Source organism: Euleptes europaea, chromosome 5 (genome assembly GCF_029931775.1).
Source record: "Euleptes europaea isolate rEulEur1 chromosome 5, rEulEur1.hap1, whole genome shotgun sequence".
In the NCBI taxonomy this organism is placed as follows: Eukaryota; Metazoa; Chordata; class Lepidosauria; order Squamata; family Sphaerodactylidae; genus Euleptes; species Euleptes europaea.
In genome coordinates this window covers 25,023,141-25,311,498 of record NC_079316.1, presented here as the reverse complement: position 1 = coordinate 25,311,498, position 288,358 = coordinate 25,023,141, and the positions used below count along the sequence as shown (strand labels likewise).

At 42.3% G+C, this 288,358-nt stretch overlaps 5 protein-coding genes and 1 non-coding gene across 6 annotated transcripts; 2 read left to right on the top strand and 4 right to left on the bottom strand.

Moving 5' to 3' along the window:
* Nucleotides 1-41,814: 41,814 nt before the first annotated feature.
* Nucleotides 41,815-42,462, top strand: C5H3orf80 (chromosome 5 C3orf80 homolog). The gene has a single exon (XM_056850381.1). The coding sequence runs from the start codon at nucleotides 41,815-41,817 to the stop codon at nucleotides 42,460-42,462; it is 648 nt and encodes a 215-aa protein (XP_056706359.1).
* Nucleotides 42,463-61,518: 19,056 nt separating this feature from the next.
* IFT80 (intraflagellar transport 80) lies at nucleotides 61,519-144,795 on the bottom strand. The gene is made up of 19 exons (XM_056850380.1): nucleotides 144,739-144,795; nucleotides 144,173-144,416; nucleotides 138,292-138,402; nucleotides 132,546-132,614; nucleotides 117,968-118,077; nucleotides 116,813-116,902; nucleotides 115,494-115,631; nucleotides 100,440-100,619; nucleotides 96,885-97,003; nucleotides 95,880-95,954; nucleotides 94,058-94,221; nucleotides 80,329-80,393; nucleotides 76,632-76,767; nucleotides 73,129-73,276; nucleotides 72,448-72,619; nucleotides 66,246-66,335; nucleotides 65,976-66,148; nucleotides 63,925-64,048; nucleotides 61,519-61,645 (listed from the first exon to the last, which is right to left on the bottom strand). Exons 1-19 carry the CDS (start codon nucleotides 144,793-144,795, stop codon nucleotides 61,532-61,534), a joined length of 2,379 nt encoding a protein of 792 aa, XP_056706358.1. The 3' UTR covers nucleotides 61,519-61,531.
* Nucleotides 144,796-154,296: 9,501 nt separating this feature from the next.
* On the top strand, nucleotides 154,297-207,422 carry SMC4 (structural maintenance of chromosomes 4). The gene is made up of 23 exons (XM_056849719.1): nucleotides 154,297-154,481; nucleotides 155,553-155,731; nucleotides 156,292-156,483; nucleotides 158,002-158,178; nucleotides 170,188-170,352; nucleotides 170,678-170,805; nucleotides 172,329-172,469; nucleotides 172,628-172,778; nucleotides 174,418-174,582; nucleotides 175,691-175,924; nucleotides 179,119-179,304; nucleotides 181,914-182,075; nucleotides 182,916-183,141; nucleotides 183,225-183,304; nucleotides 185,052-185,204; nucleotides 186,444-186,570; nucleotides 188,659-188,848; nucleotides 189,983-190,127; nucleotides 194,031-194,204; nucleotides 194,909-195,091; nucleotides 196,215-196,447; nucleotides 204,975-205,158; nucleotides 207,191-207,422. The coding sequence occupies exons 1-23, from the start codon at nucleotides 154,352-154,354 to the stop codon at nucleotides 207,365-207,367; spliced, it is 3,882 nt and encodes a 1,293-aa protein (XP_056705697.1). The 5' UTR covers nucleotides 154,297-154,351; the 3' UTR covers nucleotides 207,368-207,422.
* Nucleotides 207,423-211,271: 3,849 nt separating this feature from the next.
* On the bottom strand, nucleotides 211,272-212,544 carry TRIM59 (tripartite motif containing 59). The gene has a single exon (XM_056850019.1). The coding sequence runs from the start codon at nucleotides 212,542-212,544 to the stop codon at nucleotides 211,333-211,335; it is 1,212 nt and encodes a 403-aa protein (XP_056705997.1). The 3' UTR covers nucleotides 211,272-211,332.
* Nucleotides 212,545-247,867: 35,323 nt separating this feature from the next.
* On the bottom strand, nucleotides 247,868-284,064 carry KPNA4 (karyopherin subunit alpha 4). The gene is made up of 17 exons (XM_056850635.1): nucleotides 283,919-284,064; nucleotides 273,637-273,681; nucleotides 270,470-270,559; nucleotides 270,350-270,379; nucleotides 270,214-270,266; nucleotides 269,190-269,285; nucleotides 268,948-269,033; nucleotides 267,027-267,113; nucleotides 265,299-265,468; nucleotides 265,170-265,214; nucleotides 263,839-263,970; nucleotides 263,287-263,415; nucleotides 257,007-257,111; nucleotides 255,745-255,816; nucleotides 250,324-250,486; nucleotides 250,000-250,094; nucleotides 247,868-249,775 (listed from the first exon to the last, which is right to left on the bottom strand). The coding sequence occupies exons 1-17, from the start codon at nucleotides 283,985-283,987 to the stop codon at nucleotides 249,677-249,679; spliced, it is 1,566 nt and encodes a 521-aa protein (XP_056706613.1). The 5' UTR covers nucleotides 283,988-284,064; the 3' UTR covers nucleotides 247,868-249,676.
* On the bottom strand, nucleotides 261,905-262,205 carry LOC130478498 (small Cajal body-specific RNA 7). Its single transcript, XR_008933359.1, has one exon. It is a non-coding gene; the product is annotated as a small Cajal body-specific RNA 7 (non-coding RNA).
* Nucleotides 284,065-288,358: the final 4,294 nt, after the last annotated feature.

The following is a 288,358-nucleotide window of genomic DNA, read 5'->3' as shown; positions in this document are numbered from 1 at the left end:
TCATCTGTGCTGTTAATTATGCTCACGAGCTGCTAAACATGAATTGTGCCCTTAGTAATTGCCTCTCTTTCTACTGGCAGCCAAGATCAATTTCTTAATAGGCCCGTTCAGATAGTCACGACCAAACCACAGTTTAGCCAATGTGAATACATTTCATGCTTGTCTACCCCCTCCTTTCCATTCCCTCGCCTTTGGTGTGCTCCAGTTTCCTCCAAGGTAGGTTGCAGGTTGCCGTGATATCCAGATCAGGTAAATCACTGCTTAGGATTGCCAGCCTCCAGGTAGTAGCTGGAGATCTCCTGCTATTACAACAGATCTTCAGCGGATAGAGATCAGATCACCTGGAGAAAATGGCAACTTTCGCTATTGGACTCTATGGCATTGAAGTCCCTCCCCTCCCCAAACCCCACCCTCCTCAGGCTTCACCCCAAAAACCTCCTGCTGGTGGCGAAGAGGGACCTGGCAACCCTATCACTGCTTCCATAAACCAAAGTTTTTCTCCAAACCAGAACTGAAAATCATTACTTAATATGGGTTTCCAGTTCTGATTGGGAGACAAATGATGTTTTGCAACAACTATAGGTCACCCTTTAGGACAGGGGTCCTCAAACTACGGCCCGCGGGCCGGATCCAGCCCTTCAGGTTCCTGAACCCGGCCCCTTTAAAAAATTGCAGCCGCAAGTTTGTTTCTGGGGAGGAAGGGGGTAAAAAAGGAGGGAGAAGAGCCCCCTCTGCTGTCTCAAAGCTGTCTCCCGCCCCCATCCGAGGCGGCGATCAGCCAGCTGCTGGCCCCAAATGACCCTCTAGCCCCCCAACCCCCCCCAAAAAAACCGACCTCAGGCTGGGGCGCGCAGCAGGGTGAGGTCAGCGGCTGCGGGGGCCGACGTCCGTCCCGGCCGCCTAGGGAGCTGCCTCCGCTGTGTCCATGTTCGCCGAAGGAGGGAGGGGAGGAAGGGAAAGGGAGGGGAGGCGAGCCCGGCAAGGGCGCTTGCTGCCTGGCTGGCAGTCGGACCCAGGGTGCCGGGGCAGGCGGGCTCGCGGAGGGAAGCGCTCGGCCGCGCTCCGCCTGCGAAGGCAGGCAGGCGGCTGGCTGGCTGGCCGGGGCTTGGGCGGCCGCTCTCCCCACATCCTTCTCCACCTCCTGCCCACCCACTCCGCCGTCGCGATTCCAGCCATGCTGTGCTCCAACACAGACTGAGGGTGGTTCGGGGCTGAGCTTATGCGGGCGGGCTGCGCGCTCCTCCTCCTCGGGGGCCCCTTCCTCACTCACTCGCTCCCTCCCTGCCTGTTTGTTGGTGTGTCTGCCTCAGCTCTTGAAGCGTGGCCAAGAATGTGACCAACGTCTCAGGCTGGGCTCTGGACCCCATACCCCAAGGTGTTTTATTTTGAGCCAACACAGTCTTCACCTTTATTCTCAGGCACTTCAGAGCTGGTGCCGTGTGATGTTTCTTATAATGTACAATGATACCTGAAGGCCCAAAAACATGATTAGCTTGACAGAAATTGGGACATGGGTACCTGACATGTAGGACCAGAGTAACTCACCTCTAAAACACTGTGATGTTCTGCTTGGCTTTAAAGGTGAGCTACTCCAATCCCACGAATGATTACAAGTTGGGTTGCGCACCTGTGTCCTAACTCATGTCAAATACATTGTGTACTTTCATATGCAGGGCTGTTGAGGGGAGAGAGATAGAGGACAAAATTCCAGGCATCCTGTTCATGTTGGGGGTTCACAGAGTTGGACAAATCATTCAACAATCGATGAACCTCTTTCATAATACAGTCATTAAAACAAATTGTAGTATTTGTGCATATAAGCTTGTATGGCATAATGGTAATAGACTGGGATCTTGGAGACCCAGGTTTGACTCCTAGCTGTGCCATGGAAGCTCACCTATTACAATGGTGTTTTATTACCAATATTTGTGTCAAGCAACCAATATATGTTTTGTCCAAGTCTTGCCTCACTTCAAGAGTCTATTTCCCATACAACTCTGTCCCCTTGAACAGACCTTACACTCCTCTTTCACATACAAGTGAATTTCCTTTACAAATGTCACATGTGTGGTTGTTTTTAGAGAGAGATCACCACACTATACCTCCAGGCAACTCTCTGAATTCAAGCGAAAACAATCTCCAAGCCTGGAATGACACTTCCGGTGCTTGATCTGAAGAGTGAAGCAGTCTGCAGACTGAGGGGCTTTTCTAGCACATCCTACAACGGGCGGTCTGTTCTCCCATCTCCTTTGTTTTGCTTAACCTCCAGCCTAAACGAAGAACTGGCAGGCTTAAAAAACTGGTTCATTACTTGGTGACATTCATCCTAATAAAGGGATTACATTACTGTAGGGTTTTTGTTTTGTTTTTAGATTTCTACACATAAGGAGAATGAAATCACACAGGTTGGTATTTCTAGACATAACTGAACCTTGGCTCCCCCGTCTTCTTTTGTTGAAGAAATTAAGCGCTCTCCCTGCTACAGAAGGTGCTTCCAGTACACCAGACTTAAGCCCCACCGGCACGGCTTTTCGCGAGGGTCTTTGTGGAAAGGTATCGGCAACAGCCAAACCACAACATTGTTTTCTTCTAGTAAGTCCTGGCACGGGTCTGAGGAAAGGAAAGAGGCTGCTGCCGTGACGTCACTCTTGTTTGGCCTAGGTGCTTGTATTTGCACAGGTGTGACTCATCCTAGGAATACTTAATGGAACCCAGACAGCGTTGAACAATTTGTTTTGACCGGTTGAGGAGATTAAGCAATAAGGCAAGCGAGAACTTTGTTATTGCAAGAATAGCTGGAGAGCACTTCCTGTTTACGAGGTTGCAACCGTGTCGTGGGGGGGGGGGGTGCGGAATAAACTCCAAAGCCGGGGGCTGCAGCTATTTTGAGCAAACAAGACTCCGAGATTAAAAAAGAACCTTTGAAACTCCTTTTCCCTTTCCTGCCTTCTTGGTTTCTTTTTGCCCTAAAACTCTCTTCCCCATATTTTGTTTCACAGGCACCTCTGATAGGGCTTCTAACCCTCCTACACCAGCAATGACAGAAATGTGGCTGTTGGGAGCTGCTTTTGAAATTGCGTTGGCCTGAGAAAATATATTTACTTGAAGCTTAGCCTCAATGCTCACAGACAGTTTTAATTTACAGTGTGAGATACACATGTTTACTCAGATGTAAACCCCACTGAGTTCAATAAGATTTACTCTCAAGAAAGTTCACATGGGGTTACAGCCCTAATTGCTTTTATAAGAAATGAATACAGCACCTTAAGAACAAACTCTGACTATTAGGGTTGCCAACTTCCAGGTGGAGCCTGGAGATCTAGAATTACAACTGATCTCCAAATTATAGAGATCAGCTCCCTTGGAGAATGTTGCTGCTCTGGAGGGTGGGTTCTATGGCATTATACCCCACTGAGGTCCCTCTGTTCCCCAACCTCCCCCTTCCCAGGCTCCACCAGCAAATCTCCAGGAATTTCCCAGCCTGAAGGTGGCAACCATACTTCCTTTATGTAACAACATGGAAAAAGCAAATTTAAATGGACATATATTCAGATTAATTACAATGCAATTCTAAGAAGAGTTACATCTGGACGTAACTCTATTTATAGGGTTGCCAAGTCCCTCTTCGCCACCGGCGGAAGGTTTTTGGGGCGGAGCCTGAGGAGGGCGGGGTTTGGGGAGGAGAGGGACTTCAATGCCATAGAGTCCAATTCCCAAGTGGCCATTTTTTCCAGGGGAACTGAGTGATCTCTATCGGCTGGAGATCAGATGTAATAGCAGGAGATCTCCAGCTAGTACCTGGAGGCTGGCAACCGTATCTATTTAGGATTGGACTGTTAGTATACTCAACTGAGCAACAATTAAAATGTTATGCTCAGAGCATTCTTATCTAGGGAAAAGACAACTGGAAATGGAGGGAAACATAGAGAAAAGATACAGTAGCAGAGCAATCAACCAAACAGTTCATGCTTATTTTGCCCCGTAACCCTAGTCCACATTGTAGACCGCCAGTCCCTATTTTGTAGTCTGCAACTGTGTTGCTTTCCAGATTTTGTTGACTACTGCAGTGTATACAAAGCCATGCCCTGAAGTAATGGTCTTCACTATTCCCAGACCCACCTTTACCGCTAACCGAGTTGCATCTATATGACAGGAAACTATGGGCGTTAACGCATGGCTGTTTTATCCTCCGTTTCTCCCGTGAATGTAGTGAATCTCACAAGTAAGTACGCACGGCCATCACCCAGCTCCGGAATCACCCCTCCCATTTCCGGGACTTCGACAGGTTTTCCAAGTGCTGCATTTTCCTGAACAAAGTTGTGATTTGGCTGGTACAGAGGGAGAGCTATGCACTGCAAGCATGCATGGAAGATTGGAGGCCCAAATGGTGCGGTGGAGGGTGACTGAAAGAAAAGGAAGGAAGCAATGAGCGTCTTTCAACCTGCCTTTGCTAAAAAGGAATCTTCCCCACCACTGAATGATCTCTCTTTGTAGGCGTGCGACTTCTATGAGTATGCTTGCAAAGACAGGCAGGAAATGTGGCACATGCGCATTATCTACAAATGCGCATTATCAGCAAATCCCTCCAAAAAAATCCCAGCAAAAAATGGCGATTGGTCTCTGCAAACCATCTGAGGGTCCCAACCCATTGGTTGAAGATGACTGCCAGGAGGAATTCCACAAGGGACACTGGTCCATACTGACCCTTTCAATATTTTTAAATATGTAGAAGTGTAAACGCTGAATGAGGAAGTTGTAACTATCTTACAGTACAACCCTAAACAGTTACACTCTACTAAATCTACTGAGGTCAATGAGTTTGGAAGGGCGTGACTCTATTTAAAATGGCACTGTTGGATTAGCAAATCCAGATTAACACTCATATATGTGGTCTGTATTTCATTACCGAGGAGGGAAGGCAGCATGGTACAGCCCGATCTCACAGATCTCGGAAGCTAAGCAGGGTCAGCCCTGGTTAGTATTTGGATGGGAGACTACCAAGGAATACCAGGGTTGCTATGCAGAGGAAGGAACTGGCAAACCACCTCTGTTAGTCTCTTGCCATGAAAACCCCATAAGGGGTTGCCATACGTCGGCTGTGACTTGACAGCACTTTACACATACACACACATTTCATTACCGCTAGTCATGACTTTTATGACCCTTGGAAAATTTAATTAGCAAACCTTATTTTAGACCTGAATCAACAATGCAGTAACACAAAAAGAAGTTCTGGCATTTCAAACCACACCACAGCTTCAAACAGGGAAATGTGTCTTAAATTTAAAACGCATAAATATTTTAAAGGTTTCGTTACAACTATGATGCCTAAACATCATTGGGAAATAGAACCATGGTATTGTGTAACCATGGTACAACCTTAAAGAATAGTAGTACTAGAGAAACCATGCTTAAAGCCACCTAATAAAGTCAAATGTCCCATTTATTTTCCATCTAAGCCTACCTTTCATCTCCTATACAAAGGCAGTTTGTAGCCAGCAAAAGCAGCCTCCTTCGTTGCTCTTACCAAAACCTGAAGCCCTTTATAAAGGGTCAGGGAGAATCACGTGACTCATTCAGACCAATGGGTGCCAGAAAGCTTCCTTGACTGGTGTCCCTGTAGTTATCTCCAGAGACCAAAGCTAGGTATTGGTACACAGCCTGAACCCTCTCCTGATACCCCTCAGAGTATCTATATTCACTGAAGGATTGAGTCCTGGCAGCAAGTCTTGCCCTCTCCTAAATCCTATTAAAATAAAAGATAGCTGGGGGGGCAGTTGGAGGGATGTGTCTAAGGCTGCCAGGGTTTCTGCTATGGCAAGAAGTTTCGCAATGGTAGCCCTCTTTGCCCACTGCCACTCAGAGGTGGCAGGAGAAAAAAAATTAATACTGGCATCATCTGTACCTCTATGACACTTTCATGGAAAACCCAGAAGTGACATAAGGTAGCTCTAGGAATCACCATAAACCATATAGTTTTACCATAGAGTTTCCATTGATTCCTAGAGCTCCCCTGCATAACTTCCAGTGGTGCACAGGAAGTCATGGTTGTCCCATGTCCCCGCCCCCAAGCCTCCGACCTGTTGTCAGACATGGTCTGGCAACTCTATGATGTCCTGGTGGTGGTACTGGTGAGGCCTTTGTTCAAATCCCCACCATGGCCTTGTCACTAACTTTTAGCTTGGCAAGGTTGTTCTAATAATAAAATGAGATGATCTAAGTTCTTTGAAGGAAGGATGGGAGGGCAAAAAATCTGATGGGTGGGGTGGCAGGTTAGGGACATCTCTTTGCCATCTGTGTGGGATCTGGGCTGCGTTTCCATTAATTCTCTGTTACAGATATTTGGCCAGATGTGTGGGCCATCAGTGTCAGCTAAAGAGCTCTTGGTTCTTAGTTCTTATCTCATGAGCTAGACCTGTGGATCCAGAACCAGTCCAGGAGTTGGAGTTGCACTCAGTGTGCGTATGTGTAGATGGGGGTAAATGAATATCCCTCATGAGGGAGTTCTATTAGTGGGGCGCTGCCCATAAAAGGCTGTCTTCATTTAACACCTGCCTGACTCCTGAGTAGGGTTGCCAACCTTGGAGATCGCCTGCTATTACAATTGATCTTCAGGCAACCAAGATCAGTTCCCCGGCTTTGGAGGGTGGACTCTATGGTCATTTATTCATGGCTGTTTGCTGCAGTTTCAATGCTTTGTTGTTCCGGACCTTATTTTTGATTTTTCACAGCTGTTGCGAAGTGGCCCATAAAATTCACAGTATCCCAGCAGCAACTCAAACCTGTGTTGCTATGATCTTTCCCTTTGCCTCGCCCTTTCTGCAGGAGGGTCCCATGAAAAACTCCCTGGAGTCAGATTTCTTCTCCCTGCCCATCCCGGCAAATGTGTCCTCCCTTTCCTACATCTCCCCACCCACAGGGGCGGCTATTGGCCAAGGGTTTTTTTTTGTCCTGACCAGAAGCCCACCCCTTTTCGTGCGCTTTGCGCGGCCACTAGATCCACGCTTGAGTGCCGTACCAAATCCAAATCTCTATGGCAAGATTACAAGAGATGTGTGACCTCCCATGCATAAATGGCCCTGGGCGCTTTGGCTGCTGCACTAATGAAGAAATAAAAAATAAGGGGGAAACAAAGAGGGGGAGGTGAAGAAAAAAAAGGTGCGCGAGCGTAAATCACGAGGGGAGAAGTGAAAAGAACTATTCCAAGGGGGACGAAGCAACAAGTCAGGACACACCATCAAAAGGGGGGGGGGGACTAAAAGAGAAACAAGGAAAGCGGACAGAAGCAGAAAACAGAAGTCAACGGGAAAACGAATCCAAAGCTGAAAGGGAAGGGAGGGGAACCATGCCGAGTCAAAGCAGAAAGGGAGACAAGGGCCGTTTACACAGGGGAGGTTTTGCCTTGGATTTGCCGCTGTCTCTAGATGCTACAATAACAAACACACCTGTGCCGTATTTAACTGCGTTAAAGAAAATGGCGGCACGAGGGCTCAAATACAAAACCACACTGGGAATTGAACAAAGGTCATATATTATGCTGAACTGCATTCACTCATGCATACAGTACAAAACAGAAATAAATATAAACATGCTCAGCACAAAAAAGAAACCACAACGAAAATAAGGGAGAAAGCTCCCAATGTAGCCAATAACAATCAAGTACAAACGGGAAATTCCCGTCATCTAAGTCCAAGTCACTAGTTCAAAAGGTCCGTAGTGACAAACTAAAGTCCAACAAACGGAAACAAGGGAGAACGTGTGGCTAGTCGTTGGTGCACGTTTCAAAGGCTTTCTTCAGCTCCAAATTATAAGGCAACTAAAGCTTTTAATCCAAATTTGGTGATAAGCAAGTTGTCTCGAAGACCGTCAGCTGTGAAGTAAATAATTAGAAAATAATAATAATACAATGAATGCAATGCCAATGACATATAAGTGCAACCATAAACATCATATACAGATAGAGCTTACCCAAAAATCATCATATAGTATCACATTGTCTTAGAATCTGCGGTAAGGGTGAGTGTAGGGAGGGGTTTATATCTGGAATGCACTTAACATGCAGAGACTTTTAAAGGGACATACCTAGAAGGAAATAGATAAATGAAAGAGTGCCATCCTGACGGGCGGATTATTTCAAATGAAGCATGACAGATCAAACTCATTGTTCAAACCCTTAGGGATAAGGGTTTGGAAAGCGTAAATATGACCTTTGTTCAATTCCCAGTGTGGTTTTGTATTTGAGCCCTCGTGCCGCTGTCTCTAGATGCACATTTTCCTCATCCAAATTCTGAAAACTCTGCATTGGGGGCTTATTGTTGAATTTTGAGAATTTGGATGGGGAAAATGTGCATCCAGAGAAAGGCAAATCCAAGGCAGAACTCCCCATGCATTCGGTTGCATGAAAGTGGAGTTGAGCGGTTTGGAGCCCGATAGGACTTCTCCTTCCCCCTCTCCTTCAAATGCCTCCTCTCTATGGAGGTGCAATGGGTGGAGTTGTGATGGAGGTGGGAGCGGGCCTCAACAGTGAGCTTGTCAACAGGAGGAGGGCTAAAAGGACAGGGGCAGACACAACCGCTGTCAAATGCTGCGGCCTTTTCCTCATGAGTAATCCAAGCTACATCGGGCTTTATGAATTAGATTCGATTCCATGAATAACTTTTCAGGTTCGGGGTTTTTTTTGCTCCGCCTAAAGAGAGCAGAAATTTTTTGAGTGAATAATTGACCTATGGCATTATACCCTGCTGAGGTCCCTCCAGGTATTTTCCAACCCAGAGCTGGCAACTAGGGCTGTCGATTCGGTTCGGCCCGAACTGAAAAACAGCCGAATTTCCCCTGATTCGGCGGGTTTTAGTTCGGGACAAACCGAACTCAAAAATGGCGGGAAACCGGGGGAGCCGAATTCAGCGAGTTCGGGAGTTCACAAATAAATCCGGCAAATTCGGGGCGTCAGTAAGCAGCATAACCGTCAGTAAGCAGCATTCTCCTCCCCCGGCCAATCGGTGGCCAAGCTGGGTCTTCTTCTGGCCAATCAATCAGGATTGAGTACTGGAGGAATCAGCTGCTGCGCGGCCGGGCCGGGGAGAGAGAGAGAGTGAGATAAATCCTCATGGGGGGGTGCTTGTGCACATTCGCTCCTTTCCATGGCTGCAGGGGGCACATTTTTGGGGGTAGAGACCCCAAACTTTCAGCGGAGCTTCAGACGAGCCTTCTTAAGAGACCCCCCAAGTTTTGTAAACATTGGGTCAGGGGGTCCCGAGATATGGGCTCCACCCCTTTTCCCGCCCCCCTTTTCCATTTCGGTGGCTCCAGGGGGCACTTTTTGGGGGTGCAGCCCCCAAACTTTCAGCATAGCTTCAGACGAGCCTTCTTAAGAAACCCCCCCAAGTTTTGTAAAGATGGGTTCAGTGGGGGCAGAAATATGGGCTCCCCCCTTTTCTCTTTCCGTGGCTGCAGGGGGTGCATTTTTGGGGGTGCAGCCCCCAAACATTCAGCATAGCTTCAGACAAGCCTTCATAAGAGACCCCCCAAGTTTTGTAAACATTGGGTCAGGGGATCCCGAGATATGGGCTTGCCCCTTTTCCCTATTGGGATGAATGGATCACCTGATACTGTATGCATCTCCAGAGCGGCAAAACCTTCCGTGCTTAAATGGAATCATATTGGTTTACCCAGTCCTCCCAGCCCCTCCTGATGGAACAGAAGACAGCCACAGTAAGACCCCTTTGGGGGCTTTAATCTATAATTTTTCTCCTGTGTGTGTGTGGGGGGGAAGCAGAGTCTGTGTGTGTGTGGGGAGGGAGCAGTTTCTGTGGGTAGGGGGGGAAAGCCAAAGGGGACTTTCACCCGTTCTGCCAGGGGTGTGTGTGCCCCCTCGAGTCTCTCTCTCCCTGGTTTGAGGGGGGGGCTTCAGTTGTGTGTCCTCAGGTTTTCCCTCATTCATAAGATCGGTTAGGTGTATTTTGATGCTTGCTCAAAACTGGTTTTCAAATGGTGACTTAAAGAATGCATTTGCCTGGTCCGATGCAAAAGGGGAAATTCCACCCCCTCCTGCTCATTATACATAGCTAGCTGCCTCTGTCCCTTTCCATGGTTTGCAAACTCCCAGGTGTCAGGTGTTGCTTTGCATGGTTGCAAAGGTGTTGCTTTGCAGTTGTGGGTGTTGCTTTGCAGTAGTGTTGCTTTGCAGTTCTGTTGCTTTGCAAACTTCTTAGCACCTGCCCCACCCTTGCTCTCAGCTGTTTGTCGGGGCTGGGAGCTTTGTGCCTGGGGGGCAAGCTCTGCTCAGAGATGCACATTAAAGGTGGGGGACTCCTTTTGGGGCCCATATCTCAGCCCCCCCTGATCCAATCTTTACAAAACTTGGGGGGTCTTGCAAGAAGGGTCCTTTGAAGATCTGCTGAAAGTTTGGGACCTCTACCCCCCAAAATGCCCCCCCTGGAGCCACGGAAAGGCGCGGTTGTGTTTTTAATGGCTTTATTCAGCCAAATTTTTTTCCCGAACTTTGAATTCGCGCCGAATTGCACGGACCCGAAGCGGGAGAGTTCGGACTTCGGCATATCCCAAATCCAGACGGGCCGAATTCGGACGAATCCGAACTATACCAAAAAAAATTTCCCCAACAGCCCTACTGGCAACCCTACTCCTGAAGATGGAGGCACCTGTGCAGGAGGGCACATCCAAATACAAGAAAGATGTTCTTAAAAACACCCTGGTCCCAGATCATTTATAGTTTTTAAAGTCATGACTTTAAATATAGACCAGCTGCTTCCACACATTCTGATGTTATATATGTACTTCCACTGACATCATACATGGAGATTTACCCAAGTCTTTGTAAACTGTAAAAGCACCAGCAGAGGAGGAGGATTCCTTCCTCCCATATAGCTGGGTCTGCCTTCTCATTCTGCAACAAAGACCAGTAGGGGGAAATAATGACTTCGCTACACTGCACAGCGGCAACAGGTGGTGGATGGAGAGATCTGCCTATCAGAACAGTACGGCAACTTCTTCATCTGATGGGACCCTAACTCAGTGTCTTTTGACACAAATGGCAGTTAAATTAGGGGAAGATTCCCCTAACGCTGCTGTACAAATACCATTGACCATTTGCTATATGAGAATGTATGTAATGTATAATTCTGTGATATCCATTGCCTTTGTCTGAAGGGGACTTATGAGGTAAGTGGGACTGAGAAAATTCGGAGAGAACTTTGACTAGCCCAAGGTCACTCAGCATAAAGTACCGTTCAAAGCAGAGTTGCACCTTTCTAAGGCCACTGACTTAGGGATGCCAGCCTCCAGGTGGGAACTGGGGATCCCTCGGAATTACAGCTCATCTCCAGACTACAAAGATCTGTTCCCCTGGATATAATGGATGCTTTGGAGGCTGGACTCTATGGTATTGTACCCCACTGAGGTCCCTGTCCTCCCCAGATTCCATCCCCAAATCTCCAGGAGTTTCCTAACCTGGATCTGGCAACCCTATTCAACTGACATGCTTAGGATGGCACTGTTAGCAATTCCCATTCTTGAATGTGTGCATGGTGTCGCTTTGAATGTTACATGGGTTATGACTTTAAAAACATTAAATTCAATTGTTTTATCACTGTGGACTAATTTGAACACATGCTTTAGGAAATATATTAAAAATTTTAAAATAAACCTACCATCTAGAAATCCATAGCACAGATTTCACCTAAAATGTGATTTTAAACAAGAGTTAAAGTTTACATGCAAATAAATTAACGCTAATGTTCCTGTAAGTCAGAGTTGGCTTGCTGAACATCCTTTCTCACATTTACCTAGACTTCATTTCCGATGTGGGTTTTGAATTAATATCTAATTTCCTCTTTCTTAATTTCTCGTGTCTCATGAATCCACATACATTCCATCATGTTTCATTATCTGAAAGTTGAGGTCTATATTTCTTGGCTAAGTCAAACGATCAGCAAAAATGGTAGTATGGAGTATGGACAGAGATTGGGACCACGTAGTTATAAAACCCAAACAACACAAACCAGGCAAAATTAGGCTTATCTCAGGCAACTGATTTCAGTGAAAAACACTTAATGCTGGTGCTCTGGCAGAACTTTGGTTCCCCCCCCAACACACACACACACACACACACAATAATTGTAGCATTAGTAGAATCCAAAAGCACAATGACTAGAGAATGATAGGGTTGGATCCAAGGGATTATTTGTGAAGTTTTGTTTGTGGAATAAACCTTTTGCACCTCACTGCAGACCACAGGGCTCCTTGAAAAGCAGCTCCTGGGGACTGGAGGAACCTCCAGAATATATCACTGATTACTAGCAAGTAATTATCAAAAATCTGAATTCAAAAGAGTTGCCAACTCTCCACTCACAAAACCTGGGAACTTTCTGAAGGTGGAGTCAGGGGAAAGAAACCTTCACACTGTGATATCACTTCTGATTGAAAAGCCATAGAGATTTGGGAAGTTCCTAGAGCATTGTAGATGTGGTGATGTCATTTCTGGCTGTTCACCTGGAAGTGATGTTATGGTCGTCATGCTACAACCCCCTTCCCAGGGGCGGGAGGGCTGCCAGGGGCAGGAGGGCTGCCAGTAGGCTTCAAAACCAATAAGAACCACATGAAAGCATTTATTGTTCAAACCACTGCCATGACAGGCAGCTTGACAGCCCAAGAATCCAAGCAATAAAAGCAATTGCAGGCTCATCTGGGCTTTGAAGAAAGGGTGTAGGTAGGTTCAGTGGCAAAAGAGACATCTTCATCGCCATAATGTTGCAGTGAACTTCCAAACATTGTTTATTATAGATCTTATACAGACAGGCAAAACAACTGCTGCGTCATTCGGCAAATCAATATTGGATGAGGCCAGATCTCCCTTCTACTTTCTGTTTATTGCCCTATCATGATAGATCTCCCATCAGGCAGTGCTTCTGACTCTATCCTACTATATCTAAGAACACCGCAGTTGTGAGGTGTAACATGAGGATCTGCAAGGGGAATAGATAAAAACTGGAGACTCCCCCTTGCATGAACAGATGCGTCCTTCCTTCCACAGAAGATGGGCTTTGGATCCAGCTCATGACATAAATGTAGTAAACAAAACTTCATTCCAAATGACTGTTTATGATTAAAGTGTGAAGGCCACTTTGTTTCTGACACTAAATACTACGTGTGTAACAATAGAACCAATAATCAATGGAACCCAGTGTATGTTTAAAGATTACCTCCGTGATTACCTGTGGGAGTTCACAGGGCTGCCAACAGACTCACTAACCAGTAGGGTTGCCAACTCTGGGTTGAGTGAAGCCTCAGGAAGGTGGGGTTTGGGGAGGAGAGGGACCTCAGCAGGGTATAATGTAACACAGTCCACCCTCCAAAGCATCCATTTTCTGCAGGGGGCCTGATCTCTGTAGACTGGAGATCAGTTATATTTCTGGGAGCTCTTCAGGCCCCACCTGGAGGTTGGAAACCCCAAGTAGGAACCAAATGGAAGCATTTATTTTGCAAAGTGCTGTCATTTGGTGCCATTGTGTTCACTCTAAAGACCCTGTCGCCTGGAGATCAGATGTAATAGCGGAAAATAACCAGCCAGTGTCGTCAACCCTACCTTCCACAGATGATCACATAGGGGCCAGAGAACATAAGAACTGGGCCTGAAATATAACATTCCCTATTACCTACTGTTCAAATAAATCCCAGGCACAGTGAATTCACCTGGGATCAGATCCAGCTTCTAATATAAACCCATGGAGCACACAGATTTGATCACGGATGAGACCGTGTTTCAGTGACTCATACCCTGCACGTTATTAAAATACAAATCAGGAGGCTTGCACTAAAAATGTTATGTCTGAATCAGTTCTAAGTGAATGCATTTACAATTTGGAAGAAACGTTTTGTGTGCGGGTTGGGGGGGGGGATATTGTATGTGCCCGATATCACCTTACTGCAAACAGAGACGGATGTGGCAGTTTTTAAAAAAATGTATATATTAGTTACTGAGATTCTGGCACAAAAGCGATTTTTTTGCAGACAGACATTATTTCACCTCCGTATGTTTGAGGTGACCTCGAGGAGTGTGAATACAATCAGTAAAGTCAACAAAGCAGCCAAGGAGCAGCTTGGACAGATGGGAACCACTCATTCTTACAGCTTCTGACTCATGTGCTTTGCGTGGGTGGCTGAAAAAAAAAAGGCTAGAAAAGGGAATGGGAAGAATCCGTTGCTATATTTAAACACAAATAATAGGAAGAGGTTCAGCTATTGAGTTAAGTTGTAAATAACAGTGAAATGAAATCACCCTTTAGAAATCCATGACTCCATCATTACTGCCTGCTGAGAAAGTCCATGAGTAACCAAGATTGTGGTTTGGAAAAAGAAAACTGACGCCCCCCCCTCCCCTTTAATTAAAAAAAGAAAGAAAGAAAGCTGCACAGCTTCTAAATTACTCCAGATTGTGTTACTGGTCCTCCCTTTCCTGGGATATGAAGCCTTTTTTATTCTCAGTAGCAGTGGTTCTTAAATTCTGTAGTACAATAACTACAGATCAGGAGTCTGTTTTGTCTGCATTTATCAAACCAAGTTTTCCAAACTTTCTTTAGAAGGGTTCTATACTCAACTTCCTCCATACTCCGATGCAGCTGTACTATGTTCTTGAATAATACGATGTTCTTGAATAATAAAAAGGGAGTTGGCAACTCTATCCCTCTGAACTTCAATTCATGCACTATCTACCAGAATAGACCAACAGTCTAATGAATATAAGCCTGCATCATGTCCGGCTAAATGAGGAGGATGGGTTGAATAAAGCCATGGCTCTTTGCTCCATGCCTTTTCCCTACCATGGAAAACACGTAGGGAACATACTGGTGATCTTATACTTCCTATAGCAGGATAAATAGCAGGCCTAGGGGATTATTTAAGGTCAAGAAAACATTTGAGAGGGAAAGGCTTAACTATTTTTTCTTCCTTCCTTGGTCCCAATGCAACTCAAGAGTCCTCTTAAACAATTTTTAAAAAATGTTGTCTATTCTTGTCTAGTCTGGCCTCCAGTTTGCATGCCCCCCCCCAAAAAAAACAGTCATAATCATACAAACCAAGCTTCTGTATGATCAGGTGGCTATGTGGAAGACACAATTCATAGCAAGTTATCCATATAATGGAAGGGGGGAGGGTTTATACTACCTCTTCAGCACATTCTTTCAGGATCATCCTTGGTGGAATGTGGGAATCAGGGCCATTAGGTAAGACAGTCTTTTAAAATAATAGTAATGATATTTTCATTATAACAAACAAAACATTTCTTTTTACAGCAGGTATGACATACAGTGGTCCTGAACTTATTGCATTATTAACATTACAATAAGGTACATGTTCCCATCATTCAAAACTGTCATTCTCAAATTATTCATAAACACCTTTACGAATCCCAGGGGTAAATACACAATAGAAGGGTCCCCTAAAGGCCATCCTAACAACTGTTCTTGCACCTCACAGGATTAAGACACTCTTATTTATGAACGGCACCCTGACCTGAGATCTCAGAAGCTAAGCAGGGTTGATCCTGGCTTTTGCTTGAATGGGAGATCACTAAGGAATACAACTGTCGCTATGCAGAGGAAGGCAACAGCAGACCACTTATGTTAGTCTCTTGCCTTGAAAACACTACTGGATTACCATAAGTCAGCTGTGACTTGATGGTACTTTACACACATTTATGATTGGCACAGGGAAGGTGTTTGCCAGGCTTCCGCACAGTGGCTGCGCCATGAAACTGACAGAACATGTAAGAACCACCATTTTGATTGTCTACATAGTGCAAACAGTCTTCACATCATGGCCTTGACTGATAAACATGTTAGTGATAAGAGTATGAAAAACCTAGCAGTGATTCCCCCATTCCCTTTCCTCCATGCATTCAGTACAGCTGGATCATCCTTGGTGGAATGTGGGAATCAGGGCCATTAGGTAAGGCAGTCTTTTAAAATAATAATAATGATATTTTCATTATAACAAAACATTTCTTTTTACAGCAGGTATGACATACAGTGGTCCTGAACTTATTGCATTATTAACATCACAATAAGGTACATGTTCCCATCATTCCCTGACTTGTAGTTGCTGCTTGCTGTGGAGAAGACCCTACCATTCCTTGGTTATTTTCATCATGGTCCTACAAACCACTTGAAAACTAACCCCATGTCACAGTTTCCAGATCTACAGGTATACGGAGCTTTATGTGTATGCACACAAAGCATTATGAATTTAGCACTGCACTCAGCGTTAAATAACTGCTGATAGAAGAATGCAAGATGGCTTGCTAGACTTAGAACACCTTGAAAAGCTGCTAGGTGGATGTATCCAGTTCTGCATCCAGTTCAATCACTCAATGTGATGTAATAATTATATTGATATTAATAGACTTGGATCCAGAGGAGTGTTTCTGTTGGCAGAAGGATTTCCACCTGCAGAGCACAACTTCTGCTGCAGCTCAAAATGCCCTCGGAAATGTATTTGTGGACATTTAGATCCAAGCCATTGTTTTTGTCTGACTTCCTGAAAGCATTATGGAAGTCTATGTACTTTTAGGGAGGGGCTGTGGCTCAGTGGTAGAGTATCTGCTTGGCATGTAGAAGGTCCCAGGTTAAATCCTTGGCATCTCCAGTTAAAGGGACTAGGCAAATAGGCGATATGAAAGACCTCTGTCTGAGACCCTGGAGAGCCGCTGCCAGTCTGAATAGACAATACTGACTTTGATGGACTAAGGGTCTGATTCAGTATAAGACAGCTTCATGTGTTGTTGTTGTTTTCTCTAAGGAAGGAGTTCCGTAACTGGGGACCACAAAAATAATATGGTGCTTTGAACACTCTTCTGTCTAATCTCAGGAACAGAGAAGAACCGGAGCTGTGTCCCTTTTGATGAAGTCAGAAAGAGGGGAAATTCCTATTTGAACTCTGCCCCACCTGAGAAATGCAGAGGGTACCCCCAGACTGCCTGGCTCATCCAAAAGATAATTATAGCAAAGGGGAAATTTAATTATGAGAGAGCAGACTGTCTTGGGCAGACTTTGGCAGCCGCGTGGAATGTGGAGAACTAGGACAATGTGCTTGCCCCCAACAAATATTTGTAGGCTTATTTCTACTCTTACTTTATTTGAAGAAAAAGCATTTTGCTTCTGGACAGCACCCAAATATGTTAAGCAAAAAGAATGACCTACTCTGGGAAGGAATCACAAGCATGCATGAATATTTCAAGGCTCCCATATTATAGCTGCCTTCATCAGTGTAATTTGCTGGAAATCAAGATTTTTACACTATGATGTAAAGGGTTTCCTGCGTGTATTGAGTCACCATTTTGCCTCCTCATTCAGTTGTTTTTTTTTAATGACTGATGACTCTTAAAATGTATTTGAAGAGCATCAAGAAATGGCTATTGAATGCCTTCAGCTCAAAAACACCCCTACTCAAAGGCCAGTTGTCCATTTTAAGTGAGAGATAGTTTCATGAAGAAGAAGAAGAGTTGGTTTTTATATGCCAACTTTCTCTACCGCTTAAGGGAGACTCAAACTGGCTTACAATCACCTTCCCTTTCCCTCCCCACAACAGACACCCTGTGAGGGAGGTGGGGCTGAGAGAACTGTGACTAGCCCAAGGTCGCTTCATGTGTAGGAGTGGGGAAACAAATCCAGTTCACCAGATTAGCCTCTGCAGCTCATGTGGAGGAGTAGGGATTCAAACCCGGTTCTCCAGATCAGACTCCACCGCTCCAAACCACCACTCTTAACCACTACACCACGCTGGCAATTTCAGACATAAAATAGCATCTTACACTAAAACACATCACACTTTTCAAACTGTAAAGAACTGGCAATTTGTAAAGTACATTTCTGAACAGTCAAAGCATGCCCCCATTGTATTCTGCTGTTCATCTATAATTTTTAAAGGCCTTCTTGGGATACAACAATGTAATATTCTCTCTGCATATTAGATGGAAGGAAGGCCTTATTGCAGAGGAAACGGTTTTTTGGAGAGTAATGGCCATGCTGCTATTTGTTCATTGTTGTTTTTTGAAAATCTAGCTAGAAGTGTGCATCAGTATAAGAGTGCAAAATTATACAACCAGCACAAGCAAATATATCTGGAGGTACATAAGTATGTGCTGTCAAGTCACAACTGACTTATGGCAGCCCCCAGCAAGGGGCTTTCAAGGCAAGTGAGAAGCAGAAGTGGTTTGCAATTGCCTTCCTCTGCAGCATCTTCTTTGATGCGCCTTCCCCATCAAAGTAGTGACCATGCTTAGCTTCTGAGATCTGACAAGATCGGGCTATACCATATCATTCCTCATCTCCAAGTCTGGAGGTACATCTTCCATAATGTGCCACTGCAAACCTAGCCCTCTTTGGCAGAAACACATCTCACTCTGACAGCAGCTGTTCTTCCTTGGATGGACTTTCCTTTCCAAATAGAGATGCAGTACTCCTCTTCCCTAGCAACAAGGGTTTGTGACACCAGAACATGGTTGGTTGTTTAGATATTATGGAAGACCTTTGTGTATTTCCAGCTTAAGTTAAAATGGAGTGGCAGTTCATCCGGGCCAGCTGTTTTTGACAAGACTGTAAATGTGATTCAATAGTATTTAAAAGTTGTAATGTATGCTCAACATATGGGAAGCACATTACGTTTTACAAGTAGAATCATGCAGATGTATTTTCCAAAGCTCCCACTAAGAAACCATATATCCATTAGGATTTTTTCATGAAATCTGACAACACTGTGTCATTTAGATGGCTCCTAATTCACATTACTGCACTACAAAGTTAAGTGTTGGTGTCCTGAAACCAGATTTCAGTTGATAAATGGTTTTCTCTATTGGTACAAAAAAGGACACATCTATTGGAATATAGTTAAATTAATTTTTAAAAAATATCAAAGAGAATCTCTTCTTTCAGCACTAGAAAACAGAATTCCATTAGATTTGTTCAGACAGAATTTAGCATGAAATCCCTTGTGAAGATCCATGCTACAAGTCCTGGCTTAGTCTTCGCAAATGAAGTAATTTGTTAAGTCATTTGTAAGTGTTGACCAAAGGGACATGTCTTTAAAGAATATAATTCGGACTTGTGTTACTTCTGGACCAAAGCCAAGCAGCCCCCACCAGCCAGGCACAGCAACCTGCCAGGTTCTTGATAAGGCCTTGATAAGATAGGCAACAAACATGGAGACTGTTGTGTCCCTGATGAGATTCCATACGTAACTGCTGGCCTGTGTTCTTCTTGATAGGCCCCAAGTTGTGCAGTCCTGATATATTTGTTAATATGCATATACACGGTAGCTCATTGTTTACAGTATGGATAATATAGTTATGCCATAGAGTCCAATTGCCAAAGCAGCCATTTTCTTCAGGCAAACTGATATCTATCGGCTGGAGATCAGTTGTAATAGCAGGAGATCTCCAGCTAGTACCTGGAGGTTGGCAACCCTAACCCTGGTGCATGATTTTCCTCATTCACTCCAGCAGTAAATGGACTGGATATGTGAAGCTGCTAGTATTAATTGGGAAGGTGTATAGGCAGGTTCCATATGCCATTGGACTCTTGCCTCTGAAAGACAATAAAGGACATGATCCAATCACAGTCAAGCATTTTCAGGTCCAATAGATTGCAATGACAGAGAGGAAGGCATGTCCTTACTTTCCTGTTGATATCCATAGGCCATAAAAATGCTTTGCTTTGCCTCTGATAGAAGTTGTAGTAGGCCTCCAATTTTCCTGCCGGTGAATTACCTGCCCCCAGTCTCAATTCTCCTCCCTCAAATAATTGAGGAGTGTAAGAAAAATGGCCAACATAGAGTGACCTTTTAAGGATTTCCCCAGAAAATCCCCAAATATATTTGGGGTGCCAACTATATTAAAAATACCAATATGGTATTTTTCAGGTATATTTTTGGCTCAAGTTTATCCAAATGCACATCCCTAGTTTGGAATCCTTTTTGATAACAACTTCTAAATGTTGTAGCACTTCTAAAGGTGGGTAGTAACATTCAGAGCAACATAAAATACACAGACCATTTTCTGCCAAACGAAATCATACTAAAGAGTCTGAAAGTCAAGTATTTAATGATTTTCTTGCTTCCAAAGAATCAATGTATTCCTTTAGTGTTTGCTTTCAGTATTGATTATTGTGGATTGCTGATAGAAGTCCGAAACTTCTAAAGAATGTTCCCGTAAAGCATTCCCCAAGGCCTCAGAGTTTATAAGTGAAACTTTTCAGCTGCCACAAATATGACTTTCCAAAATTCCAAAAATAGTAGATTCTGTGGTGAAGGAGGTTAAGGTGCAGTGACTAAGAGTACTTTATTCATGCTGAGATACTGTCTGAGAATCTTTGGCACATTTACCGTTTACAGTTGCTTTCTGTGAAAGATGTCCTTGCTACTGTATATTTCTCAACAAATTGCAAGTTGTCATGTCAGCCCATTAGGAAACATTCAAAAGCAATATATAGGGTTGGAACCCACCATCCATCAGCAGAAAATTTTGACGGGCATAGCTCACCCCAGCTCTCCCCTCCCCCCTCCCCCTAGCAGCCATTTTCAGTTCTGGGAAACTATTCCCATGGTTGCAAGATCCATGTGGAATAATTACCATGTGGGTCTGGAGGCTGCAGTGGGGAGAGGGAAGAGGGTGAAATTGGGAAAGGGAGCCATTTCAAAATGATTATGGAGAAGACCAGCTAGCAGTAAGGCAGACCGACCTGGAAGCAGGAATGGAGAGGCTGAAACCTGGGGGCGGGGCTAAAGTGGGAAAATAAACCCATACATTGCCTCTTCTGAAGAAAATGGTCTTGTGTTTTCAGGCCTGTGGCACTGGAAAATGGTAGGGGGGATTCTTTGATTGCCATGTTAAGAGAGAGTCCAGGTGCAAAACCTACCATGAAAACAGAGGGTACCTGTTTGTGTACCTGGATTTATCTTCCTTGCACAGTTAGGATCTGTGATGGCATTGGGCCAGGAGTGTAGGGTGTTCTTTCCTATTAGTTGATTTGAATCTTTGGTGAGCAAGAGATGATGCATACCCAGGGGAAGTGGAAGTCCAAATAAAGTAATGACTGGTGAGGTAATGGGCATTATCTGGGTGGGAATTACTTCAGTGGCAGAGCCCATTTGACAAAGGCTGTGGTAGTGGTTTGGTGGTTTTCCTTGAGCCTGTAATTGAATTACTGAAAAGGGTTGAATTGTGAAGGAAACTATGGGATCTTAGGTTATTATCCTGCAAACAAGTAATTGCTTAAACCCAGAGGTTGAGGAGCTCTGGATTGTAGAACAAAGGTTTTTGATTAACTCACTGCTTAGAGAAGACAGGAAGTTGGCTACTCCCCTAAGAGAATGACCAGGGGGAATTCCAGCCTGTATCAAGCAGCCCCAGCTTAATATTCCACTGGATATATTTTATCCAGATTCCTGGCATCTGAAAGCCAGAGGATCTTGGGGTATACAAATACAGGAGTCCCCTTGGAGGTAACTTGGGGTAAGCAATTAACCCAACAGTAAATGAATCCAACTGATGTAAAGGAAATCTGGACAGAGTGCAAAACGTGGCCCTAGTCAAGCCGTTCCTTTCCCGAGCCATTCCTGGATTTTGAGCATCTCGATCAAGACGCAGATCTCCAATATCAATTCTATCTAACAATGACAAGGGGAGATTCTTACTTGTGCTATGGCCTGGATCCTGACAGTTTCTAGATCTTGGTATTTTAGTTCCAAACAGGCAGGAAAAAAATTGATAATAGGTGATGTGAAAGATCTCTCTGTCTGAGACCCTGGAGAGCCACTGCCAGTCTGAGTTGACAGTTCTGACCTTGATGGACCAATGATCTGAATCAGTATAAGGCACCTTCAGGTGCTCAATTGGGCTATTCAATTTGGTGGGTCAGAAGTTGTGCAGACCTTGGGCATTTATGCACCAGTTGTTTCCGTCGTCAAGCCCCAAGTACTTCGGGGCTTTGTTTTCATTATGCACGTATTTCCCAACCTTTAAAAGCCTCGCTTTCCCCTCACGTTTTCCCTGCATTTTGTGGATGCTGTTTTACCCCGAGTTTAATGTCTGCCTCGATCCCAAATCGAAAGCTGGCCCTGTGGATGCGTGTCAATTTGGGGTTTTCTTCCCACGCCCATTCCATGTCTCCCTCCCACTTGTCTTCCCCCCTCATCCAATCCCTCCCCTCAAAGCTGCAATACTATGTGGGTGCTTATTTGGTCAGTTTTCACAGTGTGAAGCGGGTCAGTGCCCTTTGAGTGACTATGCTCTTAGAATCGACCCCTTCCTGAGAAGTGGTATGTTATCTTATTCAGTTACTCACCTACTAAGCAGGACTCAACTACTTTACTCACTTAAAAAGTAAGTCTTTTTATTGATGTGCTCCAATGTAATTATGTATATATATATGTATATACGCCCTGACCTGGATGGCCCAGGCGAGCCTGATCTCGCCAGATCTCAGAAGCTAAGCAGGGTCAGCCCTGGTTAGTATTTGGATGGGAGACCACCAAGGAATACCAGGGGTGTTGTGCAGAGGGAGGCACTGGCAAACCACCTCTGTTAGTCTCTTGCCATGAAAACCCCAAAATAGGGGTCGCCATAATTCAGCTGTGACTTGACGGCACTTAACACACACACACACATATGTATATGCAAGTATTACAAAGTCTTAAAATTCAGTAACAATGTATACAGTAAAGCAAGCAAGTTTTACATACTATTCAGTTATAAAATCCAACACTTAAAATATAACAGTTAAAGAAGTCTGATTTAGTTCAAAGTATCTAATTCACATTCTAGAATAATATATTTGTAAAGCCATACATACCAATGCCATCTTCTGAGCCTCCCTTAGAGGTCTGAAGTTCTAGCCCTTTTCCTGCATTTATACTGTTTCAATCACCTTGAAAAGGGGCTGTCTTGAAAAAACTCCATGCATTGGAGTAACAGCGCTTCTGCACTGTTTTAGGAATGTTACCGTACATGCTCAGTTGCTCTACTACAGACTACCATATAAGGACTTCCACTTTCAGGAGGCTAAGTATACTATTTGTTAAACAGTCAGTTTTGAGTTTTGTTGTACTTTATATAATATCATACTCATCTCCAGAAAAATACGTTGACATTGAACCTATTCATTAATTTCTAGCCTCATGTCTTCATGTTTAAATCTTAAAATACAATATATTGTTTACATTACATCATTAGTCAGCATGGGTGGAGAGCATTTCTGCACTTGAAGCCATTGGAAAGGCAGGAAGTGCAGCGAACACTCTGGTCTGTAGCCTAAAAAATGTAGGAAGTGCTGCGAAGGCTTTGCTCTCTAGCCATTGAAAAGGCTGGGAAAGGTCATAGAAAAAGGCAGAAAGTGTGGTGAGCAAATCTGCACTAACACTGAAATCTTTGACAGAGTAATTCAGAAACATAAGCCTCTGGCCAAGAATATCCAGGCTTTCTTTCTTTTTAAAAGGAAATTTAAGCCTCTGCTGTATAGTTTGTAGTTCATATGTGTAGCTTGGTTTTACATTGAATATTTCTGCATATGTACAACACTAATTCCATAATTCATGTGCTCAAAGCCTGTAACAAGTGAGTATTGGTCAGTTTCAGATCCCCGTGCAGAGTGATTTGAGAATTCGACTGCAAATACAGCGCACTGAGAGAGAAGCATATCCAACAAAAACAACCCGTGCATAAAAGGCCTTGTCTGAATCTTTGCTATACTATTTTGTTCTGTTTCTTCTATCAAGGATTAGAAGAACAGAAAGTTTTGCAATTACAAATAACTGTTTCTTATTCTATTATATTTATGTACCTGTCTAAAATACTTGAAGGAGTTGTCCAAGCAAAACTACACCAGTATGTACACAATTATGAATTCTTATTTAAAACAAAAAAGTTGAAAGGGACATCAGGGGTTATCTGAAGAATAAAATGCAGCTGGAACTTTCATGGAGTTTATTATTGATATTCCTGCCTGCCAGACTCGGTTAGCCTCAATGTGCAGAAAGCTTTCAAAATTATTGATGATCATTTATGAAAATAGAAATGGCTGGATTCAATTTGAACTTTAATGTAGCTGTAATTAACTGGTGTTAATCAGGAGAGGAGATCCATGATTTGCTCTCTGGATTTAAAAACAAAACAAAACTGAAATGTAGCTGGAAGGGGCAGTGGTTTTTTTTAGAGGATTAAGTCAAAGGGGGGGTTAACTCTTTGATCTCTTGCTGTTTTCAAGATCAAAATTGCCTTCTGTCCAGGCTGCTCTTCATTTTGGGGGTGAGGTTTGGGGGGAATACAGGGAAATAATGTATAGTTCATCCTTCAGACAAGGCAAATCCAAGTGTTCAGATGTGAGTCCTTCCACCTGTGCCTCTTAATAAGCATGCAAATACTTAGTGTTAAAAATCTGTAATACATAAGATAAAGGGGTTCATGAGGAACTTCCACATCTCTGTGCCCCCACTATGGGCTCCAGCTCCCCCCTCTCTTTATTTCTTCCCTGCTCATCTCCATTTCCTCTGTTTCCTTGTCCTGGCCACAACCATTTCTTCGGTTTTCATGCAGCATTTTGGCTGGCCACCTGAATTGGCACCTGAACTCCGGCAGTTTGATCGTTGAAATGTCAGAATGATTACAGAAGTTGCTATTCACTTTTGGTTCAGTAACCCTCCCCATAAAGAAAATGTGACTTTTCTTAAGTGAACCTGAGGATTCTTCTGGGTTTGCAGAACTCTAAGTGATAGTTCTAGTTGGGCCTATTGCAAGGATTTGACTATCTGCAATGCACTTAGCAATAGTGACTTGCCTAAACTTGTTACTGTTAATGCCAATAAAGGTTCTGTTTTCTGTTTTCTGACTTGCCTAAACAGTGACTACAAAAATTAAACATAAATAATCCCTTAGCCACAATATAAAGAGGGACATGATACCAAGAACAGCCTTGGGGAAATGAAAGAGACAGAGGGAGCAAAACATATAGGGAATGCTTGGACAGGAAAATCTGTCTTGAATTAGCTCTTGGAGGTCAGGTAGGTGATGAAGGTGGCAGGCATGCTAGTTATAATGAAGGAAAAGATATACAAGTAGGAGAAAGAGATGGAAATTTGGGATTTTAAAAGATGGTAAGTGGCAGATGAGATAAGCAAATGAGGATGAAAAAGTGAAAAAAGTCATTAAGACAATATAATGGAGATATAAAAGAGAAGCAAGAGAAGTGTGAACTAAACGAGATATGTTATGGGTACTATGTTGCAAAGAGCTGTACGGGAGTGGAGTGATCACGGTAACATGAAGGGAAAAAATGAGATGGGCAGCAGAGTTGAGTAAAAACCAGCAAAAATGTTATTTTTCCTCCCTAATACGAAGCCCAAATACAACTCAATGACATATCAAGGAACCCTTTATTGTATCAAGGTATTATATCTTCCCTGACCTTGATGGCCCAGGCTAGTCTGATCTCGTCAGATCTCAGAAGCTAAGCAAGGTCAGCCCTGGTTAGTATTTGAATGGGAGACCACCAAGGAAGTCCAGGGTTGCTATACAGAGGAAGGCACTGGCAAACCACCTCTGTTAGTCTCTTGCCTTGAAAACCCCATAAGGGGTCGCCATAAGTCGACTGCGACTTGTCGGCACTTTACACACACACACACACACACACACACACACACACACACACACGTTTATCTAGACCTTACATCTTCTAAGCTCGGTGGCCATAGACACTTGTCTATAAACTCAAATGCCCCAGTTCAATGATCCCTTGAAGGGGTATCAAACATGTAGATATGAAACCTTGTAACATTACAGTTGTTGATGTTGGCGTGACATGGGCGCACTTGCATGGAGACAAAACATACTCATCATGTCTACACTATAGATGCACACTGATTTAATAGTTATTCCCTCATCTCAGGGAATCCTAGGAATTATAGTGCTTCTGTGAGGATAGCTTGAATTAACCAGCACTATCACAAAATTGCTCTGACCTGGTTGGCCCAGGCTAGCCTGATCTCATCAGATCTCAGAAGCTAAGCAGGGTCAGCCCTGGTTAGTATTTGGATGGGAGACCACCAAGGAAGTCCAGGGTTGCTGTGCAGAGGAAGACACTGGCCAACCACCTCTGATAGTCTCTTGCCATGAAAACCCCAAAAGGGGTCACCATAAGTCGGCTGCGACTTGACGGCAATTTACACACACATCACAAAATTCAGTTACCAGGATTCTAGGTAGGAAGTCACAACTGTTATGAACCAGTATGAAATTGGCTCATGTCCCTTCAGACAAAGGAAAAAGCAATATCTGATGATAGGAAACAAAATTTTATTGGATGTCATAGGTTATTAGTTAGGCAATAGGTTACAATGTACATAGTAGCTTCAAAAATACAGCTACATTTTAAAAACATTTTTGCTTTCAGAAGAGTTTTAAATTAGAAACCTTCTCATTTCCAACATACATTAACTGGCATTTTATGTGGTTCAGTTTGGTTTCATGTCCAGTTTCGTTCAGCCTCCACTTTAACACTGTCCCTCTGAGGGAGCCACTGACACCTCCAATAAACACAAATGGAGAAATACGATACATACAACACTGACTCAGTAAAAAACATTCACAACATTGTGTATTTTGTTTCCCAAGAAAATGCTTCAGAACATTGTCCTCAGAGGACTTAGAAGTACCAGTCTTCTCATTTTAAGGGGCACTATAAACTATCCAGCTATTTTAAGAGTCAGGCAGCCCAATAAACATCTGTCATAATGGCATACTGCCATTTCTGGCATGATGCCGGTCAGCATCCTAGGCTCTCCCGGCAGAGAAAGAGGAAAAGAGGCCTAACCTCAGGGACTTAGAGCATGGCTACAGAAGTGAAATCCAAAGGCAACTCCAAGACAACCATGGAGTCCATACCAAAGATGTCCATAAACCTTCCAGACATTAAAGAAGCCAGTCAACACACACTGATGCCAGCCAACGAATGATGCCAGTCATGTAACCATGTCCTGTCTCAATTCCCCAAAGCACAGAACTAGGGGAGAAACAACACAGTCCTCTCAACCGCATAAAAGACCAAAGCATGCCATGTAAGAAATTTATGACTACCGTACCTCAGGAACCGCTGTGGCTAGATTTTCACATTCCCATCTGCAAGCAGCTGTCCCTTTGATAGACATATACGTAGTGAAGGAAGCATGAAGCTTAGGACAGTGTAACTTTGCTTAGGATGGCACTGTAAAAAACTGTAATTAGTTTATAGCTTCAATGAATACTTTCTGTCCCTTATGTGTAGGACTGCCAACCTCTAGGTAGTGGCTGGAGATCTCTCATTATTACAACAGAGATCAGTTCCACTGTAGAAAATGGCTACTTTGGCAATTGGACTCTATGGCATTGAAGTCCCTCCCCTCTCTAAACTCTGCTCTCCTCAGGCTCCACTCCCAAAGCGTATTTCCCAACCCAGATCTGGCAACCCTACTTACGTGATATTATCTGAGAGAATTTAGAATGAGATCCCTTCTAAAATCCCATAAAATGATGCTGCAAGTTTTTAAAAAAACACACATACCTGTACCAATCGCATTTTAAGAAAGCACTTTAGATGTGTATTCTCCGAGAAGGGCCTTTTTCTGTAAACTGGTTTGCTGGTTCTGATAGTGTTCTAGAGATGTTTTATGGCTATTTGTTTATTTTAAACATTCTGTTCTTATTTATTGGTTTTAAGTATTTTTTATTGTGTTTTATTGGCTTTAAATATTTTGTGATCTGCCCAACAACTGCTTGAGAAAGGAGAGTGATCAATGCTGCAAAAATAAATAAATACATAATCCTGAAAATGAGATTAAGGTAAAAACACAGTTATTCTAAAGGTAAAGGTCCCCTGTGGAAGCACCGGGTCATTCTTGCTCCATGGGGTGATGTCACATCCCGACATTTCCTAGGCAGACTTTGTTTACGGGGTGGTTTGCCAGTGCCTTACCCAATCATCTTCCCTTCACCCCCAGCAAGCTGGGTACTCATTTGACCGACCTTGGAAGGATGGAAGGCTGAGTCAACCTTGAGCCAGCTACCTGAAACCAACTTCCGTTGGGATCGAACTCAGGTCCTGAGCAGAGCTTTTGGACTGCATTACTGCAGCTTACCGCTCTGCGCCATGTGGCTCCTACAGTTATTCTAGTGAAGTAAAAACAGAACTTTACCTTGAGACTGCTTTGCCTGAACAGCCACCACTGAGTACATGGGCAGGACCTCTGTTTCATTATTTCCTGGAAACATCCATATTTCTGATCAATTCTGATTCAAATACAAGGTGTTAATACTACTATAACCAATTAAATGGAACTGGCTACTGGATATAAATGACAAAAACAGGAGGACCTTCTTATCATACCTGTATGAATTATATAGACATCAGAGCCTGGGGTAACGTGGAGCATCTGTCAATAGATATATATCTCCACTCCCAATAAGCACTGCTGACATAAATGGTTTTTGTATTGCCAGTAATAAATAGGGTTCCTTATTAGCAGGCAAATTCATGGTATGTGCTCCATACTTCTCTTTGAGACTTCTGATTTCAAATGGATCCATTAATCCCCCCCCCCCCCAACCTCAAAATGAAAATACAGGCCTAGCTCAGGGATGGCATTTAACAGGAGTTCTGCGATTTTGCCACCATTCCATTGTATACTGTGTGTTTTTAAAGTGCATATTTTAATGGTTGGCCGAAAATGATAATGTATTCCATGCATGTCAGTCCAAGTATAAAAATTGTCAAGCTTGGCTGAACTACTGGCGAATATTCAATTTCTCTTTATAACAGCACAATTTCTTGTGGGTGGGAAGGCACTCTGTTTTCTAGAAGTTTTTTCTTTGGAGCTTTGGCCTTCAAAATTCTTTAGTAGGGCAGGGCAGCAATCTATTTCCCCAACAGGGAAATAGCTTCTTCATGTACATCAACAAATCACTCTCTCCAGTGATACAAAGAAAATTTATAGAATGCAATCAAATTATCCAAGGATACATACGGTTGTTTGGGAGTGTTCTTAGCCAGACCAGCTAATGGCAACTGATGGATTTTGGTGCAGGTGAGGCAATAAGAAGTCACCCCCAACTCCCAAAAAAATCAAGATTTTATTACAGTCACACACACACAGAATTTTAGAGCTAAATTCATTACATGGTGTAGTGGTTAAGAATGGTGGTTTGAATCAGTGGACTCTAATCTGGAGAACTGGGTTTGATTCCCCACTCCTCCACGTGAGTGGCAGATGCTAATCTGGTGAACTGGATTTGTTTCCCCACTTCTACACACAAAGTCAGTGGGTGACCTTGAGCTAGTCATCATCATTTGTTTATTACGGTCAAAGACCAGTTTTTACAAAAAGAGATATCATAATAATTAAAACAGAATGTCTGATATTTGCTCAATAAATCGTAAATTTAGTTACAACAGCTCTTGGTAAAATAGTCTGTTTGACGTAAAAGTCATTTAAACAGCTTCTTCTGCCTTATTGCACATGCCCTAGCACAGAATCTCGCAACCTGATAGGTAATATCTTTAACAGAATCATCTAATAATAAAGTGGTATAGCGAACTCTGTCTCTATCTGGGAAGCTAGACAAAATTGGATCAATGAGCATTTTGCGTATGTCTTGATAAAATGGGCAGTGTAATAGCACATGTTCAACCGTTTCCACCATTCCAGATTGGCATGGACAGAGGCGAAATTCGTAAGGGAGGCTGGCATACCTCCCGTCAAGAAGAGCAGATAGAAGGGCATTAAAACGTGCTAAGGTGAAGGCTCTCCGATGTTTAGGGTGTTCTAAGGTATTGAGATAATTTGGAGGGGCCAAAAATTTGTTACGGTTCTCCACTACTGGGACCGAGTAAGCCCTTGATCTGTCATCTTGAAGGGCAATGTCCCAAAGCCTCTGTTTGACTATTGTTTTTGCTCCTTGATAGCCAACATTTAGAAGAGTTGTACTTGATAAACCTAAATGTTGGAGTTTATCCTCAGTTAATCCATCTTGAGGAGAAATTATCTGCAAAGATTAGGGGAGTTAAACCAGATGAGGACAATTTCATCTTTAACCAATAAGAAATGACATGGTACCAGGCTCGTGTTTCTTGAGCTAGTCACAGCTGTTAGAGCTCTCTCAGCCCCACCTACCTCACAGGGTGTCTGTTATGGGGAAGGGAGGGTGATTGTAAGCTGGTTTGATTCTTCCTTAAGTGGCGGAGAATGTCGGCATATAAAAACCAACTCTTCTTCTTCTACGTTAGAAATGTTTGATCAGATCCTCGACTCATAATTTAGCTGTAAAATCAACCATGGGAGGGGTCCTGATAGGGATTGGGGCTGCTGTACTGGGGGGGTTAACTCTTTCTCTCCCTTTCATACATGCCGTTTCCCTGATTGAAAGTAGTCTCCCAGAGTGCTTTTGCCCCTGGCAAGGAAAAAGACCAGCACAATATGGGTCTCCCCCCCTTCAGAGCTTAAACAGTCCATGGAGGGAGCATTTTAAATTGGGGAAATTGAGTGTGGAGGCAAACCTTCTTTTGCCAGTATCATTGCCCTAATCCATATTGCCTCCCTGTCACTGCTTTTGCATTGAAATTACATGAGGAAGGTGGAACATAAATGAAGCAAATGGTTTAAAAAACTCTATTGAAGGAGCTGATAACAGATTCTCAGTGTCATATAATGTCTTTTTCTTCCTGTTTACCTTGAATTTGTCCAATTATTATTTTTTTAAATATAAGCTTGTGGCCATCGCCATAGTTTGTGGAACAGAACTCCCCAAGTGCATTAATTACTGTGTGATACTGAATTCGAGCAAGGTCAGAAGGGCACCCATAAACATGCATACCTGCACAGCACTTTTGCATTACATTCCTTAAAAGTTTGGTTTCTGGTCCAAGAAAGCATAATGAAGAAATGCCATATGCTGGTCCTCCAAACAACAAGCATATCAGTTCCAGAAAACCAGCATCAAACCTTTCAGTGTAGCCCAAGTAAACAGAATGCAAATGACAGAAAACACGAGCAATTTAGTTGCCTGGTATCAGATTTGGCACCCTGGAACAATGAACCCAGACAAAAACATATTCCATATTTTTGCCATTGTTCATATCTACATTGCCTTATTCCTCATTTAAATCTCCATGTATCTTCTTATCTATGCCAATAGAAACATCAGTAGTTCCAAATTTACAGCATCCCTTAATCTTGTGTTCCTTGGCCCTGATCCAGCTGCAAGAGCGTTCAACCGGCCAGGACTCCCTGCACAAACTCTGTCAAAGAAGCCGTGGTTGGACTGGTCAGTTGTTTGACGAGGAATATCAAGACACCCGCACAGCTGTTTACAGCCTGACAGGTCTACGCATGCACAGTACCAGTTGCTTGATGAGCCTTGAGAATCACATAGAGCAACATCACTTTGTGCATGCATCTTTCCTATCTGGCGAAGTAAACATACACAAAACCCATTTCTGTGCATGTATGGCTCCTAGAACCCTGGCCAGGATAGCCCAGGCTAGCCTGATCTCATCAAATCTCAGAAATTAAGCAGAGTCAACCCTGGTAAGTATTTGGATGGCAGACCTCTAGGGAATACCATGTGTGGTGCTGAGGCAGGCAGTGGTGCTGAGGCAGGCAGTGGCAAAACTCCTCTGTCTCTTGCCTTGAATATCCCACCAAAGGTCGTCAAAAGTCAGATGTGACTTGACGGTCAAAACAAGGGGGCTTCTAGCGCAATCTGGGCATTACATTCCTTATTCGAGCGCAGGGTTGTTGCCAGGGGTGCAAAACAGTGCCCCAATGGGACAGTACCATCACTGATCCCACACTGGCTATGGCTGCATTGAAGAGAGGAGGAAAAAAGCAGCCAGGCACCTTTCCATTGTGCCTAGATCCAGCTGCAGCTGAGAGCCCTTCCTCCCAATTAATAATGGTTCCTCCTGCAGCTCAAGGCTGTAGTCAACCTTCCTTATTAGGTGGGGCTGCCCCATTTCCAGGTGGGGCAAACCAGTACTCTAAGTTGGGCCAGCACACCCACTTGCCCCATCCTGGCTACTGCCATGTTATTTATTTAGAACATTTTGATGTTGCCTCTCCAGGAGCCTCCAGTTTCTTTTTGATACTTCCCACATTTATCACAAAAAATTCACAATTTTTGATTGGGTATAAATGTAACACTATTTTGCAGAGCACATCTAGAAAGACAGCGTTATCACACTGCGTGCTACTGTGAATATTGTTCTCACCTTCTACGCATTTGGGCTCTGCCTATACCAAGTGAACATAACACTTTATGCATCTGATGAAGGAAGATCTAGTCTTTGAAACTTAAAGCTACAATAAGTATATAAGGTGCTACAAGGTGCAGTTTTGTTTTCCTGGGTTTGTAACATTTCAGCTAAGGAGCACCCCTAATCAAGCTTCTGTAATTTTGATCCTCTGGAAAGAATTTATCATATGAAAGAGATGTATGAAAACCATACAATTGAGATTTAAACGGTTAGGGATAGGAAGAAGCCAAACCCCACCTTAATTATCCTACCATCTAGTGATTCCTGAACACCTGCTGGTTCGGCTCATGTTCAGCTCACTATTCACAAGCAGGGAGCTGATTTTTCATCAAGCAGTTCAAGTTGTTCACAAGTAGCTTGTTCATCAGGTTTCTTTTCATGCACTCAGACAGTAAAAGTGCAATTGTTAGTATTTCACACATGCACATTCCCACTCAGCCGGAAGGGAATCTGTGACGGACGGGAGGCTTTCTTTCCCCAGAAGGGAAAAACAGCCACTCAGTTGAGCCTGTGGGAGTGCTGCACCAGCGTCCTTTCAGAGGCGGGATGAGAGGGAAAGACAACGGGAGAGTGTAGATCTGCCTCAAGGGAGAGCGCAGTTGTAGTTTAGTTCTGCGTCAGCAAAACAGCACAGTTTGAAAGGTAGCTCTGCCTGGTAGCGTGGCAGTGGCTTAACTCTACCTTTGGACATAACAGAGGACCTGATTGTGAGGCCTGTCTCTGGTAATGAGTGGACCTTGTACCATTTAGTCGGACGCTTGGGAAAGGGCAGGCGGGTGTGGGTGAAAGGATCCAACCTAGCAGCTAGTCAGTGAAAGCCTGTTTGTTCCTATAAGTATTAAAGGGAATTCAAGCCACACTCTGAAACCATGCTAGCTTAAACCTATATGCCTCAGGTCATTTATGCATGGGAGTTTCACCTGAGGTTCGTTGCTCGCTGGACCCACTTTCTTCTTTAGAAGCTATGCACCAGCAGTGTTCAAGCTCAAAACAAGAAGCCCGCCCCTTGAAATGCTGCTTTGTGACTGGCTGTAGTTCTTTCCTTGAGGGAGAAGTCGTCGTCCCCCCCCCGCAGAAATCCAAGTGCCCAGCCAAAATGCATTTTAAAAGACAAAAAGAAAATGGAGCACCCTAAAAGGAATGGGGGGGGGGACACCCAAGTTTCATTTTAAAAGTCCATTCTTCTGCCCAGAAAGAACTCCCAGGAAGCAAGAAATATCTGAATCCCCGCCTCTTTACCCACTGCTTTGTAATTGGCTGTGAGAGAAACCAAATTTGTGAGCCCTGTACTTTGCCTTATGCGTGGGGATTTCACCCAGGGCTGAGCTCAGGGGAAGTAGAAGAATCGGGTTAACAGAGGAATGAGAAGACCTGGGGTTTGTGAAGGCTGGCAGCAAGGTCATCTCTAATGGAGGGAAAACTCACGAATAACTCCAAGGAATAATTGAGAGAGACCAGGGGCGAACGCGAGTGAAAGTACCTGTGCATAAACAACCTCACTCAGTCAGGTTTCTCCTTTGACTAGCTAGAGACCTGTGCTGGTGATCTGTTCTTTAAAACCAACCTGTAAATAAATACATCTGTTTTGTTATTTACATACAACTCCTGCCTCAGTGATCTCTGTAGTCACCGCAGTGACCCCAAAGCCTTTACACTTGCTGCCCTGAGAACATCTTGTAACTGAGGGGAAGGCTTACAGTTCAAAACAAACCTGGTCCCCCAAAATCATAAGAGGCGGTGTGGGTCTCCTCAGTTGGTAGAAAGGGCCTGTTATAGAGTCCTACTTCCCCCCTCCCCCACAGATCTGTTGCCACTACACACTTCTCAGCAGCCAATCAGATAAGTGAACAGGGAGCAAATCAGTCAGACAGTCATTATAAGCACTCTGGTTTTAAATAAAAGTCTTACCATTTGGTGCTCAAGTCCATGCTGTCATTGAGGTTATTTCACATGTGAACATTTTTGCACAGACTTATGGGAGTTGAAGCTCCCCCACAGTGTCATTTAATTACCTGATACAACCCATCCTGATTTCGGCAGAGAACCAATTTCATGCTCTGGGCTGATGCAAATGCTCCAGATGGACAGCATCGCTGTGGGGAGATCTGAGGCCCAGGTCACAAGGGATCAGGGCTATACGTTGCATATTCTGCAGATAGGGCCAGTCCGGTCTCCTCAAGTAGAAGTGCAAGGCTGTAGCGTCAACAGGAGCTGAAGGCAAGGACCCGGAACATAGATTGACCCCTAGTGCACCAGCTGATCCAGCAAGCTTCTTTTCTCAGCACAAGGTTTAAATAAGCTGAGAGGACAGCATCCCTATCTACTCTGGAAGCAGCACCTGGGACTCATCTTGCCAGCCTTAACTGGGGCCAAAATCCTGCAAAGGATTATACCGACCATGATCTGTCCCAGGGGGTGGAGCATGGGCTGCCAGCCTGGCACTGTGTCTTCGCTAGACTATCTCAGCACGAGCCCTCTGCCGCCACTGCTCCTACCGAGTAGAAGAGAATTCTGATGGGCTTGTGGAACGAGTCCCGGACTGGTGCTTAGTTGCCCCAGGATCTGGGGGGGAAGTTCTTTGGAGATGCTCCTTCTACAGACTCCTCAGGGGCAACTTCTGGAGCAGATGAGCCAGAGGCATCTGCCCTGCAGGGGTGTTCTGGAATTTCCTGCTCTCCCCAAGCCATGTCTCTGGCTCCTCCGAGACTTCTGAGTCCACAGCCAGGTCAGTGGGGGTCATGACAGGCTATCAAACACTTACGTTTTGCCATGAAATTCACAGCATTCCTACTTTCAACAGCCCTATAAACTTGATTAGTATTATTATGCCAATATTGTAGAAGGGACTGAGAGATCAGGGCTTACCACTACCATGGGGGGAGTTTGTGGCCTTTCGAACCACAGACTTCCAGGGTTACAACAACTCAGGCTGCAATCCTGAGGTGGGGGGACTCTCCATAGGAGCTGGCATGACCCGGCGCCGGTGTAGGTGCCACTTCATCATGGGATAAAGAGGCAAAAATGCCAGCATGGGGGCAAACACGGCAGAGTCCAGGAGCGAAGGAGCTCCGCTGGCCCCCGCAGCTAGCACAGTCAGTCTGGAAACTAAATCCTGGAAGAGAATGGCGGCGCCAGCATGAGGGAAGTGTTCCTGGGGAGTGGAGGCTTCCAGAACCCTTTCAGTTGGGAACTCTCCCTTGAGAAATGTCAGGGCCGCGCCACCTTTTTTCAATGGGGAATTTCCCCCCATTTCCCTTATTTTATTTTTAAAGCTTTTTTTCCCTCTGTGGCTGGGAAGCCTCAGAAGAGGCAGCACTGCTCCCGGCCGCAGTGGATCTAGCCCCCTTTAGGAACGGGCTGCCCGTCTCTTACCACTGCACTAACACATGCTACATTTTCACAATTTAATGGTCCTTCCAAGGTCTTTTTTTAAAAACTTCAAGTACCAGCAACTTTGGGAGACCAGTCGTACTTTATAAAGAACATAGGCATTTTATCCAGTTTAAAAAACAAAACTATGTTTGATATATCAATATATATGAAGGGACATGGCTTAGCTTCACTGAGCTTTATTTGCCATTTTATATAAGCAATGCCAAAAACAGTTCCAAAAATCTGTGGGACATTAGATGAAATCAACGGAGTATACAAAACTGCATAGAATTGTGCCAAAAGCAACCCTTGGCATTAGAAAGGATATCTACAGCAAATTTTGTTCTGTAGGCTTGGTATGAATTTCAGCAGTAGATAATAATTTTGGCATGACTTCAAGGCTATTGAAGGAGGACTTGTAAAATGATCGCTGTTTTAAAAAATCAGATGAGCTACAGTACGTACGTTTATATATTACCTTCAGCTATACTGATGTGCTCCATAGGGAAATTTATTATTGGCATCGTAATAGGAGCTAGATATAATCTTGGAAGCTCTTCATGTTTTGAGTGTATATATGGTGTTTCTTTTCTACAGCAAGAAGTCAAAGATCCTGGAAAAGGGCAACTCTATTAAAAGTCGGGAAAGCTCTACTGTGACACTTGGAAACTGGGGCTGCTGGTTGGTTACTGTGACGACATGACAGGTCTTGGAGGGGGGTTTTAACTGGTATATTTAGTATTTTATTATCTGATATTGAATTATATGTTTTAATGATGTGACTTTACTGATGATAATTTGATTGTAATATTTTGATTTGCTATCCATTCTGTCTACAAGCCACCATTTTAGGCCTTGTGAACATTTTCTCCTCAAAATTGCCCCATGAGATATCTTGGTAGCTAGGCTAAAAGTGAGATAATGGTCTATCATTACTCACTGTGCTTCATGGCTGAGTGGGGATTTGAACTCAGGTCTCCCTAGCAACACTCTTAACCATCATACTGCATTGCTTAACAAGCATAAGCCCTCCTAATTCTGTGTTGGATTTTGATCCCTAAGCACAAGAAAGGCAAGATGAAAATAGGTAAATAATTATGTATTAATTCTGTGAGCATCCTGGACATAATCTGGCAAAGCTTCTTGCACCTAGAAGAAGAGCTGATTTTGATATGCTGACTTTCTCTTACAACTTAAGGAAGAATCAAACCGGCTTACAATCACCTTTCCTTCCCCTCCCAACAGACACCCTGTGAGGTAAGTGGGGCTGAGAGTGTGACTAGCCAAAGGTCACCCAGCTGGGTTCGTGTGTAGGAATGGGGAAACAAATCCAGTTCAACAGATTAGCCTCTGCCACTCATGTGGAGGAGTGGGAAATCAAACCTGGTTCTCCAGATCAGACTCCACTGCTCCAAACCACCCCTAACCACTATACCACGCTGGCTCTCACACTAAAGTCAATAAGATATGTCAGTCATGACTAAGAGGGAATTCATGACCATCACCTTCTTCAAGAGACCCCCAATGGCCAGAAAGAAACCAGCATTAGCAGCCCTTCTCTTCTTTCCCTAGAGCTTCTGTGCCCTGAGAGGCAGGCAACAAAAGCCCAGACTAAGAGACCTTGTTCCATCAACTCCTGAGAGGACAACAAATGGCCTGAGATCATTTCGAGGGTTCATCATTCTTGTGTCTTCAGAGTCTAAAACAGACATCTTCACAGAAAGGCAATGGAATGCATTACATTAAGAAGCCCCGTTCCATTTCACAGACTGGTCCTCTGCATGTTGCCTCGAGAACTCCTGAAGCTGTCTTATACTGAGTCAGACCTCTGGTCTCTCAAAGTCTTTTTTTTTTTTCTGACTGGTAGCAGCTCTCCAGGTTTTCAGGCTGTGGTCTTTCACATCATCTGCTATCTGATCCTTTTATGTAGAGATACTGGGGGGGTTGAACTTGGGACCTTCTGCATGCAAAACAGCTGTCCTACCACTGAGCCAAGTCCCACTGAGCTTAATAGGATTCAGTGCTTTGTAACACATTTCAGACGGGTAGCTGGTGTTAGTGTCATGTGGCAAGAAAAAAAAAATCTCGTGCCCCATTAGAGATTAATTATTTATTGCCGCCTCGGCTTTCATGGGGGCACAGCTCACTTTGTCAGATGCATAAAATGGGTTATACAAGTAGATCCTGAGTACAAAGAGAGACAAAAATTTTAATCGCAAGTGTGTTTGCTTGACTTCACAGGCCGTTTTAGGCTCTTATTTGTTCCTGAATACATTCGGAAATCATCATCTTTGCCTTCCTTTCAACTCTGTCTTGAGCAAGACACATCTGGAGAGGCAACATGGCTGATTATGCTAACAAGATTCCTAAGATTGTAATTTTATCTTCCCTGGGACATCTTCAAAGAATAAACTTGCAGTACTTTTCTGGTGTTAGCGAAAGACATCAAAAGAATCATTCCGTCTTCAAAGGACTTTCCTTCCTTGATAATGAAGAAGTTTGGCCTGATCAGGGTTATCTAGAAGCTTGCTGTTGTCTCATCGCTTGGCGGGACACAGCCTCCTGATGGAACTCTGCCTAGCCGAGCAACTTAAATTTGCTCGCAAAATCCCTGGTTATCAGCATGGCTATCAGGACATGCTTAGTCCTATCCACTACATTGGGACTTACTTCCAGGTCTGTGTGCAGAACCAGAGATCTCACATGGAGGAGTTTTAGCAACTGAAAATAATTTTCAGGACACTATGGAAGGTAAGAAGAAGAGTTGGTTTTTATATGCCGACTTTCTCTACCACTTAAGGGAGACTCAAACCGGCTTACAATCGCCTTCCCTCCCCCTCCCTGTGAGGTAGGTGGGGCTGAGAGTGTGACTAGCCCAAGGTCACCCAGCTGGCTTCACGTGCAGGAGCGGGGAAACAAATCCAGTTCACCAGATTAGCCTCCGCCGCTCATGTGGAGGAGTGGGGAATCAAACCTGGTTCTCCAGATCAGAGTCCATCGCTCCAAACCACTACATGGCAAGGCAATTGGACTAGTACAAATCCAAACATTTTTCTAGATGTACCCTAAGAAAATCTAGTGTATGTCTTTCAAGGGATTTACGGCCAAATAAAGGTTTCAGTGCTTCTGAATCCTTTAGTCCAAATTAGTAGTCTGTATTTTTGCAATAACGAATAACGAATGAAAAGCCCTGCTAGATCAGACCAAAGGTCGATCTTCTCCAGCATCCTGTTTCCCATAGAGGCCAAGGGGAAGTCAACTCCTTTGGATGCCTGCCCCTCAGCAACTGGGGTTCAGACATTTTGCCTTCATGGTTTCAGACATATTAGTCCGTAGCGGCAACATAAAATAGTCCAGTGGCACTTCTAAGCTAGTGGTCATCATTACATTTTGTGGCAGTAAGTTCCACAAGATAACTGAATCTTCTTCCCTTTGAGTGTCCCCAAGTTGTTGTGTTTTGGAAAAGGGAAAGTTTTCTCTATAGATTTTCTCTGTACCACACATAATTTTATAACCGGTCACATCCCCCTTAGTCAGCGTGGTGTAGTGGTTAAGAGCAGTGGTTTGGAGTGGACGACTCTGATCTGGAGAACCCGGTTTGATTCCCCACTCCTCCACATGAGCGGCAGACACTAATCTGGTGAACTGGATTGTTTTCCCCAACATGAAGCCAGCTCAGTGACCTTGGGCTAGTCACACACTCTCAGCCCCACCTACCTCACAGGGTGTTTGTTGTGGGGAGGGAAAGGGAAGGTGATTGCAAGCCGGTTTGATTCTTCCTTAAGTGGTAGAGTAAGTCAGCATATAAAAACCAACTCTTCTTCTTCATTTATCCCCCTAAACTAAGTCATTCCTTTTCTAAATGACAGTGGCTTTGATTGATCTGAACATGTGACTGGGAACAGTAAAGGCAGGCAAGTCCCTGTATGAAAAGCTGCCCAGATACCATCACCACGTTCTGTCCGTCAGCAATAAGGGAACAATGTCTCACCACAGCACAATCTTAAAAGACGCTTTCCCGGAAGTAATTCCACTGAGTAGGCTCAAGCAGGATTCTCAGTGCACCTGCTTATCATTGTACTGTTAATCAAGCCAGCTTTATTTATTTATTTACTCAGTTTATACTCCACCTTTCTCTTTGATGGGGACCTAAAGCAGCTTACATCTTCTCCTCTTCTCCATTTTATCCTCAGACACTAATACCTGGAAGATAATTTAGGTATTGCTTAAAAATCTCTTTTCCTTTAAAAATAGAAGGCCTTCTTTCAATTCAATCTTTTCGGGGCTGCTGTAAATTTGTGCTTATTGCAATTTTGCTGTTGTGCTTGTGACACAAGAAGAGAGTGGCAAAGTGCATTGATTTCCCCCCCATACAAATATTCCTTTGCATTCAAGGTTATTGCTATTATTTTTGCCCGAAACACCTTTTAATACATCACAGGCATCTTGCAAAGAGTGATGTAGCATATGCAACTTTAATGAGTGCAAAACCTCAAAAAGTTTTTACCCCGTAGATTGCTGTGCTATCTACCTAGAAAGTCAGCAAGAAGAAGAAAGGTGAGTGAGGTTACTGCAGAGACCAGGGGGCTACAAGCCGTGGTTCCAAGGCTTCACCCCATATTCACATCTCTTTGTTATCATACCCCAGACTTCACGTACTCCACTGATCACCCTCAGCCAACCAAAGGTCTCCTATTCTAGTCAGTAATTCTGCCTGCTTTCCTCTGCTGCCCCTGAAGCCTGGCACTTTCATGATGCTACCTCTTCCTCCGATTTCCTCCTCAACCTGCATTTTTCCCCTCATGAAGGCTTTGGCCTTACCCTTTTACTTCTCACCCTAAATTCCACGCAACTGGAATAACTCAATATTTGACCCTTGGCTTTCCTTAAAGTCTATCATTTCCCCCTTTCTCTCTCTGCTGTTTTGTTATCTTTATTCAGTGGAAGAAGTAATTTAGATTTCTTACTGGCTGTTTTTGGGGGGGGGGGCGCTCAAAGCAGAATATGGGATGTACCACCTTAGCCACTTTGTTACCGGTAGTCTCTACCATCCTGTAATGGGTTGTTTTTATCCTTGCCCTTAGTGGTCCCTTCATCTTCTCCAACCCCACTGTCTAAATTGTGAACATAAACTTTTCTGGATGATGACTTGTCCTCTGAATATAAGTCTGTTTAATGCCCTTTGTCTTAAATTTCTCCATTACATTCTCAGCAATGTAATTTTTCTTCTATTGCTGTGTAAAGTGGCAGTCACTAATGGCATAATTAATAATAATAATAATAAAGATGACAGTGTAGGCACAGGCTACAAGATGTTCAATGTCTTGATGCAGGCCCTTCCTGCGGGTCTCTTTTCTTCTCCGGAGAAGAAAAGACTCCATCCATCCTTGGCCTGATCATGCAGGCAGGAACCCGGCCAGAGGGTGGTGGGGGGGGGGGTAATCACAGCCTCCCAAACTCCCTAATGGAAGAGGAGCTGCATTAAGCCCATTAACATCAGCCAAATGGTTATCATCAATTTTTAATCAGAAATAAACCCAGAAATATGGTAAGCAAATCCCAGTAGCAAGTAAATTTAAATAACGGTCATAGGGAAATCCAATCACTTAAGCAGAGGAACTTCAACCAAGGGAGGGAAAGGGGGGGGGGAGATGCTCCTCGCCTTTGACAAAGGGGAGGACGGACAGCTATATTAATAAAGATTAAAGCGCTGCAAAAAAAAAAAGAGAGAGAGAGAGAGAAAAGCCAGCCGATCGGACCCGGTTAACCCCTTCCCTGCCCGCCGCCTCCGACTGCAAGACAACATGCCAGATTTTCCCGCCTCTCGCTTGCAGGACCCAGCCAGGCAGGCTGCCTTTGCAAACCCGTCTCGGCAGCAACCCGGAGCCAGACCCCTGGGCTAAAAGCAGGGGGGGGACCGGGAGCGCCCGGAGGACCCTCAGCCGCTTTGGGAAGGGGCCGCTGCGAAGAGCCTCCAGCAAAGATGGGCGTCTGCCAGGAGGCGTGAGGGCGAGCGACCCCGGTGGGGGGGGGATGGCGGCGGGCTGGCTGCCTTCCCCGCCGCCCCCTCGCCGCCGCTGACCCGGGGCCCCGAGGGGGGGGGATGGCGGGGTCCGGCCTCCCCCGGCCGGGGCTGCTGGCCGCCCTGCTGTGGCCGCCCTGCCAGGGGGGCAGCTGCGGGGCGCTGCAGTGCGGCGAGCGGGAGGGCTGCTGCCTCCCCCCGGGCAACGCCACGGGCGGCGAGTTCCAGTGCTGCCCGCTGCCCTTCCACACCTTCCTGGACAACGTGGGCTGGCTGGTGCGCAAGCTCTCCGGGCTGCTCATCCTGCTGGTGCTCTTCGCCATCGGCTACTTCCTGCAGCGCATCATCTGCCCCAGCCCGCGGCGGCGCGGCCGGCGGCCCCGGCCCGGCCAGCAGGACGACGAGGAGGAGGAGGAGGAGGAGGAGGAGGGCGACGACGAGGACGACCCGGACTCGCCCGGCGGCCGGGCAGGCGGCACCCCGCTCGACGGGACGGCCGCCACCTCGCAGGACTCGCTGCTCGACCGCCGCGCCCCGCCGCCGCCCCCCCTGCCCGGGGCCGCCGCGCCCGTCTGCTTGCAGCTGCCCAGCTACGAGGAGGTCAAGTCCCTGCCCAGCTACGAGGAGTCCATGAGGCCGCCGCCCCCCCGCGTCCTGCCGCTCACCAGCCTGGCCACGGGGGCCCGCACGCGCCTCGCCCACCCGGACTGCTGGGCCGGGGGCAGCTGAGCTCCCCCCACCCCGCCCCGCCCGGGGAGAAGGCGCTGCCCACGTGGCTGGAGGGAAAGCCCCCCCCCCCGGAGATCTCCCGGAGGAACTGGTTAGGGGAAGGGGAGCGGGGGCCCTGCTCTGGCCCGTCGCCTTTGGCAAAGTTGCACACTTGGGAGACTTTCGACCGGGCCGTTTGTGCAGGGGAGGTTTTGCCTGGGCTGTGCTGCTCTGTAGGTGCGCGTGTCGTCCCCCCGCCACCCGCATCCTCAAAACTCTTTGGCCGTTTATGCAGGGGAGGTTTTGCCTGGGCTGTGCTGCTCTCCAGATGCACGTTTCCCCCATCCCAATTCTTAAAACTCAAAAACAACCCCCCCCCCATGTACAGTCTTGAGAATTCAGATGGGGAAGATGTGCATCTATAGCAGTGGTTCCCAAAGTGGGCAGTACCACCCCCTGGGGGGCAGTGGGATTACCTAGGGGGGCATTAAGTGGCAAGGGGGCAGCGCTGGGGTGTTCTAGAGGTGGGCCCTTTCAACTGTGTTGTTGGATGGGGTGGGGGGGCGCTGGGGTTGCGTTTGTGGAACCAAGGGGGCGGTGGCCCGAAAAGTTTGGGAACCACTGAAAATCCAAGGCAAATCCTTCCACGCGGAAATGGCCAAAAATAAACCCCCGTGCAGCTTTTTGAGAATTCAGACGGGGGGAACGCGCGCCTCGAAAGCGGCAAAGCCAAGGCAAAACCTCCCGGGCATAAATGGCCAGAGAGAGCCGTCGCGGGAGAGGAGGGAAGGGGGCGACCCGCCCCGGGGCACACCCCTGCACCCTCCCGCCCTGCAACCCCGCCGGCCTTGCCGTCTGCGAGACGCCCATGATTGTATCTCTATCATAAGTGCCTAGTGGAGCGTGTGAAAGGGCGCTCGGGTGGACGTACTCGGGAGGAGAGTCGGGGGTCGCCTTTCCCTCTTCTCTCCGCTTTTGCCTGCCTTACGGGGACGGCCTTCTGTTCGTTTGGTTTGTTTTCGTGAAGCCATTTCTCGCCGCAGATTAAAACCCTGGAAGAGATCGGATGTGATTATTTCCTCGCGACGGGCGCGACTTCGGCGTTTCGCAGTCATTTCTGGCTTCCGAAGGAAACCGGCGGTGGTCGTCGGGTCCTCGGTGTTTTTCTTGCAAAACGCATTTCAGCTTTTGTTTCTGGCAAATCCTTTGAGATTGGTCGTTTGTGCAGGGGAGGTTTGGCCTTGGGTTTGCTGCTTTCTTGATGCACGTTTTCCCCATCCAAATTCTCAGAACTCAAAAATAACCCCCCCTGCAGAGTTTTGAGAACTCGGGTCTGAAAAATGTGCATCTAGATAGCGCAAATCCAGGGCAACACCTCCCATGCATAAATGGCCATAGCTGAAATTACTGTTTTCAAAGGCAGAGCGGGGGAAGGGGTTGACAGGAGAAAGACTGCGGGTTTTTTTTGGGGGGGGGGGATTCCTTAGAATACTTTCTTTAAATTTTAAAGGAATCTGGGATGACTAAACTAAAAAACTTGGTGTGTTTTTCCCCTTGGTTTTTGGTAGTTGGATAGACACTCGTTGGAGAGTTTTCTCTGTAGTAAAATGGGAGTTCTGCTGCACCTTAAAGACTAACAAAATTTTATTCCAGCATAAGCTTCCATGAACCAGAGATGGTTAAGCAAACTGTGTTAGTCTTTAAGGAGACACAAGACTCCTTTTTATTTTTGCTGCATTCGGTAATATGGCTGCCCCCCCCCACACACACACACAATTCCCTGTAGTTCATTAAGATAGTTTCAGAGGGGTAGCCTTGTTGGTCTGCAGTAAAACAGCTAGATTCAAGTCCAGTCGCATCTTACACCCCAAGAAGATTTTCACAGTATAAGCTTTTGAGAGTCAAAGCTCCCTTGGTCAAATATGAAGGTGTGTCAAGTTTACTTGTGGGACACATGTAGCTGTAGGTGCGTGTGGGAAAATTCCCACTTCAAACTTTACCCAAGCGGCAAATTCACTGGGAAGCCTTAGTTGAGACGCTATTGGTTCAGCGTTCTCTCTTTCTCTCACACACACATAGACACTCTGCAAAATTAGAATATAACAGCACTGGCCTTGCAGGATGACTGTTGGCCCCTAACATTCTTAGCATAGCTTACCACCCAGGGCTGTTGTGAAGATAAAACAGAGTGGTGTGGCAAAATGGCCAGAGTATTGGACTGCAGTGGCTACAAGCATAGTTAAATTGTGTAACTCCCTGCCCCAGGATGTGTTGATGGCTTCCAACTTGGAAAGCTTTAAGAGGGGAGTGGACATGTTCATGGAGGAGAGGGCTATTCATGGCTACTAGTAAAAATGGATACTAGTCATGATGCGTACCTATTCTCTCCAGGATCAGAGGAGCATGCCAAATATATTAGGTGCTGTGGAACACAGGCAGGACAATGCTGCTGCAGTTGTCTTGTTTGTGGGCTTCCTAGAGGCACCTGTTTGGCCACTGTGTGAACAGACTGCTGGACTTGATGGGCCTTGGTCTGATCCAGCATGGCCTTTCTTATGTTATTATGAGACCTCAGCCATGGAAGCTCACCAGGTGACGTTGGGCCTGTTACAATCTCTTGACCTAACCCACCTTGCTGTTGTGAGAATTAAATGCGGAGGGGGAAAAATGTGGAAAGCTGCTTTGAGTCCCCGACCAGAGAGGAAAAAAGATAAAGGTCCCCTTTGCAAGCACCGGGTCATTCCTGACCCATGGGGTGACGTCACATCCCGACGTTTCCAAGGCAGACTTTGTTTACGGGGTGGTTTGCCATTGCTACCTGAAACCGACTTCCGTCGGGATCGAACTCAGGTCGTGAGCAGAGCTTTTGTCTGCAGTACTGGAGCTTAACACTCTGCGCCATGGGGCTCCTCCAGGGAGAAAAGCAGGATATAATTAAAAGAATGATGAATCAAGCCACTCGGGGCCCCATTGGCGAGAAAAATGAGATACAAATATTTAAATTGGGCTGGATGAGGGTTACTTTGGTTCAAGGAACTTCAGCCTAAGGTAGGCTACATGCAGTGGCTACAAGCAAAAAGCTGACGTGTACTAGTTTCAGGCAGCGCCCAGGAGCCTGTTAACTATATATATCGACCCCTAAATTGCTTTGTTTGAAACCAGTTCCATGGAATTCAGTTGAACTTTCTTCCAAAGGCTGCTCTCTTTTGTAGCCCAGAACTACAGTACTTGCTTGGAAATGCCGTGAAACTCTGGCTTATTTCCCGCAGAACATCCATGGGATTGCCAGCGCATCGCACTCAGCGTGAGTTTGCTAGAATAAAAGCTCCTTAGTCTTTAAGGTCCTACAACATCCCTGTTTATATATGATGAAGTGCACTTCACACAGCTACACCTCTGGAGTTAGTCCACCTGAATTAACATGAAATTCCAACAATAGTTATTTAATTCATTTATGCCCCTCCTTTTCCCCAGTGGGGGATCCAAATCCATTCTCATCATCCACTCTCCTCCGTTTGATCCTCACAGCAACCCTGTGAGGTGGGTTAGGCTGAGACTTTGTAATTGGCCCAAGGTCACCCAGCGAGCTACTGAGTGGGGGTTGAACCTTGGGTCTCCCCAGTGTGGTGTAGCGGTTAAGAGTGGTGGTTTGGAGCGCTGGATTCTAATCTGGAGAACCGGGTTTGATTCCCCACTTCTCCACATGAGTGGCAGACGCTAATGTGGCGAAACGGGTTGGTTTCCCCACCCCTACACATGAAGCCAGCTGGGTGACCTTGGGCTAGTCACAGCTCTCTTAGAGCTCTCTCAGCCCCACCTACCTCACAGAGTGTCTGTTGTGGGGAGGGAAAGGGAAGGTGATTGTAAGCCAGTTTGATTCTTTCTTAAGTGGTAGAGAAAGTTGGCATATAAAAACCAACTCTTCTTCTAATCCAATGCTCTAACCACTACACAACAATGACTTTTTATCAGATGTCTAACGTATCTGAAAATCACTACTAAAAATCACCTATCAGGCATGAGTGGGGATTCGACTATGACAGTTCCTAGCAGTGGGTAACTGACAGCACAATCCTAAGCATGTTTACTCAGAAGTAAGTCCCACTGAACTCAATGAACTTACTCCCTGGTAAATGTGCTCAGGAGTGTAGCCTGACTATCTTCAAATCCTGTAACTGGAGCTGCACATAAGTAACTCGATAGAACTATTCAGGATTATACCCCCATCAAGTTTGCTTGTTTGAGCAGGTTCAAAAAACGCCCAGTGTGGCGTGAAATTGCCTTTACTAAGGGTCTAACTATATTACATGCATTTAACCAAAGCCCAAGGCTGTGGAAAAGCTATAGGGGCAGGAGAAGGTACTTCTTTTCCCCTGCCTGCTGCTTCTTTGCTTTGGTTATGCACAGATGCAGACAATGTATAATTTGGCTCCAAGGATCAGTGTTAAAAGTTATGTGTATTTGGACTTGGATTTTAAATTATTTTTCCCCTCTCTTTGCACAAGGTGGCAGTTAGCAGTGTCAAAGTTAAATGGAGAAGGCAGAACATGGACAGGAGAGTATTTGAAAAGACAGCAGTGCAAGGAAGGGGAAATCAGATTTTCAGTTGCACAGTTCTGTAATAATGTGCTTGTCTGAGAACTGTACCCACATGATGGACTTTGCAGCTCAAGCAGATAAAGAATCCAGTTTTTTTTAAGAGTGGCATAATCCAGAGCAGTGAAAAATAGAGTTGCACTTACCTGTAACTGTTGTTCATCGAGTGGTCTTCCGGGCAGGCACATATGGGATTGCACATGTGCAGGCTGGCCTGTGCAAGCGCAGATCCCATGCGGGACTGCACAGAAGCCACGAAGATGAAAAACAGTGTTGCACTTAACCTGTAACTCTTGCTCATTGAGTGGTCTTCTGTGCAGGCATGGATTTGACCTGTGCTTGCGCAGGCTGGCCTGCATATGTGCAGTCCCATGTGGGACTACACAGAAGCTATGAAGATGAACTGTGGGTTATACTCTTAATAGCTCTGATGGTGAACCTTCCATTTTAAAAACTATAATTTCAACAAAATTCCAAAATAACATTTTGCATCTATGGAATTGTTTCTGTTGGTGGCATACACCTAAAAACATTACACTGACAATGGAGTGTGGCTTCCATTGTGCTGTCTTTGGCCTACAGCCCCACCCACTTTGAGCCATTATAAGCTGTTAGATCAGATAGGCTCAGGGTGTTCTGGGTCACGTTCTGGGCATGTGTGTGCTAGGTTGCCAGCCTGCTGAAAAAGATCGTTAAGTATGAGCTGCTTCTGGTTAGGCCAGTGCTGAACACAAACTGAGTTTGTGTGCCTAGAGCGCAAGTCAATTCTTTGCCACTCTGAATGATGGAGCACATTTGGTTTGCACAGGGTGCCAGTCAGGCTAGTTGGAAGTTGCAAGGAGCAACTGAAGATCACTCCAGATTCTGTGAAGTCAGTCCTGAGACTGAGTTGGTGGTGGAAAGTGCCATCAAGTCACAGCCAACTTGTGGTGACCCCGTAGAAGCAGAAGATGAGCAGAGGTGGTTTGTCATTGCCTGCCTGTGCATAGAGACCCTTGAATTCCTCGGTGGTCTCCCATCCAAATACTAACCAGGGCTGACCCTGCTTCTTTCTTTTTTTTGGGCCGTCATGTCACAGCTGACTTATGGCGACCCCATAGGGTTTTCAAGGCTAGAGGCGTTCAGAGGTGGTTTGCCATTGCCTGCCCCCGCCTCACAACCCTGGTATTCTTTGGAGGTCTCCCATCCAAATACTAGGCAGGGTCAGGGCTGAGAGTGTGTGACTGGCCCAAGGTCACCCAGCAAGCTTCCATGGTGCAAGTGGGGATTTGAACCTGGGTTTCCCAGGTCCTAGTCCGACACCTTAACCATTATACCATGCTGGCCTAGCTTCTGAGATCTAACAAGGTTGGGCTAACCTGGGCCATCCAGGTCACAGCAGAGACTGAGTCTTAGCTTTCTTCCCTCCCCGCCTTTGGGCACGGAGTACTTAAAAAAAGGGCTGCTTATTCTAGAAGTACACTTGCTATGGAGGAGGTGCCTGTTGCTTTCCTCAGCTTGGGGGAAACCACAGGGAGCAATGATTGGCTTCCACATCAGCCCCTCCTGTTCTTTCAGTGTCCCTCCATGTTCTAGCTTTGATGCTGCAGTTGCTTATAACACCAGTTCGCAAATACAGAGAAATTGGCATGGCAATGGGTAGTGTTTACTGAAACTTGACATATGTGTCTTGTGTAAACAGCCATGGCATTCAGACAAATGGCATATATTTATCTAGGACGGGGCTCGAAAAACCCTAGGTTCAAGGGTGGCTAGAAATTTCATTGGGGCCTCGTGTTTTCAGCAGGTTTTTTTTAAAATTGTAAGTGCCTCTTGGTGATTCTCAGTAGAAGTACAAAGCCGATGTAGGTGTGGGATAAGTGTTGGCTTGACAATTAGGGTTGGTGGTGGAAAGTGCTGTCAAGACACAGCCGACTTATGGCAGCCCCATAGGCTTTTCAAGGAAAAAGATGAACAGAGGTGGTTTGCCAATGCCTGCCTTTGCGTAGCGACCCTGGACCTCCTTGGAGGTCTCCCATCCAAGTACTAACCAGGGCCGACCTTTCATAGTTTCTGAGATCTGATGAGGTTGGGCTAACCTGAGCTATCCAGATCAGGGCCAGTCAGGGTTACCTCATATTTATTCATATGCTATAACATTTCTGTTACATCTTTAAAAAAAAAACCTCAAGAAATTGTGAAGAGTTTAGGATTAGGTTTTGTGGTAACAATAATGAGTAAGTGTAGTCATTAAAATATAAAACCTCAAAGGCTGGTAAATAAGTATGGCTACTAAATTTTGGGGGTGACTCATAAAGAAGAAGAGTTTGTTTTTATATGCCGACTTTCTCTACCTTTTAAGGAAAATCAAACTGGTTTACAATCTCCTTCCCTTCCTCTCCCCACAACAGACACCCTGTGTGGTAGTTGGGGCTGAGAGAGCTCTAGGAGAGCTGTGACTAGCCCAAAGTAACCCGGGGAAACCAACCTGGTTCGCCAGATTAGAGGCCGCCGCTCTTAACCACCGCACCACTCTGGCTGAGGAAAATTTGTCAAGGCCTGATCTTGGATGAAAAATTATCAGAGCCACCTTAAACCAATTCCTAGATGTTTTCAGCAGAAAGAAGGTCCAGGTATCCAAAGGCAGGCGCTCCCCAGCTGGGACTCTTTTGTTCAACATCCAATTTAGGGGAAAACTCAGGTAAATCCGCTTGCCTCCATTTGTATGTTGATGGGCTTCTAGTTTTTTCTTTCTTTTAGCAGCTGTTCTCTGTACACAAAGGGAGGGAGCAGAAGAAAGAGGAGTCAGGCACTCCTGCAAACCCACAAGAAAGTAGCTTTGTGCCTGTGGTGTCTGAATGCGGCCAGTGTACTGAAAACACGGACTAGTGCAGCTGACCTCCAAGACAAAAGTCAGGCTTTTAGATAAAGGAGTTTACGTTGAGGCTCCATCCTGATCTTGAACCCAGAAGTATTACATGTGGAGTAGCGGGCCACAGAATTAAGCTTTCACTTTGTGTCTTAAAGATTTTTGTACTAGCTAAAAAGTATTAAGAATGGTTAAAGTGGGTATGGTCCTGTCACTGCTTTCTAAACCAGTGTAAGTTTTTTTTTCCCTTCCCAGGAACGATCTATGGAAAAAATGATTCTGCCAGTTCCCAGTATGGTTTTGTTTGAAATTGGCTGTGGCAGGCACCTGTTTGCCAGTGGTAGAACATCTGCTTGGCATGCAGAAGGTCCCAGGTTCAATCCCCGGCATCTCCAGTTAAAGGGTCTAGGCAAGTAGGTGATGGGAAAGACCTCTGCCTGAGACCCTGGAGAGCTGCTGTCGGTCTGAGTAGACAATACTGACTTTGATGGACCAAGGGTCTGATTCAGTATAAGGCAGCGTCATGTGTATCCTCATGTGTATGTGTAACACTTATGTATAAGCCTCCCCAGAACAATTTTGCAATTTTTTGTGAAACGTTTTTGAAAAATTTTGTGCAGGGACAGTAAAATGAAGTGGTTTTGGAGGCAGTAAAATGAAACTTGTTATTTTAAAAGTGGACATCCTGATGGGTACGTAATGGAGGGGGCAAACCTCAGAGGCGCTAATAACACCTCTTTGCTGGGGAAGCAGTTCATTGATCCTGGGTTTAGCTTGCTGATTTGTATCTTTCTGTAACACAAATGGTAAAGTTGGATTCACGCTGCAAGTGAAGAACTGTGAGTCTACTTAATAGTTCATGAGATTTTTTTTGAACATTATAAATGGCCTTCACTTGTCATTCCATCTTGCTTATTTTTTCAAATGTACCCTTTTCTAGGCACCTCTTTTGGCTTGTGGTTAGCTGTGGCAATACATTACAGTATCTCAAACATTAGTCCTCCTTTCTTTGTGCTACTTATTGCACTTATTAGATGAAAGCATTTTAGAAGAACTATGCTCTTTGAAAACAAAGTTGTGGAGCATTTGAAACAAATGATAATGTACTGAGAGGATGGAAAACACATGCTGATGTGACCTGAAATGGCCCCTATTATTGCTTCACTAGTCACTTTCCTGCAATTAAAATGCACCAACAGTGGAGTCAATTACTTCATTGTTGCAGAAGGGATGGTTCCCCAATCATAACTGGAAACCAGAGGAGGCCAGACAGGAAAACACCACCACCCCTGTTGTTTCAACTTCTACCGCTTGAAGGTTGTCAGCATAAACAACATTTGAATACCAGAATGGTCTAAAATAATTGGCAAAGATAGTGCATTCTGGTCCATGCTTCTTTGGTCCAATAAACGAGTTGCGCTTACCTGTAACTGTTGTTCATCGAGTGTCTTCTGTGGAGGCACACATGGGCCTATGCCTGCACAGCCCCATGCGGGACTGCACTGAAGACACGAAGACGAACAGTTGTTATTAGGGAGTCTCAGGGGTCCAGATCCTGTTTTCCACTTAGAATACCAATTCAGGAGATTGGGGGGATTTGTAGGGGGAAATCAGTGGATGGGAGAGGGTTCCTAACTCTTGCCTCACCTGACAATTCTCTACAGTGTAATTTTAATCCACCCCGCAATGCAATTTTAATGGGCTCCAGCAATGGAACTTGGTGCAGGGAGGAGGGGAAAGAGGGTAGAGAGGGAATCGTCTGAGGTCATGTATAGGGGAGAATCAAGAGGGAGAAGGCACCCTGGCCACCTGCCAGCCCTCCATTTCTTCAAACCCTTCACCTGTCTCTATGGTAAGTGCCCCCCCTACATTTTCCCTTATTCTGGCAAATACACATATTTGCTAAAATGACACCTAGCTTGGTCCTGAGGAAAGTAAGCTTAAACTGTTCTACTCACAGGTAAGTATCATGTTATGCAATAGGGCTTACTCTAAGGGAAATGACTTTAGGACTGCAGCCTAGGAGAGTTTATTTAAACTCCAAGAGATAGCTTGGTTGGGTAATAAACAGTGACGGGAACAGTCAAGTAGTTTTTTGGCCCTTGAACAAATTTGCTGTCACATCTGATGTGCATTGAAAACAGGTGCTGTGTAGGTGTACCCATTTGAAAAGAGGCTGATTTCCTGTCTGCAACGTACCACCAAGAGAGATTTTTTTTAAAAGAAACCCCACAAACAAGGGTTTCACGACTGCCACCCAGGGAAGATCCTTGTTCTCTCTTTGGGTCCTGTTGCGATCTGCGTTCCCTTTTAAAGCCACAGTGGTGGTAGCTGTTGGCCGTATTGTTCAGCAGTGTTTTAACTAACCTGAATGCCTACAACACAGTGAAGCCATCTGCATTTCTGCTGGCGTTTCAAAAACTGGCCATATCTTGATTTATAAATCTGAACTGTTGTTTGCACCAGCACACTTAATGTGCATGAGATATACAGCAGTTTTAGCCTCCTCTATGCCATTGCTTTTTGAGGGTGGTGGGGAAACGGTATTGTTTGATCATATTCCTTTTCTACATGATAGTTTTCAGGTTCAAAATACTGATGAAATATCAGACTGGTGGTTGTTAGTGATATTATGTGAATATCAGCCTCTTATGTCTCTGAAACTCCTCCAAACAACAGCACTCTGACCTCCTTGTACTATCTAGCTAATATGAGCCCTCCTTCCACACCATCTTCCTCTTGCTGTATGCTTGCCCCTTAGATTCTCTAGCTCTTTGGCTCTTGTTTTGCAGAAACATCCAGGTCCAATGTTTAAAGTAACATCTCTCCCATATCACCTTGTTCCATTCTGTACATGGCCAGCCAGGGGAGAAGGCATGGGGTCTCAGGCAGAAAGCCAATATCAAGCCAATCTGGAACTGTCCTTCAGGAGTAGGAGACCAGGGGTCTCCACAAAAGCAGCGATGGTCTGAAGAGCTGGAGGAGCTCTTGCACCAGAGAACTGTCCAGGGTTGGCATGAGCTGGTGAGATGTTCAACCAGCAGAAGTTAGAGCTCTGTTCAAGCATGGTGCAGGGAAGTGACAGCCCCACCCTTTCCTGTAGACCCAGTTTGGTCTTTGATCCTACAAGAGCTAGATAATTGTGCTTTCTTCCTGTGTGAGACCAGGGTGTGGGAGACCTTCGACTGCCAGGCATGTGCTCCTCCACCTGGTCCAGGCTTCAGCTCTGACCCCTCTGTCTTATTGGTCCTGACATTCCGGGGGAGACTCAGGTGTGCTGGCAGCACGTGGGTGCACTTATGGGATTCCTGATCTGCCTGTTCTATGGGATCCTGGCTGATTGGGAGTGTGCTGTTGGAAAAGGGTCAGGAGTCTCCCTGTGGAGCTTCTAGCATACATGAAGCCTTGGGTGTATTAGGGACCATGAGGGGCTCCACTTTATTTCAGAAGGAGGCTTTTCCTTCCAAAGTCTTCCTCCTATGTCGTGGGCCAGGGCAGGTCTTGACACCTGTCTGCCTCCTTGTTGCTACTCTTTGATATTCCTCACACTTCAAGTTTACCACCTCCACTGCTTGCCACCTTACTAAAGAACACTCAAAAGGTGAATTCCGGCCACCTGATTCCTCAGTCTACACTTTTCTACGCCGTTGCTTCCTTCATCCCCTCTTTCCTTGGCCCATTGGTTGCTCCTCTCTTTCCTCTCTTACTTTCTTTCCTACGCTGCACTCCTTTGTTGCCTGTTTTCTATCTCTTGTTGGAGCCCGCCATTTTGCCTCTAATCAATGACATTCTGGTTTCCCAAGCATCTGGCATCATGGTAGCTCAGCCAATGGCTTGCAGGCAGACAACCACCAAGAAGACATTTGCTAACTCACAGTCAGTACTAGGAGGGAGAGGAATTTGATAACTGAACCAGATTTATTGGAAGAACAAGTGGCCTCTTTTTATGGGGCTTGCATGCATGTCTCTGAACCTATCAACTTTTCTCCCATTTGGGAGGAAAACATACCCAATTTCAGATTGATTGTCTAATGCTTTACTTTTAGTATTCATGTAAGAATATGATCTAACTGAATTGCAAATATTAATCTATGCTGGTTTTCTGGTCTGTACAGTAATTGTGGGCAGTGTAGTGAGTAATCTCAAGATCAGGAGGAGGAGCATAAATCCCTCTCAGATGTTGACATAAAGACCTAAAGGACTAAATATCACTGTTTTGACAGCATGGTGAGTTGTTTGCTGGATGTTCAATGACAATGTAGATATAATGGACATTTCAGAAACCTGGTGGAATGGGGAAAATCAATGGGACACTGTTATCCCTGGATATAAACTCAATAGACAGGACAAGAAGTGACACATTGAGCATAGTGTTGCTCTGTATATCAAAGATAACACTGAGTCAACTAAGCTAGAAAACTTTAGGAGGAGAAATTCCCTCACGGAATAACTATCGATAGGGATACTGAGCCCTAAGGGCTACTTAAAAGTGGGATATACTATCATCCCCCTGACCAAAACCAGGAGGCAAACCTCGAAATGGAGAGGGAATAAGGGTGGATAAAGTGAGCTTTATCTTCCTTTCCCATAATACTAGAATTCTGGTACCCAGTGAACTAACTGGCAAATAGGTTCAGAACGGACAACATGAAGTACTTCTATACAGAATGAGTAAACTATGGAATTCACTTCCACTGTGTGGAAATGGGAGGGGGGGGGAAACCTGCTTCCCATCAGCAGCAAAGCTAGACCAAATACCCAGTGTGGAAGCAACCCAAGAAGTCAACTATGTACACTGAGAATAAGGCCTAAAACTAGATAATGATTGAGATGGGACTTCGAAATATGGAATTTTAAAAAATAATAAAGTGGCTTTTCCCACAAAATGCTGAGAATGCTAGTTCACGGTCAGGACAAAAGAAAGCTAAGTTGACCTTGAGCATTAACAAATCTGAGGTGTGGTTGTGAGGGGCAGGAATTCATATTTTGGTAGAAGGAAAAAGGTGAAGATTGATGGCATGATAGACATTGAAATTATAATATGGTACTTTAAGGAGAAAGCTAACAGTCAAATGACAACGGTTGGACATGATGCCTTCTGCAGTAACCATTTGGGACATACAGTAAATTCATGTAACCAGGTTTTCAACTTCCATTTTTCAGCTACACTTGGGAAATATTATGAACATCACATTACAGCACCACTGTCTTGCCAATTAAATGAGGATTTGATGAGGAAATAGTTGATGTCACTGCAGTCTACACAGATTTAACTGTGTTTGCCATTAAAAGAAAAGGTAAAGGTCCCCTGTGCAAACACCGGGTCATTCCTGACCCATGGGGTGACGTCATATCCCGACATTTCCTAGGCAGACTTTGTTTACAGGGTGGTTTGCCAGTGCCTTCCCCAGTCATCTTCCCTTTACCCCCAGCAAGCTGGGTACTCATTTTACCGACCTCAGAAGGATGGAAGGCTGAGCCAACCTTGAGCCGGCTACCTGAAACCAACTTCCGTCGGGTTCAAGCTCAGAGCTTGGACTGCAGTACTGCAGCTCACCACTCTGCGCCACGGGGCTCTTATGTTTGCCATTAGACATCTGAAAATAGCCAGAATGTTCACTGTAGGATCCAGTAGTCCATTCTGGGACTCTCTGGGTTTCTTTCTTCACATAATTCATTTTTAGAACAAAGATGTAGCAATGGCCACTAGCATAAAGGGTTTAAAATGGATTTATTCATCTGTCGGGTTATATAAGTCACAGGAGTGAAAGTGGGAACCTGTCGGGGGAAAACTGTACTATGGGTGGTAACGGGCCTTTTTTCTAAGCAAGTACATTTGGTCCCTTGCACGGGGCTTCCCATGGCTCAGAAACTGGCTCGTATGTTTGTGTCATCTGTCTTTAAATGTCACTCCTTCCTGCATAAGGTGATTTCCGACCACAGCCCACAATTTGTGGCAAAGTTTTGGAGGGCTTTTCTTAAGTTGGTGGGGGTGGAACAAGGTTTGTCCAGCACTTATCACCCCCAGACTGATGGTCAAACCGAGCAGGTCAACTCTATTAGAATGTTACTTACGTTGCTATGTAAACTACCATCAAGACGATTGGGTGGATCTTTTGCCGTTTGCTGAATATACTTATAATAACTCATCAGTCCACTGGATTTAGCCCTTTTCAGGTCATGTATGGTAAAGACTTCGGTCCTTTGGGAAACGTGAATCTCTCGGGTGGGGAGGCCGATACCAAGGTGGGTGAATGGGTAAACATAGTGCAAAACACCTGGCCCTGGTTGCAAAAGAACCTGGAAAAGGTCAAAAGCCGGTACAAGGCTCAAGCGGACAAACACCGTTCTCCGGGGTGGGACATCAAGGTAGGAGACAAGGTCTACCTGTCCACAAAAAACCTTCGCTCCCCTCGCCCGGGTAAAAAGCTCAGTGAAAAGTATGTGGGGCCCTTCCCAGTGTCTCGGCTCATAAATGACGTCACAGTGGAACTCGATCTTCCCAAGTCTTTGAAAGGTATCTACCCAGTGTTTCATATCAGTTTGTTGAAAAAATATGTGGCTGGCCCCGAGTGGCATCCCGAACCTGCCCCAGGTTCCCCAATGTTGGTTCAAGGTGAAGAACATTTCGAGGTTTCCAAAATTTTGGACACTCGGGTGCGTAGTAAGACCCTACACTACCTGGTACGTTGGAAACATCTGGGGCCCAGTCATGATGAGAGGGTGGCGGAACACCACATAGCTGCCCCCCGCCTGATCCGCCAGTTTCATGAAGCCTATCCTGAAAAGCCTCGTCCATCGTCAGGGGAGGGGCCTTAAGGGGGGCAGAATGTCAGGGTCTTCACTGAACGCAAGATCCTGACGGGCTCTTGACATGAGTGCAGGCCAAGTTCTGGCCACAAGTCAAATCCTTGGTTCCCAGGGCTTGGAAGCTCCTGTGTATACTTCGTTAGTGCCTGTTATCACAGCTGTGGCGTGTTGTGTCTTCGTTCATGGGAAATGCCTATCTCGCTGTTGCCTAGCAATGTTTATCTTACTCTCATCCTAATGTTTTTAAGCAGGTAGCCTATACTTGCTCTCCATTGCTAACCTCGCCTGCCTGCGAGCAGTTCTTTTAATTTGCTTTTTAGCTCCTAATAACATTTTACTGCTTCAGATCTACCTGTCTGGATGAGTATGCTTGAGGGATGCTAGAGGCAAACGCCTGAGACTGACAGAACCTCTGTTCAAACTCTGTATACTTGATTAGTAGATATTGGGCATAAACAACGGGAATGATATCCTCATCACAAGCTTCCCAAGAGCGTCTGGCTGGTTTCGTTAGAGACAGAGTGCTGGACAAAACAGACCTCTGAGCTGACCCTGTAAGGCAATCCTTATGCTTTTACCTTTTGAGCACTTTAACATGAAGATCCAAAGGCACTTTAGTTGCCCACAAAATCCACATGTGGGGGAGACAGAAAGGAGTACATTGTTTCTGCTTATCTCAATTTTTTGATAAAAATTGTACATTTATTAAATATAGATGAGACAATGCCCAAATTACTTCAGTACTGCAAATTATATTATGGGAATCATTTAACATTGCTGTGTTGAAGGCCAAAAGAAATATCCCAGGATCCCATTACTTTTCAGATTTGCCTTATGCTTTGAAAAAGCATTTTGAATTGGCATTATTCCCATTTGAAACAGGGCCTGGAGTGTTTTAGTACTTTAAAAATCTTGCAGGGGTGTGTAATGGCTTGGCATATGCCTAAGGCTCTGACAGCGGGACATAAGTTTTAGGTTCAGATTTTGCTTCTTTCGAATTAAAAAAAATGCAAGCACTGCAGTTTTATTACATCTTCGCTCACAACTGTTTTCTTCAGGAATGTCATAGGTGAAAAATCTCAGAAGCAACGTGAGAATAACTGTACTGTGCAGTAGTGCATTTTAGCTGTGGGAGAAGACATGATAGCAAGACCTAGTTATTGGTACGGAGACAAAACAGCTTAAATATATGTACAAGTCTTTAATGTACAAGTCTTTAATGTACAAAACCTGGGGTTATTGTGGAAACCAATGGCCTTTTCCAAAGTATTGCTGAAATAAAATAGGGCTTTTCCATTTTTTTAAAAGATGACTGGGGGTGGGGGATGGACATGACAGAGTGCTTTAAACATGCACAATGTGGGAAAAAGTGTAGAGAGAACTTCTTCTCCCATAACATTAAAAGTCAGGGGCTCCTAATGAAATTGATGGGCAGTAGGCCAAAGGGAGTACATCCTGCACTGTGTAACTGACTCGTTGACCACAAAATATAGTTTAGGCAGCTACCTTGCGCCTGAACGACACAAGATATTTTGCCACGAGTTAGGTCAGTGTTATCCCAATCCAACTCACATTCCATACAGCCAGACAATAGCTGCCGAGAGCTTACTCCTGAAGCGCTGCTGGTCCCAATTTGGATTGGGATTACAGTACTGGGAGAAGGGCTTCAGCCTTCCCTTGCAACATTTTCCATCCCGAAAGTGCTGCAGGGGTGGAAATTTGTGTGTGTGTGCGGGGGGGGGGGCTGCATATGCAGTATGTGCGCATGCAGCCCCACAAGGGAGCAAATATTGCTCATTGGGCCATTTTGGGTGGGGGAAATGGCATGGTGGGAGGCCAAAATTCTCCCCATGTATTTAAGATTCGGAAGGTTCTTCTGACCTGACTTGTGGCAAAATGTCTCATGTAGTTAAAGGGCTTTAAATGGGGGGGATTAGACAAATGTATAGGGAGGTGAGGAGGGGCGCAGTTGTCTCTCCCGTTTTCTATGTAGTGTGAGGGATAGGATGCAGGTGATCTTGGCAGCATGATCCTTTCCCTCCCCTCTATCTGCTTTACTCTGGCAACTGCCAGGGATTTTCTGTGCAACTTTATTTATTACATATCCTCAAATATATATTTCATCATAGCAAGGGTTTAAATAAACTAAAGCTGAAACGTGCAAGCATCCAAATTCTCCACTCAACAATGTGCCATGCACACTAAAATGCAGAAGATGAATGGCTCTGGATGTTATAAATGTAACAACTGATGTGGCCTCGAAAGATAACAAAGCATGGAATCAATCAAAACCTCCAGTTTCCAACCTGAATGAGTCCATACAGCTCACAGTAGTAAAGAATTGTAAGTGAACAGAAAACAGGCCTCTGAAAACATAGATGAAATATATTTTAAAAACCCTTCGAAAACAAAGCACTTGGGATAAATTTCTGCCCATGCTTCTTGTAATAGGCTGAACTCCCTCAAATGCTTTAAAAGTTAACTGTATTATGATAAATCAGTCCTCTTCAACAATTGCTGCATAGTATGGGTAGCTCTTTCTCACACAAAATGGAGACTGATTTTCTCTGACAGGCACGGGGAAGACACGACTAACGATGAAAAGTACACAAAACCCCCATTCTGATAGCTGAATTGTTCACATGTCCAGGAGTAACAAGCTTTTGAAGACCATGATCTGGCAAATATTTTCAACGGATGCAACAAACTACATAGCATCATTGTTTTGTTGATGTGTGTGTCGATTTTGTGATTTTAGCCATTTGCCCTCCCAACAAATCAGATTTACTGTCATCCATCCATACATCACAGCATTTAAATGGGACTTATCTGTAATTAAATAAGTTAGATGATGTTGCTCTGTGAATACATGCAACAGCTTTCATGGCCAATTTGAGGCTGTGCTGCAATCCAGAATGTGCATTTGGCTTAAAAACATCTTTCTTGGGCTCTCTATATTTCGATAACAATATTCAACAACACATTCCAAGATTGTCTGTCTCCTGTGTAAATGGCCTTAGTTCTTCTTGTAGCTCAGTGCTTTGAGAAACTGCAGTGTTTGCTTGGGTTGCCAGGAGATATATTTGTGCAGGTTCACTGTGCTACAAAAGTCTAATTATTTATACTTCTGTTTAGACTGTACTGTTGGGATTAAGTATACAAGTTAGTTGATAAATTTGTTTTAACTGTATTTTAATTCATTATACAGGAACAGCCCATCTGCCTTGTATAGACTCCGTTTTGTTCATTTTTATACCATTTTGCTCGTGTACTAGTTTTAGTTAGGATATTGTTACAATGGATAGCAGTTGCTTATATATATAAATTTATATTAATTCAATTAAGATCCCAATTAGGTTATATAAGAACAGACTAGAAACAAAAGCCAAAGTACAAATGGCAGGTTTGTATGATTACATTCTACTGTGATAACTCAATTGTGATGATATTCATGAATCCTATTTTGTATATTACAGTAAAAATTCCAGCATTTTCCTTGCTAATAAGCCCACTCAAACTGGCTTTCAGTCATAGTGAAAGCACTGTACTGTCTTGGCAAAAGAAACAAAGCCTACAGTGGTCTCTAATATTTCAAGGTACTATACATTCTTAAAGATAAGGGTTTCGTTAAGTTATTTATAAAAAAAACCTCAATAAAGAATCTGGAATATTTATTAAAAAGTACATTGTTACCACTTACAAGTAGTTAACATTCAAAATAGTAATTTATGTCAAAGTATAAGTATTGTAAAAACATTTCAGCAACCAGGACACAAACAACGCATTCCTGGTATCACTAGTTGTGAGGATACTTAGGTCTACTAAATGGGGCTACACCAGAGAATGTGTTTGAGAATCATTCTAGAAGCCCTGGTAGCGGTGGAGAAATCAAATCTATTTAATAGAAATTACCATAAACTTTCCATCACAAAATACTTTCCTTTTATGTAGCTAGGATATGTGAACCTTTTTTTAAGGCTTCTATTACCTTAAATATTTTTAGGAAATGCAACAATTATTTAAAAAAGGTTTGTACACTACAAAACAGATTGAGTGCTGGATGGATTTCATTGCATTTAGAGAAAAGAGGTTTAAAAAATCAGGCATTCAAGGTGGAATGTTTGAGCTTGTACAGTTGTGTGTAAACAGAAGTTGGTCCAATCATCGATCTTCCCTCACATCGCTTTTTTTGTAATTCTTCATCATTACACTTTTGTTTTATCAGGCTTCATTCTAAATTTAACACTTAAATCTGAAAAATCATTCCCCGCTAGAAATTAAAAGTCCTGTTGAATGTCATGACAGTATTCCTTAGTTAGCAGTTTCAGAACAGCTAACTTGGTGTAGTGCTATCTTAGTTTTGAGGTAGAGATTACACTGCAGCCTGTAAATGAATAAAGATGTGCTATATTAAGCATGCAAATTCTAGGACAACAAATGGTATGCTTTTAAGAGGAACTGTGTACTTGGCTGGACAAAATCTGGACAACCCGATCATTTACTTATGTAAGAAAATACTTCAACTGTTCTACTAACTCAAGACAATTTCCCCCTTAAGATCTGAGAAGCCCAAAGTCAAAATCCTACAGTAACTGAGAGTTGATCCTTCAGCGTCTGCTACATGCACTATTCTGAAACTTCTCACATGAGCATCAGAACTGTATATTCAGAATTCATTCCTGTCAAAAAGATTTTTTTTTTTTTTTTTGCAGGAAAGACTCATGTGCATTTCAGGAGCCAGGCGTTGTTCTCTACCCCATGCTCCCACAAGGCTCACCAGCATGTGGAAGGTGCAAAGCGTGATCAGACCACTTCGTAATGTGATCCGCACGGCACTTAGCGCTGTACGGTTACGCTTGCTCTGGCTGCTGGAGTAGCTGCAACTCGTTCTCGCTCTTTTGCGATTTCCAGCTCTATTTTGGCTTTGATTTTCTCCCAGTTGACTTCAAGCTGCAGAATGGGGGAGAGGAAAGTATCCATTAATCCTAATTAAAGTATAGTCATACAAATTAACCTAACAAGAAATTTGCCAGTTTCCAACATGACAGGGAAGTTAAAAAAACAAAACTAAATCCTGGTACTGTGGCTGAGACCCAAAGAAGCCTGTGTGCAGGTGCAAACCCTTTCAGCGTGCACATGGGAGGTTAGCTGATTTCATTTCTGGTGGCACACTTCAGGGTACCCTAGCCTTAGGGGGGAGGGGCTTGGCAGTGAGTCATATATTTCAGAACCATTACAAGAAAATGACTGTCAAAACCATTGGGCGAAACAGAATTTTGGATCATGGAATGTACCCGACTTTAGCTGGGGCTTGTACTAACTGGTTTGCTGTGTCATCCAAATGCAGAAATCCCAGTTTGTTCTGTAGCACTGCCTCTCCTAGCCTCCTGCACACTGAGAGAGAAACACAGACCCAACTGAAAAAATTGCACCTCTAGTTGCATTCAGCTCTCTGTAGTGTTTTCTAAGGATACTTCCTTCCTTCCCTTTATTTCCTCACCACACACTCCGTCCCTGCTAGTCAGCCTCCCCTGAGAGGAAATTTTAAAAAGCAGTGAAAAGGCAAGGGAAGGAGGAGGGTTCAAAGATTTATTTTGACACAGAGTTTAAAATTCAGGAATTCAATCAAGAGGCTAGACAGAAAGAGGGAGGGGAAGGGAAAACAACCATCTCAAGAGACAGATTTGACCTGCTCTAGATCCCCACTTCTTCCCCTCCCTCCATTTATTGCAGGTGATCAACCAAGCTGCCCTTGCAGCGAGGCTTTGTCAGAAGCGTAGCTATGTAAAGGAGCTTGGGGTATCATCTGGGTATTCTCCTCAGAAATGGACAGGGAAGTAAACAGCAGGCTAAATAAGATTTTGGAAAAAAGTGTGGGCAGTTGTGTATCCATCTGATAAATTAGCCAGGGTTTGTGCAACTAACTGTGGTTTAAGAAAGCTACTTTACAGTGATGTCTGAACATAGCCCATCAACAGATCTTATTCCCACTGACTGAACGCTATGTTCCACATGTTGGTTCTTTATAAACTTTTATGAATTTGAGGATTTATTTCCATCTTTATTTCCATTTTTTGGTAACCAGATTTTTAAGTTTAACTTCAGAAGGAGCTACTAATATAGTAGCACATACTGCAAAATCTAATGTATGAAGTCATCACAATTAACTGTTAAAAAGAGTATCAGATATTTACCAGTGAAATTTATGGAATGGATGGAACCATTCTTTACCACAGTCTGGTCCATCTTCACCACAATCTGAGGTGTAGTTTCTTACCAAAACTCAGTCCTTTGTTTTATTAGAAATAATAAATGGCCAGGATTCAAATAGTGGTGAAACGTCTTAACCTGACATGTTATGGGAACCAGTGAAAAAAATATTTGCCAGCAGGGTACATAGTAAGTCTTTGCATGAGCCTAAATTGTTCTTTGGATTCCAGCCTAGAACTTCCCCTGCTTGTTCATGTGCTAAGTCTGCCCTTCCATCAAAGAAGGCACAAATAACAGCTGTGACTTCAGAGCCAACCGTGGCCTCCCTCTGCCACAATGGTTTTATGTTGTTTTGGAGGCTGCTGAGATCCATTATAGTACAGTCAAAACTTTCCAGATGCTACTAGCCAAGCAGGTCCCACAGGCTGCTTTTCTAAGTCTCTATCTCTGTTATACAGACGAAGCATAAGAATTATGAGGAGGATTGCCAAAAGCTGCATATGATTTTCAGATAATGTTCATTATACCTTACCAAAGATTGCCCTTTTCTGAAAGGTACTGGTGCTTTTGGAGTGCTGGTCCCACAGGATGCAGCACTGGAACAGGTTAAGACGGCATCTTCTACTGGACCAACTTGTGCTAGTGAAACCACAACCACAAGGGAGGGCATCTTGGCCATCTTCTGGGCACTGGGGTGTGTGGGGAAGTAGTTGTGAATTTCCTGCATTATGCAGGGGGTTGGACTAGATGACCCTGGTGGTCCCTTCCAACTCTATGATTCTAGCTTAAAAACTTCAGCAATTAAAACAAACCCTCACTGTAATTTGCTTCTCTTCCCTCTCTTCTACATCGATATTACCAGCTGTATAATAGATACACAGCATGGTTGTCAAGACCATTAGGGGACATATCCTGACATACTTTGGCTCAGCTCTGTATAACACTAGAATTATGCCTCAAAACGTCCTGAAAAGTAAAAGATAATAAATTGTGAAATTCGAGTTCTGCAGAATACTTGCCCCTTCTGCATACTGCAAAAATCGCTGATTCGTTTCTTTTTTACCAAAGTCATCCAAGAACTTCTGTCTGTAAGCCAGAACTGTGTCAACGTGCGTCTTGTGTTTCACAGCGAGTTCTAGCGCTCTAGAAGAAAATAATAATGAGCTCATCAGGCTGAACTCAGAAACTGGCTTTATTACAAATGCCTGGGTTACAAAAAAAAATGCTGTACGAGTGACTGCACTCGTGGACTGCACTGGTGGAAAGTTTTCCTGACATAAAGCAACAAGAAACCTAGCATTAGTACTGGCAAAGCTGATGGGCCAGACACATTTTTATGAAGTATGTCACGAGAAGCAGTTATATGTTTCTACTGAACTTACAGTGCTGCGAAAAAACTGAAATTTACGTTTTCTGTTGACTACAGTACTCTCAGAAAGACCATGCCATCATTTTAAAGCAATATTACTATCATCAAGTTTAAAGAAAGATTCATGCATCTGTGGGCAGTCTAGTATAACATGCAATGGACTACTGTGGTCTCACTGGGGAAGTATTACTAGATTTTAACTTGTACCATCTGGGATCCACTGTGTGTATCAACCCGATGGTTCCAATATACATAAGGAGCTTTGCATGAACAGAGTCTGAACCATTTGCTTCAGTGTACATGCAACAGTAACATACAAATATGGCTTTCTCCAACTGACATGAATGGGAAGCACCTGCTCATACAGAGCTCCCTAACCATGAACCTTGGATTGGAAATTTTTAGTGAATCACTTCTGCCCTTAAAACCCCCCCAAAAACTACTACAACATGAAAGCCAGGGGAATGAAGCTTAGAGAAAAGAGGCTGAGCGGCTCACCTAAATTTGTGAATTTGTGGAAGAAATGACATTTAAAACAATGACTTCCTAATTCTCTTAGAGGGAAATCTTAAGCAAGTCTACTCAAAATTCTACTCAGTTTGTTCAGTGGGACTTGCTCCTGGGAAAGTGTTCTTAAGATTGCTTTGTTAGTGTGGTACTACACAACTAAGTCACATTTCTGGTCTCCAGGCACTGGGAGGGGAGGGTTGCCAATTGCCCGCTTCTGATGGTGGAACCCCTGCTGATGCTCCCTGTCCCCCCACCAGTGCTCAATGGGGCAGTGGCAGAAAAGTGGGAGGGGGACAGAGTCACACAATATTATTTCCAGCTAAAAAACGAGAAGTGATGTCACAACATTGCACAATGAGGTGATGTCACTTCCAGTTTTCCAGCCAGAAATGACATAAATGCATCACAATGCTGTTCTTGTTTGTCTGTGGCCCCCAATCCTTTTGCTGGTTGCTAGCAAATGGTTAGCAATCCTAGGGAGAGGACAATTTGAGGGGAAGTAGTAGTAAACCAGGGAAGGTTTCAGGAAAGGTACAGAATATCAATAAATAATAAAAAAATTCTGAAAATCAGGAATATGAGGGCTTGGAAAGATGTAGTAGGCCAGGAATCTGAAGAAGTGTTGACAAACATAATGGCCCGGACCTTAGTTCCATGTGCCCACTGGGGTTTGGGGCATTTGCCTGAGCAACAGATCTCCCTGCAGTAGAGGAACCATTTTTGAAACAAGAAAGCTTCAAAAGCAGTTTAGCATAGGGCATGGATATCTGGTGTTCAACATACAATAAAATAATTTCATTTTGGTACCAGCCAGGCCCTGGACTCACCTAAAGTAGCTTTTTGAATCCCAGCCATTCTACATTAATATTACCAGCATCAGACTCAGTCTGATCTTTATTTAAAGCCAAATGAAAGAATAAGTGACCTACACTGGTGACTTAATTCTAAATTATTATTTTTTTAAAAATCACAAAACCAGATTTTCTTCAATATAGTTTCAACATTAATTCTGAAAGAAAATGTTTGGTTTGGGGGCAGGGAGTGGGGCAGGGAATATTTTCTCAAATATTTGGGCTACTATTAACAATTTTGGTTAATAAAAGTAGGCAACAAAGGCCTAACAGAACAATGGAAAATAAAGTTACCGTTACAAACCTCTAACATCAGTAGCATCTATAAGAAATATTCTACCTTTCCCAGTTGTAAAGGTTAATATTGACTTGAATAGCTTGGTAAACAAGGCCAGCTTGAAGAAGCAGCATTTCAGCATCCTGTACGTTTCCACTGAAAAGCAGGATATGAGCCAACTTTGATTCTTTTGATGGAAGATCTTTGATGGAACTGATGTACTGAACCTTGTCTATCTGTTTTTAAAAATATGCAGACGTTACAAGAAAATTAGTGCGTTTGAAGTAACAAATCTGCTTTGGTTAAAAATAAAGTTAATCCCCATTTTCTTACCTCACCAATGGATGCGTAGGCTATTTCTGCTGTATCCATATCCTTACTGGCAACTGCCATAGCTGCTAAACATGCCCACAAAGTTTGATCCTAAAAATGCAATCAATATATTAAGATTAAGACAATACTCTTACATTAATACAAGTATTCCTTTCCAACCAAATAAAGATGAGTTGACCTTCACTAATGAGTGGCGGACTCTAATCTGAAGAACCAGGTTTGATTCCCTGCTTCTCCACATGAAACCTTCTGGGTGACCTTGGGCCAGTCACAGTTCTCTCCAAACTCTCTTAAGTCCATACGGAGGCAAGCAATGGCAAACCCTCTCTGAACATCTCTCGCCTTGAAAACTCTATGGGGTCGCCATAAGTCAGCTGTGACTTGACGGCACTTTCCACCATCAATATCACTTCATGGTTTCAGAAGTGGTTTCCCATGAGACCATTTGCTTCCACGTTATGGGCATGATCCAGTCATTAGTAATTACTTACAAATCCACTGTTTTAAAGAGGTGAACAAACATGTCTTAAAATGGTTTAGCTTTTTTTTGGGGGGGAGGGCTAGAGTTCCTTGGTTGAAGCTATATTAACAGCATATTCAATATATGGATATTCTGGATGAAAAACTCCTTTTGGCAACAGTTGTTACCCAAATCGAGATACCTTTGTCAGGGCCATAATGTGCAAAAGCATCCCCCTGCTTCCATGGAATAAACACATGTATTTTGGGCACCTATATCCATGGGATCTTTAGCCTATGTATACAAAGGCCCAGATTCCAATCAAAAAATGAGGGGAAATAATCTCTTAAACACAAGGAGTTTTATTGTATAAACCAGCAAACGAGACCAAATTAAGCTATGGAGTACAGAAAAAGCAACAATGAAAATTATAGACTGGAAAAAGCAATGTGGTAAATAACACACAAAAACCTTTCCCTAGAAAAGCTGCCTGCTTATAGGGGGAATAATAAGCCTATAAAAAAAGAGACACATAAGCTTGTCCTGAAGAGAAACTGTCTGTGGCAGTGATGAAGCTGCTTCAGGAAGTGAAATTGACCAGGCAGGGGAGGGTAGTATAGCGGCAGGTCGATGGAGTAGAAAGTTGAGATTGGAGAGAAGAAGGGCCAACCATAAGTTTGGGGTAACAGGATAAATCCAAAATCGGGCTACGAAAATTGGGGGCTTTTTATACCTTTTGGCCTGGGATGAGGAGGGGAAGGGGTGCTGGCATTGGAATGTGGTGATAATAAAAATGCAATCTTTCGAAGATGAGCAAGCCTGAAAAGAAACCCTTTGTCTATGTGGTTCTTCCTTTTGCCTGGAGACAAAGGATTCCCAGGGGGAATTTGGAAGTTAGATATGGCTGGAACCTTCTTGTCCAGTCGTTTAGATAGCTGAGAAATTGCTGGAATTGGCCCATTGCTTATAGCTTTGGAAATCTGAGTCGTTCGTTGAGATAAAATCATCTGGGATGAGGCTCTGAGGTCCTTGGGGGGAAATGGCCCTCGAATGAAACCCTCTTAGGGTGGGTTTCACGCATGATTGACAGAGGAACTGCCCGGCATTTTGTGGCATGACTCAATGCCCTTTGATATAACTCTAATTCAGGTTCCAGCTGTCATTTCTAGGCCCACACTCAGGCGTACTCATGTACAGAAATGGGGGAACAAGGCATGACAAAAATGGGGGTCCCCGGGGGTGAGGGTCTTGTGGGCATCAAAGTGCAAAGACATTTCATGAGTAAACTCAGCAAAAACAACCTAGAGATATTGAGGTTTTAAAATTGTTACACTGTGAGCCAGGATGATTAATTAAAAATAACTGTTTACAGTTCAAGAGCACCCTGGACTGCTACGCAAAGATTTATACACCTATACAGTCACAGTCACCGAAACAGAATCTGCTTTTTGTCACCCTCTCCCAGTTTGTTTCCTTAAATGAGTAGATAACATATTTTATTTGGTACATTTTCGCTCCACCTTTCTGCTTTCAAGAGCACTTGAGGTCATAATCGAATAGCTATAATTTATTCCAAATACAGAAGCAGAGATGTAAATGGGTATCATAGAAGCATACACTCAATATATGAAAACACTTCCAGTGAATACTGTGATCCTGATCAAGCATCATTTATATGCTCTTCAGGGCTAGTACAGTCCTCACTACTGTGCAGAATTGCCAGTTTAGTAAACGTTTGTAACTGGGTTTTATAGTTTTCTGTACTTGTAACAAATTAAAAACCTTAGAAAAACAACTCTGAAGCTTAAACTTATAAATGATCACATTTCCCCCCTAAGGGGCTTTTCTGTATCTATCATCATTTCCTTTTGTTTTAAAATAAAATGGAATATTGTATCATTTTCAGAGGGCGATCCAATTTTAAGAGAATTGTCCTGCCTCTCCTCTTTTCAGTTTCTTATTTCTGGACCCCTGCACAGCACTGTGATGACTCTGTGAGACAGACGGTCAGAAATCCAATAACCAGTCAAAACAACTTAACTACATAACAGCCCCTTCCCCAAATCCTTGCTTGCTAATTGTGCAAACTTTCAATTAATTTTTGACACAGTTAAGAACAGGAGCTAATTTTCACTACTTCACCACTGAACCTTGCGATTATTTCAGCACTTCTCCAGACCATCATTTTTCCATGTTCTCATCCAAACTATTTCTGGAAGATTTTCCAGAATGTAGCAAGTTGTGATTTGGAGATGTTTCATTATCTAACAAATTAACAAAATGTGCGCTTTGTTCTGATTTTAACCATTTAGGGATGGGAGAAGGAACACTTCTACAATTTTATTTTCTTTCTGAAACATAAGCAGGAAAAAAGTTGAAACCAGAAGAGAGAAAAGGGGTCAAAAATTAGGAATAAAAAGAGCTTTGGAATTGTTTAAACATATTCCTTCTTAGCTATTTATAGTACAAGGGATGTATTTATTTAGCTTATTGGTATGCCACTCTTCCTCGAAGGAACTCAAGTTATCCAATTATATCCTCACAACGATCCTGTGAGGTGGGTTGGGCTGAGAGACAGTGATTTGACCAAAGCCATCTATGGAACTTCACGGCTGAGAAGGGATTTTAACTCAGGCCTCCCAATCCCAGCGCAACATTCTACACCATACTGGCTTAGGTAGAACCACACACACACACTATTTTAACAAATAAGCAGGAAAGAGAATTAATGTTAAAGAACCTCATTAAGGACATATAGTTGCAAACAATGGAAAGAAAATTAGTATTAATAACCTTCAATTTAAAAGTTACACATTTAGATAGGACATTATAGTGAAATTACTTGATGTAATCTTGGTGTAACAACATAAGCATAATCTGTTTTGTCTAACACAGCAATGCATTTAACATAACAGACAAACATCAATGACATTGGTATTTTCTTTTTATTCAGCCCACTTCATCAGATGCATAAACCACCATGCACTTTTCCTGCATCTGACATAGTGAGCTCTGGTCTTGAAACTTTATGCCACAATAAATAGATTGTGTCTTTAAGGTACCAAAAGATTCTCTGAGTTGATTTCAAAGTTTCTGTTTCACTAATGGTGGAGGCTTCCACCATCACAACAAGCCTTCTGCTGGTAGAACATGCCTCTTACACTGGTGCAAGGCTCCTTAGGTTGCAGGAAGGCTCCCCGGTTATTTGGAGGAGGGAGCTGCAACAGACTTAACATGGCTAGCCCTTTGGAATCTGTGAGCATGAACTGGACTGGGAGGAAGAAACGGCCCTGGAAAAGGGTCCTCAAAACACACAACCCCGGGAGGAGGAAGGGAGAAGGAGATAGCCTGCTGGCTGGCCAGACACATACCTTGCACAGTTCAGCACACAGAATAACAGAATCATAGAGGTGGAAGGGGCCATACAGGCTATGCAGTCCAACCCCCTGCACAATGCAGGATCAGCGGAGAGCATCCCTGATAAGTCTTCGTCCAGCCACTGCTTGAAGATTGCAACTGCGGGGGAAGCTTGCCAGTTCCCTAGGCAGCAGATTCCACCGCCGAACTACTCGCACTGTAAAAAAATTTCCCTAATATCCAGCCAGTACTTTTCTGCCCCTAATTTATTCCCATTATTGCAAGTCCTAACCTCTGCTGCCATCGGGAACAGCTCCCTGCCCTCCTCTGTGACAGCTCTTCAAATACTTAAAGAGAGCAATCATGTCCCTCCTCAACTTCCTCTTCTCCAGACTGAACATTCTCAAGTCCCTCAGCCTTTCCTCTTAGGGCTTGGTCTCTAGGCCCCCGAACATCCTCGGCCTTCCCTTCTGCAACCACTCCATTTTGTCCACATCCTTTTTAAAGCGAGGCCTCCAGAACTGCACATGGTATTCCAGGTGCGGCCTGACCAATGCGGACTATGACATCTTGTGATTTGGATGTTATAACTCATGGCTCTGCTGGGTGCCTTCATCTACATGCTGTCCATGGCCCATTCAGGCTGGGTACAGCCATCTGAGCGCCACCTTCACCAGGCTGCACACGGCTTGACTGAGCTGACTGCTGCTTTTCCACCCCCGAGCTGCACCAGTCCAAGCAGGGGGGCATGGGGGGCAGCCAGGCCTTGGCTAGTGGCTCTAATGGTCCCTGGCATGAACCGAATTGACCTACGTTTCTACTGCTAATTTCAATTGCACTATTTACAATTAAGAGTTTGGGGATTGTGGCCCATCTACATATTAACTTTACAGAATTAACAACAAAAAATTCTGAAATGAGTTTCCCTTCTGAATCATCTGAAAATCAATCAGAATAATGTAAGAATCCTTTACATTGTGCTAAACAGAAGAAATCTTTAAAGAGATCACGATAATGTTTGGGGAAGGGTAACTCAGTGGTAGAGCATCTGCTTGGCATGCAGAAGGTCCCAGGTTCAATCCCTGGCATCTCCAGTTAAAGGGACTAGGCAAGCAGGAGGTGATGTGAAAGACCCCTGCCTGAGACCCTGGAGAGCCACTGCCAGTCTGAGTAGACAGAACTGACTTTGATGGACAAAGGGTCTGATCCAGTATAAGGCAGCTTCATGTGTTCATGTGACTCACCTCATCTGCTGTGGTTGATTATGTTACCAGAAATAAATTGGGGAGCGGAGTGAAATGAAAGATTAAAAAAAAACTTTTTAACTAAATAAGGCTGCCCTGTAAATAGTCAAAGGGCAGTCACTGCCCCCCTGCTCTGCTGGCCCTGCATTCCTCCTTCCCACCTGCAGCAAGGCTACTTACTCCTCTATCGCAATTTAATGATCTCATGAAGCTGTATTCGTATCAGAAAGGAGCCAAGACAAGCAGCCAGCACAGTGTTGCATGAGCCCCTTTCTCCTGTGTTCTTAAAAGTCTACTGGCCAAACAAAAACAGGATGCACAGTATTATGGTGTCCGCCAAGCCAGCGTTTAAAGAGCCAAGAGAGGCACCTAGGATACAGCTTGAGTAATATGTGGGCAGCCAGACAGAGTTCATATGGAGAAGAGGTCAGTTGCTATCCGACAATTGGCATGCTGCATCAATAAGAGCAACACAAATGGGGTGGATAGACAGATAATACATGGATAGATACAGAAAATATGTTTTCAGGGGGAATTCAATTCTTTAGCAATAGGGGACTCTTCGCATGAAAAAATCCACTTTGTTATTTCTTAATAAAAAATACACAGTAAAGTATTTGATGCCTAGAAAAGGAAAAACATCGTCGTCACTATCATCATCATCTTGCTTTTATGACACTGGCCTACCTTAGTAATTCCATTTTTTATGATTAGTTGTTTTCTAACTGTAATCCTAGACCTATTGCCCTGTGGTTATTGTTTGTTTTATGATGTCTGGTCTATCTCCATTTTACACTGTGTAATTCATCTTGACTCTCAGTGAGAAAGGAAGAGTATAAATAAAACAATACATAAATAAAATAATTATTACTATTGGCCTGATGCAGAAAAAAAGGATAGAAATCTTTTGTCATGTTTCTGAACAGCAGGTTTGTTACAGCACCATCGCAAGCAGTTTCTGAGAGGGGATTTTCAAAAGCATCTTGTGACAGTATTGCCTTTGCTGTCTGCAGAGGGGTGGGGTGGAAGGAGGACACAGAAGTCTAACAAGTTCTTGTTTCAGAACTGAAAAAATCGCTACTCCTACGTGTGTAAAAAAAAAATCACAAAAATGAACTTTGCTGCAGAATTTGATATTTACCTTAACAAAGCGACACAGTCTGATGGCATCTTCCCATTTTGGACTGCTCACATATTCATGAAGTATGGCTGGATAAGGCGAAATATTCATGTGAACGAGTGAGCCATCAGCTCTTCTGATAGTTATTTGACTTCCAACAAAACTCACAATCTGGGGATTTTTACTAAATTCACTGTTGAAACAAAATAATTATTAGAGATCAGAAAATTGTTTTGAGAAGAAACATAGTCTAATTTGAATTTCTGAGCTTTACATCAGAGTAGCTCAAGCCAATGTCTGTAGGGTGGAGCTTCATATTAACAACTAGCCTAAAGGCAGCTAGTGCAAAGAGCAATCCTAAGTAGGTCTACTCAGAAATCCCATTTTATTCAATAGTGCTTACTCTTAGGATTATAGCCTAACCCAACATTAAAATCATATTAGTTAAGCAGTGATCTGCAGCTAGCTGGGGAAAAACTGGTAGCTGATAACTTGAGGCTAAGAGATGTGAAGTGGAGTTTGTGCTGAGAGTAATCCAAACAAAGCCCCTATTTCAAATTAAAGAAAAACCACCCTCCATTATACCGTAATGTAATTGCACTTATGCATGCCATGCTGTGGAACCCCAATGGCTGAACTGGAGAAAGTTTTGGTAGTGGAGGGTAATAATTAATAAGCACTAGCCATAAAAATAAACAATACCTTGCATCTTTTTCATAGAGGGTTTTTGACAAGAGATCTTTGTCTACATACACGACACTGGGATAATACCAGACTGTAAACCGTGTATCTTGAAGTCCACAAAGTATGTTGCACGTGTCATTCCACGCCAAAGTATGCACCATTGTTCCTTAACAAAAAGTAAGAACATCTGGCTTTATGGCACTGCAATACAGGAGAAGCATCAGGAGCTTCAGCCTCCCTTGCCAAGGAAACATTAGCCCAGTTGTGCATTCTATGCAAAACAACATTCATGTTTGAATTTTCATAAAATATAATTTGTGCCCTGAAAGATTAAAATACAACCAACAAGCATAAATCCTGAAGACTTCATGGACAGGTCTTTGCTTTAGCTGTCTCTGGGGTGAGTTCTCTGAAACGTCCTCTCACAAGGGGTGCTATGACGCACCCCTACCCTTTCAACCACTTCAATATCCCACTCTCTCAGCCTGTCTGTATATGCTGAGGGAAAAGCGTTGGCCTGAGTACATTTGTGAGGAGATTATTTTCCTTCTCCTCCAATCCCACACCAGTATTTACCTCAGAGAGAAATATGACACAAGAGGCTTTTTAACTTAAACAGACAAAACAGGGAAGTTTATTGAACAGAACTCACAGAGATTGATTTTCAAGGAAAAGGCAGAAATTGGAGGGAAAACTCAAAGTCAGGATTATCTACATAAGATTACTTCAGAGAGATATCTTAGATGTTTTCTTCACTCAAGTTCCTTCAGTTCTTAGTTTCACGCTTAGTTCTGTCCCTCAGAACTGTTACTCAGATTCAGACTCTCAGACTCTGTCCCCAGCCTAGGTCACAGGAGCAAAGGAAATTTGAGTTCCTTTCCCTCCTCAGAGAACTCACAGAAGTTTGGGGAAATATCCAAAATCCCTCTTACAGTTCTCTCCCTGATTACCCCACACCAGTGGCTGTAATCCTCCACACCTCCCTGCTACCGGAATAGCTCTACCTCAGAGACTAATTCCCCTTGTGACCTGAGAATGGGTCCTCTCTAGCCCAATTCTCACTCCTGTCACTACCACAGGTTGTGTGTGTGTCAATAGCTTTGGCTTTCACAGAACCCCTCAGGTTCGCAGAGTACAGTCTGGCTTCCGCTCAGTCTCGCTACCAAGCTTCCAATCTGTCACAGCCTTCTCTGGCCGGTCCCGAGCTTCGACTCCTTTCACAGCCTCCTATCCAGGCTGGGTCCCAAGCTTTGAATGCTTTGTGTCTCTCAGAGCTCAGAGTGTCAGCTCCCTGTGGCTCCGCCCACTCTTGGTCTGTCAGCTCTTGCTGCAAATTAACTCCTTATCCGTCACAGGTGCCATTCAGTGGAGATCTATTGATCCCTAAGCACTCTGTTTGGGCTGCCCAGAGCCCTCCAACTGGGGCTTTATGCAACAGCGTTTGTAGTGCGCTCTACCTGATACAACGCAACAGGGCCTTCTTGCCCTGGCTTCTCCAGCAAACAGATTAGGAAAACATCAACCCTTCAGTTTTCAGATGCTAGAAAGACTCTATGCTTCACAGTGTGACTGGTTTTGTTGTTTCACTGGTTTTAATAATTTTTAGTGTTTACTGGGTACTTTTATGTTACACACCGCTTAGAGGCATTATAGCTGAAAGGCAGTACAGAAATAACCTAATAAATAATACTCATCACTGTTTCTTTCACCGTGAACAGTACTCTGACCATAGTTCTGTTGGCTTCTTTTAAACTTACTTTTTGACAATGCTGTGCAAATTTTAGCTACAACATAGTGAAATTTTTGGGCAAATCTTCAGTGTCTGTATTTTAAAATATACCTAAAATATATATCAGCAACTCTGCCGAGTACTCTAACATGGCATCTGTTCACAAGAAGGATTTCCTTATTACTATCCAAATAATTCTCATGTAAACTCTTTCCTCGGAAACCAATAAATGTGTCCAATGTACACACAGCCATGGTGCGAAATAGTTTGCCTGCTTTATTTAATCTGCCAGTTCTCATTATAAGTATACACAGCTTCTGAGTATCTGCTCTTTACTTGTGCAGTATAAACCGGAAAGTCATGTTACACATTTGTGAAAACTCTTTGCACTTTGAAAATTAAACCTTCATGTGTTATTGCCTTCCTAACAAAGCACTCTCGAGCATACAAAGGAACAGCTCGAAACGCAAAGAGTTATGACATTACTACATTCAGATTTTAGGGCTGTTCTCTGTAAAATATAGTGACATCAGTTTAAATGTCAACACTATTTTATTGCCGATTGTTTTATAAAAGGCACTGAGCTTGTTCATTTATCAACTATGAAGTGATTCACAGATGTTATAAATTACTTCTGCCATTGGCTGTACTGCAGACATACTTCTTACATCTGTGCTTCCAAAAAATGTTTGCCAAGCAAACTACTGGAATTTTATCTTTGCATGATGCTAACCTGCATATACCAGTCACTATGGGTTGTTTTCAGTGCTACCTCTGTGCCTGGGGCCTCTTCAGCATGGCTTTCCCCCATTTTACTAATGCAGAACTGAGATCATGTGGGAGAGGCCTCTGACACATCTACTTGCTACAGAAGCTTTGTTCGTGCAAACCACAGGATGAGGTGACGATTAAAAAAAAAGAGAATTAGATACATTCATGGAGCAAAGTTCTATTAACAGCTATTAGCTAAGACAGATAAATGGCATCTCAGATGAACTTGCTGGGGGCAAACAATGAGAAGGGTCTTGCCTGCATTTTCTGTTTGTGGTTGCTGTTTGAAACAGAATTAGCATTGCCATATGCTCGCTGGGGGTGGGAGATCTCCCATCCCCAGCAGCCCCTGCCATCCCCAGCATGGAGGAGAAAAATCATTTTTTTAAAAAAAAATCAGTCAACAACAGTGTGATGTTACTTCCAGGAAAACCCATGAAGTGACGCCATGCTTATCTAGAAATTACCAAAATTCTATGCTAAAACCATAGAGTTTTCAGCGATTGCTAGGGAAGACTGACATCACTTCTGGGGAATGCTGATAGCTATCCCCCATGTCCCCACCACTCTTGCCTCCCACTGGTTGCTGGGCATGGCAACCCTAAATAGAATGGTGTACCACATGGGTCTTTAGTCTGATCCTTCATTACATTTTGATTTTCCTATGTGACACTTGCATAAGACTAATGTGGGAAGCAGACACATTGTCTTTTCTTCCCATTTGACTTTGGGAGTCGTCCATTAGTGGAGTGGCAAGCAAAGATGTTATGGTACAACAGCTAAGATAATGTAAGAGTCAACTCTGGAAAAAAAATAAAGACTTTAGTATTCTGTGCTGCATGACTTACCATTTCAACACAATTTTAAAGAAATTTACAATTTCACACAATTTAGAGAAATGTGGCATCAATCATAGGAGCTGTGAAATGAACAATTGTTTTCATTTTGTCAGTAATGAACCAGAAAATTAAAAATAAATCTGTTGCAGGAAGCTGATTAATGTTGCTTAAGAACTTCTTACCTATTTTGATTACTTTTTGTTCTTTCCCAAACCTCTTAACAGAAGTAATATAGAGGTCTCTGTTCTTGTCAACAAAAGCAATTTTCCTTTCATTTGTAAGTCCCTTCTGGTCTAAGGCGATTTCCACGATTTCTGTCTATAATATAAATCATAATTTTTGCATAAGAAATGAAATGTTTTATAAAAACATAATGCTCTGTTACAGAAAAGCGTTTTATTACTTTCTCACTTTGAATCAAGAGACAGTTACAATATAACCTTATTCGATTTGTTCTTTCCTCATAACAACACTATTAGATAGGTGACACTGAAAGATAGTGACTTGGCCCAACACCAGGGAATTGAATCATCTTATCCACTTTACCATGTAAACTAATTTGCATAGCATGTACAATTTTTTTTAAAAAATCACCTTAACCAGGTCTTTAACCAGCACTCTCACAATCAGAACTGTATATTTTAATCAGAGTATTTTCCTAGCATGAAAGTATTGCCTTTTTTTTGCCTGTTCTCTCATTGTTTTTATATAACTCTCTCTATTATTTTGGGCTTCCCCTTTGGTTATCACTTTGTTGTGCATAGTTTTTCATCGTTAGAAAGACTGAAAACTACTGTTCCGAAAGGTAACGGTCAAGTGAGAGAACTACAGTGCAATCCTAAACAGAGCTACACCTTTCTAAGCTCATTGGCATCAATGAACTTAGAAGGCAGTTAACTCTGATTAGGATTCCACTCTAAATGACAATGAAACAATAAACACATGATAAGTTGTTTAAAGCTAGTTGTGTTGATTGAGATAAATACTACCCCCCTCAAATCCTTTATTTCAGAACTGGCCAATTCACTTTTATAGAACTACTCAGAGTGATGAAGTCCTGTGAAATTCTAGCCTTAATGCATCATGGTGCATTCACAAATGAAGAATACTGTGTCTCCTATGCATAATTAAAATGGCCTCTCTTTTATGTAAACATCAGTACCAACAATATCAATTACTAAAACCAATAAAAATAACCCCTATGTTAGTATACTTTATTGGTTCTTTTGTAACGTTTCACTACTTTGTGAAATTGAAAGTACACAGTACCTCAGCAGAAGTGTTCTGTGCTTAATGCCAATGTGGGAGTGGAATCCTTTTTATTTTGTGGAATATTGGTAGGCAGGCTGGTGCTTAACCTGAAGAGGGGGCGGAGCTGCTCAGGAGCCGGTGTGACCCCAACGTGGGCATAAGTGCCCCTTGCGCTAAGTGGGCACGGATGCTGGCTCCAGGGAGCCGCACAGCAGCGCGAACCTCAGGCCCCCCGCGCTGCCTCCACAGCAATATTTTTCCAGCACAATACCTAGCGCCGACATCGGTGGCAGCATTCCTGGGGGCAGAGCTGGCAGTTAGCTACCAAAGTCCTGCAAAAGAGCTGGCGTAGCCACGTGAAACGCAATGGAAGAGTTTCATGGGGGTTTGTGCAGATCGCCACTTTTTTATTTCGGGCCGGGAAGCCTCTCAGGAGACGGCACAGCACTGCTGTACCCGGGCATCCCCTAACTAACCTCCCCCCACTCAGGATTGCTCTGTACGTTTCCCCATATTTTGTTCTGTTATACAAATTCTCCCAGATTTACAATATTAGATCCCGGTGGGTGTGGATAGGGTTGGCAACCTCCAGGTAGTGGCTGGAGATCACCCGCTATTACAACTGATCAGTTCACTTTGAGAAAATGGCTGCTTTGGAAAGTGGACGCTATGGCATTATAACCCATTGAAGTCCCTCCCCTCCCCAAACCCCACCCTACTCAGACTCCACCCCCAAAACCTTCCAGGTATCTCCCAACCCAGAGCTGGCAACCCTAGGTGGGGGCCTGGGTTAAACTAGCAAGAGAAACAAGTGGGGAAGGTTTAAAAACCACTCTTCTACATTAGCATTATGAAACAAATACAGGGTTAAGTACTCGGTGCTCGCCTGGCAATGTACAGCTCCATCCTGAGTTGAAGGTATTAACAGAAATTATTTAGACTGAGAACAGTAATAATTTAGACTGACAGGCAGGGCTTCAGGTAAGAGTCTACTGTTGAAATAATGTTGTTATTACATCAGTGGATAATAAAAATAGATATAAAATGTTCTAAAATCAGATGGCTGTTGCAGGGGACCAACGCGTTTCAGACCAGAAGCAAATGTCTCCAGCAATTTAGCAGTTCCTAAGGAGTTTGGGGTATTTTTGACAGATGGGAATACACACAGCCACTAAAAAGCAAGGAGCATCAAGGAGACGTCAGTGTGCTCTGCCTCTGAATTCCATTGCATTAATCGTTAGAACAGCTATGATTAGCTATGCTCAAAAAAAGTAAGATCGAGGTCAGAGATAAGAGGAGTCTTACTCAGAAATGCTGTAATTCATCTTCTTTATTAGGAACACTACTCCCATTCAAAGGGAAATGCAATGTCACCCCGCCTAGCTAGCACACCTGCACTGGCTGCTTTTAGCCAGTGTGGCTGGAAGTAACACTTAGGAACACTGTGGGGGAAGAGGGGGATTAAGTTTACAAAATCCCCCAGGCCCAGTCTGGAAGACGGGGAACCCAGGCACTCCTCCTGCCTCATTCTGCAAAGGAGCAGCTGGCATGTGTCCTGCAAAGGGTTCTTTTTACCATAACACACAGGTGTGGATTATACAAGCCACACATGAGTACTACATGCGTCCCCATGTTCTATTTCAATATACATTTCTGACCACGCCTCTGTAAAAATGAGTACTTCACAAACTCAACGCCAGTTTTAACTGCTTCTACCTCCTTATACCCACAAAACTTATTTGGATCAGTCATTCAACATCAAAAAATGGAGGGCATACCACTTCCAATTCTTATTTGCTCAGCCTTTCATACCTTCTATCCTTATGTAATTTTCAAAGTCTATTTTTAAGTTATTTTGATCTGATTTTGCACACTTTCAGTTAGTATTCTTCACTTTTATCAACACATTTTTGCTTTTTCCATAACGTTTGCATATCCCTACATTTTAGTAATTTTTAAAACACTATGAACTCAGAATCTGGGACCAACAGGTTCAAATCCACACTGTGTAACTTAGGGCCAGCCACTCTCTCTCAGCCTAACTTACCTCACAGGGTTGTTGTGAGGATAAACTGGAGGAGGAAAGAACAGTATCAGTCATCCTAAATACCTCAGAAGAAATATGGGATAAAAATGCACAAACTGAATAAATAAATAAACTTAGAAACCTCTGTCTCTTTAATTTTAATTTCTAAACTACTGTGTGCTAACTTCTGTAAAAACTACAGTGATTGTAGTGGTTGTCAAATTACAACTGTTTTCTATTTTAGTCATTATAATTTTTTTCATCATAATTTTATTTCCTTTTTGTGTTGTTGTCTTGTTTATTTCAGATGAATCAGCTTCTGTAAATTGTAACTTTATGCTGGAAAGAAATCTTCCTATGTTTCATTCTTACCACTGATGCCTGAACATTGATTAAAGTTATTCAATCCAAAACTACTCAGATTTCTGATGGGTAATATGCTAGGGACTAGAAATTGAGAACACACTCTCAACCAAGAAAATTATTACTCCTGTGTAACATCTCCTGCCATCTTCTATCTGTGCTCAACAAGCTTTAAACTAATGTGAAATAATCTCTTCCAACATATATTGCATACGATATCAGTATATTGTGTACATCACCTTATGACTAAGAGGCTTTCCATCTCCCATTGGCTTGCCAGACAAGGTTTCAAACAGGTAAATAACTATAGGAAAAAGACAATGGATTAGAAATAAACGTGTGAATGTATTGACACTGTTCCACAAAAGTCTGAACGTGGGTAAAAAGCTACATAGGAATATCACCTGCTGCTGCACTCTTGGGCACGTGGCTCCCAAAGCGCATGACCACTAAGGTTCCATTTGGCCTGGAAACTTTTAATTTCCAGCCTTGGACACTGGATCAGATGTGCTGGGGTTCTGTGCTGGGAACTCAGTTCCCAGGCTTAGGGGTCTGGATTTGGATCAGGACCAGAGTGCACGGAGATAAGGAGCTAATGCCACCACCACCCCTCCGCACCATTTTCCCAACCTGAAATGGCCTTTGGGGAGCTGCTATTTACCACACTGAAAAAACTTTCATGTACTGATGGCTACATGTAAGTTCCTCAGAGGAGCAAACAGCAACTCCCAAGGCCATTTCGGTTCTGGAAAACAACATGGGCAGGACACGCAAGCCCCTTCTCCCTGTACACTACAGTGCCAAACCAAATCAGGCCACCACATGCCTGGGAATCCCAGCTCAGAACTCCCTGACCGCCACTGCGGACAGTCCACATGTCTACCATGGGGACTTTATAATATGTGACTTGGCCCTGAGACGGGGGGGGGGGGGGAGGAAGAGGAGGGCAGAAAGAGAGACTCCTCCTTCTTTGGGGGCAGCCAGCTGACCAGCCACCTGCCCCATCCATAGGGGAATTTGTGGCACTGTAATGGTTGCTTCATACTGATAGTGAACATGGTGAGCTGCTGAAGCTTTTTTCTGAGTCAAGGAAGTGTGAACTTCAGCAGCATCTGAGATTAAAACTGAAGTTTAACCACTGGACAAATATATGTGTAGGAGGAAATACTATAACAACATGTAAAACAATAAATGTTATATAAATTCAGCAAACACCTATATAGAATTGTAAAGTAACTATTAATTCCAAACACATTTTTGACACAACATGCAAAATCCAGCTTATATCTCATTTATCTTCCATGTGGCATACACGTTTAAATTTAAAACGCTTCCACTTGTATTTCAGTATAATGTCATGAGCTTCTTTTAGAAGGATACAGGATATTGGTTTGCGGTCACTGGTTATATTGGCAGGAAAAAACGATGTTATGAGAACAGGTGCTGTTCTGATGTTGTCGGTTGCATATGGAAAGGAAAAAGAAGGGTTACGTTCAGTGCTAGTTTGAGCCAGCTGTATAAACACAGGGAAATAACTTGCCACTTGAGATAGTGTTGTGCTCTCTTTTTGATGTAAGGTTTTCCTTGTCATTGTTGTTGCTTATGCTTTTACTAAAACCAAAAATTTACTATCACAATTTCTTTTTTGGTTTCTAAACAAAACAACGAGAATGTATATAAATCTCCACAACAAGGTAGAGCAACTATCATCAGAGGGTAAAAAAAAGAGGCTTGTCTTGTCATCCTTTGCAATTCAAGTAATTACCAAAACGAAGAAAGGCAACAAAGGGAGAGCTTCGAAAAACATTTTTTTTACTTTTTTAAATCCCCATGCAACACTCAGAGTCCCATTTGATGCAAATATTTATAGCCCATTCCTGAAAGGAGGAGGAGTTAGGCAGCAGTCGGGAGGGGTGCCACCGTGCAGCCTCCACAAGGTTTCCCAGCCGGAAAAAAATAAATGCCCTGAAATAAAAAGTCGAAGCAATGCCCCATAGACATCAGCAAGGCTACGCCAGCTATTTTGCTGGCATAGCCTCGCTGCAGCATGGAGGGGCATTCCCAGGGTGAAAGGAGTTAGAAAGCTACCTACAGGCAGCTCCAACCCCAGGAACACCCCAGTGGGAATGCCTCCCAGGATGCAGGCGCAGGGAGATATGCTGAGGAAACACTGGCGGGAGGCAGTGCAGGCATCCGAGAGCCGTGCTGCTACCGCGGTCCAAAGGGGCCGGTGTAAGTCACCCTATGCCGACATCCATGCCAGTTTGCAAGGCGCAAGTAGCACGGACGCCGACATAGGGGTCACGCTGGCTTCTATGGGCATTCACCCCCTTTCAGGATTGCACAGTTAATAAACTACAATACCAACTAAAATGGGTGTCTCTTCAGTCCAGCCCAGATTGTATCATATTGCACCATGAATAGCCAGAAACTGATACAGACAGTCTATATGGTAATGTACTGTGAAGGACCAGTAAAAACAAGTCCTAACATCCTGGACAAACATGTTTAGTGACAGAAGAGAATGCCTCTGGTTCTACAAAAACTTTCTTCATTCAACATTTGTATGGAAACTGGGCTTGAAAGAAGGACTTAAAAATCAACCATGTAGGAACTGATTAGAGAAGGGGTCCACAACCTTTTTGGGTCTGCAGGCACCTTTGGAATTCTGACCCAGGGTGGTGGGAGCAACCACAAAATGGCTGCCACAGAAAGCAGACTCAATTACAAAATGGCTGCCACAAGAGGCGGAGCCAACCACAAAATATCAAGGAGTAAGATATGCATAACTCTTACAGTAATTCTTCAACGTTTCAGGCAGAAGCTGTGTTTAACAGGATGCCTTTAAAAACACACATATTGTTTTAAAATGTTTTCTTGCGTACACACAGTTTACCTTTCAGTCACACAGTGAAGACACTTGTGCTGTGGTGGCAGCAGCTACTGAAGCTTTTTTTTTTTAATCTGCACAGCCCATCGGATCTCCAATGGCCAATCAGAAGCTCTGCTGGACAAAACCCCAGCTGGCCCTGACTGATTTCTAAAAACAATTTGTGTGACCAGGAAATGTGGTGGTGGACACCATGCTGCGTGCAGACCCTGCCATTCCAATGTATCCTCACATATAGTATAATAAATTATAAGGATGAATTATCCTAATTTACTCGCTCTGAGCCTGGCTTGCTGGGAAAGAGGGCGGGCTATAAATATAAGGAAAAAAAATAAAACAAATAGAGGAGATATATCTAAAGGTCTCTGAAAACTATCTAAACTTTGCACGGGCTATTATGTACTTTGAGGAGGGAGAAGAGATCCTCTCCAGAACAGATTTTAAGAGGAAAACCAGACTTCATCGAGATCTCATTATTTATTGGGACTTGGATTAAATGCATTTCTGTGCCAGGAAGCAGCAAGATTATTTCCCACCAGGAATTACATTTTCTTCACTGATCACTGAAGTGGCTACTGCATGGTTCCCCTGTGGAGTCATCTTTCCCTGCTGGAGATTTATCTAGATGCATACTTGACAAACTACTACAAGACAACAACAAACATAAAACCAGAATTGGTTCACATGATCTGAAGCAGAGTTTTCCAGAACTGTTCTTTAGAAGGACATGGCAACTGACAGAAACAGTTTTTTACTTCTTTCATGTTGACAAGTACAGAAAAAGAACAATTGTTGCTGTACACAAAATAGTAAAAAATGTATGCACTCACAAAAATATTATCAAGAAAAGGAATACTGAGCTCTAGCTCTACAAATTTTGCCACTCCAATGTATCCTCAAATATAGTATAATAAATTACAAGGATGAATTATCCTAATTTGCCAATGTCGCCCTTTTATTTGTTTGTTTATTTACAACATTTGTATCCCACGTTTCTGCCCCCACAAAGGCCACCAAGGCGGCTAACAATTTAAAACATACTCCCCCAAAACACAAACCATTAAAACAAATAAAAACAAATACATACAAGACATAAAAACAGTAATTAAAACTTTGGATACAAAGGAGGGATCACTGAGGTAATGCCAAACAAAACAAAGAAGTCATCACCCACTGGCAGAAGAAGGCAACAGAAGGAGACAGATGAATCGCCCTGGGGAGAGAGTTCCAGAGCTTTGATGCCATGACTGAGAAGGCCCTCTCCCAGATTGCCCCCTGCCTAATCCCAAAAGATGGGGGCACTCAAAGCAGGGCCTCCGAAGATTATCATAGTGGTTGGGCAAGTTCATAAGGGAATAGACAGTTCTTCGGGTATGTTGTTTTCAAACCATATAGGGCTCTGCTGGTCAAGACCAGCTCCTTGAATTGTGTCTGGAAAAAATCTGGGAGCTAGTGTAGATGGGCAAAGACTGGAGTGATACGGTCCCTGCGACCCACTCCAGTCAACATCCTGGCTGCAGCATTTTCCCAAACACTTCTCAAGGGCAGCCCCACGTAGAATGGATTGCTGTAATTATATGAATCCAGTTCTAAAATATTTATCCTCAAAGGTAGATTTTAGTAGTAATTTTCAGAAATTTTAAACGTCTGATAAAAGAAACTAAAGCAGTCAACTGAAGATGAGAAGAGAGCCACTGTTGTGTACTGGTTAGGGAACTGGTGTAGGATTTGGGAAACCCAGGTTTGAATCCCTACTCAGACATAGAAGCTTGCTAGGTGACCTTGGCCCAGTCATAGAGTCTCAGCCTAACCCACCTCACCGGGTTGCTGTGAGGATGAGAGAAGGATGATGAGAGTGGCTTTGGATCCCCACTGGGGGGGAAAGGCGGTGTATAAATTAATTAAATAAATGAAATACAGATATTTTATGTTAATATGTTATCTACAAAATACAGAAAGAAATTTCTTTGATTTATGGTAATATGTAAATTTATAACTGTAACAGGTATTTATTCCAATGCAAGAGAGATTCTGGATGTTGCATAGAGTTTGAGAATATCAGATACAGGCATTTTTGTATAATAAATTATCAGCTTGAGTTTATTCATTTAATATTCTGGGAATGGAACAATCTGGCTGCCATAAGGGGCAATCTCCAGATGATCATAGTTTGGTTTTAAGGCTGCTGGTTGAAAAATATATCAGAGCTAAAGGAGGTACTTCATTTTCAGCTTTTATGGATCTAAAACAAGTGTTTGGCTCAGTAAATAGAAAGCGTCTTTGGGAAAAATTAAAAGAAAACTTCAATTGATAGAAGACTTTTATGGCTTATTTGACGATTATACTCCAACTCTGTGGCTCAAATTTGAATGGGAATGTGTGGACTGTTAACCCAAGAAATCCCCCAAAATAATGCGGTGAGACAAGGATGTTTATTGGCTCCTCTTTTGTTTAATTTATATATAAATGATTTGGCTTCTTCTCTAGCACCCTATTCGATACATGCTCCCACCATACTGATCAAACAGATAAAACAATACCACCACTGTTATATGTAGACGATACATTGCTCTTTTCCCGCTCTCCAATAGGTCTCTGCAAAACACTTAAGGCTTTCTCTGATTATTGTTTGAAGGAGAGCCTACCTATCAAAACCTAAAAATCTAAAATCATGGTTTTTCTAAAGCCAGAAAGGTCCCTGTTTCTAGCTGGTATGTTAATGGAAGTAAAGTTGACCAGGTCAGTCAATTTAATTATTTGGGTATTACATTCCAAGCTAATTCAAATTGGAAACTACATCTTAAAAATATTAAACTCAAAGCAAAAGTTTTGAGCAATGCCTTAATTCATTTTTTCTATTTCAGAGGTGGGAACTATATACCTGGAGCCATTAAAGCTTTTAATGCCAAAGTGATACCCAATTACTGTATGGTATTTGAGTCTTGATTGATGTGGTTGATGAAGGCATCGATCAATCACTAATGCAATTTCTTAATTCCATTGCGGAGATGCCAAACTGTGTTTCCGGGGTAGCTCTTAGAGCAGAATTGGGCTAGAAATCCCTGGAGGCCCTTGTGTGGCAAAGAGTCTGTCTATTATACCATAAGACGCTTGTGTCTAAAGAGGGGTTTATAAGCCTTATTTGAAAAGATCAATATGTGTCCTCCTGGAAAAAAAGCTATTGCAAATAGAGTGGTTGGGTTTTAACCCCAATGAGATGTACGAGATGAAGGAAATTAAAGCTAAGGTGACATCTCTTGATTTTACTAGAACACTGAAGAGAGCTCGGCGAGTTTGTTTTGCGGCCACTTATGGTTTAATCCCCTCTAAATCCTTTTCACAAAATGTCTTTCATTTAACTGTATATCAATATAGAGGAGTGTACATGTTGGCTAGGCTGAATGCGTTCCCGTCTATGGTTACCGAAGGACGCTTTGCAGGCATTCCCTTTTCAGACAGAAGCTGCGTATGTGGGGATAGCCATATAGAGACCCTGGAACATATTTTGCTGTACTGCTGTTGTTGGGATGATTTGAGGCGGAAATATTTAGGGCAACTTTTATTTGATAATTTTTATCTCTCCTCGCAAAGCTTAATTCAATGGCTGCTATTTGGCACAGATAAAAGAATTACACTATTAGTAGCTACATTTTTGTGGGCATTAACTAAATGTAAAAAGGGTTACTTTTGGGGATTATATTAGTGTGATGCTGCTTGTGGCCTTTTGGCTGCTTAAACAATATCATTTAAGAAAGTAAGGTATTATACAGATTAGACTACACTTTCTTAGAGTTTCTAATAAGGAAGTTCTAAACTTGGTGTCACAATTTCCTCACACATTTTAAATCAGATAGACTTCAAAGGTCAATGAACCACCATGGCTTTTCATCTAAATTTTATCATGCCTATTCTGATAATTTAGTTCCTGTTTTGAGTAATATTTTAAATTATTCTACTGATCATAGAGTAGTTCTAGAGATTGATGCTTGGAATGAAAATAAAAATAAATTTTGAAAGAAGGCAAGGACCCATCTAAGGTTAATATCTATCAATTAATCTCTTGGCTCAGGGCAATCAAATAAGACCATAGCAAGCTATACTCATCTTGATCAAACAGGTTTCATCAGTGGAAAAAATTAACATCAGAAAAACAATATAATAAGGCCAACAATACAAGAACCTATATATTACTCTTATTTTTGGATGCTGCTAAACTTACGATTATTTGGAGCAGGAATATTGCTTGCAAGTCATGGAAACATTTAATTAAAAAATGGGAGGGGGGCACTATTATATTGCAATCCAAGACAGAATCTTTAGATAAATGTTGAATTAACAGAAAGTATTGTATTAAAAAGAGTCAGATAGAGTGTCCCTTTCTCCCTTAGTGTTTGCAAAATCTATGGAGCTCTTGGTTATTACTATTAGGCAACATGATGATCAATAACAAGGATTCTCTAGATAATTTAGAATTTCAGTTTAATTTATTGATATAAAATTAATAAAAGCAAATCCCAAATTATTGAATTAAATATTAATCCAGAATATTAACTATTGATTTATGAGAAACTTAGAACAGAGGATCTAATGATTTATATAGAGGTAAGGAGCTGGGGAGACCCAACATGGTGTAGTGGTTAAGAGTGGTGGTCTCTAATCTGGAGAACCGGGTTTGATTTCCCACAAGGATGGACAGTTATCACTTAGAGGATTAAGAGTAGATGGCTCAGCCATATCACCTTCCATGTTAGTAAAAGAGCCTTGGCTACTTACCGTGAAGGCTTCTTCTGCTCAGAGGGACGAAGGGCATCTTCATTATGGGTGTTTCCTTTTCCTCTTATCTCGGGAGGCAGGAACCAAATATTTAAATTTTTCTGACCTCTGAGGGTAAACGCCCCCTTGTGATCAGTTAAAGACTTTCCGAGCCTTATATATTTAAGATAGACTGAAGAAACATGTTAGTTATAATTCTATACAAGAAATAAGTTCCTAATAAACATTAACGATGAACCTTTAGGATAACTATAAGTCATGAACCAACAAACAGCGTTTAACTTGAATTGAATGTCAACTGGAAGTTAGATGTAACCATGATTACCTGTAATTTTATTTTATTTGTTTTATTTATATTTTACTGACGTCTGGGCGGGCAAGATGCCCTTCGTCCCTCTGAGCAGAAGAAGCCTTCACGGTAAGTAGCCAAGGCTCTTTCTCGCTCAGAGGGAGAAGGGCATCTTCATTATGGGACATACAAGAGCTGTCCCCCGCCCTTGGGAGGGTTAGACGTCCTGAAGTATACTTTGCAGTACTCGTCTGCCTAAGGCGGCATCTGCTGACAAGTATAGATCTAATTTGTAGTGTCTCACAAATGTGGACACTGAGGACCAAGTTGCAGCCTTACATATCTCTTCCATAAAGCACGGCAGTCGAAGGCTGCTGAAGTAGCCGCACTTCTTCCCAAGTGGGCAGTAACGCCCGCAGGAGCAGGTAGGTTACTTATTCTATAAGCCTGTGTTATGTATAAGGTGATGGTCCTACTAATGGATGCCTTGGACATATGCTTGCCCTTGTCAGGTGGTGAGATATGAACGAATAAGGAGTCAGAGTTCCTAATAATTTTAGTAAGATAAATGTAAACAGGTAGTGCCCTTCTTAGGTCTAGCTAGTGCCAGGCCTTCTCCTTAGGATTCTTGGGGTTAGTGCAGAAGATGTAAGCACTATGTCCTGCTCCCTGTGAAACTTGCAGCTACATTTTGTCCTATCTCAGTGATTGGTTCGAATGGTAGTTGTGTGAGTGCTGTCAAAGCTGTGTGCAGGCTCTAGTTGTGAACCTGTGTCTAACAGGAGGAGCTAAATAACTGACGCCCCTTAAAAAGGCTTTTATGTGATGGTGTTTGGTTAAGCGGTATCCAGATACCTTGGGTACTATGGTAGCTATAGATGCCAGTTGCCTTTGTAGAGTGCAGGTAGCTAGCCCTAAGCTCTGTCCCTCCTGATGGCTTCCTTGTTGTCAATATGGTAGTGACGGCCACCGGGCTATAACCTAGGGCTATAAGTCATCTCCTTTCAGTGCCCATGCGGTCAGTTTGTACCACCCTGGATTGGGATGGCATATTGGGTCTTGTAGAGGGAGATCTTGTCTGTCTGGAAGTCTCCAATGGTTCTGTATGGACATCTGAATTATAGATGGGAACCACGGTCGTCGCAGCCAATATGGAGCTATGAATCTGACTGATGCTTTTTGAAGTCGTACCTTTCTCAATACCCTTGGAGGGAGGGGGGAAACCCGTACAGTAGTTCGTGTGGCCCTGGTGACATTAAGAGGTCCATTTGTTCCGCCCCCTGTTGACGGTACATGGAATAGTACCTTGGCAGCTGGTGGATGATGCTGGATGCAAACAGATGAATCTGTGGCGTGCCGAATCTCTGAGTAATAAGTTGAAAGACCTCTGGATGTAGAGACCATTCTGCCTCGCTGATGTCCTGTCTGCTGAGCCAGTCTGCTTGTATGTTGACTGTGCCCTGAATATGTTCTGCTGATTTTGATGAGAGGTTGGACTCGGCCCAAGGAAAAATGTAGTCGCTTCTGAGGATCGTCCTGATTTCTAGGGCACTGATGTGAAGATTCTGTTCTTGATAGTCCATGTTGCTTGAGCCATTGTCCCTTGAGTGTGGCTTCCCAACCTGATAGACACGCGTCCGTGAAGATTTGAATTGGTGTTGGACGGAGATACCAACTTCCTTTCGTCAAATTCTGAGACTGAAACCATCATACTAGTCTTGATCTGACTTCATCGGTCAGGATGAGATTTCTGTCACTTCTTCCTTGGTATGTCTCTTTGGTACGGCCTTAAGAACCATTGAAGAGGTCTTGCTCGTAAGCGTGCCCCTTGAACTGCGGGAATGCATGCAGACATGTGACCCTTCAGTTTGGTCAGGGACATTAGAGAAGGCGACCGGGAATTAATCGCTTTCTTTGCTAGAGATGAAATGTTGTGGATTTTTGTCCACTGGAAGGTATAAGGAGTTTGTCAGTGTGTCTATGTCCATCCCCCATCTCTCTCAATCGTTGGGATGGAACTAAGTGGGTCTTTCTGAAGTTGATTATGACCCGTGTTCTGTTAACCTCTTCAGAACTCTCTCTGAATGATCTATGCTCTGCTAGTTTGAGCTTGCGCAAATCAGAATGTCGTCTGAGAAGGGTGCATTCTCACGCCCTCCTCGCGCAGAGATGTGACTGGTGTGTCCAGAACTTTGGTGAATACTCGAGGAGGGGCGATGATAACCCGAATCGTAAGGCCCTGAATTGGAAGAGGTGTCCCTTGTACGGGAACCGAAGGAAACAACAATGTGCCGGGTGTATTAGAATGTAAGAAAATGCTTTTCCCTGAGGACCTGTGTGACTGACTTTAGTGTCTCCATCCTGAAGCGCTTTAATGGGATAATCTGTTCAGAAACTTGAGGTCTAGGATGGCTTTCCATCCGCCGCCTTTGTTGGGAACAGTAAAGAATACTGAATAGACTCCCAATGTATGCTCTAATGGTGAGACTGGCTCCATTGCCTTGATGTCTAAGAGGCCTCTGAAGTTCTATGGATTTTTTTTTGGGGGGGGAATGTTGGAGATATTACTAGTCGATGTGAAGGAGTGTAAGAAAAACTCTATCTGATAGCCTTGTGAGATAGTTTGTGACCCAGAGGCCTGGTTGGGAGGTGACCACTGATGGTGTAATAGGCTGAGCCTGCCTTCCACTGACTGGTGGCTGGCGTCACTGTTTGGTTGGGCGGTCGGGTTTATCCCCTTTATTGCCCTGGAAGGTGGAGGATTTTGGAGATTTATTGAATCATCCTCCTTTACTAAAGGAGCTGCGATTCTGGTGCCGGTGGTTTCTAGGTTGATCAGGTCTGTATCTTTGAAGTATGTGGTATGCACGAAAGGACATAGAGGGAGTGATCCCTTGGATTCCTTGCGTAGAAACTTGTCTTTGGTCTCCACTGATATGGGGACCAAACTGTCTCCAAGCAAGGTCTTTCCCTGATACAGGAAGCCCATAATAACCAATTTTGATCTATATACTCAGCTTGCCAGGGGCGTACCCAGAGAGCCTTTCTGGCAGCTGAGGCTGTGGCTAGTGTTCTAGCTGCATATGACATGTTATCTAAGGAGGAATCAGCTAGAAAGAATACCACTCTCGAAAACATGGATGACATGGTATCTAAGGTAGAATCAGCTGGAAGGATACCACTCTCAAAAAAAACATGGATGCCCTTCTGGCATCTGATGCTGCGGCTAGTGTCCTAGCTGCATATGGCATGGTATCGAAGTTCGAATCAGTTAGAAAGAATACCACTCTCAAAAAACATGGGTACTCCTGTAAAGGCGTTTCTTTCTTCCTGTGGAAAAAGTTGATATAACTTCCTAGTCCAAATTATTGCCACTCTGTATACTAGGGCAGATGTGATAGAAGCGCTTGATAGTGAGTGCCAAGGCCTCTGAGCATTTATGCCTGCTAACTCTGCCTTCCTATCTGTAGGGTCCCTAATCATGGCAAGGCCATGTAACAAGGATGAAGGAGTGAAGGCAGTGACAGGTGATTCTACTGAAGGCACTTTTAGAATTTTAGAAGCACCGATAAACCAAATATAAAGGCTTCCTAGAGGCTGTGGAGCATTGTATGGGTGCCATTGGTTTCTCCCGCTCTGCTTTCAACAGAGTTAGAAATAATCAAGCGCTGGCACAAACCTATCTGGAGTCTTTTCTCCCACTCTGAGTCCTCTGAGAGATCAAGAGTAGCTAGGTTTTTATGCCAATGCAGAAGGAAATCTTCTGCGTTAAATACTATAGACAGTCTGGGTACCAATTGGCAATTTTGTGACCGTGAATTAGCTTTCAGCGCTGCTTAGGCTGGCCAGCACGTACTCTCTTGGTACTACTTGGACTGGTGATCGGCTCACCAGGATCTCAGGCAGAGGTCTTCCACATCACCTACTACCAGAATTGGCCCTCTGCATGCCAATCCGACGCTCTGCCACTGAGCCACAGCCGTTCCCCTGCTTTGGCTGATATTCTGCCCTTTTAGCAATCAGATTACTGTTTGTGGTGCTGGAGGGTGTGATCCCTACAATCCCTGTATGGATGGGGCAGGATAAGGAGGTTGTACTGCCCTTAAGCCATCTGAGAAGGCGTTTTTAATCAGGGCGGAGAGCTCTGCTCTTACAGGAGTAAAACAGGCTGCATCTATGAGGGGGGGGGGCGAAGTCACCTTACCGGCAGTCGATGTCTCCGTTGATGCTTCCCGTCCTTGAATAATAATAGGCGAGCCGCCTGAGGACGGAGCATTGCGAGGCAAAAAGGCGAGCCGCCAGCCTCCTTCATTTTCCCCGTTTGTGCAGTGTGGGAAAAGTGGCTATAGCCGCTGTGTTCTCCTGGCTGCTTCCCGCTGCTTCCCGTCCTTGAATAACAATAGGCGAGCCGCCTAAGGACGGAGCACGGCGGGCGAGGCAAAAAGGCGAGCCGCCAGCCTCCTTCATTTCCCCCGTTCATGCTGTGTGGGAGGAGCGGCTACCGCCGCTGTTTTCTCCCGGCCGCTTTCTGTTGCGATCTGGCAGTCGCGTCTTTCAGGCGCGGCAGAGCAGCGTGCGTTTTGCAGCAGGCATTTGGCGCGCTTGTTAGCGGTCGAGCAAAGCTGTTTGTACTTGCCTGCGCCGTTCTTGCCGCTTTTGCCTTTCCCTTTTGAGTTTTGGTCCTCAGGTCACCAGAGTGACTGTCCGAGGGTTCATCTAATTGTAGTGGTAAGGCCACTAGCAGGCTAGGGTCTAAATTGGCAGGCGCTATATAGCTGTCCTGATGCCGATCCGCCATTTTTTTTTTTTTTGGCGGGAAAAGACCCTTCTGAGGAGAATAGGCAGAAAATTAAGACAGTAAATAGAATTGAGTAGTAGATTAGTTAGGTTAAGTTTAGGTTTGTTAAAATAAGAATATTTTTAGGTCTAATAAGTAAGGTTAAGGTTTCTCTATTATTTCTGTAGCAGAGAGCTGCTAGAAGGCTGCTCTCCCGTTCAAGGCAGGAAATAGAACTGGTCACAAGGGGGCGTTTACCCTCAGAGGTCAGAAAAATTTAAATATTTGGTTCCTGCCTCCCGAGATAAGAGGAAAAGGAAACACCCATAATGAAGATGCCCTTCTCCCTCTGAGCGAGAATAACAAAGGATCCATGACTGACTAGGGAAGTTTTGAGGTGAGCATGGGGGCCTTGCCATTTAAAGTCTTCCCCTGGACAGGAGTTAACCTCCTTCCCCATCACTGCACTCCATATCAGGTTATGACTGCACATGTTACATTTTGGTCTGTCATGAACAATGGCACAATGTATTTGTACACTCTACAATTTTATGAGAGAGGCCATATCTCACTGTTAAGGCATACACTTTGTATGTAGATGATTGTGGGTTCAATTCCTGGTATTTCTAGCTAGATCTTAATCATTTGGGCTGGAACAAGCAACTGCTTGAGTTTTGGAGAGTCACTGCCAGTCTGATCAAACAGTAATTGACGAGATGAAACAATGGCTCGCCTCAATATAAAGCAAATTTCTGTGTTCACCCTCCAGTTAAAATGATCCACCTCTGGAGAATGATGGAGCTGAATGGTTGCCTGATAGTTGCAACCTTAGTATGCCTCTGGAACTGGGAGGCCTTGTAAGTGCTGGATACAACTGTTCCATACGCACAAGGTCATCTAACATACACAACCCAGAATGTCCAGGGGATGCAGATGGCTAGAAGGCCTTTTTTCTACCTTTGGCTGGTTGGCCAAGTACAACTGCTTCTGGAAAAGCCAGACCTGATTACAATCACACACAACATGGTGGTGGTAGTAGTAGTAGTAGTAATAATAATAATAATAAAATTTGTGGCTATTATGCCAGATAAAACAGGAACTAACCTTACAAAGAATAGATTTACAAACCAAGGCTAACAAAATTAAGAAACACTTGATTGGACATTTTCACAGTTAGTTTGAGGGAATATTCTAAGGCGAGGTACTTTCAATGTTAATTCTTAATGACTACAGACATACCTTTTTCGTCAGATTTATCTCTTACTGCTAAGGTATCATTGCTCAGTGATACGGTTTGAGCATTCAGTATATCTGTTCTCATTCCTGGAAACTTTGGAGAGGAAATTAAACGCCCTTCATAGGAATATAGATAAATTCCTCCACCATCCACAAGAAGAAAATGCCTACAAACAAGCAAACAAAATTAACTGGTTAACAATTTGCAGAGAATGCTATTAACATAATTGTTGGAATTAATCTATTATTTTTGTACAAAATACTCATGCTATTTTCAAGTTTTATTTAATGAATCATTTAGATAAATATAAAAACTTGCATTGTGAAAACACTAGTGTTTTCCAAAATGTTACCACTGAATTTTTAAAATCTGGCAAAACTTTTCTCTGCATAGGGCTTTTAATGGTTACTGATTAGATACAATTTTATGTATCCAAATGATTTAGAACATTTAGCTATATTTATTGCATTATGAAATTGAAGTTTCTTGCTGACTCAAATAAGACAACTATATTGAATCACCCATATTTCAAACAGATTATTCATAGAAAAGAAGTATAGGGCTAGTACATATTCAACTATCAAGCAATCTGTAGCGAGCCATGGGATTACATGCTTCTTCTCCCACTCCTGCCCTTCTAAATCATGGATTCTCTGAAAAAGTCTACTACCTGCATTACCATTAACCACATTTACAGCTACGCAGGGTTCCCATTTAATTTAGTCTTGAGTTAACCAGAAACCCTGTTTAACTTTCACCATGGTTTACAATACTGTTGCATATGCCACAGTGATAAAGAAGAGTTACAGAGCAATCCTGAGTGTGGGGGTAGTTGGGTCAGGTCCAGGGATGGCACAGCCACACCGCCTCGTAAGCGGCTTGCCGTCCCAAAAATACAAGGAAAAATGTAATTAATACACACACACACGGTGAAACTCCTCCATAGAGTTTCACGGGGCTGCACCACCCTTTCTGCTGGCTCAAGTTCATGCTGGTAAAAGGGGGCATTTTCAGGGCGAAAGGGCTTAAGGAGTGGATTAAAATCAGCTCCACCCCCAAGAATGCCCCCTTTGGCGCCAGAGCTATGCTCCTGCAGCAGCACCCAGGTGAGGTGCTGCCACGCAACTCCCCGCCATTGTTGTAAGTGGCCCTGAGCCAGTGTAGGTGCCACTTTAGATGGCATAAATGGCATCTATGCCAGCGCAGGGGTCATGCTGGCTCCTAACTGCTTTCGCGCCCCCCGCCCCCCAGATTGCTCTGTGAATTTTTATACCCTGCTTTTCTCTACCGTAAGGAGTCTCAAATCGGCTTACAATCGCCTTCCCTTCTCCCCCTCCCCAACAGGCATCTTGTGAGAGAGGTGGGGCTGAGAGAGTTCTGAGAGAATTGTGACTAGTCCAAGGTCACCCAGCAGGCTTCATATGGAAGAGTGGGGAATTGAACCAGTTTCTCCAGATTAGAGTCCGCCACATATGTGGAGGAGCGGGGAATCAAACCTGGTTCCCTAAATTAGAGTCCACTGCTCTTAATCACTACACCATGCTGGCTCTCAATGAGATGAGATTTAGCTTCAAAATGGGAGGTGGTGAGAAGTTCCAAATGATTTAAGCTAGTTCCAAACTATTTAAACAACATGCTACAGCAAACGGCAACAACACCTCAGCACCCTTTATCAGACCTACCTAGGAAACGGCTTCCATCATTGGAGGCAAGAGTTGACATTTACATATTTGTTCAAAATATGATCCTATGGCCTTATAATGTTTAAGCAAACATTAAATAATACAAGTCTAGCTGTGTCAAGTAATGTAATCAGCAAGTTACCTTTCTGCTTGCAAAATTAAACTGACAGTTCCTTCTTTGAGGTCAAAGATTAATGGCGTATTCCAGTTCTTAGTTCTAAAAAAAATAAATGGCAGAGGCAATTTAAAATACCATTAATACAAGAGGCAGCTCAGATACACATTTTATAGTATAAACTTAGGCAGTTATATCTTTTTAACCCCATCCAAGGTAGTAAGATTGCAGCTTAGTGCTTACAGGTTATCATTTTCCCCCAAACTGAAATGGCTGAAACAAATGTATGTTAAGTTTTCAAAAGATACAGAAAGCAGATAAATAATGTAACTTCCAGATAGCTTCTTGTACATCGGGTTGAATTCAGTCAACATTGGGATGAATCCAGTCAACTTTTTGACACAATCTTTCCCAATTCCTCTCCTTACTGCAGCCCACATGTCTTTTTTCCATGCAGGTCCCACGATCCCAGGCATAGCCTTTTTTGGTGGTTGAAGGGGTTATTACCGGCTGAAAAGCTGCTTGGATCCAACCCATTATTTCACATTTCCCAAAATCCATATAAAAGCTAGTTACAATTGGGGTGATTCAGAAGTATATACACATGCACAGGATCTGCATGCCTACTAAAAATTTGGTGATATTCCCTTGAAGCAACTCTCTCACGCCACAAAACAGTGTTTTATAATCCTCAAGTTTAAAAAAGCAGTTCAGGGGTTTAGCACCAGTGATGCTTAAAAGGAAACCAAAATAATGCACAGTTGCACCAAGGGACAGGATTTTGTTAAGCACTAACATATGGCTTTACTCTGAAGGTTTTTCATTCATGCTAGAACAAATGAACCCAGCCATGTGCAATTATGAAAAGTTTATGACATTTCGTTTAGATTTATGGAACATGCACCCATTAAAGAATGGATGCTTCCCAAATCAAACCATGTAGAAGCTATTAGGTATAAAGTTAACATTTTTTGCCATTTAACACATAGATCAGATGACTCAAATAATGTCTCATTAATTCAAGTTGCTTACGAGAATATGTAACACTGTAGAGATGTTGAAACTACTAAATGTCCGTAGTTCAAAGAGGCTTTAATGACTCTGTCACGGAATTCCAGTAAATCCACTGCATCGTTAAGTACATTGCGAACCTAATGGAAACAAAAGACTATGGTTAAAATATAAATAGATAAAACAGAAACAGCACAAAATATTAGGCTCATTCTCAGGCCTCAAATGTTTACACAGACCACTAAAAAAAGACATAATAAATGTCCTGATATTTGTACCCATCAAACTTACACATTACAATGTTTGTGATTAATGACTTTCTAATTGACTGAATAAAAACATTTGCATTGATTCATTTTTACACGAGCCTGGCTTCTGCCTGGGGAGGGCGGGGTATAAAATAAATAAACAAACAAAACAGTAGAACTAATACTTTTAAAGCATTGGGTTACATCCTACCAGTTCTTCTGCTGGCACAAGGAGGAGGAAGAGCCCATTCTGACCTTTCAAAAACCTATACCAGGGATCATGAAAACCATATGGAAAATTATTAAAAGTTCGATTCAACTTCAGTGAGAGAAGAACTGGGCAAGACATTTCTTCTGATACCAGCAGAAAAGCTGGAAGTCTCTTAACTCTCTGTATTTATGTTTGTTAATAAGAATAATTTGAAATTAGGGTCACATAGATATCAACAATGAGAACATCTGCAGCTGAATGAACCAGAGAAGGCTGTAGGCTGAGTGAGCTGCTACGCATTGTTCCCAGTAATCAAAATGACCATAATGATTATAACAGGCTATGCCGCTTTCTGGGCACACCGCAGGCCACAGACTACCCATGCCTCCCCATTGGTACATAGACTGCAGTAAATGAATAATGGCCCTGTTGCTAACTGGAGTTGGGAGACCCTAAGGTGTCCCCCTCCTGCAAAAGGCTCTGATCTGGTCCGAGAGGACACAACCTGTGTTCATAGGCATGGATTGTTTATGCCAGGCCATGTGTGTGTGCTTTTCTTGTACTTAGCTTTATGGCTGTGTCTTGGCAAAAGTGCACAGGTGTCCCCGTCTGGCTCCAGTGTGAATGAGCATGCACATGGCCCGTGTACCTTGCCAGTCCACGCACTGACAAGCATGAGGATTCATTTAATGAGGCATAGCTTCACAGAAATTGTTCACACTAGCTTTGTGGGATAATTTTTCAGGCACAGGATGCATAGTTTTAAATAAGAGAACCTGAACCACTAACCCAGGAGAGCTGGTGGAATCACACTGAATGTACTAGATAGCAGTTCGTGATAAAAAATTTCATGGAAAACTGACATCTGGAAAATGAAAGCCATAAAAAAGGAAAGGTTTTTTTCTCCCTCTTGTACATGGAAATACAAGTGAGAATTGATCATTCATGGGTGGAACTTTGCTAAACTATTTATTAGCAGTAAACCAGGGCAGGGCTACTAGGGATCTAGTTAGCTCTGGTGTTCTACTTACAGAATCATATAAAAGTGATGAGCTAGAGCCACTTTACAGTGGGGGTGGGAATACACCACACTAACCTTGTTTTTTTCTTAAGAACATACGAAAGACCATGCTGGATCAGACCAAGGCCCATCAAGTCCAGCAATCTGTTCACACAGTGGCCAACCAGATGCCTCTAGGAAGCCCACAAGCAAGATGACTGCAGTAGCATTATCCTGCCTGTGTTCCACAGCACCTAATATAACAGGCCTGCTCCTCAACTTCCAAACTAAAGACATAAGCTGGTTCTTTTAACATCTTCAGACAACCCCAATCCACATAACAGTGCTAGTGAAGACTCCACCATACACCTATGTTACAAAGCTTTACAAGTTAAATATAACTAAAGTTTCAGGGATTACTAGATAGAATCATCAGTTACGATTCGATGTCTGGGAATGAATACAAAAATATGAATTTTTACCTGCCAGTTGGTCTTCTATATTCCCAGACACTGACTCATAACATCCCACCCAGTGGACAGATGGCCAATATAGAATTTCTGTTATTGCAGGTTTTCCCAATTATATCTTCAGCATCAAAGAAGACTCCACTTCAGGCCAAAAGATACTTAGGTGCCTAATTATAGATTTTGGGAGCCTAATGTTGGGCACCCAACAATGAAAAGCCTGACTTGAACTCTAATACTGACTGTATAATTGGGAAAACTTGTAACAACAAAAAATGTATATTATCTCTCTGTCCTCTGGGTGGGTTGTTATGAGTCAGTGTCTGGTCGGTCAGAACATTTAGCAGGTAAAAATACCCATTTATGCATTTGGGTTCAGAAAGGGTCTTGGTTTTTTAGGCCACGACACCTTAAAAGAGCATGTTTGGGGATCTTGCTTCACTTTCAATAATGAAATTTTAAAAAATAAGGCTTAATATACGGTGTTTTAAACTCTGCTGTAAAGAATCTGATCATAGGCATATAAGGTTTAAAAGTGAAGTATCTAGCGGTAAAGCAACTCACAGTAGATATGTTTACCTATCTGGAAACAAATTAACCTGAGACTGAAATATTCTACACAAGAATTCAGTTAGATTAGGCTTTTTTGTCATCTGTACCCAACTATTGTACCGATTTTGAGGTCAAAGAAAAAACAGATACGTTGTTATCCCAACTCTTGGCTGAAAAACGTGTTAGATGAGAACAACCAACAATGCTGCAGCTGCTGTGATGATAAACCGCTGTATACAAGGTGAGTTCAAAAAACAAAAAGCCAAGAAACCCAGGCTATCTGTGCACAGACTATTATGTATTGCTTCTGCAGCTGTGCCTTTGTTGCCAGCTGCTTTAAAATAATTTCAGGCACAAACAGGACTTCTGATTTTGAATTTCCAGCCATGCGGTAATGTAGGGTACAGTTACAGAGTGCTCACAAGAACAAGATCACAGCAGATAATGACCAGTGACATCTGTCCATAAACACATTAGACCACATATTCAACTAACCAGGAAGGAACAGTCTAAAAACTGTTAAACCTAGTTGATTGTTGAAAAAGTCTCCTCTTGGATGTCTTACCTGGCCCAATTCATTCAGCTCATTCCGCTCATTTTATAACTCAGAAAGCTATTCAGGCTATTAATTGTTTTCTACAAGATCACAAGTGTGAGCCATAGCTTGGACCTAGACATAACATGACCTGAATGGATTTCCTTTTCCTTCTGCAGTCTTGTTCCCCTCAAAAAGATGCTCTGGAATGTGAAGACAATCACAGGAACGGTATGGAATCTGATGTGGGGGCTGCACTGGAATGGGATCTTGGTCCCATCTCTTGTACAAACCTTTTACTCTGTTCTGAGCAAGATAGGAGAGCCTTCCAACAGTTTTCCCTTCCTACTGTGACCTCCTATGTTCTGCCCCACACTGTTCCAAAGGGTCTCCTTTACCTTCAGAAGCAGCTTTATGAGGAAAACTGGGGACTACAGAAGAGAAGAAGGAATGAGCAAAGATCCCTTCCATGACCTGTGTTCTTTTTGCAGTAAACTTGGATCTAAGCCCATGTATTTAAGAAATGTTCTGCCATTCAGAAAGTTAAAACATCCAACACATACCTCCATGGTTCTTCTCTTAGTTAAAGTTATTTCAAAGTTTTTCCACACCCAGCGCTGTTCCACAACATGGGCAAAAATCACATGTCCATTTCCACAAGCTCCAGCTATCTGAGTGCCATCGATAGACCAAGCAATATTAAATAGACTGCCAGTGTTTGGTTTCTCTAAAGCGTAAGACCACTGCAAAAACATTTTTAAATTAAAAATTAATAAGTCCTATATAAGAATTGAGAATTTACTATAAAAATGAGCTCTTTTGCCCAGATTATAATTTTGGCCCAGATTAAAAACCCTCTGGGAGAGACAGTCCCATTTCTGCATTTTGTTCATTCACCAGAACACCGAGAGCACTAAATAAATGTTAAATACATTTTTTAGCAAAGAAATTAAGCTTTGCATTTACAGCAATACAATACGTCTGGGATTTGCATGGAGAACTGTATAAACATAAAGAACAATAGCCTTTTTTCACATATACATATGTAACACAATACATGTACACATACCTCAATGTTAGGCATTGATAATAAAATTGTAAACAACTAATTTGTCATTCTCTCCATCTAATTTTTTTAAACAATATTTAACTCTTGTTATGAGAAGCAGAATACTCTTGCAAAACATTTTTGAAAGATATGAGAGGGTGGGGGAGAACATAGGAAGAGAAGAGTTCTCTTTGTGGTTCCTCTGCAGGTGTCTCATTCGCAGAGAATGCTACCAATCGACTGACAAACCTACATATACTTGCATACACATTTACCGTTCCCCTCCACCCTGAGTGGGAACAAAAGATGCAATCTTTATGAATCATATTTGAACCACATGTAGGGAAAGGGTGCTTTCCCTTTTGTAGTTAATTTTTTTTTTTGTTCTCCACCTAGGAGAGAAACTGTAGTCTGTCAGCATGAGACTATTTCAGAGGTATAGCCAGTTGTGTTGTCTGCGGTAGCGAGAGATTTTAACAAGTTGTGATGCTTCAGAGTCTGAAATGTTTATTATGGCATCGGCTTTCATGTGGCCTTTCTACATAATAACTTCTGTGGAATACACATGCAAGTTCCATTTCAGCCACAACAGAGGGTGGAGCAACAAAGAAGAGAGAATGCTAGACTTCTGACCGGAGTTAGCTGGCATTAGGAATGTACTGTGGGGTGGGGTGAGGATTGCACGAGGAGCTGTCTAGGCATCTGCTTCCTGCATGGCTATGTTTGTTACTTCCAGTATGCACTGCTTGCACTTTGGAGAATAAAGCAGATATTACCAAGACACTTTAAGTGTCCAGTGCTCTATCATTCAAAGGAAGCTAAACCTAGCAATTCCACCTCTGGAACTTCCTATCACTCGCAGTGGAGAGCATGTAACACTTAATCATTCTGTGCATAACTGATGAGTGGCTGTGACTACCACTCCAAACCACTACACCACACTGGCTCTCCAGGAGGTAGCTTTGCATACTTAAAGTGCAACTTTACAGCAAGAAGGTGTATACACAAGGAGGTATACACAAACACAGGTTCAACCCAACTGGATGATGAACCAAGTGATTAAGGCGAGGAGTAAAAATAAGGAGAAAATTCATCCAGATTTCTAGAGAAATCAGTAAAATGAATATGCACGAGCAGTAATATGAACCATCCGAAGATTTGCCACAACAGTAGTATCAATAATCAATGATTTGCTGGAACACTAAATAAAGAATTTACCCACTGCCAAGTAACAATGCAATCGTAAACTGAATCCATGGGTTTGGAAGTGTGTAACTTTGCTTCGGATTGCCCTGTCAATTTTCCATGATACAGATGTGTGCATCAATTCATTGTCCAAAATCACAAAGCCAGATAAACAGTCTGCTTTGTACATGGACAGCATTATGGCGACAAGCAGAGACATGTAAGAACGAGAAAGAGATTTCCTTCCAGTGTGATACTGAAACACTTGCGAGAATGAATATAAGGTACAATGGCAATAACAGAGGAGCCCCATCAAGTTCTTCTTCGCAGATTTTGTAAACAAAACTTCCATGACTGCACATTTTCAGGCCTCATTCTATTACACCAATTGTTATTGGCCACATCTGTGATTGCCCAGTTACATTTGTTCACAGAAACGCACAAGAGGAGTCCACTGGATGAACCAGCCAGCCTCTCTGAAGAAATCATGGTTTGAGATTAAACAGGCACTGATCTATCAATAAAATATGTATCAAAAGCAGAGAACAGAGAACTCATACAGTAAAATAAAATTCAATGAACAACATAATACAACTTTTGATAATATGCTTTTCTCATGCAAATTTCCTTAGATGGAAATATCTCTGTGGTTCTTTTCCAAGCCACAGATTTATATGGCAAATGATGGAAAACCTTCAAAGACAGAATGAAGAAAAAAATCTGCAGTGATACAATAGTCCTGACATACTTTCTTACATTTAATTTTCCTGCTTTGTGACTGCTTATTTAGGGTTTAATTATCAGATGTTGTAATACAGGTTCTAAAAACTGTGGAAAGCAGGAAACTATTATAATGAATTTGAGTTAAGATTTGCAGGACAATGAAGGAAAATGATATTGGGGGCCAAATAATCATTAAATTGTCCTACCAAGAATTTAGTGTAAATACCAAACAGATGTGCTTGCAGACCCCAGGGCGAACAAGCAAACAAGTATCTTTGTTCTAAATTATAGCTTCAGAAAATCTGTTTCACAAAAGTTGCAGAAAACACCTAGGCACCTACATACTACAAGTATGATCTGGGTCAACAGATCTCCAATAATATCTCCATAGCAATTTGTGACCTCCACAGTCTGTGGAAAGGGGCAAATTGAGGTGGGGGCAGGTTTCAGATAAGTATTCCTGACAACTTGCCGGTGGCAGAACCTCTGGACTGTATCTTCCTTTTCTCTACCTCTCCATCCTGGAGTACAAATTACTCCCTGGATGTTTATCCATAACCTTTTCAGCAAGGTTAACTGTGCTTACAAACCCAGGGTCCCTGTTTAAACCAGGATCTAAAATCCGCTTGAGTTTTAGACAAGGAGGAACCTGTGATGCTTGTGCAGGGGAGATCCCTGCTCCCTCTTAGCCATAGCTCACCTCATCGCTGCTGCTCCCAGGGAGGCCGCCACAGCTCCTGCCCCTCCATTGTCTCCACTGCCAGCAAGCCTGGCACAGCTTTGGCTTCCCACACTACCTTTGCCCCAAGCAAGCCTGACATAGCTCCCTGACTCTGCCACCAGACACACCACATTGCCCCATTGCTTCCAGAGCTGGCAAGCCTGGTTCAGCCCCGTCTCCCCCCAGCAAGCCTGGCACAGGATCTGGCCTCTGCTACCAGGCCCACTGTGTCTCTCGCCTCCCACTGCCAGCGAGCCCGGTGCGGCTCCTGGCCTCTGCTGCCCAGCCTACTGCATCTCCTGCCCAACATCACCTCCAGTGCCACGAGGCCAGCGCGCATCTCCAGCAAGATTGGCATGGCATCCGGCCCCTGCTGCTGTGCCCACCGTGGCTCCTGTCAATCCGACTATCACAGTTGCCACCAGAGAAGGTGGGTTAATTGTTTGTGCATGTGCAGATAATGAATGTGTTTTGAGGAGAATTTAAGCCCCCAATGTATTTTTGTAAGGTTTTCAGATTTTTCTGCAAACCTGGGGAGTACCCCACCTTTGCCAAACTATCTGATTTTGGTAAGTGTAACCTCGATCCATAGATCAAGATGGGGCCATACACGCAGATGGGGCCATACTTCTCTATTACCGTAGATATATAGTCAACTGGGAACCAGCAAGGACTTGCAGGAGACATCTCATTTTCTTCCTCCTCCACTATTTCCTCTTTTACTTTCCTGAAAGCCCCCGTAGCTTCTCCCCTTTTCCAGCTTCCTTCTCTCCTAGGGTTGCCAACCTTTAGGTGGGGCCTGGAGATCTCCTGGAATCAGAGAAGATCACCCAACTATAGAGATCAGTTCACCCAGTTAGGATTGACAGCTTCAGGTTGGTAAATTCCTGGATATTTGGGGGTGGAGCCTTGTGAGGATGAGGTTTGGGGAGGGAAATGATCTCAGCAGGGTATAATGCTATAGAGTCTACCCTCCAAAGCAGCAAAGTAGCCATTTTCTCCAGAGGGACTGATTGTAGAGGAAAAAGCCAAGTGCCTCTGCTCCTGGTTTTTCCCTTTGGGGCAAATTCAAAAGACACTTAACAAAAGCAGAGCATAGAGAAACCCCCTATGCCCCAGCCGTAGGCTACCACCAGCTCTTATTAACCAGTTCACGCTCAGGCAGGAGATAAGAGCCACCTCTGCCTCCTGATATCTAATCAACAAGTAGTGCTCTCCTTGCGGGGTAGGCCCTCACAAGGAGAAGCAAAGAAAAAGGGTTGGTAAATGGACCACAGCTTATCAAGACAATTGGATTTAGAGCTTGAAGCCAAAAAACCAACCAGCACGCCAAATTATATTCTAAAGGAGTTTATTCAGGAAAGCTTGTGCTCTTACAGACAAGATGTTTCTCATGAAGCAAGAGTAAACAAGAAAGCTTATTTAATCACTAACTACACAGTAGAGGTTTCTACAAAACAAGCGTTTGGAAAAGGCTTAACATCTAAACAGAGTCACCAGGCTTCCAGAACTGTTTCAGCATACCGCCTCGCCTCGCAAGAGGCATTCCAAGGGATCAAGCAGGTTGTTTGATGGGGTCCCTCATACTGCCCGTATGGGAAGACAACCACACTCCCAATCGTATGTGAGGATCTTTTATTTCCCAGAATCTCAGTGGGGGGAGCTCAAAACCCCAAGGAGGCTCTGGGGGTGCCAATTAACCGAAGATTGATGACATGTCAGATTTTACTGACCAAAGGAGGTTTCTTCCGGCTTGCATCGAACAACACCAAGGTGAGAAGAATGCCTGCAGTACACCTGGAGTTCTCCGAGACAGGATAAGAGCCATTTGCCGGCCATCTGTCACCTTGCCAACAGATGGGTGGGGGAAACCATCCTTCCTAAGCTTTGCAATGTACCTCCACAACTCTCACAGATGTAAATGGAGAGATGCAAATGGAGTATGCATTCCTGAGATGTCTGCAGCAGTTTGATTTTACTACTGCAGGTCTGAACCAAAGATTTTTCAGCAACAAGGAATTGAGGGAGCAACGATTTCTTGACACTGATCTCTGTAATCTGCAGAGCAGATTGTAATTTTGAGTGATCTCTAGCCTCCACTTTGGTTGCAGTTTTCTTCACCTTTCCAGATCTACAATATTCTTTTTGAGATGGGGAAATTAGATCTGAAGTAGAAAGTCAGATCAGTTTCTGAACACAGAGCGTAAGTTTCCAATGTTCAAAAAGACCAAAGTCATAAAGAAAAAGCATATTAAGGGATGGATTCTACCAGCTTTTCCTGTGATGGAAAAGGGATGAGGGATCTCCTGTGTCCATCAAAATGCCTATGCTGGACAGGAGCTGTAACAAGGAGGAAAATTGGGTGAGAATGAGAGAAAAAACTGGCAGGGTCCAACCCAATGATTTTAAAACTGAAATCGAATCCATTGGGATAGGTTGGTACACGTGGCAAGTAGAAAAGTTAAATATCATATTGTAACTGGTACAATGCTACTTCTACCTCTCTTGAAGAAAGATGTGAAACCAAACTAAACCACTTTATTTCTTAGGAAAAGGAAACAAAAAATCAGATCTTGTTTCAAGTACTGTAAAGCAGCACGTATGAATCAACCAACCTAAACTTGGATTTGGGATATGTGCACAACATTAAAACGTATTTAAAAAAAACATTTAGTCTGGATCTAACACAAGGTATTTTGCTCCCCTAATGAAATTAATATTTGGTCATAATTATCACACATACTTGTTTCTTATCAGACGCATATTAAATGATCAAGAGTTCACTTGGATACTGGCTGTCTTAGTTTCATTTTACCAATTTAGCTATTACACCACTGCGTTGCACATTAATTAATCTGTACTATATATTACTCTTGATTCCTATGTACCATCACTACTGGAATTGAAATCCTCATATAAGCAAGTGTTGAGAAAGTAGATTAATCCAACTTGTCCTTAATCCTTGCAGAGCTGGAGTACCAGTTGTGATGTTATGCCCTTGGAAGCTGATAGTTTTCAAAATGTCATTGGAGTTTTGTGCTGATACAGCTAACGGTGCTGTCAACTTTGGCCAACCTCTGAAATCAAGAAATCACCTAGACTACTGACACAATCTATTCCTAGACATTCTGTTCCATAGACTACTAAAGCCTACACAGCATCTAGATACAATTTTGACCCATGGGCAACAAAATGAATACAACCAAGCATGACCTAGAATCAGTGTCAGAAATTATTCCTTGGGGGTGACGACAGCACTGTTTACATCACTACCACCATGTCCACAAAGTAATGTACAATGGAGACCTTCTGAACAGCAACTGGTCTGCTTAAATTTTGGCTAGACTGAAATTTACCATACTTGTGTAAGATTATGGAGCGTATGTTGATGGAACAACATCTGGATCTCTTAAATAAAACTTAGAACCATTTCTGTCTGGCTTCAGGCTTTGATTTGGGACTGAAATTTCCTCCATTGCACTAGTGAACAGTCGTTGCCAAGAGATGGACATGGGGAGTTCATGAACCTCTCATCAACTTTTGGTAATATCATCTAAGGTATCCTACAGCACTATATGAGAAGGATAGGAGATGGGATATTGTATCTCAGTGGTTCAAATCCTGCCAGGTTAAAGAATCTGTTTCTGGGGGAGTGCTGCTCTATTCTTTGCGAGTTATTCTCTGCCTCAATATTCAGTCTTGTTTTCTATGGTATTTAAGATCTATATGAAGTTGCTGAGCAAGATTATAGGAGGATGAACTACACTACCAATTACATCTCCTTTCCTAGATTCCAGAAAAACTGTGGAACCTTGAGAAAATAATGGGATGAAGGCTAACGAACTGAAGCTATAAACTATATATGGCCTTTCCATGCCTTTTCCAATTTTCTTGGTGCTCCAGCTGTGGCCTCCATACACAGTAAGGATTTTGCCATTGCCTCAGTGATTTTGAGACCAGACTGAATCCATTGAAGATAATCTGGACAGTGCAGTGGGAGACAACTGAAATGCACTGTTTTCCTTCAAATATTTGAATCAGAATTATCATTTTATTGTATCCAAATATGTTGGCTTGGACAAGGTTGCTACCAGAAAAAAAGCCACTGAAATGTTGATTGCACTATCTTGTCAAGTTGTGGATTAATCTCACCCAATTATTTCTAGTAAAAGTAGAGGAAGTAATAAGATGCCAAATGGAAAATCTTGATATTTCCAAGATTTTTTTTAACGGAGGGATGTGCATTTGTCATTTCTCCCCAAAATGTTCGCCCTATAAACAAAAACTGGGATCAAATTCCAGAACAGCACTAAAGGAAACAAATGTGCTAAGTTTTCTGTAGTAATTGAATAGAAGTTTAATCTTTAATGTACTAAAAAAACCCCTAAGAAATAAAGTAATATATGTGACACATGGTAGTTATTTATTCACGTCATTAATACCCCAATTATCTCCCCAACAATGGCTTACAACATTTTGCCCTTCTCCATTTTATCCTCACAACAGCCTTGTGAGGCAGATTAGGCTGAGAGTATGTCTCTGGCCCAAGGTCATCAAGCAAGCGTCCATGGCAGATTGGGGAACTGAACCTGGATCTCCCAGATCCTAGTCCAACACTCTAAGCCAGTCATGTCCAAAGTCCGGCCCGGGGGCCAATTGCAGCCCCTGGGCCGGTTTAATACGGCCCCCCAGCCTGTTTTGCAGAGAGAGAAAAGGGGGCGTGTAGGGGCTGCGCCTGTGCTTTCCATCCCCGACCGAGGGGGCGACGCTTGGGTGGAGCGTCGCCTCGATTGGCTATCTCAGCACCACCCCCCGGAATGAAGGCCAGCGAGTCTGAAACCCTAGAGAGGCCACTTCCTTCTTACCCGGAGCCTGCACGTGCCTTCGTTGTTCTGACGCATGGAAAAGCAGCAGCAGCTCCTCCCGAATGGGTCAAGGGGGATCCTGAGGATGGGTTGGGGGGGACTCGAGGGTGGGAAAGGTGGCGGGGGGGAAGGGTTATGCAAGGGAGGTCAGAGGCTGGCCCCAACTCGGGAGAGGAAAGACATCCCCCCTACACACACACAAACTCCAAAAAGCCTGGGAGTGGGGGGGTTGCTCCATCTGGCTCTCCTCTTTCCTCCTTCCTCTCTGCAGAAGGCTGGGGTGGTGGTGGGGAGATGCAGCCCCTTCCCTGCATTGCGGAGGCCTCGTGAGGGATCCAGATTTGCAGGGTGGATGGGAGGGAGGAGGGGAGAAACTGGATGGGTCTTGAGTGGGGGGATTGTGAGTCAAGGAAAGGCAGGGGGAGAGGGGGCTGGATTTGGGGGCAGGGAGTGTTTGGAGTCAGACCCCCCAGCAGGTTCTCTCCAAGGCAAGTGGTTGCTTCGAAAGAAGGGATGAGCTGGTGGAAATAAATGACTCCTGGCATGTATCGTGTTTGGAAATGAGGCACGTTCAGATGGGGCCGAGTCTGCAGAGGACACCTGTGTTCATTCCGGAGGTCAAAGCCCCGAGCAGAGAGCAAAGAGGTCAGAAGAAAAGAAGAAGAGAAGAGTTTGTTTTTATACGCCCACTTTCTCTACCACTTAAGGTTGGCTTACAATCGCCTTCCCCTCCCCACAACAGATACCCTGTGAGGTAGGTAAGGATAAGAGAGCTGTGACTAGCCCAAGGTCACCTTCGTGTGTAGGAGCGGGAGAAACAAATCCAGCTCACCAGATTAGCCTCCACCGCTCATGTGGGGGAGTGAGGGAATCAGACCCGGTTCTCCAGATCAGACTCCACCGCTCCAAACCACCGCTCTTAACCACTACACCACGCTGGCTCTCATGGAGAGAAAAACTCCACATTCCTCCCTGCACGGGAGATGTCAGAGTGTTTGAATCTTGGACTCCATGAGAATGAAAACCAGTTTATTTCCTGGCTCAGATGAGGGGAGGACAGAATACCCCCGGCATGGTTGAAGGGAGAGAGTCGACAGTCCCAGAGAGGCACATGAGCGGGTGGGGGGGGGAAGAGTTCCTGCTCCCTCCCTACAGAAGGAAGGTTGGAGATTTAGAAGCTGGGGGGCGTCCGGTGAGCTGAAAGGGGCTTTGGGGAAAGGTAGGAATGTAGCCATGGTTTTTGTGGTGCAGTCTGTGGTTATGGGCATAATAAGTATGCCGTTTGCAATAAACTTTGCATAAGATAGTTAATTTGCATTTAATTAATTTAATTAAGAATGTCAGGCAAAATGGTCAGCCCTCACGCATGTTCACTTCATCAAATCTGGCTCTCTTTGAAAAAAGTTTGGACACCCCTGCTCTAAGCACTACAGCACTCTGTAGTGCTGGCTCTCAATTATCTGTATTTTTCATCGACACTAATCATGCCCAGCAGATGTGAAAATACATCTGCTTGATACATATTACTCAGTAAATCTTAAGGCTGCTTCTTACTCGAGTACAGAGTATATGTTTAATATGTCAATTATGAAGGGCACACACATATAAATGCTAGTTTTCCTCTTCAAAATAAGTAAAAATGACGAGAGAAATGCTTTTAAGGAATAAACTGTAATTTCAATACCCTTGCACTCTTTGGACTAACTCTGGCCATGCCCCGCGATCCGCCCACATCGTACCAGTGCAGACCCCTGCACCTGAGTTGTGCCAGCGTGCCCAACAGCAGAGCAGCAATGCTGGGGCCAGCATAACTGGCCCTTACGCCGACATATCTCCCAGATATGCTTGCGTAAGGATCAGTCTGCTCCCAAAGCCCATTTGCCCCCTCCCCCAGGATACCTCTGTAAGAAACACAACCTGGCAACAGTTGTACTAACCATGCCCCTCTACATTTAAGGGCCAATGCCTTTGAAATTCTCACCTGGGCATATGAGATCTTGACAATAATGCAGGGGGGTGACAGCAACTCCTCCCCTTGCGTTGTGGTCCCAAGCAGGATCAAGCCCACACAGCATTTGTAAACAGGGAAATCCAGAGTTAAATGGTGGCGGCGGCGGCAGCCCTGGGGGATGCCATATCATCTAGTTTGGTGCTGACTCGACAGGGAGCATGTTTATCCCTCATCACAGTGTTGCACCCACCTATTTTCTCCCATAGAAGTTAGTGGCTGCCATTTATTTCCATGGGGAAGAGTACAGCACTTCATTTAGTGATCCTGGCCCAGCCTCACTGTCAGGAATCACAGTGGGGATGTGGAAGTTAACTGAATGCCCTCCCATCTGGGACCTGAAGTGCACAGGTCTCATTCCATACAGATCCTGCCTGTCATAATCACAGCAGTTTTCTCCCCCACCCCAGATTTAATTAGCAATCAAGAATGCACAACAATATAAAATAAAAGTGTCCTCAGCTGCTTCTCCAATGAAGGGCAAAGCTATTACACAGCAGAGTCTTTAACAAGATATTCCTGTGGACTAATATAATAAAACACACGGGAGTCATCCTACTCAACAGAGCGGTGAGATCAAGAATATAATTAAAGTTAATACACAGTAGAATTCTACAGGATTTCTACAATATATCCAGTAGGAAACTGTGCTTGGTTGCAAGTTAATTACACAGACAATGTATCAAGACTTAGACTAAACAACTTCATTAGATTTCTTTGCAGTACTGTGCAGGTTAAAAAACAAACTCTTAAAACCTGCAAAAATATGTCGCAGCTACAATAAATGCCTCCCAAACAATTGCCTAATAGACTCAGTTAACCCCTGGAAAAGAGCAGAATAGCCAAGGCATCATTTATACAGAGGATATGTTTGGCAAAACTGCCACAATCAATTTTTTAAAAAAAATCACGTGTCATACATTATTAATGTCAGTTAATATATAAGTAAACTGACTACGTGGCTTATAATGTTACTTTTTATGCTTTATATATAAGCTTCTTTCATTCTTTGGGGCACTGAGAAAGGACTTCTCTCACACAGTGCAAGGCGTCTCGCTTCGTTTTGTGTGACTGCGGGGGTGGGGGAATATTAGACGGCCTTAGTCCTTCCTGATTTCTATTTCTGTGCAAGAGTATTGCAACATGACCAACAGTGTCAAAGCAAGCATGCAAACCCCACAGGAAATCACCCACAAGGTATATATGAATAGTCACAGGCTACAAACACTCTGGTCTTTTCAAAAAGAGATTAGAATCTTTAAAACAGGGACCTTTTTTTTTTTGGTTTAAGCGTACTGATATGTTTGGCTTGGAACATTACTTATGCCTGGCACAAATTTTAAAAGCAACCACCAATGCTAATTTTAATATTGATTTTGTTTTCCCCAAATATGAATGGCACATTAAAAGGAGACCCTACTACTACAAAAGAAGCAATAGGCAAGCTATTTGTTTTTGGGTGTTTTTTTTTTTTATTAAAGACGCACACATGATATTAGAACAAAGAAAGCGAGCCAAAAAGTGATGGAAGCAAAACGCTATATATGTTGGTGGATTTAATTAAATTATGCTTCGTAACTAGTTGCATATGCTGCAGAAGGGTTAATGATATGTATATCTCCTGATGGCTCTCGAGGGAGCAATTCGCTGATTCAGCTCCATTACATCAGACACAATAAAAATGTCTGTGTTGACCAGAGAGGCAGGTCTGGTTCTCTTCAAACACTATCACACTGGTTATGTGACTCATTCTCTCTTCTCTCTCAGCACCAGCATGGCTAATTCTTGAGCAGCTATTTATATTTAAGTCAAGGGGAGGGGGGACTTGCATGAAGCAGCAAAAACGTATGGAGGCAGATCTCATAAATTATTCCTGATGGCTGCAAAGGAATAGATAATATCTGGCTTTAGCTACTGTGGATGTTTTTCCTCCTTAAATTTTTTTTTATGCCAAGCCTTTTTAAAAATTATTCTTCTGTAAATAGGCCTAAGTAGATTATAGTGTGGTGCATGTTCACTAGCAACATTGCGAGTTTTTAATAAACAAAACTACAGTTTGTTGGCCTTTAAGAATCGACTAACAAAAATATTGTCAGAAGTGTTTAAGTAGCCTGATAAACTTTCTGTTCTGTTTCTTTACTATTCTTATAGTGCATACAAAAAGTGACACTTTTGAACAATGTACACAAACACATGGATGAAAATTCTCACTCTTTGCCGCTAAACATTGAAAGGCTCAAACACCATGATTGTTAGTAATGAAGTGCACTTCAAAATGAATCACCCCTCTTTGGAGCCACTTTGAAGAGACACCCAGATAAAGCAGGGTCCTGCCCCCAAGTGCTCCAAAACAAAGCAAAGCCATCCAAAGTGGCTTTCAGCCATGTTGGATGGATGCTGCCTTGGCTTCCCCCATCCCCCCTTTTTTCCTTTGCTTGTCTGTTTCTAACTGCCAGGATCTTTTTCTTCTACATATGGAAGGTGATTCCCAAACAGTTACAGAGGGAAGAGTGGAAGGTCAGGCAAGAGCCAATGTGATTGACAGCTCCGAGCTAGCAATTATATACATAGCTGCTGCATAAAAAGGTGTTAAATGGTATTTCCTTTGCTTCCATTTTGAAACAGTTTGATTATTGGGAGGGAACAGCAAAAAATGTAAAAACCTATATACATTTTAGGCTAACTGATGGGTGAACAGTCCCGTGGAATGAAAATTTGTGGGAGTTTTTGGTGTGTCCTTTAAATCAATAAATACCTACCTATCTCATGGCTCCTAATTAACATGTCAGTCCCTGTGCCTCCCTGTGAGTTTCATACAAATTGTCCTCAAAAGCATGTGGTAGGACCAGAAGAATACTTTTAAAATTAAAATGAGAGACACTGTTGGGAATGGGAGACAGGCAACAGAGCATTCAAGCACAGCAAGGGGGAGAAGAAGAACGTTAGAGACAGCAATACATTAGCACCTGAAATAATGGGCCAGAAGGTAGTGAGAGAGGTTGATGGGAATAAAAATCTTATTTATGCTATACATTATGATTTCACAATGTATTTTACATTCCTCGGCTATATTCAGAATAGTCATATTATGCAGTGGTAGGAAAGGGTAGCAGCGGCATTCTTACATTACCCTCAAGACCCTACATTTCACTCATTAACAGTAACAGTAATATGATTAAAGTATGTTCAGATACAATGTATAGTGACAGGTTGGTCAATGTAACAAAAACTGGGCCTTTTGTTTTATGACAAATATACTGAATATTTACATCTGCTTTAATGGTTCAGCTGCAAAACATACTTTCGGAACACCCATTTTTCAGGTATGAAAGTGCCATTTGTTGTCTAGAAAGTACAATTTCTTTAGCCCTGACCTGGATGGTCCAGGCAAGCCCAATTTGTTGGATCCCAAAAGCTAAGCAGGGTCTGCCCTAGTTATACTTGGATGGGAGACCACCAAGAAGTTCAAGGTTGCTATGCAGAGGCAGGTAATGGCAAACTACCTCTGAATGTCTCTTGTCTTGAAAACCCTATGGGGTTGCCATAAGTCAGCTGTGACTTGAGGGCACTTTATACACACACACACACACACACACACACACACAGGCCTTTTCTGGTTACAAATAAAAGAACGCTATCAAAAATGTTAAAAGGTTAAAAATGTAAAACTACTTATGCCAGCCTTTTAGAATCAAATATAATTTTTAGACATAAAACACATTAATGATGAATTATCTCGAATTATGGATGAGAAGTAATTTTCTGATACAGAGGGGAAAGACTGAATTATGATTTCTGAACAATGCAGGGTACAGAAACACGGAAGCATTATCAGCATTTAATGTTGGATATGTTATATATTTTTGTTGAAAGAAAAAGAGTGAAACAAAAAAAATGTAAATCTCAACACTTGATTCACCACTTCCATGGTGAGACAAGAGGCACATGCATGAAACTACATCTCAGATCTGCACCATTCACATTCTGGAAGGAGGGTCTTCATATTACTGGTCAAACTCTGGGACTGAGAAGATGTTGGCCATGGCTTGGGTACAGCATCTGTGCAGCGATTTTCTACATCAGTAATCCAAATCCTTTTCAACTGCCTAACAGCCTCTAAAATGTGGTCTGATTATGCAACAGGCCCTATTAATCTTGGTCAACCTAGCACACATGTGCATGGACACACATACCCCAAGCCAACGTGGACTGTCACCTCCAGCACTTTCAACAGAACAACTGCAAATCTGATCAGACATGTCTGATTTGGTGAGGGGGGTTAATCAAGTAATTTAACCTACAGCATCAGCCGAAGGACAAAGCTTCCCATATCACAGAACATTTAAAATTGGTGCTGGAATGACCCATCAACACTCAGAACTACAAAACTACAGCAAATATACCTTCTTAAGAGACAATGGGTTGAAAGCAGAAGGCATGCAAAGTGGGGCATCTGTAATATCTGTAGATTTCTCCCTTATGGAAATGCATCACACGTTGTTCCTGAGTGTCCCCTGGCCCTCATGAGCAGCTGCTCATGGGCACAGAAGAGCTGCAAGGAATAATTCCTACAGAAACAAATTGGATAGACACCAAAAAGCCAGAAGCAAGGCTTAGATGAACCCACAAGCCCAGTTTTCTGGCATGTGCTGGGGAGGGGTTGGGAGCTGGCACAAGGTTCAGAGGCTTGTCTGGTGGGGCAGGGTCTCAGCTGGGCAGCCAGCAAGCTGCCACAAAATGGCTGCTGGTGTGGAAGCTGGAGAAGGAGCCATAGCTTCTTTAACTCTAGTTGGAACTTTTCCTGCCCTGCTGCATACCTTCCTAGCCTGCTCTATATTTCAAATGGACCAATCAGACCCTGGCTCAATAGGGGCGGGGCCAGCAGGCAGGCTCAGACCTGAGCTTTTGCATCCAGCTCCTCCAGCTAGGTATTTAAGAAGCTGTCCCCCTTGCCCAGCTGAATCTGCTTCCTAATTTGTTCTCTTACAATGAAGGTATATTGTCTGGATTATTTATTGTGTTATTAATCTATTTTGACACCTATTCCCTGTTATAATTGTTACTTACCCCTGTTTTATCACATAGACGCAATGTATGAAAGGACCCCACTGCAAACAACTCCCCATCCAGAGCCCAAGCAACAGAAGTGATAGGGTACTCATGCGACTGAGAGCTATACAACAGCCGACCATAACTATCCCACACCTAAAAAAATAAACACATGAAAACAAATCATCTGTAAAGATACTGAGAAATATTCTCATTTCAAAGGCGTGTTACAAGTTTGTGTATGAGCCATATTTTAAAAGTACAGTAGCATGCTGCAGTGTTGTGTCAAAGGGGGAGCAACGGTGACTTCCAGTCCTGTCCTCAACCCTAGTTAATATACCCAATTTGCAAATGTAGAAGACTCGACTCTGCTTCATGCTCCATATTTTAATGGGAAAAGCCTCAGCCATTAAAGTGATTGCAAGGAGGTATGGTAGAAAAACATTCCTTCACCCATACTGTGTCACAGGTTACGCTCATGTGGCAATTACAATCCTTGGCCTCTTGCTGCACCAGAGTATAAATCAGGCCAATCCTTATCAGCTTTAGGGAGGATACTGCTTAGAGGGTCAACATTATGGGACAATCTTATCCAGGATATGCAGAGGGCATTATCACTCCCTGTATTTGTAGGGCATGTAAAAATGTCCTGTTCCACAGTGCCTTTGTTGGAAGCTGATAGTGGATCTTTGGTGGATAGCTGATAGGGAAGTGTTATGTACTTTAGGCTAAGCTTTTTGTGTATGATGCTGGTCTACTGCAATTTGATGTTACATCTGTAAACTGTTTTACTCTTCAGAAAAAAGGTAGTGAAAAAATAAATAAAACATTGCATCCATAACTAAGGCCAGTGACATGGAGTGAAGAAAGAATGAAGTAAGGCATGTTTTTCTAAAACCAGAATTGCCTTGTATCCCCAAAAAGACAATAGTCTGTAGCCCTTGAGAAGGTCAGCTAGATTTTACTTGTGATACTTTGGACCCAAGTCCATTTGCGATACTTTGGACTCAAGCCATTATAGTTAACTTTATAGTGTTAACATTTACAATTTTAATGTTTCTATTTATTTAACTAATTTTATGATGAACATATATTTGTCTTTCTTTGATTGTTCAAATCTATTTTTGTCTTAGCAAAATCGGAGAAAGGCATATGAATTTAGCCAAAAATAAAGATTGTTGTCATAGCCTAAAACAAATAAATGACATTTCATTCAATGGTTACTACACAATTAGCTCCTGTTACGTAAATGCATGTTTCTGTGATGCTTGATGGCATATGTGTATTTGACTGTACTGAAATAATTTAAGATTTCATAATTAAAAAAAAATACACACCTTATATTTACAGTCTTCACCACCTGACAGGATAAGATCATTCACAGAATTCCAATCGACTTTTAGAATAATTCCATCATGGGCTTTCCACTGAGAAAAAGCAGATATAACAAACAATCTAGGAGATGTTTTTATTAGTTGCATATTGTGAAGAACTACAACTGGAAGATACTATACTTTCAGTGCATTCTTAAGGAGAGTTACTCCAGTCTAAGCCCATTCATTTCAATGGGCTTAGAATGGAGTCACTCTCCCTAGGAATGAATTTGTGTATAAAAGTTGCTTTAAAACACTAATTAGTACCAGAGTATTATGCCAGTTTATTCAGTTATTTCTGAAAAATACTAGCATATATGATAGCCCATTATAGCAGTTATGTTAAACCAATCTGATCCGATCTCGAAAGCTAAGCTTTTCTGCATACTCCGCTTACTCCTGATTTTCTTAGCCGTCAATCCATAAGCATTGGAATCTGTTTTGGAATGGTTCTTCTGCACGTCTGCCCTCCTCCCAACAGCTCCCTACATGAGCATGAACACCCCAGTTTTCTCTGACTTCTTAACAAGAGTTAAATCTTTACATTGGTACCACCATTAATCACAGTTTCTAAGTTGGTGCTGGATCCCAGGGAAAATTTCCACTGATAACTTGGACACATTTTCACTGACTCCTCCCTCATATTTTCCCAGAGAATCCTCTGTCCCCCATAAGCAACATTTCAGAGATCATGAAGCTGCAGCAGAAGTTGGGAGGCAATTCTATGGCTCAGACCCTAAGTCTTCAACTGTTGACTCAACTCTTCAACTCAGACTCTAAGTCTGTTGCATGGCAGACCTCTGGTGTTTGGCACTTCCTGTGGTTCTACACAAGAAATGTCTAATGCCACACACTGTGCTCCACAGTGCAGAATTGCCTCTGCAACAGAAAAGGGTAGTGCGTGGGTGGAAGCAAGGCTTAGAGAAAGCTTACATAAACTGGAACTTCTCACATACAGATTATTGTTCAAAAAGGAACGGCAACATTCCTGCCAAATGTAAAGCTTTATGTGTAGATCAAAGTCTGCAGCAGAGCTGCAATTCAGGGCTAACACGTTTAGGACTGTCTGATATAAAGCAAACAAATGCAATGCTATATGCCATTTCACATTAACGTTACCTGCAAAATCTTAGCATTTGGTTGAAGAGGTTTGATAATGAGTTGTTTTCCTGATGTGTAAAGAATCTTTTCTGAATCTGGACCCCATGCTACTGAATATATTGGTGTTCCTGTAAAAAACACACAAGAGAAATGGATAAGGGGGGGGGGAGAAGCTGGGAGATCGGTCTAATATTTATTAACAATTATATATGGTCTGTACTTTAAACAAAATGGATGGGAATAGAAGCAAAGGATAAGCTAAACTATGGCATTGCACAGAGGCATATAAAGCAATTCCAGGGATAGTCTACAGACACTCATCCATGCATTCCTAGTGGCTAAAAGTCAACGGATAGTTGGAGTGCTGATTTAGCTGTGGTAATGCATGACACTGGTTGTACAGCATTAGCTAAATCAAGTTTATAAACTTCAGTTATGTTACAAGCACAAAAAGCTGTTCCCTTCTTCTACAATTGCAGTCCTTAGTGAACTATAATTTTTTGTTCTTCTGCTTTCTAAAAGTCCACAAAACCTGTGGAATTTTATAGGATACACAGATTAAGAAGCCAAAGTGCCACTCTACATGAGTCAAACGCTTGATTTTGTGAAGCGTCAATGAAAGTTACATCAGTCAAGACACCACCAATGTTAGAATTTAAAGACTTAATTTGCAGGCTGCTTTAATAATCATGGAGACTTTTATGTCTAAAACAAATGTTTAATCTTTATGTCATGGTTGGCACAGTGCCTCAGTTTCCAGATTTAAATGGCAGGAGTTAACTCCCTGCTAACAGAAACTTGGTCTTGAAGGGCTGCCAGAAGAAGCATAGTATAGTATCTTGGAGCACAATATCATGGTGAAACGTGGTCCCAAAAGATAGCCAGAAAAAGGAAAGAGCTGGAGACGATCAGGATATACTATGCTGAGGAAACATGCTCTTAGAGGACAGTCAGTAGTTAGCATAGTGTATGCTTTAGTCAAAAGACAAAGAAAAGAAGCAGCTGCAAGGGGAGGAACATCTCTTTGCTAGCTTAATGAGATCTGGGCTGAGCTTCTGTTCATCCTCTGTTGCAGGTAGTTAGCCCTGGTGTGGCCAGTGGCACAAGCCGAAGGGCTCGTGGCCCTTAGCTTTTATAGTCTATATCTTGTCATTTGGGCCCCTGCGTGTGTCAGGCTATTATACCTAGGACTATCCCAGGATGTGGTTTATTGTACTTTTTGTTTCTTTCTTTTTTAAAAAAAAATTCAATTGTATTCAGTACATTTCCTGCTGGGAAGAAAAGTGGGGTAATTAATAAACAAAGAAAAGCAAGAGAAAAGGCAATGCAATAAACATCATGAAACTGACAACAGAGGAAGGAAAAGAGCATGAAGATGACATGGCTTCATACGTAAGTGACTGCTTCTTATCCTGTCAGGCCATAACAGCTTTGATCAAGAAAACTTTAGTCTGAAAATAAGGGCACATAGATGGACATTCCTGCCATCTGCCCTGCAACAAGGGAATTAAGTTCCTCTAGAAATTTCCTAAGAGTTTGAGCCACTCTTAGAACGTAAGAACATCCCTGCTGGATCAGACCAAGGCCCATCAAGTCCAGCAGTCTGTTCACACAGTGGCCAACCAGGTGCCTCTAGGAAGCCACAAACAAGAAAAATAAGACTTTATTATGTGGGCAAGGTTTTTTTTTGCCTTTAGCAGAATATCATAGAATCACAGAGCTAGAAGAGACCATACAGGCCATCTAGTCCAATCCCCTGCTCAATGCAGGATCGTTTTCTTTAGCATAATTTTATGGGGGTAAATTTTCACCAGTGGGCCAAAGGAAATGGAAACAATGCATAGGTCTAGGCATAAGGACCTATTAAACTAAGAGCCCCGTGGCACAGAGTGGTAAGCTGCATCACTGTACTCCAAGCTCTGCTCACGACCTGAGTTCAAGCCGAAGTTGGTTTCAGGTAGCTGGCTCAAGGTTGACTCAGCCTTCCATCCTTCCGAGGTCGGTCAAATGAGTACCCAGCTTGCCGGGGATAAAGGGAAGATGACTGGGGAAGGCACTGGCAAACCACCCCGTAAACAAAGTGTGCCTAGTAAATGTCGGGATGTGACATTACCCCATGGGTCAGTAATGACCCGGTGCTTGCACAGGGGACCTTTTTTAAAACTAACTTTAAGACTCCAGCCAGAAGCATATGCACAGCATCAAAAGCGAATTATGTTGCACTACCAAGGTTGCAACGTGCCCCATCAATCATGGCTGGCCCTGCCTACCATATAATAGAATCACAGAGTTGGAAGGGACCTCCAGGATCATCTAGTCCAACTCCCTGCAATAATGCCACCTAATATTGGGCCACTTTTTTATTTTGCTGCTGCTGCAGAGAGCAACATTAGCCCCACCCCGCAGACAGATCAGGCAGACAACAACTGATTTGTTTAATCAAATGAGAAACTTAGGGCCATGTATTACTCTGTTATTTCTATCTCTATACTTTTATTTATTTAAAACATTTATATGCTGCCTTTCCACCCAATTTAGGATCTCCAAGGTGGTGAACAATCCCAACAAAAAAACAAGCTTTAACAAAGATTTTGACACAGAAACAAATAGGAAGGAGAGCCACTGAAAGTTAGCAGGGCAATGCCAAACAAAACAGGGAAGTGTTCACCAGCTAGTGGAAGGGAATAATAGAAGGGGTCCAATGAATCTTCCTGGGGAGGGAGTTTCACAGCTTTGGTCTCCCCTGAGAAGGCCCTTCTTGGGTGGCCATCCATATAGCCTCAAACGGCAGGGGCACCTGAAGCAGGGCCTCTAATAATGACTGGAGTGGCCAGGTAGGTTCATATGGAAGTAAGCAGCCCTTGAGGTATGCTGGTCCCAAGCCATATGGAGCTTTAAAGATAACTTGTTCTCACTCTCCTCATCAAAACACTTACTCAAATTGCAAAGCTGATTCTAACTGTGGTAGACTAATCCGTAGGCATGGACACTGACTCCTCCTAAGGGACTTCATGTCCCTGTTGCTGTTCATTTTCATTTCATTTCATTTCATTAACCTTTATTGGCATACCAAAAGACAGAGATAAAACAACAATATACCTCCAAAGGGCAATACATATAAGTTACAAGTCGGGTTAATAAACCTTTTCTTGTTCTTTAAGAACTCCTGTAAGAAATTCAGCCACGGTAACCGTAATTTTAGGATCATGATCACTCAAGAGAAATTTGCATTTCACTTCATTACTCATGTATCTCTTGTACTGGAGCAAAGTAAATAGCAGTTTATCTCGCAGAGTCACATAGAAGGGGCAATCTAAAAGGATGTGGTCAATTGTATCCAACAAATTTAAACTGCATGTGCATAAGCGTTCATGTCTAGGGATCTGAAGGTATCGGCCTAAGAGCATCCTAGATGGGAATGCATTAACCCTAGCTAATAGAAAAGCACGGCGTTGAGAAGGTATTTCTAGGTTATCTAGATACCTAGCCATTTTACCCGATCCATTATTAAGGCCTAAGGCCGCAGGAGAACAGATGGGGGGAAGAGCTGGATTAAAATTCTGCAATTCTACATCAAGGAGACGTTGCTTGATTCTTTTGAAGATGTAAGATTCATTGGCCAGAACAAGATTATCTAAATCAATTCCAATTTGGTAGAGTCTAGATCTAATTAATATGTCCCATGAGAAATAATGAAGTTCACTTTTCAAAAGATATAAAAGGGAACCTGGCTCAGTTTGAAAATATAATTTGAGCCAATATCTTATTGTTTGAATCCAGGCTTTGGTGGCAATCAAGTTTTGCCCAGTTTCAAGACAAATTGTAAAATATGAAACACATTTAGGTAACCCCAATATTTGTCTAAGAAATATGGCTTGGATGTTCTCCACTTCTTGATTAAGAGTTCCAAGCCATAAGGGAACACCAAACAGAAGTTGGGGGAATATTTTCAAATTCAGGATTTTGATCACTGCAGGAACACACTGATTCCCCTTCGCGTAGAAAAATTGCTTGAGTTGATTTAAGGAAATCCTGGTGGCTTTAATAGTATTATGTCGATGTATAGACCAATTGAGATTATAGTTATAGGTAATTCCCAAATACTTATAGCTTTTAACTTGTTCGATTGAATCCTTCCCAATATACCATTTGCATAAGGACCATTTTTTGGAAAATACCACTACTTTTTATTTGCAGGAGTTAATAGAAAGTAAATTCGAATGGCAATAATTATTAAAAGCATCTAGATATCGTTGGAGGCCTACTTTAGTGAAAGAATGAATGACGGTATCGTCCGCATAAAGAAGTAGAGGTAAAGACTGGGACCCTAATTTAGGTGGGTGACCATTAACTGAACCCAATGACTGCACTAGATCAGAAAGAAAAATATTAAAAAGTAGGGGAGCTAAAACACACCCTTGTTTAACGCCTCTTTGAATTAAGATTTTGTTAGTCAGTCCACCATTAGGTGAGTATTTAACTTGGCAGGTGGTGTTTAAGTGTAATTTCTTTAAAAGTATTAGCAGCCTGGGGTCAATTCCTAGATTTGACAATTTGTCCCACAGTTTCTCTCTAGAAATAGAGTCAAAAGCACTTTTTAGACCCTGTTGCTGTTGATGTTTGAGCTATGACGCATCAAAAAGCTTCCTGGTGTACTTAAGCAGTCACTCTATGCCCATGTAAGCAGCAATGCCAGTACTCACCATGCCAATTAAGATTGCAATATGAGCAAGGACACTGGAGTGGCATGGTGAGGGGAGAAAAGAATCCTTCTGTTTTAATATACATCGAAGTTCTAGAATATTGAGCTCCATCCAAGCAGACCAGGAACGGCAAAGAGAAACAGAACTAGCAAACAGAAAAATGGCAGAGAACAGCAGCAAACAATTCTATAGTCAATCAGATCTGAAAACCCAATAAGGCCTGAAAGTTCTTACAGGATAAGAATGATCACATAGCCAGCTTTCCTCTATTTGGCACTGTTTAGATACTGCAAGCTGAACACCCTGCACACACAAGACTAAACACAAGAATCTTTTGAAGTAGCATTAGTACTACAGACTGTAGAAAGAAAAAAGAAATGTTAGTTCTACTCTTGCACGATAGTTATGTCAGAGTAGGCTCTTGCTGAGTGAGTATAGATACAAGAAATGACCTTTTGCAGGGGTATAAGAGTTGAACAAACAGTATCAGTAAAGAGCAATGATTGTACAGAAGATGAATCTTCACCAGACACACACACCCCCAAAAAAACTGGGGTGTATTACTGGAAGCGCTCCATGCAGAACCATTGCTCAATAGCACCATCATCACCAACCATCTCTTTTTGGCTTGAGGATAAGCTGTGCATCCCATGGCACAACATGAAGCTCCCCCCCCCCCCGCCACAGAAACATTTTCTGGTAATCTCTCACTGCTCTTACCACCAGTAGTGAAACTATAAAACAGAAGAGTGGTGGTGGGAGCTTCCTCTAAAAATCATGATTTAACAGCAGCCAAAGAAGTTTGAAGATTGGGAGCGACTCTGTAGAAGTTGCTGCTGCCTCCAAAAGAGACCAGAAAAGATAAGGAATAGAGGTTGACTGTAATAAGTCTTGCTAACATTCCTCATGATTGTAAGAGCTGCTTTTGACATTTTTTTAGCTTTACAGATTTGGACTAGGAAAACTGTGGTATGTCTAGGTTTGATTAAATGAATTAAATTACTTCATGAAAAAGATATCAGCCAAAGCAGAATATAACCCTTTTGATGAAATGTGGTTTTAAAACACTAACTTCATCCTTGAAACCTTGCTTCCTTTCACATGCAGTAAAAACAGAGAGGACAAGGATCTGGCATTTTTTTCCAATTCTACAGGACTTTACTGATTCAAAGTGAAAAATATTAGCATGCATTTTATCTGTGCTGCTTAAATTATTCATGTCTCGCTGGAGATAAAAGACATTACATAACAGAGAGTGCCACTTGCAGATATCACATCTACCCTGCTCAATAGAGCAAGATGCTAAGGAACATCATCAATTAATGTTCACAGGCTGTTGTGGTTTTCTATCGTGAAATTTTCAATAGATTTCAAGTGAACTTTTTGTAACCACCTTACATCTTTCCCAGTGGCAAACATTTTCTGGATTAGGCCACAATAGGCAAGTAAATGAAAATGTACTTTCAGTTGAATTTTAAATGTTACACTTTATGTTGCCCTGCCTGCTTCCCCTGTCTCATTTTCTTCTGACTGCCTTGGTCCTTTCCCCCTTCCCCTTTGTGCACCCGATTCACCTTTTAGAATGTTTACTGTGGGACAGAGCAGATGGGCAACACCATTATTGTCAACACCATTATTTAGGATAATCAAGGGGCAGCTTGCTGGGGGTAAAGTGTAGATGACTGGGGAAGGCAATGGCAAACCACCCCCATAAACACAGTCTGCCTAGTAAACGTTGTGATGTGACATCACCCCACGGGTCAGCTTGCACAGTGGGACTACCTTTAACCAAGGGCCAATTTAATTTTATCAGCAAGATTAGGAACTGCAGCAGCCAAGGGCAGAACTCACTCCATACTTAACAACAGTGCCGGTAAGTGATGGGATGGAGAAGAGTAAGGCGTTCTCTGTCTGCGTATCCATGTAGGCAAGGCCACCATGACTCCAAGTCCTGAGAAGTCAAACTGCATACCTCCCAGGCTTCGCTTTGCCAAGTATTTACTGATGCTAAAGGGAGGCGTGCCAAGTCCCTTCTGCCTAGAGGTAAGACCTTTGGGGGTCAAGGCTAATGTAACCCCAAGGGGTTCCCATCCCAGTTTCCCCAGGAGTTATTCTAACCCCAAGGTCCTGGTCTGAGGAATTTCTCCTTCATCCTTCAAATGATGTCTCACGGTGCTCAACTAAGCTCTCTCTCTCTCTCTCTCTCTGTGTGTGTGTGTGTGTGTGTGTTAAGTGCTGTCAAGTCGCTTCCGACTCATGGCGACCCTATGAATGAAAGTCCTCCAAAATGTCCTCTCTTTGACAGCCTTGCTCAGATCTTGCAGATTGAAGGCTGTGACTTTCTTTATTGAGTCAATCCATCTCTTGTTGGGTCTTCCTCTTTTCCTGCTGCCCTCAGCTTTTCCTAGCATGACTGTCTTTTCCAATGACTTTTGTCGTCTCATGACGTGACCAAAATACGATAGCCTCAGTTTAGTCATTTTAGCTTCTAGGGTCAGTTCAGGCTTGATTTGATCTATAACCCACTGATTTGTTTTTTTGGCAGTCCACGGAATCCGTAACACTCTCCTCCAACACCACATTTCAAAGGAATCTATTTTCTTCCTATCAGCTTTCTTCACTGTCCAACTTTCACACCCATACATATTAATAGGGAATACGATGGCATGAATTAATCTAGTCTTGGTGGCCAGTGACACATCCTTACACTTCAAAATCTTTTCTAGCTCCTTCATGGCTGCCCTTCCCAGTCTCAATCTCCCTCTGATTTCTTGGCTGCAGTCTCCCTTTTGGTTGATGGTGGAGCCAAGGATAGAAAGTCTTGAACAATTTCAATTTCCTCATTGTCAACCTTAAAGTTGTGTAATTCTCCTGTAGTCATTACTTTTGTTTTCTTGATGTTCAGCTGTAGTCCTGCTTTGGCACTGGATCGTTTCCAGTCTGTGGGCCATTGTTTTGTTTTCCATATCTGTTGGCATATTCTTGTCAAGATTTTGATGGACTCAGTTTCTGTGGCTTGGAATAACTCTATCGATATCCCATCTGCTCCTGGTGATTTGTTTCTCCCGATTGCTCTCAATGCAGCTTTCACTTCACTTTCTAAAACTGTAGGTTCTTCTTCAAAAGATTCTTCTTGGAAAGAATCTTTTATCCTTTCATCTCTTCTGTATAGTTCTTCAGTGTATTGTTCCCACCTTTTCTTTATTTTGTCCTGTTCAGTTAATATATTTCCATGCTGATCTTTCAGCAAGCCTAACCGTGTTTTAAATTTTCCTTTGATTTCTTGGATCTTGTGGAACAGATCTCTCGTTCTTCCTTTTTTGTTGTTCTCTTCTATTTCTTTACACTGGTTATTATAATAGGTCTATTTGTCTCTACGTGTGAGTCTCTGGAACGTTGCACTTAGACTTTTGATTCTATTTCTGTCACCTTCTACTTTTGCTTCTCGTCTATCTCTGGCAATTTTAAGAGTTTCCTCAGACATCCATCGAGGTTTTTCTTTTCTTTTGGCTACAGGAATAGTCTTTGCACATTCTTCCTTGATAATATCTCTAGTTTCCTCCCATAGTTTTTCAGGTTTACATTCACTTGAACTCAGTAATGCAAATCTGTTCCTTATATGGTCTTTAAACTCTTCCAGAATATTGCTTAGATTGTATTTTGGTGCTATGAATGTTTTGGTGTTTTTCTTAGGCTTTATCTTGATATTTGATATTAACCATTCATGATCCGTACCACAGTCGGCTCCTGGTCTTGTTTTGGCCGAGAGAATAGAGCTTCTCCATCTTCTGCTTCCAATTATATAATCTATTTGATTTCTATACTGGCCGTCTGGTGATGTCCATGTATACAATCGTCTATTTGGTTGCCTGAAACATGTGTTTGCAATGAACAGATTGTTGTCTTCACAGAATTCTACGAGGCGTTCTCCTGCTTCATTCTGTGCTCCTAGCCCAAATCTGCCAACAGCATTTGATTCTGCTTTGTTTCCTACTTTTGCGTTCCAATCACCTATGATTATCAGCATATCTTGTTTAGGTGTGTGATCACCCTTCTGGATGCACACCTTAACATGGTGAGGGGGTTTGTGTGTGTCAGGGAAGCTGAGAACAATACCATAAGGGGTCTAGACTCTATCAAGAGACTAAACTCCTAGCAGAGTCACTCAAGATGGAATGGTCACAGCTGAGACACCAGACGAAGATGCGTCCACCCCCTTAAGGGATCAATGGCCACATCCACAGAAGAGAACAGGCAGTTCCAATGGGGATGGGAGCAGAGGAATCCCTGAAGGTTAGCTACTGGGCAGCAGCAGTAGTGGAAGGTGACACTGGTGGAGGATCTTTTGTAGACAACAGCAGTGCCACTACAGCTAACCCTGGTTAGTACTGCGCAGAAGAAGGCACTGGTAAACCACTTCTGACCAACCTTTACCTTGAAAACCCTATGATGAGACAATCAACTAAGCTAGAGCTTAATAAATCTTGTCTGGACTGATATCACCACGGAGGGGATCAGCTCGCCACTTGGTCCCCCACTCCCCACCTGCCGTTGATGGCCTGAACCAGGCCATGCTGCAGATCCCTAAGTATGCCACAATCATAATCAGAAAGTTGCCCTCCGTTGCACATGGATCTTTCATAGAAACAGAAGAGGTGCAACTAATTCCTCAGTTCATCTAAGCTCCGCAGAGCAGTAATACAAAAAAAAAAAAAACTCACAGCAGCATCAGAGGAAATTATGTCTTGACTACACAGATGACCACTCAAGCACAGCTTTGTTTTTATCTTCATGTATTCTCTGCAGTCTCGCATGGGTGGTTAAGCACGTTAACGTACCAGTAAGAAGATGAGTATGAATTTCTTAATTAAGTATGTTTTGTAATATCGCTCTTCCAACATTTGCTTCCTTTCTAGCACTGACATCTAAGCAGTAACGTTTAATGACTTTGGAGGAAGAGGACTATGTTACAACTTTGCAAACATTGAGGGCAACTTTCTTCAAAAGAGCAAGTGATAGCAAAGTTGTAATAGCTTGATTAAAGAAACTATCCACCAAGAGATGATCTAATGATGCTTGTTGTCCCTTTTCCTGTCCCTCAAATCAAATCACAAGTTGGGGGGTCTTTCCAAAACTAAGCAGTTCTTTGTACATAGAGCAATAAAGACCGCAACATCCAAGGAGCACAACATTCTTTCCCTTCCACTGCCAGGTTTGGGGAAAAAATACTAGTAAAACAATTGCAGGTAATGTGGAAGGAAGAAGCTATCTTGGATAGAAAATCAAAACTAGGATATAAGAAGAACTTGTCTCTGTGGAATGGAATGAAGAGTCATATCGCAATGTTTTTAATATACTAACTTCTCGGGCAGAAGTGCTGGCCAACAAAAAAGCTATATTAAAAGATAAAAACTATACAGGACAAGTAGTCAGAGGTTCAAAAGGCTTAAACATTATCTTAGAAAGTGCCAGAGATAAACACCATTACAGTTACAGGTGGTTAGATTGCAGCATGCATATTAAATCAAACTTTATGAAAGGTTTTTGAAAGTTTCTGTGAGAGAACTGAGTTCCCACGTATGGGATCATGAAAATAAGAGATTGCAGCTAAACGGACTATAGCTAAGAAGGCTAAAAATGGTTGTCAGTGCTATTTTGACTCTACTTTAGGAGCACTTCTCAAATAACGCCTGCTGGGTCATTTGAGAAGGCAACAAAAAGCATCTTATTTTTATTTTGAAAGACAAAGAACTCTCTACAATGCCCACTCTCTGGGATGGCAAAGGAAGAAATAATGGACAAAGTCACCTCTTCTCCTACTCATGTGACCTGTAGGAGGGAAAAACCATTAGAAGCGAGGGGGAGGCTCCTCATACTCTGATACTCTAGAACTTTTTTGTAGTTGGCCTGCACAGGCACAGTTCCCACAAAGACAAACAAAGTACAATTTGTAAGTAAGTTTTGAACTCTGTCTGGAGATGCATCGGACACTGGGCTGTGCATAAATTTTTCTACCATCATAAACCTAGTAAGATAGCTTTTTAAAAAGGGTTTGAACCCTTGGCGGGGGTAAGAAAATCAGCTCATCAATGAGTGCAGGGGTTTGTTGCCATTAAGCACTCTGCATGCCCCTAGTGTATGGTACTGGAGAGTTTTATTTATATATGATCTGGAGTCATAAGTAGCAAGGAAGTCAAGTTTCCAAACATCATCCAATTATTCAAGAAAACCACTAAGAGCTCCAAATGGATCTGCCTGATTGGGTTAACTGGCAACAAAATGGCAAATGAGATTCAGTATAAGTAAATTTACTTATTATTTATTTAGGATATTTCTGTGGCACCTCTTCCAAGTCTTGCTTGTAGCAGCTTACAATTAAAACCATGGCACATTTGGAAAAAGTCTCCCAACTTTACATATATACCAATGACCCTGACTAATTAGGAAAGATGTTTTTGGGACAAGATGATAGATCAATTCAAGCGCAATTGTACTTAGGCCCACAGCACTCTTTTAATTCTAAGGGAGAGGAGGGCCTAGGCAGAGATGAGTACTACAGAGTACAGGTGCGACCACTTATTCACCTCTCTGAAGCAACAGTTACTCATTAATGGAAAACCTATCCCCTGCACTAGAATCTTGAGGCTGGAAAGTGCGTCAGTGAGCCAATGAAAAGAAAGGAATGATGCTATCGCGTAAACAGGAAAGAAACAGGAATTTAGAGACATTCTGAACAGATTAGGCACACAAGATGACAGACGACAGAAAAAGAAAATGTTAAGACAGTGCTGGTAAGATGTGACCTATAAATGAGCAACAGTTTTCAGAGTAGTAATGATGAATGTTGGAAAGGCTGAAAGAATGGGCAAGGCATGCTTTTTGAACCAACTGAACACAGAGAGAAGCAACACAGGAAGGAATCAAAGATAATTCCAAGGCTCTGAGATAGGAGAAATTACGGTAGCGGTGTGAGAGGGAAGGCTTCAGTGGAAAGAGAGATTTCTTTTTAAACACACCCAACCTGAAATGTCAGCAAGAATTCTAAGAGAAATTGATGAGACAACCAGAAATACAATATTTAATGTGGCAGAAATATAGGGTTAGGAGACTCTCATGGCGCCTGCCACCACGGTGGCAGCTGCTGCAGACCAGTGGGGTCACTGGCAGCACTCTGGGCCCAGTCGAACTGGCATGGGATGCTGGCAGCCACCCAAATAGGCGTGTTCTCTATGCATGCACGGAGAACGCTTTATTTAATTTTGGGAGGATTTAAACCCTTTTTACTTTTTGGATTTTTCTGCAGATCCAGGGGGGTTCCCCGAGTCTGCAGAAAAACCTGTTGGAGGTTAGTGTGCCCTTTATCTGAGGATTCAGGTATCCGAAGGTAGGGGGCACACTTGGGAGTTGGATATATAGATTATATTGTGGGTTTGTTTTTCAGCAAGTATAGTTTTACTCTCACTTTTTTGCCTTCTTAATTCTAACTTCTTAATTAATACTATAATTCTTCATATTAACATAACACTGCATGACAAAAACAGTAATAGACATTTCCGGCATCAAAATTAAATGCTATTTTGGCAATTAAAGTGATTTTGAATGTATTCCAGAACTTCTGCTAAAAGTTTTGTTTGATATCATTTCACAACACACTCATCTGATATTTTTAACATTTTAAGAGGAAGAGGAAGATGAATCCAGTACTATAAAAGTGTTAGAACACATCAATCTCCTGTGGAAAGTAAGACTCCCACAAGGAACAAGGCAAGAACACGCTACTAACAAAGTACATTTATAGAAAACTAAAGTCAACAGGTACTCTTAGTTGGCGCAACTTACTTTCTACACTACACATGAGAAAAACATTGTATTTAAGATAGGAACTTCCTTAAAGCAGTTGAAATACATATCTTACTCCTGTGGTTGGAAATGGTGTCCATAGGCTAACAGAATTAAGATAATTTGTTTGAGAAAAAAAGAGATAAGAACCTAACATTTCATCCAACCCATCTACAAGCAGCTTCTTAATGTCAAAAGGTTGCATTATGTCAGTGTACTAAGATAAAGCAGAATTAGGAGCATTCTCCAAAACAGAACATGAATACACTATTTAAAATAACTACTTTTAAAAGTACTAGAATATACTTAATAAATTAACCCTACCTGCAAGTCTTGAGGGCACATTCTGAAGGTTTCAAATATTAGGAATATTTACTGTGCATTCCTAAATAGAATTAGTCTCTCCACTGAAATCAATGGGGTTAGAAATCCATAATTCTGCTTAGGACTGCATTGTAAATATTCCAAATATAAAACTATATCATGCAAACTGCCTAGTATGGTTGCTGGAATAGCTACTTAAGTTGAAAGAAAAACCTGAGAAAGACTGAACATAACTTTAAAAATAACTAAATAAGCATTGTGTGATCACAATCATCATCAATATATCTAATTATCTACACAGTCCCATCTGTGGATACTTAAATCCAGAGTCTGGAGTCATGGACAGACAAGACAGATCTTTCTACAAACCTGAGAAAAGTCTCAGTTGAAATATATATCTTACTCCTGTGGTTGGAAACGGTGTCCTTAGGTCTCCGGTTTGTAGAAAAATCCATAACAAGCAACAGCAAAAATACATTGGGGGATTAACCACCCATATTAATAGAAAGGGTGTGTGTTAAAACTTCCCCAAAATAATAGAAGCAGAGCCTGTAGCCTTAAGAGACTAATATCCTCATGGCCGCTGGCAGGCAACCGGAACAGTATTGCCACATCTTCTAGAAAGGGGAGAGGGGAGTCACAAGGACAGTAAAATTACTTTTTATTCTGGAAGGCCATTTTAACTTTCCTTCCTACCCTGGTTTAAAATGCCATTTACCACTGAGCATGAGGTGGGTGAATGGGACGCTTTTACAAAAACCTTACTTAGGTTGCAATGAATTGGATTATTTTGTCCTGTCATTTGTTTTGCGACACAAACAAAACTTTTCTTTAAAGACGTTAAACATGTAGATTTTAATGCAAAGCTATGTGTGGCCGAATGGCTACTGGTATTTATGGAACACACAAATTGTCAACTTTTTTGTTGTAAAACAGACATGCACACTACAGTTACCGTATTTTTCGCTCCATAATATGCACTTTTTTCCTCCTCAAAAGTGAGGGGAAATGTCTGTGCGTCTTGTGGAGCGAATGCGTGTGAATCCGGCCCCGGGGAGAAGGGCAAAGCTGCCTAGGCAGCGCAGAGCAGTTTAACCTCCCCCCTCCCCCCGCGCTTCCTGGTCCCGAGGCTCAGCTGTTGGGCGGGGGCCCGCCCAACACCTGAGCCTCGGGACAGGGAAGCGCGGGGGGAGATTAAACTGCTCTGCGCTGCCTGGGCAGCTTTGCAGCTTGGGCAGCTGCCTGGGCAGCTTGAAAGTGCTCTGTGCTGCCTGGGATGGCAGCGCGGAGGAGTTTAAAGAACCTCCCGCCGGGCTTCCAGGGAGTCCCTAGAAGCCGGGCGGGGGGGGGGGTCTTGAAAGTGCTCTGCGCTGCCTGGAATGGCAGTGTGGAGAACTTTCAAGACCCCCCGCCCGGCTTCCAGGGACTCTGCTTTAAAGCCTCCTCTAAAAACTTGTTTTCCTCCTATAAAAACTAGGTGCGTCTTATGGTCAGGTGTGTCTTATGGAGCGAAAAATACGATAAGTAATATCTGCAATCATATTGAGATTTTGGTGTTCTGAAAAAATACTGAATACATTCTTTCATTCTGATTTGCTGTCATTCCGTATCTTCTAGTGAATAATTAGTTGCTTTTTTAGTGCAAAACATGGAATGACAACATGCCATAAATATGTTAAAGCAGTTTTCAAAAGGTATTGAAGGAAATATAAGGAAACAAAATAAGATACCTTGCTGTGCGAGAGTAGACCTCAGCATTCCACTCTTAGACCATATTTTTATTTGTCCATCTTCACCAACTGTAACAAAGAAACATTAGTAATACTGTGATAAATTATGGCCAGATGGACAGAGGGGTCCTGACAGCTATGAATATTGACCGTCTCTGAGGGGAAGGGCTTTCCTCTCTGTCTCCCTGTACTCTCCTCGGCAGAAGGCACAGCAGTTCTGGTGAGAGAGTGTGACTACCAACATGTCAGGAGGAGGGCCCACTGGCCATGGAATAAAACCATTACCACCCCACTGTGGCCAGCTTGCTCTTTTCCTGCATGGCTGTTATGATGGCAGGCGTGGTTGTCCCCTCCCTTCTTTGTGGCTATTTTGCTGTGCTTTTGCTTGCTACCTGCATGCTGAGAGAGGGTAGAGGAAGCTAATGGGGCGGGGGAGTAGAGCTAATGGGCTCTACTTCTTTTTCTGGCACAAGGCCCATAGTTCAGTCCCCCGCCCCAGGGTCGGCTGTTTCCAAGTGGCAACCGCCTACCACCTCTAGCCCTACTCTGCATTGGCCTTGCCCACCAACATGGGACGGGTGCCAAATTGGAGAACAATGCTCAGAAGAGCCACAGGAAGTTCCTGAGCCACTGAGTGAGTATCATTGAGCTAGAGAATTATGTGGGAAGTTATCAGATTTGCTCTCCAAAATTTGGGAATGCTTAGGAATGTATATAAAGCAGGTATGCTCTATAGCATACAAAGCTGTGCTTTTCTAATGATACTGATAGTTCAAGATCCTGAAATTAAGTGGAAAAGGTGGTGTGAGCTTAAAGGCTTTTTAAATCTGCTAATGCAACATTTAATATGGTTGGGAGAGAAGCCTAGAACCACACACTGCATATGGGGGAAGAAGCATCAGTTGAAAATTTCCACAGACATAAAAGCCTTTTGCGGCACTTGTATGCAAAGGATTTGATGGTGATCAGACAACAGCTGTTCAGAGCTCCCTTACATGCACATTAAATGATCTAGCTAAGTATACTTATTTTCACGTTTAATGTTAGTATCACAATTTTGTATTACATCACCACAATCCTAAGGGGGAGCCGAAGGGGCACAGGAAGTGGACTGCCCTACACTTGCATATCTCAGAGATATGCCAGCGTAAGGGCCATTTACACTAGTACAGAACCCCATCACTGCTGCGCCAGTCTTGTGTGTCAGTGCATCTGCAACACAGGGCATCGCGCTGGCATAAAAGGGGGCAGTTCAGGGGTATGGCTGGCATTGGTTGTCTTCCTGTGCCCTTTCGGCCCAGGAACGCCCCCTTTTACAGGAGCAAAGTTGTGCCATCAAAAATGGTGGTGCAGCCCACAGGTAGGTGCCCATTTTAGGTTATTTTCAACTGCCCCTTTATCGCCCACAAGGATTCAAAGCGCTTAGGATGCCAACTAAGGGAGCAACCAATTGTCTCCCTCACCTGTTCCGGGCAAACTTCCTCCCCAGGAACGAAAGGCAGCCCCCCACCCCAGCCCTAGAAATGCCCTGGGCAGAACTCCCCACACCTTAGTAGGTAGGGTGCGTGGCACAGGATGCTGCCTGAGAGCTCCCTGCCATGCAGGCTCAAAGCAAGTGGCGCAGCACCTCGGAGGCAGTAAAAGCACAGAGTAAAAGCACTTTGTAAAAGCACACAGTAAAAAAGCACACTATGAGGTGAGCACTTTGCACAAACTGGGAGAGCAATGTTCATACACTCTCTGGCTGACCTGTCCCAGTTCAGAACCCTTACATGTACCCCAGCTCCTCAGCCAGGACTCTAAGGGGCAGATGTGCACTGATAGGTAAGCAGGGGACTGCTCCCCCAACCTCCTTCCCTCGTGGCTGGGAGCCGCCCTGGCTACACTCCCTCTCATACCCCAGCCTCACAGCAAGTGGAGTAGCCAGGAGCCCCAAAACAACCCCCCACCATCACCCGCGTGCACAAGGGGGTTTGGTGAATTGGGGCTGGGGCTGTTGGGAGAGGGCTCCCAAGTTGGCAGTTCTGCACAGGACTGACAGGCTCTCCCTCGGACAGGGCGTAAGGGGAGGACTTGACCTGTGTGTGTGTGTGTAAAGTGCCGTCAAGTCGCAGCCGACTTATGGCGACCCCTTTTTAGGGTTTTCATGGCAAGAGCCTAACAGAGGTGGTTTGCCAGTGCCTTTCTCTGCACAGCAACACTGGTATTCCTTGATGGTCTCCCATCCAAATACTAACTAGGGCTGACCCTGCTTAGTTTCTGAGATCTGACGAGATCAGGCTAGTCTGGGCCATCCAGGTCAGGGCGGACTTGACCTAAGCACCACCATACTGAGTGAGTAACCGAGCCATCCCTGGACCCATTTCCTTGAGGGAGGACACCCCACCCCGAGCGGATGCCAAGGAGGAACCATCATTTTCTGTTAGTGTGGACAGGAGCTGCAGACACGTGAGGCTGCATTGGAACCTGCAAGCCTGTTACTGGGGGTGTGTGTGTCTGTGGCGCTGGTGCCATAGCCCCTCCCCCAAAGGGCTTCTGACTGAACTCTGTGGCGACCCCTCAAGGACCCCTCTATGCCAGCCGAAGAGCCCTTGGCCCGTTGTTGCGGATGCACCTAGAATCATAGAGTTGGAAGGGACCACCAGGGCCATCAAGCCCAACTCCCTGCACAATGCAGGAAATTCACAACTACCTCCCCCCTCCACACCCCTAGTGAACAGAAGATGGCCAAGATGCCCTCCCTCTTATCATCTGCAAAAGGTCACAGAATCAGCATTGCTGACAGATGGCCATCTAACCTCTTCTTAAAAACCTCCAGGGAAGGAGAGCATACCACCTCCCGAGGAAGCCTGTTCCACTGAGGAACCGCTCTGTTAGAAAATTCTTCCTAATGTCTAGACGGAAACTCTTTTGATTTAATTTCACCCCGTTGGTTCTGGTCCGACCTTCTTGAGCAACAGAAAACAACTCGGCACCCTCCTCTATATGACAACCCTTCAAGTACTTGAACATGGTTATCATATCCCCTCTCAGTCTTCTCCTCTTCAGGCTAAACATACCCATCTCCTTTAACCTTTCCTCATAGGACTTGGTCTCCAGACCCCTCACCATCTTTGTTGCCCTTCTCTGGACACGTTCCAGCTTGTCTACATCTTTCTTAAATTGTGGTGCCCAAAACTGAACACAGTACTCTAGTTGAGGTCTAACCAGAGCAGAGTACAGTGATACCATCACTTCACGTGATCAGGACACTATACTTCTGTTGATGCAGCCCAAGACTGCATTTGCCTTTTTAGTTACAGCATCACACTGCTGACTCATGTTCAGCGTTTGGTCTACTAAGACCCCAAGATCCTTTTCACACACACTACTGCGCAAACAAGTCTTCCCCATCCTATAATTATGCATTTGATTTTTCCTACCTAAATGCAGAACTTTACATTTGTCTTTGTTGAAGTGCATTTTATTAGTTCTGGCCCACTTCTCCAGCCTGTCAAGATCATCCTGCATCTTGGCTCTGTCTTCTACCATATTTGCTACCCCTCCCAATTTAGTATCATCTGCAAATTTAATAAGCATTCCCTCTATTCCTTCATCTAAATCATTTATAAAGATGTTGAACAACACAGGGCCCAGCACAGATCCCTGCGGAACACCACTAGTCACTTCTCTCCAAGTGGACGAGGAACCATTAAATAGCACTCTTTGGGTACAATCTGTCAACCAGTTGCAGATCCATCTAACAATAATAGGATTTAACCCACATTTTCCCAATTTGTCTACTAGAATACTATGTGGAACCTTATCAAAAGCCTTACTGAAATCTAGATAAACTATGTCTACAGCATTCCCCTGATCCAGCAAGGTAGTAACTTTCTCAAAAAAAGAGATAAGATTAGTCTGATATGACTTATTCTTGAGAAACCCATGCTGGCTCTTGGTGATCAGATCCATCCTTTCTAAATGCTCACACTTGTCTGTGTGTTTGTTTGCTGCAGGAGGAGATTCAACAGGGAGAGCTCTGGCTCCAACCGCTGACCGGCTGTGCCACCCTGAGCCTTGGCCGCAGAACAAGGTTGACTTTGGAAGGTGTCTAGGGTATGCAGGTGGCTGCCCCTGTTGGTTCTCTGCGCCTCATTGTAAAGCCACACTGGGAGAGTGACACTGTTTTCTTAGAGAAGACGCAGAGGTAGGGATTGTTGCTCTTGGCTACGTTGCCCCTGCAGGCCCCCCCCCCCAACAAAGTGTATTCAAAGGCCACAACTGTGTTTTTCTGTCTGTTTCAGGGGGTCTCTGGAGGGGAAGGCAGAGCTTCACTGACATGGCAGATGCTGCAAGCAGCCCGCAGAGTGGATGGAGCTCTTCTCACAAATGATGTTGGAAAATCTTCATGGGGTGTAAAGGCTCTCTGCCCCAGAACTGAGGGACACCAGCCAAAAGTGCTAACAGTGCGTTGAGGTCCTGCGCGGTGTGGGGTGAAATCAGTGGAGACATAGCAGTGTTATAGCGGCTGGGGCTGCAGTGCAGAGGGATGGAGAAGTTCAGATCAAGGGTGGGCAGACATGTCCAAGTGATTGGGGGCACATTGGGAACAGTGTCTATAGGTCCTCTGAGCTGGGTGGGACTGTCCTGTACAGTGAGTTGGGGAGAGGTGTTGCAGGTGGACCAGAGTATGACACAGCTCCCAGTCTCCTATTTGCTTTGAAAGGCTGTCTTTTGCAATGGGCATCAAAGCTGCTTAATTTCGGGGGAAGGGGTCTTGCAGTACAGAGACCTCAAGGGGCCAAGTGAGTCGATCCAACTTTTTACCATTCCTTTAAAAATTAACTGTACAAAGGTATGCTGAGCACCAAAGTGAAAATGAGCAGCCTTGCCGTGCCATTTAGTAGATGGAGAAGATATCCCAGTTTCCTAGCTAGCCTCTATGTTAGGTTACCCCTACAGCTATTCAGCATGCTATGCTCAACTAAGACGTTCAACTTTCAAGCTTTAAGACAGCACAAATTGCAATTTATAATCAGTACTGTAATTGTTTCCAGGTTTACAACATTTTCTGCTGTTCACTGTGCAATCCTAAACAGGTTTGCTCAGAATCCAGATCTATTCAATAGGACTTATGCCCAGAAAAGTGTTCTTAGGATTGCACTGCTGGTCACCCAAAGTATCTTCTGGCTCTCCCAGTGTTGGTTCTATGACAATTATTTAAAGTATGAGTATGTTACTGGCTACAGGAGGACTGGATTCAGTAGAAGATACTAATGGTTGCAGGTCCTTCCCACTTTCCCTGCCCCCAGGCTGTAATTTATGACCCTGGGGAAACTGATTCCTGGGAAGCAGAACCTGTACGAACTGACAGCCATGTGTGTTGGTGGGCTGCAATGAGGACAGAATCAAACCGTAGCAAGCAACAATCACTACTGCCTAGTCACACAACTGATTGATTTTGCGGGACTTTGGGAAGTAGGAATATATTCTTCAAAGTTCTGGCCAAACAATAAGAAAAAAAATCCATAACTGAACTCTTCTCACCCATCCCTAGACCACGTTTCCATACACATTCCCACCATTCAGTGGGTATCTTGCTAGTTTTCAATCATGTTAATGGTTTTACTTTGTTTCAGTTAACTGTGTGTTCTTTGTTTCCATTCTTTGCTACCAACACTAAGCTTTAAAAATGAGGCCATTGTACTTTTAAAGGCATTCTTTGCTTATCATTAAGAAAAACAAAAACAAAATATCCTCTTACCTGTAACAAGTGCTGTTCCTTCATAATTCCATCTTCCTGCTAGTACAGCACCACAATGGGCTTCAACACTTTTTTCTACTCTTCCTGACTTGGAAATCAAATGGAACTTGCCTATAAAAATTTGAAGTTACTATATTAGAAATCCAGTCTGCACTGGGAAGGCTGTTACTATATATTCTTAGAAATTTAAAAACACAGGTAAAAAAAAAAAAAAAAAAACATCTGACTAATGTTGTGTGATTTTTCTATGTCTAATTTAGTTTTTATTTATCGGCAGTACTAATTAAGATTTTAAACTGTCGCCTTTAATGTTTTATAATCGTTGTTTTAATTATATTGTAAGCTGCCTTGAGTGCCGCAAGGTAGAATGGTGCCTGTTAATGCCTTAAATAAATAATCACAAAACATTCTTTTGTGAACTAGAAATGCTGACATTACAGGCTTTCTGTTAGGGAACAGTGCCTTAAAGTTCCAGGTTCAAAAGTCATTGGGCAACAGAAACTGATCCAGAGTATCCGACTTGTGATAGGCAGCGAACTGGTCTTCCCACAAACCCACTGTCAATGATAAAACAGTGACTGCATGAAAAGACCGTTGTCTTGCAGCCATGTAGTCTTATGTGCCACCTGACTGCTGGAGCTTATTCAGGAAGATAGTTTAAAAAGAACAGGACAATGTTCAAAACCTCATTTGGTATCTTCCAGGCTTTTTTACTTTAACTTCTCTAGGCCAGATAAAAAACTGAAATGTTTGACCATATGCTTTATTCATAATATAGTTTGGAACCGAATGTGAAGGGACTCAGATTCAGCCTTACATTAATTCTCAGTGTTATAAAATACTGCTCCCTTTCTTCCTGTTTTTATTATTTAATGAAACCATAAACTGTTCTCAAACTTGAAGCAGTTTTGCAGTTCTGGAAAGCATTCAAATAAGAGATTAGCAGCCTATTCAAGTACAGCGTGTACAGAACTGTGTCTGTTATATTCATTTGCTACCACAGAGCTATTAAATATTCTGCTGTAATTTTAATTATTAGTTATATGTGTAACAAAAACTAGTGAAGAAGAAAGTAACTTTTAAAGAACCACTATACACAGTATTAAATTAATCGTCAAAATGGTAACATAAAAATATTTCAGACGATAAAACAGACGAATATTCACCCAAACTCACTTTGTTCAAAGAAAAACAGAATGTGACATCAGTTAAATATACAAATCATCAAAAGAACATATCAAACTACTTAGAAAAAATATATATATAAAGGAGAGAGGCTATTTAATATATCAGAGCAAAAGGAAGCCCAACTTAAATTGCAGTACTGTATGTACTGAAATGCTAGGTTTCAGAATATGGACTGACAACAAATTATGCATAAAAGACAAACTGTCATGTCACTGGCTTTAAATGGAGTTTTGGAAAGCTATACAGACATCAGCAAAAAGCTTGTCAATGGATCATGAATGTTATTTTCCAGGGAATCTCTAACTTCTCTGTGCGTGCTCTGCCTTTCTTGATGCCAATGGCAAATTACTCTGGTGTTACAAGTGGGCCTGAACTAGCAGGGGAATAAAAGGACTATCGCTGGCTTGGCTATCCTGTCACTTTAGCATCTGGATTTGAAATTCAATGAGCATCTTTTATAAAATCAAACCTCATCATTTATGGCAGCAAGCATGGACTTCTGAATAAAGCTTTGTGAGAGCCAACTGACTAAGCAGGAGAGGTAACACTTAACTATTTTAAGGTAGAATATTAGGGCACTGAAATATCACCATTAACGGGTTAGATTAGGACATAAATCTATTGGTTACATTGGTAGAGTATTGGATAAATATTGTAGAGTTATGCAAATGTGGCACAGAACTGCTGGTCTCATGCTCAAAATGGGGTCTTGTCCTTATTCATATGGAAAACAGCAGAGAATACAGGCAGGCTCTGCCCAATACATATGATTGCCCACCTTAATGGACTAACGTCCAGATACTCACCTAGTTGAGCTGTACCCTGATGTTAGTAGGGTATTTTCCTGGATCTCAGGGACAACTATAATGGGAATTGTACTACTTAGGGCCACCTCACAAGATTATAGGAGGCAGTAGTTATCAAGGGCCAATCAGAGCTCAGGTTTCCCACATAACTTCTGCTTTCAGAATCATCCATTTATTCCACTTTTACTCTGCTGTTCCTTCCAGGAACTCAGGAGGAGCACATCGTTCTCTTTATTTTATGTTCGCAATCAACCTTTGAGGTAGGCTAGCCTGAGTCAGTGACTTGTTCATGGTCAACCATGGGGGAGGGGCCATGGCTCAGTGGTAGAGAATCTGCTTGGCATGCAGAAAGTCCCAGGTTCAATCCCCGGCATCTCCAGTTAAAGGGACTAGGCAAGGAGGTGATGTGAAAGACCTCTGCCTGAGACCCCAGAGAGCCGCTGCCAGTCTGAGTAGACAGTACTGACTTTGATGGACCAAGGGTCTGATTCAGTATAAGGCAGCTTCATGTGTTCAACTACTGAGTTTAAAGGTGAGGGATTAAACACAGGTCCCTGTCCCAAGTCAAACACACTAACCACTACACCAGTTTGCAAGGCGTATTGCAAGTGTTAATTTTAGAGTCTGGTACTTATGAGCAGAAACTGTCAGTTTCCATGAGGCTACTTGGAAGGATTCTTTCCTTTCCTCAGGACAATCTTGAATATGTAAGGGCTTGCACACTATTCGTGGATTGAGTCTTGTTTCTTTTCTGTCACAATCATTGCTTTGTCATTAGACAAGAACATTGGCATAGTTGGGTTGTGGCTTAGGAACCCATATTGTGCCCCGGGGAAAGGTCAGCCTACAAAGGCTAAGTCTTTGTTTTGTACTATTTTTTTTAAGATACGAGAAATCATAAATAAATAAGGATAATATTTCCCATTGTATAGCAGTGCAATTCCAAGAATAATGCAGTTCACATTTCGAGCTATTATGGTGCTAAGCACCATAAAAGCCTTTCTATGAAATCCTATATTGTGTATAGACTACCAGCATGGTTGACCTTAAATGTGACAATCACCGATGATTAACTCAACAAATCCAAGAATTCTATACTACTGCTTTGTGTTTCAGGAGATGTGTTTCTGCTGTTAATCTATGAATTATAGCAGCTGTATAGTTCGATATGCTTCAAGACATAATGGTCCCTCTATTACATATGTGGTAAAGCAAAGACCTCAGTGGACATTTTCTGCTTTTTACTGTTTAAAAAAAAATCTAAAATGTATTCACAAAATATGCTTGTACTCGGGGGAGTTTTGGCTGTAATATTAATACCATAAATAAGATTAACACTGGTGTACTATCATGTAAGAGGGATTCTCTCTGTTACGTACATACAGAACCAATTTGTGGAATTGTGATTGATGGTACAGTAGTGTTCTGAGAAACACATTAGTGGCCTTACAACGCCTGTACGTGCATAACTGTTGCATCGTTCTATTTTCAGAGCCACAACATGGTCTGCAAAAAGATAGCTTTATCAATTCAAGTTGTAGACACAGGGATATTTTAAAAAACCACCAAGGCCCAGCAATGTCAGGTTCTCCATCTTAAGCAACTGAGATTCAGGAAAAGAACACTGCTAGATTGTTCCTTTGTGCTTCGGTCTCTGAAGTCATTAGAACAACATGAGGTTTAAGCCCTCATTAAACCCTGTTCTTTAAGCTCTAAAATATTTTAAACATAGTTTTGAACAAATTATGACAATACTTTTTGAGAAGAACTATGCATTCCATTTATACAGCTGTTTAATCTGGACAAAATTTGATAATCCTTTGAAATAAATAACAGAGTCCTGTCATATGTGTATTTGGAAATAAATCACAGTAATTTCAATGAATTTATGTTTACAACTTCAACTTAAAGGGCAAGCAGACGTGACAGTACCCAATTCCTCATGAAGCAGGAGGTGATTGGATGAGCTGATTTAAAGAGTAGTAGGGTCACAGTATATGGGGGAAACTGAACCTTCTGTGTTCCTCCACCTCAGAACACTTTAAAAAAAAACTGTTTTCCCTCCAGGCAAGGGAAGCCCTCTCAGGTCCAGAGAAGCCTGGGCCACTTCCAGCTTTTGACGCCCCAAGCCATAATAAAAATAAAATATAAGGATGCATGATGAGCATAAAACAAGCCATGAAACTTATCAAATGCTTAAAAAAAAGAAAGCAAGTGTCTAAATTAGAGGTCCCCTTTAAGACTCAGGCCAAATGGCTCTCCTGGTGCCCCCCTCTAATTGGTCCTGGGCAGAGGATACTTGCATTCACACTGCAAGAATAATAGCTATAAAAAACATTGGGGGAGGGGCAGATGGGAAGGGCTCAGTGGCAGATTCAGCCATAGGCTACCTATTGCAATATGCCAATAAAGGTCATTTGATTGATATATTGCTTGTATCATTCATGTCTGCTACCACACAAAGCAAATATGTACCAGTGCACTTCTCCAAAAATTACACTTGTGCAGTTTATTGGATAATTCTCAGTTTTCTTTACAAAGTAGTCTACTTTACAAAGTAGTCTTCTATGTTATTTTTAATTAATCAAAATTATGGGTGATATTCATCTGAAGCTGAAGACTGAAACATGAACTGTATTACAGAATAGACACCTACCTTTCTTGTAGAATAGGATTCAGAAGGGGGAAAAGGTTGATATCATTTCTGAAAATGTTAATATCAAGATCATAGGCAGACATATTGCTCCACACAAAAATCCAAAGAAAAAAGCTAGATCCAACTAAAATATCACAAAACAGTGTGCAAGCTTTGGAACTGCTCAGAACTCTTCATCAGCTGGATGTTAAAAATCAAACAAACAAAACCGAAAAAGGCAGGGAAACAGAAAGAAAGGTAGACAGAAATACAGATAAAAAGATAGAAAGAAATTTCAAGCCCCAATCTTAAGGCTTCTGGTCTACCTCCTGTGCAGGATATGCAGCAGGTTTAATAGTAAAATTAGATGGTGCTGGGCAGAGCTGGCTGAAAAAGTGGTGAGCTAAAAAATGTTTCATGTTTAGTAAAACATAGGGTACACCCTATGTGGAAAGTACACCCAGTGGCCCAGAAGAGAGTATGAGTTTGCACACTTTAATCAGCAAAGACAGACAATTAGGAATAGACATCTTTGAACACACTATACCAGGGCAGTGGGAATTGTACTGAGTATTGATCTGTATTTGGATCCTATTCATGCAGAGCTACACTTGCATCAATTCACTTGCACCTTACTGCTGCCACTCTAGATGTGTACAGAGCAAATCTCTGGGTTTACCCTTTTCCCCCAGATTTCTCCTTTCACTACGTTATGACTAAAGCCAATTGCTGGATCAGGCCGAATAAGATCTTGTTCTTAAAAATATTGTGGTGCAGCAGTTAAGATAGACACCAGTTACTGACAGTGCAGCTTTCTTTCTTATATTTAGTGTAGCACAGGAACAGCTTGGCATTTTCTGCCAACTACTCTTGTAATTAAACAAAGGGGGGGGGAGGTCCATGGGAGAAAAAGCCACAGGCAAATAAATCCATCATCTCATTCCCAACTATACTGTGAGAAAACATTGCAAGTAGGGAAGCTAAGATTGAGAAACCAAAATGCATGCTTACCAAGGATATATTTATTACAAGGATTTGGACTCAATACAAGGGGAAAATACAGACTATGAGTAAGCAAAAATAAAATTTTACAAGAATCAGAAAGTGGAAAACAGCCACAATGTTAAGTCTGAAGCACCATATCATCGTGCCATACAATACCACACACACACAAAACCAACTGTATATAAATGAAATGGCATTACAAGTATTGTAGTATAAAATTAACAGTACGCACTCCAAGATGACTTACCATCAGAACTCGTGAGCACAAAGTTCTCAGCTTGGGTTTGCCTCTTTCCACCTACACTTTTGGGAAACCAATGAAGATCTATAGGGTAGATATCATCAGGCAGCTTCACTACTTGTGTTGTCTCACCAGATAACAAATTCCATTTCATAATCTGGTGATCTTCACTGCATGAGTAAAGTTCATCTGCTGTTGTCCAGCCTACACAACTAACCAATTCCTTATGTGTTAACAGAATTAAGGAACGCTATCATGTTAAGGCAGTTGAATCATACATCATGACAGAAAGACATTTAAATCCTCTTAAAATTAGCTTTTATAAACTAGCAAATTGGGGACTAATGAGGCAAAAAGGAATCCCATTCTTAACCAGCCTCACACCCATTGAACTTGCATGTCTCCTCTTGCTCCATCTCACTTGCCTGACCATCCCGCCCTTTGCTATGGATCCATTTGTTCCCACCCCCACTCTTTTTTTACTCCACCACACCAGTCATCCACCCTCCCAATTTTTTCTTCCCCATCCTCTCATCCAGCAACCTGCCAGGTCTTTCCTCTTCAGTGCTCACTTGATCTTCTTGTTCTTTTCTTCCTCCCATTTCTTCCCAGCTCTTCTTGAACCACATGGCACCTGTGATGTAGCCTTCCCTACTTTCATCTTCTCTGTGCTCCTGCTTCCCCCAAAAAATTATTTTCCTGGCATAGGTTTTATGGGCGACATTTTGCCAACCAATTTCCCACCCCCGAGAGGCCTTCAGATAGCTTATACATATTTATCCTTATTTTTTCCCCAAGGATATCAGGGCAATAATGATGGTATTCCCCTCCTCCATTTTATCCTCACAATAAATCTTCTGAGTTGGGTTAGACCAAGAGTGACCAGCCTCAAGTCACCCAGGGAGTCTGAGAGCAGTGCGAGGATCAATTCTCATCCAACATTTTAACCAATACACCACACAGGCTGTCCTTCCTGGTCTCACAGTGCATAGTCTAAACCCATTGACTAGGTTTAGACTGGAATAACTCTGCACAGGATTACACCATAAATCTCCTGATTTCTTGGTAGGATTACTCCAGAATATAAGGCTCGAAGCCAACATTTGATACTGGGGGCTGCATGTAGGGGTGTTGGCTCCATATGTGCCTTTCATGTTGGACTTTGGCTGAAATGCTTTAGTTTGAAAATCATTCTCAATGGATTGACAAGTTCACTCTGACAACCTTATTTTGCTGTGGTCACACAAACCATAATCTTTGCTTTGCAAGCTGGGTGTCAAAATTGCCATTAAAACCTTAAAATTCCATTACAACAAAACACAGAGATACAGAATTGGACTGATGGACTGAAGGGATTGCGTCATAAAAATCAGGAGTCAGGCCCAGCCATATCCTTCACTGCACTTGTGGCAGTGTTAGTTCCTGGAAAGACAAATGCACTATCACAGGGTCTGTGGCACAGCAGCATCAATATCTGTGCCTAATGGTCCAATGATACTGACTATCAAATGGCTTGGAGGAAGATAATAAACCCAGTATATTGTGAACATTATGCTTGAATTGGGAATACTCCAGAAAAAGAGCAAAAATCTCAATAAGAAAAGGGTGTGAAGAACCTATTCCTTTTTTCATTTTGGTTGCTTATATAGATAGATGATATTTTCATACGTCTGTAAAAAGGAAAATCACCACTACAAACGTTAAGCAATATCAAAATATTGTCAGCTACACTTATAAAGCTGTTTACAAGACAAAGGATATGTTTTGGTTCCTTCAACAGAGACGTCTTTAACCTCATTTTGATTGAATTTTCTGGTGCTGATAATCCAGACAGATGCAATAATTTAATAATCCATATTGATGTGCCGATTTAATAATCCATATTGATGCACCAATTTAATAATCCATCTTGCTGCGCCGATTTAAACAGAGATCATGTTTGTGTTTAACAGGCTACACCTGGAATATTAAAACAATAACCTGTGTTAAAAGGGAAATGTCAGTATTTGCATTTTAACTGGTACCCAAACTTGTGATACAATATGCGCACTCAAATTCTTGAGTAGAAAGGATAAGAAAATGACCCTATTAGTTCCTCAACACAGGCAGACAATTTAGGGCTGGCCCTTTGCTATTAAATGCAAAATAGCAAGACTTGCATTATCTGTAGGAAATAAAAATGTTTACAACAGATTCTGCAGAAATAATGGACTTCAGAGAGCTTCTTCAATGGCCATAACTCCCATTAATGTTAATTAATAGACACTTGTGCATTCATGAGAGAATATACTATTATTCACAGCATATGCCCTCTAACCTTTTGAGATTCCTGCAACATAGATACTACAACCCACTAAAGAGTTACCAGGCGGAGGTTCACCCAAGGTCTCAAGTAGATATAACCTCTACACACAGAGAACTTTGCTCCGGGGTACTCATTATGTATTCTGTGAAGTATTTCTCATTTAGTCCAATGTAGCACCACCAACATCCTCCTAATGAAACTAGATTTCTTTTTAAACATTCAAATGTAATTATTCTCTATTACACTCTGTGCTGAAATGAATACCTTCCAGAGTTCTATAAAGACCTGACTTTGTTCTGAACCATTTGATTTTTGAATGACACAATACACAATCTGGTAAAGTACCCCACAAAAATTTACATTAATAAAAAAGGATAAGCAGCAGTTTGTTCAGGATCAGGCTAATGCATTTAGACATTTGATTATTTATGAATTAGATAATACACATTAAATAATGCCAATGTTACATTTTTATATTTAAACAAACTATATTATTGACCCTAATTAAAACATTTATATACATAAAATGTATACCCTGCCTTTCTTCCCAAGGAACCACAAGGGACTTTGAAATTTACTTTTCTTGGAAAATAATCCTTATATTAACTGAAAAGAGTTATTTTATTCTGTCAGAAGCCATGAAGAAAAAAATCACATATTTACTTCTCCACTATACACGGGCAGCCCATTCCTGAAGGGGGGGGGCACGAAGCTCCGCCGGTATAGATGCCACCTTATCAATGAACAACAACAATAATAATTCAGCAAGACCATATTTATAGGTCTCGCTGAATTAAACTTCCTCCCTATAGGTGTATTCATGTAGTATATGTAAATGTGAGGATGTGCATACACACAGGGTTATATTTGGGATGCCAGCCATGAGATTTTTCTCTCCTTGGCAGGCAACGGAGTCCATTCTCCTCCTCTTGCAAAGGATGCAGCCAGCATCTATCTTCCTACAAATACTTGCCAACAGACATCAATTTTAATATGGTCTCTAAAACCTCTTTAAAAAGAAATCCAACAGTTGACTTCATTCATCAAGCTCAAATCATTCACCTGTAGAGTTTCAGGTCAGTGGCACCTTGCCACCAGTCTGAAGGAACACCTACTAGCTTCACGTGGGCCACAGTTTAGAAATGAAAATATTTTAAGAATTGGTTAGTCAGAGATATGCCATATTAGGCATTGTTTTTTACCACAATTCTGCCTTCATCTATGTAACTAACTTCCAATTGTGCCCCCTTCTCAGTGGATACTTGCCTCAAACATATGTTTCTTCAAACATAGGATACTCCCCAAGTTTGCAGAAAAATGTGAAAGCTAAACAAATACAAATAAACAGGGGGTTAAATCCCCCCCAAATAAAAAAAACATTCTGTACGCATGTGCAGAACACACCCACCTTTTGCAGCTGCCTCTGACCCCTGCCAGCCCGGCCAGGTACACGATGCAAAGCCACCACACCTCTGCAGCTGCAGATCCCAGGAGCCACTGCCAGGCCCATCCGCCATGGTGGGACCTAGGAGCTGCTCTGGGACCATCCGCAGAGGCGGCGGAGCACTGCTGCAGCTGGACTGGAAGGTGAGCAGGGGAGAAGGAGATGGGCTTACCCCTTGTGAATTTTGCGGGGGGGGGGCACTTATCATTTTATAAAGTTGTCTATGTGGACTTTAGCATGGCTACTATAGAAGTGCCCTATTTTTGTTTAGGTCTGATTTTAAAATTGTACTGCTATTTGTATTGCTTTTTTAAATTTATTTTGTTGGAAGTGCTTCAAGTGCAATCCTCATTTTTTTTTCTTTTTAGAAAACAGGCAAAATTTCGCTTGATGTTAACATATTGGAGTAACACCCACAAAGTAAAATGTGCAAACCACCTGCCTCACAGTAGTTCAATTAAATTATCTCAGAAGAACACAAAAATAGGCATGCAGAAGTTTCTTCCTTGGAAATTTCAAACACACAAAAAGACAGGTATTTATTTGTCTGGATATTTTAGGTACAGAACTGACCCTAATGAACCTTTCAAGGCTAGAGACATGTACAACCTCCCATCACTTATATTAGTCTGGAATAAGTACCTTTTTGTTTCATAACCATAACCACCAACATGAACTGGAATCCACAGTCCTTTTATAGACATACATAGGAAGTAGGGAAGGAGCACTACATCATTTAACTTTACTGCTATTAAATAAATCTTTACTGCAAGTACAAAAAAGGGGCTATAGTTTGTTAAGCAGTAAACAGTCTGTCAACTAATCTCAATTATGTAGCATATATCTGTTTCAGAGGAATTTCAGACTTTTGCTACTCTCCCTCCCAGAATCTTTAAGGTTCATTGGCGTGTTTTAATTCTATAATGCAGGAGTGTATGTTGAGGATCTCATAACTGTTAAGATAGTTAATTTGCATCATGATCCTAAATATACAGTCTTAAGAAAAATAATGCCTTGCTAGATTAGACCAAGAGCCACCCAGTGCAGCAGTCTCCAGAGGAATCCCAGGAGCCAGCTCACATTATGTATCCACCAGAAACTGGCCAGGGTTCAGCTGTTTACTTTTGTTCACCTCTGCTTCTGGACAATTTGTTTGTGCATCCTTGGAGCATATACATACACATGTCATGTCATTCCTCCTATCAATTCAGATTAACCAAGAATAAGCATTGATGATGACAACAATGTAGGTAACCAATATAAATACTAACATGGATATGAATTCCCATTCTACAAATACATACTTAAAATGTGGGAGGGGGAAGTCTTCCTCATCAAGAACCAAACCACCACTACCGTGATCACAGAACCATGACTACTAGTGTGTAATGAAATTTAACTAAACCATTGTTGGCATTCTTGATTATAGGCTTGTGCAAACATGTGATTATAGGCTTTTGAATCTGCCCTGACATAGTTCAGTATCTCATTTTATGGTATGGTATTAAACTGTATGTCAAGATCGGCTGTTGTATTCTCACTTTTGAAACAAAATGCCCCATTTTCTCTGCTCCGAACAATGGTTTAGGGCATTTTGGATATGACAAGAACCATATAAAAGCAGGAGGCTGCAGATGGTTCCTAGCACCTAATTCACAGTCCCTAACTCCTTTTCTGATTCAAATGCATCTTCAAGAGACATTTACCACTACTGCACAACTCCCTAGTTGTGGTTTTTTTGTTCATAAAAGCACACCTGCATCACTGTGGCTACTTGCAAATCTGATACCTATATGTACAACAGTCCAACAACAGTTAGGAATACCAGTGCCTGATTTGTAAGCACAAATAGTATAGATACTTACCACATCCCCTCATTATACTTTCTATCAATAGGAAAACTCTGACAGATTGTAAGCATTGCACATTTATCACGTAATTTCATTTAACACAATACCGAACTCAACAAGCACCATAGCACAGTCTCATTATTATCATCCAGTCCTTTATATTCAGGGCTCTGAAAGCTGCTCTGTGTATGGTAAGACATTTTCCTAAACACACACCCAAGAAATATTTCAGGCTGAAGGAAGACAGTATTCCTTCTCCACAGCACACACGCTTATCCAGCAATAAAGCCCACTTAATTCAATGGGTCTCCATTCCCAACTAATAACGTACTCCTATGCACAGTTACTCCAGTCTAAACCCATAGTAATAAGCAGAATTAGTCTGGAATAACTCTGCACAGGATCACACTGTGTTAAATAAGACTGCTTAATGAAGTTTACATGGTAGAGGCATCCTTGCCTGTTGTTTAATGCCCCCATCCTCTATTGGCTCTGATAAACAGATTGCACAAGGCTGGAGGTTGAGCTGGTCGTGTTCCAAGCACAGCACAAAAGAAATCCATGAGTACATTTCTTTTCCTTTATTGACAGCCCACCTTTCTCACTGAGGCAGAGAGGTCAAGGATGTCACTCTCAAATCTCTTAAAGCCCCACCTCAGCCTCAGTTTCCAGAGATTCAACCTCGCAGCCGCGCACAATTGCAGAAAAGTCACTCTGGTTAAGAAGTGGGAGCCTGTTCCTCTGCTGCATGAAAACAGAAGCCAAGCGGCATCCTTGAAAACTAGGAAAACACTGGAATAAAATTATACTAGTTTTTGAAGTGCCCCTCTTCTTCTGTTTTATTTTGGTTTCCAAATACATTTCCTTTAACCCCAGGCACCCTTCAGCATTAAACAATTGCTCTTCTCCCAGGTGTGTGAGGAACGTAACCTGGGCCATTTATGCATGGGAGATTTTGCCTTGGATTTGCTGCTCTTTAGATGCACATTTTCCCCCATCCGAATTCTCAAAACTCTGCATGGGGTTCTTATTTTTGAGTCCTGAGAACCCAAACAAAACCTCCCATGCATAAATGGTACTGCTGTCTTCTTTTACCACTCTAAGGCGAGCACCTCATCAGAAGGACACACTTCTTACCTTATTTGACTGAAGAAGTGAGCTATGGCTCACGAAAGCTCTCCTTATCTGAAGAAGTGAGCTGTGGCTCCCGAAAGCTCATCCCCTGCCAGAAATTCTGTTAGCCTTTAAGGCGCTACTGGACTCTTGCTCTTTTCTACTGCCAGTGGCAAACTGCCCTGACCTGGATGGCCCAGGCTAGCCTGATCTTGTCAGATCTTGGAAGCTAAGCAGGGTCAGCCCTGGTTAGCATTTGGATGGGAGACCACCAAGGAAGTCCAGGGTTGCTGTGCAGAGGAAGGCACTGGCAAACCACCTCTGTCAGTCTCTTGCCATGAAACCCCCCCCCCCAAAAAAAGGGGTCGCCATAAGTCGGCTGCAACTTGACGGCACTTCACACACACAATGTGGGGGGAGATAGCATGGTATAGCCCATTCTTGTCAGATCTCGGAAGCTAAGCAGGGTCAGCCCTGGTTAGTATTTGGATGGGAGACCACCAAGGAAGGGTTGCGGTGCAGAGGAAGGCACTGGCAAACCACCTCTGTTAGTCTCTTGCCATGAAAACCCCCCAAAAAAGGGGTCGCCATAAGTCGGCTGCGACTTGAAGGCACTTTATGCACACAGTGGCAGACTAATACGGCTACCCTTTCTGCAATTCTTACCTTCTAGAAATGTGAGGTCCTGGACAGAGAGCAGGTATTCCTCCGGCCGGATTCCTGAAGCGGGGGGGGGGGGGTCCGACTATGGGTCAGTTATTCCAGGTGACTCCCCTAACTTGTCCCATAGCAGCCCGCTCACGGCGCTTCACTCCTCCGCTCTGTTGCCAACCGTAAGAGGGAAGCCGTTCGGTCTCTATAGCTACTTCCCGCGAGATTTCCTATTCCTAAACCCAAGCAACCTTCCTCTTCCCCCCCCCCCCCGCCGCGAGGTTTCATTACTCCTTTCCACCTCACAGCCCCTCCAGACACGTGACGCTAGCCCTGACGTCAGGGAGCAGCCCTGTCAAACTTGTCATGCAGAAACACGCACTTTTAACATTTGCCTTCTCTTTTTTTAATGGCCATTCAATTAAAAACAAAAAACACCCCAGTTCCGCGCTTCTGTGACCATTCCCGGGGTTTTTTTTTTAGTCCGTTGCTAGGTAACGCAGCCTGCCCCGCGCGCCTCTCAGCCCGCTCCGCCCTCTCCAACTATGTTTCACACACACACACACACACGCTTTTATAAACGATATTTTGTTCTCGCAATCACTAACGTCACTTTAAAAACAAAAAAACAACGCCGAGGGCACAGGACGTGAAAATAAGTTTCAGCCACCTTTCCGCTAAATAACGGAAAACAAGATGGCGGCGTGGGAGGCTTATTTTTTTTTCCTCCTTTCAAACCTGCGAGAAGCCGGCCCCTTTATTTCCCCCAGCATGCTTCGCGCGTTTCTAACGAATTTCATTTCGAGTTTGGCGTTTGGGCGCCATTTTCGAGTGTAGAAGCCGCCAAGGCTGCAGGCAGGAAGCTGCTTTCCTAGCGCTCTTGCCGCCGCCGCCGCTCCCGAGACTCGCCCGGCCCTCCGCTCCCGCGTACCGGAGCCGCTGGGAAAAGTGTCCTTCGTGGCTGCCTGGTAAGCGGATCCGTGGACTGCCCGAGGAGAGATTTGAGAAGCTTTTCTTCCCTGTGATTAGACCGGTGGAGGAGACTCTTTTCTTCCTTGCCCGTTAGGTTGTGTGGTGGGGAGGATAAATTTATTCGGGTTGCGAGGAGGGGAAAATCCCCACTATTCAATCCGGGTGTGGGGTGGGGGGGGGGAAGCGGCCGTCTTAATTTCAGCTTCAGCTGGCCGCCTTTCCTTCTTCCCCTCTTCTTTCCTCTGAGGGCGTTGAGGCTGTGTTGGCTGGCGATTTCCGTTGCAAGCGATAAAATACCCAAGTCAGCGCCAACTCATTTTGATCTTTGCGCAGTTCTTTGGTTTGGGGGCAGGCTGTCAGGATCGGTGATTTAATTTTCTCTTCTCTCCCCCCCCCTAAAAATAAGTGTCATGACCTTAGTTCATAGCTATTTCAGCGGTGAACTGCTACTTTCAAAAATATAATGTCTGCTGGGTTTTTTCCCCTCTGGCAGTTAAGTCAGGCGAAAGTCGGGGAGTGGGGGGTTCCAATACTTTTTTTTGTGGTGGGGGGACTTGTGCACTTAATTCCCAACACAGGCTTGATTTCGCGACCCTGACCCGATGAGTGATATTTGGCAGTAGGTCTGTAAGTGCTTTTGGCAAAAGATCGCTGATTTGACCCCCGTCACTGGACTTCAACTATGAAAAGGGTGAGGGGAAGGGGGTGGGGTGATAGATTTATAGTCGTTAAGTAAAAAGTCTGCTTCATTTATGAGAGAGCTTAATTTCCCCCCCCCACCCCCGTAATAATTCTGAGATAATATGCTCAAGAGCAAAACAATTGTGGCTTTTTTAAGCCTACCTGCTTTTGATTTTTTAAAAGCAAACTTTGGTCCTCTCCTTTGGATTCCTTTGGACTCTGAAGGCTGTAAACATCAATGAAACAATCATTCCAATAACTTTGTAACTGTACCACTGGCTTTAAAGAAGTACTGTTAATAAGTCTTCTCTGTTACCAATATGCGAGAGACTAATACAAAACATTCAGCTTACTGGATGTTGTGTCAGACTTTTTTTTTTTTAATCTGATGTCAATCATTCGGCAAGATTTTTGTAACAGTAATTTTTAAAATCTTAATCAGTTGGAAGTTAGTTAACATCTTCAAGATCTGCTCATTAGCTGCTCAGATATGAATTTAGATTCTAGCCCCTTATTGATAGTGTGCTTTTCATAATTTTTGCTTAGTATTCTTTTCATGTACCAAGTTGTGGGACTTCATGCTGAATTATTTTCTGACCAAGCATTAATTTTTAAAACTATGTCCCTTCAGTTGGTTACAGCTGCCTTACAGAATTAAAATAGTGGGCCAGCAGACTGGTAAGAACTTTTTTAAAAAGTATTTGGACTGTTTCAGGATCTTAAGCATAAATGGAATTACTTTTGAAAATTAAAATGAAACACTAAATATTATACCTTATGTGTTTCAACATTTCCATATTTAGTTTGCACCTGACACTCGTTTTAAGTTGAACTCTAGGTTTTTCCCGTTCTAAACACTCCCAGTTAATTATTGAGGTACTTATTTATTGAGGTACTTATTTTTGTTAGTTCTCAATAAGGTAGGACAAGAAAAATAGAGGTATCCCTTTTTAACTTACAAACCCGTGTGGGATAGCGTTTAGTGCATATCTGTCATGATAGTTTGCCAGATTACAAAGTTCATCTGAATTTTGCCTTAATATTAGACCCTGGGCATACAGCAGTATGCCCAGTATTCAGGTCATGGGGTTTTTCTTGTTTGTGTTAGCAGAGAAGGTACAGTTCTTATGTAGTTTGGTTTTTTGGAATTGGAACAGCCATCAGAAATCATGCCAAGGAAAAGAACTAAAATATCTACGGCAGCCCATCACGGAGGCAATGAGTCCTTGGAGGAGTCCTCCAATGATGGAGCAGCTGAAAAAGAAGCCAGAGTACACATCACAGAAGTACTCCAGCAAGGTCAGTCTCTTATCATCCTGATATACTTGGCTTAAAAACTTGGCTGCAAAAGTGCTCAACTTAAAGTTAAGGCAGCCTGGTTTTACTCTGTGAAGGTTTCTTATGAGTTGTAAATGCTGTGTGAAAATGATTTCTAAGTCAGCGTCTTCATTTCAGACCAAGGCAAGGCAATTTTTGCCTGTTTACTCTGCAAAGGTTGACGTGTTGATTATAAATGTTTTTTGTGTGAAAATGGCGGCAAAGGCAGTGTCTTTATTTCAAACCAGGCCAATGTTACTTATTTCTGGTGTTCAGTCCATACGTCTTACATTATGCCAGAACAGCAACCAATGATTTAAACAGATATAATTTTGAGGTGGTGTGAGAGTAGCTACTTGCGGTTTATGTGTTTTTTGGCAATTCCTGCTTATATCTTAAGCATGTTTGAGCTGTACATTTTGTACTGAAAAATGTCTGCATAAAGTAGACAAAAAGAAGCACGATACACTTGTCAAGAAGAAATGTTGATTTTTATTGGTGAGAGGATTAATTTCTGGAAAATGATAAAAGACATTCAAAGAATGTGGTCTCAAGGAGTTAAAAAGAAAAAAAACTGTTCTGACTCTAGTTGAAATTTAAGTGGCTAGCCTTTTTTTGGTGACAAACTTCCTGTCTTTGAGGAATAGTGCTGCTGCTGTCATTAGAGCTTGCAGGGCATTGTGCAGCAATCCCCAGGCCACCTCCTAACAGTGTACGTAAGTTCTGAGCATGCCTGAGAAAGCAAGATCGTTGGAAGGCTTGCCTGTTTTCTTGGATTTATGTTGGTAGAGTCTATTTGAGCAGTGTATCATTTTGAAAAGCGTTGGGCTGGATTTAGAGTACAGCTCATTAATGGTCGACAGTCCACTACTAAATAGAAGATGTATATTTTAGACTTGTTTCAGGGTGATTCAGCTTATGGGTAGAAATGTATTTGTTCTTGTATAGCAATGCTTGTATAAGAAAAGATTCTTGTTTTTGATCATAAACTAGACACTTAAGATTGTTGTGGTCATTAAGTGAGTGATTCTGTTTGTGTTTGGATATCTCTAGCAGTGTCAGACGAAGTAGCTGACAAACGAAGTTTAGAAGAGATTTTGAGTAGCATCTCTCCTCCCCCACCTCCGGCAATGACCAATGAAGCTGGAGCTCCTCGTCTCATGATAACTCACATTGTAAACCAGAACTTCAAATCTTATGCTGGGGAGCAAATTCTAGGACCATTTCATAAGGTATCTTTGCATTTTAACTGACTTCTAAGTTGAGGTAAGGCTCTGCTGATTTTGCTGCTTAAAGTAAGTGAAAGCAATATATTGTGAACTGACGGGGGGTGTAAAATGAAATGAGTTAGGATTACTATTGTGTGTAGTTTCCTTTTCAAGATCTTGCTTTCTGTGGAGTTCATGCAGCTTGGATAAAATCTTTTTCTGTTCTGTATTTGATCAGCTCAGTAATAATTGATGACTAAATTACATAATATAAGAAGCTCACATGATTTGAAACATTTTGATGCTTGTGATGCTAACTATAAACATATCTCTGTAAAATTTTAGATACATTTTATTTTGTGTAGTTCACAGGATAACACTTTAGAAATTTGAGCTAACTGTATGTGTCTTTGAATAGCTTGTACTTTTACCCTTGGCTATAAAAACTAAGCTTTCCAGTAGTTCACAGTTTCCTGCACTAGGTGTAACAGTATTTTAAACTGTCTACAGAGCAATGAAGCATAATTGCTTGTAACTGTTAAACTTGAGTGATTTCTTTTTTTTCTTTTTTTTTTGTCATGTAGCGTTTTTCATGCATTATTGGACCAAATGGCAGTGGAAAGTCTAATGTGATTGATTCCATGCTCTTTGTGTTTGGTTATCGGGCACAAAAAATAAGATCCAAAAAGCTTTCAGTACTGATTCACAATTCTGATGAGCATAAAGATATTCAGAGTTGCACTGTAGAAGTTCATTTTCAAAAGATCATTGACAAGGTATGTTTCATTTTATTAAAGTTGGGGAGGCTTCAACAGCTTTGATGTCCTATGAATTGTCACATTTTATGTACCTGATTGATTTCTGGTAAATATAAAATGGGGAAAATATTGAGCATTTTTAGGTTTTTTATTTCCAAATATTGACAACTGAAAGGAATATGATATCTTTTGACTTGACTTTCAACTTGACCCCTGTAAAACATGGGGGGAGTGTCTGTCAAAATATATTCGAGCAAGATATGAATAAGGATTTCAGGATTAATGTTGAAATAAAGAGGTTTTCTGGGATTCAGGCTAACTAGAGGGGTATATGTGTGGATGTAAACTACAAAACTGCTGTGGAGGTCCTTTTAAAATAATCCTTCCAATGGCGAAATACATTAGTTTAATTTTTAAAATATTTTGGTATGGTTTTAATATAAATTACAAACAAAGACACTACATCACATTTAGAGTTACATGATTTACAAGCCTTGTTGTTCTACTTGAAACATTCAGGTCCATTTACCTTTTATTTTCTGGTAAGACTGCTTTGGTAAAGTATTAATGAAGTAGAGGGTGGGCTCAAATGTCCTGGGCTAAATAAAATAATCATAAGTAAATCATTTTGGAATGAACAGTTCAAAGTTTGGATAAAAATATTTTAACTTTATAATTTGGGGGAAAGGAGGAATTCTATGGACACAACTAAGATAGTTGTTAGATGTGTACTCTGTTACTAATGTAGGGGGTGTCTTCTGAGTGAAAAAAAGTTGTAGTAAAATTGTAGTGATTTTTAAAAAAAATAACACATCAGTGTAAATCTAAAATATAAATACATTTCTGTAAAATGAGCCAGGTTAAATCATACTTAGTTTTTTAACTTTTAAAAATATTAAATTGTTTAAAGTTGACTTTGGTAGGACATTAATAATTGCAACAAATTAAACTCTTCCATTAGGCTTTGAATCAATCACTTTTGTTAAAAAGTTTAGATTTTGCAGAAAAAATATTATTTTATTTTTGTGGAAGAGAGAAAAATCTACTGTTCAGCTTGGCCAAAAGCTGCTTAAGTCCAGGCTTAGTAGTTACATATTTAAACTGAGTAGTTTTCCAGTTAACTATATAAGATCCTACTTATTGAACTTCTTAAAATACTTAAAACATAAACATTCAAGTTATGGGTTTCGTGTTAGGAAAAGACTACGGTTGCAATTAAATGCATATTTGCTAGGGACTCCATTGAACTCCAGTGGGTTTATTTCCAAGTCAACATACATATGATGGGACTGCAGGTTAAGCAATTCTATTCTCCCACGAAGTTTAGACAATCTGGGGAGTGGCTCTGTGTTGACAGTATATGACAACAAAAATACTGGCATTATTAATAAGGTGCATATGCTATAAAGCTTGCTATAGGTTTCAGCAGAAGTACAAACTAGGGTGTAATAGCATTTGTGAGGCTAAAACTAGTTCACTTGAAAACTGGGGAGCTCTGGCTTAATATTTTTCTGGTTTTGTTTTCCTTCAAAACAGGAAGGGGATGATTATGAAGTCATTCCCAACAGCAATTTCTGTGTCTCCAGAACCGCCTACAAAGATAATTCTTCAGCTTACCATATAAGTGGGAAGAAAGCAACATTTAAAGATGTTGGAATTCTGCTTCGAAGTCATGGGATTGATCTAGACCATAACAGGTTCTTAATTTTACAGGTAATCCTTTGAATTTTGATTGGTTTTATTACTAAATACGATTTTTCTTCTTAAATTTGTCCAGGTATTATGGTGAGTCTTGTGCTTGAAAGCCTTAAGGTACCCTAGCAGCACATCATGAATTGTATGTCATAGTAAATATGCAAGTCATTATTTGCTGCTTTAGAATTTTAAGGAAGAGAGTCTCACTTGAAGTTTTTAGTATGGTGGCTAGTTCTGTATTGTGGATAGGCAAGTAAGGAGAACAATTGTTATACTTGTTCCGCCCTAGCAGCACGTAAATATTGGTGCAGTAAACATAATCTTAACACCAATATTATTGTGCTGCTTAAGCGTGGCAGGGATTAAGCAACACTGTTACTTTTCTGTTATATATGGTGGTAATGTGTGTACATTTAAAGTACAGAATTAAGTAAATGATTGTAATAAATGTTGCCTTGCTCTTTTGACATGTTATCTTGCTTTAGAAATATGAATAGATCTGGCATTAACCACTAAATGTACAATTAAGGCAACAAATTGCCATGTTGTATTGTAAAACTTTACACTTTGTGTAATGTATTTTCACAGCTGCAGAAGTCAGGGACTAAAATTATAAGACATTTTCAACAACAAGTTTTCATAGTTCATACTGATTAAAGAAAGTTTCATATGTGACACAATTTCCTTTCCTGCACAAATCGTAATTTGATCTATATACTGATATTAATTTTGTTTCATGATAATGACCGAAACACCACATTAAACGTATACCAAAGAATCATGTGGGGGGGAAATGTTTTTTGAAATTAGGGATTATATTCAGTTAAATCTGTTTTAACAAACTGTAAAATAGCCTTTACTTTAAACCATGCATGGTTACTATTCAGAGATGATGCTTCTGAAATCATTTTAAAACAAGTCCAGTGATTGGCTTTCCTTGTAATGCTGGAATTTATTTATGTTAAAACCTGTAGGGTGTTATACAGTCACAAGAGAACTTTTAGGAGTTGATAATACTAAAGAGATAGGTTGTGAGCAACACATATCAACCCCAAAAGCTATGCCTGAAATGTAGGGAGGGTTTGGGAATGCCCTCTGATAAAATACTAGGTGCTGTAGAAAGAGGGCAAGGAATCCTGCTGCATATGCCAGACTACTTGCGCAGACATAAGGTGCCCTTTGAATTGGGGCGATTGGCTCTGGCCTGTAAGCACTGTTATTTAGAATCATGTATTTAAATGGAATGGGCTTGTACATAGTCAAATACTGCAAGTTACCTAGGCTTTCTTTTGTTGAAGATGCCTCCCATTCTTTACCAATTGAAAGCAAGGTATCAGGTTTCTTTAATTCATTAGACTTCTGGAAGTAACAGTATTAAGCAAATGGGAAGTACCTTAATACATAGACACTAATATTTGCAATGTTTGCATGACACTTACTCAGGGCTCATTATTTTTTAAAAATGCATTTCACTTAATTGGTCATTTATTTATTCAAATAATGGTAATGGGTGGCGATATTATTTCCAGTAATAAGTGAAAGAGTGATGTGGGCACTTCTAAAAATCTTCAGAATATAGCGAACAGGTGATACCAATAGATTTTAAGAGATGAATAATGATAACAAGCTACTTCATACCTGATTGGATACATATCAATTTTCACAATCAGAAAAAGGGTATAAAGTATACTGCAAAGGGCTCAATTGAAAATGCCCCAAGTTAAATAATGTGTAGTTCTCTTGGGAATAGTGCCAAACTTTATGCAGAACTGCAATATAATCTTTAAGCCACCAGCCCTACCCCTAACTAGCCTATACCTGTGGCATCACAAAATGGGCATGGCAAGCCACATCCCTAGAAGGAATTGTATTTTTCTTGGGCAAGTAGCTAACTGAAATGTTGCTTATATTTGGTTTGGTAACTCAGATAATATCACTGCTATTTTCAACCTTGCTATTCTCTATTGTTCTAAAGTAGGTTTTGCTACTCAAAAGTTTTAAAATGTGTAGCTAAATGCAAGATTGATTAATTCTCTATGAAACTTGCTTTATGGTGTCGTTAGTATACTGGAAGGCAGGTGGATTGATTTAATCAAAGCAATTTAAATCACAAAACCATTTTAAACCAGGCTTCTGACTTGTACTTCAGATGCTTCCTAAGCAAATGCTTCATACTAACTGCTTTACATAAATGTTAAAAATAAGTTTGTCCAATTAAGTAGTGATTTTATACTACTAAGAAGGGTGAAATGATATTTTTTATAAAAAAACAAACCCTCCAGTAATAAATATATTTTTAAAGAGACATGATACACTGTTTGTGAACAAAGAATAAGTTATTAAGTAAGTTTCTAGGCTGTATTAGTGTTGTAGCTAGAATGTAATGACAGAATCAAAATTACTTTGACTGTATTTTATTTATTGAAAAAACGTGGATTTCGGTGCATATGTGTTTTTGAACAGCTGCAACAAAACTGAGCAAGACCATTTACTTTCAGACTAAATGCCCAAAGTTCACTGGTATCTTATGGCAAGTACTCTTGTCTATTAGAATGCTGCTGCAGAGGGTTCCCTGACCTTTGAGACAGTTATGTGGGAGATGTAGTAGGAAAATATTTCTCAGATGTGGCCTACTGGATGCACAACATTTTAGATTATTTTAGGCCTACAAAGGGTACATGATTGTTCTGTAGAATATCCTGCTGAGACACAAGTTGGCGTCTCTGGAAACCTGCAACTGATTCCTCAAATTCGTTATGACTTGCTAGTCGTTGGGCACCCAACATCAAGGCCAATAAATGTTGACTGGAATCCAAAGAGGAACAGATGGAAAAAGCTTCTGCTTGTGGATGGAAGGGTTGCCAGCCTCACTTTCCAGCTGCAGCCCTATGTATGGCTAGTCTGAATCTCATGCTGGAGTATCCCCCTCCGTCTTCAGGGGTTGGGGGTGGGGATTATTATGGGAGGATAAACCAGAAAAAAGCACCTCCCTTTATATGGAGTTGTTGAATACCAGCCAAAGTACATGAGCTATTATTTATAACATATTTAGAGTATATTAACAGCATTTTGAGTTAGTTTTTCTCCATGGTTCCCTTATTATATAGAAAAGCTGCATTCGATGCAATATATTGTGTTGTGTGTGTTAGTAATGGATTCATTTTCAAGAAATTATAATTGCGTGCTTTGCTATAATATGTTTGTATTTTGAATTCATTTACTAGGCTAGTTTTTTAAAAAATCATTTCATAGTTATTGAAATTTTTAATGTTTTTCAAATATAATTTTATGATCCCTGCTTGGGGAAAAAAATTAAACCAGCAGTTTTAAATTCTTGTTAAACTAAACTTTATAGATGTCACAAATAATGCTAAATTGTTGGAAATCAGTTTGTGTTCTTGAAAAATTCTATACTTAAGCATTTGAAAACACATTTAATTTGTGTGTTTTAAATGTAAAAGTAATTTTAAAAAGTTTTTGTATGATCCTTCCAAACTGAGCATTTCTCATGCCAACACTTTTCAGGTTAGGAGAGCTAAGCATGCTGTCAATCTTCTCCCATTCATATAAATAGAACTTAAAGTGCTTAAATTGTATTCATATTTCTGAACATCACTATACATCTCATATAAATTTAGCTCCTATATACTCTTCCTACAATACCTTTAGGTCACACTTTTAATCTAGTGAAGTGTTTAAATATAATATTAATCACGCTTTAAATTCAAAGAAGTTTTTAAAAATGTAAAATTGACTAACAGAACAGACTTAGAACATGTTGGGGCTTTTTGCGGGGGGAAATTGAATTATGGTAAAGGTGAAGGATGTGAGTGTGGCTTAATCTTATTATGTTCAAAGTCTGCATGTTTGCAGTATAATTAAACACGGAAATTATTTGTAGAATTTGTAAATTATGGACTTGCCTTTTCACATAATATATAGATTTTTTTCTGAGGAGCCCCAAGTTTTGAAGTACTAATCTGCTACAGTCAAACAGTAGTAAAATTACTTTTAAGTAGTTTGTTAGATACAATTAGTGTGGCATTCCTAAATATTATTTAATAAAAAGTTATTCCTGTGGAGTGTTAGCGCTCTTTTAATCTGATGAGATTATAACACTTTTGATAGATTTGCCAGATTACTAACTATATTAGCATGTTGTAATACTTTGATGTTGATTCCTCTTCAAAATTGCTTTAAAGGCCTAAGAGAAATCTGACTTGTTCAGAATATTGTGGGTTGGTAAATTAAAACAACATCTAGCCCCATTAAATTTCTTGAATTCAATAGAAGAGTTATGCCCAACTTTAAAGTATCTCCTTCACGTTATCTCCAGTGTTTCTACACCTTCAGTAGTATAATAAAAAATAACTAGTGGATTTGTATAACTTGTATTACATAAAACCTAATGATATGCATATAAAACTGCATTTCTTAATATTTCTGTCTGACTTTCTAGGTGTGCATAATCCTTGCACCTCCAAAATAATAGAATTAAGTTAGTCTGATTCTGTAGGAATTGTTCTGCTTATGCATGGTTTACCCTGAACCCAAATGTTACAGAATAATACGGCTAAATTATACACAGTCCACAAATATTTCCAAATAAAATTATTAAAATCCTACTAAAATAGAAATACCCTTTATATAAGATAAACACATATGAAATATAGGCCTTAATTTTACTAATTTTAGATGTCTTGCATTACAGTTATACATGCAGTAATACAAAAAGATTGGTTGCCTTGGTGGCTGAAACTGGCACATAACAGTCAAAAGACTAGTGAAAAAGGATATGCCACACTTAATGTAAAACTATAAATGAGTCTAAAATGAAAATGCCCTATTTGGAGAATCTGTAGCTGAATAGATTGATATGTTTCACACCTGCCCACAAAAGGGGATTGATTTTAAAATAGTTATCTCATTTGTACTTCGTATATTTGTGAAAAAGAAAATACAGTTTGTTTCATATAGTCATTAGAAATGTTTTGCAACTAAACGGAGCCCTCTACTGTATTGCAGCAACTGTCTTGATAAAAAATGGTACACGGTACAGTGCTTTATTTAACAGGTAATCTAGTGTGTCTCTCAGAAGAAAATAGTTCTTTAAAATTTCAAACCAGCTGGCAGGCTGCAAATTCAGTTCGGGCACTGGGGAAACTGGTGTTTAATCCTCCCTCATACAGTTGCCAGATCTAAATTACCTTTCCCTTAAAAAATGTTTCTTGCCCCTACAAATCTTGCCCCTACAAAATATGCACTAGCCATGTGCATCCTCCAACTGCTTTTTTTTTTTTAGGGACACCTGTGATCAGGAATTCCTACACTTTGTCTGGTTCAGTCAATTAAAGTATGTTAGGATGGTAAATAAAATCACAAATTACATTTTTTTATTATCTAGCCTAGGGGTGTTGAACTCATTTGTTAGGAGGGCTGGATATAACATAAATGTAACCTGGCTGGGCCATGCGTAATAAATAAATAAATACCATAAAAATGTAATGCCAGATCCTGGAGATACAAGCTTTGTAAAAGACACAGGCAAAGTCAGTTAATGATATTTTTTACTTAAAACACAAACAAGTTTAGAACAATAACATTCGTACAGTATTTTATTTTATTTAAGTCTTATTGTTTTAGGTATGCTTGTATTTTAAGAAAATAATAATGTCATTAATTGACTTTGCATGTGTCTTCTATAAAGTTTGTATCTCTAGTCCCTGGCATTAATTTTATTTTAAATTTTAAAGAGGGGGGTGGATGCCTTGGCTGGCAAGCCTGGAGCTCTCTCCCAGTACAGAAAGTCAGGGAGAAAAAGAGAGAGAAGAAAGAGGGAGAAAGAGTGAAACAGAGAAAAGGAGGGGGAGAGAGAGAAAAAGAAGAAGAGGGAGGAGAGAGAGAGCAAGAAGGAAAAAGAGGGAGAGAAAAAGAGAATGAAAGAGGGAAAGACAAAGAGGGTCAGGGGAAGGCCCTGCAAACCCAGAATGGAATGGGGGAAGGCCGCTGGCTGAGCTTGTGGGAACTTGCAAGCCCAGAAAGGAACAGGGGAAGGTTGCTGGCTGGGTTCGCAGGGCCGCAGTGGCCCTGGGAAGCCCAGAAAAGAAGGGGGGCTAGCTGCCTCAGCTCTTCAGGCTGGAGAAAAGCCCTCCGCGGGCTGATTGTGGCCCGTGAGCCGCATGTTTAACACCCCAATCTAGCCTCTGTTTTGATCACTGCTGAAGTACTTGGAATTTTCTAAAAGCAAAAAATGGTGATGCTGAGTTGAAGACTTCCCAAGACAGAATATACATTTTGGTTGATAGGTAGGTGTGGACATCTGATGTGAGAAGTGAGGTATTTGCGAAGTTGAGGTAGTTCGCGCATACCCAACAGGAGTTTTTTTAAAATCTCCTAGACAGAATAATCTACTCAGCCAGGTAAGATACAGGATGCCACCTCGTGGTCTCCAATGTATGTGGTGATATGTCAATAGCATGCCCATTTTATCCATACCATAATATAGTTCATGATCTAATGTATTTTGTTTGACCTTAAACGGCAAAAGCTTTTTCATATGGTTCGTTCTTTACATAGAAAAGAAGTTCTTTACTCACAGAGCATTCCTGATCTTTAAGAGCGAAAGACCTTAGGAGGCCAGGAAGGCGCTCTGCCGGCATTGGGGCCTTCCATGCCGGTGTCCGGGCTACTTATGCTGGCGTTAGTGGCCACAGCGCTGGCGTGGAGGCCTGGATGCCGTGGCGGCAGCGCCGCCCCGGAACACTGGCGGGGCATTCCCAGGCCATTTTGGGGGGAGGAGCTGCCATTAGGCAGCCTCCTGTCCCCTTTCAGCCCCAGACACTGGCGCCGAGAATGGCATTGCTGTGCCTACTTTTTAAATGTTTTCACTGGGGAGGGGGTACTGCTTAGGAGGCACCATGGTGGCACCTCCTCCCTGCTGTCCCCGCATGCCTCCAGCTCAGGAATGGGCTGTCAGTGTGTTTAATAGCTAAAAGATAACTTTAAAGAAATTGTAAGTATAGATTTTTGCATGTTTGTATTAAGTATAGCTATTTTAAAATAGGCCAATTTTAATAAGAAAATAATTGTATAATGCAGTCTTTAAATTTAGATGTCACATTTCCTTTCACTTTTTAAAATTGCTTTTTTTCTGTCCAAATATATATAGTTTGAAATTGATAGTCTCCTGTTTTCATTCACGAGTGGATGCCTATTGTTGCTATTTTGAAGTTATCTGAAAAGGCTGAAATATAGCTATACAAGGGATGGATTGATCTGCACTACTCGAATACAAAAAAATCTTAGAATTTTACTAACCTTTGGACAGCCTAAAATTATGCGTCTAGCTTGCACTTCATTGACACTCTTTAGTCCCTAGTCAGTAGCTGAACATTATGTAGCTGAACTGAGATCTCAAATTACATAATCAGTCATCATGTAATGAACCAATTCTAATATTCCATTAGACTGAAGTTCAGTAATGCGAATTTGCAAATTGAAAAAAAAATTCTAGTTTTGCTTTTTGTCTGATGTGGGGTTAGAACTGGTTTATTAATCTTACCAGTTTATTGTAGCATAAACTTTCCTGGGTAAGCTATATGTATGGGTGAAGTAAATTCTGACTTACAAAAGACTATGTAACAATTATTTTTAAGGTACCCTTACTGTGTTTGCTACAGCAGACTAACATGGCTGCTCCTCCAAAATTGATGAACTGTTACTACTATGTAAAAAGTGTGCACATAATCCGTAGCCTGGCCAGTCATGATGAAGATTTTCATACCTTCAGTCATTTAATAATTTACTCTTGCTGTCATTGTTATTAAGACACATGGTTTGGCCAGACTTCATTTGGGTTATTTTTAAGACCTTATAAAATACATAGTATCTTTCTTTTAAAATTTGCTTCTATTAAAATCTTATTAACCCTGAGCCTTGATGTTTGCTTGTATGCACTGGAAGCATAGACTAAATACGCTTGTGAAAATTCCCACCATTATCTTTAACGGGAACAGTCAGAAGATAAACAATCACAATGTTTTTTGATAAGATTGAATGCACTTAAGTATAAAATGTTATTGACTCTCACAGTATTCACAACTGTGGGCTGGATCAGGGCTCAGCAAATCTAAATGACAGGTTGCCATGGTGCAATTTCAGCAATTATTTGATTGTAGCATACTTTGACAATTCTCAGTGGAAAGAACCAAGTTCTCTCAGTTCCAACCACTTTTTTTCCACTGGTGTTAAAGGGATCTCATTTTACCAGCAAAAGACTATGTTGGTGATCCGTGGACCTGCATAAACAAAAGTCATATAGAACGGGGGCTACAGGAAGGAAGGGAACTGGCTGAGATTGAGCAAAAAAGCTGGCTGAGCCCAACCCAAAGTTTATTTATCGTTTTGCATCAACGTTTTATTGTATGGCATAAAAATAAGAGTGCATGAACTTTGTCATTGCTTGTTATAGACTTGACTTTATACCATTCAATAGTGGTGGATTAATTTTGTTTCTTAACCAGTTGCTTTCTATTGGTCCTACATTCAATCAAATGGAGCCTTTAAAAGCAAAGGTGGAATTATGGGGAGAAGTTACTAGAAGTTAGATTTTTTGTTGTAAGGGCAGCCAGTGTTACCCCCTATCTTTATTTATATTATACAACACTTTTGTCATGTTAATGAAATTATTAGGTTTTGTGGTAGCAGTAATTAGAAAATGTTGTCATAAAAATGAGAAACACTGAAGAATGAAAAATGGCTCTGGCTCCTAGAGCCAGAGAAAATTTAAGGCCTGGGCTGGTTTCTGTCCAGTGCCACCAAAAGGTGCTGAAGGCAGCAGATTTTTCTTGCCTTGTTCTTTCACTAACATTCGCTTGTGTGTTGTGATACCAGGTAGTGGGGAATCACAGTAATAAAAATCCGTGCAACAGAGGCAGCTATACTAACATCAGGAAAGAGGACATTTCCCCTCTTGACGGTTCTCTAGTGGCACTTCTGCTAATCTGCCATTCTCCTCTTCTTGCAGCCACCTGTGTTATGTTCCTTATCCATATGAGACTGCTATCCCTTGACATCACCTTATTGAGGCTCACAGGTGGCTGATGTGGAAGAGGGATGTGAGGGATCTAATCTCACAGTGTCTTTTGTTGGTGATGCATAGAATACATTTCCTGTTTGATTAGTGTGGGGGAGAGGGACTGCTGCGCATCAGCACTTGGAGCATGGCTAGCTGAAACAGAAATAAATACAAAAAGGCCTGCACCATGAGGTGATGAAGAAAGTCTGGGGGCTGAGGACACTGCCAAAAGCCTGCTCCAGTGGCCCCCAGAAAGGGAAGAACCCTGTGAATCCATAGTTGATGTAGTGGGGTTGGCTTACTGGCTATCAGCTGAAAGTCCAGTCTGAAGAACAGTCAAAGATTTAGCCAGCAAGGCAGAAACAATATAAGCAGAGACATAGAAGTAAGAGAGAATGAACACATTGGTGGGAGAAATGATACCGCATGCCTTCCTTAAAGAATAAAATGTTTACTTATAAGGCCAATCATGACTGGTGGCAAGGCTGCAGCAGTCCTACAATAAAACCAGAATGAAGCACAGCCCGTGAACCCTGGCCCTGCAATATTTGACAACTAGTGTTTGAGTTGTGAATTCGTGGTTTCAAAGGTGTATTTAAAGCAGATAACTTGCGTGTTTCACAGGCTTGGATTTTTAGCATTTTTAATTAATAGGCTTTGGCCACATCTTCTGCCAGTTTAAGAGCTTTAAGCTTCTCAGCCAAATTTTGTGCCACCTGTCTGAATTTATAGGCACAAAAAAGCTGTTCTTCAGAGTCTTGGGTTGAATTTGTTTTCATTTATTTCAGTTTAGAAGATACTTGACTGTATAATTCCTTGGCAATTTAACCTGCAATTACCTTCTGTTATGAATTTCAATATTACTTTTGTGTGTGGTTGACTTCCATATAGTCAAGTCACAGCCGTGGTTAAGGCGGCATTTTACCATCTCCGCCAAGCCCGGCAGCTGGTGCCTTATCTCTCCCGCCCAGATCTAGCTACGGTTATCCATGCGACGGTCACCTCTAGGCTAGACTACTGTAACTCGCTCTACGTAGGGCTGCCCTTGAGACTGACCCGAAGGCTCCAGCTGGTTCAGAATGCGGCGGCGAGGCTCCTTACTGGGGCCTCGCCCCGAGATCATATTCAGCCAGTGCTCCGACAACTGCACTGGCTCCAGCTGGAGTATTGGATCAGATTTAAGGTGCTGGTTTTAACCTTTAAAGCCTTACACGGTCTGGGACCCTTGTATCTTCGGGACCGCCTCTCCTGGTATACCCCCCGAAGAGCATTATGCTCTGCTGATAATAATCTGTTGGTGGTCCCCGGCCCGAGAAATGTGCGGCTGTCCTCGACCAGGGCCTTTTCGGTCCTGGCCCCGGCCTGGTGGAATGCTCTGCCGAATAACATCAGGGACCTGAAGGACTTCCGCAGGGCCTGTAAGACAGAGCTATTCCGCCAGGCCTATGGTTGAGGACGGCCGCAGGTGAGATTAAGTAAGATCTGCGCTGACCTCCCTACTCCCCACCCTTAGTTTATGACCTATTTGAGGGTGGATATCCGAACCGATTACATACTGTGGTTGGCCTTACCTGCTACAGTATGCACTTATATATGGCGACCATCTTTTAAATTAATTGGGTTCTGTGGTTTTATGGTTTTATATATATTATTGTTATTATATTGGAAATTTTGATGTTGTAACCCGCCCTGAGCCCCGCTTCGCCGGGGGAGGGAGGTCTAGAAATACAAAAATAAATTAAAAAAATAGCAGCTTCACTTGGTCTTGCCTCATGGATTTTTAAGATTGAATTGATTTGGCACTGATATGGATATTGTACATGTAATTGAGAAGACCTGTATAGAATGTTGCTGCACGAGTAATATAGTGGTTTGGATCCAGCAGTTTGCAAATGGAGACACAAGTGAACTTAGCACAGTTTTGTTTGTGTAAGGTCTTGTGCAACACCAAGCACTTTTCTCCATATATTTTATAGTGCCTAGAAAATTGCACAATTTCTTGTGCAAGTGGAAATGCAAGTAGGGATACAAGAAGTCTGACTTAGTGCAAGCAGCTTCTGCAGTCTCTTTCTACCTTTCTGCTTGCACAATAGCTCTAGCACAAGCAAAAATTCTGCCGTGGATCCAACCCAATATGTAGACCAGCTCTAAGTCTGTTACTCTGTAATATGGTAGCAATTGTCCTGTTTCCTGTGTTGGGTTTGTGGATACTTCTCTCTATTTTGAAAATTGTCTATCTGTTCCCGGCCTGTTTCTTGCCTCTTGTTGGTTAGGACAAATTTCCTTAGAAGCTTTTTGATAAAATGCATTGAAGGTTTTTTTACTGTATTGTCTTCTGATTCAATATAATAGTTGTATGATGGGTTTACCTCATTCTGTACTCTAAACACATTACTGCTACTTGACTGAGTTATTCTACGATGTCTCTATTTTTGTCTGCACACTACCTTGATGGCTGTTGGGTGGGAGTACACACTTAAAAATTAGTTGGGATCTGGACCAGCAGAAAGCCATCATAAATATTTCATTAATCAAGTTGACATGTGAGTTTGTTCTACCGAAGGCAGTGGTATTAACTCTGTAGTTTGCAGAGAGCCACATTTACTTCCATCCCTAACATGAGGCTGCACCTCAAGGAGGTGTGCAGCTTTACCCACTTCTCAAGTGGGAGCTGTTTCAAAGTGACAACCACCAGCTAACCCCAGGACTCATCGTCTAAGGGCCTTGCCCACTGTTCTGAAAAGTGAATCTGGTTACGCATTGGGGAACAGTGCTCAGAACAGCCACAGGTGACAGGTCAAAAAGCCACATGTGGCTCCCAAGTCATTAAGTGAGCATCACTGACCTAATATTTTTAACAACTTCAGTCTCAAACAATCCCTTGTGTAGTTACACCTGCTCCTTAGAACAGTTATTTTGTCTTGTAGAATTTTTATCAAATTATTTTTTAGGGGGAAGTTGAACAAATAGCAATGATGAAGCCTAAAGGGCAAAATGAGCACAATGAAGGCATGCTGGAATATTTAGAAGATATAATAGGATCGGGACGATTCAAAGAGCCCATTCAAATATTATGTCGAAGAGTCGAGTTATTAAATGAACAGAGGGGTGAGAAGGTAAGACTTTACATTATTCATGACTGAGTTGAAATATGGGCTATAATTTTAAACACAGTCTTTTTAAATTATGTTTTGGGTTTTATGCATATTGGGTGGGAGGGAACTCTTGAGGTGTTGCTGAACTGAAGCATCCAGGGAAAAGGAGGTTGCACATTCAGGGACATGCTTTACTTTTCTTATGTGGAATGTTTGTGCGCATGGTAGTAGATACAATGACAGCTATGAAGTTTATATCTATCTTGTTGTTCATAGTGTTCTTAATGAGCATAGTAAGTAAGGTTGTTCCAATATTAAAGCTGGTAAATTGTACATATTCTGTCAGTTGAACAGAGTTAAAATGGTGGAAAAAGAAAAAGATGCCTTGGAAGGAGAGCGGAACAAAGCACTGGAATTTCTTTCTTTGGAAAATAAAATGTTCAAGGAAAAGAATAAGATATGTCAATATTACATGTGAGTAATCTTTGCAGAGCATGGATGTGGGACATTAGTTTGTGGGTCTGTCTGAGTCGGGTAAGGATACAAGGAAGGTCATATTTCTAATTCCAAATTGGGCCATAGATATGGATTAATAGATCAGCAAAATGGAGCTAGGGACAGATGGGGGTATTTCTCTACAAACCCAAAGGAAGTCCCAAGCTTGCAGAAAAATCTGAAATCTTTTAAAAAATTAAAAATTGGCATTGAAACTGCTCAAAATAATAGAAAAAGTGCCTGTAGCTTTAAGAAAAGAATGCTCACTGACCTTTCAGTGGCCCTTTTGGAGGTTGCTAGGCAGCCACAACTATATTGCAACACTGGAGGGAGGACCAGGGGTGAACTTGGAAAAAAGTCATTGAAAAGGTCCCATCCTCTTCCCCTGTCATGTCCTGGAAGGAGGATAACTCTCCAGGGCCAGACCTGGCAGTGACCACTGGGAAAACACCACCAGGTCCATTACCCACCATGCAATTGGGGCAGACTTGCAAGGAAGAGAGTTCTAGGTGGAGGGCAAGAGGGAACGCTGAAGACAAGGGATCACAAAAGATAGATTTGGTAATGGGCGGGAAAAAGAGATAGAAGTAGGAAAAGGGGAGAGGTTATGGGGGCTGCCATGGAAGGACAAAAGTAAATAGGGGAGGAGGGGACACAGGAAAATGAGATTCCCCACCCTGCAAGTCCTTATAGGTCCTCCACTTTAAGCTAAATCTACTTCCCTCTCTGAGTAAATTGTGAGCTACATTGGAGTGTTTATAGATGCTGCTAGGATCAGTTTACCATGCTGTTCCTTCTCCATAGCATAATAAACAAATTATTTTGGAGATCCAGGAAGTTGTGTTGCTTTGTCATTTTATAGCTTTTACTGTGAAACTTGCATTACTTAATTAAAGAACATCTTTTTAATTCCATTACTTTGAGCAGAGATAGCCTATGTAGGATTTTTTTAACAGTTATGGTGGGCTTGTGACTCAGCAATAGAAATGTCCTTGTGCAAAACAACCTGACAGCTCTTAAAATATTATATTTTTCTTCTTAAATTGCTACCTTGTTCTGCTTTTTGGCCAGCAGTACAAGGACATAGGATTTACCTGTAGTTCTTAAGATGTCATTTCTGAGACTGTTGGGCAGTCCAGGTCTTGCTTCAACCCTTACTATCCACCCAGAAAATAATGCACTACATTATATTTCTGAATCACGCTGGGCTTTCCCCTAAGACTAATGATAACTGTATAGTGAGGTGATACTACTGGAAAATACAAAATTAGTGATGGCACATTTTGAAATTAATCTTGACCAGCTTTGTTCCAGTAAAATAAATCCCTATTTTCCATCATTTCCCTACAAAATATAGGTTTGTATCAGTGGGTTTGATCCAGAGTTTCCACCAGTGATTTGAGTCTTGCTCTGTTGGGAGGGGTGCATTTTACTGATACTTAAGATAGGAACAGTTTTTTTTACAGTGACATGATATAAAGTTTCTTTTCAAATTTATTTAGTCGTGAGTTACAGAAACAGATAACTGAGCTGGAAGCACAAAAGGAAAAAATACTTGAAGATACTAAGGAAGTTAACGAAAGAAGCAGTAAATTAGCAGATGAAATGAAAGATAAAAATACATCTCTGAAAGAAGTGGAAAAGTAAGCACAACACTATTACCTTTGCAGGTATTAACAAGATTTGAAAGTGCCATACGTACTCCTTTTGCACTTTGAGTTACGAGTAGAAAAAACTAGCTTAGTGTAATTGTGCTATTTTAATTGATTGCAAAGATAATCGGCATTTTCCTTCTTTTTAGAAAACTGAATAAAATCACAGCATTTATCGAAGAAAATAAAAAGAAATTTACACAGCTGGACTTGGAGGATGTTCAAGTAAGGGAAAAACTAAAACATGCAAAGAGCAAGTCTAAAAAACTAGAGAAGCAGTTTCAGAAGGATAAAGAAAAGGTACACCTGTAAATTTCCAACCTTTCATTATGTCTTTCTTAGGGGGAAAAACATAACTTGCAAAAGAGAAATTGTTTCATTATGATAAATATCTGAAAGGATGTTATAAATGTGATACGCCAGTTCACAGGTTCTTAATTTTTAATAGTGTATCAAACCTGGAATCTGAGCATGAACATTTTTGTTTGAAGTAAGCCTCATTGATTTCAAAGGGACCTTCCATGGTAAGAATGCATCCTTATCCTCTGCACGTTTACTTAGAAGTACTGGCTTCAGCTTCCTATTTCTGGGTAAGACATCTCTGGGACAAAGTCTTAGTAAAAGTAACTTTCAAAAATCTACTGAGCTAGATTTCAATGGTCATAATTTTATTTGGCTGGCAAAAGTGAAGTTGTGAATACAAAGAATAAATCTTTAGCCTCTTTGTTATTAGTCATTTTCTTGGTCTTCTGCAGTGAAAAAAAATTCCTTGCAGGAAATGGGCCCAGCACTCTTCTAGTTTTGAGCCACATGCACAGTGGTCTCAACTGGTACTATTGGGTTTTACCTTGTCCTGGGTGTACAGCGATATGCTGCAGCTCTCTGCTATAGATTCATGTATGTTCACTCTTACATATGTATCTTCTCTCTATATTTTTCCTAGCTAAAAGAGAGCTCACACAGACAATCATCCAACAGCCATGCATCTCTGTAATCATTTGGTAAAATCACCCCTACCCATGGCAGTGTCATATAAATCATGATAGTATTCTAGGGTAGCACTTGCTCAAGGCAGTGTTGTTATCTGTATTGGCTCAGAGCTCACACTTGGAGCAGCCTCAACTCTAGTGTGTTTCCATTATTGGGGAAAATGTATCTGCTGCCTCCATATAATCTCTGTCATTTAGCTTGAACAGGCATATCCGATGATGTGCTGTGGCTATTGCGTAAGTTTCTTTGCTAACTTTGGCCTGGAGGCAGGGTTGTAGGAGTGAAACGGTTGGATTAGATCTGCATGGCAAACCAGTTATTAAGGGCAGAGAATCTCATCCTCAGTAAGTAGGGAGTGGAAGTTCAGTCATGAAGCAAGGTGTCAAGAGTGCAGAGCTGCACTATGAATAGTATGTTGAAATGAATTGCCTGTCCGAATACATTTCATTGATACATTTCACCGGCAAGTGTTAAAATATCACTTTTAAACGCTAGTGATTTCCACATACTGGCTGTTACTGCACTTGTATTCCCAGCAATGTATTAAGAGTTTGAAAACGTTTTTAAAAATACTGTTCGCACTTTCCATGTATTCCCAGCGATGTATTAAGAGTTTGAAAACATTATAAAAAATACTGTTCGCACTTTGTTTGGCCCCTTTAGCTGTGAAGACGTTTTCCAACCATTTATAAGCCGTAGTATCCAAAAACCCTTTTAAAGCAGTGTTTTTTGTAACATTTTCAAACTCTGAATACATCGCTGGGAATACAAAGTGCGGTAACCCCCACTGTTTATCCTGTAGCTCTTTGATTTAGTTATTTAAATGGGACACTGTCTGGTTTTCTAGATACTAACGTCTAAACTCATTTAAAATGACAGGTTTACGTATTGGGGAAAATGTTCTTGTGTTTCACTTCATTTGTCAAGTAAAGCAAGCTTTTTCACATAGGTTGAAGAATTGAAAAGCGTCCCTGCCAATAGTGAGGCTACCATCAAAGAAGCAACGACTAAGAGAGAAGTTCTAGAAAAAGACAAGGAAAAGGCAGAGGCAAAGCTAAAAGAAGTTATGGACAGCCTTAAGCAGGAAACGCAAGGGTTGCAGAAAGAGAAAGAGGTTTGTGTCAAACTCACAATGTATTAGATTATTCCTTCTGGATCATATAAACAATTACTATCTTTTTCTGTAAAAACACAAGAAAAGGATGTTAAGGATTAAATTAGTAATTTTCTTAGTTGCCTGACTAAGTAGTAGCTGCTCCCTAGCAGGCGTTGGCTGACAAATTACATGTGCTCACGCTCCAGCTATAAAGCCGTATATTTTCTGTGTTGGTGGAGGGGTTTGGACTATGGAGTTACTGTTCCATTTGGTCCAATAGGCTGGGCTTGATATTTCATTTTTTCAGAGTGTCCCCTGGGACCATTGGCCAACTGCAGTGATGTACTTATTTTGCTGTAGTGGAAGGTCCTGGGATTTAAGCCTGCCTGAGCATTATACCTCTTTTAGTCCAAATCTCACATTTTCCTGGAGGTGAAGGCAGGAGCTTAACAGTTGTTGTTATTGGTAAGTAAAAGACTTTCTGCACATGTTCAGAGGTGCACATTCTTTAACTTTGTCAAACTACTGCAAGGTGACTTGCGATTAAAGATTAAGAACAGATAATAGCTTCATTTAAACTAAGCATTCATTTTTGTGTTCCTGCCTTCCTCCCATGGCCCCGCCTATTTCCCAAGATAGTGTAAATCTCCAGTTTTCTGCCCAGTTCTCACTGTGTGCATTAAAGATAAGGAACAAACAATACTTAAATGACCCAAGCAGAAGAACAGAGCAAATGAAAATTCATTTGGTCATATGGGTTTAACTGACTCAGCTCCATCCATCTTGATACTTCCTTCCCTGGCAAATGGAAAGGAACTGCTTGTGTTATTCCCCTTATAACTGCACAATGAATAGGGTATCTTAAAGGAGTCTGGGGGACACTATATATTTCAAAGGAGGTCTTGTCCCCATTTGCATCCTGTCACTGTTGGCCTGGCAATGCATTTGGCTAAGCAAAGAAGGAGTTATTTCAACTGTAAGAAGTGTTGATATGAACAAGAACAATACAGACGGTGGAAGAATGGCACTATATTTTTGTTGCGGTAGCTGGAAACCAGTGCTGTGTTTATTTCCATTGTAAGCAAAATCTTTGTGCACTACTTTTTTTTGTGCCATATTTGCATAGGTTAAAGAAAAAGAACTGATGGAATTCAGCAAAACAGTTAATGAAGCACGTTCAAACTTGGAAGTGGCCCAATCAGAACTTGATCTCTACCTCAGTCGTCATAATACTGCAGTATCTCAGTTAAACAAATCAAAAGAAGCTCTTCAGACTGCTTCAGAAACTCTTAAGGAACGGTTAGCTGCTATCAAAGAGCTGGAATCAAAATTGCCTCAAGCTGAACACAATTTAAAGAAGGTTAGATTTGTTGTATTAAGAGTATTTCATACTCTTCTTTTTAATTTTAGGCTGTCAAAATCAAGGTTGCTATGGAAAGATGGAGGCCCTCATTAAATAACCAATAAAGGGGAGTTAGAAGTACCTGTCTACCTTGGTCATTCTTCGGGAATACCCTGTATCACCAACTTCATAAAAAGGAATTATGGACTGAGAATACTAGATAAAGAAACTTGTATTCTGTCCCACCAACTAAGTGCTCTCTCTGTCTTGATAGGTGGTGGTGGGTAAACCTGATTGAAAAGGAGTTACAAACCAGTTTGCCCCTGCTTCTCCCCCATCAAATTATCTGTTAACTCACTGCCAGCCCCTCACTTATTTCATCAATGGCCTCCCACAACATGCTAACCTTTGCAGCTGAAACAGGGCAGGGCCTGTTCCCTGTGCGTTGCCCTCTCCCTTAAATGACATTAGAATGCTGAAGATATAATGTTCATCAGTCCTATGAAGCGAATGGAGCATAGCTCAGGGCTTGGTTTCTGTTTGTGGTGTTACCAGTTCGGCAGTTTGTGTTTCTTTACGCTTTTAGCCAGGTTTCAATTTGCAGTGGTCCTTACTTGGTATCCAAGACTCATAGCCCTGAGTGGAATTTCCCCCATTATTTTAAAACAGGCATCAGTGTTAAATTTTCTGCAGTCTAAACTTCAGAAGTTTGGTAGTCTAGAAAGGAAACACATCCGCTTGCAGGTGGAATGTATCGATCAATCTCTAAAGGAAATGTGATCACCAGATTTACACAAGTGAGCAGTATTGAGATAAAGGAAGTTATAATTTTTCAGAAATACTAGGATGCAGTTTAATAAGGGATCTTCCTGGCCAGAACATGTGGAAGCAACTAGACTGCAAGCTCTACATTCTATATCTTTAGGCCTGATGTGGTATGAAGTGGGGATCATAATAATAAAGTCTAGGTATCCTCAAAATCTTTGTCTTTGAAGTGTCAAGACTACCAGAGAAATGTCATATAAGTTGTTAAAAAGCACTGATAACTTTTGGCTCAAGTGATGCGTACATACGGTATTACCTTATGGAATAATGGCTTACAGACTGATACCATTTCCACTTGTATAGCTAAAAACACATTAAAATTAAGATAGTTTCAGAGGGCTGGTCTGCAGTAGACAGGTTTGAATCCAGTAGCACCTTAGAGACCAACAAGATTTTTAGGGTATGCGCTTGCAAGAGTCAAAGCTTCCTTCATCAGCCAGACTCTGACAGTGGGAAATTTGCCTCTCAAATGCTTACACCCTGACTTGTTGGACTGGTGCTACTGGACTCAAATCTAAACATTAAAATTAAGACTAGAAAAGATTGTCGGTTTGACAGAGATGGGTGGGATATATATGATACAATTTCTTACTGTGATAGTAATGTATTTAAAGAATTGAATCGTATCCCCAAAATCTCTCTAAGATGTCATCCTGTTCCCTGTGGTGCCCTCTCCACCTTATTTTTTCTAATTAAGCTCTTGATGTATCAAGATGGAACATATGCTAAAATCCTGTCAATCGTTTATGTATTTGTGATCAATGAACAGCAGAAGGTGTTCATTATATGCAGTTTTCCCCTTTTGTCACCTGTATTTGGAAAGATTTTTCAAGCATCCTCAATAAAACTTCATCTCAGAGTGACTCTGAGGAAATCTGTTATATTTCAGAAGATAAATATAGTTACACACAGACTACACCTGTGCCACCCAGAAAATAGATATAACTTGTTCAGCAGTATATGATGTGTGTAGGGAATCATAATTTAGAAATATGAATTGTGTATAGAAATTCGTAAGCTATGTGCATGCTCTGATTTTGTGCTTAGACTTCATTGTTAAACCATGTATTCAACAATTTCACATGTCCGTATTATATTTGGATGAGTTCTAACTCATTTTGTGCATGTTTAAGTATTATACTGTCATGACTTTTTGTTCTAAATAAGAAACAATTAATACATATGATATTAGCTACAAATAATAAAGCAGGTGGGATACTGTATCCAAGAAAATCTTTCTTCCCAATCCAGTTGATAACAGTGCTGTTGTACAGTTGCAGAGAAAAATAATCACTTCCTGCTTTTAAGACAATAGTGCATCATTTCCCATCTCTTCCCAGTGATGATTACTTTATTGCTGAGTGTACCATAATTCTGCAACAAGTTATCACCAGAGAATATTTGACATATCTTACTACTCATGTCTTCTGTTGATTAAACAAAATCTGAAATTTGCCATGCAGCCCAAAATCTTGTCCCTAAATACATTTAGTTGGAAGCAAGGAGAGAATTAGATCACTCAATTTCCTACTGCACAGCCATATTTTGAAATTATAATGTTGGTATGGTAGAGCCAATTACACATTGGGTCCCCTCAAATTTTGTCCTAGAATGAGCTCCCACTGCACGATGACTAAAATATCACTGCACAATGGAAAGATATTTTTAAAGTTCCACTGATTATTATGAAAGCAAATTAAAGATTGCAGACATTTAAATTAATTACGTTCTAATTCCACAGTACAATGTCAGTGGAAGAACATATTTTCTTCTGAAAAATCTCTAAACAGTATAATTTTTCCAACCTTTAGATAGATGGGCAGCCCGTTCCTGAAGGGGGGGGTGGATGCGCGGCGGCTGGGAGTGATGCAGCCACAGCGCCTCCACAGAGACTTCCCAGCTGCCACAGAGAAAGTAAAACAATTTAAAATGTAAAATGGGGAGAATGCCCCCATAGAAAACAGCGAGGCTACGCCACCAGAAACAGGTGGCGTAGCGTCACTGCGACTCGAGGGGGCATTTCCTGGGCGAAAGGGGTTAGGATGCGGCCTAAAGGCTTTAGCTTCTGGTGTGGTTGTGCTGGCGATGGGGCCCCACACAGCAGCGTGGCTTAACAGCACCCATGTGAATACCCCCCATGTCAGCGTATGTGTCCCTTAACCCAGGATAAATGGGCACTTATGTTGGCGCAGGGTCACGCTGGATCCTATGCTGATTTGGGGGGGGGGGAGGCCTTCAGGATTGTGCTCTAAAAATACTAATGATGACTTTACAATTTCATATAACCAAATAAAATATTTCAACTGATGTATTGTAAATGAACCTAAAGCTTACATTCCTTAAGCAGCTTGTAAGGTTTTCAATCATTATAAATGGATTTTTTTAAGAGAGAGAATGAACTTGAAAAACTTGTTAAAGACGAAGGAGAAATCAAAAATTATACTCGAGAGTTGCGTCAGAAAGTGGAAGAAGCAAGAAGTTCCCTGGCAGTGAATAAAAGCCGAGGAAAAGTTCTTGAAGCTTTAATTCAGCAGAAGAAAGCTGGACTAATTCCGGGAATATATGGAAGACTAGTAAGTTACTCTTGCCTGAATAAAAAGTGTACTTTACCAACCTGTACAGGACATTCAGTCCCCAAAGTAAATAATAAAAATAAGTTTGAGGGTTGCATTGAACATTGGCACCAGCTGTAGAAAAAATCTGCAGGTTAAGTATTCCCCTTTGGCGTTACAGGACTAGATTAGCTGCAAATATGCCAGGGAGAAAATAAGAAATATAATTCTGTCAATTTCACTGTATACACACTTCAATTTTACATTCAGTACAGTTTGAGGTAAAATTACTCCAATTCTATCAGCATACATTGCAGTTTACAAGTGGGAGGGGGCATGAAACACTTCAGGCAATTAGCTTCATTAAAATTGAGAAATATGGACAAGAGTTGTAGAAGTTTGAACACATTTGTTTTTATCAAAAGACTTCTATTTTTTTTCTGAAGCCTTCAGCCTTGTTGATGTAACGAAGCTTAATAGCCAAGTGCCTGCATTTTGAGATCTTCAGTTTGCTAATGTGTTCTCCAAAGATGCAATCACCTGGAAGAGATTTTGTGATGTGTGTTCAAACCATTACTGAACCTCATGCAACACTCAGATTGCAGACATCTATATATCTATTTCTCAAGTGTGAGCAGGTCTGCGGATATCTAAATCTGTGAATTGGGCCCACACTGAGAGAAAGGAGATTTTTCTCCAAACTTGGGGGACCCCCCAGCATTTGGAGAAAAAACTTTAAAGTTTAAAAAAATTATATTGGAAGATTCCCCCTCCAAACAATAACAGTATCTGTGCATGTGCAGATTACTTACCTGTGCAGCCTTTGCAGTGGCTCCTGGGGGCCCTGCATTCATGCAGCAGCTGAAGAGGAGGTTGGAGATGTGGGAGCCACAATGGAAAAATATTCCTGCAAAATTTTATTCTACCAACATCTTTGCATATATTAATTATTTTTCAAATTTATATTAATCCATCTCAATCTATGAGACTCAGTTCACACTTGGTATTTAGAACAGCTAAAAGCTAGCCATTTATATACTCACACATATGAACCTACCCATTCATTCCTGTCATCCTCAGGCCCTGCTTCAGTTGCCCCTGCCATCTGGGGCTAGATAGGCAGCGACTCAAAAAAGGGCTTTCTCAATTATGGCACCAAAACTTTGGAATTCCCTTCCCAGGGAGATTTGTGTCCTTCCCTCTATTGGGGTCTTCTTCTAGTGGGTGACTTTTTTTTTGCTTGGCACACCCCCAATAACTTACTGGCCCTCCCTGATTCTGGTATTGTTGGTTTGTGTTTTTATTGAATTATTATAATAATTTCAAATGTTTTTAATTCAAATATTTTTATGCACACCACCTTAAAAAGCCTCATTGGGTGGAAAGGCGGCATAAAAATGTTTTAAATAAAATAATATTTTATGCCATCATAGTGTAACAAAGGGTGATATACATAGTTTCCCCTGGGGACCTCCCGTCCAGATAGTTCCCCTGAGCACTAGGCTGTTTCCGCAAGGATTATATACCCCACATTTGATGCGGTTGCGGAGTGTTTTTTTTTGTTTGTTTGTTTTATTTCCCCTGCTTTCTCACAGCATCATGATGCATTTGTGCACTTCCTTTGGTTTTCCTGGCTTTTCTTCTTCTGCAGAGTTTTGGGAAATATTGCAGAAAAACCTGGATGACTGCTATGTTGGTGGGAAAGTTAGCATTTTCCCAGTTATGTCCATACAGCAGCCATTTTCCCTGTCCCTGCAACAGCCATACCTCTGCCTGCCACAGTTGGGGCTTTTTTAAAAATCAGCAATTGCATACGGTTATAACAATATTTATATCAGGTTCTTTGAATTCCCTGCTTTTTTCTTTTTTTAATTAAGTCTCTAGCCTTTTTCATTTTGGAGATATAATGGAAAAGGTGTGCCTCTGTACCAGAAAGGGCTGGAGATGTGCAGCCTAGCAGTTTCCATGAGTTTTAAGGCAGGTGTGATACAAACACTGGGCAGAATACTGTCTGATATATTTGGTTACAACCTGGCTGTCTCTAACTTTACTGTGTATTCTCAATTTAAGGAAAATTTCCTGAAATTTTTACACCAGTGGTATTTCACACTACATAAATTAGCAAGATGTTGGTATTGTAAATAACCAAGAGCAGGTTTCCATTACATGTGGACCTGCTCATGAGCAAAAAATTACTGGGGAGCTTGCTCAGATATAATGGTAGCTGGCTTTGGATTAAGTTCCTCTTTGACAATCAAGGCACTTTTGCTCAACCAGCTGTTGCTAAGGTTCCGAAAGCTTTACACGCTAGTGTTGCATCTTATCACAGTGGCTGGAATTGTGCTTGCAAGAAACATCCCCATCAATTCAAGAATGGGCTCAAAAATGTTTAGAGATCTATCAATTCATAAAATTAACAGATTTGAGGAATGGGAAAGATGCTAAGCAGGGTGAGTTGATTTGGAAACCTGCGTTACAGAAGCTCTGTCATTATATATAGGAAGGTTAGTTTTTGTTTGGGTTTTTTTGGTGGGGGGCTATGTTGTTACTGTTTTCTTTGTACTCTTCTCTGTAAATAACAGAGTGTTTTAATGCCCTCCTTTTTTTCTTCCCTCCTCTTTATCCAATAGGGTGACCTGGGAGCTATAGATGAAAAATATGATGTTGCAATTTCATCATCCTGTGGAGCATTAGATCACATTGTTGTTGATACTATTGATACAGCTCAAAAATGTGTTAATTTCTTGAAGAAACAAAATATCGGTGTTGCAACTTTTATTGGACTTGACAAGGTTTGTGTCTGAGTGGAAGACATAGAGGATACTTTTTTAAAAAATCTGAGAAACATAAACTCTAAATAGATTTGTTCATATTGCAGCTATATTAACACTGGTGGGCTTGAAATGTCTGATTTCCACACACACACCCCACACACACTCTTTCAAAGTGTCTTAGTATAAGTGTTTTGCATGACACAGGAAACTTTGGAATAGATGAAGTGCTACTTCCAATTATAAGATAGCTCTGTAATATCCACCTAGTTGCTCATGTCCCTGGTTTTTCAGCATGTTTTTTTTCTATTAGAGTTTGAGATCAGTGAATTAGGGTGCTAATGCTAAGAAAACAAATATTCAATGGTTTTTGTATGTTCTAGCATGATCTACTGCACTTATATGTATACCTTCAAAAGCTGGTTTGGGTTCTGAGCCATGTCTAGCGTAAACCATGGTGTATGGTCGTGCCTTGTGTTATGTGAGCTATTTCAGTTGAAGGGACAGTGTTGGGAGCGGTGGACTCTTAATCTGGAAAACCAGGTTTGATTCCCCACTCCTACACATGAAGCCAGCTGGGTGACCTTGGGCTAGTCACAGTTCTCTCTGAACCCTCTCCGCAAGATGTCTACCTCACAAAATGTCTGTTGTGGGGAGAGAAAGGGAAGGAGATTTTAAGCCTGTTTGGTGTTCCATCTCCTCCTTGTGCCCAAAAGCCAAGATGTCAAAGTATTTAAACATTTGTTAGGAGGAAGATTAAAATGTGAGCATTAACTACAAAAATTAACTGTATGGGTATATATTATTTTTATGTAGACATTCTTTGTCAATATTATTGTTTTTCTGTTGCTCTTCATCCAGATGGCGGTGTGGGAGAAAAGCATGAATACAATACAGACTCCTGAAAATGTTCCACGTCTGTTTGACATGATAAAAGTTAAAGATGAGAAGATTCGTCAAGCCTTCTATTTTGCCTTGCGTGATACTTTAGTAGCAAATAACTTGGACCAGGCTACCAGAGTTGCATTCCAAAGAGACAAGAGATGGAGAGTAGTTACACTGCAAGGGCAAATCATAGAACAGTCAGGTATTTAAAATAAAAAGTTGTGCTTAAAAATTCAATTTGAACATGAAGTTAGCAATTCTAATTCCCCCCCCCCCTTTCCACAGGGACAATGACTGGCGGAGGAGGCCAAGTATTGAAGGGTAGAATGGGGTCCTCTGTTGTAGTTGAAACATCAGAAGACGAGGTTCGTATATGATTATATAATTACAATTCTAGAAAAATTATATTCCTAGGTTATTTTCTGAAAGTATTGTTTTGCATAAAGAGGCTGAATTAAGTAGTTGTTATACTACATGATTGTGATGTATGGGCTTCAAATGTAAGCATGCTTATTATGGAACATCTCTCATTCAGCTCACTTGGGTTTCCAAGTAGGCATACATATGACTGTCATGTCTGTCTGTACCAGGTAGACATGTATTAAGTTGAGATTCTTGTATAGACATGGTGTCATACTGTAGTTACCAGCTTGTTAGTAAGTGGCAGTCGCCAGCTCACAGTGACGTGGAGTTAAATCAGGGGTGGGGAACCTTTTTCATGCCAAGGGCCATTTCCATATTTATAACATAATTCGAGGGCCATACCAGTCGTAGGTATCTCGGGGGAGAGGCTAGGGTTGCCAGGTCTCCAGCCACCACCTGGAGAAACTATGCAGAGAAGGAAGGGAAGGAAGAAAAGAAAGAGAGAGAGAAAGGGAGGGGTTCCCAGTTTCCCCCCCTCACACACACACAGGCACGTCCCCGGCTGCGCAAGCCGTCAGGAGCCATCAGGGAGATGCCTCTGCGGCTTTTCCCGCCTTTGCGCACGCACACACACACAAGCCAGCCCCGCCCCCAGCCGCACGAGCAGCCGGGAGCGATCAAGGAAAAGCCTCCATGGCTTCCCCTGCCTTCGCGGGCGCGCGCACACATACACGCCAGCCAGCCCCCAGCTGCATGAGCGTCCGGGAGCGATCAGAGAGAAACCTCCGCGGCTTCCTCCTGCTTTGTCACCCGTGCGCACACGCAAGCCAGCCAGCCCTCAGCTGCACGGGTGGCAGGGAGTGATGGGGGAGAAACCTCCGCAGCTTCCCCCTGCTTCGTGCACACACACACACAAGCAAGCCAGCCAGCCCCCAGCTGCACGGGTGGCCGGGAGCGATGGGGGAGAAACCTCCGCGGCTTCCCCTGCCTTTGCTTGCGCGCGCGCACATACACACACTCTTTACCTGTTGGCCTCGGGGGAGAGTGAGGGGAAGGCTGTGTAGGAGCCCACCGAGCCAGCGGAGGGTGCAGCGCGGCCATTGGCAGGAGATTCGGGTGCCCCCAACAACTTTAAAATGCGCTGCCGCCGCCTGGGCTCAGGCCGGGGAGAGCGGCAGGAGATTTGGGTGCCCCCAACAACTTTAAAACGCGCCGCTGCTGCCAGGGCGCAGGCTGGGGAGAGCGGCAGGAGATTTGGGTGCCCCAACAACTTTCTCTCCAGGAACAGGAAGCGGGAGACTTGGAGGAAACGCCCCCACAGTCACCCAATCAGCTTTTAGTTTTGTTAGCATGCTCTGCTGCCTCCCTGCAAAGCCGGAAGTTCCGGGAGAAGGGCCTGGCTAGCAATAGCTAGCTCCCGGTCTCAGCAGGTGGGCCATGGAGCTCCAGGCCTTGGCAGGCAGGCCGGGGGCCGGACAAAATGGTCTCGCGGGCCGGAGATTCCCCACCCCTGAGTTAAATACAGGGAGGCTTAACATGTTAGGCTTTGGCCTAACACCCAAATTTCTCTAGAATGGAGTATATGACTCAGTATCGAGTTCTAGAGAGGATGTTGCTATGGATTGTGAAAATCTTAAGCCTTAGAATGCATTTTTCTGGATTTGTTCACATTTGCTTGTTTGTCTCTCTCGCACACACATAATGCACACATTTGTCTATAACACTTAGGTCTGTAACTTTATTTTACAGATCTGTAAAATGGAATCTCGGCTGAAAAATGATTCCCAAAAAGCACTGCAATGTCAAGAACAGAGAGTGCAGCTTGAGGAAACAGTAGTAAAGCTGAGACAGAGTGTCAGAGAAATGAGAAACACGTTAGAAAAGTACAGTGCGAGTATCCAGGTAATTTTATGTAAACCTGAAGGGTTTCAAGATTTTTTTGCTACAGAAGGAAGTGAGCTCTAGATTGTCCTAATAGTTTGCAAAAATGTGTGGTGAAAAACCCGCTAAAAACATCTTTAGGTTTGCTTTGAAATGTAGGAAACACTTGTTAATGATAATATACAACTTGAGATAGTTTTTTTAAAAACCGAGAATGAGCTTAAATGGATGTTAAGAGTTTGCACAGTGCATTTTCGAATCTAGGTAAAAAGAGAGGTGTTCTTGTTTCAACAATTATAGTCATTTCAGGGAGCGGTCCCACACAGATTTGGGAGGCAGACTTAAATGTGTTTCTAGGTTAAAACTCCTGCCAAGTTTCTTTGACAACGGGTAGACCCCTGAGCTTCATATTAGGATCCAGGGAACAAATAGTAAGAGACATTTCCCCCCTTGGTAGGTCCAACTGGCCAGTTTCTTTTCATCCTGTATTGGAGTTCTGCTTGGTATGTTTCAAAATGCTGGAGAAAAGAGCAGGGCCTCTTATACAGGCAGAGGGGATTTCAGAGACTTTCCAGACTTGGCTACAGTACTGTAGTAACTTTTATGCAAAAGCATTTGCTACCAGTCTATTAAGGGACAGCAGATATTGCAAGACTGAATAATCCACTGATGTTTTAAATAGTGCTAGGGGGTATTGCTTCTCCTGCCAAGGGAAGGGAGCATTCGTCATCTCTCATTTCCATTTTAGTCTGATGGCTTACAGAACGCATGATCAACCAAATTAGAATCAAACCTGTCAGTTTCATTGTGGGGCTGGGAGCACTGATATAGTGTGCTCAGCCACCAAAACTTGCTTTCTGTATAGAAACAGTGGTAGTAAATTCCAAGAAAATTAACGTCATAATGCAAAAACTCAGTATTGATCAAAAACTCAGTGTTGATCATTGTTCTGGATAGGTGATAGGAAAGTGATTCAGGAATTAGGACTGGTGTCCAGCTTGTGTACAGTGAAAAGAGGCAGAGGGCAACAGGAACCCTCTCGCTTCATGGGGCATTGCTTCAGAATGTTCCTTGACCTTGGGAGGAAGCCTTTTCAGAGGATGGTTGCTAGAAGGATGGAGGCTAAAAGGCTCCTTTGCACTAGTGAAATGCTGCGGCATCTCTTCATGTTTGCCCAAGTTTTTCTGCTTCAGGATGGTATAGTTGGGCTTTAAAAAATATTCTGTGTAGACACCTAACAAGCCCATTTGTATTGTTTAGAATTTATCAGAACAAGAAGTTCACTTAAAAGTCCAGGTAAAAGAACTTGAAGCCAACGTAATTGCTGCCGCTCCAGATAAAACAAAGCAGAAAGAACTGGAGAAAAAATGTAACAGCTACAAAGAAGGTAGGCCAGCTTCGCCTATGAAATGGGGTGAATTCATAATTAGCGTGCATACACCAGTGATGTTGACGTAATATCTGATGAGTCGGTCTGTTTAAAATATAATCAAGAAGGTTAAATATATTTTGAGAGATAGATAGATAGATAGATAGATAGATAGATAGATAGATAGATAGATAGATAGATAGATAGATAGATAGTCACTTTGTAGGAAAATTAATTCAGACATGGCTTCCTATTAGTTTGGGTTTAAAGGGTTCTAGCTTCATGGGGAAGTTCCTTAAAGTAGTCTCTGGTGCTTTTATTTTACTCCATTTTGGAAAAATGTGTTGCTAAAGGCACAAATTAACTCATAATCTGTTGTCTTCAGCTTTCTTGTGGAAGCAAAGTAATCCTCTTGACTTTCAAGCAGTGTTCTTTTGTCCTTTTACTTCATTTATGATGTTTGCCTTTACAAAAGGTTCTAGAAAACTATACCTCGTCAGGTATGTCAGTTTGTGTTATTTCTTTCGGTTACTGAGAATCACACATGTTCCTTGAATGAGGAATATGCATTCTACAACTTGATGTTCATTCCTGCTCCCATTTTTATTTCAAACTAGTACTTGAAAAGCAGTAGTTTACAACCGTACATTCATAAATAGTACTTCAAAAATACTATTTATGAATGTACGGTTGTAAACTACTGCTTTTCGGAAATTTATTGTCCAGCTTCTCCTAAACATGCTTGAAGTTAGTGTGCTTGAGCCATGAGAATATTTAGTGATTCTGAGAATATTCAGCATTCTGAGTTAATGCTCAAGTTGTAGTTTTTTTGGGTTTTATAAGATACACGGCTATCAGGGAAATCCTAAATGGAGTTGCCACTTTCTAAGCCAATTGACTTCAGTGGTTGTAAATCATTTTAAAACTGTACTGCCAGAGTTTCAAGACCTTACCATCTAACTTGACCCTGCAGGACTTTACCCGGGTGCAATATGTAACCTTTTTGCAGTTGTGCTGTAAAAAGGTACTTTCACTATTCCATCAGTATATCCTTCACTGTTCAAACATTTTACTTCAAGTATAGTGCAAAATTCTCATTATAATTTTCTTCTTGGAGCCCTTAAACTTTACATTTTCCTAATTTAAATACTTAGGTATGGTTTTTTTTAATGTACTTATCACTCTTTCTTCTTGCTCTTGAAACTACTTTTTCTTGTTACTAAACTTACCTTTTCTAAACTTCAAATGCTTTTTGATTCCCCTGCCATCAATACTGAAACTCTGTTTTACTTTAATTGGCTATAATTTTTTACTAACTATTTATTTTCCCTTTTAAGCTTTCTTTTCTTTGCTGGGCCTGAGTCTCAGATTTTATATAAATTTCTGTTAAATCTATCATCTAATTAATACCAAGTCCAAATTTCAATAGCCCGCAGAACTTGCCATCTTATTCTCTAATTCCTCATTCAGTACAATTTAGCTCTATTAATTTCTGCTAACATTCAATCCTGGCAGTCTCCCCAAATTTGCAGTTTATTAGCCCCCCGGTCATTTAAATTGCACACAGCCCAAAACTCCTCCAAGTTTCACATGGCCCCAGAATTCTTCGGATTATGCTAATTCTTGGAGCTCTCTCTGTCTCTGTCTCTGTCTGTCTGTCTGTCTATCTGTCTCTCTCTCTCTCTCTCTCTCTCTCTTTTGTATTCCGATTTGAGCATAACAGTGCAATCTTATTCCAGTACTTCACTGGAGCAAGAAGGGCTCTCTTCACCCTTCCAGCCTCCAAACTTGTTCCACACTGGTTGCTGGGCATCCTGAGTGCACTTTATCGACCCATTAGGAGCATGCCTCAACTGCCACAAGATTAAACGTGAGGGTACCGGTGAGTTGCCTTCCCACAGCACCCCAGCACTGCTGCCTTTCCAGTTCTAGACTGGAGCAAAGGCCCCGCTTAGTTCTGTCCTTGGATAGTCTCACCTGAAACCTGTAACAACTTGAGCAATTTCATCCCTTCTGGATAAGAACTAGATTTATATTTATAAGCCATTAATAAACAAAGCTTTCAAACCCAACCCCTCCCCATTTTACTGCTTATGTTTTTGACAGATTATGACAGAGTTGCTGGAAAGTCTGATAAATTGGAAACGGAAGTTAAGAGACTACATAATCTCATAATTGAAATCAGTAATAATAAACTGAAACCTCAGCAATACAATCTTGATAAAATAAATAAGGAACTAGATCAGTGTGCCTCTGCAGTTACTAAAGCTCAGGTGGCGATCAAGACGGCAGACAGGTATGATAAAATTTTACGTTCTTTATTGTGCCAACATCACAAGAGCATAAAATGGCACTGTAAAACAAACACCAGAATTTATGGCGTTAACATATGGTTATAACAGTTTTTTTCCAACAGGTTGGTAAGAGAAGTTTTCCCTTTTTGTTTTTCTTCTTTTTTTAATAAAGACTCAAGTTGAATTAATTCTGTAAATAAAATTATGGGGAGCTTTTTAAAAATATATTCGTGGGACTGGAAATATGGTAACAGAAAATCCATTGAGGAAGAAAATCATGGAGAATATGGTAGCAGAAAGTAAGAATCTAGCTATCTAGCTTCTGCCTTCTCCAGAAAGTGCCCATATCTCCAGTCCTTTATGTCTCAGTCAGTCAATACCTATGTTTGTGCCCAATACTATGTTCCATATTAACAAGTCAGATAACATCAAATGTGAATGTGGCCATGCGTATTGCTGGCACTTTTCAGTTATTTCTGCAGAAATTTTCATACTGAGAGCCACTGTGGTGTAGTGGTTAGAGTGCCAGACCAGGATGTATTTAGTTATTTTTAAAATGCATATCCCACCCTCCAACCCTGGCCTAGGCTGGGCTCTTGGTGGCTGGGAGAGGCTCAAATCCCCAGGCTGCCATGGAAGCTGGCTGGATGACCTTGCACCAGTCACACACTCTCAGCCCTGACCTATCTCGCAGGGTTGTTGTGAGGGTAAAATGGAGGAGAGGAGAAGGATGTAAGTGGCTTTTGGGGCCCCATTGGGGAGAAAGGTGGGATATAAAGGAATACAATAATAAATAGGTAAGCTACAGTACTGCAGTCAAAAGCTCTGCTCACGACCTGAGTTCGATCCTGACGGAAGTTGGTTTCAGGTAGCCGGCTCAAGGTTGACTCAGCGTTCCTTCCTTCCGAGGTCGGTCAAATGAGTACCCAGCTTGCTGGGGGTAAAGGGAAGATGACTGGGGAAGACACTGGCAAACCACCCTGCAAACAAAGTCTGCCTAAAAAACGTCGGGATGTGACGTCACCCCATGGGTCAGGAATGACCTGGTGCTTGCACAGGGGATCTTTACCTTTTAAGGTGTTGATACCATTACAAGAATGTCTTTAAATCAACTTCATTATATTCACTGTGTTTAGAAACCTGAAAAAATTCCAGGATGCTGTCCTTTGCATGGCGAAGGAAATTGAGGAGAATAAAAAGGAAATGCAAGACTTAATGGAACAGCTGAGTACACTGGAGGACAGAGCTGCTGCAGTTATGAATGACTGCAAAAAAGCTGAAGTATGTATGCTACTGGTTTCTGTTCTTCAATGGAATGTGGCTTAAGAGTATATAAACACTAAGTGTGCTTGTGATGTATTAAAATTAGTGCTTTTCTGCAAGCGTTTGAGTTCGCTGGCAAGTTTCCAGCACTAGTTTTTTTTTTTAATCTCTTTGTGAAAAGCATACAGGGTACCATGCAGTCCACGTAAACCATAGTCTGTTGAAGTAGTGCTGTCCTGTTCAGTAAAAATGAAACTCTGATTTATTCCTCCATAGCCCATAATACTTTCAGGCATACAGAGAAGCGATATTCTCCATGATCCCAGCTGTAGTCTGCCCCATTTCATGTTAGAGGAGCTCTTCCCTAGTGCAGGAGTTCGAGTGGCCCTTCTCATCAGTTACCCCAGGTTTATAATTTACCTGCATGCTTGGAATGAGTAGCAGTCATCTTTGAGCAAACTACTGTATGCCAAAATACAAGGGGTTCGAATGCAGCTTGCCTGTGGGAAATGTCATAGCCATACAGTGTACATCTTGGCACTGTTCAGCAGATAGTACCCCTGGGCCGAATGTTAGTTTATCCCTCGTTCCGCAGGCCTTGGGGAGTGTGGGAGCGCTGGGAGCTTGCCAGCATTTTCTTAAGGTGTTTGCAGGAAACGCTATTTTCTGTTATTTGTCATGTTCCAGTGTTCCAAACAGTGCTTTCCTCTCCATCCACTAGGAGGCAGGTTCTTTACAGAAGTAATAATTGGCCAGGATTCTTCTTCCTAGAGACAGCCTTTCTCTTGCCTCCAGAGTGAACCACTGCAGGTTCCTTCTGGTGTGTTCTGGAATACCCAGTTGGCATGGGCTGTCTTTGCATTCAGACTAGAATTTTAAAGAAGAAAGAAATAGTTAAGTAAGAAGGAAGAAAGTTCTTTGCCATTTGGAGTGTGCTGTAAGGGCGCTAAGCCAGCTTCATGTCTGTTTCACTTCCCTCTTTTTCCTCTTAATCTGGAACATTTGAGGAATTGGGTTTGGAGCAGCCACATGGTTCTGCGCAGCTGACACCCTCCCCCCCAAATTCTGAATACAAAAATGGTAATAATATCTATCATCAGGGGAGTTTGGGACTCAGGAACATATTTATGCCAGAGGGAGGCGGGAAGACTCTTATCTTTTAGATTTTCAATCCTCATTCCCATTTATGAGGGCCTAAGCAGCAGTTACTTCAGTAGCAGGGCATTTGTTGTTACTGCTTGTGAATGCCTTAGGTTTTGGTGGGGGCTTGCTGCCCTCACCCCCCACCCCAAGCTGTCATGGTAGGGAATGGCCTTCTAACCTCTCCTAACTTTTTCCCCTACTCAGGATTGGCATTCCTCATCCTCAAGAGTTCCTTTTTTCTGTGTCTTCATTGTCTGTTTTGGGCAGCCGTGAGGCTGACCTCAAGGGGGCAGCAGAGAATACTTTTAAGTGCTACTTTAGCTAGCCTGCGCTGTTTTATTGGAAATTTATATGCTGCCTCTCCAGAGACCAGTTCAGTGTGGTTCACAGAGTAAAAACAAATGCAGTAAAAACTTTTTTTTAAAAAGCTATAAATGTAAGTGGAGCAAAAAGGGTTGTAGAGTAATTTGGTGCTTCAGAAGATAAGCAAAAGTAGAGGACGCTCTGCTTCCCCAAATTAATTTCCTTCTGAAAGCATAGCTGGGAGATGGTGCCCTTCCCCGTTACTCTTTCTCTCCTTCCCCTCTGGGTGATATTTTCTTCCTTGCTCAATGCTTTTTTTCCCCTTCCTCACCGTCAGAATGAAGAAAAGTTCATTTTAAAACAAAGAACAAGAAACCTGAGAAAGGCATGAACACAGGGCCACCCTGTAGACATAATTGAATTTCACTTGCTTGGGGAAGTAGAAGTCTTCTCAACTTCAGTCAGCCTGGGAATACAGAAATGCCATGGTTGCTGACATGGCAGGAAGGGGGTCTTTCTGTGGGCCTTTAAGCACCTTGGAACACAGACCCCACCCCCTTTTCCACAGGCTTGTGGGCCTTGTAGCCTGATTCTGTCTAGGGTCTTTGATGTTACCGTTTGCCCATTTTTGCCAGTAGAGACTGTACATAGCATTTCCTCTTCAGAATAAGAAGTGTAAAGGGAGCTTCCCCTGAGCAGGTCACCTGCCAGACTTCTGCCAGGTACAGTAACAATCACATTGGGATCCCTGCCTTGAGCTGAGGATTTTGACCCATCCATTGAGTCTGGGGACCTGGACCAACAGGTGGACGTCTTCCTTTGAAAGGTAATGGAGTCTAACACATCTGTAATCAGGATTGCCTATGATCTCTCAGTAACCAGACCTCCTTTTTCTTGGTTACAATCCTTGCAACAACAACAAATGTTGAAACCTGTAGCAAAGTGACATCATTCAGCTCTTAGCCTTTTGGATGTTCTTCACTTGCTGGTGGGATCGCAGCTACTTAAGTGGTAGCTATTTTGGGGCACAGGCCATGGCAGGAAACCATGCCAGCCAAGTCTCTCATTACCTCTGAAACTTAAAGGCAACAGCTTCTTTGGGAAATAATTAGATAAGGAGGCTGTGGCTGATAGAAGGTTGAAGTGTAAGTTTCTTTTCACAACCAATCAGCCACATCCTTCAGAGCAGGAGGATCTGAGCATTTTCATTTCTTCCATCGCTGGGTAGCCAATGGATCTCAGTTGCATCCAGACCTTTCTGGACTTTCAAGGCCTCCAGGCATTTTTTAACAAAGATGCAAACTTCTGGCAGACATTGCAATTCATTCCCATCTAAAGAAAGTTCTGAAAAATCTTTCTGACTGGTGTAGGACAGATGTTGCCTATCAGAATCAGGGTCTGGTTGCAGGAATTTCCTTCTGTCTGGAGCCTGATAGCATCAGATCAGTGGATAGGAAAGATGGTCTGTCTTGGGTACTGTCTGGAATTCCAGAGAGTAAACACAGTTCTGTTCTCGTCCTGATTGACAAAAGCACACCAAAGTGTGCACTGATGGCGGATGCAATCCAGTGGGTGTTCCAGATCAGTGCTGTAGAGCCTGTACTTTCTAATCAACAGCAGCAGAATAAATAATCTTACCCCAATTCCAGAGGATCAACAGATTCCATGTCAGTTACTTTAAGATGGCACCCATCTTCACAATGGTCTCCACTGAGAAGATCATGATCTCCATTGATCTAAAGAACTGCCTATCTACATCCCCTAGTTAGGACTATTACCACAAATTTCCAAGATGTGCCTTTTGCAGGAAGCACTTTCTTCTATAAGGAACCTGCCCCCTAGTGGACAGAGGAAAGCACTGAACTATCTGTACCATTGTCAGGTGAACAAGTAGGTGAGCAAATTCTCTGATCTTATACATGGTTGCAGTGGGGCTTTAGACCTTCCTTCTCTGCTAGGAAAGGGGGAGAAGCCACAGTGAATACTAGATGGGGAAAATTACAAGAAGACTTGGTGAGGAGAGAATGGAAAATTGGGTGTCAGCTGACTGTTTGGAAAGGTTCTGAATTATGTTTGAAACCTTTATGACACAATGCATAATGACCCATTTGTGATCAACATTAAGTTCAAAGTCTCGATTGATCGCTTGGATATAGTAATCAGACATACACAATTTCAGAATAATTCTTCTGCTTAATGTCACATATTAATAAGTGATATTTTTACTGGACAGAACATGATCTTGGCACTGAAGACCTTTTGAGGTTTTTATTGGCATAGTTCTGCTTAAGACTGACTTTTTCAAACCTTTGCAGTCATTTAATTCCAAGTAATAGCTTTGGTTATGTGCTATTTGTGCAAGTATGCATGGATTGTTTGAATTCAGAATTAAATGTTTAATGGAGACACTAGAAATTCAAGCCTCTCTGGTCACATATGAATAAAGGCTACAGTGGACTTATGATCTTTGTTTAGGACTCCTTACCAGAGATTCAGCAGGATCACAGATCTGTACTTCAGGAGATCAAAGCTATCCAAGAAGAAGAGCATTCACTTCAAAAAGAAGCTCTGAGTATTAAGCTTAAAATTGAACAGCTGGATAGTCATGCTGCTGAACATCAATCAAAGATTAAGTATTGGCAAAAAGAGGTAATAAACACATTCTTAAAACATTCATATATAAGAAAGAAGGTAAACCTTTGTTTCACCAGCGCTATCATATTAACATAGTTCAAGTGTTAAACTACATTTTATTGTGAGTGTGATTACACACACTACACTACAAGGTCCTCTAAAAAGGCCTCTAAGGTATGTTTTCTGCCATGAAGCCACAGCCCCTCCCTCAATCAGAAGAAGAGAACTGGATACTGTGTTTGTCAGAGAGGAGTTATACATTATTCATACTGTTGAGAGAGAGAAAGGATCGTTAGTAGTTAATGTGAACTTTCTTCTCAATGGTCAGGGCACATTCCTTCTCCACTGAATGCCTTTTGAACCCAGATTTGGGATTAGCCATCTGGGTGAGTTTCAGTCTTTGTCTCCACTACCCCACCCCTATTTCCTTTTTTTTTTAGTACTGTTGCTGTTCCATGTTGATCATTCTAGTATCTAGTGTTTGATCAAATTTGTTACATTCTGAGCATGTTGAATAGCAGGAGTAGAAGGGACTGATGAGCAGTGCAACCTTATGCCGAGTTACTCTACCCTAAACTCATCGATTTTCAGGATTGCATTGTAAGAGTCCTAATTTGTTCTGCTTACACATAGCCTAGCATAACCTGTTCACTACCCAGCATTATAGTTATGCATATGAAAACAGGAACTGTGTATTCACTGCTTAAAATGTATTTTAGATATCAAAAATCTCTCTCCATTCTGTGGAAGACGAACAAGTGGAAGAACTTCCAGTGCTCAGTGAAGAAGAACTGGAGGCAATTAAAGACCCAAATGTCATCACTAGTCAAATAGCTCTTTTGGAAGCTCAGTGTCATGAAATGAAGCCAAATTTAGGTGCTATTGCTGAATTTAATAAAAAGGTAAGAATTTATTATATTCTGCAATTGCCACAGCACATTTAAAATCAAATTCAGATCTGCAGCAAGATTGTGTCCAAGATGACCCCCTCTATCAATGCTTTATATGATTGACATTTTTTGCTTGATGTAGAGTCCCTTCCTCACAGTTTCTGTGAGGCAGCAAATTTCCAAGGAAGACATATTTGTTACTTTATCTAATTCACTCCCAGTTCATAGTAAGTTATGTTCATACTATGCAGGAATTTGAGTTGTAGACAAGTAATTTCTCTGGAATGTTACTACACAGAAATGTTTCTCAGAGCATGTGGAAGCCTTTAATATTTTAACTGGTTTTCTTAACTGGGCCTTTGAAAATAATACTTGGAGATCAAAGCTAAAGGAGTAATTGGTTATCCTTGGTCAGGTGCCCTGCTTCAAGACTCCCAAAGTAAAAGAAGCAAAAGATACAGAGCCCAGAGATATGTGGCATCGCAGCAGTAGATGACCATTTTGATAGTGACCATGTGAAAAGAATTTGTGGGGCAATTGCAATTTGGAGCCATTGGTGAAGAAAGTGGGCTGTTGGTCTATGATAACAGGATCACATTAATTTGCAAGTGTACTACTCTAAAGCTCACGCTTTTGCTTCTAACATCGCAAAGTAGTACTGTATTCCAGATGAAGCTTTCATTTTTTAGAAGAATAATTTTTCAGATTAGTTTTACAGTTACATCAAAGATTACTGATTTGGTTATACTATTGGAAATATACCTCACAATAATTTCATAATTATCTCCAGTTTTATTAAGGCCACCAGGTAAGGGGTTGATTCTGCGTAGATTTTCAAATGAACAGTGGGACAAGGCCTTTTTCTCAATGCATGAATTTTCAATAAGTAGTAGTGATTGCTGTAGATGATGATATGGGCCTGTATAAGCTGGCTTTGACTGGGATAGTTGATGTTTCTTAATGTTCCGGCTTTAGGATGAAATTTTGAGACTGTTTATTATATGGATATTTCATGTGTACATCACCTTGGGTGAAAAAGGTGATATAGAAATATTGAAATAAACAAAATACCCAGTAAGTAACAATTTATGTAAATGTTTAGTTTCACATTTTGTTTTGTTTTTTACGTTTCCAGGAAGAGTTATATTTGAAACGTGTTGCTGAGCTGGATGAGATTACCAATGAGAGAGACAATTTTAGACAAGCATATGAAGATCTTAGAAAGGAAAGGCTTAATGAGTTTATGGCAGGATTTAACATAATAACAAATAAACTGAAAGAAAACTACCAAATGCTTACATTGGGAGGAGATGCAGAGCTTGAACTTGTAGACAGTCTGGATCCTTTCTCTGAAGGAATCATGTTCAGGTTGGTGTTACCTGCAACTTTCTCAGCTTAAACGGAAGCCACTTTAAAGGGCTGCTTTTTTACGACCTCTATATGGTACATTCATTAAATGTTTACAGAAGAACAAGCCCTACTCTGTTTTGCTATTAATGACAGAAGATGAAAGAAGCATTTTACTGCAGTGTCTTGGCAGAGCTGTACAACACTGAGGCACTGCCGCCTGAAGAGCGTGCTTGCTGAGTTGGCATCTAAAATAGCATCTGCTTCGTGTTGTTACCAAGGCGTTGGGTCTGGTGACTTCTTCCACTAACATCCACTTTCAGTTGCAACCCTGTCATAAAATGTTGATACTAATGACTAGCTTCACAGGATTGGGTTAGCAGAGAGGTCTCTGATGTCTGAGATTTGGGTGCTCTTTCTTACTACCACTAGAATGCCAGATTGACAGTGTTATATTATTTCACGTTACAAAGTGATCTTATAAATGCTTCAAATTGAATTTTAATTGGCTTTTCACGTTAACTGGGATCCACCACAAGTGGGGAGAACACAATAAGCTGTGTGTGCAGAAAATTCCAGGGTCAAGATGTTGGGTAGAAGCGCTGGGAAAGATCTCTATTTGAGACTGGAGAACTGCTGACAGCTGGGCTAGACAGATCAAAGGCAGCAGCTTATGTTGCCCTATATTTAAAGTGAGAAGCAGTGTGTTGAGCTATGAGAGCAAGCCTAGAATTTCTCAGTTCCTGCTAGGTAGCCACTGTCAAGCAGTCATTCTCTTAGACTCTGCTCCTTGTTAAGAGCGGTGGACTCTAATCTGGAGAAGAACCAGGTTTGATTCCCCGCTCTTCCACGTGAAGCCTGCTGGGTGACCTTGGACCAGTCATAGTTTTATTAGAACTATCAGGCCCAACTGCCTCACAAGGTGTCTGTTGTGGGGAGAGGAAGGGAAGGTGATTGTAAGCCACTTTGAGACTCCTTAAGGTAGAGAAAAAAGCGGGGTATAAAAACCAGCTCTTCTTTAGTCTACAGTTTGTGCTAAAAGCACTATGTTTTTTTTTTATTTATATGCTGTCTCTCCAGAGAACCTGCTTGAGATGGCTTGTGTGTGTGTGTGTGTGTTAAGTGCTGTCAAGTCGCTTCCGACTCATGGCGACCCTATGAATCAATGTCCTCCAAAATGTCCTATCTTTGACAGCCTTGCTCAGATCTTGCAAATTAAGGGCTGTGGCTTCCTTTATTGAGTCAGTCCATCTCTTTTTGGGTCTTCCTCTTTTCCTGCTGCCCTCAGCTTTTCCTAGCATGATTGTCTTTTCCAGTGACTCTTGTCGTCTCATGACGTGACCAAATTACGATAGCCTCAGTTTAGTCATTTTAGCTTCTAGGGTCAGTTCAGGCTTGATTTGATCTATAACCCACTGATTTGTATTTTTGGCAGTCCACTGTATCTGTAACACTCTCCTCCAACACCACATTTCAAAGGAATCTATTTTCTTCCTATCAGCTTTCTTCACTGTCCAGCTTTCACACCCATACATAGTTATAGGAAATACGATGGCGTGAATTAATCTAGTCTTGGTGGCCAGTGACACATCCTTACACTTCAAAATCTTTTCTAGCTCCTTCATGGCTGCCCTTCCCAGTCTCAATCTCCTGATTTCTTGGCTGCAGTCTCCCTTTTGGTTGATGGTAGAGCGAAGGAATAGAAAGTCTTGAACAATTTCAATTTCCTCATTGTCAACCTTAAAATTGTGTAATTCTCCTGTAGTCATTACTTTTGTTTTCTTGATGTTCAGCTGTAGTCCTGCTTTGGCACTTTCTCTTTTAACTTTAAGCAGTAGTTGTTTCAAATCTTCACTATTTTCTCCCAATAATGTAGTGTCATCGGCATATCTAAATTATTAATATTCCTCTCCAATTTTCACTCCACCATCTAAATCTAATCCAGCTTTCCTAATTATATGTTCTGCAAATAGATTGAAGAGATAGGGAGATAAAATATTCTCACAAGTATTCTCGCTCTGTGAGAGAAGGCCATCTTCAGCTCGGGTTCTTGTGTGTGCTTATCCGGGAGGCAGGAAACAAAACTGCAGATCTTCCCCTATCCTGCAGGAAGTAGCCCCTCCCATCTGCTGCAGCTCCAGTTTTGTTTCCTGCCTTGACGGGAGAGCAGCGTTCGTTTTTGTCTCCCTGCTTCAGATAAGGAAATATATCTAGTCTTGTGTCTCAACTGTCTCCTCCTGTCTTGTTGGTGTCCTTTTTTGTTCCCTATCGTGTCTGCGTGCAAAAAAAAAAAAAAATTGGAATTGGTTTTCTACGCCTCAAGCTTCGGCTAGGCAATAAATTTTTCCCGCCCAAACAAGATGGCGGAGGCCCGGGGTGACGACTTCATTTCACCTCAGGATCTTGTACCGGGTTTACTTACTGCGGCTACTGGCAGCCTGGACGAGCTGTCCTGCAGCGGAGCTTCGCTTTCCCCTTCAGGGAAGAAGCGCAAAGCCTTAGATAAATCAGATAAGGCTTTAAAAAACAAAAAGGACACCACAGGCGCTGCTTCTAGCCAGGCGCACAAAAGGAGTAGGAGGCTTCAAAGCGAGGCTCCTAGCCTGACGCAGACAAAGACAAGAGGCGCGGCTTCTAGCCTTCTCATCAAAGCGCCCCGGGCTAGTGCATCGGCTTCGGCCGTTCAGCCCGCCCCGCCAGGAGCCTTCAGTCTTAACTGCACCCCACAGCGTGCTTGAAATGCCGGCTAGCACTACAGCCCTCGATCAGGGGCTAATGGCGGCCGAGGTCCCAGAACGTTTAGTGCTGTCGCCAGCAGCAGCACATCGCGGGAAGGAGACTGTAACAGGCGGAGACTGGACGGCGCCCGGTGAGGTACAGACTGGCGAGGCGGGTGGGGGCGAAAGTGGTCTTTTAGCCCTAAAAGCGGAGTTGGTTCAGCTGGTGAGGAGTGTTTTTGTTGAAGGGCTGCAGGCCCTGCAATCCCCTACTCCATCTTTGCAAGGGGACGGGGCTCCGGCCCTTACTCGCGAGGAGGCCCCGGTCCTTACTCGCGAGGAGGCCTTTTCTACTGAGGTTCAAGCTAACCCTCGGCACACCAGCAGGGAATTAACTTCCAGTACCACCAAAGCCGCCAGAAAAGCTCCGGCACCCCCCAACAATAATGTTTCTATGTCCCCTGACTCTTCTGATGTAGAATTAGAGGAGGGCGAGTTCTCTTCAGGTGAAGAAACCCCTCCGGTTGAAGAAAAACAACTCAGGCTCTTCCCACAGGAAGAATTTCAATCTCTCCTCTCAAAATCCCTGGCAGCTCTGGATCTGGCGGAAGTTTCAGAACCTCTAGAGTCAGACAAACTCAGAGGAGCAAAAGAGTTCTTTCACAGACATAATGTCCCAGCAAAAACCATTCCTGTGCCAGATTATTTTCCCACTCTTATTAAGGCAGAGTGGGAGAAACCGCTGGCCTCCAAGCAGGCTACAGCAATTTCAAAAAAGTTTTATACTTTAGCTAAGCCCTCGACACAGTTACTCCAGATCCCCCTAGTGGAGGCTCCTGTAGTGGCACTTCACTCCTATGATGTGGTAGCCAGGGACAGTATGGGACCTATTAAAGATCCCTTGGATAGAAAAGCGGAATTGGCCATTAAGAGAGCGCATGAGGCATCTGCCATGGCCATTAGTGCCTCGGTCACCTCCGCCCTGATTTCTCGGGCCGCTATAGTCTGGACTAGAAAGCTCAACCAACTGATTCCTGAAAACAATAGAAAAGCTCTGGAAGGAGTATCCAGAGTACTCAAGGCGGTGACCTTTCTAGCAGACTCTTCTCTGGACACTCTGTCCTTTTCTGCCAGGGCAATAGCCACTCAGACAGCCGCTAGGAGGGCTCTATGGCTCCGACCTTGGCAGGCGGATACCCATTCCAAAGCGGAACTGATGGGGTTCCCATACCAAGGAGACAAACTCTTTGGTGATCAGCTCGACACCATTCTTATAGAGACAAAGGATAAAAAGAAGGCCCTGCCCAAAAGTTTTCGCAGGGACAACAAAGGCTCCTCTGGTTTTTTCAGGTCCTCCCATACACTCCATAGATTTCGCACTGACCAAAGAAAGGGACAGTGGTCACAAGGTCGGGGCTCCTTTCAAAGGGGGGCCCGTTATTCGCGGCCCAGATTTTCACAGCCAAATTCTGATAGACAATCCTTCAATTCCCGCCAGGGAACTAAACAGTGACGCCAACTCTCTCCCAGTGGGGGGACGTCTCATGGAGTTTGCTACCCTTTGGTCGGACGTCCAATCGGACGCATGGGTGATGCAGGTCATCAACCAGGCGTACCAAATAGAGTTTGCACGTTCTCCTCCAGACCGCGTAACATACCTTCATCGATCTCTTTCCAGGACAAAACTTACATCCATAGATCTCACCGAAGCCTACTTACACATTCCGGTGCATCCATCCCACAGAAAAATTTTTAAGGTTCTCCTTCCAGAACCTTCCTTTCCAGTTTCGGGCCATGCCATTCGGGCTTTCGTCCGCCCCAAGGGTGTTTTCCAAGGTATTAGTCACCCTGATAGCACTGGTGAGGGCTCAAGGGGTCCAGGTACACCCGTACCTGGACGACATTCTCATATGTGCTCCATCCAGAGATCTGAGCCTAAGACGTACGACCTTGGTCTTACAGACGCTACAAGATCATGGGTTCCTGGTCAATCTGAAAAAGAGTCACCTGGAACCCACTCAGAGACTTTTACACCTAGGGGTATTGATAGACACTGCCCAGAATTCTCTATTCCTCCCCCTGGACAAGGCTCTCAAGATTGCAGCCATTGCCAAAAAGGTAATCAGGTCTCCCTCCTCCAAACTAATGACCCTCGCCAAACTGCAGGGACACATGGTCTCCTGCATTCCAGCAGTTCCCTGGGCGCGCTTCCACGCCAGGCCGCTTCAGTGGTTTCTTCTGCAGTTCCAACAAGATATTATGAGGAAGAAGGACAGGAACCTCATTATTCCCAATGCCACTCGTCTGACTCTAAATTGGTGGACTGTCACCAACAACCTGTGCAAGGGTCTTCCTTACATTCACGACCCTCCCGAACAGCTATTTACAGATGCCAGCCTGTCGGGATGGGGAGCCACATTCCGAGGCCAGGGCCTTTGGAATCAATCAGAACAGGGTCTGAGTATCAATCTCCTCGAACTAAAAGCAGTCTGGAGGGCACTTCTACATTTTGCCCCTCAGATAGAGATGACACATCTACTAATAAGAACAGACAATGTGGCCACGAAGGCCCACCTCAACAAACAGGGGGGGGGTCTCGTTCGTCCACCCTTCACAAACAAGCCTCGCTGATTCTTACCTGGGCAGAACATCATCTACGGTCATTGACAGCGGAACACATTCGGGGTGTCTTAAACGTGCAGGCCGATTGGCTCAGTCGTCAAAAAATCGACGAAGCGGAGTGGGAGCTCAACCCGACTGTGTTCCTCCAACTTACCCAGAGGTTTGGAGATCCATTAGTGGATCTCTTTGCATCCAACACGAATCGCAAAATCCCAAGATTTTTCACACTGTACAAACACCCAGCAGCAGAAGCGACGGATGCCCTGTTGGCACCATGGCCATCAGGACTCCTCTATGCCTTTCCCCCCCTGCCCCTAATCCCGAGAGTAATACGCCGCATACGTCTTCTGAAGGCTACAGTGCTGTTGGTAGCTCCGGATTGGTCGAGACGCCCTTGGTATCCGGCTCTCCGGGAAATGACCTTCAGGGAACCATGGAGGCTACCAGTCCAACACAACCTCCTTCTACAGGGCCCAGTATGTCATCCGGATCCTCAGTGGTTCAGAATGACCGTATGGCCATTGAAAGGAGGAGGCTCTTAGCCTTGGGTTACACTCCAGACATCGTAAATACTATTCTGGCATCGCGGCGCCCATCCACTGTTCGCATTTATAACGCCACATGGAAGGTCTTCCATTCTTGGTGTAAGAAAAGTTCCGTGGATCCACTTAAACCTAAGATCTCAGGGATCCTAGCCTTTCTTGAGGAAGGCCGCAAGATCAGTCTAAAGTGTGCCACCTTGAGAAGGCAACTGGGGACTATAGCTACTCTGGTACCTCGGGTATCCGGACCCGCTTCTCAACCATCCTCACATAAAAGCCTTTCTTAAGGGGGTTAAATCTACCTCCCCTCCAGTGGCTCACAGATTTCCGACCTGGAAGATACATACGGTACTTACGGCTCTTACTAAACCACCATTCGAGCCTCTCAGGACAGTGGACCTGAAGTGGCTGAGATTCAAAGTACTTTTCTTAACAGCCATAACATCGGCCCGCAGGGTGTCTGAGCTGGGGGCATTGTCCATTGCCCCTCATCTTTGCATCTTCCATAATAACAGGGTGGTTCTTCGTCCTGATCCTTCCTTCATCCCGAAGGTAAACACCAGGTTCCACAGAGAACAAGATATTGTCCTCCCTACCTTCCATCCAGATCCGTCCTCTCCTAGGGAAAAATCTTGGCACTCCCTAGATCTCAGGAGGTCGTTACGAATTTACATTAAACGTACCCATCACATTAGACTCACGGATTCTTTATTTGTCACTCTAACGGCTCCAAATAAGGGAAGGGCGATGTCCAGGGCTGCCATCAGCAGCAATATTAGGCAGTGCATTGTTCACGCCTACAAGGCCTCTGGCTTACCGGTACCAGTGAACATCACAGCTCATTCTGTCAGGAGTGCGGCTACCTCGGCCGCCTTTGCCAGAAATGTCTCAGTAGAGGAAATTTGCAGAGCGGCCACATGGTCGTCTACTTCTACTTTTATTCGACACTACAAATTGGATTTGATTTCCTTCGCTGAGGCTACCTTTGGGAAAAAGGTGTTACAGGGTGTGGAGGAGTCTTAATTACACCCACCCAGATTCCTAAGCTCTTGTACGTCCCGAGCTGAAGATGGCCTTCTCTCACAGAGCGAGAACGAGCCTTGGGTACTTACCAGTGAAGGCTCCTTCTGCTCTGGGAGACGAAGGCCATCTTCCCCTCCCAATTAAGATCATTAAGACTCTTCCACCTTCATATTTTCCTTACCCTTTTTCCAGTACCTGTTCACAAGCAAACAAATGATAATATTTATAAATTATTGAGACGCAGAGATCGTAGACGTTCTACCGTTTGGTATATTTCGTTGTACAGTTGGCGTTTTTTCTGCCTTGTTATTTGTTGTTTGCTCCTCCTGGCATTTTTGTACAATTTTCATGTTTGTTTAAAAAAAAAAAAAAAAAGAATTTATTGCAGGGAGATTACGGTCAAGCTCTAAAAATACTGGAGCTGCAGCAGATGGGAGGGGCTACTTCCTGCAGGATAGGGGAAGATCTGCAGTTTTGTTTCCTGCCTCCCGGATAAGCACACACAAGAACCCGAGCTGAAGATGGCCTTCGTCTCCCAGAGCAGAAGGAGCCTTCACTGGTAAGTACCCAAGGCTCGTTCTGCAAATAGATTGAAGAGATAGGGAGATAAAATACATCCTTGTCTGACACCTTTGCCAATTGGAAATCATTCCGTTCCTCCATATTCTGTTCTAACTGTGGCCTCTTGTCCAGAGTACAGGTTGCACATCAAAACGTATGGAGTAAAATATTATAAAATGGTATAAAAAGACCTGAAAAATGAACAAGCTATTAAAAACCTAGTCAGAGCATAAAAACCACACAAAATATTTAGCAACCTGAAATGATTCTTGTTAAACAGTTCTCAGGCTGAAGCAGACTTAAAAAAAAACAAATTTTAGAAGACCGACCTCTTAATTAAAACACTGAATAAAATGAAATGTTTTGGCCTAAAAGTGAGTAAGATAGGTGCCAGGTGAGCTTCAAGGAGCAGGGTCGTCCTACCAAAGAGGTCCCCCCCCCAAAAAGGCCCTTCCTGTGGTCACAGTCCACCTCATCTCTGAAGCACAGGGGCACTGATCCTTAGGACTTGTAAGGATTATTAATGTTTTAAGTGTTTGCCTTGTAGGAAACGAAGGGTTTTCCCCCTCTCCTTTTCTGGCCTCCCCATAAATGTCACAGCCCTATATTGCAAAGAAGAACAGAACTTTAGCAGTGGTACTGAAGTAGCAGCATGATCAAAGAGGCAACCAGAACCCCCAAACCAAACAAGCAAACAAAATCAATCTCCCCTCCAAAACCTACAAGAAATTTGGGGTGCCTTTTTTCACCAGTTCAAGGTATTTGGAGGCGCAAGTTTGGCACAACACTGCAGTATTGTGGAATGATAAAGTGTGCTAGATTATAACCCAGGAGACACAGGTTCAAGTCCTGGCTCCAGCATGAAGCTTTACTGGGTGACCATGGACCAGTAACCTGGTTAACCTACCTCACAAGGTTGTTGTGGTTGCTGGAGGTGAGGGCTATGTATGTTGTCCAGAGCTCCTTAGAGGAAAGACAGGATAAAAAAGTAAAGATAAACAGTGATGTAAATGTTAAATGTAGCTCTTGTTATTATTAATAAAGTGAAACAATTAAACTCATTAATATTCTCCATTTTTTCAGTGTTCGGCCACCAAAGAAAAGCTGGAAGAAGATATTTAACTTGTCTGGTGGAGAGAAGACACTTAGCTCACTGGCTTTGGTTTTTGCTCTTCATCATTACAAGCCAACTCCTTTGTATTTTATGGATGAAATTGATGCAGCCCTTGACTTTAAAAATGTATCCATTGTAGCATTTTACATATATGTAAGTACTCTGTAGTAGTCTGGATCACCTGAACTGGTGTGTCTATTAATATTAAACTAGTGCTTGTTTTGCATAATAAAAGATCTAAACATTGGAGTGGATCTTACCTCATATAGTCATTCCACTGAGCAAAGTTGATTGATTGAAATACTTGTAGCCCACCTTTTCTTTTGGCTCTTTGAAGCCTTCCTCCAACTTAAGTGGCTCTTCTGTTAGAAGACGAGCTACTTAATTTATTTAATTTTTACTAAGCTGGATGAAGGCTCTTTGGAGGAGGTTGGATCCATTGCACTGTTGAAGATCTGAAAACCTCTTCATGTTTTACCTGTCACTTATCCCTCTTCATTGGAGGTAGTCTTGTAGAAAGAGTAGAAGGGTTTCACTAGATCAGCTGAAAGGTTCCATGTAGTCCAGCATCTCACGAGTAAGGGAAGGGGTCTGTGGCTCAGCGGAAGAACCTCTGCTTTGGATGCAGAAGGTTTCAGGTTCAATCTCTGGCATCTCCAATTAAAAGGACCAGGCAGTAGGTGATCTGAAAGACCCTGGCGATCCGCTGCCAGTCTGAGTAGACAATACTGACCTTGATGGCCTGATTCAGTATAAGACAGCTTCATCAAAAAAGTGTATCCTGGAGATGATGGGACCTGCATGGACCAAATTCATGTTTGATGGGGTTGTAATAAGGAATTGGGCAGACTTGAGGGGAAAGCTTGTAGGATCTACAAGTAAGTAGGGCAACAAGTAACAAGCAACAAGTAAGTAGGGCAACAAGACCAGCTCTGAATCTTCCAAGGCTCCATTTACCTCTTAAGACTCATTTTTAATACCCCTTTAAAACTGCCTAAACCAAATAGGTATTCCTTCCTTTTTTAAACAGTAAATCCCATAAATTAATCATGCATTAGGTGAAAATGATTTTCTTCTGCCTGCCATGAACCTTTTGACAATCAATTTCAGGGGGCAATGCCAAATTCCAGCGTTATATGAAGGAGTAAAACATTATCTTCACTTTGCATGGAATGGATGAAGCCTTATAAACTTCTTATCATTTGCTATTACAATCACCATGTAAAAAGACCTTAATTCATTAACCTTTCCTGAGGGAAATGTGCTTCAACACCTTAAACATCTCCCCACTCTTACCATGCAATCCTAAAGAGATACTGTTACAGTATCACTTTTGAATAGGACAATGAAAATTGTATACATTGTTCCACATACATCTACATTATAGACAATATAAAAGCACTTCAACGCTGGTCATCTTATTTTCCTGCCTTTTCTGATAATCCCTAGCATAAAATTTGCATATATGGACAAACAGTACTTTAGGAATCATTTTGCTATTAGTGATGCTGCCCAAGCATTTAATAGATCCTACAAGCTTTCCCCTCAAGTCTGCCCAATTCCTTTCCTTATTACAACCCCATCAAACATGAATTTGGTCCATGCAGGTCCCATCATCTCCAGGATACACTTTTTTGATGGTTAAAGAGGATTCCTCCTTCCATTTTCACCAACTGAAAATCCAGTTGGATCCAACCTTTTACCTTAATTAAATCAGCAGCCTGCTTAGAATGATTCCATTTGAACTGGATGGTGTGTGCCCCAACTATTAAAAATCTCCTAGGTACTATTTTGGTTACATCTGCAAGGCTGGGGTGAGGACAATTGGGACAGGACAGTTCTTCCCTGTAGGGAGAGGCCAGTTGGGGATGGGCCGTGGCTCAGTGGTAGAGTATCTGCTTGGCATGCAGAAGGTCCCAGGTTCAATCCCCGGCATCTCCAGTTAAAGGGACTAGGCAAGTAGGTGATGTGAAAGACCTCTGCCTGAGACCTTGGAGCGCCTCTGCCGGTCTGAGTAGACAATATTGACTTCGATGTATAAGGCAGCTTCGTGTGTGTGTTCATGTATGTATGTATATATGTATGTGTGAGAACTCTGCCTTTTACTTCTAAGACAGGAGAAGAGGTTTTTTGTCCCTGTGTATATTATCACCAGTACTAATACAAAATGTATTTCAACTTTCAGGAACAAACGAAAAACGCACAATTCATCATCATTTCTCTGCGGAACAATATGTTTGAGATTGCTGATAGATTAATAGGCATCTACAAAACTTACAACACAACAAAAAGTGTTGCAACAAATCCCAAAGAAATTGCACTGAAAGGACTTGCTGAACTTGGTTCTGTTGTCTGCTCATGACAGTGGAAACTACTTTTATTTTAACAAGTAGATTTTTCTGACGAACATTTTCTACTGCGCATCTTATACCATTTGTTTTAAAAATATTTTAAAACGTAACATCTTGTTGAAAACCTGTTCTGTAAATACATCTTTCACCTCTGAATTACTGCTTAAAATGTAACTGGATGAAAGTCTGTGGCTTAACAATCTCAGTTCAGTTTGTATGTAGTAGATTTACTTGGAGAAATGGGTGATTTTTATTTTACATTTTATACTGTTTTTATTTACATGTGTAATAAAAAAATAAACTCATTGTAGATGAGCTTCTCATCTTCATGGGCTTCGTGGCTCTTTTGGCCAGCTTTTATTTTCTCTTCTCCCCACCCCATTGCAGCAGCCCTACAGCAAAGGGGTGTAACGGTATCTTCTCCAGGATGCAGTATGTCAGCTATAGGTACTTGGGTATAAAGGCCTCTCGGTATCTATTCAAGAGGGTGGTGAGAAAAGTGTGGAGAGTGCAATAGTAGACTTCATCTGCTTCACTTAGTTGTGTGTGTGTGTTACCTTGGCATGCTTCACTGAACCATTTGAGATGCAGGTTGGATGGTGGCTTTCTAGCTTGTCATCATATTTGCACATTTCCAAAAATACTTTTTTGACCTTCAGGAGTTCCTGTAACACTTATATTTGCAGGCTAAAGAGCCTTCTGGATCAGAATATTGTGATTCTGTAAAGGCTAAGGTTCACAGTACTTTGATTCAAAATGGTTTCTTTATGCAAACGATGAAGTTGTTTCACTGACCTGCTCTCCAAGAGCTAGACTTTAAAAAGATCTCAGTATAGATGTGAGTACTTCTTCCTGGGTATCAAATGAAGGGAGCTTAACTCTCAAAAGCTTACACCCTGAAAGTTAACAGTTCATATAATCCAGACTTACTCTTGGGTCTGACAAAGGGAATTTTGACTCTTGAAAGCTAAGACCTTGGAAATCCTGTTGGTCTTTAAGGAGCTACTGGAGTTGAATTCTGCTCTTCCCGGAGATAGTCAAATTATTTACACTAGGAAGATATTCAGGAACCATGAGAATGTTCCTCTTGCTAGGGAAGGCAGAAGGGCCAGTTTACAAACTGATGACTCCCAGTACAGGCCCTTTCTTGTAGTTAGGAAACTGGGTTGAGCTCGGCAGGGAGATGTAGGGTTTCTCAACATCTTTCCGCCCCTTAGGTCAGGATATGGAACAACTCATTGCTCTGCCACCCCCTCCCCAGTTTAAACCATCCTTCCCAGGCAAGGAGACTTAGAGCAACAGCCATCTCTGGCTTCTGCTACAACCAGGCAAAGCCACCTTTGCTGAAGCTCAATCCAAGACAGACCACCACAATGAGTGGTCTCACCCCTCAAATTATGGCTGCAGGCAGTCTGTCTAGAGAGCTACCACTTTTGTGTCTTCTCGCGAACCCTTCTCCCAAGGGTGGGATTGAGCCTCTGATACTGTTGTGCATCAGAGGCACTTCAAAGTGAGCAGGCTTACTGCTTAAAGTGTCTAAAGCTCAGTGTAACTTCAAAGAAAAACTATCCATTTATTAGGGGGCAAGGTTACCCTGGCCATTATACATGCTAGAGGAGAGCTAGGCAGGATATTACCTCTGATCTCACACTGAGCTTCAGCATCACGCACATAAGCAAAACCGCTCATTCCTTCAAAGTTGCCTCTGAACTCATGTGATGTTAAGAGATAAGACCCCTATCAATCTCATTGTAACTAAAAAACAAAACAGCAATTCATTTGAAGATCCTTGCTTGTGCTTATGAGTTAGATCATTTACACCTTGTTCTTCCACAAGTTATACTAGCCATATATTTGTCTGCTTGTAGTCTGAAGAGACCTGTAATGTACAAGTTGCCGTGTTTCCAGTTCTGAAGTTAATCTATGTTCTCTTCAAATCCAGTGATACAATAACAGCCCCAGTCTAGAAAATAACGTGTCTTTCAAGAATATGAGCCAACCCTGTACCCCAAGGTATCACTTTTTTCAGGATGAATTCTAGGATGAAGGTAAATAACACTCTAGCCTTCAAAAGCTAACTAAAATGAAAGTTTATTAAAATATTTATTAGATGAAAATTACAAATTCTGAATTCTTGAAACAGGTTGATTAAAAAAAACTTCGTCTTATAAAAATAACTTGTTATAAATTTTCCATATTTAATGCCATGAAGCCAAGTACACTACTAGAAAGAGGAGGGGGAGAGCCCCAAATCCAGAGGGCTAAGAAAAAGGACCTTCGCTTCTCAAGTAATTGTGTGGCGGCCAACTGCAATCCAATTATGGAGGCTGTTGTAACTTGGCAAGCATCTCGCCATACAATTTCACCATCCATAAGTTGCCTACCCAACTTTAAATTTCACAACAGCTGGGTGGAGGCTATTAGCAATGAGATGGGAGGATGATAGTGAGTTAATTTATATTCAAATGGTTGAAAAGCACAACCCATTCTGCTATTTTATTTAGCAGCTAGGCATCTGGTAGTTGTCCCTTGTAGAGTAAAATGAAAGCATATCCGATCTCGTACTGAATGAGATTGTAAGGGAGTAGCATCTGGTAAATTAAGATGCATCTACAATAGAAGTGCCTATTTTAGCACACAAAATGCACATCTAGTTGGCAGTGACAACTTCTAGTACTGTGCTAACCATAATCGGTGTTCACTGGTTCAAAGAGGACAAGTTTCCTCCCTGAAGCTTATCACAATAAAAACTGGGTGAACTGTCATGCCAAGAGTAAAAATGTTATTGGCTATGGTTAAAGACATATCTTTATCATCTCCCTTGCTGCTAGTTATTACTCCTGAATCTCAAAAATGTAAGGTGCAAACCTTAGTGAGCACAGTGATCAGATACAACAGGCACTTCTAACACAAGTGCTGGGAAAATATCAATTCTAAGTATATTAGAAGTGACAGGTTCAAATTCCTGCTGATCCACGAAGTTATTAGCCCACACAGCTGTTGCAAAGATCAGTCTCCAGCATGCAGCGGTTAAGGTTCATGCCAGTTAAGTGATTTACTTCTTAGTTGAGATAGTTAGAATTCTGAAGTATGTAAGAAAGGTACATTGGTAAGTATCTTAAGTGTGGCCTACAGCAACATCCCCGGTTTGGATAACTTACACCAAAATATACAATGAGTATGAGAAAACTTTCAAACAAAACAATCCACAGTCTCAAACAATCAAGATGAAATTCTTAAACCCTAAACATGTAAGCCTTCTGCAAATCTGCTTAATGCAATCATTAAAATACATTAGACAATAGTTCTTATGTTTAAATTTAACAAAAGAAGTCACCCAGTCAAAAACCAAACACTTCCTTACCCCTAAATGAAGTTTTAGGATTCACTGTTCACCTTTTTAAAAGTAGACTGTTCTTTTTTTTTTTAATGCATTTTACGATCTTTGGTCATTTGTACACTAAGCACCAATATGGGCACCTATGGAATTTAGTAAAAGGTTATAGGATACTGAAATATACACTAAAATGTTAGTTTTCATTCAAGCTGTTTACGTGCGGAATGATGCTTGGAAAGATGTAACGCTTATAAAAACTAGAGTTTGGAAAGAATGGGAGTTTTATTAGCAGTTTCTCCTGCCTCCCAGCCTGTCTTTACATGTCTCCCTAATTTCTCCTTGTAAGCTTCACTGGAAGAGGCAGCAGCCTGTATAGGTATTCTAACACCAGCAAGTCTGAGGAATCAATTTAATTTTTAGTAGAACATTCACTCCAATACAAAACATTGTTGCTGGTGTATCTGTTTAGAAATGCTGGGGTAGTTTATGACCCACCTGCCAATGCAATCTATCCTCAGCCTTTGTTTTCTATGGTATCACCTTCAGCCACAGGCTATAAAAATCTGCAAAAGGTTTTGACCCAATCCATGCTGTTTCTTGTCCTGATTTTCATGTAGCTGCTCTCATTACGAGAAATATTCATAGGGAAGAAGAAACTACTTTACACAGGTATTCAAACAGATTACAGCTGTGGCACACAACTTCCACTGCAATCTGCAATCTATCATTTGAGACACAATAAACATTTTGTAAGACATTCAGAACATAAGGGAAGGCAACTTCATGTACAACTGAAAAGTGTGTGTTAAAAAAGAAAAAAAATGCCACAACCAATGATATTATTGTAACTACTAGGTTTAAGGGCCAGCATCCTTTATGCTTACTGCTTTCCTTTTCACAGCCATGACACACTTTTCCTTTGGAAATTAGCTTTATCTGAGGAGTGAGAATCTTATTAATTTGACTAATTTCAGTTTTGGTCCACACATCTTTTAACACCTGCCCTATTCGAGGGTAGATTTCAACAGGCATAATACTTGGTAATGGCTTTTCCTTCAAAGCTTTGACACGCTGACGAACACCCTCAACTTTTTCTAGAAAAAGAAGGGGAGACTCTTCCTCCTGAATGGATGTATTCAGAGACATTAATTCAAGTTGCTCTTCTCGTATTCCCTTCATCTTTTCAATGAGCGGCTCATATTTGGCAGCAATCTGTGTATTCACTTCATCCAGTGATGCAAGCAAACCTTGTTTTTTATGATCTAGTACATCATTCAGTCTCTTAAAATACTGCAGCACAGTTTTCTTATCCTCCTGAACAATGATTTCACATTGGGCTTTCTGCTCCTCCAAGTTCTCAATAAGCAAACATACTTCACTCCAGTGTTTATCAGTCAACTGCTCAAGGAGTTTGCTAGGAGTCTCCTTTTCTTTCATGTAGGCACTTTGAAGGTCGTCTATAGGATGGCCATGATGTTTTCCTATTGTAAGGCAATGGCCACATACCAATTTTTTATCTAGAAGGCAATAAACATTTAGAGGCTGCCTATAATGTTCACTACATGTAGCCACATCGGGATGGTCCTCTTGCTGGTATTTTTCAATGATAGCTTTTAGTGCAAAGTTTATAGGCAAGGAGTCTGTACCAGACGGAGGGATTTCAACAATTCTTCTACAGTTGGGACACTTCAGGGGAACTCTTAAAGGTCTCCATATAGAAAAATTGCTTGATAACTGAAGAACACTTTCCAAACAGCTTCTACAAAATGTATGTGAACAGGGTAATACACGGGGATCTTCATATATACTATAACAAATGGAACAAGTGAGTTCCTCTTCAAAATGATACATTTCCTAAAAAGGAAAAAATAAATGATTAATGTATAGAGACATTATCATAAGTCACTTAAAGAAAATCACGGTTTTAGTAACGTCTATGTCAACACACACTTGGTACCATTTTTAATTAAATTTTAATATTAATAATGCTTACTGGCACCATTTTTAAAGCAAAAACTAAAATAAGTAATTGGAAATTGTGATGGGGTATATAAAATGTTCTCAAACTCATGTTAACCACTGAGTATAAAGTCTGAAAAATATAATAGTTTTATGAGTATCATAAAGACATCCTTGGGGATATTTTTTGTTTGTTTTTTGTTTGAAAGGGGCTCACGTTACTTGTAGGGATCCTTAGCCGAACCAAGCATCCTTGATTTGACATCTACCCAGTTGTCACAGTGGCCAGTCAGAACTTATTGCAGGGAAGATCAAGGGAAATTTGATTGGGACCAGTATTCCTCTGTGGTTGGCTTGGTTGGTACCCAAACATGTGGTATTGACAGTTCTGGCATCAGAAGGTGAATGGGGGGAGGGGGATACTGAAACCACCGCCTTATGACTGTCCTCTGTGCCACAGGCACTTTGGCACTACAGACAGCTCAAAAAAAGAAAGAAAAATCAGGAGTCAAAGAAACAGACAATTAACTCTGCGTGGGTGTGAATTTAAGACAGACCCGAAAATCAGCTCACAAAGGAGTGTTCCGAAAATGCTGATGTAGTAGACAAGAGAACTAACCAAGAAGTCATGATTCTTCCACCTTGAGCATGCACCATTGGTATTATGCCTCTGAAGGTTAAGGGGGTTTTTTTGCACCTAAAAGCTAATTCTAGAAGTTTTCAAACTGAAGCAAGTGCAAGATGCAAATTTCAGTGCAATCTGGCACAGAGATCAAAGAAATGTATTTTTCAGTTTTGTTTTTGTTTTGCATAACCATTTCCAAAGATATCTGTGAAACTTTAAAACAATAATTCCCAATGCACACACAGTGGAGGAACTACTGGTTTGCTACAAGAAATTAAATAAAATAATTAAAGGCTTTGGTCCAAAGTACAAATGATGCCCACACAGAATCAGTCTCTTCTGTACTGGATGTGGCTGCCTCATGCCATCAGTGCTGACTGAGATAGAGCAGAATTACTTGACCTCAGAGAAAACTTCCTGTGTGTCTTCACATGAGTAACTCAACACTTGCACGGGTTTGCCTCCTGGATTTCTGGTGACATACACCCATCATTCTGATCCAATGACCCACAAAAGAAGCTCACCTCTGCGGAATGAAACTTTAATGCCCCCTTTTTTCTGCAGCTCACAACACCACCTGAAATGTCACTCTTGAAGAACGGGGGGCTCTCAGAAACAGTATGAGATGCAGCACAGGGGCTGCAGCTTGAGGGGAAATCCACAGAAAGAGTAGAATCCCTCGTGTAAGTGGAGGTGCCTTTCACGCATCAACAGATATTTATTATTATTTATTTAATCACTGTTATAACCCGCTCTCCCCCAGCAAGCTAGGTTATAAGAGATACATTGGCTCTAACTTGTTAAATTTCTCTTCTTCTGCACAGCCATTAAGAAGGCTCTTGGTTCCACCAGACGCACCAGACGCAGATACTCCTCAGTTATATGGAATCACCTCAAGCCAATTTTTTGTTTCTTGTGTTCCATTTCTAACACCACTTATTCATGTGAATGGCTGCACTTATGCCATGTAAAGTACTGGACACACCCACAAGCATTCAGCTAGTTGCAGGGGGCTTTGAATTTTTGCCTGGGGCATTTGTCCTGAAACTCATATGAGGATTGGGGGGACCTCCCAAGCAAAATCCACCAAACGATGAGGCACCACAGTTACAAGGGGGAATACTGTAAAATTCAATTGCCTTTTTTTATTTCTCTGCTGAATCAAGCATCAAACGGAAGAGAAAAAGGCAACTTTACCTGATTCCCACTTACTGCTTTTTAACTCCAAAATGGTGGTTAATTGTATATGTTTTTCTGAGAACCAGAGTTTCTATGGGTTTGCGAAACCATGAACAGTGGTCTGCAAAGGGTGGTCTCCAACAGCCTTGGTTGTTGGAGATGTCTTTTAAGCATATCTTTTTAAAAGGCAGAGTAGGGGGATTAGCTTTAAATACTATTCCAAGCCCTTGAGCCCTGATCAGAATTAACATTTCTAGACTTACTGTCTATACCCCTATCTTTGCATCAGAGTGTGGTTTAAGTACTTGTCTTGTAAAATTGTATCAGTACAATTGCCAAAACTTCTTTTGCTTTCCAAAACAATTTGTTTGATCAAATAAAAACAGACCAAAGAATTTCCATGAACTGCGAACTCCACAGCTGAAGTCAGAAAACAAGTGGTCGCCACCTATGTACATTTACTTGAAAGGAAGATGACCATAAATTTAAGGCAACCCTCTCTAAAATGCTACATGCAAAAAAAAAAGTTACTACTGGACATAGCTGTAATTTGTGCAAGAATGTAAGACTACCTCCTCTTTTTTTAATGGCATATCTGGGGGGAATTAGTCTTTGAGCAAATACTGTATGAATAGAATGGAGACTAACAGTGCATTCTTAAGGAGAGTTACTCCAGTCTAAGCCCATTCATTTCAATGGGCTTAGACTGGAGTAACTATCCTTAGGAATGCACTGTAAATCTTTCAGTAAATCTTAAATACTATCTGTACTTTTCCACATATACTTGATCCAATCCACATTCCCAAAAGAAAAGCAGCATTTTCAAATGTGTGATATTTACCCTAATAACAACATTATACAGTATCAGGTGAAGACAAATGTACTTCTGTCAACAGAACATAACTTTTTCCACCTCTCCCTGCCTGCTGCAGCCTATGGAAGAGAAAAAACTTTTAAGAACAATATAGGTCTCCACAAAGGGGGGGGGGATCAATAAAAATTGTTTCCCTTTCCCCAGTAGAAAACAATCTTCAGATCCAACCTCATGCATTACAGTTTGAAACTTTCAAAATATTTTAGTTATTTTTGTGAAGCAAGACATGTATTTGTTTATTTAATTTAACTACATACCACTTTTCTGCCAAAGCTCTCAATGAGGTTTACAATGTACATTATTTACAATGTACTGTTTTACAACAATATATTTGCTTAATTTCTGAGATTTGAGGAAACACCCTACTTTGGTAATTATGCCCAACAATGGAACATACTAAAACTAGGAACAGCGCTTGCGCAAAGACAATACATAACTGCCCATAGAAAAAGCATGCTTACCCATTGGGAATAGTGGAAACCATGCTTGCCAAAAGGGAACAATGACACCACGCTTGCCAATAGGGAACAGTGAAACCACACTTGCCAAAAAGGGAACAATGACACCACGCTTGCCAATAGGGAACAGTGAAACCACACTTGCCAATAGGGAACAGTGACACCACACTTGCCAATAGTGTGGTGTCATTATCCCCTATTGGCAAGTGTGGTCTCACTGTTCCCTATTGGCAAGCATGGTGTCATTGTTCCCTATTGGAAAGCGTGGTGTCACTGTTCCCTATTGGCCAGCGTGGTTTCCACTGTCCCCTATTGGCCAGCGTGGTTTCCACTGTCCCCTATTGGCCAGCGTGGTTTCCACTGCTCCCAATGGGTAAGCATGCATTCTCTATGGGCAGTTATGTATTGTCTATTGGCAAGCGCTGCTCCTAGTTTTAGTACGTCCCCCAACAAATTGCTATCATAATACAGTATCTTGCTATTCAAGATATACAGCTACACAAACAAGAGAACTGTGTATTTACAACATTAAAACACAAGTGGCAGCTGTGGCTTGGAGAAAAGTCCACATTAAATGAATGATATGACAATGATAATGAAACAAATTCCAACACTCACCACTGAAAAGTCAGTGAATTGGTACAACCAATGAAAGGATCAAGTATCTTACACAAATAAAGGATCTGTATTTATCTGGAAGAAAAGATGAAGAATTAGATACAAATCTCAGTTTGCAGCAATAAGGTATTTTTGAAGCAGCAGTCATGAGAAGCAGAGCCTGTTTTCTTAACTACAGTAGATTTTGAGAATCTTACTTATTCACAAACAGGCTGATCCTGCTTGGATGAAAGGAGGTGGTATTACAAGAAAGGTATGCCTCTAAACTTTCACCACTTTGCCACTCCAGAGTAATTATATAGCAAGAAAAACCAATTCCACCTCCTTCCGTTTTACTGTTAACCATTGATCTCCCTCTGCAGGTAAAATGGGATTATTTATTCACATGATTATGAATTCCAATTTCAGTGATACATACAAGATTGTTAGAAAATGTCCTAGAACTGAAATGTTTAGAAGCTGCCCATGAAAGATGATTGCAGTATATATATGTCCACAGTGAATTGTTCCCATGGTTACAATTCCTGTGCCCATTTGTGCCAATTGTCACAAAGAATCTGCTTTTTTCTCAAGCACTCGTCAAGGAAGCTCTTCCATTTCACTATGAGCTGCAACAAAAAGCTGAAGTAATGTCTTAAATCAACAAAATTTGCCAAATGTATTTAAATTGTATTTTAATAAACTGAGCTGTTTGGAAGGAAGGCAGCTAATAAATGTTTTAATTTTTTTAATGCACACTAGCAGAATTAGCTGTATATGACAGAAACATTACAAGATCCACGAGGAGAATTTTAATAACTTTAGGCCAATTCGAATCATGTTAGATTTTTCAAACAAAGCCTTAAGTTAGCAACACATGAACACATGATGCTGCCTTATACTGAATCAGACCCTTGGTCCGTCAAAGTCAGAATTGTCTTTTCAGCCCGGCAGCAGCTCTCTAGGGTCTCAGGCAGGGGTCTTTCACATCACCTACTTGCCTGGATTTGGGGATTGAATCTGGGGCCTTCTACATGCCAAGCAGATGCTCTAGCACTTTGCCACGGCCCCTCCCCACAAGGCATCTGAGTCTCTTAGAGAAAGGCAGAGTGGAAATGAATCAAAGACCTAAAAATAAATAACCGCTTACGCTGAATTGTTAAGGACAAGCTTCACTACGAATAGCCCATATCTCAGAGACTTTGATTACACAGCCCAAGTAATGCATTTTCAATCCACTTCCAGTGCACCTTAACGATCATTTGCAAGTGGATTTTGCCAGTTCACACAGTAAAATCCACCTTCAAAGTGCACTGAAAGTGCATTATTTGGGCTGTGCAATCAAAGCCTCAGACTTCTCTGGTCTGTCGCTTCCACACCAATAAGTGGAACCGGGCTTACATAATCAGCTGAAAGATCATGAACCAGAATACTGACTAGGAGGGATATGTATATGGGGGGGGGGAGTAGAAGAGTAAGTAAAGAATGAATTATAACCGACACGGAACAAGAGTGGGGGCAGATCCTAAACGGCGTGCTTTCGGGGGCCTCACAAAGGATGCTCCGCCCTGAGTCAAGGCTGTACGAATCGATGCGCCCTACTGACCGTCCACTGCACAGGCAACAGGAGCCCTCCACACGGTCTCGCCACTCTCCCCACCTCGACCCAACCCCTTCAAGGCATCCCCTCCATCACAGACTCACCTCAGACAACCGCCGCGCCACGGTAACGCCAACTGCCAACCTCCCCACCTCCGAAACGCGGCCTCTCGCGGCGGCTTCTCGCCTCCTCCAATCAGAGCCGCGGTGGAAGGGAAAGGGAAAGGGGTCACGGCGCTTCGTGCTGCGCATGTGCGGCAGAGGGTCCGAGAGTCCTCGGACCAATCGGGAGCCGCGGGACGTTCAGTTCAAAAGTAAACGGAACAGGGTGGGGGAGGAGGCTTCGGCAAACGGCTCGGGAGGAGCGGTTGGTTGGGTTGTCGGCCGCCCCTCCCCCCAGTTTGTGAAGAGCGGATTTACTGTTCCGTTAACGTTTTTCCCCCCAGAGGAATAGAACACTGAGCAGTCCCAGTTCTTTGGTACTACAGCCTTGTCCAAAGTAACGCTCGTTCCTTGTAGTTACCTATCGATGTGCATGCAGCACCTAATAAAAATTACTAGCGTTTTAAAACGGGGGGGGGGGACAACAGCTGGGTCTCTGGGGATTCTCTAGTGTTTTGTTTTGTTTTTAAACAGAGCTCCATCAAATCCACTATCAAACCACATGTCAAAAGCCAGGACCGTAGACTGACATAAGAAAACACACATCAAATACTTTGTGGCACTGCAATAATGCAAAAGCATGAACCCAAGCCATGGATCCTCATGAATTCATATGATTTTTACATTGAATAAAAATAAAACCACCGTTATATCGTAGATCATGTCTTCGCCTGTAGGTAGCATCACAACAATCATGCATCCACCACTTTGTGGCACCAAAGCATGGATAATTGTGGGTCCTCAGTATTTTTTCCATTGGGTAACCCCAAACTCACCATCAAATCACATACTATGTCCACAGCCACACATTGCACCACAAACCAAACCAGGGATCCTCATGGGCCCTCATGGTGGTACTGCCATTGCACAAAAATGTTATTTCAAAGCACAGCTCCTCATGGATCATTAGCGCTTTTTTTTTTTACTTTTGGTCACCCCAAATTAATTATCCAATCACAGAAAATGACCTTGGCCAGCATTTCCATCACAAAGATCATAGAATCATAGAGTTGGGAGGGACCACCAGGGTCATCTAGTCCAACCCCCTGCACAATGCAGGAAATTAACAACTACCTCCCCCCACATCCCCAGTGACCCCAACCCTCTTCCCGCTATGCAGAATCCCACAATCAAAGCACTCCCGACAGATGGACATCTAGCCTCTGCTTAAAGACCTCCAAAGACGGGGACTCCACCACCCTCCGAGGCAGCACATTCCACCGTCGAACAGCCTTCACCATCAGAAAGTTCTCCCTAATGTTTAGGTGGGATCGCTTTTCTCTTAGTTTAAATCCATTACTCCGTGTCCTAGTCTCTGGAGCAACAGAGAACAAGCTAGTTCCCTCATCAACATGACATCCCTTCAAATATTTAAACATGGCTATCATGTCTCCCCTCAACCTTCTCTTCTCCAAACTAAACAAACCCAACTCCCTAAGTCTCTCCTCATATAGGGCATGGATTCCAGACCTTTGACCACTCTGGTCGCCCTCCTCTGGACACACTCCAACTTATCAACATCCTTCTTAAATTGTGGAGCCCAAAACTGGACACAGCATTCCAAGTGAGGTCTGACCAATGCAGACTACAGTGGTAGTATTACTTCCCTTGATCTAGACACAATACTCCTATTGATGCAGCCCAGAATTGCATTGGCCTTCTTAGCCGCCATATCACACTGTTGACTCATGTTCAGTTTGTGGTCCACTAAGACTCCCAGATCTCTTTCGCATGTACTGCTGTCAAGCCAACTCTCTCCCATCCTGTACCTGTGCCTTATGTTGTTTCTGCCTAGGTGAAGTACTTTACACTTCTCCCTATTGAAATCCATTTTATTGCTTATGGCCCAGCTCTCCAGTCTATCGAGGTCATTCTGAACTCTGACCCTACCCTCCGGGGTCAGAGTTCAGAATGACCTCGATAGACTGGAGAGCTGGGCCATAAGCTGGGCCATAAGCAAAGATAATGGATCCACTGCTCCCAGGTGCCACCAGGCCGCAAAAAAGGCTTTCAAAGCACAGAGTCTTTGAAAGATCCTCAGGATTTGGGGGTTGTGTCACCTCAAGCTCACCATCAAATCCCATATCATAACCATAGCCACAGATTGCATGACAAAAATCACAGATCCACTGCTTCAGCCATGGTGGGGTAGTGGCTAAAAGTGGCAGACTCTAATCTGGAGAACCAGGTTTGATTCCCCACATAAGCGGCAGACTCTAATCTGGTGAGCCAGTAGGGTTGCCAGGTTCACCACCGGCGGGAGGTTTTTGGGGCAGAGCTTGAGGAGGACAGGGTTTGGGGAGGGACTTCAATGCCATTGAGTCCAATGGCCAAAGCAGCCATTTTCTCCAGGGGAACTGATCTCTAACAGCTGGAAATCAGTTGTAATAGCAGGAGATTCCAGCTAGTACCTGGAGGTTGGCAACCCTATGAACCAGGATTATTTCCCCATGCCACCACATGAAGCCTGCTGGGTGACCTTGGCTAGTCACAGTTCTCTCCGAACTCTCTCAGCCCCACCTACCTCACAAGGTGTCTGCTGTGGGGAGGAAAAGGGAAGGTGATTGTAAACCACTTTGAGACTCCTTAGGTAGAGAAATGTGGAGTATAAAACCCAGCTCTTCTTCTTCATGGTGCTGCAATGGTGCAAAAACATGCTTCCGAAGCACGAATCCTCATGGATCCTCAGGATTTTTGGGTTGGGTTACCCCAAACTCACCATCAAATCACATATCATGTCCATAGCCACAGACTACACTAGAAAAATCACAGATCTACCCAATCATAGTGCCACCACTGCACAAAAACATGGTTCCAAGTCATGGATCCTCATGATTTTTTCATGTGTGTGTGTTAAGGCCGTCAAGTCGTTTCTGACTTATGGCAAACCTATTAATTAATGTACTCCAGAATGTCCTATTGTTAACAGACTTGCGCAGGTCTTGCAGACTGAGGGCCCTAGCTCCTTTATAGTTAATCCATATCATGTTGGGACTTCCTCTTTTCCTGCTGCCTTCAAATTTCCCTAGCATTATTGTCTTTTCCCGTGACTCTTGTCTTCTCTTAATGTGACCAAAGTACAATCACTTCAGTTCAGTCGGTTTAGCTTCTAGATAGAGTTCAGGCTTGATTTGATCTAGAACCCACTTATTTGTCTCTTTTGTACTCCACAGTATCTGTAAAACTCTCACCCAACACTAAATTTCAAATGAATCACCTTTCTTCATTGCCCAACTTTCACACCTGTACATAATAATGGGAAATAATATGGCATGCATTAATGCGATATTGATCACCAGCAGCACATCCTTGCCCTGACCTGGATGGCCCAGGCTAGCCTGATCTTGTCAGATCTCAGAAGCTAAGCAGGGTCAGCCCTGGTTAGTATTTGGATGGGAGACCACCAAGGAAGTCCAGGGTTGCTGTGCAGAGGAAGGCACTGGCAAACCACCTCTGTTAGTCTCTTGCCATGAAAACCCCAAAAGGGGTCGCCATAAGTCGGCTGCGACTTGACGGCACTTTACACATACACACACAGCACATCCTTACACTTCAGCTTTAATCCTGCTTTTGCACTTTCTGCTTTAACTGTCAGCAATAGTCATTTCAATAGTCATTCCAAATGTTCACTATTTTCTGACAGTAATGTGGCGTCACCTGGTGGTGGAAAGTGCCCTCAAGTCACAGCTGACTTATGGTGACCCCACAGGGTTTCAAAGCAACAGATGTTTGGAGGTGGTTTACTATTGCCTGCCTCTGCGTGGGCTGAGAGAGTTCTGAGAGAAATGTGACTGGCCCAAGGTCACCCAGCAGGCTTCATGCGGAGGAGTGGGGAATCAAACTCGGTTGCTTGAGTAGAATTAGAAAAACACAATGTTCTATAAGCTTGACATTATCCATGTACCAAGAGAGGATATAAAAGCACACAATACGGCAAACTTGCAGAAACTAGCAGGTTGGGGTCTGATCACTGTTTGGATGCGGTATCTAGGAACCCCAAGTACCATAATGGGAGGAACATAGAATACAAATGTAATAAATAACTTGGTAGTAAGTCTCAATGAGAAAGTGTGATTTGCTTCCAAGGAAGCATGTGTTGGATCTTACTCTTAGAAGATACCTAAAGAGTAACAAAGTCATATGCTTACCATGGTTGTCACTCTTTTATTCAAATTGCTACAGCAATTCTCTGTTGCGTTGTAACAGCAATCCTGGTCAGAATCTGCCTTGCAGCTCCTGACTGGAAGATGAAAGTAAAGAATACAGAGTACTCCCCCTCCTGGACATTTCAGGGAAAATATGTCTCAGAAAAAGCAGAGGATAAATTATACAGCTCTCATTCACTGACAGTATGATCTACCATCTGTTACAAGGTAATCCTCAAGACTTCATAAGTGAAAGATCTCATGTATATTTTCATGTATATTATACAAACAAGATTATTTTTAATTTATTGAATCAAGCGCAGGAAAAAATTCAAACATACTGAGAGTTGTCTGCTGAAGTAATCTTGAACAAGCAAATAATGATATAAATTTGCCACTGTGCCATAAATAATCATATGTTTATCTTTCCAGAAAACATAACCATCTGTCTATCCTGATAAAATTAAATTTATATTTTAAAGCCTGTCGTGTAAACATCTGGGAAATGTCTGGAATTATGTCTGGAAAGATAAAATCCTCTCTCATGCCTCCCTAAGTATGAAAATGTTAACAATATAAATCCATGTTTCCTCTAACTGGTGTTGCTGACACTTTAAAATCTTAATGTTGTTATTGGAAAGACTATGTCAGAAAAAGTTTGCATATTCAATTTGGTTTTTGTTTTCTGCAAAACAAGCTGATCTTTAATTTAATTTTAATTCAGTCTAAAATATTTGGGCCCTGCTTTCTCCTTACATTCAAAGCAGCTCGCTTACGATTTGGTATGATTCCACATGCCATTTCCTCCATTACAGTACAATCCTAAAGCAGAATTATACCTGTCTTACTCAATGGACATAAAATGGTTTGTTTAGGATTGCATTGTTAAGACATAAAAACAAATGTATTCGTCTTGTGTTCTGCTCTCCTTCCAAGGAACTCACAACAACCTTGAAACCTTGAAAACTGAAACCAGCAGGATACATTGGGGATTTGAACCAACTTCTCCAAGTCCAGCATCCTGCCCAGTACACCACACTGGCTCCACTATGCTGGTGTCTCTGATGAAAGCATATTTATAGAATCGTACAATATTGTTATTTTTCTTGAACCCTTGGATAAGATAAATGACAGTATAGTTTGTTCCACAAGGTGTCTACATCAGGGATCCACTAACTTTCTTACCCTGCAGGTACCTTTGGGATTCTGACACAGGGTGGTGGACACAACTGCAAAAGGGTGGCCATGGGAGGCAGAGCTAACCAGAAAATTTTGGAAAGTGAGGTCAAACATACCTAAAAGTAACTCTTTAGCATTTCAGGCAGATGCTCTGCTTAACAGGATGTGGACACTTAAAATATCCCCAAAAGCAAGCCAAGCCCATCACCCCTAGCCAACAGCAATGAGAGGCATAAATTCATCTAATCTACCTTATGGGGTTGTTGTGTGGATAGAGCTGAGGTGTACAAAGATCTGGTCAAAGAAAACCAATGAATACTCATATTTTATAGGTAAAGAACCCAGACACAGATAAATAGTTAACACAAGGCTACTCCCTCCACCATTATATCAGTGGCTGTGTAATTCACCTGCCTCTACTGGCCAGAGCAGCCCAGCCAGAAGATATTTTAGTTTGGTCACCAGCCTGGCCCACAGCCCCCAAGGCTGCTTTTGCCTCATCACAAAAAACCAGCTCAGCTATACTCCTCAGGCAGCAATAGGCATGGTGGTTTGTGGATGCAGACATAGGCAGCTGCTGCCGCCATGAGCCCATATAGCCTATGGTAGCAGGCCTTCTGGTGAGCCAGGCCCTGTAGCTAGAAATGGTGAGGGGTAGGGTTGGCAGCTCAAGGTTGGGAAATTCCTGGAGATTTGTGGGATGGACTCTGGGGAGGGGAGTGTTTGGAGGAGAGAGACCTAGGTGTGGCATAATGCTGTAGAGTCCACCCTCCAAAGCAGCCATTTTTTCCAGGAGTACTGATTCCTGTAGCCTGGAGATCAAATGTAAATCTGGGTAGGTCCCTAGTGAGAGTACATGAGTATACTAAGAGGCTAGATCTGACAGGTGCCCATAATGTCCTAAACCCTGAGAAGATGTCATGGGTGAGGATTCAGTGATGTCATAGGGTGAGCCCTGACCAAGTCACATTGAATAGTTCTGTTAATAGTACTTCCACACATCACAGATATGCATCACATGGTCCCTATGTGTGGTTTTGAAAAATGTGTCATTTAGCAGACTACAAACCAAAATTAACATAGAAATTAACTATGCTAAATGTAAGATGGTTGAGATTTTAGTGTCAGTTATTGTCTCCCAACCCCAATTTACATGTACAATAGTTATCATAAGCAGGATTGTGTAGAAATCTTAGAAGGCCTGTATCTGCAATATGGTACACCATCAACTATCCAGGGAAAAGTAATTTACTTATACTAGGAAGTGTTTGTTGATTTAATTCCAAAGAGATATTGCAGGACATAAGAGTAATCAGTTCCTTAATTAATAAAATAGGAAATTTCTAAGTTACAGCTGCCTGCTAATTACTTCCTCCAACCTAGAAATTCACCCCAATATTTATGTCATTTTTAGTCCATCTTTGGTACATAGATGTGTGTGGTTACTGGGTAATGAAGGAAAACTGCTCTGCATATGTAGAGTGTTTGCAGTCTTGGTATTCAGAGAATTCACTGTTCTTGGCACATATAAAAAGCCCCCTCCCCCAGTAGCAGAGACAGAGAATGGCTGCGGTAGGGACAAAGTCATAGAACAGCTGCCATGTGGGCAGAAAACTCTGAATCTCCCCGCCCATACTGTAGCCATCCAGGCTTTACTGTGATCATTCCCCAAAATTTGGAGCAAAGCTGGGAAAATCCTGGGAGGTGCACAAATGTAAGAGGATGCTGTGGGGAAGCAGGAAAACCCTCTGCTCCCCAACAGCATTGAACCCAGCACAGATGACTCTTGCGGAAATAGCCACAATCTTTAGGGTGGCCAGGTCCCTCTTCACCACCGGCGGGAGGTTTTTGGGATGGAGCCTGAGGAAGGCGGTGTTTGAGGAGGGGAGGGACTTCAGTGCCATAGAGCCCAATTGCCAAAGCAGCCATTTTCTCCAGGGCAACTCTATCGGCTGGAGCTCTGTTGTAATAGCAATCTCCAGCTAGTAACAATCTTGCCCAATTCCCCGTCGTTACTATAGCCCAACATGGCTTTTTGTCCATGTCCCATGAACCCAAGTTTTGCCTTTTGAGGCGGTTGAAGGGGGGGATATTACCAGCTTAAAAGCTGGTTGGAGCCAACCCATTTTTTAAACACCATTTATTTAAGATAGGGCTAGTGTATTGTAAGGGTTGGTATCCCACCAACACCAAGAAGACCTGGATTAAAATCCTCACTCTTGACTTCTTCCACATGGCTGTTTTGCTCTGCTGTAGTTGCCAAACAGGACCAGGTTTTTTTTTTTCTCAGCATCCTATGGCATTGTTGTGCATCTGGGCACTTTCTGGCTTTCCTCCCTATTTTGCTGTGATTTCCCCTAAACCTGCTTTGCAATAATGCTTTTGAAAGATGGTAAACAAAACACATTTTCTACTAGCGTGGATGGGGAAATGAGGATTTTTTAAAGGTCTATCCACATTGGCATCATTTTCATTGCCTCGGTGCTCTATGACCTCCATGCTACTGGGGGCTTTATAAAAACTGGTAATTTACACATTGCTACAGTATTATGCAGTTTACATATTGCTAAAGCATTATGCCAATTACCAGTTCTTTTAAGTACAAAAAGACCTAAGGGACTGCAAGCAAGGTAAGGAAAGCTGGGGAAACTGCAGCGTGCATGAGTTGTCCTGACAACCATTGTTGTGGGGTCTGTCAGTAAGTGCACTGGGTGACTATGTCCCAGTTTTTTTTCCCCTTGCCCTAACTTATTGTGAAAATAAAATGGGAGTGAAGAACCATTTAGGTTGCCCTGGGGCAGTATAAAAATGTAGTAAAATACCAAGACCAAAATGTACTTCTCCTATGACAAAGTCAGGAAGAATAGTGTGACAAAGCAGAAACAGAACAGTGTCCTGAAATGACATTATATTACCAATAAAAGAATGCACACTTAAATTATTTTATCTTTTATTCGTTAACTGTGTTAAAACCTCTCTCCATTTTTCTTAGCTCCCCCACTATTGAACCACTATGTCAAAGCCCATTATTTTATCCCAGTTTATGTAAGCCTAACATGGGATACTGTCCCCCTCTCCTGAGTGTTGGACGCCAGAGTCCTTATTGAACTGCACCGGTCAGAGTCTGTGCGTTATATATCGTTTTTTTTTTTTATCACAGGGGTTTATTGTTTTTAAGGTAAGAATGAATTTCCGTTAATTTTCTGTAAAGCCAACCTGAGCCAAGAGGAAAAGAAGAGAGAACGTTTCTTTATTAAAAAAAAGTTTTTTTTTAAGAACCTTCTAAAATGAATTTAATTTCTAGAAGAAAAGGGCAAGAGTCCAGTAGCACCTTAAAGACTAACAAAAATATTTTCTGGCAGGGTATGAGCTTTCGTGAGCCACAGCTCGCTTCTTCAGATCTGCAGTAGTAGAAAAGGGCAAGAGTCCAGTAGCACCTTAAAGACTAACGAAAATAAATGAACTTAATCTAAAATGAATTTAATTTCTAGAAGAAAAGGGCAAGAGTCCAGTAGCACCTTAAAGACTAACGAAAATAAATGAATTTAATCTAAAATGAATTTAATTTCTAGAAGAAAAGGGCAAGAGTCCAGTAGCACCTTAAAGACAAACAGAAATATTTTCTGGCAGGGTATGAGCTTTCGTGAGCCACAGCTCGCTTCTTCAGATCTGCAGTAGTAGAAAAGGGCAAGAGTCCAGTAGCACCTTAAAGACTAACGAAAATAAATGAACTTAATCTAAAATGAATTTAATTTCTAGAAGAAAAGGGCAAGAGTCCAGTAGCACCTTAAAGACTAACAAAAATAAATGAATTTAATCTAAAATGAATTTAATTTCTAGAAGAAAAGGGCAAGAGTCCAGTAGCACCTTAAAGACTAACAGAAATATTTTCTGGCAGGGTATGAGCTTTCGTGAGCCACAGCTCACTTCTTCAGATCTGCAGTAGTAGAAAAGAGCAAGAGTCCAGTAGCACCTTAAAGACTAACAGAAATATTTTCTGGCAGGGTAGGAGCTTTCATGCGCCACAGCTCACTTCTTCAGATCTGCAGTAGTAGAAAAGGGCAAGAGTCCAGTAGCACCTTAAAGACCAACAGAAATATTTTCTGGCAGGGTATGAGCTTTCGTGCGCCACAGCTCACTTCTTCAGATCTGCAGTAGTAGAAAAGGGCAAGAGTCCAGTAGCACCTTAAAGACTAACGAAAATAAATGAATTTAATCTAAAATGAATTTAATTTCTAGAAGAAAAGGGCAAGAGTCCAGTAGCACCTTAAAGACTAACAGAAATATTTTCTGGCAGGGTAGGAGCTTTCGTGCGCCACAGCTCCCTTCTTCAGATCTGCAGTAGTAGAAAAGAGCAAGAGTCCAGTAGCACCTTAAAGACTAACAGAAATATTTTCTGGCAGGGTATGAGCTTTCGTGCACCACAGCTCACTTCTTCAGATCTGCAGTAGTAGAAAAGGGCAAGAGTCCAGTAGCACCTTAAAGACTAATGAAAATAAATGAATTTAATTTCTAGAAGAAAAGGGCAAGAGTCCAGTAGCACCTTAAAGACTAACAGAAATATTTTCTGGCAGGGTAGGAGCTTTCGTGCGCCACAGCTCCCTTCTTCAGATCTGCAGTAGTAGAAAAGAGCAAGAGTCCAGTAGCACCTTAAAGACTAACAGAAATATTTTCTGGCAGGGTATGAGCTTTCGTTCGCCACAGCTCACTTCTTCAGATCTGCAGTAGTAGAAAAGGGCAAGAGTCCAGTAGCACCTTAAAGACTAATGAAAATAAATGAATTTAATTTCTAGAAGAAAAAAGCAAGAGTCCAGTAGCACCTTAAAGACTAACAGAAATATTTTCTGGCAGGGTAGGAGCTTTCGTGCGCCACAGCTCCCTTCTTCAGATCTGCAGTAGTAGAAAAGAGCAAGAGTCCAGTAGCACCTTAAAGACTAACGAAAATAAATGAATTTAATCTAAAATGAATTTAATTTCTAGAAGAAAAGGGCAAGAGTCCAGTAGCACCTTAAAGACTAACAAAAATAAATGAATTTAATCTAAAGTGAATTTAATTTCTAGAAGAAAAGGGCAAGAATCCAGTAGCACCTTAAAGACTAACAAAAATGTTTTCTGACAGGGTATGAGCTTTCGTGAGCCACAGCTCACTTCTTCAGATCTGCAGCAGTAGAAAAGGGCAAGAGTCCAGTAGCACCTTAAAGACTAACAGAAATATTTTCTGGCAGGGTATGAGCTTTCGTGAGCCACAGCTCACTTCTTCAGATCTGCAGTAGTAGAAAAGAGCAAGAGTCCAGTAGCACCTTAAAGACTAACAGAAATATTTTCTGGCAGGGTATGAGCTTTCGTGAGCCACAGCTCACTTCTTCAGATCTGCAGCAGTAGAAAAGGGCAAGAGTCCAGTAGCACCTTAAAGACTAACAGAAATATTTTCTGGCAGGGTATGAGCTTTCGTGCGCCACAGCTCACTTCTTCAGATCTGCAGTAGTAGAAAAGGGCAAGAGTCCAGTAGCACCTTAAAGACTAACGAAAATAAATGAATTTAATCTAAAATGAATTTAATTTCTAGAAGAAAAGGGCAAGAGTCCAGTAGCACCTTAAAGACTAACAGAAATATTTTCTGGCAGGGTAGGAGCTTTCGTGCGCCACAGCTCCCTTCTTCAGATCTGCAGTAGTAGAAAAGAGCAAGAGTCCAGTAGCACCTTAAAGACTAACAGAAATATTTTCTGGCAGGGTATGAGCTTTCGTGTGCCACAGCTCACTTCTTCAGATCTGCAGTAGTAGAAAAGGGCAAGAGTCCAGTAGCACCTTAAAGACTAATGAAAATAAATGAATTTAATTTCTAGAAGAAAAGGGCAAGAGTCCAGTAGCACCTTAAAGACTAACAGAAATATTTTCTGGCAGGGTAGGAGCTTTCGTGCGCCACAGCTCCCTTCTTCAGATCTGCAGTAGTAGAAAAGAGCAAGAGTCCAGTAGCACCTTAAAGACTAACGAAAATAAATGAATTTAATCTAAAATGAATTTAATTTCTAGAAGAAAAGGGCAAGAGTTCAGTAGCACCTTAAAGACTAACAAAAATAAATGAATTTAATCTAAAATGAATTTAATTTCTAGAAGAAAAGGGCAAGAATCCAGTAGCACCTTAAAGACTAACAAAAATGTTTTCTGACAGGGTATGAGCTTTCGTGAGCCACAGCTCACTTCTTCAGATCTGCAGCAGTAGAAAAGGGCAAGAGTCCAGTAGCACCTTAAAGACTAACAGAAATATTTTCTGGCAGGGTATGAGCTTTCGTGAGCCACAGCTCACTTCTTCAGATCTGCAGCAGTAGAAAAGGGCAAGAGTCCAGTAGCACCTTAAAGACTAACAGAAATATTTTCTGGCAGGGTATGAGCTTTCGTGCGCCACAGCTCACTTCTTCTGATCTGCAGTAGTAGAAAAGGGCAAGAGTCCAGTAGCACCTTAAAGACTAACGAAAATAAATGAATTTAATCTAAAATGAATTTAATTTCTAGAAGAAAAGGGCAAGAGTCCAGTAGCACCTTAAAGACTAACAGAAATATTTTCTGGCAGGGTATGAGCTTTCGTGAGCCACAGCTCACTTCTTCAGATCTGCAGTAGTAGAAAAGAGCAAGAGTCCAGTAGCACCTTAAAGACTAACAGAAATATTTTCTGGCAGGGTATGAGCTTTCGTGCGCCACAGCTCACTTCTTCAGATCTGCAGTAGTAGAAAAGGGCAAGAGTCCAGTAGCACCTTAAAGACTAATGAAAATAAATGAATTTAATTTCTAGAAGAAAAGGGCAAGAGTCCAGTAGCACCTTAAAGACTAACAGAAATATTTTCTGGCAGGGTAGGAGCTTTCGTGCGCCACAGCTCCCTTCTTCAGATCTGCAGTAGTAGAAAAGAGCAAGAGTCCAGTAGCACCTTAAAGACTAACGAAAATAAATGAATTTAATCTAAAATGAATTTAATTTCTAGAAGAAAAGGGCAAGAGTCCAGTAGCACCTTAAAGACTAACAAAAATAAATGAATTTAATCTAAAATGAATTTAATTTCTAGAAGAAAAGGGCAAGAATCCAGTAGCACCTTAAAGACTAACAAAAATGTTTTCTGACAGGGTATGAGCTTTCGTGAGCCACAGCTCACTTCTTCAGATCTGCAGCAGTAGAAAAGGGCAAGAGTCCAGTAGCACCTTAAAGACTAACAGAAATATTTTCTGGCAGGGTATGAGTTTTCGTGAGCCACAGGTCACTTCTTCAGATCTGCAGCAGTAGAAAAGGGCAAGAGTCCAGTAGCACCTTAAAGACTAACAGAAATATTTTCTGGCAGGGTATGAGCTTTAGTGGGCCACAGCTCACTTCTTCAGATCTGCAGTAGTAGAAAAGGGCAAGAGTCCAGTAGCACCTTAAAGACTAACGAAAATAAATGAATTTAATCTAAAATGAATTTAATTTCTAGAAGAAAAGGGCAAGAGTCCAGTAGCACCTTAAAGACTAACAGAAATATTTTCTGGCAGGGTATGAGCTTTCGTGAGCCACAGCTCACTTCTTCAGATCTGCAGCAGTAGAAAAGAGCAAGAGTCCAGTAGCACCTTAAAGACTAACAGAAATATTTTCTGGCAGGGTATGAGCTTTCGTGAGCCACAGCTCACTTCTTCAGATCTGCAGTAGTAGAAAAGAGCAAGAGTCAAGTAGCACCTTAAAGACTAACAGAAATATTTTCTGGCAGGGTATGAGCTTTCGTGAGCCACAGCTCACTTCTTCAGATCTGCAGCAGTAGAAAAGGGCAAGAGTCCAGTAGCACCTTAAAGACTAACAGAAATATTTTCTGGCAGGGTATGAGCTTTCGTGAGCCACAGCTCACTTCTTCAGATCTGCAGCAGTAGAAAAGGGCAAGAGTCCAGTAGCACCTTAAAGACTAACAGAAATATTTTCTGGCAGGGTATGAGCTTTAGTGGGCCACAGCTCACTTCTTCAGATCTGCAGTAGTAGAAAAGAGCAAGAGTCCAGTAGCACCTTAAAGACTAACAGAAATATTTTCTGGCAGGGTATGAGCTTTCGTGAGCCACAGCTCACTTCTTCAGATCTGCAGTAGTAGAAAAGAGCAAGAGTCCAGTAGCACCTTAAAGACTAACAGAAATATTTTCTGGCAGGGTATGAGCTTTCGTGAGCCACAGCTCACTTCTTCAGATCTGCAGCAGTAGAAAAGGGCAAGAGTCCAGTAGCACCTTAAAGACTAACAGAAATATTTTCTGGCAGGGTATGAGCTTTCGTGAGCCACAGCTCACTTCTTCAGATCTGCAGCAGTAGAAAAGGGCAAGAGTCCAGTAGCACCTTAAAGACTAACAGAAATATTTTCTGGCAGGGTATGAGCTTTAGTGGGCCACAGCTCACTTCTTCAGATCTGCAGTAGTAGAAAAGGGCAAGAGTCCAGTAGCACCTTAAAGACTAATGAAAATAAATGAATTTAATTTCTAGAAGAAAAGGGCAAGAGTCCAGTAGCACCTTAAAGACTAACAGAAATATTTTCTGGCAGGGTAGGAGCTTTCGTGCGCCACAGCTCCCTTCTTCAGATCTGCAGTAGTAGAAAAGAGCAAGAGTCCAGTAGCACCTTAAAGACTAACGAAAATAAATGAATTTAATCTAAAATGAATTTAATTTCTAGAAGAAAAGGGCAAGAGTTCAGTAGCACCTTAAAGACTAACAAAAATAAATGAATTTAATCTAAAATGAATTTAATTTCTAGAAGAAAAGGGCAAGAATCCAGTAGCACCTTAAAGACTAACAAAAATGTTTTCTGACAGGGTATGAGCTTTCGTGAGCCACAGCTCGCTTCTTCAGATCTGCAGCAGTAGAAAAGGGCAAGAGTCCAGTAGCACCTTAAAGACTAACAGAAATATTTTCTGGCAGGGTATGAGCTTTAGTGGGCCACAGCTCACTTCTTCAGATCTGCAGTAGTAGAAAAGGGCAAGAGTCCAGTAGCACCTTAAAGACTAACGAAAATAAATGAATTTAATCTAAAATGAATTTAATTTCTAGAAGAAAAGGGCAAGAGTCCAGTAGCACCTTAAAGACTAACAGAAATATTTTCTGGCAGGGTATGAGCTTTCGTGAGCCACAGCTCACTTCTTCAGATCTGCAGTAGTAGAAAAGAGCAAGAGTCCAGTAGCACCTTAAAGACTAACAGAAATATTTTCTGGCAGGGTATGAGCTTTCGTGAGCCACAGCTCACTTCTTCAGATCTGCAGCAGTAGAAAAGGGCAAGAGTCCAGTAGCACCTTAAAGACTAACAGAAATATTTTCTGGCAGGGTATGAGCTTTCGTGCGCCACAGCTCACTTCTTCAGATCTGCAGTAGTAGAAAAGGGCAAGAGTCCAGTAGCACCTTAAAGACTAACGAAAATAAATGAATTTAATCTAAAATGAATTTAATTTCTAGAAGAAAAGGGCAAGAGTCCAGTAGCACCTTAAAGACTAACAGAAATATTTTCTGGCAGGGTAGGAGCTTTCGTGCGCCACAGCTCCCTTCTTCAGATCTGCAGTAGTAGAAAAGAGCAAGAGTCCAGTAGCACCTTAAAGACTAACAGAAATATTTTCTGGCAGGGTATGAGCTTTCGTGTGCCACAGCTCACTTCTTCAGATCTGCAGTAGTAGAAAAGGGCAAGAGTCCAGTAGCACCTTAAAGACTAATGAAAATAAATGAATTTAATTTCTAGAAGAAAAGGGCAAGAGTCCAGTAGCACCTTAAAGACTAACAGAAATATTTTCTGGCAGGGTAGGAGCTTTCGTGCGCCACAGCTCCCTTCTTCAGATCTGCAGTAGTAGAAAAGAGCAAGAGTCCAGTAGCACCTTAAAGACTAACGAAAATAAATGAATTTAATCTAAAATGAATTTAATTTCTAGAAGAAAAGGGCAAGAGTTCAGTAGCACCTTAAAGACTAACAAAAATAAATGAATTTAATCTAAAATGAATTTAATTTCTAGAAGAAAAGGGCAAGAATCCAGTAGCACCTTAAAGACTAACAAAAATGTTTTCTGACAGGGTATGAGCTTTCGTGAGCCACAGCTCACTTCTTCAGATCTGCAGCAGTAGAAAAGGGCAAGAGTCCAGTAGCACCTTAAAGACTAACAGAAATATTTTCTGGCAGGGTATGAGCTTTCGTGAGCCACAGCTCACTTCTTCAGATCTGCAGCAGTAGAAAAGGGCAAGAGTCCAGTAGCACCTTAAAGACTAACAGAAATATTTTCTGGCAGGGTATGAGCTTTCGTGCGCCACAGCTCACTTCTTCTGATCTGCAGTAGTAGAAAAGGGCAAGAGTCCAGTAGCACCTTAAAGACTAACGAAAATAAATGAATTTAATCTAAAATGAATTTAATTTCTAGAAGAAAAGGGCAAGAGTCCAGTAGCACCTTAAAGACTAACAGAAATATTTTCTGGCAGGGTATGAGCTTTCGTGAGCCACAGCTCACTTCTTCAGATCTGCAGTAGTAGAAAAGAGCAAGAGTCCAGTAGCACCTTAAAGACTAACAGAAATATTTTCTGGCAGGGTATGAGCTTTCGTGCGCCACAGCTCACTTCTTCAGATCTGCAGTAGTAGAAAAGGGCAAGAGTCCAGTAGCACCTTAAAGACTAATGAAAATAAATGAATTTAATTTCTAGAAGAAAAGGGCAAGAGTCCAGTAGCACCTTAAAGACTAACAGAAATATTTTCTGGCAGGGTAGGAGCTTTCGTGCGCCACAGCTCCCTTCTTCAGATCTGCAGTAGTAGAAAAGAGCAAGAGTCCAGTAGCACCTTAAAGACTAACGAAAATAAATGAATTTAATCTAAAATGAATTTAATTTCTAGAAGAAAAGGGCAAGAGTCCAGTAGCACCTTAAAGACTAACAAAAATAAATGAATTTAATCTAAAATGAATTTAATTTCTAGAAGAAAAGGGCAAGAATCCAGTAGCACCTTAAAGACTAACAAAAATGTTTTCTGACAGGGTATGAGCTTTCGTGAGCCACAGCTCACTTCTTCAGATCTGCAGCAGTAGAAAAGGGCAAGAGTCCAGTAGCACCTTAAAGACTAACAGAAATATTTTCTGGCAGGGTATGAGCTTTCGTGAGCCACAGCTCACTTCTTCAGATCTGCAGCAGTAGAAAAGGGCAAGAGTCCAGTAGCACCTTAAAGACTAACAGAAATATTTTCTGGCAGGGTATGAGCTTTAGTGGGCCACAGCTCACTTCTTCAGATCTGCAGTAGTAGAAAAGGGCAAGAGTCCAGTAGCACCTTAAAGACTAACGAAAATAAATGAATTTAATCTAAAATGAATTTAATTTCTAGAAGAAAAGGGCAAGAGTCCAGTAGCACCTTAAAGACTAACAGAAATATTTTCTGGCAGGGTATGAGCTTTCGTGAGCCACAGCTCACTTCTTCAGATCTGCAGCAGTAGAAAAGAGCAAGAGTCCAGTAGCACCTTAAAGACTAACAGAAATATTTTCTGGCAGGGTATGAGCTTTCGTGAGCCACAGCTCACTTCTTCAGATCTGCAGTAGTAGAAAAGAGCAAGAGTCAAGTAGCACCTTAAAGACTAACAGAAATATTTTCTGGCAGGGTATGAGCTTTCGTGAGCCACAGCTCACTTCTTCAGATCTGCAGCAGTAGAAAAGGGCAAGAGTCCAGTAGCACCTTAAAGACTAACAGAAATATTTTCTGGCAGGGTATGAGCTTTCGTGAGCCACAGCTCACTTCTTCAGATCTGCAGCAGTAGAAAAGGGCAAGAGTCCAGTAGCACCTTAAAGACTAACAGAAATATTTTCTGGCAGGGTATGAGCTTTAGTGGGCCACAGCTCACTTCTTCAGATCTGCAGTAGTAGAAAAGAGCAAGAGTCCAGTAGCACCTTAAAGACTAACAGAAATATTTTCTGGCAGGGTATGAGCTTTCGTGAGCCACAGCTCACTTCTTCAGATCTGCAGTAGTAGAAAAGAGCAAGAGTCCAGTAGCACCTTAAAGACTAACAGAAATATTTTCTGGCAGGGTATGAGCTTTCGTGAGCCACAGCTCACTTCTTCAGATCTGCAGCAGTAGAAAAGGGCAAGAGTCCAGTAGCACCTTAAAGACTAACAGAAATATTTTCTGGCAGGGTATGAGCTTTCGTGAGCCACAGCTCACTTCTTCAGATCTGCAGCAGTAGAAAAGGGCAAGAGTCCAGTAGCACCTTAAAGACTAACAGAAATATTTTCTGGCAGGGTATGAGCTTTAGTGGGCCACAGCTCACTTCTTCAGATCTGCAGTAGTAGAAAAGGGCAAGAGTCCAGTAGCACCTTAAAGACTAACGAAAATAAATGAATTTAATCTAAAATGAATTTAATTTCTAGAAGAAAAGGGCAAGAGTCCAGTAGCACCTTAAAGACTAACAGAAATATTTTCTGGCAGGGTATGAGCTTTAGTGGGCCACAGCTCACTTCTTCAGATCTGCAGTAGTAGAAAAGGGCAAGAGTCCAGTAGCACCTTAAAGACTAATGAAAATAAATGAATTTAATTTCTAGAAGAAAAGGGCAAGAGTCCAGTAGCACCTTAAAGACTAACAGAAATATTTTCTGGCAGGGTAGGAGCTTTCGTGCGCCACAGCTCCCTTCTTCAGATCTGCAGTAGTAGAAAAGAGCAAGAGTCCAGTAGCACCTTAAAGACTAACGAAAATAAATGAATTTAATCTAAAATGAATTTAATTTCTAGAAGAAAAGGGCAAGAGTTCAGTAGCACCTTAAAGACTAACAAAAATAAATGAATTTAATCTAAAATGAATTTAATTTCTAGAAGAAAAGGGCAAGAATCCAGTAGCACCTTAAAGACTAACAAAAATGTTTTCTGACAGGGTATGAGCTTTCGTGAGCCACAGCTCACTTCTTCAGATCTGCAGCAGTAGAAAAGGGCAAGAGTCCAGTAGCACCTTAAAGACTAACAGAAATATTTTCTGGCAGGGTATGAGCTTTAGTGGGCCACAGCTCACTTCTTCAGATCTGCAGTAGTAGAAAAGGGCAAGAGTCCAGTAGCACCTTAAAGACTAACGAAAATAAATGAATTTAATCTAAAATGAATTTAATTTCTAGAAGAAAAGGGCAAGAGTCCAGTAGCACCTTAAAGACTAACAGAAATATTTTCTGGCAGGGTATGAGCTTTCGTGAGCCACAGCTCACTTCTTCAGATCTGCAGTAGTAGAAAAGAGCAAGAGTCCAGTAGCACCTTAAAGACTAACAGAAATATTTTCTGGCAGGGTATGAGCTTTCGTGCGCCACAGCTCACTTCTTCAGATCTGCAGTAGTAGAAAAGGGCAAGAGTCCAGTAGCACCTTAAAGACTAATGAAAATAAATGAATTTAATTTCTAGAAGAAAAGGGCAAGAGTCCAGTAGCACCTTAAAGACTAACAGAAATATTTTCTGGCAGGGTAGGAGCTTTCGTGCGCCACAGCTCCCTTCTTCAGATCTGCAGTAGTAGAAAAGGGCAAGAGTCCAGTAGCACCTTAAAGACTAACGAAAATAAATGAATTTAATCTAAAATGAATTTAATTTCTAGAAGAAAAGGGCAAGAGTCCAGTAGCACCTTAAAGACTAACAAAAATAAATGAATTTAATCTAAAATGAATTTAATTTCTAGAAGAAAAGGGCAAGAATCCAGTAGCACCTTAAAGACTAACAAAAATGTTTTCTGACAGGGTATGAGCTTTCGTGAGCCACAGCTCACTTCTTCAGATCTGCAGCAGTAGAAAAGGGCAAGAGTCCAGTAGCACCTTAAAGACTAACAGAAATATTTTCTGGCAGGGTATGAGCTTTAGTGGGCCACAGCTCACTTCTTCAGATCTGCAGTAGTAGAAAAGGGGAAGAGTCCAGTAGCACCTTAAAGACTAACGAAAATAAATGAATTTAATGTAAAATGAATTTAATTTCTAGAAGAAAAGGGCAAGAGTCCAGTAGCACCTTAAAGACTAACAGAAATATTTTCTGGCAGGGTATGAGCTTTCGTGAGCCACAGCTCACTTCTTCAGATCTGCAGCAGTAGAAAAGGGCAAGAGTCCAGTAGCACCTTAAAGACTAACAGAAATATTTTCTGGCAGGGTAGGAGCTTTCGTGAGCCACAGCTCACTTCTTCAGATCTGCAGCAGTAGAAAAGGGCAAGAGTCCAGTAGCACCTTAAAGACTAACAGAAATATTTTCTGGCAGGGTAGGAGCTTTAGTGGGCCACAGCTCCCTTCTTCAGATCTGCAGTAGTAGAAAAGAGCAAGAGTCCAGTAGCACCTTAAAGACTAACGAAAATAAATGAATTTAATCTAAAATGAATTTAATTTCTAGAAGAAAAGGGCAAGAGTCCAGTAGCACCTTAAAGACTAACAAAAATAAATGAATTTAATCTAAAATGAATTTAATTTCTAGAAGAAAAGGGCAAGAATCCAGTAGCACCTTAAAGACTAACAAAAATGTTTTCTGACAGGGTATGAGCTTTCGTGAGCCACAGCTCACTTCTTCAGATCTGCAGCAGTAGAAAAGGGCAAGAGTCCAGTAGCACCTTAAAGACTAACAGAAATATTTTCTGGCAGGGTATGAGCTTTAGTGGGCCACAGCTCACTTCTTCAGATCTGCAGTAGTAGAAAAGGGCAAGAGTCCAGTAGCACCTTAAAGACTAACGAAAATAAATGAATTTAATCTAAAATGAATTTAATTTCTAGAAGAAAAGGGCAAGAGTCCAGTAGCACCTTAAAGACTAACAGAAATATTTTCTGGCAGGGTATGAGCTTTCGTGAGCCACAGCTCACTTCTTCAGATCTGCAGTAGTAGAAAAGAGCAAGAGTCCAGTAGCACCTTAAAGACTAACAGAAATATTTTCTGGCAGGGTATGAGCTTTCGTGCGCCACAGCTCACTTCTTCAGATCTGCAGTAGTAGAAAAGGGCAAGAGTCCAGTAGCACCTTAAAGACTAATGAAAATAAATGAATTTAATTTCTAGAAGAAAAGGGCAAGAGTCCAGTAGCACCTTAAAGACTAACAGAAATATTTTCTGGCAGGGTAGGAGCTTTCGTGCGCCACAGCTCCCTTCTTCAGATCTGCAGTAGTAGAAAAGGGCAAGAGTCCAGTAGCACCTTAAAGACTAACGAAAATAAATGAATTTAATCTAAAATGAATTTAATTTCTAGAAGAAAAGGGCAAGAGTCCAGTAGCACCTTAAAGACTAACAAAAATAAATGAATTTAATCTAAAATGAATTTAATTTCTAGAAGAAAAGGGCAAGAATCCAGTAGCACCTTAAAGACTAACAAAAATGTTTTCTGGCAGGGTATGAGCTTTAGTGGGCCACAGCTCACTTCTTCAGATCTGCAGTAGTAGAAAAGGGCAAGAGTCCAGTAGCACCTTAAAGACTAACGAAAATAAATGAATTTAATGTAAAATGAATTTAATTTCTAGAAGAAAAGGGCAAGAGTCCAGTAGCACCTTAAAGACTAACAAAAATAAATGAATTTAATCTAAAATGAATTTAATTTCTAGAAGAAAAGGGCAAGAATCCAGTAGCACCTTAAAGACTAACAAAAATGTTTTCTGACAGGGTATGAGCTTTCGTGAGCCACAGCTCACTTCTTCAGATCTGCAGCAGTAGAAAAGGGCAAGAGTCCAGTAGCACCTTAAAGACTAACAGAAATATTTTCTGGCAGGGTATGAGCTTTAGTGGGCCACAGCTCACTTCTTCAGATCTGCAGCAGTAGAAAAGGGCAAGAGTCCAGTAGCACCTTAAAGACTAACAGAAATATTTTCTGGCAGGGTATGAGCTTTAGTGGGCCACAGCTCACTTCTTCAGATCTGCAGTAGTAGAAAAGGGCAAGAGTCCAGTAGCACCTTAAAGACTAACGAAAATAAATGAATTTAATGTAAAATGAATTTAATTTCTAGAAGAAAAGGGCAAGAGTCCAGTAGCACCTTAAAGACTAACAGAAATATTTTCTGGCAGGGTATGAGCTTTCGTGAGCCACAGCTCACTTCTTCAGATCTGCAGCAGTAGAAAAGGGCAAGAGTCCAGTAGCACCTTAAAGACTAACAGAAATATTTTCTGGCAGGGTATGAGCTTTAGTGGGCCACAGCTCACTTCTTCAGATCTGCAGTAGTAGAAAAGGGCAAGAGTCCAGTAGCACCTTAAAGACTAACGAAAATAAATGAATTTAATGTAAAATGAATTTAATTTCTAGAAGAAAAGGGCAAGAGTCCAGTAGCACCTTAAAGACTAACAGAAATATTTTCTGGCAGGGTAGGAGCTTTCGTGAGCCACAGCTCACTTCTTCAGATCTGCAGCAGTAGAAAAGGGCAAGAGTCCAGTAGCACCTTAAAGACTAACAGAAATATTTTCTGGCAGGGTAGGAGCTTTCGTGAGCCACAGCTCACTTCTTCAGATCTGCAGCAGTAGAAAAGGGCAAGAGTCCAGTAGCACCTTAAAGACTAACAGAAATATTTTCTGGCAGGGTAGGAGCTTTCGTGAGCCTGTGGCTCATGAAAGCTCACACCCTACCAGAAAATATTTTTGTTAGTCTTTAAGGTGCTCCTGGACTCTTGCCCTTTTCTACTGCTGCAGACAGACCAACACGGCTACCCACGGTGAATTAATTTCTAGAAGAACCCTCTTACGGTTAAGGGGAGAATTATTTTTGATTCGCGGTCACAAGGAAAACCGACCTCCCCCCCACACGCACACACACACGCACCGCCTCAGTGGTGGGCTAAGAGGGTTTCGGCGGGAAAAGCGAGGCGCCTTTTTTCGCGCGCCTCAGCCGGCTCTTCCCCCTCCCCCTCCCGATCCGCCGTTGGCCGCGTCGCCCCTGGGGCTTCGAGGCGGCACGTTCCCTGTCGGGGCCGCGGAGCCGTACGAGGCTCCGCCGCCGCTTCCCGCCATGGCCCAGGCCGGGCCTTCGAGGTCTGCCGAGAGGCCGCCGGGCGGCGTCGTGCCGCTGCCCAAAAGAGTGCGGCTGCTCGTGCTGAGGCAGGGCGCGAGCCGCCGCGAGGGCAGCCTGGCGGCGGCGCTGATCCAGAGCATGGCGCTGGCGGTGATGAGCACGGCGGGCGCCTACCCGAGCTGGGTGCTGGTGACGAGCCCGCGGCTGCAGGTGGTGCTGGGCGCGTCGTGGGCCCTCAGCCAGGCCGACCCGCCCCGGGACTCGCTGGTGCTGGGCCCGAGCGGCGGCACCCTCATGGTGGCCATCGCCTTCTGCTGCCTCCTCAGCGTGGTGACGGCCTCCGCGGCCATCGCGCTGGACTTCCTGGGCCGCCGCAAGTGCCGGCGCCTGGGCCCGCTGCTCCACGGCCTCACGGCGCTGCTCGTCACCGGCGCGGCGGCGCTGGGCTCCAACCTCCTGGTGCTGGTGCGGGGCCGCGTCCGCACCACGCCCGAGCTGCGGGCGCTGAGGTTCGCCGCCAGCCCGGGCCAGAGCCTCTTCCTGTCCTTCCTGGCCTGCGCCTTGGCCTCCACCGCCACGGGCCTGAGCTGCTCGTCGCCGGCCTTGGTGGCGCCGGCGCGCTCCTCGCGCGACGTGGGCCGGGCCCGCCCCCGGCGGCTCTCCAGCGACAGCGAGGACTCCCCCGCCGCCTCCCCGGAGACCTTCTCGTGGCAGGACGACCGGTTTTTCGACCCCAGGGACAGGGACAGCAGCAGCTCGCAGGACGACGAGGAGCGGCCGGCCAAAGGGGAGTGGTACGGCTTCTTCAGGCGGGAGCTGGCGCCGGCGCCGTGGAGAAGCCGCGCGTGGAGGCCGCCGCCGCCGCCGCCGGCTGCCCGAGCAGCAGAGGGACGCTACTTAGAGGAGCGGCGGGGCCCCGCGGCTCAGGAGGAAGAGCGAGCCCTGGAGACCTTCTGGGAGCCCCAGCCGCGGTGGGGGGTGCAGAGAGGGCTCGCCCTGCCCCAGTCCGCGGAAGAGGCGTTGCACACCCGGCCGCCGCAGGGGGAGAAGGAACCCGACCAGGAAGACCCAGGGCGGGGAGACGCGGAACTCCAGCTCTCCTTGGCGCCGGAATGCCAGAGAGCGAAAGGCGAGGAGAAACCGGCCCCGGCTCCTGAAAGCCAGGCGGCGGAAGGTGGCTTAGTGGAAAGCCAGGGCAGGGAACAACAGGACGCCCCGACTTTCGCTCTGTAAGGGAGACCGAAGGCCGGGAGAAAGGAAAGATCTAAAAAGCCAAGGAAGGAGGAGGAGAAGGTCTGAAAAGCCATGAACCCTTCGCCGCGGAGAAGGGGGCAGCCAGAAACGACACATCCAGCCGGGCGCCAGTGCGTTTCAGTCTACGCCTCAAAGAAAAGAGCTCTTATGCAGAAGTTGGTGACCACCTTGAGGGATAGGCCTCTTTCCTGGAATGTGCTTTAATAAAAAAAAAAATAGCTTTAAATCCTCCTTGGAAAAATATGGAACGAAACTGGTGTTTCCATCCAGGAACAATCCTGGAAGGGAATAACCTATTCTTGTTTCCTGTGCAAATTTGCCCCTGGAAACTAGCATTTCCATATAAAAGTCCCTGCCTGCTGCACCTTGGTACTGTTTATCTGTAGTAAAATTGTTACCTCTGACAAAATCAGAAATACAGCAAAGCCTGCTTTCACTTCAATAGCAGGATCTGCTTAAATGATAAGTACATAAGTATATCCATATCCAAATTCAGCCGAAGCTTGTATTACATCTAGAAGAAACAGGTCTTGTGAAAACATCAACAGAAAACGAAATGCAGTTCATTTTCAATACAACTTAAGACACTTTTATAGAACGTTGAAAAAGTTTGGTATTTCAAAATGTTTGTAGACTTAAAATTTATTGCAGTTTACTTTCACTTAATAAAAGTATAAATGAGGAATTTCACTTTTAAAAGCAGTTTGCATTTTCAGGAGTGGGAACCATTGCTGAGAGATTTTCAAATTAATCTCTCGCTGTACAAATGTCACCCTTATTCACATACATTTTTGTTGTTGTTGCTTGGATTGGATTGTGGCCATTACACATATTGCCATAAAGTAAATGAAATGCCTAAATGATGTTTCAGTGATGAAACAATACTTTTGTGGAAATATAATTGCTTGAACTACCAGAAGTTGTTTTCCAAGCATTTGCATCCCCTCCAATAAAAGTAGTTGAATCTGAGATGGAATGGAAATTTCTTGTAGAACATAATCCTTCCAGGCTTCTGTTCTTGATGTTTCCCATGACCCAGATATACGTCTTGAGTCTCCTGCTGTTCCATCCACATCCAGATCATTGCCAGACTTAGTTGGCTTGTCATTTTTGGCAATGAGTTTCCTCCGTACCTTACATCACATTTGGCATAGCCAAACTTTGAAGCTTGTCCCTTCAACATATGCAAAGCTTGTTGTTTCCTTGATAGTGACTATTAAAATATTCTCTTTTCTTTCAGATTACTCTCTTCAGTCAATTCAAAATGCTTTACTCCCTTATAATTACATGTCTGCCTTTGGTGGTTTCTTTAGTGCATTTTAAACCATCTTATGTCCAAACATGGTTCCAAAAGCAATTTGTAACACTGTATTTTTTAAATAACATTAAAAAAAACTTACAACTTAGCAACTACAAACACCGCCTATTACCACAACAACACCAATGTATTTCAAAAGCCTTTTGGAAAACAAAGGGCTTCAAACTGATCTGGAAGGGCTTCAAAGGTGGGACCACTCTTACTTCCTCAATCACACATCTGGAGGACCAACAGCTGGAAAGGCCCTCCCACTCAGTTCCCAGCCAGCCAAACTTGTGAAAGTTTTAAACTGGGTCCTTGACACAGTATGTGTGCTGTTCAGATGTTACAGGTGGAGGTGCTGGTGCATTTAGGAGTGAAATAAGTTTAGACTCTAGACCTAATTAACATATTGGGGCCCCTTTTGGGTGGCAATGTATAATTCAACCATAAAACTACAGCATGTCTTTCTGCCTATGCTCTAGACTTCTGAACCACCCATGACACCAATGAGTGGAGATCATCCTTCAAGTACCTAAGCCCATCATTTAGTTGCCTATTTATATGTCAGATGGGTTTTTTCCTAGGTATGACATTCAAGAAAGATGCGGACATCTTACACTCACATGCAGGTTACGTCCAATTGTAATTGTGTGTAAACTTTTAGGGAGGGTTCATCTTTTGAGTAAATACACATGAATACATGAAGCTGCCTTATACTGAATCAGACCCTTGGTCCATCAAAGTCAGTATTGTCTATCCAGACTGGCAGCAGCTCTCTCAGGGTCTTTCACATTCCTACTTGCCTAGTCCCTTTTACTGGAGATGCCGGGGATTGAACCTGGGACCTTCTGCATGCCAAGCAGATACTCTACCACTGAGCCACAGCCCCTCCCCTGAATACAGTACTTTCATCTACATTTGTTGGTTCAAGATTCCCAACCTTACTTCTCAGCCTAAAAGGCCTAACTCTCATTTGCATAAACCTTTTCTATTCTAGCTGTTGAAAGGCTCCCTGATGACTAGGGTATCCTCATTCCTGCTATTTCTTCACTTGCTATCCATTTATCCTAAGTAGGCAATAGCTCAGTGGCAGAGAACATGTTCCTAAACCCAATCCCCTGCTCCCAAATCTCCAGTTAAGATCTTAAATACTAGAGTTTGGGAAGATATCTGCTAGACAGTTTCAGCTTAACAACAGACTGTACTGGATTAAATGTCCAAGGACCTGCCAATAAAAAGAATGTTCATCGGTATCCACCTGCCCTCAAGTTGTCAGGGTCTTCACTGAACTCAAGATCCTGATGGGCTCTTGACATGAGTTCAGGCCAAGTTCTGGCCACAAGTCAAGTCCTTGGTTCCCAGGGCTTGGAAGCTCCTGGGTATACTTCGTTAGGGCCTGTTATCACAGCTGTGGCGTGTTGTGTCTTCATTCATGGGAAATGCCTATCTCGCTGTTGCCTAGCAATGTTAATCTTACTCTCTTGTCCTAATGTTTTTAAGCAGGTAGCCTGTACTTGCTCTCCATTGCTAACCTCTCCTACCTGCGAGCAGTTAGTTCTTTTAATTTGCTTTTTAGTTCCTAATAAAGTTTTACTGCTTCAGATCTACCTGTCTGGATGGTGCTATGGGCGGTAACTGTACTATGGGTGGTAACGGACCTTTTTTCTAAGCAAGTACATTTGGTCCCTTGCACGGGGCTTCCCACAGCTCAGAAATTGGCTCATATATTTGTGTCACGTCTTTAAATATCACTCCTTCCCGTGTAAGGTAGTCTCCGACCGCGGCCCACAATTTGTGGCAAAGTTTTGGAGGGCTTTTCTTAAGTTAGTAGGGGTGGAACAAGGTTTGTCCAGTGCTTATTACCCCCATACTGATGGTCAGACCGAGCGGGTCAACTCTGTATTCGAATGTTACTTACGTTGCTATGTAAACTACCATCAAGACGATTGGGTGGATCTTTTGCTGTTTGCTGAATATGCTTATAATAACTCTACTCATCAGTCCACTGGGCTTAGCCCTTTTCAGGTGATGTATGGTAAAGACTTCGGTCCTTTGGGAAACGTGAATCTCACGGGTGGGGAGACCAATACTGAGGTGGGTGAGTGGGCAAACATAGTGCAAAACACCTGGCCCTGCTTGCAAAAGAACCCGGAAAAGGACAAAAGCCAGTACAAGGCTCAAGCGGACAAACACCGTTCTCCGGGGTGGGACATCAAGGTGGGAGACAAGGTCTACCTGTCCACAAAAAACCTTCGCTCCCCTTGCCCGGGTAAAAAGCTCAGTGAAAAGTATGTGGGGCCCTATGACGTCACACTCGATCTTCCCAAGTCTTTGAAAGGTATCCACCGTGTTTCATATCAGTTTGTTGAAAAAATATGTGGCTGCCCCCGAGTGGCATCCCGAATCCACCCCAGGTTCCCTGATGTTGGTTCAAGGTGAAGAACATTTTGAGGTTTCCAAAATTTTGGACTCTCGGGTGCGTAATAAGACCCTATACTACCTGGTACGTTGGAAACATCTGGGGCCCAGTCATGATGAGTGGGTGGCGGAACGCCAGGTAGCTGCCCCCCGCCTGGTCCGCCAGTTTCATGAAGCCTATCCTGAAAAGCCTCGTCTGTCGTCAGGAGGGGGAGGGGCCTTAAGGGGGGCAGATTGTCAGGGTCTTTACTGAACGCAAGATCCTGACGGGCTCTTGACATGAGTGCAGGCCAAGTTCTGGCCAAAAGTCAAGTCCTTGGTTCCCAGCGCTTGGAAGCGCCTGTGTATACTTCATTAGTGCCTATTATCACAGCTGTGACGTGTTGTGTCTTTATTCATGGGAAATGCCTATCTCGCTGTTGCCTAGCAATGTTTATCTTACTATCTTGTCCTAATGTTTTTAAGCAGGTAGCCTGTACTTGCTCTCCATTGCTAACCTCGCCTGCCTGCGAGCAGTTAGTTCTTTTAATTTGCTTTTTAGTTCCTAATAAAGTTTTACTGCTTCTGATCTACCTGCCGGATGAGTATGCTTGAGGGATGCTGGAGGCAAAAGCCTGAGACTGACACAAGTGTTCACCAATCTTTCAGATCCTTGTCTTTTCCATTTTTGCCTTGATGTATGAAACCATCAAGGTCTTTTCCAGTGCTGCAGCTGCTTAAGAACCTTCAGCTGAAGATTAAACCTGAGACTGTTTGCAAGCAAAGCATGTGTTTTAGTGCTAAACTGTTGCTGATATTATAAATGTTCTGGGAATAGATCATGTTCCTTCTGTAATCCCCATAAAATTATAAGAAGTCTAAATACTAAAGATGACCTTTGCAATCCAGTTAAATTCTTAGTAGGAACAAGAACTCTCAGCTTTTTAGCCAAAATTCTACCTTTTCAAGTTTTTTTCTCTGGCCATCTGAAATCTCATCACTTTTGGGATTCAATGTGTTCAGAGAAGCTTTAGTGCAACTTGTGTTAACTTTGAAAGCTGTAAGGAAAGTGACATCTCCAATAGAATTCAATCACAGAGAATTAATTTCTCCATCTATATACTCAGGCCCTTTGAGACCCCCAAAACCTTGAACCCTAAGTAGTAACTGAGAATCTAAATGGTAGTGCTCATACCCAAGAGCAGCACTATGCTTGTTTGTAAATGGGTATCATGTATTAGTTCTGGACATGCTCAGCCACACAAGTCACAGAAAAATAGCAATAATCGTGAGAATAAAGCATCATCTTGAATGTGCTATCCAGATTTGAGTTGTGTATCCAGGGTCATGTTCGCACTTGCCATTTGCAGCGCCAACCTCCGCAGGCTTTCCTTGCATGTTCGCACTTCATCTCACCCGAAGGATGCCGGACACGGCTTCAGTGCAGTTTCTCCGCGGTAAGAGGATCCGCTTATACGGCGAAGTATTAAAATGAAACGTGTTCCTCACGCGGAGCTTTGAAGTGTGAACACGCAACCCCGCTGAAAGTCCACCGCCCTGCCTCCATCCTTCCTAACCGCCTACACTCGTCCCCCCCCCCTTTTCGGCTTTGCAGTGCTTAGATGCGAGAGGGTGGGATGGCGGCAAGTCCCACTTTTGCTTTCCCCTCGAACTCCCGCCACGCAGTACAATTCTCGGGTTTTTTCCCCCTTTTTTGCCGCCATTTTTTTAACAGCCTTCCCCTTCCTTCAACCTCAGTACAGCGGAGAAAGGCGGCGCAGTGGGGACAGAAATCTTGCAGATTTTATAAAAAAAACGGAGAAATGCGGCGCGGTGGGAACAGAAATATTATTTCGCTTTGGATCCTTTTGTACTCGACTCGTATAAACAGCGAGGTAAGTTGCTGGTGCGTTCACGGGCCAGATCACCAATATATGACACTGGTAGCACTTTGCAAAAGGAATAGTCAGAGTCTGCAGAAAAATGACCTTGAGCAAAGTTAACTAAAATTTAAGGAAAGACTTGCTAGTTTTGTTTTGTTTGGGGTACAGCTGCCTCTTCCAGGAATGGTATTTTGAAATACCTAATTGTTTTGGCAGTGTCTCATAGCTATGGTACAATAATGCCATTACTCTAGAAGCTAGACAAGTTTGGGAGAGGGTTGTGTTTGGAAAATTAAGATAGTATGTATGATTTCAGATCATGCCTACATTGTTCATGGGGTTGTGTATTTGTTCAACTGAAGGGCGGATCTTTCATTGCAAATGTGTTTCTTTGTTTAAAATTATTAGTCAGTGGAAATTGATCGTGGGAGGACAAAATAATCAGAGGGAAAAGGAACTATAGAATAAACCAGGAAAAAAGCTTTTTGATTACATGGTGACATGCAGGTAGTTGCTGAAAGGCACAGTATCAAGAAAAGGGAAAATAATTATAGAATAAAAACTACTGAGGTTTTGTTGAACTGGAATTACCCATCCAAGTGAAGGCTGCAATATCAGAACCTATAAATACTAGCTTAGTCAAAGACACTCACACCAATGTAACTTTGTTGTAAGTTTTAATGTTTATTTTCCCCAAGACAGCCTAGCCTGCATTCTACTTGGATAAATTTCACAAGCTAGTTTTCTGCTGCATCTAGTTTTAAACTTTTAACCATGTTTCTGATGACAAGGAATGCTGCAAAAATACTCTAGTCCAACAAAGAGTTATGATCACAAAATAATCTTTATCCATTCTACTGCATTTCAGAATTACCAGCTGATTTTAAAAAAAACACAAGGTAGATATAGATGCTAATGGTGGCTAACCTGGTATGTTTTCTTATAGCAAACTGTTGTTCATGCAACACTTGTGCTCAAAGGGGAAGGCACAGCATTTCCTACAATGAGCCACCTTATAAAGAGTTCTTTTTTTACATATTTGTAACATCACTTTTAATTTAGTGTGCAGAACCTCAAAACTGAGGTATTATTCCAATTATAAAAAAACACTTGCATTTTGTATGCAAGTTAAGAATACAAAGGTCTCTCTAAAGTGGCTCAAAATAGATTGTTCATGGCTGCCTACATCTAAAAAGTCTAGAACAATTGGACAGATTAGGTGGTATTAACGGTGTTCAAACCATGACTTGATTTGTACATCTATTCACATCTCTTCTCCAATCTTTATTCAGCAGTACATATGCACCAAATTTTATTTTGAGGTTTCCATATCATTTTCATAGAAAACAAAGTTTGAAAACAAATAACATTGAAACACAGCACAGTATCCTACCACAACAAAAACAGCTGGTTACAAGATTCAACAAAATCTAAAAATGAGCTATGCTGTAGATTACCACATGCAAAAATAGCTTTATGTCATCTCTGAAAATGAAAAAGGGTGGTATTTTACGGATTTTTTTAGAATTATGGCAATTTGTGTACTGCAACACAATAGTTGGAAGAGGGAAATGCGTGTATGGATTTCATGCAAAAGTCTACACAAATTAGTTCTGATGATATGGAAAGCTTTATTTTTTTGTAACATAGATCTGGTGCAAATGCACAGGGAAGCCTTCCTCAAAGTTTTCTGACTTTACAAGCAACTAGTAATAAGCCATACAGGAAAGAAAATAACTAAATTAAAAGAGGGGAAAAAAACACAGGCTGCAGGAGTTAAAAACATAGTTCTGCTGCTAAACCGGTCTCTGTTTTCGTGTCCAGTGTTAACACTTATGCACTCCTTTTGATGATTGACTAGGGTTATTATCAGCCCCCTGAAGGCAAATCAAGCTTGCATGCGTTCACATACAGCATCACAACCACACTCTCGTACACACCCCACTCCAAGGCTAGGAGTCTGCTTCGTGAGCAAAGAGCCCCAGATTTGAAACACACACGTGGCCCCACAGCACTGAGTCCAGACATTCACTCAATGTTGTCCATTCACACGGTGCTTCGTAGCAAGGCCTGGGCTCATTCTCCTTGGACTTATATGGGCATCCTATTCTCCTTTATGCTTACATGGTTTGATGATGGAATAGTACTGCATTTTCCCCCCACGTTTGCGCTAATTAAGTCAATGTTCCTCCTCAGGCACTGAAGATCTTTGACCTGTAGCCCTTTTATTCCTTTGAACAACCTATATAAGCATTCAGTGTGAAGTTTTTCATTACATTTTGCCACTCACTCTCACTCGCACCCACTCGCCATCTTGACTTCATTCGGGCTTTTCTGTGATTCCAAATGAAATCTTCACATTTTCTTTCCCGATTTAATGCAGCAGCGGATCCCATGAGCCAAGCTTGATGGATCAAACCTTTTTTTTTTAATTCAGCGCTGCATTGTACCTAACTTCCAAAATCCACTCTAGAACTGGAACCCTTCTGCAGGTACATTGGCAGATGAATTGAAACCAAATGTTCCACCTTGTATTGCCTCTGGAACAAGGCTTGGATCTTCATCTATCTGTAATTAAACCACAAAAACCAGAAATAAGAATTCTCAATTCCAAACCAAGACCAATGTTATATTTTTATCACTATATGCAACAGTGAAGTGACTGGTCCCTACACAAGCAGTAAAACCAGGCTTGACAAGGTAGGCATCTCTACATACTCAGGGAATTCAAAGTACAAATCCTGCTGTATGAAAATTATCATTCAATATGACTAGATTACACATTTACTTACATCATCTGAAGAGAAGAACTGATCGATGATCTCATAAGCCAGTTTGTAGATGTCTTCATTTTCATGATTTTGTAACTGTTCAATTTTCTCCAGCCCTGTAAAAGTTTAGAAAAATGATTCAAATCCTAAACTTAAGCTTTATAAAAGCTAACTAACAATTCCTTTTCAAATGTTTATTAGTCATTCCTCAAAACAATACAAATATGCTGTTGTCCCTAAAAATGGTATAAAAATATCCATGTATCAGTTACAGTACAGAACAGTTACAAAATGTAATTAGCGAGTTCAGATCTCAAAGGCTTTTGTGTCATTAGCCAATCATACCTCCACATTCTTCAATAAGGTTGGCTATGGTTTCTGACTCATCTTCAGCCATTTTTAATATATTACTTAGTCCATCCAACACTACTTGTACAACCTGAGCATCTTTTACAGTTAACAAGTTGCAAAACGGAGGAATTACATTTTGTTGAATTAGGTATGCCACCTAGAAAAACAAAGAAGTACATTAATCAAATTACAAAGACAAGGACATATATGGAAGAGATAAAAGAACAGCATTTAAAACCTACAGAACAGCGAGATGTTTCTTGGTACATAAAACAAAATTATTCCCCCTCAATCGTTCAAATTCATTATCATCTCAGACTGAATGTGTGGGGTTTATTTTATGTACACCCTTTTCTCCCCAATGAGTACCCAGAGTGGCTTACAACCTTCTCCAGTCTTCCATTTTTTCTTCACAATAAACCTGTGAGGTATGTAAGGTTGAGTCTGTGTTATTGGCCCAGGTTACCCAGCAAGTCTGATACTCTAACGGCTATAAAATGACCTTATCTATAAGCTGTCTTGGAATACTTAGAAAAGGCAGGGCAAATGTATCTATGTATCTAACAGTAATGACAAGGCTAGTCACAATTATTATTTAGGATTCTGCAAACCCAGAGGAAACCCAAATTTGCAGAAAAAGCCGACACAAACACACTGTGGCAATACACCCCCCCCCCAAGGAATGGCAGCATTTGTACACATGTAAGTATTGCAACATTCACCCAAAACAACATGAGAACTTTGATGACATCAGCAAATAATGACTTTTTTTTTAAGGCAGTTATCCATGGAGCAGGCACCTGGCACCAAAAGGACCTCCTCTCCCAAATCTGAGAAAGTAAGATCACTCACTCATGACAAACCTACAAGCACACAGTGAAGTCGGCCAAATCTTTGGATACTTAAATCCAGTGACTGGAACTGTGAACAGGAAACACATGTTTCTACAAACCTGAAAAGGGTCCCAGGTTTGCAGAAAAATGTGAAATCTAAAAAAAAAAATACACTGGGGTGTTTTTAAAAATCCAAACGTAATAAAAGGAGCACCTGAAGTTTTAAGCAACAGATTGCCCCAGTGGCTGTTGCTAGACAACTACAGCATTCCAAGGCTTGGTTCTGTCAGTAAAAGGTAGGGAGAGGGGGGAGAGCCCTTTTCAGGCCTTTGAGGGAGGGCACTTTGGGGCCAGGACTGACTAGGGTTGCCAGCTCCAGGATTGGGAAATTCTTGGAGATTTTGTGGTGAAGTCTGAGGAGGGCAGGGGTTGGGGAGGGGAGAGGCAACAGCAGGGTATAATGCCATAGGGCCAAAAAGCACCGTCACTCCGGTTTCTGCCTGGTTTCCTCCCCGTTCCAGCCAGGATTAAATGAACCCGGGCTGGGGGAGAATCTGTACGCATTACCTTTGTTGATCCATGGCGAAACTGTGTGCTGATCCCTCCATGAAACAGAAAATGCGAGAGACACATACTTCCTGGTCATTCAGCAACGCCCCCTCCCCCTGGTGATTGGTTGATTCAGACTCTACTGCCATCACTGGATAGGTCTATCTGCCCTGCCTTTTCAAGATCTGGGCAGCTCAGCCAATGAGAGCCATTCTATCTCCAGATCCTCTACCGCCAGGAAATTAAGCAATTAAGACGAGCCAGGGATAACAGTTTGGCTCCTTGATTGCAAAACTGGGTTCGTTTTGGGTCGACACATCGCTCAGCCAGCAGCAAATCAAGCATTGTTCGTTTGCGAGGATTTGATCCTAGGCGAAACTGGGAATAAACAGGGAGGAAACTGGGCAGAAACCGCAGTAAGTGACCATGCGTTTTTGCCCATAGAGTCCACCCTCCAAAGCAGTCATTTTCTCCAGTGGGACAGATTTCTGTTGTCCGGAGTTCAGCGGTAATTCTGGGGGAACTCCAAGTCCCACCTGGAGGGTTGGCAACAGCTTCTGGGTGACTTGATACCACCTGACTTGCATAACTCAACTAGGCCTGGCTGCTTGCTACTCTTCAACAGCCACCCTATGAAAGCCAGTGTAGTATAGCAGTTAGAACAGGGGTGGGGAACGTCAGGGCCAGGGGCCATTTCAGCCACACAAAATCATTTGGTCTGGCCCTTCGTGGGTCCTGGTATCTCTAGCTCAGAAGGATCTAAGACTAGCGATCTACCCCCTCCCGCGGACAGGAATAGCCTCTATTCAAGGGGGATTTGAGTTTGTTTTGCTGAGAAAAGGAACCTTTTCCCCCCCTTGCCGAAGAGTCCTTAGCTATGGAGCTGCTAGGACCGCACAAGAAACTGTGTTAACCCTTTCCTACCTGGGCCATGGAGAAACATATTCCCTTTGTACTACAAGAGGGCTGGGGGTGGAAGTGGCAACCATGGAGGGTTTAAAGGGGACAGGGCCAGAATGCGCGCGCGGGGGGGGGGGGAGTTCTTAGCCAGTGTGTCCTCATGTCACCCCTGCAGGCGGAGGTAGCAGGAACCGGCTGCAAAATCCGACCCTAACCATGCGTAGCAGGAGCAACTCCAACGTGTGGCTGGATGGCTACGCCCGGCTGGTGCAAAAGACCATCCTGTGCCACCAGGTGGATGCCTGCCTCCCCGCGCGAGTGGGGGTCATCTGGGGCAGCTGCCTGCTTGGGGCTTGGTCTGCTAATTTTTAAGTTGATAATTTTGTAAGACCCGCGAATGATGTTATAAATATCCAAATGGCTAATGACTCTTCTGCAAGGGAGAAAAAAGGTTCCTTTTCTCAGCAAAACAAACTCATATCCGCCTTGAATAGAAGCTATTCCTGTCCACGGGAGGGGGTGGATTGCCTGTCTTAGATCCTGAGCTAGAGATCTGCCAGGACCCACGAAGGGCCAGACTCCTTGCTGTGGGGAATCTTAAGAATTTAGTGCTTTCTCTCATGCTTCCCTTTGTCCACCCACCCACCCACATCTACCCCATCCCCGGGTAGGTCAAATGAAAGCAAGAACCAACTAGGAGGGAGCTAGAGCTGATGGCAAAGATTGGGAAGCAGTATTTCCTCTCCCTTGCAATTCCTCCACTTGTTTTAAATAATGGATTTGACAAATGTGGGTAATGAATTTTTAGACAAAAGTTGGTTGATTTTCCAGCTCTGACACCAAATATGTTTGGTCATTTTAAATGCAAATCAAACCTCCATGTATATTCCTAGTGTTTGCTTTAATTTGCATTATCCAGTACACCCTGTGTGTTTACCATGATTTTAATTCAACCTGTTTGTTCTCAGCAGGCACGAATAATTTAAAGATTAACCAGAAGCAATACTAAATACAAAAAGAACCCAGGGTACAGAGTTTAAGACACACAATTTAATTGATCTAATCTAATTTTAACACCCCAATCTTACCACAGGTCAGGAGTTAGTCTACAGAAGGTTCAATACTAGCATCTCTCTAGACGCAAGCTGGGACTTGATCAAAAACTAAATCCACACACTGGTTTAAATATTTCTTCCCTGAACCAGCATGGGAGCTTCCTGGAATCTCAAGTGCGTTGAATCAGAACAGAACCCTCCCCCCAAAAAACTTTGTCAAACTAGCTCAAATTCTAAGGAATTACTTTTGGACAGTGGTTAGGAACAAGACAAACTAAGCTTGCAGGAACCATGTGTGTACCAAGGCTTCCTCTATCGATCACAGCTCTTGAAGCTGTGCATCGTATGCCCACGCTGAATAGGCCCTCTCATTTCAGGGTGGTCGCAGTAGAAGAAAGTCCTCAAAAGCTCTAAAGATGACTAAAAAATTCTGCATGTTTTTAAGTAACTCGACTCAGCGTACATATTATTAAATAGACAGGAATTCTACAGAAGTTTGAGGCACAAGAGTTTGACTGAATGGCTACCAAACCATTTTTAAAATTAGCTTTTGAACCAGGAACTGCTTGTGATTAATCAAAATTAATATTAATTTTAGTACCAGCAGTGATTGAAAACAAGATAGCTAAGTAACAAAGGATTACCATGATATAATTCTCAACCCATTGAACCCATGAGGTAGCTCTAGCCCTTCAATCAGTTCTCCTTTTTTCTGTCCCTCTTGCAGAGTTGTTAAACCTGATCCTGCTTGATCAAGCTTCCCCAGTAGTGGCTTCCATAGTTTGGCATGATCTTCTAAAATTAGCTGTATCCTCTCAGGTTTTAGGATGTAGCGCAACAGCCAAACTAAACAGGATGGCTACGCCACCATTTTAAAATGCTGCAGGGGTCCAATCCTAATCAGGTCTGCAGTGCGGTGCTCTTGTCATCCCCCCATGTCTTTTCAAGTGCTGAAACAGCCATGGGGATAGAACATCTTCACGTGTGGTTTGTCCCCAAGGCAGAACTGTGTAAGAGGACATTTTGTTAGATTTGTGACCTTGGCACGCTAATGTCACATGCTCCAGAATCCTGTCAGTCATGATTGATACCAAGTTACAGCCCCCTAAATGCATTTTACCTTGACTTGCGTAAAAGATAAGAGTAAATATAATCTTAGCTAATCAATGTATTTTAGGTCTTGTCTAATGAAATGGACATCTAACAAATTACACTTGTTAGTGTTTAGAGAGCCACAGTTTTTGCCACAACAGGCTAGTAGGTACTCACTGGGTTTCTTCTCCAATAGTGAAATTTTTATGATGGTGTAGTGGTTAGGAGTGGCGGACTCTAATCTGGAGAGCCTGGTTTGATTCCCCACTCCTCCATAGGAAGCATGCTGGGTGTCCTTGGGCTAGTCACAGTTCTCTCAGAACTCTCTCAGCCCCACCTACCTCACAAGGTGTCTGTTGTGGGGAGGGGAAGGTTGTGTCTGTTGTGGGGAGGGTAAGCTGTTCTGAGACTCCTTAAAATGTAGAGAAAAGTGGGGTATAAAAACCAAGTCTTCTTAATGGTAATGGGATCGAAGAGAGAGGTTTTTCTTGGATTTCTAGGTTCGTTGAGGAATGGCTAAATATCGTGATCTGAGGCAGTCTGACATATGACTGAAAGTCGGTTCCACTTAGTTCATTATTTTAATTTGCTGCATGTTTATTTTTAAAAGTGCCTACTATTTGATCTGAAATTGGTCTGTTTTTTTAACCATCATAGTTAAGCTGCCCTGAGCTTCACAGGAAAAGGGTAGGCTACCTTTTAAAAAATTAATAGTAACATTCTCTCAGGAGAGGCTATACAGCAGTAAAAATATCCTGGACACAATCCAATCAAAGCTACACTCTTCTAAGTCCTGATGATTTCACCTTCAGAGAAAGGTGAGGTGAGTGGTAAAGCACTAACAGAAGGTCACAGGTTCAAAGGTATCTCCAATTAAAAGGATTCCAGGTAGCAGGTGATGGGAAAAAACCCTCTATGACACTCAGTCACACTTCCTTCTTCTCAAATACACACAAGTCCAATTTATTCAACCAAGCTTTACTCACCTGATCTTTTCTTCCACTGATTGTCAGGTTGCTTATAGCCCAAGCAGCTTCTTTCTGTGTACCAAAGTCACCCTAAAAATAACAAAAACTTGATTAATCCCCTCTGCCTGCCCCCCACACAGATGATGTAGAGAGGAATGATGCAAATGATCTACACTGGGCCAAGAAATGCATAGTTAGCATAATAACGGGGCATTTTTTTAAAAAGTGGGACACAAATAACAAAGTACCATAACAGACACATGCCCAGTAAGTGCCTACACTGGGGAAGAAAATGCAAGTCAATGGCTGTTAGGCTCCAGCAGGATGAGGTCTCTACTCTAATGAAGCACTCCTGCCTCTCAACAGAGAACAGCCTACCCCTTATTTTTTATCCTTATAGTAGTAGTACACAAACTATTCCAACTGTAAACATAAGATGCCAGGAAAGGACAGGAATATGCTTGGATGCAACTTGCTTGATTAGGATAAAGAAAAAGCTAAAATTAAAATAATTTCTATAAATTATAAATAATTGTCAGAATAAAAAGATGGCATGGGCAGCATTTTATTGTGTGTCTGTAAAAAGCAAAATTATTCTGCGATCATCCTGATGGAAGAAAGGATTATTCCAGGATCTGTATGTGAAGATCTTTGTAGATCCTGGAATGAGCTCCAGTCACACTATCAACACACTGAATATAAACTCTAATCCCACCCCATTAGACGGAAATTCCTCAAAAAAAAAAAAAAAAAGCTGTCTGGAAGGTAGCTGACTATCTGTAGAAAGTACCACTATTCATATGTCTGGTTACATACTACAGGGTACTATTTGGCATTTTGTTTTTAATGTGGTGTAAAGGTGTACATAAGTGGTAGGAGATCATACTGTCAGCTGCATTTGTAATTTATATGTTGAAAGGAGGATTGCCATCTGCTGCTGTCTACAAACTTTCTTAATATGGACAGGATTAAGCATCTTAATTTATAATATTTGTCTGTATGCTAGAATTATCAATTCTTAGGCTTCTTGTCCCCTAACTCTTAAAATTACCCCAACTGTGAGTCCTCTGGAGGCACAAAAATGTACTGGGAAACCCTGGGAAATGTACTGGGAAACCCTGCTTTAAGACATTCTGAACACAGAGTGTAGAGTGGTCTATAAATGTATTCAAGACAGTCAGCACAAGTATTTAAAGGTAAGATTTATCGCCCTACAATAGTTTCCTACAGAACATCTATACAGTGAAAAAGATACTTTGGAATGGGAGGGGGACTCTAACCTTATCTAAGAGATGAATTATCATTGGAACAAGGTTTGCATCAATCACCGCTTGGACTTGCTGCTGATTTCCTGCAGTGATGTTAGATAGGAACCATACAGCTTCCTGCAACAAAAAATTCTCATTTTAAAATAATGGCAATACCATGAACAATGAAAGAATGAACTGATCTCTGTAGGCTAAATGCATTTGGAGTACAATAAGAGCACAATTCAGCCAAACTTCACATTTCAATCCCATCTTTACCACTTCTAATGAAATCAACTTAATTTTTCAAACTATGGTTTGTCATTTTAGACCTTGTATCAAACCAATGTTAGCATAATTCACCATTTCCCACTTCAAACTAAAGTTTAATTGCCATCTGTCATCCAATCACAGAACAGCAGCCTGTCAAATTCCTTCATTATTTTTTTGCATGCTGTCCCATTTGAGTTATATAAGGTATTTTCTGCCAAGGGTTAGACTTAAGCATTCTGGACCACATCGGTACTGATCCCTGTGGCAAGAACAATAGGAGGTTTTATTTGATTGAATTAAGGAAGAATTAAAGCAGTTAGCATTTTTGTGTCTTCAGGACCTACATAAATGTGCTAAGTCAAGGATGCTATGTGACAACATCTGTGCTTTGCCTACAAGCTAAAACTCCATACTGGCTACACAGCACTGATCATGCTGTATACATCTTTAAACAGAATTTGATTACATGTTAAATCTAACACCACAGCATACCTATTTGAAGGGCTGGCTATAATAATGCCAATTTTGAAAACAGCATATGAGCAAGTAAAGCATAATGGCATGGAGCCCCAAGTTATAGAGAAGCAGGAAATGTCAGACAGTACAACATCTATACTGCTCGCATGGCATGGAAGTTAAGGTAGCAGCTTTACAATGTCAATGCTTTTTGCAGCATGAGTACAATTGAAATTGTGTCTTCTTAATAGAAGCTTTTATGTTTTTTACAATTTCTCTCCCCCCCCCCCGCCAAATATGAAACTCACTGAAGTACAAGAGCCAACTGTCTTGAGGGAGCAAAATATTATTTACATTTACCTTTCCACAGAAATGCAACAGTACTACTGCAAAACAAAAACCATCTACAAAAATAAGCCCCTCCAAACCTCTTGTGTGCTGAAAAATGTCTCTTACACTGATCAGCCTTTTCAGCTCACTCAAGCTTTGCTCTTGTGAGGCTTGTCTTTTTCACGCTCAACTGGGCAAGCAGTCACAATTTGTCTTCTGGAAATAATTCCTTCTGAACCAAGTATGTACTCATAACTTGCCTTTAAGTCGAGGAATAAAGTGGGATCTCTGAAGCCACAGAGAAGGGATCTGTACCTATATCTCTAGAGCCAAATGTGGCTCAACCAAATTGGCTCTTATAGAAAAGAAGTGAAAGGTATATTGGAGGAAGCAAGTGGGCTGCTGGAATAACCAAGAAGTGAAGGGAACGACGGGCAAAGATTATGGGACTAAAGGGCTTCTTAGGAGTGTTGCACAAATAGGGAAATGACAGAGGCGAGCAGCTGCCAGTAATCTAAGTACAAACCACGTGCATATTTATGACAGGGCTCTATGGGATCTAGTTGATTTCTGCAGGGCCTATAAAACTGAGATGTTCCACCAGGACTATAGTTGAAGGCAGCAACGGTGTTTCATCAGAGCTGGCTTCCCTAACCCCTCTGTGCTGTTATCGAACTTAAATAAGAAATCCTGACTGTTTTCCTCAGGCCCACCGTTGCCCCATGCTCTAGAGATGAGCACCATCTAATGAGATGATTAATAACAGGAAGCTGGTTTTAAGACTTTAAAGCAGGGGTCCTCAAACGACGGCCCGCGGGCCGGATCCTGCCCTCGGAGGGCTTTTGTCCGGCCCGGGGACCGAGAAAGCCAGGGTGGCTCCTGCTCGCCCCTTCCGGGCTGGGCGCGACTCCGCTCCGCGCTGCCGCTCCGTGCCCCGCCGATCTCGCTCCTCGCAACCCGCTCCAGGGTCCGGCCGGCCTTGCAACTCAGGGCCCCCGACGGCTCTGGCCGCCGGCCGGAGAGAGACCCAGCCCGCCAGGCAGGGGCGAGCCAGTGCTGCCCACGGAAGAGGGGGCGGCCGAAGCGGCTCCGAGGCAGCGCCCCACGCGCCCCAAGGGCACGGCCCTGCCCGACGGAGCGCACGCGCTGCCCTGGGACCGCAGGGGAGGAAAGGCCCGGCGTCTGGGCAAGAGGAGGAGCGGGGGGGGGGACGACAAACAGGCTTTGCGCACGATCCTGTGCCCCTGCGCTGGAAAGCCAGGCCGGGCGCCGCGCCTCCCCGGGCCCTCCGACAGACAGCCGCGGAAGCCAGCCGGGCAGGGCTCGGCCGGTCTCCGGAGAAGGCAGGGAACCGCGAGGGCCCGATCCTCCGGGACGGTCTCCTGCGCAGCCCCCACCCCCACCCCCCGCGCTGGCGCAAGAGGCGCTCCCGATGGATGGGGCGCCAAGGCGCGACCTCCGCTCCTTTCCTTCTGCAAACTCGGGACCTTCCTACTCCCGGCCGATGGACGCCCCCCAGCCCCCCTCGGGCGGACGCAGCTGCGGAGGAGACCCCGCCACCACTTTCCTTGCCGGGCGAGGGGAGAGCGCCGCCGCCCGCGATCCAAGCGGCTGAGTCAGCTCTTTGCCGCCCCTCCCTTGGAAAGCCTGAGCTCCCTCCGCACAGAACTGGGGAGGGGGGCGCCGGCAGGGTCGCTCTCTCTTTCTGCCACCCTCCCCGCCCACCCGCAAGCTTGTGCCTGAGTGGGGGGGGGGGGGCTCCACAAAGCAGGGGTTGTTCCACAAGCCGCAGAAGGCCAGCGCCTGCTCCCAAGGGGCTGCTCTCTGGGACTACCACATGTTGGGCTTTGGGCCGAAACCAGGGGTGGTTTTGCTGCCTTGGCTTTGCCACTCTCTGGATGCGCATTTCCCCCCCCCCCTGAATTCTCAAAACTCTGCCTGGGGGCTGATTGTTGAGTTTTGAGGATTTGGCTGGGGAGAGTGTGCATTTAGAGAGCGGCAAACCCAAGGCAAAACCTCCCCTGCGTTTTCGCCCTTTGACTTCACTGCTAAAAGGTGCTCCCGTTCTGGCAGTCACGAAGAGGAAGAGTCGGTTTGTCTGTGCCGACTTTCTTTACCACTTAAGGCAGAATCAAAGCGGCTGACAATCACCTTCCCTTCCCCTCCCCACAACAGACACCCTGTGAGGTCGGTGGGGCTGAGAGAATGTGACTTGCCCGGGGTCACCCAGCTGGCTTCGTGTGTAGGGGTGGGGAAACCAACCAGGTTCACCACATTAGCCTCGCAAGGGAGGCCGGGGCAGGGCGAGGCCACGTCTGCCGAGGGAAGGCCAAGCCCCAGCCGCAGAGCAAAGGGGGAAGTTCCGGGCTCGGGAGGAGGATGCTTTTCAGGAGAGCCCCCTCGCACCGCCTCCCCCGCACACGCGGGGAATTTGTTCATATTTTTTTCAAACTATAGTCTGGCCCCCAACAGTGTTTGAGGGACAGTGAACTGGCCCCCTGTTTAAAAAGTTTGAGGACTCCTGCTTTAAAGTGTATTTATTGTATATTGTAGTTTTACTGTTATTGTATTATATTGTATCTAATGATATTCGCTGCCCTGAGCCCAGCCTCGGCCAGCATAGAGGGCGGGATACAAATTGAAATAAATAAAAATAAATAAATAATGTCAATGCCCTAAAAAAATCATGCTTGGGTGCTCCTGTGTATATTAATTACGGTGTGCCACTTCCTAATAAAGGGGTTGCTCAAATATGGAAAATTAATGCTGTACCAAGACAGGGAGCAGAGCTGACAGGACTGCTAATATACCTGTGGTGAGGTTGCGGCCTTGAAGCAGAATCCTATGCAACAAAAGCAGCTCATAAAAATTAACAATTGACCTGCAAATTAACTGGGAATATTGAATCTTCTTAACTATTCAAGGACCACTTAAAGTCCACCCATTATACTTTTCTGACATGTTATATATTATCTACAGCATGATGAGAAATGAGAAGGCCCAGGAAACAAGCGCAAGCAATTCTGATGACTTTCCCCAGTTTTTGTGATGGAAAAAAATAGGGACATTTAGGGGAACACAGAAAAAAATATTTTCCTCCCAGTTTGGAATGAGTGAAATGGTTTAAATGCAAGGTTTTACTCACTCAAGATGTACAGCATTAAAATGTTTAAGGACTTTTCCAGTTTTTCCAGTTTCATGAAGCAGTAGTGTTGGTATCAGAAGATTATGACAACACCACATAGCAAATTGTGCCACCTATTTTAACAGATTCACTTTCCTAGTACTGTGGTTTTAACATGGAACAAAAGCACAATCCAGCCCCTATATTTATTGTCTTCCTTTCTTGCTGAGATAGTTCTGTGTACCAGCCCTTTTGGCCAATCAGCACAATGGAGGAGCAGATACTAAGAGCAGGAAGTCCACAAAGGCATACTTAACAAACAGAGGGCTTCATGCCCCAAACAATAATCAACCAGGGACTTGGCACTAATTCCCTTTTTAAAGAGCAGAGGTACTGGGATATACCTGCGATGGCATTTTCAATTAATAGATTGCACACTCCTTATCTGATGAATCCCCCAATGTAAATCCCACCTTAAAAACATCTTACAAGTCTTGCATTCTACCAAAATAGTGTCGAAGGTTACATTATTTGCAGTATGGCAGACTCCGGTTGCATTGGTGCAGCTAAAGGAATAAAATCCTATCAAGGATTAACTAACGTTAATAAATTTGCTACAGTGTAGAACAATCAACACTTTACAAAGCTTTCCCAGCTATAGCTTAAGTCTCTGCTTATTCAACGTCACACACGAGATGGATATGAAATTTCCTATTTCAAGCATACTGAAAATCATTAAGCTGAACTCTTAGATCATATCACAAGTTCCTTTGTAGGCCAAAATGAACCTGTTAGAGGTTTAAGATGTCTTGGTGCAAATTATGAGCTAATTTCAGGCACTAATCATTGGCAACATTGAAGCAAAGACCCCATTAGTTAGCAAATGCGCCTCAGATGCACTCCGAAATCAGCAGTTTGTCAGAGCACACAATCTGCACCGTTATATGACCCTCTAAACACACACGCACGCACACACAGTTAATCAGAATACAATTTGTCATTCTCCCTCACTCACACCCTCATCGATGACCTCTATTTCATCATTTCCAAGTGACAGTTTAATGCAGAGGATGGCCCAGCCTGATCTCAAAAGCTAAGCAGGGTGAGCCCTGGTTAGTATTTGGATGGGAAACCACCAAGGAATTCCAGGGTTGCTATGCAGAGGAAGGCAATGGCAAACCACCTCTGTAAGTCTCTTGCTTTGAAAACCCTACAGGGTCGCTATAAGTCAGCTGTGACTTGATGGCACTTTGCACAGACAAAATAAACTGCAGGACCGCTGGTGGGTTGCTAGTAGGCTTTCAGTAGATCCCCTAAAGCCTGTTGACTGTTGCTATCCTTGCGAAGAATCTTGATCTAACGCAGCAAGGCACTTATTAGTTTTTATGGATCACTTATGGCTTAAACTGTCAAATGATCTTGTTTCGTGATTTTAAAATATTGTTTCAGAGTGAAGCCATGTTGATCAGCAATAGAACAGCTAGATTCAAGTCTAGTGGCATCGTATAGACCAACAAGATCTTTGGGGTACACCCTTTTGAGAGTCAAAGCTCTAATGAAGGCAGTTTTTACTCTTGAAAGCTTACACCCCAAAAATGTTGTTGGTCTTTAAGATGCTACTGAGCTCAAATCTAGCTAAAATATATTGGTTATCTATGAAACTGTAGTAGAAAACACAAATAGGCCCAGCAAAACTGAAGTTAGCTAACACCTGGCTTTTATACAGTGTTCACCCAAAAACCTATTTGGTAGCTTGCATGTGGAAGAAATATTGAAATTTTAAATAGCTTAAAACTAAAAAATGTTTTCTGGCACAGACCAGCCCTCCAGTAGAAAAAACTTAAAACATACAAAGAATTGAGAGGTGGCTAAGTGTAAAAAGAATGACCAACTAAGATTATTAAAGTATTTAACAAGAGTTTTTCTGAAATTTCCGATGATCCTTGGAAAGCAACCCGTTATAAAATAACCCAATATTTTTTTTAAAAAGTACCTTTACCCAGGTACACAGACTGACTATCAATATGGGCTTCTGTTGGACTGAGAAAAAGAGACACAGGTGCAACCAGACAGTAATATTCCAGATGGTTCAGTGAGCATCAGCTTGGTTAATCACATACATTTACATACCTTATTAATTTTTTCTTTGGGGTGAGTCAACAGGGCGGGGAAGTGCGAAAGAGCTTCACAATTCAGAACTACTTGTGTCTGTTCATCAGTACCAGTAACAATATTGCCTACAGCTCTGAGCGCAGCAGTCTGAAACAAAACATTTCAAAAGTTCAAGAGTGAGGAGGGGAAGAGTTCGTTAGTTCTAATTTATATCCTCAGCTACCTGGCAGTTTACCTTTCAGGCATCTGGACATTTTCTGTGAGTTTAGCAGCTGTGTGAAAAGTGCTGTCGATAAACACATTCAGAGATTCCCTGATGAAGCTACGGTGAAACACATTGGGGCTTGCTAGTATTCCAGCAATAAATTTTCACTTTCCTACTGCACTACCAGCATTTGCCTTTGCCTTCTTTCGTCTTGATGACTGGTGCAGCCCTCTTTTGAGGAATATAAACTAAGATTTGCAAGATATAAGAATAAATGCACAACACGCTTTACGCTGTGAATTTTCACTTTATTGCTGACCTTGAAGAAATCCTTTCTATATAGAGAGGATTTACCGCATACTCACTTGCACTTTAACTTCCTGATGGCTAAGAAGAGGAACCAGATGAGGAACTATCCCAGAGTCTATCACCATCTGAATCTGTTCATTGCCTGAATCCGTTAGGTAAGAGAGGGCCCAGACTGTATCTACCAATATCTAATTTAAAAGGAGGGAAGGGGAGAAGATATAATGCATTAGAGGAATACAAGCAGAGAAATGTTCCATAAGACATAATGAGACCTTTATGATAATAGTAACATTTCATGTTTACAATATATAGTCTATGGCAATATATTATTTTAATGTGTACTGTGTCATAAAATAAGCTAGGTGGTTTAACAAAATTCCTAGGCTGAAGCTATACAAATTTCCCCCAAGCTGCTTCTACAACAGCGCAGAACCTGTGTGTGAGACTGCACAGAAACCACAGAAAATAAACTAGGATAACCCTTAACTTCTATCAGGACAACCTTTTTACTGCCAAGGTCTTCTTTAGGCAGTGACCAACTTTTCCAATTCAGATTATGTTGCTGTTTCAAGCCCCAAACCGGAACATGATGCATGCAGAACCAGGCTTATCCCCACCTATCCCCAAGTTGAACAAGGAATCTTATTTGCCAACTGGTGCTATGAATGCAGTGTATGTATCCAACAGTCAAAATTAGGGATCCAATAGAAGAGTTCACAGAAGAGATTTTAACTGATGCAGCACCCCATCCTCTGATGCATTTTGCCTGCAAGTCTCTCCTGACTCAAAGAGGAGTTCTAGGGACAAATAGGAGCATGACAGGGCAAAAAGATCCACTCCACCATCTCCACTATGTGCATCCAATCCACTAAGTGCTTTCAAAACAGTTTACTTCTCTCATTTGCTTGCAATCTTCCCCCAAACCCCTTAACTCTTCTTCTCAGAAGTAACATGACTGCATTTGGCCACATTTACCCTCTCTGCAGTCCTTTCCCACTGCCTCTTTTGTATCACAAGCTGTTTCAGGCAGTGACTTATTTTCTGTGTTCGGAACTAAGGTCCCATTGTCAACAATGGTGTTTCATAAATAATTTCAGAAGTAACCATCATGACCAAGGCCATTGGGATGAAGGGTAGCAGAAACATGGAAATCCTTTGGTTTGCTCCCTTAAGGGACTGAGTATTACACTTGTAATATCTCTCAGTAATATCTTTCAGACAATGATTTTTGAAACACATTTTATTCTTATTGACTTCTCAATCTGCTTCATTGATGATTCAATAGTCATAAGCTTGTTAATTAAGCATGTATACTTGCTTTTAGTAGCTGCCCCTTAAAAAAAGAAAAGAAACTTGTTTGTACGCAGACATTATAATTGATACTCACATTTACATCTGTATGGTGAATTAGAACACAGAGTGCTGGCAGGATCTAAGAAACAAACAAAAAAGGCATTCTTAGTTCTGAAGCAAAATTAAAATAATAAAGTATCAACAAACAATTAAGCAGTGTTACCTCCTGGATGGTTTCCATAGGTGGAGGTGGATCTTTGTGGCGGCATAAGTTGACCATTACCCAAGTGACATTTCTTAAGAAAGTTATGGGAATAGATGGGCTGATGAAAGACAGCAGAGGCTTCACCACTCCAAGGCTAATTACATAATCTCTACACTGGGGTCCGTCACCTGCACAAAACATTAAATTCATTCAGTGGCATAAAAACCATAAAAGGTGATCTAACAAAGCTACTTACTGTGTTAGAGTAGCTTATTGTTTGAGCCAGTGATTTGGAAGTAATTGCTTCCATTTATATGCAGAAGTACTTGCTGCAAAGGACAGACCATTTACTCTATTCCAGCACCTTTACTAGTACTAGACATGCATCCAGTACCTATGAACGTCCTTACATATATACCGGTAAGCACATTCAGAAACCCCCAACATCCCTGAAGTATGAAAGTGCCAGCTTTAATATCTGTACATGGGGCAAGACAGCCAGATTGTAATTGTAAAGACTTGCAGTCATGACAAATAAATTACTGCAATGGATTATGATGCTACATACTGAAAGTGAAACTGACAGCCCAGTCCTATGGAGGACACTACAAACTTGGTGTGATTATTGTGCTGCACTGTGTTCCTTATGATGCCCTGTGACTTGTTGATATTTGCATGGGTTATTGACCATGCGTCCACTTGGTTCCCTCCACCCCTATTTTGTGGTCCACGGATGTGTAGGTCAGCAGTCTATGGAGGATAACGTTTAGATTATGAGATGTGGCACATGGTACTTGTGTTTCTGGAATTAATGCATTTTGAAACATAAATTGGGTAATGGCTCCACAGCAGTTCCTAATTCTGTTGACATCGAATTGTTCTCAGAATCATCATTCTCCAGGTGCTCGCCTCTCTGAGCATATATTTTAATTGTTGTGTTATGCCACTGTTCTTAACTGTTTTAATGATGTGGAGTTTTTTTGGGGGGGAGGGGTACTTTTAATGGTTTTATAATGTAATTTTATTATGCATGTTTTAACTTGTTAGCTACCTGGGTGCTAACCAGAAAACAGAAAAGCAGGATACACATTTTGTAAAATAAAAAACCAGACAATTTTCATGAAGTCTTTCATACTGCAGTCACATCTGTACAGTTTTATCGTAAGTACCTTTGTGGGAGCAACATCTTATGTACTGGGTTACATAAGGCTTAACACAATAACTAGCTATCCTAAGGTAACAGCTTTTGCACTCAGTCCTAACTACTTTTTCTGTCCATTAAACCAGTCACAGGGCCACAGCAAATCTATGTATCTATAAAACATACTGCTTCCTTCTAAAGGTAAAATTGAAGCATCTTGTAATTTGCCCCTTCACTAAACAAACAGTATTACAAGAATACTTCTGATCCTACATTAAAGCAGTTTATATGTAACTTATTAGAAGAAGTATTAAAGCATTAGAATGCATATGGTGTTGAAGAACCTAATACTTTACAGCAACGCGGGAATTTTGCTTGCCATACAATGTATGTTGACATAAGCAAACTAGATTATCTGACTAACTCATGTGACCAATTTGTATGAACTTTCATGTACCTCAGTAAAAGATGCTTTGGGGAAGCTACATAAAAGAAAATGAAAGATTGTGAACAAGGCTTCTCTAGACAAAGCTAGTTTTTACGAAGTTTGTTAGTTCTTCATGTCAAAAGTAGACAGGAGGTTTTACATACAGTGTAATACTAACCTATGATATTGCCTAGAGCCCACACTGCCTGTTCACAGACATTTTGATGGGGTGAATGCAGAAGCCTCAAAAAAAGCGGGACAGCATCTGCAAAATAAGGAAATATTATTAAAATGCAACTCTCTTTGGTACTGAAAGCCCTTATTCTGGAAAGCAGAGATTTAGCCATAAGAACAGCAGCCATTATTTTTCCTTTTCTCTCGTTTTCAGGAAAAAACATTTATAATATTTAAGCAAAACTTTAAGATACTGGTGGTTTTAGAAATCTATCCTTCATTCTTAGATATTAGAATTATAAATTGTATCCGTTAAGAAGCTGTGCAGAATTTGTACAGTTATCATTCAGGATTTTAGGGGTGAAATGTTGGGAACTAAATTTGTTCAGGGCTGAAGGGTTTCTTCCTGTTTTTAACTTATTTCACAACCCCACAATGTCCAATATAAATCTCACACCTCCGGAAAGATGCACAAACTGTCCCCACTAAAAGAGATACATGCAATCTGTTTCAGGCATATAAATGCAAAAGCTCAGGAAGCACTTGGCTTCCTGCTTTCTTTGTACTGGCCTAAAGCTCTTCTTAGCATAAGTCTTTAGAAGGAGATGGATCATGTGGCCTTCCTCATTACCACTCCTGTGCTGAGGAAACACTTGTTCTGTAGCGTATTCTGACCATCCACAATTCTATTGGCAATAGTCTTTCTATATTTTTCTCTTACATAAACCGAAGCAGCTAATAATATATGCACAATTACTTCTGAAGGCCAAAGAAAAAAAATCAGCCTTTTGTGTAGGCTGAAAAATCCAACCCAGTTTAATTGAAATTGTCACTATCGATTTACAAGATTATCAGAAAGAACTATGAGATCCAACTCAATCCATAACACAAGTGAATATTTCAGTGATCATCTATAGAATAAGCCTTTATAAAATCCTTCCTTGCTCTGCCGCTCTCTTCTTCCTTTTCCAAGCCCTCCCTTTTTTTTTAAGTTTTCAGATTTTTCTACAAACCTGTAAGATCCCCCCCAGCCATACCTACTTTAATTGTATGGAGGTTCTTATCCTCATGCTGAGGGCCATTAGATGTATGATACTGCTCAGCCTGATGTCTGGAGGGTTTATGTTATATTGAGGTTTCTGGGACTTAGAATAATGGATATAGTGGACTGCAGGATAGCAGTGTTTATTCTTTAAAAAGTTTTAAAACAACATTTTTATGACCTCTGCCCAAATGTAGTTGGAAAAATACAGAAGTTGCTGTCAAGGAACTACAATGTTAACCCAAGACCTACATGGGCCAGTAACTGTCAATTCTATTAGTCAAAACTAGAATCTATGGGCTTTTTTTACACAACTGTTACTCAAACCCAGTTAAATTAAGAACCCCATTTTAGATTATAGGATTCGTAACAATGTACAACTCACATACAACATGCAACGCATTTCCCTGTTCTAAGTTTCATTTTAGGTATATAAATGCAACTGCTGCCAGTATACTGAAACTCATCTCTGCAGTGGTAGGAGAATTTTTCTTTTGACTATGCATGCTTTCTTTAGGTCTGTTTACGAAGGCAGTTGACATATTCCAAACTGCAATTTATGCAAAGTATCTAAAGCTTTTTGCACTAAGAGAGCCTGAACAAAGCAGTCTTGTTTCTTAACGGCATCAATAAGCAAAAAATATTTTACAATACTGTAGTTCCAAGTCAATTCATTACTTCCAAATATCATAGAAAGGAAGCATATTCAGCACCTTCCAGATTGTAACTTTCAACCCACTGGTCTGCACTGGCGAACACTGCTGAGCAAGAAATGCAATGTGTGTACAGTTTTACTGCATTACTTGATCTTCAAAGGAATTTTTGTAAAAGTTATTGTGTACACATTAATGCATTGCCTACTATTAAATAGTGATGAACTTACTGGATTGAACTACAGCCTGTGTTTGTTCAGAGGTTCCAGACGCAATATTTGTCAATGCCCATGCTGCTTCAAACTGTAAAGACGGACTATAAAAAAAAGTTTTGTTTTATTTCAATACTTTCAAATGCCTAATTTGGTAAAGTACTTTTCATAACCAATATATACCTTCATGCCGCCCTTATGAGGGCAGAAAGGTGGGGTATAAATTTTTCAAAGTCAAACAAATCCAAATAAATACTCACTTGTCATCTCTTTCAAGACAATGCACTAATATGGGTAATATTCCAGATTTTATTAAGTCATCAATTGGTGGGTTGCGATCACTCGACAGTAGTTTTCTGTTTAGGAGCACGTGGGAGAAAGAAAAAAAAAACCTTGCAGGCAACATTCACATTGTTCCAACAAGACTAGCAGAGGTTTAACATTAGCATCCAAAAAGATTGACAGTAACTAGTTATTTATTCTGGCATTCCCCTTTTCTTCCCTTTAAACACTCTAATCCAGGAATCCCCAACGTAGCACCGGTGGGTACCATGGTGCCCATTTACACCTCTCCTGGTGCCCGCCAAGTGTCTTTAGAAAGTGGGCAGTGCCAGGTGGGGAACTCAGCAAGGGTTCTCATTGCCACTGGAGATTTGATCTGCTACGCAGCCTTTTTAAAATGTTGCTTTGGCAGCAGCTGCCGTCAGAGCACAAGGATCTTCACTGTGTGATGAAAGGTAGCAGCCATTTTGTGCTAGCTTTGCCGACTTAAACGGGCATTTTGTGACTGCACCCACCACAATGTGTCAGAATTCAAACTGTGCCCACCGGCTCAAAAAGGTTGGGGATCCCTGCTCTAACCATTAAAAAGATGGCAGGAATTATTTTAATGCTCCATCACTTGTAACTGATACAATTTAAATGACTTTAAATTATTCTAACGTATTTTGACAGCCTTAGACACTATTTTTCTATCATACTGCTCTTGAAATCTAATCCTATAATGAGGCTTAATTAGAATTAATCTGGATTAAATTGACAGATATACAAAGATAAGTATAACCATCCATATGCTACCTTTAAAAATGACACAACACAAACATTTCTTAAAACTTGACAAGATCTCTCCTGCAGACAACACCCTTAGGTCAAAGAGTTATCTATCTTTCAATACTATGCAAATTCAAGATCTTAAACAAACCCTCAAACTATTTTCATTCATGCATACTATACTACAGAAACTGCCACAGTAAAATAAGAAACCCGAGCGTGTTTTGCTCTTACCTTGCAGCCTGGACTGCACTTAACTGGACACCTTGGTTGTCACTTGAAGCATTCTATGAAACAAAGTTCAGGGGTCAGGACCTTTACAATAAATCAAGTTGGGGAGGGGAGAATGAAAAACAAGGGTTATGCTTACCTGCACTATTGCCTCCAGAGATGTGTTTTGCTACAACAAATTAAAAGTTACAGATGTTAGAAATGTTTTAACAAAGGCATACAAACATCTGTTTATGTATTATATTACTTCAGTTCTCACCACTCTGAAGTCACCATCTATATCAGAATCTTCACAGATATCCTCGTTCGGTACATTTCTTCTCTTTAGCAGATGTTCATCTCGCTTAGTCTTTTAATAAGAAAATATATAATTACATTCCAGCAAAACAATATTTGCTATCCTTAATGACTTAAAAAACTGCCATTAATATGAAAGCAAAGCAATGGCCTAAAAACCCACTTAGGTAACAAACTGTAAGAGGCCTTGTACAGTACAGAAAGATGTTGCCTTACTTTGTTTTTATACTTAGACTATTTGTATTTACATTCACTCTTAACTTGCCTGATAGATTTTATGTTCATATCCAATTGAGACGGTATATTTTTAACAGCTGGAAACACTACTACAATAATTTTACTGTCCCTGTGACTTATGCCAAGTATATAGTTGTCAGACTTTTTGCTGCCAAACCTTTAACTGATGTACCAAGGAAACTGCAATTCTACTACCACTATATGTGATTTTCTACCTGCTAAAACTTTAAAAATTCTGAGGAAAAAATTATACAACCAAATAAGGATATGCACAAAGATATGTATTACGTGACCATAGCATCATGGAACAGTAGCCACAGCAGAGGAAGAATGCTATTCAGAGCAGAAACTATCCATTCTTTCAAACCTCCTATAGTTTCTAAGAGCCCACACTGGCAAGGGTTTCCCCCCGCCCAATAATCATAATGGCAGTTCTTTTCAAAAGACCTAAGATTATTCAGATTTATTGAATTTACACTACCCTGATTAATTCTAAAATATTTTCTCATTACATATGCCCTAGAGAATTCATCCAAAAAGCACATCTTATATATCTGTTGCACCTAGAGATTTTTTTAAAAATTAACAGAAGTCCGAAGGTATCAAAAAATGTCCATTATGGAGCCAGGAAATAACATGAGCAAATACCCACTCTTATGTGCACAGCTTAAAGTAATCCATTATTATGCAGAGAAAACAATGGTACAGATTTAAGCAGTAGTATTATTAGAGCTCAAATGCTTTATGTGAAGCTGGATAGAGGTAAGGCAGATCAAGTGACAGCAGGTTCCTGCTCCTGCTCTTTGCCAATCTGAATGATAACCATGGCTAGGAAAAACCTTAGATAGTAGGGAAAACAAAAGGCTTCAGGACTACTTATTCTAAAGCTAAGCACCAAAAAGCTCACCAAGCAACACAGGTAGACACTACTGTGTACTATTCTCATTAACTGTATTCAAAAAGGATACTGTATAACTATAAAATGTATAGAAAAAGGCAACTACTGATCAAAAGTTTGGAACACCTTTCCTGGGGGGAAATTTAGCATTTGTAGCTTTTTAGCTTAAGAAAAAAAGACAACTAAAGGGGAAGAGGATTACAGAGGTTTATAAAACTATGAAGTTCATACAAAAAGAGTGAAATTTCTCCTAATGCTACAAGTTTATGTATAATTAACCTGCAGTATTCGCTACAAAATATGCTAAATATTAGACATATTGCATATTAATTTATCTATCAACAGCAAGTAGCCAGGACAATCATATAAACTCTCCAAGGTCACAGGCAGCAAGCTTCTGGATTTGATGGGGGGGAACAGATGTCATGCCCTGGTCATGAAGTTCAGGAAATCTACACCAGGGATCCCCAGCCTTTTTGATCCTGTGGGAACCTCTGGAATTCTCACACAGGGTGGTGGGCAAAACCACAAAATGGCTGCCACACCCAGAGGAAACCCAAGTGCAGGGGATGTGTGTGTGTGTGTGGGGGGGGGGTAATCTAAAAATACACTGGGAAACAGAAGTGAGAGCGAAAAAAAACCAACAATATGGTGGCCGCTGCAACTGAAACAATTATACATTTTACTTTGCTCAGTCACTTGAATCTTCAGTGGCCAATCAGAAGCCCTTCCGGGCAAGTACCCCACCTGGTCCCACCCACTTTCTAAAAACACTTGGTGGGTGCCAGGAAAGGTATCAGTGGGTGCCATGGTGTCCACAGGCACAATGCTAGGGTCCCTTGATCTCCATGGTCAACACTGGAAAAACAATGCCACAATGGACCAGATCTTTAGAGTGGTTCAGACTGGTAGCATGAGCATTCTCCCAAACAGGAATACAGATTGTAGGGCCTTTATCTTTAAAGAAACTATCCTTCACTTAACGGGCCCTCAGATGTCTACTGGCTAGTTATTATTCTAAAAGCAAAGGTAATCCCCTGTGCAAGCACCGAGTTATTCCTGACCCATGGGGTGACGTCACATCCCGACGGTTACTAGGCAGACTATGTTTACAGGGTGGTTTGCCATTGCCTTCCCCAGTCATCTACACTTTACCCCCGGCAAATTGGGTACTCATTTTACTGACCTTGGAAGGAAGGAAGGCTGAGTCAACCTTGAGCCAGCTACATGAAACCGACTTCCGTCGGCATCGAACTTATGTCGTGAGCAGAGCTTGGACTGCAGTACTGCAGGTTACCACTCTGTGCCACAGGGCCTCATAATTCTAGCAATAGAAAAAGACTGCTATTCTCATACATCCTGTCTAGTTCTACCCAAGCAGGGTGATCAGTGGTCACACAATCAGCGAACATGCATTTAAGGTGGAAGATTATACTTCCCACTTTGGAACAGCAGCTAGAGCAATAAAAGAGCTGGAACTTTGCATCTTGATTTACACCACTACAAAGTTAAAGCAAAAAGGTGAACTGCAGGTGTTAGCTCATTTCTCGCAAAACATAAAGAGGAGAACAAAGCAGTCAGCCCTAAGCAAGGTAAAGATTTTATTGTAAGTGGAAAAAGTGCCACCAATGGTTTAACCCATAAAAGTTTTGTATTTTTACTTGAAGGGAAAGAAAAAGCTGAAAACCCACACTAAAAAATAAAGTCAAAATATATTACTAAGTGGAGAAAAAAATGGAGCAAACATTTTAAAAAGTCTATCAGTAAGATAACTCGATGACCGCATTCATCTTAGCAATAAAAACTGGCAATTTTATTGAAATGCTGAAATGTATTTCATAGACTGCACCTTGACGAAGAGGGGAAAGACTGGACAGGAATATAGGTGACACAAAAAGCACTCCCTTTCTCTATGATGTTTGAGCACAGTATCTGCACACGCTGAGTCCATAGCAGTTCTAAAAATTAGTAGTAAAAATATTTAACAATCTTACCTTTCTTAATTCCACAACTACTTCATTTCGTTGTCTTCTCATTGTCTGCAAAATTCAAGACAAGACAATTAGACCCTGCTCTCAACATTCATTAAGGCACAGTCCAGAAGTCTTTCTGAAATAACCTTTTACAAGTGGGTGTAATTTTCACTTGGGATTCTTTCAAACAATTTCCAATGAGTTTAAAAGAGGAACTATGCCTCACTTATGCCTGACTAGGTATCAGAGTATGAAAACAGTCAAGGCAGCAAATCAGTACATGTCTATGAACAATCCTAGAATTGTCATTTGTCTTCCATTCGTTACTAAGCTTGTTCACTTGTGTGCACAGTTCCATGAGAGATGTATTTCCAACTTTAATTCTGCTCCATGAACTAAGGATGTACTATTAATCTGTATTTACTGATGTTCACTAATCTCACCCTCTATATACAGGAGTAAAAGGAAGGGATTTTTCCCTTTGGTGTAAACCCCTTTTTTATTAATGCAGTATCAACCAAAATTTAGAACAGAAGAAATGTTTTGCCCGTATCTCTGTAACACTTGAAACTGTTAGACCAAAATGAAAAACTTAGGATGTGGCATACAATGCTGACAGATTTAAACAACTTGCACCAGAGTTGTAATTAAGATGCTAGCCTGAATTCTCTCTATAGATGAGATTCTATGATACAACATCTAGACTACACTGCATGATACAACATCTAGACTATACTGCATGATACACCAGATAACGTTTTAAGCAGTCATCAGTCAACATTCAGCTCATGCATAATACTTTTGCCTGTCAGCAACAAGACCCATTCATTCACATGGATCTTAAAAAGAACAGCCAGCCAATCGTCCTTAAAAACAAAAAGCATGCAGTTCTTGATACAGAAGTAGGCATAAAGATGTATACCAACAACCAGTTACAAGTGACTTAACAGATTAAGGTCTTAAACGTATGCAACATTTATGTTTCTATAAATAAGCCAGCTTTTACAGTAGCTAACTATATTTTAATTTGTATGTGTGTGTGTAAAGTGCCGTCAAGTCGCAGCCGACTTATGGTGACCCCTACATTACAAATTCAGTCAAGAGTTGTCTTATACATTCACAGCACTGATAATGTTAAAAACATGCTGTCTTCCTGCATCTACCTGCCAAGAATTTGGTCCAAAGCCCTTCAATGGAAATTAATGCATCAGATTCAAGGCAGTGCCACACATTAGATTTAAGCTAGCCAGTATAAGATCACAGCATTCTATAGAAAGACCTCTTGCGTAGCACTGTCACTACAACTTTGACACACTTCTTTAACATAAGCATAGAGGATTAAGGCTGCAATCCTGAAGGGGGGTGCCAAAGCTCCTGAGGAGCTAGCGTAACCCTGCACCGGTGTAAGTGCCCCTTCAACCCGGGATAAGGGGCACCTACACCGTCCCGGGAGCAAACATGCCAACGTCAGGCAGCTGCAGAGTTGTGCCAGCCCCCGCCGCCAGCACACCCGCACCAGCAGGGAATTCCCAGAAGGGAAAGCCCACGCCAGCGGGGGGGAGGCGTTCCTGGGGGAGGAGTTGCCTTTAGGCAGCTTCCTAACCCCTTTCACCCCAGGAACGCCCCCTCACGCTGCAGCGTAGTTGTGCCGCCTTTTTGGTGACATAGCCTCACTGTTTTCAATGGGGGCATTTTCTTTTCATAAAGTTTTTTATGTCTTTTTGGTGGCCGGGAAATCTCTGTGGAGGTGGCATGGCTGCACCTCTCCTGGCCACTGCCTAACTGCCCCGCCTTCAGGAATGGGCTGACCACCTGAAAGGATCCTTCCCTCCCCAATGCCACATTAAATCCCGGCAGCTATACAATTCTCTGCTTAACATCTTAAGAGCTAATCAAGGAAAGCAAAGTAAAAGAATACCACAATTTGATAAAACAGTGCCTGCCAGGCTGGCATAGTGTAGTGACTGAGAATGTAAGCTGGGAAGTTTCCAGTTCAAAGCCACAGTTTCACAATACAATAAGAAAACTAATTTTCCTTGCAGGTTTAGTATAAGAAGTTACTACTGATCTGGTACATGATGTGCTTTGAACACTCTGAAGTCCTACACCCTAGGTATCAGCTTAAGGCATAAGGAATAAAAAAATGTAAACACCAAGGTGCCTGAAAGCTTTTATCTACCAGCATCAAATTTCACAACTCAGTATAGAGATGGTGCCTAAAAAACTGACAGTATCCTCTAAACATCTAATGGTGCTTCCAAAATGAGGAAATTGCTCTACATAGTAGCAGAAAGTGAGGCCCAAATCATATTTCAGTTGTTTTTGTTATAAGCGATAATGTAAGAACTTCAAATATCATTGAGGAAACTTGAAGGGGTTACAGGCATTTCTAACCAAACAGTATAGGGAAATGGCAGCTGTGCCAAAATGTAGTATTGAAACCTTGCAAAAGGTAATGCATTACAGCCATGGCACTAAGATAAGTCAGTACAGATACATCCACACTGATCTTACATTTCACATTAATCAATATGATCAGGCCAGGTCCAGACAAGCAGCACAGCCACAAGGCAACACTTGCCGTACAAATATTTTCTCTCAAATTTTAATTTCTTCATCCCTGCCACCAAGCAGCAAGGAATTCCTTGATAGAAGAGTTGTTTTTTATATGCCGATTTTCTCTACCTTTTTAAACCTGCTTACAACCACCTTCCCTTCCCCTCAACAGACACCTTGTGAGGTAGGTGGGGGTGAGAGAGTTCAGATAACTGTGACTAGTCCAAAGTCACCCAGCTGGCTTCATGTGGAGGAGCGGGGAAATCAACACGGTTCACCAGATTAGAGTCTGCTGCTCATGTGGAGTGGGGAATCAAACCCGGTTCTCCAGATTAGAGTCTACTGCTCTTAACCACTACACCAGCCTGGCTCCACGATGGAATACAGCATCTTTAGGAACTCTAAATGAAAGCACAATCAATCGAACAAACCAGCAAAGGATGAAACAGCATGTCAACTGCTGCTGAAGCAGCACCGCAGATCAACATCCTATAGGACTGAAAATTAACTACACCATTTGAAAACAATGGCTTCAGACTCTGAACTAAGCTGCTGATTGCACTAGAAAAACATCCGCTTCTAGAGTCAAGAAGTAGAAATGCTTTAAAGTTTATGGAAGGCACAATTAAACTTTGCAAAATTGCCAATCTAAAGTTTTTCTTGGCTAGACATGCAAGAACTCAACAGCAGTAAATGACTGGTATACCACGGGCCGGCTCACATGTTCAGCAAACCTGAAAACCCTTATCTGCAAAGAAGTGGATGCACACTCCACACACACACACTAACTGTGATACAGGCACTATGATTGGCTCAATAAAGACTGGAGGGGCGGGGGCTGCCTTGGACAAGGACCAAGATGTGTTGTTTATTTATTTTCTCTTTCCCTTTTCCTTTTCTCTATCCCAAAAAAATCAATAAAAATGTATTTTAAAAAAATAAAGACTGGAGGGAGGAGAGAATGAATATGAATTGGGCACATAGCATCAGCTGTGGATCTGCATTCCTACTTTTGCAAAGTGAAAAAACTATCTGTGAATTCTTAATATTAAATCAATTATATAAATGCAAAAACACCTTCCTCAACGTCTGACTTTTACCCCACTATCAGTATAGTGCAAACTGTTAGTGTGGTAGCCATTAGTATAAGAACACAAGCGAAGACGTGCACCATTTTGCAAAACGGTTTTAATCATTTCACACACAGCAGTCATCTTTCTCAAATTCTTACCAGTAGACTGCTGCTGGAAAAGAAGCTCTTCAGCCTCACATACAACATGACAGGCTGTATGGCTTCCTTGTCAGACCTCTCTTGGGAAAGCTGCCCAGCCTGCTGTGAAGAGCACCAGTCTGGGAGGTTCTCTCAGGAGAAGATCTGCTGCTTGGGAAGCCACCCAGAATTTCAGGAATCCTTTCTTTCCCCTTGAAAGTGATCCTTAGCTGCCAAAGAGTAAGATGCTTAGTATCATCTCTCTCCTTCACATTTTGGATATGGCTGCGCTTACTTCCTGGTATTAGAACACTGAGCTGCTGCTGAAACTGAACATGATTAGTTTGTTCAAAAGACAGAATGAATGCCAACAGCAGTTATGGGACAGGAGGAAGGAAGATTTTTCTCCAACTTGGATGTTTTGCAGAAAGCCCCAGATGACTTGCCTTGGAAAGCATACTCTTGGTCTTCTCTGCAATCTTATGTTAATTTATTGCCTTATAGGAAGTGGTTTCATCTTTCACAAGGAAAGTGAGCAAGATGACCCAGTATCTGGTATCATGGCAACTGAAAGTTACTGGCAAGCCTGCCTTTGCCACATCCATGCTAGCTTCAGCATCAAAGGGCACAGCCTGCCATAGACATACGCAGAAGAAAACCCAACCCCCCACTGACCATACCCCTGGTGAGGAAGAATAACCTATCACATTAAAGTACAGAAAATATCTCAGAATGTAACGTTTTAAAGCATGGCACCAGTATGCTTTAAAAATATCAGTATTTCAACTGAGCATTTTAGGCACAGCCATTCATGTTTTCTCAAGATGTTAATGTTAATTTTGCACAAGAAAGGATTTTGCAACCCACTCATTTGGCTAAGTCACTGGCAAAAATGAGAAAGGAACAATAGTTTAGGCATAAATGAAAATATGATTTGTAAATACAACAGAATGCTTTGAGAATTTAGAAATTTAAAAGACTTTCTAACATCTCATTTAATCCCATGGACATGTCAAGCGCTTACTGTTCAGTGCCTACCTAAACTCAGACCCCTAGTAGTGTCAGATTTCACACAAAAATAGTTTGCTTCATACAATTTTAATTTATTTTTATTTTATAATTCGCCTTCAGTCTCAGCAAATAAATAAAATGGATAAAAACCTGCCCATGCTGGTTGGCAGGTGGCCTCCACAAGAAATCCAAATAACCCTCGCAGCAGCAAAATGTTACGGGCACCAATGAAAACTCCTGATCAAAGTGTTTCCATGCATCATCTTCTATAGTTCTTAAATTATGATGTACTAAGAACCATTGTCTGACATTTAAAATTTTTGATTGGAATGTGAGAGGGTGTTCACAATGATTCTGAATTACAACTCAATTGCTGCATTTGTTCTCTGTGGCTATGATCCACATCACCCTATATCAGTACAGACATATTACAGATCTAAACTTCCTCCCCAGTTGTTTAAATTTCTGCTGCAGCCACTGACACTATGGAAAACACAAGAAGCCTTCCAGTTACATTTTAAAATCTGAATGGAAGAGCTGCCTCTTCAACATGCAATATGACCATCAAACGAACTCCCAATTCTACAGTATTTCCCTCCATTATTATTTCATTTGAAGGTACACTGGTGCTTACTGTTTAGATAACATCGCTAGAAATTCTGAAATATGCCCCCTATCTTGTAGCACAGCTATCTGGGCTACCAAAATGCTTGACTGGTACTGGCACTTTCTCCAGTTTTAATTCATTTTCCCCCACAGTATGCAGTTAAAATTTACCATTCTAATACAAAGGTACCCATACCACCAAGGCACTTTAAAATTAATATACTCCACAGTGGATACCACAAAACCTGGTTGAGGGAAGGAATCCCTCAATGCTCCAGAAGTAAACTCAATCCTAAATCTTTTCCAGGGCCAGCCTAAGCACATGAGCAAGCGAAAAGGTTGCCATAATAATTTTAGTAATTTTAGGTACATCCATTAAAATAGTAGAGAATCTATGAGATATTCTTCAGCTTTTCTTCAACATGATTGCATGAAATCAGTTCTAATCAAGGTCCAGCATCTTCAGCGATACAATGAAATATCCTGTCATGTACCTCCCAGATACTATGAAATATCTTGTCATGTACCTCCCATTCACCTCCCAGTGAATGTGCAGTGACAAAGGGCTGGTCAAATATCTTGGGCAGGCTTTCAACCCTTCCTTTACGTGCAAATCAAAGAAAGGACTGAAGTGTAGGACAGCTTTAGCCAAATGCAGTAGTCCTAGCTCTAGCACCAGTCAAAGGGATATATTAAGTCATACAGCTAAAGTAGGATTTGCTGGTAACTTAATTGGACTAGTCTCTTTGTACCCCAGATCCAGTTCCCACCCTCAGTGGCCAAATAACCATTTTTTCAATCATATAGCTTCTTTCCTTCACCTTCAAACTGACCTTATGTTTTAAATATTATGATGTGGTTTCTCATAAGCGCATTTTACTATAATCCTTAAGTACAATGCAGAATTCTCTTCTGATGGTTTATTCACATGACCTTTTTTTCCTGATACAGAAATGTTGAACATGCAGGGTATCCTATTAACTTCAACAGAGAGGGCGGTTACACACTTCAGATCTCCCAAGCAACAATTAATAGATTAAGACACTGATGTCTGGGTCCCATGCAGTGCCAGTGGAAGGTGCTGGCCGAGACAGATCTTTCATGCCCCCTCCTTCCCCCCAGCAGTCACTTGTAAGCACTGAAAAGGTACAGCTGGTGGTTGGGGGGTTGGGAACAATGTAGACTGAGCCACGCAAAACTGGTAACTGTCGAAGGAATAAGTCGAAATCCTGTGTCTTGCATCAGCAGAGCCTCTATCAGTGGAAGACTTCTTGCACTGGTGGGAAGAAGGCACAGGATTCAACTCACATGCTCTAGTAACAATCTTAGAAAAGTTATTCTCAAAATGACAGGAAGTATCAAGTGCTATTTATTGGAACAAATCATGCTTTCTCCCAGACTTGTTCCAACATTCCATCACAAGGATCATATGCTTGCCAAGAATAGTATCTGCAGGAATAATACTTTGATTTTTCTTTGATTGAGAGGCAGCATCGTATAGTGGTTACAGTGCTTGACTAGGATCTGGAAAACCCAGAGCTGAATCATCACTCTGCCATGGAAACTTGTTGGGTGACCTTGGGCCAGTCAGTCTCTTACCCTAACCTCCCTCACAGAGGAATTGTTAAGATAAAATGATAGAGTTGCAAATGATACTGAAAGCTGGTTTGGATCTCCATTGGGGACAAAAGCAAGGTATAAAGAATGAATTAAATAATAAATGTTGGTCCCTGTAAACCTCATGAGTTGTTTTTGTCAATGAATTTGATAGCACCTTAAACACTTCATGAACTCCTGAAAATTTCTTTTTAAGCAAGTTATATTCATCCATCTAACTACTGCTAATATGAAGGTCTGGGATAAACTTACCTATTCAAAAATTGCACAAGTCCAGTCATGGTCACAAAAGCAGCTAGATTTTGGATGACTCAAGGTCAACCAAATAAGATACTGTGAAATCCATGAACTGATCTCCTGAGCATTTTTAAATTGGTAAACAGCAGCTGTAAGGCTCCTGATTTGGTGTTTAACCCTGACCTCAAATCCCACCCCCAACTGCAAGTTATCTGCACTGCCAAGGAAAACATACAGGTAACATCCATGCCTTCATGTTTCCCCCAACAAAGCCATTAACTCAAGGCCATCCAAAGTAGGGAAAATAGGACAGGAGAGGTGTTAACCTCTCCCCGCTTCCATGCCAAAGTCTTGTTCTGATTCAGGAGGGCCCACAATTATTTACCAGTTTTAAAATGCTTGGAAGATCTATTCTCGTTCTCCCACCATTTCTGTTTCACCTTCCATGATCAGATCCTCTCAGTACTGGGAAATCCTTCTGTACTCCAGAAGCACTGGGGTTCACACTTGCTTCCTGAAGTAGCAGGGAACTGGAACTTGAAACCATGAAGCATCCAGCTTGATATACTATATAATGCTTTGCTATTATCTTAACCTATGGATAGAAGGAGAGCTAGCATGGTATAATTGTTAAGGTGTCGGACTAGGACCTGGGAAACCCAGGTTCAAATCCCCACTCACGCCATGGATACTTGCTAGGTGACCTTGGGCCAGTCACACACTCTCAGTCCTGACCCTGGCTAGTATTTGGCTGGGAGACCTCCTAGGAATACCAGGGGCATGACATGGAAGCAGGCAATGGCAGACCACCGCCAAACAAAGCACCTCTGAACATCTCTTGGCCTAAAAAACCCTATGGGGGTCACTATATCAGCTGTGACTTGATGGCCAACAAAAAGTGTATAGAGGATTCCATATCTAGAGAATGGTTGGAAAGAGAAAACACTTCCTAGTATCACAATTTGCTATGATGCTAAAAACTCTGTCCCTTCTGCACGAAGGGCAATCCCATCTCAGGACTTAATTCTGAGAAACATATTCTTGAACTAAAATAGAGGCACAATGGAGATTTAAAACTTTGGCATGAGGACACACATCACAGAAAGTAACCAAGAAAGGGTTTTTTTAAAAAAATCTTACCTAATTCTTTAATGGTTAAAAGATCACTTTTTGAACGAAGAAAAGTGTTCAGGTATCAGGAAATCCCCAGTTTTTATGCTTTTTAGAGCTATATAATTGACAAGACCATGGCAACATCTGACAAAATGATTCCAACATTTTTCATATTAAAAAAATTGGAATAAGAATGTAAACAGTACAAAAACAAAATGAGTCATCATATGTGGATCAGCATCCACCACAATCACCAAGTTATCCAAATGTTGTATACAGTACTGGCAAGGATGCAGGCGAATTAGTGGTGGACCAAAATTTGGGATATTTTCCTCATGTATATAGAATGAAAACACGGGAGTGTGATTACACAGTAGAACCCTAAACCACAGCTCCCCAAAGAACTGAGGTAGGGGAATCACAGGAGAGCCAGGGGTATTCTGCAACACAGACAAGCCTTTTCTGATCACATGCTAATATTGAGGCAGTCCTACACTTTGTTTACCCTTCCACCATCAGCATGCTGGGAGCAATTTTTCCTAAATATTGCTTACATTATTATGTGCTATACAAGGCCAGTCATGGGAGGGACGGGTGCCACAAGTGGTACAAGCAAAAGGAGTTTTGAGGCATACCTGGACAGGTGCAGGAAGGTCTGGGAGCCTATGACAGAATCAGGTCAATAATCTTATCTGCCTCCCTAGTGATTTTCTGCTGCTTCTCAACCCAGAAGATTAGGAGGAAAAAACCAGCCTCAAATATCCTCCTGGAAAGCAGATACATACTCATTCTTACTCTGCACTCCAGTGGCATTCTCTCTCTGGCTTGTGACACACACTTGCCAGGAAGCTGGGCCATCACTGTCATATGCAATAGGAAACGGAGAACCCTAAATTCCTGCAAGCCGCACCAGTATTCTACACACACCTCACACTGCTAAGACTTGTTCAAATGAGAGGTAACAGCAGCATCTACTTATATCAGGGCGGCCTTCGGCAGCTGATTATATCCCAAACCAGGCTGTGATAAGACATTTGTAAGTCATACAGTTGTCACAAGGAGAGCATGAACTGACAGCCTGATAAGCAGGATTTGGAAACATTTCTCATGGACCCTGACAAGCATCTGGTGAAATTTCACTAACATTTCTTCTGGACTTCATTTCTGTGTTGGTTATAGCCTGAGTACAGACGAATGCCATTTTTTTTTTAATGTCCGGGTTTTAAAAAAGACAGAACTTGGGACGTTTCACATTTCTCCCAGGGACTGTGCGCAGAGCGAGTTTCAGAGAACCATTTTTTTTTTACATTGTACGACTAAGCAGTTTTAACTGCATCACATCCCTGAAGATTTATTCCTGTTAACTAGGTGGCTAAACGAAGGGCCGGCTTCCTAAGCCCCCCCAGGGCTGAGGCCCAACCACCTCGCCTGGTAAAAAGGCATGCGGGGTGGGGTGGAGGGGAGAATAAATACACATGTCACCCGACAGGCTGCTCCCACGGCTGTCAGCCAGGTGGGGAGGAAGCGGCGCCCCCTTTCCTTCCTCCCAGCCCCACCGAAAGAGAGCCCTTCGCCACCCACCCCCTTTTCTCCAGCGCTTCCCGTCGGATGGGGAAAAAGGGGAAACACAAGGCGGCGCCAAGGAAGCCACGGAGGCCTCTGCCCTGCCCTCCCCTCCCCACGGAGGCTCTTCCCCGGTGCCGAGAGGGAAAGCCCAAAGCCGCCGCCCCCACCCGGAGAGCCAGTCCCCGCCGCGGCCTCCACCCCTGGAGGGGGCGGCCCACGCGAGGCCCCGGCCGTGCCTCCAGGCAGGCCCCGCCGCCGGAGATTAGCAGAGACGCCACAGCAGAGGCCCTGTCCGCCTGCCGGCCTGCCCTCCTGGGCCTGCCCTCCGGGGCCCCTCCCTGAGCCCGAAGCGGGGGACCGGCGGCGGGTCAGCCGGCAAGGCGCTACCTCCAGGTCGCGGCCTTTGTTCTTAAAGTTCTTCAGCCGTTGGTTGTCCAGCTTCTCGTTGTCGGCCATGGCGGGAGGCAGGGAGCGCGGCCTCTCCTCCTCCTCCTCCTCCTCCCTCACCCAGGCCGGGCCCAGCCGGGGGCCCCCTTCCCGGCGCGGCTTCCGCCTCTCGGCCTCGCCCGCTGGTTGGCTTCTCCTCGGCGCTCCGGCCACCCACCCACCCACTCTCTCTCTCCCGCCTCGGCCCGGCGCCTGACTCGCCCGGTCGAGCGGCCTCCCTTCTCGCCCGCCCGAGCCGCTCCCGTGGGCTGAGGCCTGGCGAGGGCGGCGGAATGTGCCGGTAGCGAAGACAGCGAGCGAGCGACGGAGGGGGGAGGGAGGGAGGGAGGGGAGGGGACGGGCGAGGGACAGGGGCGGGGCAACAGCCTCGCTCTCGGACGGACGGCGACAGCCACGCCCGCCAGGCCGCCGCCCTCTTCCGAGCGGAGCGTTCCGATTGGTTAGAACGGGCGGTGTGGGCGGGGAGAGGCCGAGGAGGCCAGGAGACGCCGGGGAGACGAGGCATTATGAGGCGGAAAGAGAGCGACGGCGGCGGCGGCCTGGAGGGATGTCTCTGTCCCGGCCGATAGAGGGAGCCCTGCGGATTCGTTGCGTAGTTCTCTTTTCCCTCCCCATCCCGGACCGCAGCGACGCGGGGAGCCCGTTTGCCCAAGTTCTGTGAGCATAGAGTTGCCGGTAGGGTTGCCAGGTCCCTCTTCGCCGCGGGCGGGAGGTTTTTTGGGGCGGAGCCTGAGAAGGGCGGGGTTTGGAGAGGGGAGGGACTTCAATGCCATAGAGTCCAATTGCCCAAGTGGCCATTTTTCTCCAGGGGAACTGGTTTCTGTCGCCTGGAGATCAGTTGTAAGAACAGGAGACCTTCAGCCACCACCTGGAGGTTAGGACATCAGTACAGGAGAGAAATCAAATTTAAAGTGAAAAAATATCTTTATATGCTACTGTGTCTAACCTTATACATGAATATTCTTAGTCACATACAAAATGTATACAACACACCAATACAGCAGTAAAACAAACATACAGTCAACCGCCTCAAAGGTGAAGGAGCAAGGTTCAAAAGTGTAGCCCCTTGTGGGAAGCAACATGTATCCAGCACTTTGAAATATTATTAAGATGTGCAATATAAGAGGAACTTTATTGAAGGACTGATGAAGAATTCATATTCAAAGAATCTGAAACGGCCGTATCCTCCATGAAGTTTTTCCTCGTTGAATCTTGATATTCTACCTACCTACCTGCATTGAGAAGAGCACAGAAGAATGATGTTTGTACTCTCTGAGACACGGCTTATATGAACTGTTCCCTTTCTTCCTTCACCTTTGAGGTGGTTTTGTATGTTTGTTTTACTGTTGTATTTGTGTGTTGTATACATTTTGTATGTGACTTAGAATATTCATGTATAAGGTTAGACACAGTAGCATATAAAGATATTTTTGCACTTTAAATTTGATTTCGCTCCTGTACTGATTTCCTAATTTCCCCGATACTAGTACAGTGGTGTCTATTTCTCCCCCACCACCTGGAGGTTGGCAACCCTATGTATGAAGGGCTTGGGGAGTAGTCATCTAGTCTGCCCTTTTTGGGTAAAGGAATGGTGGGGATGGCCGGGTTTTGCAGAATCGTTAAGCTGTGTGTGAAAAGAAATGAACTATGCCCTGCCAAGGGGTGAGTGTGTGGGAGAGGTCAGATGTATCTGCAGAAAAGCTCATTTTCACATGGTTAGTGTGTACATGTTACAGTGAACGTGTATACATCGTGCATCTACACCCGGGTTTCTGTTTGTACAAATGAAGCCACGTGTTCACTTGGGACACACGGAGTCGGATTGGTCTAACGAGGTCAGCATAATCTGTCCTGTCTGGCAGGCTGCTCTCCAGGGTTTCAGGATGAGGTTGTTCGCACCACCTGCTACCTGGTCCTTTTAGCTGAAGACTCCAGGGACTGAACCTTCTGATGCAAAGCAGATGTTCTACCTCCGAGCCGTGGCCCTAAAATGAAACTGTGGGTTGGTATCTTGATAAACATTGGGTTTAAATTGTGTGCGTGTGTTGACTATAAGAAACAACAAGTGTGCAAATAAAATGTGTGTGCTGTACATGGACTGTATGCATGTTTACTGTAGCATAAAGTGCACAGGGCTACTGTTTAACAACAGATCTGTAGGACTCTGTTTCCAGGGAAAGCACACTGTTTTCTGCTAGCTGGATTGGCAGGTACAGCCAGGGGCAAGCTAGATGCAAAACGACAACGTAAGTCCCCTAGTGTGATGGAGCTACTGTTGGCCCTGGTAGGGCTGCAGATTTTGGCATCTGGAGGGGCCTCATCCCTTATCATAATAATGGAAAGGAGGCAGGATCAAGTAGTAAATACAACCTATTTCTCTCTGTTTTGTTAGAGGCAAGTGGTTTTTTAAAATGTTTCCCTGCAAATTATAAAAAAAATTCTTGTTCTTGATATTAGCAGAACTGAATGCAGAAGTACCAGTGACAACTAAATCCTGCTTTTGCTGTTGCTTGTGCTATTTTCCTGGAAGTATCAGGACTACAATAGCACACTGGAGGGCTATTGTTACAAGCAGTATTGTATTCTGTATCAGTTTCAGGACATAATTCAGGGCACACGGCCTCATTTCTAGCTTGGAACTGGTTAGCGTAATCAGGTTTGAGCATCATACCTCCACAGATCGGGAACTGTCAAAAATAGACTTTCAGCTGTGGCCGTTTGAGGGCTGGTGCTAAGTCTAGCCCCCTTTTATGTTTGTAATGTTAATGTTCTTCTAAGGTTTGTTAAGTATTTAAGGAAATGTGGTTTACTTGGAATACATCCATTCCTTTGTGATTTCTGCGGAATGAGGCCACAGGTTATCAGGGGCAATCTCCTGTATCTCCCCAATCAATACTCTGCTTCTGTGAAAAAGCACTGAAATACTTATAGAACTGCATGAGAGCATCACAGGACAAACATACATAAAGGAAAAACAACCTGAAATTAAGTGCAAGCATTTTTACTCTTTCTTCACAAACTGTGCTTTATCATTGCATCTCAAATTCCACCCCCCTTGCCAATGTTAGAGGTCCACGTGCTACAAAACAACCATAAGAAATGAAAACGGACTTATATAAAGAGCTCACAACTGGTTCCTCACCTGGGATGACTGATCATGATGGGTAGCTGTGTTAGTCTGTCTGTAGCAGCAGAAAAGAGCAAGAGTCCAGTAGCACCTTAAAGAGGTAACAAAATTTCTGGCAGGGTACGAGCTTTTGTGACTCATGAAAGCTCATACCCTGCCAGAAATTTTGTTAGTCTTCAGGTGCTACTGCTCTTTTCTACTGCCTTGAATGACAGACATTCAGCTTGATAGAATTTATGCTGAGTCAGCCATCGCTCTTGCCCATCTCTCATGCTTCGGGAGGCTGTCCATCTTTTTTTTAAGTGTCACATGTGCATTTATTCATTTAGAATGTCGTTGCTATATTAAAAAAAATGGAAGCTATAGGCTTGATCCTACGTTAGGTGTGTAAAGCCAGGCACACAGAAAATAACTTCCTAATTTCCCCCCTCACAGTACTACAGGCATATTCTCCAAAATTATGCTCCCAGAGTTTGGCAGATAACTGGGAGCAGGGGAAGGAGAGGGAAATATGGTCTGCAGTGGGAAATCACTGACCCCACCCCTTTGCATGTAGAAGTGCTTCTGCAAGCAGTAAAGGAGATTAGGATCATAGTCACATAGCTATATTAAGAAATAATCCAGAACTCTTCATTTTTTAAAAAAAAGTATAAAGAAGAGCTTAAGTGGTTTTTGAGGACAGACTCAGAAGTATTATATGGGGAACTAGCAAAGGGAAGCTAATTACTTTTCATATATACTTCTGATCCCAGCACAGGATTTAGCATATGAAATGGAAATACTATTTTTATAATTTAATATGTGACAAAAAATTTAAGGACAATGATACAGATCACTGAACTAATGCCTCTCAAGTTACAGCCTAATTTTGTCTAGGGAAGTAAAAAGCGAAAGTTCATTGCAGGCTGTAGAGAGCATAGGTATTTGGTTTTCTAGGAGAAAGTATTAATAAGCTATCGGTTTAAACTTAATTTGCCAAATTCTAACACTTTCAATATGCTGACTTTGGAATGCAGGATATGAAAAGGAAATGTGTTTTTAATATTGTAACACAGCGATCACCAAAGTGATGCGTACAGGCACTGGGGCACCTGCCCACACCTTCTCTGGTGCTTGCCTGGTGTTTTTAGAAAGTAGGTGTGATCAAGGCTTCTGATTGGCCATTGAAGATCTGATGGGCTGTGAAGATTAAAATAACATTGTTCGTTTATGCATGGGTACCTTCACTCATGTTCAACCCTGGTCTGTCTCGG

Bases quoted from the DNA above. Each gene is read 5' to 3' on its own strand.
- KPNA4 (XM_056850635.1), bottom strand. From the start codon at position 283,987: ATGGCCGACAACGAGAAGCTGGACAACCAACGGCTGAAGAACTTTAAG. The intron at 269,286-270,213 runs GTAAGAGCAAAA...GCTCCTAAACAG, and splicing joins AGTGCAGTCCAGGCTGCAAG to AAAACTACTGTCGAGTGATC. The intron at 257,112-263,286 runs GTATGTAAATGT...TTTTTGTTGCAG, and splicing joins CCAAAGAAAAAATTAATAAG to GAAGCTGTATGGTTCCTATC.
- SMC4 (XM_056849719.1), top strand. From the start codon at position 154,352: ATGCCAAGGAAAAGAACTAAAATATCTACGGCAGCCCATCACGGAGGC. The intron at 170,353-170,677 runs GTAAGACTTTAC...ATATTCTGTCAG, and splicing joins ATGAACAGAGGGGTGAGAAG to TTGAACAGAGTTAAAATGGT. The intron at 186,571-188,658 runs GTAGGCCAGCTT...TGTTTTTGACAG, and splicing joins ATGTAACAGCTACAAAGAAG to ATTATGACAGAGTTGCTGGA.
- IFT80 (XM_056850380.1), bottom strand. From the start codon at position 144,795: ATGTGGTTCAAGAAGAGCTGGGAAGAAATGGGAGGAAGAAAAGAACAA. The intron at 94,222-95,879 runs GTAACTTGCTGA...GCTTGTTTGTAG, and splicing joins TTAATTTTGCAAGCAGAAAG to GCATTTTCTTCTTGTGGATG. The intron at 66,336-72,447 runs GTAAATATCAAA...TTGCATTTTTAG, and splicing joins GACTGTGTCGCTTTGTTAAG to GATCAAACTTTGTGGGCATG.
- C5H3orf80 (XM_056850381.1), top strand. From the start codon at position 41,815: ATGGCGGGGTCCGGCCTCCCCCGGCCGGGGCTGCTGGCCGCCCTGCTG.
- TRIM59 (XM_056850019.1), bottom strand. From the start codon at position 212,544: ATGTATCATTTTGAAGAGGAACTCACTTGTTCCATTTGTTATAGTATA.